General features: G+C 45.8%; 6 protein-coding genes and 1 non-coding gene across 30 annotated transcripts; 1 reads left to right on the top strand and 6 right to left on the bottom strand.

Moving 5' to 3' along the window:
* Positions 1-55,798: 55,798 nt before the first annotated feature.
* Positions 55,799-61,700, bottom strand: SNRPE (small nuclear ribonucleoprotein polypeptide E). Of its 2 annotated transcripts, XM_032319289.1 has the most exons (5): positions 61,574-61,698; positions 61,040-61,066; positions 59,687-59,749; positions 58,171-58,249; positions 55,799-56,022 (listed from the first exon to the last, which is right to left on the bottom strand). In XM_032319289.1, exons 1-5 carry the CDS (start codon positions 61,625-61,627, stop codon positions 55,967-55,969), a joined length of 279 nt encoding a protein of 92 aa, XP_032175180.1. In that variant the 5' UTR covers positions 61,628-61,698; the 3' UTR covers positions 55,799-55,966. The 2 variants fall into 2 exon arrangements, with proteins under 2 accessions (XP_032175180.1, XP_032175179.1); XM_032319288.1 differs by lacking the exon at positions 55,799-56,022 and having other exon boundaries at positions 58,094-58,249; positions 61,574-61,700.
* Positions 61,701-70,740: 9,040 nt separating this feature from the next.
* ZC3H11A (zinc finger CCCH-type containing 11A) lies at positions 70,741-113,494 on the bottom strand. 12 transcript variants are annotated; one of them, XM_032319281.1, is made up of 20 exons: positions 113,330-113,494; positions 112,534-112,841; positions 107,466-107,519; positions 106,010-106,069; positions 97,563-97,761; positions 96,115-96,234; positions 89,486-89,609; positions 88,200-88,403; positions 87,962-88,078; positions 87,419-87,499; positions 86,514-86,624; positions 85,712-85,774; positions 84,041-84,139; positions 82,279-82,347; positions 76,802-77,305; positions 76,383-76,462; positions 74,758-75,088; positions 73,583-73,749; positions 73,142-73,209; positions 70,741-72,734 (listed from the first exon to the last, which is right to left on the bottom strand). In XM_032319281.1, the coding sequence occupies exons 5-20, from the start codon at positions 97,614-97,616 to the stop codon at positions 72,476-72,478; spliced, it is 2,451 nt and encodes an 816-aa protein (XP_032175172.1). In that variant the 5' UTR covers positions 97,617-97,761; positions 106,010-106,069; positions 107,466-107,519; positions 112,534-112,841; positions 113,330-113,494; the 3' UTR covers positions 70,741-72,475. The 12 variants fall into 12 exon arrangements, with proteins under 12 accessions (XP_032175172.1, XP_032175173.1, XP_032175168.1 ...); XM_032319282.1 differs by having other exon boundaries at positions 112,639-112,841; XM_032319277.1 differs by having other exon boundaries at positions 106,010-107,519; positions 112,639-112,685; positions 112,780-112,841.
* On the bottom strand, positions 74,272-74,377 carry LOC116576872. Its single transcript, XR_004280331.1, has one exon. It is a non-coding gene; the product is annotated as a U6 spliceosomal RNA (small nuclear RNA).
* Positions 107,079-112,534, bottom strand: ZBED6 (zinc finger BED-type containing 6). The gene has a single exon (XM_032319273.1). It carries the CDS (start codon positions 111,611-111,613, stop codon positions 108,671-108,673), a length of 2,943 nt encoding a protein of 980 aa, XP_032175164.1. The 5' UTR covers positions 111,614-112,534; the 3' UTR covers positions 107,079-108,670.
* A 19,292-nt stretch (positions 113,495-132,786) lies between the features above and the next one.
* LAX1 (lymphocyte transmembrane adaptor 1) lies at positions 132,787-142,380 on the bottom strand. Of its 3 annotated transcripts, XM_032318797.1 has the most exons (6): positions 141,285-142,380; positions 140,880-141,061; positions 137,981-138,093; positions 137,458-137,568; positions 136,804-136,889; positions 132,787-135,062 (listed from the first exon to the last, which is right to left on the bottom strand). In XM_032318797.1, the coding sequence occupies exons 2-6, from the start codon at positions 140,960-140,962 to the stop codon at positions 134,262-134,264; spliced, it is 1,194 nt and encodes a 397-aa protein (XP_032174688.1). In that variant the 5' UTR covers positions 140,963-141,061; positions 141,285-142,380; the 3' UTR covers positions 132,787-134,261. The 3 variants fall into 3 exon arrangements, with proteins under 3 accessions (XP_032174688.1, XP_032174689.1, XP_032174690.1); XM_032318798.1 differs by lacking the exons at positions 140,880-141,061; positions 141,285-142,380 and adding an exon at positions 138,537-140,873 and having other exon boundaries at positions 137,686-138,093; XM_032318799.1 differs by lacking the exons at positions 137,981-138,093; positions 141,285-142,380 and having other exon boundaries at positions 140,880-140,960.
* An 8,482-nt stretch (positions 142,381-150,862) lies between these two features.
* On the bottom strand, positions 150,863-244,653 carry ATP2B4 (ATPase plasma membrane Ca2+ transporting 4). 7 transcript variants are annotated; one of them, XM_032319296.1, is made up of 22 exons: positions 244,234-244,653; positions 199,836-200,475; positions 188,845-189,042; positions 187,949-188,206; positions 187,434-187,559; positions 186,881-187,006; positions 185,774-185,809; positions 184,049-184,210; positions 180,985-181,199; positions 180,390-180,632; positions 179,590-179,831; positions 177,958-178,189; positions 176,866-177,045; positions 175,899-175,986; positions 174,208-174,314; positions 168,586-168,777; positions 167,931-168,144; positions 167,157-167,368; positions 166,048-166,155; positions 163,940-164,116; positions 160,645-160,752; positions 150,863-155,434 (listed from the first exon to the last, which is right to left on the bottom strand). In XM_032319296.1, exons 2-22 carry the CDS (start codon positions 200,026-200,028, stop codon positions 155,123-155,125), a joined length of 3,729 nt encoding a protein of 1,242 aa, XP_032175187.1. In that variant the 5' UTR covers positions 200,029-200,475; positions 244,234-244,653; the 3' UTR covers positions 150,863-155,122. The 7 variants fall into 7 exon arrangements, with proteins under 7 accessions (XP_032175187.1, XP_032175181.1, XP_032175183.1 ...); XM_032319294.1 differs by having other exon boundaries at positions 155,285-155,434; positions 160,572-160,752; XM_032319290.1 differs by lacking the exon at positions 160,645-160,752.
* On the top strand, positions 200,474-206,397 carry LOC116576768. 4 transcript variants are annotated; one of them, XM_032319297.1, is made up of 3 exons: positions 200,951-201,293; positions 202,374-202,531; positions 205,765-206,397. In XM_032319297.1, exons 1-3 carry the CDS (start codon positions 200,975-200,977, stop codon positions 205,891-205,893), a joined length of 606 nt encoding a protein of 201 aa, XP_032175188.1. In that variant the 5' UTR covers positions 200,951-200,974; the 3' UTR covers positions 205,894-206,397. The 4 variants fall into 4 exon arrangements, 3 of the variants coding, with proteins under 3 accessions (XP_032175188.1, XP_032175189.1, XP_032175190.1); XM_032319298.1 differs by lacking the exon at positions 205,765-206,397 and adding an exon at positions 205,465-205,755; XM_032319299.1 differs by lacking the exon at positions 205,765-206,397 and adding an exon at positions 204,090-204,452.
* Positions 244,654-274,680: the final 30,027 nt, after the last annotated feature.

The raw sequence follows: 274,680 nt of genomic DNA, 5'->3' as shown, positions 1-274,680 counted from the left end.
CCAGGCGTCCCCTGTTTTAACATTATTGAGGCAAGGCACAATGAACCTCTATGGGCCTCTCTATCCCAGGATGGCAAAATTTCCCAAGCAATACAGACACAGGACCTGAGCGTTCTAGATTTAATATTCTTGGCCCTATGACAAGTAAGATATTCTAACTTCATAGAGCATTTTACCAATCAGCTAGGTATTACGTACCTCTTCTACTTTAATCCTTATAATAACCCCATGAGATGGCTTTTTTATCCCCCCATTTTACAGAAGAGGAAATTGTGGCTTACAGAAAGCAAAGCTTATAGAGAAGTAATTAACCCCAGGGACACACTCTGGTCTTTATTTATTTATTTTTTTTTTAAAGATTTTATTTATTTATTTGACAGAGAGAGATCACAAGTAGGCAGAGAGGCAGGCAGAGAGAGAGGGGGAGGCAAGCTCCCTGCCGAGCAGAGAGCCCAGTGCAGGGCTCCATCCTAGGACCCTGAAATCATGACCCGAGCCGAAGGCAGAGGCTCAACCCACTGAACCACCCAGGTGCCCCACACTCAGGTCTTTAGATACCCCATCTGGTATCCTGTGTATTTGTCAGTGGTTTTCAAACTTTGTTTTTTAAGGCTCTCAACAATTCCATGGAAATGTCTATGGCCATACTGCCCTGAAGGCGCCCGGTCTCGTCTGATCTCGGAAGCTAAGCAGGGTCGGGCCTGGTTAGTACTTGGATGGGAAATGTTCATGGGATTTTGTGGACATTTGTACGGCAAGTCAAAAAACCTTTCAGACCACTGCTCAGTAATGTCTGACCTTGGTTCTGCCCTTTGATTTGAAATACATTTGGTTCCCCCAGCTCACTTTCCCCTGATGCCGCAATGATTAAGACAGTAAGTAGTTCGCAGATAGGGCCTGGGTGCCTTGCCCTGAAACCAAGCCTCACTTCCGTGAGCAGCCCGGCCTCCTAGGGCAGGGGTGGGAGAAGTGGGCAGAGCGAGAGGAAGTCTGTTACTGATGCTCCGCACCATAGACTGATAACGCAACGTTCATCTTCCTGTTGAACACTTTGAAGTGCTTTCCCAGATATGAATGAAATTTTCTCAGATTGGTTTTTTAAAATTCCCTTAAAACAGTGAGCTTTTAAATGCGTTACAGTAGCTTCTTGCATCAGTAGTCGACCACATTTCCACGGTGACTGCTCTGACAGACTGTCACGAATGCTCCTTGGTTTTGTGGCTGCCCAACCACCTGAACTCTCTCCCTGGGTTCAAGGCATCCCCTACCATGGAGCTTTAGTAAAAGGCAGGGCCAGTACCCCCACTTTAAAAGTCCAAGGAGCATACACTTGCTTTCCCTGCACCTCTTTTTTTTTTTAAATAAACATATAATATATTTTTATCCCCAGGGATACAGGTCTGTGAATCGCCAGGTTTACACACTTCACAGCACTCACCACAGCACATACCCTCCCCAATGTCCATAACTCCACCCCCCTTCTCCCAACCCCCTCCCCAGCAACCCTTAGTTTGTTTTGTGAGATTAAGAGTCACTTATGATTTGTCTCCCTCCCAATCCCATCTTGTTTCATTTATTCTTCTAACCCTTAACCTCTCATGTTGCATCTCCACTTCCTCATATCAGGGAGATCATATGATAGTTGTCTTTCTCCGATTGACTTATTTCGCTAAGCATGATGCCCTCTAGTTCCATCCATGTCCTCGCAAATGGCAAGATTTCATTTCTTTTGATGGCTGCATAGTATCCCATTTTGTATATATACCACATCTTCTTTATCTATTCATCTGTTGATGGACATCTAGGTTCTTTCCATAGTTTGGCTATTGTAGACATTGCTGCTATAAACATTCGGGTGCACGTGCCCCTTCAGATAATTACATTTGTATCTTTAGGGTAAATACCCAGTAGTGCAATTGCTGGGTCATAGGGTAGTTCTATTTTCAACATTTTGAGGAACCTCCATGCTGTTTTCCAGAGTGGTTGCACCAGCTTGCACTCCCACCAATAGTGTAGGAGGATATAAAATCAATGCACAGAAATCAGTTGCATTTCTCTACACCAACAACAAGACAGAAGAAAGAGAAATTAAGGAGTCAATCCAATTTACAATTGCACCCAAAACTATAAGATACCTAGGAATAAACCTAACCAAAGAGGCTAAGAATCTATACTCAGAAAACTATAAAGTACTCATGAAAGAAATTGAGGAAGACACAAAGAAATGGAAAAATGTTCCATGCTCCTGGATTGGAAGAATAAATATTGCGAAAATGTCTATGCTACCTAAAGCAATCTACACATTTAATGCAATTCCTATCAAAGTACCATCCATTTTCTTTAAAGAAATGGAACAAATAATTCTAAAATTTATATGGAACCAGAAAAGACCTCGAATAGCCAAAGGAATATTCAAAAAGAAAGCCAAAGTTGGTGGCATCATAATTCTGGACTTCAAGCTCTATTACAAAGCTGTCATCATCAAGACAGCATGGTACTGGCACAAAAACAGACACATAGATCAATGGAACAGAATAGAGAGCCCAGAAATAGACCCTCAACTCTATGGTCAACTAATCTTCAACAAAGCAGGAGAGAATGTCCAATGGAAAAAGGACAGCCTCTTCAATAATGGTGTTGGGAAAATTGGACAGCCACATGCAGAAAAATGAAATTGGACCATTTCCTTACAGCACACACAAAAATAGACTCAAAATGGATGAAGGACCTCAATGTGAGAAAGGAATTCCCTGTACCTCTTGCCATTACGGAGTAGTCACATAATCTGACCTTAGTCAGCGGACCATGCCGGCCCGGAATCTGGACTCAGGAGATGGTAATGCAGAGAATGAGGCCGGGAAGCAGAATTTATTCCAGCAACAGCAATTTCTGTTTTCCATGCCAGGGGCAGCATGCCGTGTCCTGTGCTGGTAGTGAGAAAGGATTCATCAGTCTGGCTTCGTGGTGGGATGATGATGGTGGTTACAGCTCCTCCCTCCCTCCTCTTTGCTCATGCCCACTTTCAGAGCTTCGGTCTCCAGGAAGTCCCGTGGATCTCCAGCTCCTTTTTCTGGTTGCTCAGGCCCAAGCCTTGGGGACTTTCTGAGTCTTTTTTGTAACCCTATATCCAATCTATGAATGGGGAAATTCTGGAAGTGTCCCATTTCGTCTGCTAGTCCCCCTGATGCAAGCCACCATGACTCCCACTGGATTGCTACAGTCGCCTTGTAACTGGTCTCCCTGCTCTCACCTTTGTCCCCATACGGTCCTTCCTGTCTCTACGGAGTAGTCAGGATCTTAAAAATCATGTCGGGGTGCCTGGGTGGATCAGTGGGTTAAATCCTCTGCCTTCAGCTCCGGTCACGATCTCAGGGTCCTGGGATCGAGCCCCGCATCAGGCTCTCTGCTCAGTGCGGAGCCTGCTTCCCCTTCACTCTCTCTGCCTGTCTCTCTGCCTACTTGTGATCTCTGTCTATCAAATAAATAAATAAAATCTAAAAAAATCATGCCAGATCCTGTCACTTCTCTGCTCAAAACCATCCCACAGATTTTCATTGTACTCAAAATCCAAAATACTCACCGAGATCTACAGGACTGGTCCCTTGCTTGCTACTTTTCTTTTTTTTCCTTTCTTTCTTTTTTTTTTTTTTAATTAAAATTAAATGTTTTAGTGCCACCCATTAGTAAATTTTTCAGATCCGTATTCTAGGTGAGTGTGGTTATTACATCTTATCAATGTTTTTTTTTTTTTGCTTGCTACTTTTCTAATCACATTTCCTATCACTTCCTCATTTGCTCTCTGCTCCGGCCACACCAGCCTTCCCGCTATTCCGAATGCTGAGCACACTCCCCACGCTGACCTGCTGTTCCACTGCCTGGTAGGCTCTTCCCCAAGGTGCCTATGCAACTCGCTTCCCCACTCCATTCAGGTCTCTGCTTAAATGTTACTTTATGAGATGGGCTATCCTGACCTCATCCTGTTTAAGCACTCCTCTCTTCTTCCTTTTTCTTTTCTAACATCTGACTCATTCCTCCTTATTTTTCTTCTTTAGCTTCCGAAACATAATGCACTTGTTTATTGTCTCTCTTCCCTACTACCCCCTAACATCCTCCCCAGGGTCTACAAGAGTGTTTAGCATACACTGAGCATTCGATAAATGTATTAAGTAGATGTGTCTACCAAACAAATTCCATGCCTGCTTAAATCAGCCAGAGTTTTCTTACAACGTAAACTCCTAAGAATCTTCTCTGATAGACACAGTGTAGGCCCCAGGACACTGGGAATCTCCTTTAGTGATCTTGAGCCAAGTTACTTAACACCTGGAGACTCAGTTTATATGTTGCCTCTCTTTGCTTTAAAATAATCTTACAATTTTTTTAAAAAGCCAAATTTCAAAGCAACAACAGAATAGCTATTTTACCAAACTGAATCATTCTTTAGCTTTTACAGTTAGTATTTATGTCTTCTTAGAAATGAGTCACCTGAGGGATGCCTGAGTGGCTCAGTCGGTTAAGCATCTGCTTTTGGTTCAGGTCATGATGCCAGGGTGCTCAGACTGAGTCCTGCATCTGACTCTCTGCTCAGTGGGGAGACTGTGTCTCCCTCTGCCTCAGCCTCTCCCTCTCTCTCTCTCTCTCTCTTTCTCAGGAATAAATAAATAAAATCTTGAAAAAAAGAAAAAGAAATGAGTCACCTGGGGCACCTGGGTGGCTCAGTCAGTTAAACATCTGCCATGCAGTCCTGGGATGGCATTCCTTCCGCATGGGACTCCCTGAACTCTCGGTCCCTCGCCCTGCTCATGCTCTCTCTCTCTCTCTCACTCTCTCAAATAAATAAAATCTTAATCAAAAAAAAAAAAAAAGAAAGAAAGAAAGAAAAGAAAAGAAAAAAGAAATGAGTCACCTCCCCTCAAAGTTTTATTATACTGAGATAATTCTTACATATCACCAATGTTATTTTCACTACTGCCATCAGTATTGATTGCCCCTATAATCATCATTAAGTAAAAGTAATGAAGTAAAAGAGAATTTCAGAGAAGGCCAAAGCTCATCACGCACCGTGTTGAGAAATGGGTGTTGGTTTTTAAAAAATGTTTGTTTAAGTGACCTCTACTACACCCAACATGGGGCTTGAACTCACAACCTGGAGACCAAGAGTCACATGCTCCACTGTTGGAGCCAGTCAGGCACCTCTGAATGAAAGACAGATTTAAGGCGAGTAAAGGGGAAAGGTGGCCTGCAGATGCTTTATACAGGTAAAAGCAGAGCACTACAGGTATATGATGGAGAGGTAGAATAGCCAAGAGAGTAAGTAAAGTCCAGTTCATTAGGGATACCCACAGGCCATGCACTGGCTTCTCTTGATTTCTAGGAAAAGATGCAGACACCACAGCCTAAAGTTTTGTCTTAGGACTTTCTCCAAATTGTCCTCATGTCTTCATCCACAGTCTAGCCTGCTTCCTCTATCTTCTTGCATCCAAAAATTATAGAAACATGTTTTTAAAGCTCCTTTGAACATTCAATGACTTGTATAAAATTACAGGGCTTTTTCTCATGAACTTCTACAAAACCAGATTTTTCCCTTCATGTACTTACTATATATTTTAATGTATATACTGGACTTCCTGATAATTCCTATAAATTTTTGTTTTTTAGCCTATTGTTTAGAATTTGGAATCCTAACTCTCTAGGTCAGTGGGGTAGGTTATAGGTACTACAGTTTATGATACCTGAAAATTTCAAAAGTATTTTTCATGGGTCTTTATCTAAGATGTTGAAGAAAATGTAGAATGAGATAAGGGCAGGGAAATTCTCTGATTTCTCTCCAAGCTGAAACTGATCTTATCGGTACTTGGGTTTAACTTTTGAATCCACAATAAATAGATCTACTCAACTATTTTGCAGGGAAGAGATTGTGGTTTAGTAAATAGAGCAATGGACTGAGATTCCTACGAATGTGATTCTGAAACAAACTTTGCCACTGATTTTGTCAAGATAACAAAATTCTCTTGAACTTATTTGGAAAATGAGAGGGTTCCATTCCAAAATTCAAAGATCTTATCATCCAGTTCATATTTCCCCACAAAAAAGAGACAATATTGTATATCTCTTTACCCATTTTGTGTCTCTGAGACAGGGCAATGACATTTCTCTTTGGCCTAATTAATAACTATTTCAGAAGAGGTGAGTCTTACAACATGCTCAAGAATAGACTAAGTCTAATTTCAATTCAGTCCACAAATATCTGTTGAGTTCATACTATGTTAAGCATTACACTAAAGAGTTTCTAAAATAAATCACCAATGATAAAAAACAAAGTTAATTAGGAATAAATCCTGCATTCCCAGACTTTGGACCGGCGCAGCACTAGCGAAGCATGTCTCAGCCTCTTTTCCATGTACACTAGCCATTACAGTTGCCACAACATCAGTGTTTATGCATTTCATTAAAGGACAATGTCCTAGGGTGCCTGGGTGGCTCAGTGGGTTAAAGTCTCTGCCTTTGGCTCTGGTCATGGTCCCAGTGTCCTGGGATCGAGCCCTGCATCGGGCTCTCTGCTCAATGGGGAGTCTGTTTCCTCCTCTCTCTCTGCCTGCCTCTCTGCCTGCTTGTGATCTCTGTCTGTCAAATAAATAAATTAAAAAAAAAAAAGGACAATGTCCTGTCCCTGAATTCTCTTAGATATTCTCTCATTCCTTCTTTTTTTTTTTTTTTAAAGATTTTATTTATTTATTTGATAGTGAGAGAGATCACAAGTAGGTAGAGAGGCAGGCAGAGAGAGAGGGAAGCAGGCTCCCCGCTGAGCAGAGAGCCCAATGTGGGGCTCGATCCCAGGACCCTGAGATCATGACCTGAGCCGAAGGCAGAGGCTTAACCCTCTGAGCCACCCAGGTGCCCCCTCTCTCATTCCTTCTGAGACCATATACAAGTAATCATTTTCTTCATTCTATTTTTCCAGTGTTTGCTGTAGAAACTTTAAGAAAGCATGTGTTATATCAATTAAGTTGATCAAGGAAGAAGACCTCTATGAGTGATAGTAGAATAAAGGATTTATTTATTTATTTATTTTTTAAAAAGATCTTATTTATTTATTTGAGAGAGAGAGAGGGGTCACAAGTAGGCAGAGAGGCAGGCAGGGGTGGGGGGAAGCAGGCTCCCCACTGAGCAGAGAGCCCGATGTGGGCCTCAATCCCAGGACCCTGAGATCATGACCTGAGCCGAAGGCAGAGGCTTAACCCACTGAGCCACTCAGGCGCCTGAATAAATGATTTATTATAGAGATTAGGTCTTTTGCAATCATTGGAGCTAGTTAGGCAGTCTATGTAAGTCTGTTGTTTCTATGTCTGGTGCTGGGCCTGAATTCAGCAAGGCCAGCAATTAGAAAGGGAAGATAGACACATTGTGGGAGATACAGAGAGGACCTAACCCTAACCCTAACCTTAACCCATGAGGACACATAGGAGCTGTGTGTGTCTCTTTCTCACTTCTTCTACTCTAAATGCTATAGGTGATCTGTAAGATAAGTTGGTATTCCTCAGCATGGAGGGCATGAACATGGTCCAGAATTTGGAGAAGATGAAGAAGTAGGTCCAGTGGGAGATACTCCTGCCTCAAACCAACAAAATATACCAACTGATACCTGATGACACATGAGCTACATGACTACACCTGCCCTACACTGACTTTCAGAGCACAAAATTAGCTACAATCTTACTTCTACCTTCAACATCTCATGCAAATCTCTCGTGTGACAATTCTAATTAAGAAGCATACAGGGAAGAGGCACCTGAATGGCTCAGTCTTTAAGCATCTGCCTTCAGCTCAGGTCATGATTCCAGGGTCCTGGGATCGAGCCCTGCATTGGGCTCCCTGCTCAGCGGGAAGCCTGCTTCTTCCCCTCCCATTCCCTTGGTTTGTGTTCCCTCTCTCATTGTGTCTCTCTCTGTCAAATAAATGAATAAAATATTTTTTAAAAAGAAGCATACAGGGAAGAATATAATGGAAAATAGAGTTCTACCTCAGCTACTGCTGACCCAGTACAAAGCCATCCTCAGAATCAATACACAACTGGATAGCCCTTATAGACATTTCCTCCCTTATTCTTTAGAGCCTTTTAAGTATTCATTCCCATGTCCCCTACTACTGTACTTGTTGCTACTATTAGCCACAGGCTAAGAGAAGATGATATAATAAATACTACCTACAAGGAGTTAATATTTAGAACATATAAAGAACATATAATATTTAGAACATATACCAAAATAAGAAAATGAAAAACAACTTAATAGAAAAATGGGCAAAAGATTGTTGAATAAAATAAGTCAAGCAGAGAGAGTCAATTATCATATGGTTTTGCTTACTTTTGGAGCATAAGGAATAATACAGAGGACATTGGGAGAAGGAGAGAAGGGAGTTGGGGAAATCAGAGAGGGAGATGAACCATGAGAGACTGTAGACTCTGAGAAACAAATTGAGGGTTTTGGAGGGGTAGGGGTGAGGGGTTGGGTGAGCCTGGTGGTAGCTATTAAGGAGGGCACCTATTGCATGGAGCACTGGGTATAGTTCATAAACAATGAATCCTGGAACACTGAAAAAATAAAAACAAATTAAAAAAAGAAAAATGGGCAAAAGATATGAACAAGCAATTTGCAGAAAACTCAAGTGGCCAATAAACACAAGAAAAAAAAAACTCACTAAAAGAAACACAAATTAAAACAGATTTCAGGGGCTTCTGGGAGGCTCAGTGGGTTAAGCATCAGCATCCAGCTCAGGTCAAGTCCCACATCAGGCTCCCCTGCCTCTCCCTCTGCTCCCCATCGCCCCCTACTCGTGCTTTCTCTCTTAAATAAATAAATAAAATTTTAAAAAACATACAGATTTCATCCATATTCATCAGACCAAAAACTATTTTGAAGTCTGCAGAAACAAGTATTGGTGAGGATGTGAAGAACTGGGAACATATACACTGCTAGTACAAGATAAATTGGTACAACCACTTTGGGGAATGATTTGTCAATAACTATTAAAATGGAAGATGCACACAACACATGACCCCAAAACTCTAGTTGAGTAGAAACACTCTAGTCTAGAGAATTCATACATGTGTGAACAATGAGAAATATACAAGAATATTCATTGCAGCATTGATATAACATTGAAAATTGGCAACCATCTAAATGTCTATCAATAAGTAGCTAAATAAATATAAATTGAGGTATATTCATTCAATGAAAAATGTTCAGTAGTTAAAATGAATGTACTCAAGGGGTGCCTGGGTGGCTCAGGTCATGATCTCAGGGTCCTAGGATGGAAGCTGTTTCTACCTCTCTCCCTCTCCTTCTGCCCCTCCCCCCCACTCATGTGCTCTCTTGCGCTCTCTCTCTCAAATAAATAAAATCTCTTTAAAAATTTTTTAAAAATGAATATACTAGAGTTACATACATCAACATGGAAAATATAAGAAATAATCTTGAAGGGAAAAAAGAATTTGCAGAATAATATTTATAGTGTCATGCCATTTAAATAAAGCTTAGAAACAGGCAAAACACTAGCAACATGTTATAGTACGTAGTAAACATATAAAGGCCTGCACAAAAATGATATACATTAACATAATGAACACCACTGTGGAGAAAGAGAAAGAGATTTTATTTTAAAGAGTACAAAGTGGGTTCAACTATATATATAAAATGTTCAATTTTTTAAGAAGATTTTATTTTTTTATTTATTTGACAGAGAGAGAGAGAGATCACAAGTAGGCAGAGAGGCAGGCAGAGAGAGAGGGGAGGAAGCAGGCTCCCTGCTGAGCAGAGAGCCGGATGCAGGGACTCGATCCCAGGACCCTGAGATCATGACCTGAGCCGAAGTCAGAGGCCTAACCCACTGAGCCACTCAGCAACCCTATAATGTTCAATTAAAAAAAAAAAATCTGAAGCAAATATGGCCGGATGTTAAAATGTGACAAGTTATGTTATGGATACATTGTTTTTAAAGTAGTCACTATACTTTTCCTATTTGCCTGACATAGTTTGTAATTTCAGTGGAAGGAAGGGAGGGAGGAGGAAGCAATTCCAATATCTGTGCCCCATTTCCTACTCAATAACATAATTTTCCTGCTGTTCCTTCTTCACAGTCAGGCAATGTGGTAGAGTGAAGAAAATGTCCTAGTTTTCAAAGATTTGAGTTCTGATCCTAACTTGGTCCCTTTGAGTTGTGTGAATTTGCTGAAGTTACACAATTCAAAAAGTACAGAGCTAGGATGTGAACTAGTACTGAGTTGATTTCTTTACTGTAAAATAAGAAAAAGTAAACCCAGCTCACAAAGTGATTATGAATATTACCAGTAACAGCTCATATAAAATAACTAAATATGCCAGTCATATAAGCACATGATAAGCAAATGCAAAACGAATAATATCCTTCACTTCTTCCTTTTGTAAGATTTCATTTTATTTTTTAAAAGACTTTATTTATTTATTTGATAGAGAGAGAGAGCACAAGCAGGAGGAGCAGCAGGCAGAGGGAGAAGCAGACTCCCTGCTGAGCAAGGAGCCTGATGTGGTACTTGATCCCAGGACCCGGGGATCGTGACCTGAGCCTACAGCAAACTCCTAACTGACTGAGCCACCAAGGCGCCCCTTTAAGATTTTAATTTTAAGGGCACATGGGTAGCAGTCGTTAAGTGTTTGTGTTTGACTCAGGTCATAATCCCAGGGTCCTGGGATTGAGCCCCACATCAAGCTCTCTGCTTGGTGGGAAGCCTGCTTCTCCCTCTCCCACTCCCCCTGCTGTGTTCCCTCTCTCACTGTCTCTCTCCCTCTGTTAAATAAATCAATAAATAAGGGCGCCTGGGTGGCTCATTGGATTAAGCCGCAGCCTTCGGTTCAGGTCATGATCCCAGTGTCCTGGGATCGAGCCCCGCATCGGGTTCTCTGCTCAGCGGGGAGCCTGCTTCCCCTTCTCTCTCTGCCTGCCTCTCTGCCTACTTGTGATCTCTGTCTGTCAAATAAATAAATAAAATCTTTAAAAAATAATAATAAATAAATAAATAAATAAATAAATAAATATTTTTTAAAGGATTTTATTTTTAAGTAACCGCTACACCCAACTTGGGACTTGAACTTAAAACCCCAAGATCAAGACAGATAAAGGATCACTGCTCTACCCATGGAGTCTGCCAGTGCCCCTGTTTCCTTCACTTATTTCTAAGTTCCTACCTTTCCATTCCTCTCTCATTGCCCAGTCCTCATACTATATTTTGCTAAAAGGCCTGAATTTTCTGGTTCTCTCATAAACTTTTACACTCTTCCTGGCATTCCTAAAAGGTAAGGACAGTTTTCTTTCCCACATTTTGTCAATGGGGAGATTAAAGCCCATAACAATGAAGCAATTAGCCAGTTACATAGGGCATTTAGGAAAATAGTTGGAACTGAAATAGAACTCTTCTGATTCTTTTTTTTCTTAAGATTTTATTTATTTATTTATTTGACAGACAGAGAGAGTGAGAGCGGAACACAAGCAGGGGGAGTGACAGAGGGAGAAGCAAGTGCCCCACTGAGCAGGGAGTCTAACATGGAGCTCGATCCCAGGACCCTGGGATCATGACCGGAGCCAAAGGTAGACACTTAACAACTGGGCTACCCAGGCACCCCAGAATTCTTCTGATTCTTGACCAGATATTCCAAACACTGTCATAATATTAACAAAAACAAACCAAAACAAACAAAAGTAAACAAACAAGGTGAATTAAAAAGTACACACCGCAGGATCTCCTGAAAGATGGCGAAGAATAACTGTGCCCCACTTGTCCCCAATGTTCATAGCTGCAGTGTTCGTAATAGCCAGACTATGGAGAAAGTCCAGATGTCCATCAACAGATGAATGGATAAAGAAGATGTGGCATATATACATATATACATACACAATGGAATATTTTGCAGCCGTCAAAAAAAAATTTTGCCATTTGCAATCACGTGGATGGAACTAGAGGGCATTATGCTAAGCAAAATAAGTTAATTAGAGAACAACAATTATCATATGATCTCACTGATATGTGGAATTTAAGAAACAAAACAGAGGATCATAGGAGAGAGAGGAAAAAAATAAAACAACACAAAACCAGAAAGGGAGATAAACTATAAGAGACTCAATCATAGGAAACAAACTGAGGGTTGCTGGAGATGGATGGAGGGACAGGGTAACTGGGTGACGGACATTAAGGAGGGCTTGTGATGTAATGAGCCCTGGGTGTTATAGAAGACGGACAAATCACAGACCTGTACCTCTGAAACCAATAGAACATTATGTTAACTAATTGAATTAAAACAAACAAACAAACAAAGAAGTACCCTCTCTTGACCCCCAAAATTTATTAATTGATCAATCAATACCCCCTCTGTCCAAGAGATGTACCCTTATTCCCCTCTCCTTTTAGGTAAGACTGGATTTAATGACTCTTCTATTGAACAGAATATGGCAGAAAGACCTAAAGGTAAAGCAGACCTTAAGAAACACTCTCTGGCAAACCAGCTCCACCCTAAACATAAGCTAATGAGATAAGAATGTGAAGCAAGGGTGCCCTAAGCATAACCATAGCAACAGTAAATCTCAAAGGTCAAGCACGCACACCCTAATAGAGATGAAGAATGCTTCCAGGTGCATCAGCCGACTCAACACATCTGAGCCAAGGATCGGTGACCTTGAAGATAGGTCAATATAAATTACCCAAAATGAAACATGAAGAGAAAAGAATATAAAAAGGACCGGGCACCTGGGTGGCTTAGTCAATTAAGCATCCAGTTCTTGATTTCGGATCAGGTCATGATCTCAGGGTCCTGGGAACCAGCACCACATCAGGCTTCACACTTGCGGAAGTCTACTTAAGGATTCTCTCCCTCTGCCCCTCTCACTCTCGGGCATGCATGTGCTTTCTCTCTCTCAAATAAATAAAGAAATCTTAGAGCCTCCCTGACCACCCCCCCCAAAAGAGGATGGATCGTCCAAAAGCTGTGGAACATTATCAAGTAGTCTCAAACATGTGGTTGGAATCTCAGTAAAAGAGAATGAAGCCAAATATTTTTTAAATTAAAAAAAAAAAAAAAAAGGTGGGGGGGTGCATCTGGGTGGCTCAGTCAGTTAAACTGCTGCCTTTGGCTCAGGTCATGGTCCCAGAGTCCTGGGATCGAGCCCCTCATTGTGCTCCCTGCTCTGCGGGGAGTCTGCTTCTCCCTCTCCCTCTGCCTGCTGCTCTGCCTACTTGTGCTATCTCTCAATCAAATAAATAAATAAGATCTTAAAGAAAAAAAAAATAATAACTGTGCCCCAGACTTCAAGCTTTCCCTGCTCTCCAAATTTCTAAAAAACAAATAATTGAAATAAAGAGAAACTTCAGTATCAACAGTAAGATTCAAGGAATCAAACTCAAGGAAGTACTACAGGGCCTATAGAAATACAGAAACTGTATTCATTCACAGTTAACCACTCAAATGGATGAACCATAAGAAACACAAAAATATATGAGAGTGGAGCTGAAAATTAATTCCTAAAGAAGAAAAATGCAAGAGAACATCTAGTGCAGAGAATGTTTGTAGGTATTTACTAAGCAACACCTGGTCAGGATTATCCCATTATCAAGTAAGATCATTGTGTAAAACACTGAAAAGCAAAATGGACCCAGCAGGATAAAGCAGAATCAGTGAAATGAAAAGTAATTTAGAGAAATATATTAGGAAATAAAAAACATATTTTTAAAATTTATTTATTTTTAAATAAACATATAATGTATTTTTATCCCCGGGGGTACAGGTCTGTGAATCGCCAGGTTCACATACTTCATAGCACTCACCATAGCACATACCCTCCCCAATGTCCATAACCCCACCCCCCTCTTCCAACCCCCCTCCCCCCAGCAACCCTCAGTTTGTTTTGTGAGATTTAGAGTCACTTATGGTTTGTCTCCCTCCCAATCCCATCTTGTTTCATTTATTCTTCTCCTTTTAAAAGAACACGAAAGAGGAAAGGCAGAACCAATCTTTAAAAAATAGAAGTCTCAGGGCACCTGGGTGGCTCAGTGGGTTAAGCCTCTGCCTTCGGCTCAGGTCATGATCTCAGGGTCCTGGAATCGAGCCCTGCATCCCCTGCTGCCCTGCCTACTTGTGATCTCTTTCGATCTGTCAAATAAATTAATAAAATCTTTAAAAAATAGAAGTCTCAAAGAACACAGAAAAACAGGCAGATATGTGGTCAATAAGGTTTAAAAGAATATTTTTCACCTGAATAAAGAACTGAGATTGGACACAAAGAGAGCTCAGAGAGGAAATCAATATTAACTGGCTGAGTCCAAGACCATTGCTTTGGGGAAAAAAAAATTAAATTACTGGTAAAAATGAAATAATTGTTTTCCAACTTCAAAAAAAGCAGGCTATATGCAAATTAAAAATTTATATATAGAGAGAGAGTGTGGTCACGTGTGCACACATACACACACAAGTGGGGTAGGAGGGGCAGAGGGCGAAGGAGAGAGAGAATCTTTTTTTTTTTTTTTGGAGAGAGAGAATCTTAAGCAGGCTCCATGCACCAGGGAGACCTATGTGGGGTTCCATCTTCCAACCCTAAGATCATGACCAGAGCTGAAACCAAGAGTCAGATGCTTAACTGACTATGCCACCCAGCTTTATATTTTCCCATTAAAACAGAACCAAAGGGGGCGCCTGGGTGGCTCAGTGGGTTAAGCCGCTGCCTTCGGCTCAGGTCATGATCTCAGGGTCCTGGGATCGAGGCCCGCATCGGGCTCTCTGCTCAGCAGGGAGCCTGCTTCCCTCTCTCTCTCTGCCTGCCTCTCTGCCTACTTGTGATCTCTCTCTGTCAAATAAATAAATAAAAATCTAAAAAAAAAAAAAAAAAACAGAACCAAAGGAAACATGAAAAAAGACTTTTAATTCAAATGTTAAGTTTCATTAGTAAACAAATGGACCAGGAAAGCAACATTAGTTTGGCAAAGTAAGAGGCATATTTTTATTTATTTGTTTATTTATTTATTTATTTTATTCAACAGACAGAGAGCACAAGCAGGGGAGTGGCAGGCAGAGGGAATAGCGCCATGTGGGGCAGAATCCCAGAATCATGACCTGAGTCACACAGGTGCCCCACTTTTTTTTTTTTTAAGATTTTTTTTTCTGCAAAAAGCTTTATTGTTTCCATTTAAAAAAAAATTTATTTATTTATTTGAGAGAGGGAGAGCAGAAGTGCAGAAGTGGGGATGCGGTGGGAAAAGGGCAGAAGGAGAGGAGAGGGAGCAGCAGACTCCCCGTTGAGTAGGGAACCTGATGCAGGGCTCAGTCTCAGGACCGGAGATGAAGGCAGATGTTTAATGGACTGAGCCACACAGGTGCCCCTTGTGACTGTAATCTTAAGCACACCCGATATCAGAACTGCCCAGCAAAACCCACTCCTGGATTTCCAACTTCTGGAAACTGAGTTAGATAATAAATGTTTGTTTAAGCTACTAAGTTTCCTTTTCAGACTGATTTGAAAGGTAAAAGGAGAGGGGTATGGGTGGCTCAGTCAGTTAAGTCTTGGAATTCTTGATTTTGGCTCAGGTCATGATCTTAGGGTGGTGGGATGGAGCCCCGCATCAGAGTCGGCCTTCAGTGGGGGGAGTCTGCTTCTTTCCTTCTCCCTCTCCCTCTGCCCCCCTCCTTTTGTGCCCCCCCCCTAAAATAAATAAGTAAATCTTAAAAAAAAAAAAAAGGTGAAAGGAAACAAAGTAAAACTCATAGAAAGGGTGGAACTGAAGAAGCAAGAATAAAAGGTAGGAACCATAAATAGAAAGTAAAGTAAAACAAGAATAACAATTAAGGGCGCCTGGGTGGCTCAGTTGGTCAAGCATCTGCCTTCTGCTCAGGTCATGATCCCAGGGTCCTGGGATCGAGTCCCACATCAGGCTCCCTGCTCAGCGGGGAGTCTGCTTCTCCCTCTCCCTCTGCTCCTCTCCCACCCCCTCTATGCTCTCTCTCTCAAATAAGTAAATAAGTCTTTAAAAAAAAGAATAATAATTAAAATCATTCTAAACAGTCAAAGTCCTGCTATCAGAAGGCAAAAAAGCATAAATTATGTTAAAATTAGATAATGTTATTAATACAAATACTTAGAAACCAGGAGGCCTAGAAAGCCAAACAACAGAGAATGGGCAAAAATAAACAACTGATAAAAAGGAAAGCAACGATATTAATATCTGATGAAACAGAATTTAGGGCAAAAAAGCACTTAAGGCAGGTGATTACTGAATATGATAAAAGGTAGTGAGCGAAAATATAATAATACAGAATTTATATGGACCAACATGGCAGCTAAATCCATCATGTAGATTAATACCCTTGTAACAAGAAAATGATAAACACAATTATAATGGAAGATTTTAATTCTTTAATATTGATGACAGATTAAGCATGTAATATATAAAGTTGTAAAGGATCTAAACATGAGAATTCATAATGAAGAACATTATTGCAGATTTTTTTATTCTACACATATTCTACATATGTAGAAATTGAACATATCAGTTTAGAGAGAAAAATCTCATTAAAAACAATAATGGAAAACATTTCATGGGCTATATTTTTTTTATCAGCAATTTAACATTAACTACATAAATGTTTTCTTATAAAGAGTCCCCAATCATCTGTAAAATAAAGTTTCCACAAATAAGAATTTGGACAAAAAGCAAGAGAAAATGTAAAGAGAGGGCTTTGCAGGAAAAATGTATATGGCAAATGTTAGCAATTATGATTAGTTACTTACTTTAAAAATAATACTGAAAATATCAACCTAGCTAAATCTTTGTGGTAAAGTCAAAGCAGGATTTGGAGGAAAATGTAAAATTTGAAATATGTCATTATTATCTGTAAAGATTTTTAAAATTTATTTGACAAAGAGAGAGATCACGAGTAGGCAGAGAAACAGGCAGAGAGAGAGAGGGGGAAGCAGGCTCCCCTCCGAGCTGAGAGCCCGATGTGGGGCTCGATCCCAAGACCCTGAGATCAGGACCTGAGCTGAAGGCAGAGGCTTAACCCACGGGGCCACCAAGGCATTCCTGAAATATATTATTTTTTAAGAGAGCAAAAATATTATATATAAAAGCAACAACAAAATCCCCAGAAGTAAATAGAAGAATGGGACCAATCAAGACCAGAACAAAATTAATTAGAAATAAAAACAATTTGATTTTATAAACATTATAAAATAGACAAGTCCCTAGCAAATCTAATCAAGAACAAAAATAGACACAAATTATTAGAAACAAAGAGGTAAATAATGTGTGGAAAAGCTAAAATTTTCTGATCCTAAAGTAAAACCTTTCTTTTAGGGCACCTGGTGGCTCAGTTGTTAAGTGTCTGCCTTTGGCTTGGGTCATGATCCCAGGGTCCTGGGATAGAGCCCCACATCTGGCTCTGTGCTCTGTAGGAGGTATGCTTCTCCCTCTCTCCCTGCTTGTGTTCACTCTCTGGCTCTGTCTCTCTCTCTCTGTCAAATAAAGAAATAAAATCTTTTAAAGAAAGAAAAAACCCTTTCTTTTACTACAGTTCTCTCTCTACATTTTTTTTTTTTAAGATTTTTATTTATTTATTTATTTGAGGGACAGAGATCACAAGTAGGCAGAGAGACAGGCAGGGAGAGAGAGAGAGAGGAGGAAGCAGGCTCCCTGCAGAGCAGAGAGTCTGATGTGGGGCTCGATCCCAGGACCCTGGGATCATGACCTGAGCCGAAGGCAGAGGCTTTAACCCACTGAGCTACCCAGGCGCCCCTCTCAAATCCAATGATATTTTGGAAATAATGTGTGGGTTTTTTTTTTTTTTTTTTTTAGGATTTTTATTTATTTATTTGACAGACAGAGATCACAAGCAGGCAGAGAGGCAGGCAGAGAGGAGGAAGCAGGCTCCCCGCCCAGCGGAGAGCTGACCCAGGGCTAATCCCAGGACCCTGGGACCATGACCTGAGCTGAAGGCAGAGGCTTTAAACCACTGAGCCACCCAGGCGCCCCTAATGTATGTTTTCTGATGGTAAAAAGTAAAACAAGACTTACATTTCTGTTACTGTAGCAGACTAGGCACAAGAGGACTGTACCACCTGCTAAAATCAACTAAAATTAGTGGACTTAAAAAAAATTGAAGTATAGTTGACACACAATGTTACATTAGTTTCTGGTATACAACATAGTGATTTAACAAGCCCATATACTATGCTATGCTAAGCACAAGTATAGCCACCATCTGTAAAATTACTGGATTTTTTAAAAAAATGTCTCAAATGTACTCAGAAGCTGTCAAGAAACTAAAGATTATTTAATGATGTTATATATATTCTAAGGCATTTTGGTTGAAAGAGATACCACTATTTTATTCACTACTAAAAAAAGGGAAAAACGTTGTCAAACTATAACATAGTGCTTGCTTATAATTTAGAACTTTTATTTTGTACTTATTAAAAGAAATATTTAGACTTAGTCATCTATTTTTTAATATCAATTCTCTTTGGCATATGTAAATAATAAAATAAAACTGAAAAAACCATTTAAGGTATGCTTAAAACTTCCTCATATTTAACCTTTGTTATTATTATTATTATTATTATTTTAAAGATTTTTATTTATTTGACACAGAAAGAGAGAGAGAGAACAGAAGCAGGGCAAGTAGGAGTAGGAGAAGCAGGCTCACCACTGAGCAGGAAGCCTGATGCAGGACTCTATCCTGGAACCCCAGGATCATGACCTGAGCCGAAGGCAGACACTTAATGACTGAGCCACCCAGGTGCCCTTTTTATTATTTTTTTAATCCTCACATTTGATCTTAGTCTTCCATATAATGTGCTGTGCCATCAAGAACATTGGTGATTTATTATTTCATAAAATAATCCTTAAATAAATGAAAAATAATTGGCACTGGCCTCTTAGGCTTGACTTTGCAATTATGTAGTACCAACCAATTTTTGACTCATATTTCAGGAATCTGCATATGTCTGATTCAGTATAAGAACAGCTCCTTTCCATAGACACTTGACTCCTAGGGGTTAAAAGAATGCTCCATTATCAGCCTGAAGATTTTCTTCAAAGCCACTGATGTTCATTCTCCGAGTTTTGATGCTTCAATTTGATACACATATGCACATAAAAAAATACATCTATGTTGTGTCTGACCTTGGTTTATAGTCAATCCAGGATGCTATCAGTTTAAGATCTTTACTGATTTCAGAGATGTTAAAATGTGTGTGTGGGGGGGATGTGAATTTTGATTAACAAAATAAGATAAATTAAAATAGGTATAGAGATATGGAAGAAATCTACAAAAACTGGAGCGCTTAAGGTTCAATTTTGACAATTACGTAGCATGTGAGTTAAAAACAAAAGCCCAGGGCCACCAAAATTGGGAATTTAAAAGGAGATTCTCCTCCCACCTTGAGTGGGAGTGAGTCCCCAAAGGGTTAAACCGTCAGTGTGAAGCGAATCAGAATTCAGCTATTTTGTCACCACAACTATCACCACCAGGGGTCTACAACAAAAACTGCTCATCTCAAAACTTGGTGCTGAGGCAGGAAGAGGAGGAGATTATCTCACCCAAGAATCTGTAACCACAAACTACTCCAATACAGGTTTACAGACGAAACACACTCAACCTAGATATTTGAAAAAGTCTTAAGGCAAGAATTAGGTTTAAAGTAGTCTTAGTACAATGATGCCCTCAGGTGCCCAAAAAAAGCAAAAGCAAATCCTTTTGAAGGAACTCATTTTCATCCCAGGCCTTAAATATTTCCCAAAGGGAAAAAAATTTTTTTTAATCAGTTCACAGTAAAACAACAACATCATGAAACAAAAACAAATCACAAAACATCAGGAAACAAAGCACCATGAGCAAGAGCCAGCAGAAATGACAGCAAAATCAGAACTGCAAAGACATCAGATGTTGGAATTACCAGGCACCAAGTAGGGGGAGAAAGTATATTTAATACATTTCTAAAAATAAGAGAGGGTTGCAAACATGATGAAAAGCCAACATATCTGAAAAGAAACCAAAAAGAACTAAAAAAAGTAATAATTAAAATTTAAAATTTTCTCAATGGGTTTAATAGCTCTTTAGACACAGCCAAAAATAGCAGACTAGAAGACAGATCTGAAAAAAACTGTACAGAACAAAGGAAAACTGATGATAAATATGAAGAAGATAATGAAGGACATAGTGCAAGGATCTAACAAATGACTATTCAAAATTCCTCAAGGAGGGGATTAATAAAATGGGGTACAGAAAACAACTGAAGAAATAGTTGCTAACAATGTTTTAGAACTAAAAAAGAATTCAATTAACAGATGCAAGAAATCCAATGAATTCCAAGTAAAATAAATAAAAAAGAAAGCTACAACCAGAACTACAACAGGGAAACTGCAGAATAAAAGTAAAAAGCAAAACCAAATATACAAAACTATGTTTGAGGCAGCCATTAAAAAAGATCAGCTTCCTGGGACGCCTGGGTGGCTCAGTTGGTTAAGTGGCTGCCTTCAGCTCAGGTCATGATCCCAGCGACCTGAGATCAAGTCCCACATCGGGCTCCTTGCTCTGTGGGGAGCCTGCTTCTCCCTCTGCCTCTGCTGCCACTCTGCCTGCCTGTGCGCTCTCACTCTCTCTCTCTCTGGCAAATAAATAAATAAAATCTTCAAAAAAACAAAACAAAAAAATCAGCTTCCTGTGTCACAATGAGAATGACAGATGACTTATCAACAGTAACAATGGAAGCTAGAAGTTAATGAAGTATTATTTCTGACATGTTTAATGCACTGAAAAAAGCAACTGTTACTGAAATTCTATGCCCTGTGGAAATATCTTTAAAAACAAAGGCTAAATAAAGACACTTTTCAGACAGAATTTGCCATCACAGGTCTTCATTAAAGGAAATTCTAGAGTGCATCCGTTAGGCAGAAAGTGATCACAGATGGTCTAAGATGAAAGAAAGAAAATAATGGAAGAACAAAATGGCAAATACATCAGTTAATCCAAACAAACACTGCCATATGAAAATATAACAATACTGTAGGAAATTAAGAAAAACAAGATAGGGCCTTTAAGGAATTAGGGTGGGATCATAAGGATGAGGCTCTAATCCAACAGAACTGAATCCTTATAAAAAAAAGGATGAGACACCAGACATTTCTCCTTCCTTGTACACAGAAAAAAGAGCAGGTGAGGCCCTAAGAAGGCAGCCTCCTACAAGCCAGGAAGAGACTAGCCCCAGAAATAGAGCCGCTAGCACCTTGATCTGGGATGTCTAGCCTCTGGAACTGCAGGTCGGACGAATACTCTTACTTTCTCAGACATCCTTGTATCTAGGGGTGAACAATAACAAGCAGTTATGGTTAACAATATACAAAGAAATCATTTGGTATGAACTCTGAAACTGCTTTTTTTAAAAGGGCAGACCCTTAGGGGCACCTGGTTGGCTCAGTCTGTTGAATATCTGACTCTTCGTTCTTGCTCAGGTCATGATCTCGGGGTTGTGGGATTGAGCCCCACATCAGGCTTTGCACTCAGCATGGAATCTGCCTGAGATTCTCTCCCTCTGCCCCTACCTATTCCCACTTGTGCTCACTCGTGCTCTCTCTCAAATAAATATTGAAATCTTTAAAAAAAAAAAAAGTAGAATGTGCAGACCCAGAAAGCATGCTCCTATAGGCTCCCTCCATTTTCCTAGCGAGGCAGCATTTCTTTTCTTTTGATCACAGTCATAAGTATAACGCCCTATGCGACAAAGAAAGCAGCAGGGAAAGATGAAAGTAGCCTGGGTATCTGGTGGCATCATCGGATTACCATACAATACTGGTTAAGTGCTCATACAATGTCTAACAAATAGATTGCTTATTTTAGATTCCTTTTTCTTTTTTAAAAAAATATTTTATTTATTTATTCGAAAGAGAGAGAGACACACACAGTGAGAGAGGGAACACAAGCAGAGGGAGAAGCAGGCCTCCTGCCAAGCATGGAGCCTGATGCAGGGCTCGATCCCAGGATCCCGGGATCATGCATGCCCTGAGCTGAAAGCAGACGCTTAACGGCTGAGCTACCCAGGTGCCCCCTAATTCCAGATTTCTTATTGTGAGCTAAATAAATTTATATTTAAGCTACTGCTACTTGGCTTTTGTGTTATTTGCAAGTTTCCAGATAATACAATTCTCAAATGATAAACCCAAGGAGAAGAGATGGAATAAGTTATGAAGCATGTGACGTCACAGCACAACTGAAGCATTGACTTTACTCTGTTTCCTTCTCCTTCAAACAAAGGGCATGGAAGGAAAGTTAAGGTTTCTTTTTTCTTTCTTTTTTTTTTTTAAGATTTTATTTATTTATTTGACAGACAGAGATCACAAGTAGGCAGAGAGAGAGGAGGAAGCGGGCTCCCCGCCGAGCAGAGAGCCCAATGTGGGGCTCGATCCCAGGACCCTGAGATCATGACCTAAGCTAAAGGCATAGGCTTTAACCCACTGAGCCACCCAGGCGCCCTGGTAAGTTAAGTTTTTAAAAACATTGTTTATATGTTAAATATTGATGAAAATAAAAGGAATATAATATAAGCAAAATTCACATGAATTCTTAAAATATTTAAAGGGGTGTCCAGCTGGCTCAGTTGATCTAGCATATGACTCTTGATCTTGGGATTGTGCCCCATATTGGGCATGGAGACTACTTAAAAAAAAAAAAAATTAACACTTAAAAAACCATGAAGATAAAGCTTAAGTTTCATGCCTTCTCACTCATATAGACTTTTTATTTTTTTTTAAGATTTTTTTAAAATTTATTTATTTGACAGACAGAGATCACAAGTAGGCAGAGAAGCAGACAGAGAGAAAGGGAGGAAGCAGGCTCCCCACTGAGCAGAGAGCCAGATGTGGGGCTCGATCCCAGGACCCTGGGATCATGACCTGAGCTGAAGGCAGAGGCTTTAACCCACTGAGCCACCCAGGCACCCCTTTCATATAGACTTTTGCAAGGCCCTAGGAGGGACCTTAGCAATCTTTACATGATCAAATATATTTTTAATTTGCAAAATCAAGGCATTTTAACCGTAATAGATGAAGACAATTGTCTCTTTCCACTTAGATTTCTCCTTTACCACATTTCCTCTTGAATTAGGGAATGTGACAGTGGCCACAGGTATTTTTGAATTCTGGCTAAGAAACTGAGCTGGAGATATATTTAATTCTAGTTAGGTGGAATATTTTATGCAGTTCAGTTACTCTATGCACAAATTATGGCCCTAAACCCCCAACCCCCCAACAGTGAGGGACCGGCATCCAGGAACACTTTTTTTTTTTTTAAGTAGGCTCCAAACCCAGCATGGACCCCAACACCAGTCTTCAACTATGATCTGATCAGGACCAGAGCCGAGATCAAGAGTTGGACACTTAATCAACCAAACCACCGAGGCACCCCAATCCAGAAACACTTCAAAAACCTATTAAGCCAATGTACCTGGCATAGGCACAGGAAGGTACAAGTTAAAGGTCATGTAAAATTGTAAATAGAGAATTCCAGTTTCATAAAGATCTAATTAAAACCAAAGATATTCCTGTCAGAAACATATTGGTAATGTAACATATCCATTTCAAATGTATCATGCATTTTCCCCCCTCTTTTCTGATGGGAATGGCTTGTGGTATAAAGTTGAATACACCATTTCCACTGCAATTTGAGGATATATATATGTTTTTAAAGATTTTGTTTATTTGAGAGTGAGAGAATGAGAGAGAGAGAGCATGAGATGGGGGAGAGTCAGAGGGAGAAGCAGATTCTCCGCTGAGCTGGGAGCCCGACATGGGACTCCAGGACCATGACCTGAGCCAAAGGTAGTCACTCAAACAACTGAGCCAGCCAGGAAGCCCCTGAGAAGATATTTTTGAATGTTTTAATAAAGTGAGAAATGTTAGCCTCCTAATTTGGAATTGTATGAAAATGAATTTTGTCATATTTATATTTATTAAAGAACCAAAGGAAAATTCAGATTAGGAAACCAAAGCAATAGAGAAGAGCTATGAAATCAGCAAAATTATATTTTTTTAATTAAAAAGTGAATTATAGGGGCACCTGAATGGCTCAGCCGGTTAAGCATCTGCCTTTGGCTCAGGTCATGATCCCAGGGTTCTGGGATGGAGCCCCATGTCAGGCTCCCCACTGAGCAGGGAACCTGATTTTCCTTCTCTCTCTGTCCCTCCCCCCCCAAACAGCTTGTGCTCTCCCTGTCTCCCTCTCAAATAAATAAATTCTTTTAAAAAAGATTTTATTTATTTATTTGTCAGAGAGAGAGAGAGTGTACACAAGCAGGGGCAGTGGCAGGCAGAGGGTGAAGCAGGTTCCCAGATGAGCAAGGAGCCTGATGCACTGCTCTATCCCAGGAACCTAACCTGAGCTGAAGGCAGATGCTTAATGACTGAGCCACCCAGGCGCCCCAAAACTTTTCTAAACAATCAAAATTAAGTTGTAAACAACCATGAAAGAGGTTTATGATTTATCTCTCTCTTTATTTAATAGAAAATATTACAGGGGTGACTGGGTGGCTAAATCAGTTAAGCATCTGTCTTTGGCTCAGGTTATAATCTCAGGGTCCTGGGACTGAATCCTACATCAGGCTCCCTGCTAAGGGAGTCTGCTTCTCCCTCTTCCTCCTCCACTTCTCACCCTCTCTCTAATTAATAAATAACATCTTTAAAAAAAAAGAGAAACTATTACAAACTCTTGTTATATTAAGAAGCAATCAAAAAGTTATAGGAAGGGGTGCCTGGGTGGCTCAGTGGGGGTAAAGCCTCTGCCTTCAGCTCAGGTCATGATCCCAGGGTCCTGGGATCGAGCCCCGCATCGGGCTCTCTGCTCCAAGAGGAGCCTGCTTCCTCCTCTCTCTCTGCCTGCCTCTCTGCCTACTTGTGATCTCTGTCTGTCAAATAAATAAATAAAATATTTTTAAAAAAAGTTACAGGATAAAAAGCATTACAGAAGCGATTTAGGTCTTTTATAAATAAAAATACTATGTTGTTTTAGGGATTTTATAATTTTCTGTCATCAAGTGCAACAATTTGTAATTTATTAGGATTTCTTTTCTTGGGACACCTTAGTATCTCAGTCAGTTAGGTGTCTCCCTTCAGCTCAAGGCATGATCCCAAGGTCCTAGGAGTGAGTCCCGCACTGGGCTCCTTGCTCAGAAGGGAGCCTCTTTCTCCCTCTGCCTGCTGCTCTCCCTGCTTGTGCTCTCTCTCTGACAAATAAATAAAATCTTTAAGAGAAAAAAAGGATTTCTTTTCTCAGACTAAATGCTCATTTCTGTCTCTATAATTCTGTACTTAAAAAGAAGTTTGGGGGTGTCTGGGTGACTCAGTTGGTTAAGGGTCTGCCTTCAGCTTAGGTCACTATCCCTGAGTCCTGAGATGTGTCCCATGGCCAGCTCCCTGCTCAGCGGGGAGTCTGCTTCTCCCTCTGTCTCTACTCCTCCCCAGATTGTGCTCACTCTCTCTCTTTCACTCTCTCTCTCAGATAAATGAAATCTTTACAAAATAAATAAATAAATAAAAATTTAAAAAATTTTTAAAAGTTGGGGCACCTGGAGGCTCAATCAGTTAAGCACCTGACTCTTAGTTTTGGTTCAGCTCATGATCTCATGGGGAGTCTGCTTGAAGATTCTCTCCCCCTGCCCTTGCTTCAACTTGCACTCTCTCTCTATCAAATAAATAAATAAATCTTTAAAAAACAAACAAACCAAAAAAAAAAACCAAAAAACACCCAAAACAAAGGAAAACAAAAAACTCTGAAACTCTAGGCGTACTGGACTGGCTCAGTTGATTCTTGATCTCAGCTCATGAGTTTGAGCCCCACATTGAGCATAGAGTTTAATTAAAAAACAAAACAAAACAAAACCACTCCAAATAATGTAAACTTAGTAATCTTTTCAATAAAGGTTTGAAAAGGCAGCATAATAAAATTCAACAATATTCTCATTAACAGTATAGCTATATCCTACCCAGTGTAATCAAACTGTAGTTTGAGGGAACACTGCCCACAAGACTAACGTCACTAATCACACTAACTGCAAATTTGGGGGGTTCTGAAAACCATCTTCTGGCTTGGTAATTTCTCAAAAGAACTCACAGAAGTCCCTGAAAGCTTTCATACTCACAGTTACAGTTTGTAACTATACAGAGTAAAGATTCAAATCAAAATCAGCCAAGAGAAGAAATGCACAGGGCAGGCTTAGTGGGTTAAAGCCTCTGCCTTCAGCTCAGGTCATGGTCTCAGGGTCCTGCAATCAAGCTCCATATTGGGCTCTGCTCAGCTGGGAGCCTGCTTCCCCCTCTCTCTCTGCCTGCCTCTCTGCCTACTTGTGATCTGTCTGTAAAATAATAAATAATAACTAAAATCTTTTTAAAAAGTAATTATTTAAATGTCTTTGAAATTTCTAGCCAAAGATTGAGAATTTGAAAAAAAGAAATCATGTTTGTTTCTAGTATTGGTAGTCTAGATTATTTGGATTGACCCCCCACCCCCACACTCCCCCAGGGTTGCCAGATTCAGCAAACAGAGAAACAAGATGCTCGGTTAAATTTAAATTTCAGATATATTTATACTGAAAAAAAAAATTGTTTATCTGAAATCAAAATTAATGTGCTGCCCTTTATTTGGCAACCCCAATCTCTTCCACTAAAAACGACCCCAAGTGTTGTACACACGCAAATATATTCATATACAGACATACACCCATCTACACACATAACCTTTTTAACAACAACAAAGAGATGACAGGATAAAAAGGAATTAGGTGTGGTGGCTTTGTATTGTATCAATGAAGAGTATAATTTATTAAAGTAGTCAGAGACAAGATAATGTTACATATTTATATAATGAGAGGCAATGAATTTTCAGACACACAGGAAGCTTCAGTTCTACAACTGTAGCTATGGGTCATAGTAAACACACAACACAAAATATCAGCAATCCTGTTCTCAAAGAGATCTCTTCCAATGTACACTAAACATCTTCTTCATTGATTTGAACTCATTAATAGGAACACATTCAAAAAGACAAAAAGTAACAAATCATATTTTGTCATCTATTGGCTAACAAGAGTATAAACCGTCATCAAGCTGATATTGATAACCAAAAGTTCAGGCCAAAAAGTCAGATCCCCATTGGTTGCTATCACCAACTGAGAATAATTTATCAACTATGTGCAAATCAGAACTAGAACCAACTTTGGCCAAGAACCAGAAACAAAAGTAAAAATACAGGGCCAGGAATAAAAACAGAGATAAAAAAATACAGTTTTATTTCCTCTTGGGATTCACTCCAAGGGCATCTGTGGGCACACACATAGACACACACACACATATACACATGAAAAAGGAAAAAGGGAAAGAAAGGGGGGAAAAAAGGTATGTATGGGCTTAAATATTCCATAAGGTACGCTTCTAGCCGTCTTTAGTTGGCTCTGGTAGAAGTGTTCACTTGGACATCTCAGTGGAATCATACCATAGTAAAATATTCAAAAAGTTGAAAATACGGCTTTCGTACAAATGTTAGAATAAAGCCATGCCGGGACACCTGGGTGGCTCTGTCCATTAAGCTTCTGACTCTTGATTTCGGCTCAGGGGGTGATCTCAGGGTTGTAAGACTAAGTCTCGTGTTTGGCTCTATCCTCAGCAAGGAGTCTGCTTGTCCCTCTGCCTATGTTTCTCTCCTGCTCCCTCTCTCTCTAACAAATAAAATCTTTGGGCGAAAGAAAGAATAAAGCCATGTCAGAAACATATTAACTCATTAATGACAGAACCAAAGATACAAAGGTAACAAAGCTGGTTCCAAAAGTATTGGAGGAACTCTGCATTTATAGGTATATTATTTTTTTTTTAAAAAAGAATGCTAGATTAGATACAAAACTAGTAAATGAGTTTCAGGACAATAAAACTATAACCTTTTTCTACTGAACAGAAATCTACAAGTTAATGTGTAACTTCACAGAGTTTGGACTCTACAGATGGTAAATTAGACACAGGAACAGTAATTCTAAAGAAGTTCTAAACCTTGGATGGGCCTGTTAAAACTCTGCTCCAGTAAGACGCTAAAAAGACAAGCTGTACTTTCTTTTGCTTATTTCCAACTCTTAGAAATTTTTTCTTTTCTTTTCTTTAGATGCATGTGCTTGGCTGAGGAAAACTGCCAACTTGAGGACTCTCTATGCATCTTTCTCCTATAGGATACTTTACCCTGAGAAGACCAGTTGCCTTGGCCTGCCAATAACCCAATTTCCCCTTTTTCTATTTTTTTAAAAAAAACTTTAATTTATTTTCCAGAGAGAGAGAGAGAGAGAGAGAGAGAGATCAAGTGCCCAAGCAGGGGGAGCAGTAGGCAGAAGGAGAAGCAGGCTCCCTGCTGAGCAGAGAGCCTGATGTGGGCCTCAATCCCACACCCTGGGATCATGACCTGAATCGAAGGCAGTTGCTTAACTGACTGAGTCACCCAGGTGTTCCCAACTTCCTCTCTTTAATACAGGGAGATGTCTAGATCACACCTGGGTTCCACCTTCCTACACCCTGGCAACCAAATTCAGGCAGTAAGCAAGGCCAACTGTAGGGCTGTATTTGTTTCCTGTTAACCAAGCATTGCTATACTTAGTTGTCTGATGTCTTATGTCTTGAAAACCATTGTTTTATATATTTAGTCTTGTTTTTCAGTTACAGGTAGGAGGGAAAATCCATTTCCTATTACTCTATCTTGGCTGGTTATTTCTTTTTCTTGCCTCACTGTACTGGAAGAACATTCAGTATAATGTTGAACTTAGGTGAGAACAGAGTTGAGAGTACGGCCTTCTTCCTGACGGTACAGGGCAAGTGCGGTCTTTCAACATTAAACATGTTTGGTGTAGGCTTTTCATAAGCGACGTTTGCTAATTCATTGAGAGTTATTCAGGAATGGACGTTACAATTTTGTCATTTGTGTGTGTGTGTGTGTGTGCAAATACTGAAAAGATAATGCTTTTTCTTTTATAGTCTGTTAATGTGGAGAATTATACTAATTGGCTTCCTAGAGTAAGGGAGTGTTTCAATCTCTGGTTTTCTGGAGGACTTTGTAAGGAATTGGAATTTTTTCCTTTCTTAAATATATGGTAGAAAGCACTAGAAATGCCTGGTATTTTCTTTGTGGGTTGTCTAATTACAACTCCAAACTCTTTAATTTATAGAGATAATGAAGTTACCTAGTCTTTCCTCTTTTAATCGATAAAACAAATTGAAATATAATTGATATAGGAGTACAACATGATTTGATATTTGTATATACTGGGAAATAATTACTATAACAAGTAACCCATCCTATTTCTTCTTGAGTGAGTTTGGCAGGTTTCTCTATAATGGTATTTGTCCATTTCATCTAAATTATTAAATTTATTTGTAATAGTATCTCTTTAATATATATATCTGTAATTGTATCACCTGTCATTTCTGGTATTAATTTTGCCAACTCTCTTTTTTTTCTATCAGTCCAGTTACAGGTTTGCCAATTTCATTCATGTCCGTGTGTCTCTGTATTTCCTTTTTTCTGTTTGAGTTTCATTTATTTTCTATTTTCTAGTTAAAGGTAGACGTTCAGGTCATTGGCCTGAGAACTTTCTTTTTTTCAAATACAGGCATTTACACTACAAATTTTTTCTTTTAGCTGTATCCTTCAAATTCAGATATACTGTTTTCACTTTTCATTTTAAAAATAAGTCCTAATTTCCCTTTTGGTTTCTTTGTTGATGAGCTATGTTGAAATGTGTTATTTAGTTCCCATTATTTGGAGATTTCCCAGAAACTGTTCTGTTAACAATTCTTTTTTTTTTTTTTTTTTAAAGATTTTATTTATTTGACAGAGATCACAAGTAGGCAGAGAGGCAGGCAGCGAGAGAGAGGGGGAAGTAGACTTCCTGGTGAGCAGAGAGCCTGATGTGGGGCTCCCAGGACCCTGAGATCATGACCTGAGCTGAAGGCAGAGGCTTAACCCACTGAGCCACCTAGGCACCCCTGCTAACAATTCCTAATTTAATTTGTTGTCAAAGAACATACTTTGTATGATTTTGAATCCTTTTAAATGTATTGATACTTGCCTTGTTGACCAAAATATAAAAAGGTCCCTTGTGCACTTGAAAAAACATTTTCTGCTGCTGTCAAGTACTATATAAATATCAATTGCATTAAATTGGTTGATAGTGTAGCTCAAAATTTTTATTGCCTTTTTAAATAAGCTAAGATGTAATTGAAATATAACATATTAGTTTCAGGTATATTAGTTTTCTACATTTTATCAATTATTTAGAAGTACTGATATTTCAACTACAATTGTGAAAATTATCCATTTCTCCTTAGTTTTGTCAGTTTTTGCTTTATGTATTTTGAACCTCTGTTAAACATATAAGAGTGTTATGACCTCTTTCTTTATTAAGACATTTACTTACTTGAGAGAGAATGAGAGAGAGAGCAAGCATGAGAAGGGGGATGGTCAGAGGGTGTAGCAGACTCCCTACTAAGCAGGAAGCCCAATGCAGGACTTGATCCCAGGACTCCAGGATCATGACCTGAGCCAAAGGCAGTCGCTTAACCAACTGAGCTCCCAGGTGCCCTGTTATGACCTCTTATAGAATTTACCTTCTGGGGGTGCCTGGGTGGCTCAGTTGGTTAAACATCTGACTCTAGATTTTAGGTCATGGCTTCAGGGTTGTGAGAGAAAGTCCCATGTTTTAAATATTAAAATTTTTAAAAAATTGACCTTGTGATCTTCATGAAATGATCATCTTTTCCCTGGTAATGGCTTTGTTCTAAAATCAACCTTGTTATTTATACAGCCTCTCCAGCCTTCTTTATAATAGAGGCAACAGGGCTTCTTTTTTCTTCTACACTTAACCCACGTGGCTTTTATTAAAGTCATTTTCTTGTAAGCAGCATGTAGCTGGATCTTGCTTTTTTATCCACTCTGACATTAATTGGTCTGTTTGTACAATTTTCATGAAGTGTTAATTATTGATATGATTGGCTTTGAATGTACCATCTTGCTATGTCTTCAGTTCATCTCAGCTCCTCTGTTACCTTCTTCCTCTTCTTTTAGACTGAGAATGTTTCATGATTCCATTATACCTTCTCTGTTGTCTTAGCAGTTTTGAAATTTTTGTAACTGCTTTAGGCCTTTCATATACACCAATCTTTAAATTACTACATTCTAGGGCGCCTGGGTGGCTCAGTGGGTTAAGCCGCTGCCTTCGGCTCAGGTCATGATCTCAGGGTCCTGGGATCGAGTCCCGCATCGGGCTCTCTGCTCAACAGGGAGCCTGCTTCCTCCTCTCTCTCTCTCTGCCTGCCTCTCTGCCTACTTGGGATCTCTCTCTGTCAAATAAATAAATAAAATCTTTAAAAAAAATAAAATAAATTACTACATTCTATATTCAACTAATATATAGAGAGTGAGAATCTTACAATAGTAAGACTCCCTTTACCTCCCTTCCTGGCCTTTGTCCTATTGTTTTTAATTCTACATATATTAAAAACCTCATGCTTAATTTTATTAGTTTTTCCTTTAAGCAGTAACTATCTTGTAAAGAAACTTCTACTGTTCATTCCTTTGTATAGCTCCAGAATAATTCCATTTGCTGTCTTTCCCTTTATCCCTGAAGGACCTTCTTTAACACTTCTTATAGCATGAGTCTATTGGTGAGGAATACTTTGAACTTTTCTATGTCTGAAATAGTCTTTGTTTCACCATTGTTTTTGAATGATATTTTTGCTGCATACAGAATTCGAGATTTTTTTTTTTCCTTTTGGCACTTTATTTATTTTTAAAAGACTATTTACATGAGAGACAGAGAATGAGTGAACACAAGTGTGGTGAGAAGCAGAGGGATAGGGAGAAGCCGAATCACCACTGAGTGTGCAGCTGGATGTGCGGCTCAATCCCAGGACCTGAGCTCAAGTCAGATGCTTTTTATAATATTTTTTTTAAAGATTTTATTTATTTATTTGACAGACAGAGATCACAAGTAGGCAGAGAGGCAGGCACAGAGAGAGAGGAGGAAGCAGGCTCCCTGCTGAGCAAAGAGCACCATGTGGGGCTCGATCCCAGGACTCTGGGATCACAACCCGAGCTGAAGGCAGAGGCTTTAACCCACTGAGCCACCCAGGCGCCCCTCAAGTCAGATGCTTAAAAGAACAAGTCACCCAGGTGCCTCTATTTCACCCTTTTAAAGATGTTATTCCACAGTCCTCATACTTCCATTGTATCTGATGAGAAATATGCTGTCATCCTTATAGTTGTTTCTCTATATGTAATATATCTTTCTTTTCTTTCTTTCTTTTTTTTTTTTAAATAATACATCTTTTCATTGACTACTTTTAGTATTTTCTCTTAATCTCTGGCTTGAGGAAATTGAATAAATGTGCTTTGGTTTAGTACCCTTCATGTTTTTTGTATTTGGCACACACTGAGATTCTTGGATCTGTGGGCTTATAGTTGTTATCAAATTTGGGAAATTTTCAGTCATTTTTTCTTGACTTGAGTAGACTTCAAGTTTATACCTCAGGCTGATCCTTGACACAGAGACAGCCCATAAGAATGAAAACCAAACCAACCAAAAAACTCCCAAACCACTCAAATAATTTCTAAAGACAGCAAACCCTGGGGAAGGAGAGAACTTGATTTCTCAAGATAACATTATTAGATTTAAATGTCATTTTCAAAAACAACAAAAAATCATGAGGCACACAAAGAAACAAGAAAGTGTCACCCATTCAAAGGAAAAAACTACGTCAATAGAAACAGTCCTAGAAAAAGACCTAACAACAGATCTACTAGCCAGATGTTAGAACACTGTTCTTTTTTTTTTTTTTTAAGATTTTTATTTATTTTTATCTGACAGACAGATCACAAGTAGGCAGAGAGGCAGGCAGAGAGAGAAAGAGAGAGAGGAGGAGGCAGGCTCCCCACTGAGCAGAGAGCCCGATGCGGGGCTCGATCCCAGGACTCTGGGATCATGACCTGAGCTGAAGGCAGAGGCTTTAACCACTGAGCCACCCAGGTGCCCCTAGAACACTGTTCTTAATGTTCAAAAAACCAAAGGGAGATTTAACAAAGTCAAGAAAATGATGAAGTTATGAACAAAGCAACAGGAAACCTAAAAAGAAATTAAAAAAAAAAGAACTTATGGAGCTAAAAGGTATACTTGAAAGGAAAAATTTGCCAGAGGGATTCAAAGGCAGATTTGAGTCAGCAGAAAACAAAAACAAACAAACAAACAAAAAACTAGCTAATTTGAGGACAGGACAATGGAAATTACTGAGGAACAGCAAGAAAAAAGAATAAAAGCAGAGCCTGACGGACCTGTGGGACATACCAAGGGGACCAACATATAAACTGTGGGAGACGAGAGAAAGGGGCAGAGATAATATCTGAAGAAATGATGGTTAGGACACCTGGGTGTGTCTCAGTCAGTTAAGTATCTGCCTTCAGCTCAGGTCATGATCCTGGGGTTCTAAGGATCAAGCACCGAGTTGGCCTCCCTGCTCAGGGACCCTGCTTCTCCGTCTCTCTGACTTGTCCTCACTTGTCCCCTTGCTTGTGCTCACTCTGTCTCACTGGCAAATAAATATATACATTCTTTAAGAAAAAAAAAATCTTTAAGAAAAAAAAATAATGGCTGAAAGCTCACCGAATTTGATGAAAGAAATGAAAATAAACATCTAAGAAACTCAGTGATCTCCAATAAAGTTGAACTTACAGAGATCAACCCTGAGATGCATTATAATCAAATGTTTGAAAGCCAAAGATAAAAAGAGAATCTTGAAAGGAACAAGAGGAAATTGACTTGTCATATAGAAATAAGAAAGGAGCAGATTTCTAAGGAACTTTGGAAATTAGAAGGTAGTGGGCTGATATATTCAGTGTTCAAAGAATAAAAAACTATCAATGAACATTCCTGTGTCTAACAAAACTATCCTTCAAAAGTGTGGGAGAAATTCAGACACTCCTATATAAAGAAAAGCTGAAAAAAAAAAAAAAAGAAGAAAAGAAGCTGAGAGAGTTCTTATCACTAGGTTTGCTCTGAAAGATGATCAAGATTCCTATGAAAGAATACTAGGCAGTAACTGAAATCCATATGAAGAAATAAAGATCTCGACAAAAATTAATGCATGGAAAACTATGAAAGCTAGGATTGGGGTGCCTCAGTGGCTCAGTTGGTTAAATGTCAGACACTTTTTTTTTTTTAAGATTTTATTTATTTATTTGACAGAGACACAGCGAGAGAGGGAACACGAGCAGGGGGAGTGGGAGAAGGAGAAGCGGGCTTCCCACTGCGCAGGGAGCTCAATATGGGGCTCAATCCCAGGACTCTGGGACCAGGACCTGAGCAGAAGGCAGATGCTTAATGACTGAGCCACCTAGGTGCCCCCTTATTTTTATTTAAAGATTTTACTTATTTGTTTGAGAGAGAGAGAGCACATGAATGTGGGGAATAGGGGTATTGGGAGATGGGGAAGCAGACTCCCCACTGAGCAGGGAGCTCCACATAGGGCTTGATCCCAGGACCCTAAGATCATGATTTGAGTCAAAGGCAGATGCTTGAAAGACAGAGTCACCCAGGTACCCCTAAATGTTTGACTCTTGGTTTTGGCTCAGGTCATGATCTCAGGGTAGTGAGATTAAACCCCACTTTGGTCTCTGTGATCAGCAGGGAGTCTTCCCCCTACTCCTCCCCACCATGCACACTCTCTCTCGGGTAAATAAATCTTTTTAAAATTTTTATTTTTCTGACAGAGAGAGAGAGAGACAGTGAGAGAGGGAACACAAGTAAGGGAAGTAGGAGAGGGAGAAGCAGGTGCCCCACTGAGCAGGGAGTCTGACATGGGACTTGATCTGAGGACCCCTGGGATCATGACGGGAGCCAAAGGCAGAAGCTTACTGCCTGAGCCACCCAAGATGCCCCATAAATAAAGAAATCTTAAAAAACAAAAACAAAACCAAAAAACTAGTATTATCCTGACAAGTATGTAACTCCACTTTTTGTTTTCTACATGATCTGAGACTAATATATTTTAAAAATTATTAGTCTAAACACTACGATTATTGTAACTTTGGCTTATAAATTCTACATTAAAGAGACTAATACATTTAAAATAATTATTAGGGGGCACCTGGGTGGCTCAGTGGGTTAAGCCTCTGCTTTTGGCTCAGGTCATGATCTCAGGGTCCTGGGATCAAGCCCCACATTGGGCTCTCTGCTCAGTGGGGAGCCTGCTTCTCCTCCCCCCTCTTTCTCTCTGCCTGCCTCTCTGCCTACTGGTGATCTCTCTCTCTCTGTGAAATAAATAACATCTTTAAAATAAATAAATAAATAAATAAAATAATTATTAGTTTACATTTGGGTGCACACAATGTATAAAGATTCAATTTTGTGATATTAACAATTGAAATGGGTGGGGACAAAGTTGTAAAGGAGCAGAGTTTTTGTAGGCTACGGAAATTAAGCTAGTATAAATTCAAATTAGAATGTTGCAACAACAGGATGTTCAATTTAATCACCAAGTAACCACACACACACAGAAAACCCAACACAAAACATACAAAAGAAAATGAGAAACGAGTTTAAACATTTCACTACCAAAGAAAATCAACAAAATATAAATGGCAGTAATGAGGGCAACACAGGACAAAAAAGCTATAATGCCTACAGAAAACTAACAGCAAAATGACAGAAGTCCCTTCTTATCAGTAATTAAATGTAAACAGATTAAAATCTCCAATTTAAAAAACAAAGATTGGCAGAACAGATAAAAACACATGACCCAAAATATGTGTCTACCAGAGACTCACTTTAGATCCCAAAACACAAACAGACTAAATGTAAAAGGATTTAAGATATTCTTATGCAAGTAATAACAAAAAAAGAGAAGGGGTAGATATACTACTATCAGACAAATAAACATTAAGTCAAAAACGTTACAAGAGACAATAAAGGATATTATACATATTAATAAAAAGTACTACATAGCAAGATATAACAATTAGAAATATATAGGCACCTAATAACATACTAGCAAAACATATGAAGCAAAACCAGACTGAAGTGAAGGGAAAAGCAGAGAGCTCTACAATATTAGTTGGAGACTTTAATACTCTCAATAGTGGACAGAACCACCAGATGTCAGATAACTAAGAAAACACAGGACTTAACACAATAAACCAAGTAAATCTAACAGACATACAGAACATGCTACCCAACAAGAGCAGAGCATACATATTCTACTTAGGTACACAACATATCTTCTCCCACCACAAGATAAAGTCAGAAATAACACAGAAGTTAAACTGGAAAATCCACAAACCTGTAGAAATTAAACAACTAAATCTTAAACAACAATGGATAAAAGACAAAAGGACAAAGGAAACAGATAATACTTAGAGATGAATGAAAAAAAAAAACCCAATAGCATGCTAAAACCTATGGGATGAAGTGAAAGCAGTACTAAAGGGAAATTTATAGGGGCACCTGGGTGCCTCAGTTGGTTAAGCATCTGCCTTCGGCTTGGGTCATGATCTCTAGGTCCTGGGATTGAGCCCTGTATCAGGCTCCCTGCTCTGCGAGGAATCTATATCTCCCTCTTCCTCTCCCTCTGGCTCATGCTCTCCCCACCCCGCCTCAAATAAAGAAATAAAGTATCTTATAAAAAAAAAGAGGGAAATTTACAGGTATAAAGGCTTACAATAAAAAAAAATCTCCAATCAGCAACTTAACTGTATAATTAAGGAACAAGAAAAGAAGAAACTAAACCCAGAGTTAGCAGAAGGAAGAAAATAATAAAGATTAGAGAAGAGATGAATGAAAAGAGAACAGAAAAAAACAGAGAAAAAAAATCAATAAAAACTGATCTGAGATATTTTTTCTTTGAAAAAATATCAACAAAATTGATAAACTTTTAGTTAGATGGACTAAGAAAAAAAGAAAAGACTCAAATTACTAAAAAGAGAAATGGAGACATTACTACTGATTTAACAGAAATGCAAATAATTATAATAGAGTACTATGAATCACTATAGGACAACAAATTAGATAACCCAGATGAAATGGACACACTCTTAGAAACACAAAACCTACCAAGACTAAATCATAAAGAAATAGAAAATCTGAACAAAACTATAACTGGTAAAGAGATTGAATCAGTAATCAAAACTCCCCCAACAAAGAAAACTCCTGGAACTGATGGTTTCATTGGTAAATTCTATAAGATATTTAGAAAACTAATACCAATCCTTCTCAAACACTTCCCCTCCAGCAAAAAATAAAATATTATATATATTATAAAATATATATAAATAATATCTCATATCATTCTATGAGACCAGCATTATCCTGATACCAAAGCCTGACAAAGACACTAGAAAAAGACTATAAACCAATATCCCATATGAACACTAGAAAAAGACTATAAACCAATATCCCATACGAACACCAAAAAATCCTAAACAAATACCAGAAAATCAAATTCAGCAGCATATTAAAAGTATTACTCACTAACACCAAGTGGGATTTATTCCTGGAAAGCAAGGATGGTTCAATATACAAATGTAATCAATGTAATACATCACATTAACAAAATGAAGTGAAACACCCCATCCACATGATCATTTCAATTCATACAGAATAAGCATTTGACAAAATACAACACCCTCCTTATAACCCTCAATCAGGAATAGAAGAAAATGACCTCAATGCAATAAGAGCCATATTTTTAAAAAACCCCACAACGAACCATATTCAACAGCGAAAGACTGAAAATTTTTTGTCTAATGTCAGGCACAAGGCAATGACATCCACCTTCTTCCCTTTTATTCTACATAGTATTAGGCTGTTCTTTTTGGGGGGTGACGAAGGCTAGAGAGAGAAAGAATCTTAAGAAGACTCTACACCCAGCATGGAGCTGATGGGGGGCTTGATGTAATAACTTTGAAATCCTACCTATGCCAAAATTAAGAGTCAGACACTTAAAGATTTTTTTTAAAGATTATTTATTTATTTATTTGACAGAGAGAGAGATCACAAGTAGGCAGAGAGGCAGATAGAAAGGGGGGGGCGCCAGACTCCCTACTGAGCAGAGAGCCCAATGTGGGGTTTGATCCCAGGACCCTGAGATCATGGCCTAGCTGAAGGCAGAGGCTTAACCCCCTAAGCCACACATGTGCCCCAAGAGTCAGACACTTAACTGAGCCACTCAGACTCCCAGTGGGCAGTTCTAATTACAGAAATTAGGCAAGAAAGGTATAAAAGGTATCCAAATTGGAAAGAAGAAAAATTATCTCACTTTACAGATGTATCTTTACAGATATATCATGTAGGAAACCCTAAAGAATCTACAAAAATTTTTTTACAAATACTTTAATTCCGCAAAGTAGCAGGATACACAGTAAACACACAAAAATCAGTTGTATTTCCATATACTAATAATAATGTGGGGAAGAAAATCATAAGAACAATTGCATTTACAACAGAATCAAAAAGTATAAAATACTAAAAAAAAAAAGTATAAAATACTTAGAAATCAATCTAGCCAAGGAGGTGAAACACTTATGTACAATGAAAGCTACAGGGGTGCCTGGGTGGTTCACTGGGTTAAGCCTCTGCCTTCAGCTCAGGTCATGATCTCAGGGTCCTAGGATCGAGCCCTGCTTCGGGCTCTCTGCTGGGCAGGGAGCCTGCTTCTCCCCCTTTCTCTGCCTGCCTCTCTGCCTACTTGTGATCTCTGTCTGTCAAATAAATAAATAAAATCTCTAAAAAAAAAAAAAAAGAAAAGAAAACTACAAATCATTGATTAAAAAAATTAAAGAAGACATTAAATGAATGGAAACATATCCTATGTTCATTGATTGGAAGACAATATTGTTATGGTGTCAATACTATGCAAAGTGATCAGGGTACCTGGGTGGCTCAGTTGGTTAAGCGTCTGCCTCTGGCTCAGGTCATGATTCCAGGGTCCTGGGATGGAGCCCCACATCAGGTTCCTTGCTCAGCAGGGAGCCTGTTTCTCCCTCTCCCTCTGCCACTCCCCCTGCTTGTGCTCTCTCTCTCTCTCATTGTCAAATAAATAAATAACATATTTAAAAAAAAAAAAAACTATGCAAAGTGATCTACAGATTCAATGTAATTCCTGCAATAACCTGATTTTTTTTACAGAAATAGAAAAAAACCTATCCTAAAGTTCGTATGGAATCTTAAAGGACTCTGAAAGGCCAAAGAGTACTGAAAAGAAAAACAAAACTTGGGGCGCCTGGGTGGCTCAGTGGGTCGGGTCATGGTCTCAGGGTCCTGGGATTGAGCCCCATGTCAGGCTCTGCTCAGTGGAGAGCCTGCTTCCTCCCTCTCTCTCTGCCTGCCTCTCTGCCTATTTGTGAGCTCTCTGTGTCAAATAGGTGGAATCTTTAAAAAAACAAAAAAAAAAAACAAAAAAAACCTTGAAGACTCAATTTAATTCCTGAGCCAAAGGCAGACACTTAACCTGTGAGTCACCCAGGTGACCCTAAAACTATAAGATTCTTATTTATTTATAGATTTTATTTATTTGTCAGAGAGAGAGAGAGAGAGAGGATGCACAAGCAGGGGGAGCAGCAAGCAGAGCAGAGGGAGGAGCAGGCTCCCCGCTGAGGAAGGAGCCCAATGCAGGACTCGATCCTAGGACCCTGGGATCATGACCTGAGCTAAAGGCAGCTGCTTAACTGACTGAGCCACCCAGGTGTCCCTCTTTTATTTATTTTTAAAGATTTTGTTTCTTTATTTGACACACAGAGAGAGCACAAGTAGGGGGAACAGCAGGCAGAGGGAGAGGGAGAAGCAGGCTGTCCACTGAGTAGGGAGGCTGATGCTAGGGTCAATCTCAGGACCCTGGGACAATGCCTGAGCTGAAGGCAGATGCTTAACCCACTGAGCCACCCAGGTGCCCCAAACTATAAAACTCTTAAAAGAAAACATGGGACAAAAGCTGCGTACCATTGCATTTGGCAAAATTATCTTGGGTATGACACCAAAGGCATAGGCAAGAAAAGAAAATAATAGATAAACCTGACTTGATGAAAATTTGAAAATTTTAGGCATTTAAAGACACTATCCAGAGTGAAAAGAGTTCACAGAATGGGAGAAAATATTTGCAAATTATGTATGTGGTAAGGGAATAATATCCAGAATATACATAGAACTCCTAGAAGTCAACAATAAAAACCAAACAACTTGATTAAAAAATGGGCAAAGGACCTGAACAGACATTTCTCTGAAGATACACAAATGACCAACAAGCACATGAAAAGATGCTGGGAAATGCAAATCAAAACTACAAGGAGATACTACCTCATACCATTAGGATGGCTACTACAAAAAACCAAAATAATAGATATTGGTGAGGACATGGAAAAAGTGAAACCTTTGTACACTGTTTATAATAATGTAAAATGGTACAGCTGCTGTGGAAAACAGTATGGTGGTTCCTCAAAAAATTAAAAATAGAGGGGCACTTGGCTGGCTCAATTGGAAGAACATGTGACTCTTGATCTACACTTATCTTAGCCAAAGGCCAAGAAGCGATGTGTGACTCTTGATCGTAGCGTCAGGAGTTGGAGCACTGCATTGGGTATGGAGAGTACAAAAAAACCAACCGACCGAACAAACAAACAAAAAAACCCACTTAAAAAATCAAAAATAGAATTACATATGACCAAGCAATTCCACCTCTGGGTATACACTCAAAAGAACTGAATCTAGGGTCTTGAAGACATATTTGTACAACCATGTTCAGAATATTATTCAAAATAAGCTAGAACACCCAAGTGTCTCTTATGAATAAGCAAAACGTGGTATATACATACAATAATATATTCAGCCACAAAAAGGAATTAAATTTTAACACAGGAGAACATGAACCAACCTTGAAGATGTTCCACTAAGTGAAATAAGCCAGTCAGAAGACAACTATTGTAGGATACCACTTATCTGAGGTACTTAAACTAGTCAAAATCATACAGACAAGAAGCAGAACTGCCAGAGGTGGGGGTGGGGGGTGGGAAGAGGATTGTGGGTGTTATTGCTTAATGGATATAGTTTTACTTTAATATGATGAAGAGTTATATGTGATTAGGATGATTGTACATTGTGAATGCATTTAACATCATCAAACCGTTCACTTAGAAATGGTTAATATGGGGGCACCTGGGTGGCTCAGTTGGTTGGGTGTGCGACTCTTGATTTTGGCTCAGGTCTTGATCTCGGGGTCGTTAAATGCAGTTCCATGTAGGGCTCCATGCTGGGCACAGAGCCTGCTTAATATTCTCTCTCTGGGGCACCAGGGTGGCTCAGCTAGTTAAGTGTTTGCCTTCGGTTCAGTTCATGATACCAGGGTTCTGGGATTGAGCCCTGCATAGGGCTCCCAGCTTAGCGGGAGCCTGCTTCCTCTCTTGCCACACCCCTGCTTGTGCTCTCACGCACTCTCTCTCAAATACATAAAAATCATAAAAAGAAAAAAAATCCCTCCCTCTTCCTCTGACCCTCTCTCCCCACCCTTGAGCTTGCGCATGCGCTTTTACTCTCTCTCAATTAGCTGGTCTCTCAACAAGTCTATAATCAATTTGACTCAACTTTTCCTTACGTGAAGTTGTAAGTTCTTCCCCTAAGAATATATGTTCTAAATATATTCCTCTCTTACTTACTTTACTCTATTACAAATATATTCCTACTCTTTCTTTTACAATATACAATGAGAACTAGAATTAGAAAAATGCTAATAGTTTTAATATATAGAAGCCCACCCAGAAATATATCTTTATGAGAGACAGAAGAGATAAAGAAAGGTGTTCACTGTGGCATAACTTATAACAGTAAAAAAGTTGAAACTATATAAGGAAATATTTCATAAATTATATTTATTAAATCAATGGAATATTATGTACAAAGCCTAAAGGACAGCAGGAAATGGCTACTATAGGAAGCAAGATTGTGGGTGATATTTTAAAACCTCCAAATGTCATAATAAATGGTTTTTAAAATAGAATCTGGAAAAAAGGAACACCCTAGAATTGAATCAAGGTATAAAGACCACAGCAGAAAAGTATTTTTTCTTCTTTAGCTGTCTGAAGGAAATTAACAATAAGAGGAGAAAAGGAAATGCCCTTATTGACCTTCCCTCCAGCCTTTCCTGCTAATTCCCTGACATTGAACCCTAGCCAACAATTTAAAAGGCAGTCTATTACAGAAATGGAATCAGCACTTGGGTTTCCTCTAAGAGGACGTAGGAAGGTTATGTATGGAATGATATTAAGTAAAAGTCAAGAAAGGCTCTATTCAGTAAAAAACTCACACCTCTTTCAAAAAGAATAACCTGAAAAATTATTTCTAACCCAATAGTTTACATTAAATTTTTTAAAATTCCTGAGAGAGATAAGATGGAACTTCCTAACAGTCATACAACGTGAGCTCTGGTGAGTGACATTGACAATGTACTCCAGGGACGCCTGGGTGGCTCAGTTGGTTAAGCATCTGCCTTGGGCTCAGGTCCTGATTCCAGGTTCCTGAGACAGAGTCCCTCATTGGGCTCCCTGCTCAGTGGAGAATCAGCTTCTTCCTCTACCTCTTCCCTCCCTCTGCTCCTGCTTTCTCTCACAAAAATAAATAAAATCTTTAAAAACAAAAACAACAATGTGCTAAATGTTTGTAACACATCTACAAGTATGAACAAAGTGCACAGAAGAGGGAAGAATTGGAAGTATAAGGTTCTTACATCATACGTGCAACAATAAAAGACTATTGATGATAAACTATAGTAAGTTAAAGATGTATATTGCAATCCCTAGGAAATAATGTAAAAAAATGTTTTAAGATTTATTTTATAGAGGGGGCTCCTGGGTAGCTCAAGTCATTAAGCATCTGCCTTTGGCTCAGGTCATGATCTCAGGGTCCTGGGATGGAGCCCCATTAGGCTCCCTGCTCAGTGGGAAGCCTGCTTCTCCCTCTCCCACTTCTTCTGCTTCTGTTCCTGCTCTTCCTGTCTCTGTCAAATAAATAAATAAAATTTTTTAAAAAAAGGGGATTTATTTTATAGCGAGAGAGAAAAAGAGAGTGCCCGCACATGCGTGCTCGAGTGGGAGGGGCAGAGGAAAAGGGTGAGAGAATCCCAAGCAGACTCTGCACCGAGTGTGAAGCCAGATGGGGGGTTCAATCTCACAACCCTGAGATCACAATCTGAGCTGAAAAGAGGAGATGGACACTTACACTGCACCACCCACGTACCCCTATGTAAAATTTTTTAACAGGGTATGGCCAATATGCCAATAGTAGAAATAAAATAGATCATAAAAGTAATCCAAAAGATAGAAACATAGACAAAAAGAAAAGAGATAGGACAAACAGAAAACAAATAAGATAAATTTAAGAATTGTGAAGTATCTGAAATTTCACCCTACTTGCAAGCTAACAAGTTAGACTGACACAACTTCATGGATTTTGGTAGGACACAAGAGACATTTGAATCACAGAGGGCAGGGGATCACTCACAGCAACAGCAGTATCCAGAATACCAGCATTTTGCACTAATTCCCCAAACTGCAATTCCCAAAGAGCAATGCAGCTAGGGCCATATGATACTGACACATGTAATGCGCTGTGTTACTGCAGAAAAACCTGGTATCTGGGGAAATAAATTTTTTTTTTATGTGGGCAATAAGCACGCCTGTTCCTTACTCTAGAGGGAGATATGATCTATCTTCCAAGGCAGTTTGCTAAATAAACATCCGTGTCAAGATAGAAACAAAGGATAGTCGGTACCCTGCTTGCATCACATATAGAAATGCAAGAGACTTATGAAGAAAAGAACAGTCACTCATCCGATGGCAGATTTCAACCAACCATATGAATAATTATTATAAAGGTAAATGATTTAAACACCCAAATTAAAAAACAGAGACTGTCAGATTGGACTTCAACTGTATATCTATAATAAACCTGCTTTGCTCAGTAATGGAGGGAATGACTAGGCAGATAATTAATAATGACAGCGAGGACATGAACAATACTATTAACCAATATGACCTAATATTTATAGAACATTTTCATTTTCCCCAACAGCAGTACACATACTTTTTTTTTTTTTTTTTTTTTTTTTTGTGAGCTCTATGCCTAATATGGGGCTTGAACTCACAACCCTGAGATCGAGAGTGGCACACCCTACTGACTGAGCCAGCCAAGCACCCCAGCAATACACATTCTTTTTAAGTGTATGTGGAATAGTCACCAAGATAGATCATGTTGTGGGTTACCAAAGAAACCTAACAACTTTAGGGTAACTGAAATAAGATACAGTAAATTATCTAAACACAACAGAATTATACTAGAAAACAGTAACAGGAGGACAGGTGAACAATCCTTAAATATTTGGAAATGAATACACTTCTAAATAATTCATATATGAAAGAGAAATTAAAAAGAAACTGAAAATATTTTGAGCTAAATGAAAATACATTACTGAAATTTGTGAGACATGGTAAGATGCTTACATTAACAAATAAATGTTTTGTACCAATAATCTAAGATTCTACCCTAAAAAACTATGAAGAGATCAAAGTAAACTCGAAGCAAGCAGACAGAAGAAAGTAATAAAGCAGAAATTGATGAAATTGAAAATAGTAAAATGAGAGATTAATGAAATAAAAGGCTGGTTCTTTGAGAAGTTCAATAAATATATTTCTAATCAGACTGATCAAGGAAAAAATAGAGAAGATGCGAATTACTAATATTAAGAATGAGGGAGACGGCATCTCTATGGATCCTATAGGTATTAGAAGAAAAAGGAAATACGTACAACTTTATGTCAAGAAATTTGGTAGCTTAGATGAAATTAAAAAATTCCTTAAAAAAAAAAACCCAGAACTCCCAAAGGTCAGTAAGTGTAGTTAACCTGAATAGTCTTTGATCGGTTTCAGTAATTGAATTAGGAGTTAGGAGTAAAAACATTCTGCCATACAAACAAGCTCTAGAGAGGTAGCTGGACATAAGGAATGGAGAGCTAACTGTTTTGAATACAGAGAAGTATTCTTAGGAGGGAATCCTGGGAGGTTAAGTCTGGTCTAAAAGAAACAAACACTGAAATGCTGAAGTCATCAACTTCTATCATACAATGTCTTTTTCACATTGTGCTCCAGTCACCCCTCTGCATTTTTTTTTAAAGGTAGACTCCATGCCCAGCATGGTGCCCAATGTGGGGTCCAAATTCATGACTCTGAGACTAAGATCTGGGCTGACATCAAGAGTCAGATGCTCAACTGAGACACCCCGGCACTGCTGCATTTTTTAAGTAAACTACTCCCAACATGGGGCTCAAACTCATGACCTGAGATAAAGAGTTGCTTGTTCTACTGACTGAGGCAGCCAAGTGCCCCACACCCTCTGCATTTTTTTATAAGACTTATTCATTAGTATTTATATATGCCTATACTATTTTCTCTTGTTGTATTTATTTGTAACACAGTGCCCTAAGCAAGTCTGTAGATTCCTTAAGGTGGGTTATATGAAAAAGATTTCCAAACTGTGGGGGAAATGTATAGGAACCTTCCAGATCAGATGGCTTCACAGGTGAAACATACTAAACATTTAAGGAGGGAACTACATCAATCCTATAAAACTCTTCTAAAAAATAAAAGATGTGGGAAGACTTCTCAACTCTTAGGAAACTACTACATTGATATTAAAACCAGACAAAAACACTGCAAGAAAACTACAGAACAACATCCTAATGAACACATTAAACAAGTGATTTAACAATATAAAAAACAGATAATAAACTATGACCAAAGTATTTATTTCAGAAATGCAATGTCAGTTTATTGGAAGCAGTTGATGCAATTTATCTTATCAGACTTGAACAGAAAAATTGTATGATCTCAATAGAGAAATGGGGTAACAAAATTCAACATCCACTCAAGATAAAAACTCAAAGCAAATTAGACTTGAAGGGAACTTAATCCAGTAAAGATATATGTACAAAACGTTATATCTATATCATACTGAATAGTATCCTTTCTCCCTAAGATCCCCCAATATCAGGAACAACAGACTGTCTCCCACCACTCATACTAGAGCATTCCTAGCCACTAAAGTAAGGTAAGAAAAAGAAATAAATGGCTTCGTCTGGAAAGGAAGAAATAAAACTATTTTCATTTGCATTTTAAAAATTTCTTGCTTCCTCATTTTTTTTCAGACAAAATGATCAGCTATATAAAAGATGCCGTGCAATCCACAAAACACACTACAAGAATAATTGAGTTTAGCAAGGTCACATGATAGAGGGTCAATTTATAAAACTCTGCTTTATTTCTATATACTAAATATAAACAGCTGGAAATCAAATAGAAAAAAAAACAGTACCATTTACAATAGCATCATAAAACACGACATACTCAGAAAGGGATAAATCTAACAAAATGTGTTAGAAATTATATTCTAAGAAAAACTGAAAACACTGATGAGAAGTAAAAGGAAACTAGTCTGATGAACAGATATCCCATGTTCATCAATTGAAGATAGAGATGTCAGTTCTTCATACAATAAACAAGAGTCAAGCAAGCTCAACCAAAACCCCAGCGTCTTTTTGGTAGAAGTTGACAAGCTGGTTCTAAAATCTGTATGAAAATAAATAAATACAGGGCACCTGGCTGGCTCAGTGGGTTGGGCCTCTGCCTTCAGCTCAGGTCAAGATCTCAGGGTCCTGGGATCGAGCCCCAAATCGGGCTCTCTGCTCAGCGGAAAGCCTGCTTCCCCCCTCTCTCTCTGCCTGCTGCTCTGCCTACTTGTGATCTCTGTCAAATAGATAAATAAAAATCTTTGGGAAAAAAATACAATCTATATGAAAAAACAAAGGCCGTAAAATATATAAACTAGTTTGAAAAGGAAGAATACAGCTTATTTCAAAGCTTACTATAAAGCTACAGTAACGGAGACAACGTGGTACTAGTGAAATGATAGACCTAATGAACAATGGGATAAAGTAGGATCCCAGAAAAAGCAACCCACACAGTTGGTTAAGTGCTCAAACTATATGGGAATACTGGTCATCCCTCAGCAAAAACAAAACCCCCCCTCAAAATCTGTATCTTACATCATACATAAAATTAACTCTGGATGTAATTATCTATGAATTCTAGAGGCATCAGAAAAAAAGCTTTGTGGGCGCCTGGGTGGCTCAGTGGGTTAAAGTCTCTGCCCTCGGCTCAGGTCATGGGATCGAGCCCCGCACAGGGCTCCCTGCTCAGCAGGGAGCCTGCTTCCCTTCTTCCCTCTCTGCCTGCCTCTCTGCCTACTTGTGATCTCCGTCTGTCAAATAAATAAATAAAAATCTAAAAAAAAAAAAAAAGAAAAAGAAAAAAAGCTTTGCGATCTTTGGTTTGACAAAGAATTCTTAAGACACAAAAAGCATGAGTCATCAAACAACAATGGGATAGGGGTGCCTGGGTGGCTCAGTGGGTTAAAGCCTCTGCCTTCGGCTCGGGTCATGGTCTCAGGGTCCTGCGATCAAGCCCCACGTCAGGCTCCCTGCTCCTCAGGGAACCTGCTTCCTCCTCTCTCTGTGCCTGCCTCTCTGTCTACTTGTGATCTCTGTGTGTCAAATAAATAAATAAAATCTTAAAAAAAAGAAAGAAAGAAAGAAAGAAAAATGTGATAAATGAGAACTTTGAGGGGCGTCTGGGTGGTGCAGTCGGTTGGGCATCCAACTCTCGATTTTGGTTCAGGTCATGTTCTCAGGGTTATGAGAGCTAGCCTCCAGGGCTTGGGGCTCAGTACAGAGTCAGTTTATCCCTCTCCCTTCCCTTCTGCACCTCTGCCACTCAAGTGTGCTCACTCTCTCTCTCCCTAATTTAAATAAATAAAATCTTTTTGAAAAATTTTAAAAAAAATGAAAAAAAAGATTTTTTTTTTTTTTAAAAAACACTGTAGAGATTACATCCCCGTGACTTACTTATTTTTAACTGGAAGTTTGTACCACTTAATCCCCTTCTCCTACTTCAGCATCTTTTGGACTGGAAAATTTAAGCTCTTTACTGGCAGGAACTTAAATTTTTGCTCAACATCTGGCCCCACATAGCATGTCACAAGAATACAAGATTGGGGCACCTGGGTGGCTCAGTGGGTTAAAGCCTCTGCCTTCAGGTCAGGTCATGGTCCCAGAGTCCTGGGATCAAGCCCCGAGTTGGGCTCTCTGCTCAGCAGGGAGCCTGCTTCCCTTCCTCTCTCTGCCCCTCTCTCTGCCTGCTTGTGATCTGTCAAATAAATAAATAAAATCTTTAAAAAACAAAAAAACAATATAAGATTTTTGCAAAGAAAAAAACCCCAAAACCAAAAAACAAAACAAAAAACCACTGTACAGAAGTGAAAAGACAAGGCACAGAGTGGTAGAAAATATTCACAAAACCCCTAATAAGGATTTTTTTAAAATGCAGAATACAAGCTCTCCCAAAAAAAGAAAAAATAAGACAACTCAATTTTTAAAAATAGATTTTATTTATTGGAGAGGAAGAGGGAGAGCACCGAGAGGGCAAGGCAAACTCTTTGCTGAGCAGACAGCCTGATGTAAGGCTCGATCCTAGGACCCTGAGATCATGACCTGAGCCAAAGGCAGATGCTCAATCAACTGAGCCACCCAGGTGCCCTGGTAATCCAAATTTTTAAAATGGGCCTGCACATGAGCTTTACATTAGTGCATAAGTGACAAAAACTGGAAATAACCCAAAAGTCCATTAACTAGTTCACAGATAAACTGTGGTATATCCATACAATAGAATACTACTCAGTAATAAAAAAGAACAAAATACTGATACATGGAACGTGAATCTCACTTTTTTTTTTTAAAGATTTTATTTATTTATTTGACAGAGAGAGATCACAAGTAGGCAGACAGGCAGGCAGAGAGAGAGGAAGGGAAGCAGGCCCCCTGCTGAGCAGAGAGCCCGATGTGGGACTCGATCCCAGGACCCCAAGATCATGACCTGAGCCGAAGGCAGTGGCCTAACCCACTGAGCCACCCAGGCGCCCTCACTTTTTTTTTTCTTTAAGAGAGAGCAAGACAGACAGCAGGAGGAATGGAAAAAGAGAATCTTAAGTAGACTCAATGTCCAACACAGGGCTCCATCTCATCACCATCTATTACCTTAGCCAAAATCGAAAGCTAGATGCTTAGCCAACTGAGCCACCCAGGTGCCTCCAAAGCATCATAGTACATGAAAAAAGTCAGGCACAAGTAAGTACATATTGTAAGATTCCATTTACAGGACATTCTGAAAAAGGCTTAACTATAAGGTCAGAAATCAGATCTGCACTTGCCAGGAGCTAGGGTTAGTGAAGTGGATTGACTATGAAAGAACCTGTGATGGAAATGTGGATTGAGTTTATGTTAGTGGCTATATGACTGAATATATTTGTCAGATGTCATCTAAGTATACAGGTGTAAAGTGTGAATTTTAGTACCTGTAAATTATACCTCAATAAGCTTGACTAGAAAAGCGCATAAGAGATTCCCCAAATTTGTAATGTTTTGCTTAATGTCAAACGAGTTTACCTCTTCTCCACATATTCCTTTTATTAATAAAAAGATTTTATTTATTTGAGAGAGAATACGAGTGAGACAGCATGAGAGAGACCGCATAAGCAACAGGGAGCCTGATGCCAGACTCAATTCCAGGACTCCAGGATCATCATGTGAGCCGAATGCAGATTAACCAACTGGGCCACCCAGGCACCCCTCCACACATACTCCTAAACAGAGCTTTTAAACTATAAATTATCCTAATTTGGAACTTCTTGTGCATGAGTAATAATTCTTGTGCATTCCTGAGGCCTGAAACAGCACTTTTTATGTATTATCTCATTAAATCATTCCAACAACACTATGAAACTGAGGTTGAGAGGTTTGGTTAATTCTAAAGTTGGGATTTAAACCCAGCTATGTGAACTCCCAAGACCATCTTTCCTTCTATACTTTACTGCCTCCCCAAATCTCCAAAGACAAGGACTAAAATTTACATTCTTCACTGTTTAGCATATATATTCAATAAATGCAGACACTGTTGGAAGGTAAGAAACACAGAGTATCTTATCAGGCAGGATCTAAAGGCTGCTTTTTTGGGCAAAATACTCCCTCCCCCACTCTATTCACACCATCTACCTTCTCTCTGGTTAAGCAACATAGTCCACCAGGAAGAGGCACTCATTTGTTTATTTTCCCCAAGTCTCCTCTGCAATTTCCTAGCCCAGCAAAACATCTCTAACTCAGGGTGGCCCTGGGGATGTGGCTAATCTGTTAATACTCAAGGGACAGCAGTTTCTATGGACATGGAATGATGATCCAAGATCATCTTTCTCAGGAATTATTTTCATAACCAGGGAGGTAAAGATTACTGATTTATAGAATAAAACCAGTCACATCACTTCATTTGTATTCCCCTATGTGGTCCAAGAACATCACTTCAGTTGCCAATTTCCTCAACCATGGCATTTAATAATTCTGGAACAACTGATCCCCTTCCAAAAACAGGTGGCCCTGTTCTGACATTCTTCTCATTTATAATGTTTTTTTGTTTGTTTGTTTTTATGAACAGAAAACCAACCAGGATTTAGTCTCTCACTTAACAAGTTTGGTACTAGGCAAGTTCCAGGTGATTAATTCGGTGGCTCAAAAATCATCAAAGACCAATTTTTTTCCATTTTCCTACTCTGACATCCTTAGGATGCTGGCAGTTATGACTTCATAGTAGTCTCATAGTAAGCTGGTGAGTTTCATTCAGACTGCTGCTTGATGGTTGGCTGGCATGAGGAAAACAATTTTCTCATGTTACTATGGAGGGCTCTTTAGAAGTACGTACAGAATTACTTTTTTCCTATAGAATTATTTTTAATGTGCGTATCTTTTGATCCTGCACTTACACTTCTAAGAATTCAACTCATAGAAATATATGAGTGGACAAAAACAGGTAGGAAGATGTTCTTAGAAAATTCTTATTAACAGCAAAAATCTGGAACAGCCTAAAATATCCACTAACATGGGCGCCTGGGTGGCTCAGTGGGTTAAGCCGCTGCCTTCGGCTCAGGTCATGATCTCTGGGTCCTGGGATCGAGTCCCGTATCGGGCTCTCTGCTCGGCAGGGAGCCTGCTTCCTCCTCTCTCTCTCTCTGCCTGCCTCTCTGCCTACTTGTGGTCTCTCTCTGTCAAATAAATAAATAAAAAATCTTTAAAAAAAAAAAAAATCCACTAACACAGGTGATTACTTAAATTGAGAGGCCCATCAATGGAATACATCACAGCTGTTTAACACAGAAATATGTCCAAGTTTTGTTGGTAAGAGTCAAGCTTCAGGGAGTATACATACAAAAATAAATAAAACTTACCTATGACACCAAAAGCACAGGCAACAAAAGTAAAAACAGATAAGCTAGGTTACATCAAAATTAAAAATGGATGTCCATCAAAACAATCAACAGAGCAAATAAAACAACCTACAGAATGGGAGAAGATATTTATGAATTGTTTATCTGATAAGGGGTTAATATCCAGACTATGTAAAGAACTCCTTCAACTCAACAACCAAAAAGTAACCTGTTTAAAAATGCGCAAAGGACTTACAAAAGACATTTCTTCAAAGAAGACAAATGACCAATAAACATCAAGAGGCTAGCACCACCAATCATTATGGAAATGCAAATTAAAACCACAATGAGGGATCACCTCACAACTACTGAGATAGTGGCTATCAAAAGTAGAAACTAAGTTTTTCCAAGGACAGAGAGAAACTGGAAGCCTTGCGCACTACTGATGAGAACGTAAAATGGTGTAGCTGCTGTGCAAACTCTATGACGGTTCTTCAAAAAGACTTCAGGTATATGCTCTCAAAAAAAAAAATTACAAAGTCGCGTTAATAGTAACGCTAAGACCGTTCCTCAAGAAAAACCGTTTTGGGTCAGGTGCCTGGTGGCTCCAGTTAAGTGTCCGAGTTATTTCTGCTCAGGTCGTGGTCTCAGGGGTGAGACTGAGCGCCATGTCTGGCTCCGCACTGGGCCTAGAACCTGCTTCAGATTCTCTATCTTCCCCTCTCTACCTGTCCCCGACCTCTTAAAAACAAAACAAAACGAAAACCATTTGGGGATATATCCAAAAGAACTGCCAACAGGCTCTTCAAGTGTAGTATTACTCATGACAGCCAAAAGGTGAAAGTAACCCAAATATTTACTGACAGTTCAATGCTAAAACAAAATGTGGTGTATAAACATATAATATTATTTGGCCTTAAAAAGAGAGGAAGGAAATTATAACACAGTGTACTACATGGATGGACCACGAGAACATTATGCGAAGTGAAAAAAGCCCATCACAAAGACAAATACTACCCGGCTCCATTTCTATGAGGTATCTGGATCAGTCAAATTCACAGGAACAGAAAACAGAATGTTTGCAAAGGGTTGGGGAGGAAGAGGGATGGAAGTTGTTGAATGGGCAATTTCAATTTTGCAAGATAAAAAAGTGCAAGAGACACTAGCACAACAACGCGAATGTTTACACAACAATGTGAATGTACTTAACATTACTGAGCTGTACGATTTTACCAAAAACTGAAATTTTAAATAAAAATATCAAATTGATAAACCAAACTACATGTACCTGTAAAGAGCTTAGAAATAACCACCTAACTCCTAATAGTAGTTTTGTACGGAGAATACTAATGGGAAAGGGAAGGACTTTTACTTCGTATCTTTCTGTACTACTAGCATTTAATTATAAATATGCTCTAAGTGGGGCGCCTGGGTGGCTCAGACAGTTAAAGCGTGTGACTCAAGATTTTGGCTCAGGTCAGGATCTCATGGGTTGGCTCCACACTCAGCGGGGATTCTGTTTGAGATTCTCTCTCCCTCCCCTCTCTTCCCATTTTTATTCTCTCTCTCTTTAAATAAATCTTAAAAAAGAAAAGAAAAGAAAAGGGAACTAAAGCATACACCAAGCTAGGATTTTTAAAGTCAATTTTTAAAAACTTTAGTGGATAAAATTTAAATTAAACTCTAGGTACAATAGACAAGTTCTAATGCCACTTTAAAAAAAGTTACCACCCATATCTCCTCACGAAAGCACACCAGGAGTAGGTTATGATTCGTTCTAAAGAGTGATTAATTAAGGAGAAACTCCTGGTGTCACGCAGTTAACAGGAGATGCTGCCATCAGGCTTACCCCAGGAACTGCCCATGATACTTACTAACCAATAATGCCTAAATCCAAATTAGACAAAGATCCACTCTCTAATCCTGGAACTGACAAACCTGATACAATGACAATAGCTAGCGCCTGCAAATACAAAAATCCCAGGGTTTTCAAACTATTTTTACCCTTCTTCTCCCCTACCCACTACTACTAACACACAAGGCCTGCAACAGTACTTAACTTTTCCAGAGCCTCATTCTCCTTCCACCCCCACTTCAAGAATGTTACAAGAGTTAGTGGGTGGTTAGCAAGACCCCCTCAGAAACCAACAGCCATTCCAGAAAAATAATTGCTCACATACCAAGGGCTGCCAACAAGAGCAGCTTCCCAGCAGCATGTTTTAATAACCTTAATGAAGCAGAGAGCAACGCCTCCTATAATACAAATTCTGGTTGGAAAAAAGATCTACAGATTGTGGAAAAGTACAACTTAAAAAGCAAACACCACAGGCTCCAGTAAGGCAGGAAAGCAAGCAGAGATTTCTAAATACAGAGCTCAATTGTAAGAGTTCAGTGGTACCTCATTTCTCTCATCGTTTGCTCTGTCAAAAATAGAACCTTCCATGTCTTGATCCATTCAGAATAAGCCACAGCAGGCACAGCTTTGCTTACACAGGGCAGCCAGGTCAGAAAGGCCACACAGGGAAATGGAAAAGCAGCCAGCAGGTTTTCTTAGGGATTATACTGCTCCGGCTTTTATCCTTCTTCCCAGCTATTTTGGTGCCAAGAAAACTGCAGGGAGGTCTTTGCTCTGAAAAATCTTTTACTAGAAAGACTAAAGCAGTCCCAGGGCTGCAACTCCCTCTGCTGCCCAAGGTTTTCTTTGCATGCTGTCGCAGGTTCAATGCATTTCAAACTCAACTATGTTAAAAGAGCTAAAGTAGCCCTTTATTTCAAAATGTGCCCAAAAAGGCACAGGTTCAAATAGTAGAGGAACCGCTAGAATGCCAACTTCTGAGCTGCATTAATTTCTACACTTACCTACAAACCTGCTCTATCTCTGGAAGGGTTTCTTTTACCTAGTTTAAATTTAAATTTTTTTTTTAAGATTTTATTTATTTGACAGAGATCACAAGTAGGCAGAGAGGCAGGCAGAGAGAGAGGGGGAAGCACGGTCCCTGCTCAGCAGGGAGCGGGGCTCGATCCCAGGACCCTGGGCTCATGACCTGAGCTGAAGGCAGAGGCTTTAACTCACTGAGCTACCCAGGTGCCCCTTTTACTTAGTTTAAATGAAAGTTCTCCATCTCCTTCACAGGCCCTTGGAAAAGCAGGAACTAGAACAGACTTCTTGTTCCCTCTTCACCCACCCTTAAGAATGCCCATCACTGGGACGCCTGGGTGGCTCAGTTGGTTAAGTGGCTGCCTTCAGCTCAGGTCATGATCCCAGCGTCCTGGGATTGAGTCCCACATCAGGCTCCTTGCTCAGCAGGGAGCCTGCTTCTGCCTCTGCTGCCACTCTGCCTGCCTGGGCTCTTTCTCTCTCTTACAAATAAATAAATAAAATCTTAAAACAAAACAAAACAACGTTCATCACCAAAATCTAAGACAGGCCTTATTCGCCTTCCAAGTTCCAATTTAAATAGCACTTAGCCCACGGGAACTGAAGCTATTTGTTTGGCAGTCTGTTTCACTGCATTAGATTTGGTACCTGTGTAACAGCAGAAGCTCCATAATCACTTATCAGCATTCAAACTAGAAATCCCCTGAGATCTTTAAGTTTATTTAAGTAATCCTTACACCCAACATGGGGCTCAAACTTACGACCTCACGATCAAGAGTCACACATTCTACTGACTGAGCCAGCCAGGCGCCCCAAACTAGAACCATCCTAAGGTACTGGGGGAGTAAAAGATTTGTCCACATAATTTGGACTTAAGCAATTACCAGGGGGAGGCACCAACATCTTTAGAGAGAAGAGTAAGAGGCAGGTGTTGCTCCAACTAACACACCATCATTCTGCCCAACAACTCAGCAGCACTGCTTGTGGTCTTTTTCAGGTTACTGATCTCGCCAAGTCTCTGTCCTGGTAACTGTTAACAGACTCATTGTACATGTACTTTTAGGGCACTTTATTCTTTTCTTATACCCAAACACTTCTCACATTGTGATCTTAGTGGTACAAGAAGACACAGAGACCTCACAGTGACCATGAGAGTGCTACGCAGATATGGAAGCTGTTCCAGCATGCCCAGCCTACTGTGGTCAGGAGCTCTTGTGTCCCAGCAGCCGGAAGGAGGCCTGCTGCTGAAGACACACATTAGCGCAGTAACCTCCTCTTCCCTACCACGCAGGGTCAGGGGCTTACCTGTCAGGTAGAACTCCCACTCTCTGCCTTAAGAATCTATACATCCAAGCTCTGGAAAAAAAACAAATGCCCAGAGCAAAAGCCACCCTCCAGAAAACTTAGCTCCCACTGAGTGAAAAGTCTCTATCACTGGACAGAAGAAAACAATGTAAATTTTTAAATAAAAACAATACCACAGCATTTATTGTCCTCTGGTAGTAACATGAAGATAATCAAAACAATACAAACAAAATGTTTTAGAAATACACCCCAACAAAGAACATCTCTAAAAACCCAAAACTACATGGCCTTCTCAAGCATTTCTCACTTCATTGATCATTTCTAGTTGGAGACACTTTGGAGCAGGGTAATATTATCTCCTTTTAGCATGATCCGACCTGCAACACAAAATTTTAAAAAAAAGAAAGAAAGAAAAAGCTATTAATAGTGACTCAGCAAGCATGTAACCACCATTTAGCCTCAGAATTCTGGATCATATTTAAACAATTTTGAAAATGCTTTCTCTCTTGAGCAGGTATGTGAAAAATTTCAAATATCCATATATTGAAAGGCTATTCATATTAGAGCCTATGAACTTCTCTAGTAATAACCTAATGAAGGTAGAGAAATGTTATTTTATGAAAAGTAGCACCATTTTTAGAGTTCTTAGTATATTCCTGCAATTAATAAACCTGTTTGAACTTTATCCACCATTTCTTAATCTTACTTGACCAAAGAATAGTTTTTTCCTGAGAATGTCTATAAAAATTTTTAGGGAACATTGGTGTTGAGTAAAATCAGTCTGAAAAATGCTCAATCAATCCCAAAGATTAAATGGTTTCACTTTTTAAAACCTCTGTAACAGGTAATACTAATATATTCTGCAGGATAAATACTTCCATAGGAATTCAACTCCCTAATTAATTTATAAAGAATAGGATGTCAATAAGGCTAGTTTGCCTTTCATGGCAAGACAAGTTTAATTGTGAAAATCCAGGCTTTCACAAAAATAGCCCAAGGATAAAGAAGCATAGCAAAACACCATACCACTTCTCAGATTCTACTTTCCACATATCTACTTTAGGATCAAGATGATCCTCGGGGTTTGGAAAAAAGAGGCACCTGAAACCTACCACAGATGAAAGTACTAGTGAGCTGTGAACTGGGGCTTTAAACAATTAAAAACAAAGTATCCAAATAAACTCCAAATGAATAGGGTTTTTAAAAGAAAGGACTCAGTTTGTCTTAAAGTCATGAATACTAAAGATCCTTTGTTAACCGGGTTAAGAAATTGCATTCATTATTTAAATATTTCTGAGTTTCTATTACATGGCAGGCACTGAATCAGGCAGCAGTCTTATTAGAGATCAAAAAAGACAGGACTTATAGAACATCTGGTCCAGTGACAGAGACATTAATAAAATAACCCGACTAATGAGTGTTCTACTACAAATTCAGAGAGCACAACACATCTTGACTCCCCCATCCCTACTCCAGTTAAACAAAACCAAACTCTTGATATTTGACATTTGACATCTAAAGACACAGGCAACAGCACAGACAAAGATTTACAGTGGGGCAAATGTGCACATTCAGAGAACTGAAAGAACACAAGCTGGATGAAACTTGGAAAAATGAAGCGGAGTGATACAAAATGAGCAGGGGGCAAAAAGCCAGATCATGAAGAACCTTGCAGAACACATTAAAAGATTTTCTTATCCTCCTAGCAACAGGAAGTCACTGAAGGATTTCAAGTAAAGGACGACCAGGTCAGACTGGTGCTTTTAAAAGATAACTGCGGCTTGAAGAGCGAACTGGAGGGGGATGAAGTAGTTATAAAAAAATCAATCAGTGAAGTGAATGGTGGCTGGTGCCATTCAGAAAGACAGGGAACACTAAAATAGCTCCAAGAGTGTGTTAAGGGGAGGGAAGTGAGTTTGAAATCTCACACGCTAACTTTGAGGAGTCTTTGAAACATTCAGGTAGAAATGTTGAATAGGCTCAGAGAGGTCTAGGGCTACAGAGGTAAATCTGAGGTCAATATATAGATGGTAATTGAAAATAAAGTCTTGGGTAAGTAGCACGGAATGACAAGAAGACCTACGACTAAGTCTTGAGCAGCTCAAAACATTTAATGGCGGGGTCCCAGAGAACAAATATACGGAAGTCTGAAAAGGAATAAACAGAAATGAAAAGTGAAAATTTTGAGTACAGTACCACAGAACCAAAGGAACAAAGTGTTTTAAGGTAGGAGTGGCCAACAGTGCCAAATGCTGTTCAGAGTTTGAGGAAGACTAATATTGACCATTAGTAAATTTAACATCATTTGTCTTCGGTGACCTTGGTGAGAGTTCAGTGGAAAAACAAAAGCAGAAATGGGAGTGGGGTTAGCAGTAAGTGGCAGAGAATTTTAAGAGTGAACTACTCTCCCACACAGTAAATTTTCAAATGCAAACTAAATTTAAACATGGACTGAGTTGCAACTCATTCAATTCTGCAACTGAATAAAACTTGCCACAGTTCCCAAAGGCCATCTGTATTCTTACCCAGTTGTTTTCTTAACTTTGTTTTAGAATGAATCTCTTCGGCATCATCTAATACGAGGTTCATGTACTCATCGAAACCCTAGAAAAATAAGCCAACTGAATGTCATTTTTCAAGTAAAATCCTACCCAAACCACTGCAGATGAATACACCAACCTAGATACAGAAATGCCAACTAACTTCAGAAACTCCTCTTCCACCGATCTTTTAGCTAAAATACCATCTCCCTCCTAAAGCCTTTTTAAATAACAAGAAAGCCAAATGTACTCCAAATTACCTCTGGAACCTTGTGGATTTAAGATTTGATTAGCTATGCTAAGACCCACTGTCCCTATCTTTTATAACTTACCTAATACAGAGTATGTGTGTATACATGCAGATTAACTTCCACTGTCACCAGTCTTCCCATGCTCCTTACAAAACAACTCTTGCTATTACCCATAACATGTTTTTTTCCCCCGTAAACAGGGGAGATTACTAATAGAACCAACAGTATCTAAAGGTATCAAAGTATCCTAAAACTTTTCAGACATATTTTATTTTTCTTTAAAACCTTATTTAGGGGCGCCTGGGTGGCTCAGTGGGTTAAGCCGCTGCCTTCGGCTCAGGTCATGATCTCAGGGTCCTGGGATCGAGGCCCGCATCGGGCTCTCTGCTCAGCAGGGAGCCTGCTTCCTCCTCTCTCTCTCTGCCTGCCTCTCTGCCTGCTTGTGATCTCTCTCTCTGTCAAATAAATAAATAAATAAATCTTCGAAAAATAAATAAATAAATAAATAAAACCTTATTTAGGGGCACCCAGGTGGCTCAGTCAGTTAAGTGTCTGCCTTTGGCTCAGGTCATGATCTCGATGTCCTGGGATCAAGTCCTATATCAGGCTCCCTGCTCAGAGGAGAGTCTACCTCTTCCTCTCTCTCTGCACCTCCTCCCACTTGCACACTCATGTTCTGTGGCTCTCTCAAAGTAGTAAACAAAATCTTAAAACAACAACAACAACAACACATTATTTAGGGATGGGATGTGTGGGAGGTGCAGTTGGTTGGCATCTGATTCTTTCCTGGGATCAGGCCCGGAGTCAGGCCCGGAGTCCGCACTCAACAGGAAGTCTGTTTGAGATTCTCTGTACCTCTCCCTTTGCCCCTCCCCACCTCTCTCTCTAAAATAAATCACCCCCCCACATTATTTAGGATATTCTGTTATCCTGAAAATCTTATTTAACTAACCCCACCCAGCTATATTCAGGTATCACCTAATATAGAACTAATATACCATTAGTTTTCTCCTGACTCTAATTTTATTTCTTTTGTTCCCTCCTTCAAATACTAACATTGTTATTTAATTATCAAAAATTAATTTTCCCTCTTTCCCATCAAATAGAACAATGAGACAAGAATAGTGGCCCTGAAGAACTCTGCTTGGGTTGCGTCTTTGACGTTTTGTACCCTGCTCTGGCTGGGCATTTTTTGTGAAATCATTTTCTGTGAACACACTGCTCCGAGAGAAAACATCCTGGGTACTCACAATGATACAGCCCTCTATCCGCATGTTCACTTGCTCATAAAGCCACACCTGAATTCGAGATCTCTGAAAAAAATGAAAATAGCTATGTTTAAAAAACAAGTACATAAAACCCAATCACTCCAGTCAAACAACAGAGAAATACGACTCCCAAAGAAAACCTTAAAAAGTAAAAGTCAAGAATTTTAACTACTTGATTCATATCCAAGAACTGATAACCAAGACTAGTTACTTGCCAAGAAACATTCTCAATAAATGCTATACTAGGACTAAGTTAATAATTTTCCTGTCATCTTGGGACTCAGTCATATTTCTTACTGCTTCCCATCTCAATGCATTTAGAGTGCAAACTGACAGTGTAGCACAATGTGGTAATTTCCAATGATCAAGGGCTTTCTTACCTGCGTTAGCAAAATCCAGAAGCTAGGTTCCTAGCTTCCCTCACATTTAACCATCTGGGGAAAGACCCTCAGATCTGGTGTGATTAAACATAATGGCCTGGGGCAACTGGCTGGCTTGGTTGGTGAAGCCTGTGACTCTTGATCTTGGGGTTGTGGGCTGGAGCCCCATGTTGGGTGTAGAGATTACTTAAAAAATACAATAGCTTGAAATTAATCTGCTTCCAACTATGTTATCACATACTAAAATTTATCAAGAGTAACAGAAATTACATCTTATTTCCAAAATAATTTCAATACTTTGCCCTACCACCTCGCAGTTTGGGATGCTAGAAATTCCCCCAAAGGAAAGGAAGCTGTCACAATATCCTCCAAGCCTATCCCTCCTCTCTTCCTTTTTGGGCATCTTTTCTATATTTAAGTATACTACCAGCCCCACCCCCCCCACACCTTACTATGTGGTTTAAAGTCCACAGGAGTCTTCTTCCAATGTTTCATCCCAGGGGGAAGAAAGGGGAGAGGTTCCAATATTCTAGCCATAATGACTACCAACAAAAGTACCCAAACACCAGTCGTTTGCCAGTAACTACTTTTTGGAATTAGTGATTTTGGTCTTGCAAAGTAAGGATGACACAATTCTTTCAACGCTTGGGCTGGCATTTCATCACATTAGAGCTTTGCCTGAGCCCCTTCCCCTCAAGCACCCCTCCAATCTCAAGTTTCACTTAATATTGATTTTTTAAAGTAATCTCCACACTCAACGTGGGTCTTGAACTCAAGGCTCCAAGATCAGGAGTCGTGCGCGTGCTCCACCGACTGAGCCAGCCAAGCTCCCCAGTTTCACCGATTAATTTTAACTCGAGAACACACCGAGCAGACAGGATGACACACACAGGCAAATAAATTCACCTTTTAAAGAGGTAATTACAAAACAACAAAGAACATAGAACTTACGTACATTCTGCAAGTATCTGAAGATGAGGTTCTGCACCAGTGGTTAAGGAAAAAACACACGCATAGAGCAGACGGTGCTCCCCAATACCGGTCGATCTTACCTACCCTCACCTCGCCTTTGTTTTCGGAACATGAGATCTGGTGTGCATGACACGAACAGCGTCCAGCCGGGCACTGGTTTCGGGTTCCCGAAAGGTTCTGACGGAATTCCCGCCCACTCTCTTACTCCCCAGCCATTTCTTGGCGCCCGCATCTTCCTCGTCTCCGAGACCGCTAACTCCCACTTCACTCAGTTCCTAATTAAGGCCGCCTTCCTTTCGCTCGTCCGCGCCACTCCTGCACTTCCCACCACAGGGCTCTGCCCAAGCCCACCTCCCACCCGGTCTCAACTACCCGCGCTTTCTCCCGGCCACGGTCGCCCCGGGGGCTCATGGGATGTGGGCCGCACTCCGTTCCCCCAGGCCCGCTCTCGGTCTGCTCCTTCGCCCCCCCGCTTTCTGGCCCGAACCTGCTAGTCCTGACATGCTGCGTAGGATACGATGGGCTGAACCATCACCTTCTGCACTTTTTGGCCCTGGCCACGGTACGCCATGGTGGAAGCCGACAAAGACCGCACGCTATTTCAGAAAGCAACTTCCGGAATAAAGAACCGGAAGCGGAAGTGCATGGCGCCCGCGAGGCGACCTGGGCGGTTCCTGGGAAATGCCGCTCTAGGCTTGAGTGTTGCTTTTCTCTGTGCTCTATATCCCCTGGGGCAAGCCAGAAGACGGCTGTGCATTTTGGAACGTGAGTCAGTCCTACAGCGCCACCTGGAGGGAGCCTGAGGAGGCTCCCGCGGCTCGGTTTCCCGTGTGGGCCTTAAGAGTTGTACCTCCGTTGTGTGAGATGGGTTGGTTTAGAGCTTTTCCCAAGGCCTGTTTCCCTGGAATTTAGGCAGAACGGGCCGCATCGCCGTCTAGAGGGTATGGCGGCGAGAAGCCCCAGCTCCGGGGGCCTCCACACCTGGTCCTCGAAGCCACAAACAATCCGAATTCAAAAGCCAGGCGCTGTTCGCCATGTAATCAATTCCCCTCTCGTCTCCTTTGTGGGGCTTTACTGTAAGGTGGCGACAGGGCAAGGCTAGCGGGCAAGCCCTGATGTCTGATGGCTGGGCCCGATCAAGATCAAGATCAAGGTCGCTGACGCTGTGTGACCAAAGGGTAAGTTCCTCATCCTTGCTGTGTATCGGCTTCGTTGTCACCAAGATGGAGATGACCCTGTCTTTCGTCGCGGAGCTGGAGAGTCGGTGAAGGAGTAGCGTGTGTGTGGACTCAGCCGGGCCTCCGTGTGGGAGCACATCGTTTCCAGGGTAACACAGCTGGAAGGGGAGGAGCTGAAATCTGTTAGGTTTTATCAGTGACTTGTGGCCTGGCAGAAATGGTATTTGACCGGAAAACCCATTTTACAGATGGAGAAACTGACAGAGTTGAAGGGATTTCTCCAAGGGGACCCCGCGTAGGCAAGTGGCAGAATCCTAAGTTGCTTAACTGAGGTCTTCTGTTGAGGATGAGATTAAGGCTGAGCTAGAAAACGCATGGAATAATTATTGGTTTAAAAAAAAAAAAGCCCTCCCCCCTCCCCCAATCCCAATAAAGGTTTATGTTGTCCAGAGAGTAAACAGGGCATTGGTTGAATTCAAAGGTGGTATGGCTGGAAGGAACTCTCAGACTTGTTTCATCTCAGATGCAGAGATGCTAAGCTACTCTTGCACTTTCCTGTCTCTGAAGTCACCATTCCTAAACTTTTGGGGATTGATCCCTATAACCAGTCATCTGATTATACAACTCATGAGATTTGTTTTAGCCTTTATTTTTAAAAGATTTATTTATTTTAGAAAGAGAGAGAGGAGGAGGGAGGGAGAGAATCTCAAGCAGACTCCTGACTGAGCGCAGAGCCTGATGCAGGGGTCTGTCTCATGACCCTGAGATCATGACCTGAGCCAAGAACATGACCTGAGCGGAAATCAAGAGTGGGATGCTTAACTGGCTGAGCCACAGAGGCGCCCCTATTTTTTCTAAGTGATTTTGCTTTCTTATATTTAAATCTTTGATCCATCTAAAATGTTATCCCAATATATCCAAGAACTGATAACAACTTTATAATATCTAGATGGCTACCCAGTTTTTCTTTTACCATTACAAAAAAATCTCTTGTTTCCCCATTTAATTTAAAATGCCACATTTATAATATACCAAGTGTATGTAAATATGTATAGTTTCTATTTTGCTCAATTGATCTTTGTGTGTATGGATCAGTGTCACTGTTACAAGTACTGTATAATATTTCCTTATTTGGCAGGACTAGAAGTCGATAGAACTTTCTTAGCTGTTCTTATTTATTTTTCTTACAAACTTTAAAATTATCCTATCTAATTAAAAGACCCCTTTTGGTATTTTTACTGTGATTACATTAAACTTGAGAACGACTTAGAATCAGTTTTTTTAAACTAACTACCTGATGTCTATTTGTTCAAATTTTCCTTTGAGTCTTTGGGAATTTTTCAGTTTTCTTTAGTTTTCAGCTTCCTCTTGCAAGCTTATCTAGTTTAATCATAGATATTGCCTCTTTCTTCTTCTTAGTTATCTTTTCCTCAATTGCATGCTCTCGCTGGTTTTTAGAAGACAAAGTGACAAATTCAATTACGTAAAAATCACATATAGTTTTGGGTGACTAAAATACCACCACAGTAAGCAAAGTCAAAAGATCAGGGAGGGGACGCCTGGGTGGCTCAGTTGGTTGGACGACTGCCTTCGGCTCAGGTCATGATCCCGGAGTCCCGGGATCAAGTCCCTCATCAGACTCCCAGCTCTATGGGGAGTCTGCTTCTCTCTCTGACCTTCTCCTCGTTCATGCTCTCTCTCACTGTCTCTCTCTCAAGTAAATAAATAAAATCTTTAAAAAAAAAAAAAAAAAGATCAGGGAGAAGTATGTTTGTACCACATCAAAGACAAATGGGTAATTTTACTAGTATATAAAGAGCTTTTTAAAAAACGCTTTTCTGGTTCTCTATTGCTGTGAAAGAAATAATTCAAAACTTGGTAGCTTAAAACAGTAACTTTTGTTATAATTTATGATTTTGTGAGTCAAGAATTTGGCCAGCACTTGGATGGACTTTTTTTTTTTTTTTTTTTTTTTCTCCAGAAGGCCTATTTAAGGGCTTGGGGCGTGTGTATGGAAAGCTGGCCTCACTGGGGCCAGCTCCAGACTCCATGTCTGTGCAGCCCTAGGGCCTCACACTTCATCTCTCTTGCAGAGTAGGATGGTTTCTTTTTTTGTTTTTGTTTTTAAAGATTTTATTTATTTATTTGACAGACATCACAAGCAGGCAGAGAGGCAGGCAGAGAGAGAGGAGGAAGCAGGCTCCCCACTGAGCAGAGAGCCCGATGTAGGGCTCGATCCCAGGACCCCAGGATCATGACCTGAGCTGAAGGCAGAGGCTTCAACCCACTGAGCCACCCAGGCGCCCTGGTTTCTTTTTTCGTTTTAAGAGAGAGCACGAGCACATGCCTGTTGCCTCAGGACCAGAGGGAAAGGGAGAGAGAACCTTAAGCAGGCTTCACACCCAGTATGGAGCCTCAACCTCATGACCTTGAGATCATGACCTGAGTAGAAATCAAGAGTTGAATGATTAACCAACTGAGACACCCAGGTGCCCCTAGAATACTTTTTTTTTTCTTTTTTAAAAAGATTTTATTTATTTGTTTCACAGAGATAGGCAGAGAGGCAGGCAGAGAGAGAGGGAAGCAGGCTCCCTGCTGAGCAGAGACCCCCCCCCCCCCAATGCGGGGCTCCATCCCAGGACCTGGGATCATGACCTGAGCTGAAGGCAGAGGCTTTAACCCACTGAGCCACCCAGGTGCCCCCCCGCCCCGAATACTTTCTTAAATGGTGACCCAGGCCTCCAAAACCCAAGGCTGAAGCCAACAGTACCTTTTAAAGGCCAGGCTTGGTACTAGTATACATACAGTTCACACCTCAAGCCAGATTCAAGGGCTGGAAAAATAGAGCCCATCCCTGTTAAATATTAAAGCATTTGCAGCAACAAAATGACACATAGATCCAAAACAAAAATTGGCAATAGAGGTGAACATTCTGTTTATAGAAAAGGAAATACAAGGGCACCTGGGTGGCTCAGTCGTTAAGCCTCTGCCTTTGGCTCAGGTCATGATCCCAAGATCCTGTGATCCCTGCTCAGCGGGGAGTCTGCTTCTCCCTCTGTCCCTCCCCCCTGCTCATGTTCTCTCTCACTCTCAAACAAATAAAATCTTAGTAAATCATAAGAGAAAATAAAATTTACAGTGTATTGTACATATATTCATTGAAAAAAACTTGAGTATAGGCTGGCCAGGCCAGGAGTGGACAGAGTTGTGGCAGGCCTGGCCCGGGTATGATGGTGGAGGCCTTGGTTTAGCAGGGCAGCCTCCAGGTGGGCCTGTGGGTTGTGACAAGGGCCAGGAAGTCCAGTACATCTGCCCCAGTGACCTGGAGGAGTACCACAGGCCCATGGCTATCGACAGCTTCAGCCACATGTGAGTTCACTGGCCTCTGGGAACTTTGGGGAGAAAAGGCACGGAGGACTCAGGGATCAAGGCTCCCTAGGCAGTACCATCTCTGCCCTTTGCGCTTTTGCCTCAGCCCACCCTCTTGCCTGCCAGCCCTCTGCACTCAACTTGAGCACCCCATAGGCACACAGGGCAGCCTACTGCTCTGCCCTGTCCTGGGGCTTCCAGGGGCTGCTGATGGCCTCAGAGGCCTCCCGAGGGAACTCAAGGCTGCAGCCTTGACGCCTCCATCAGTTGCCTTCTGTTGGGTCCCATGAAGACTGGGGGGGCAGATTGGTAAATAAATGCCTTGTGGATCTTGCTGTCAATTCTTAAAAGAAACAAACAAACAAACAAAACACAGTCCATCTATGAGTGGATCTGTGTAGTTCAAACCAGTGTTATTCAAGGTTCAAATGTACCATCATTTCCATAAATTCATTAGGTAGTGGAAGGTACTACGAAACCAGTTTCCCTTTTAAATTACAACTAATCAGGGGCGCCTGGGTGGCTCAGTGGGTTAAAGCCTCTGCTTTCTGCTCAGGTCGTGGTCTCAGTGTCCTGGAATTGACCCCCGCATCAGGCTCTCTGCTCAGCAGGGAGCTGCTTCCTCCTCTCTCCCTGCTTGCCTGACTACTTGTAATCTCTATCAAATAAATTAAATCTTTAAAAAAAATTACAACTGATCATAAAGTTCTTGCAAAATTTGAGATTTTCATGATACTCCCAAAGTGTCTGCAAAATAGGCTAAGAATCACTGGTCCATCTCACAGCTTGCTGAATGGCTGTGATGGACACAACCCCAAAGAATGGGGTTGCAAAGACAGGGGCAGTCGAGCAAAGATCAGCAGCCCCTGACATGGATACTTGGGTCAAGAGCTTTTTTATTCATTCAGCACAAGTTTATTGAATGCCTTTTGTTATGGGCTGAAGCTTGCTCCCTGAAATGTGTATGTTGAAGCTCTAACCCCCTAGGACGTCAGAATGTGACTGTATTTGGAGACTGGCCCTTAAAGAGGTAATTAAGGTTAAATGAAGTCATATGCGTGGGCCCTAATCCAAGATGACTGGTGTCCTTATAGACACATTAAAACACAGACACGTGCGTGGAGAGGAAAGACTGCTTGGAGACATAGTGAGAAGGTGGCACCTGCAAACCAGAGAGAAGCCTCAGAAAAAAAATTTTTTTTCAAACACCTTGATCTTGGACTTCTAGTCTCTAGAACTGTGAGGAAATAAATTTCTGTTGTTGAAACCATCCAGTCTGTGGTATTTTGTTATGATACTAGGTACTGAGAATATAAAGGTTAGTAAGAATCTCTGTCCCAAGTTTATAGTCTGCTGAGGAGGATGGACAGGTCAACAATTTTAAAACGGTGGAGGTAAACAGTGTGTGCCTGGTGGATGGCACCAAACCCCGGTTTGGGGCGAGGGGGAACAAGGTGTTGGCACAGAAGCCTAGAGGCTGTAGGATGTGTCGAGTTAGCCAAAAGAAGAGACTTTTAGGGAAAAAGACAGCACTAACAAAGGCAAAAGGCTGGAGAAAGATCAGGGTTCCAGGGAGGTGGACAGCTTGTAGTTTTGCTGGAGTGGAGAGCATCACGGGTGATACGGGAGGTACCAGCCATGCTGAGGGACTGTAATTGTTGAGGGAGAGGGAAGGATTGGAAGACTTTCCAAAGCAGTGACTCAGATTTTCAGTTAAAGTAATCTTTGTTCAGTTTACACTAAAGCCAGGAATGGTTGACAGCAAACAGCCAGAATAAGACAGAGCAGAGTCTGAGAAAGTACCAATGGGATAGTCAGAGGTCAGTGAAAACAAACCTTGCCTGCTGTGTTGGCCTTCTTAGCAGCTCACACCATCTCCTTTGCTGAGCAAGCCATGCAGAACTCCGGCTCTCACACCTCAAGGAAGCCTTCCCTTACCAGTTTCAGACTGACGTGTCATTCCCTCTGTAGCATCGTCTACTTACACTTGCACCTACTTCATTCCTGAGCAGAGAGCCTGACGCGGGGCTCGATCCCAAGACCCTGGGATCATGACCCCCGAGCCGAAGGCAGAGGCTTAACCCACTGAGCCACCCAGGCGCCCCTCCTGATGCCTTTTGACATACTTTTGCACTTCCTCGGCCAGTATTTCTTGGGCAGGGGTTCGCATTCTCCTGCTCTCCCTGGCGGCAGTAGTGCTAAGTGATGGTTAGAAGTTAGCTTCTATTTTGAGCCTCTTCAAGGGATGGGAGTCCAAAATACTCTACGGGAGTTCTGCTGACGTATTAATTTCAAATTTCCTCAGTTTTTCTAAGCTAGGCCACCCTCCTTGAGTTCCCATCCCAAAGAAGGGACCTCCTTTACCAGATGCACCTGTCAGGTAGAGGGATTCCTTCCATTCTGCTTCACCCTTCCCTTGAAATTTCTCCTTTGTTTCGAGTCTTCCTGATCCAGCCAATTGCCTATTTCACTTATTTATTCATCATTATTATTAATTATTATTAAACAGACAAGAGGCTGTTTGAATATCTTTTCTCTTTTTACAGAGTCTGACTGGCTCTGCTTACCCTCTTAACTCTACAGACTGTTGTCTTACTCCTGAGGACAAACCAGTCACAGAGTCAAAGACCGGAAAACCCAGGAACAGACAATGCCAAGTTTGACTCCATGACTTCTTGCTCATCACCATAGATTCAGCCTCTGTAACACCTAAATACAACCTAAGTACTTTCTCCTTAGGCTCCCAGGAAATCTTGTGACTCCTTAATTAACTTTTGCTGATTCTTTGCTCATTTTATTGTACAATGTTAAGAAAATGGTCAGGATCAAGTGTTTTCTTTATGCTCACGCCCTTAACGTCATTTTGCAAATTCAAGTAAGTTGATGCACAGTTTGGAGAATAAGATATTAATGGGTTGTGGGAACTTGCAAAGATTTATCAAGCAACTTCCTAAAATCAGATTTAAGAAATAAAGAGCTCTTGAAAGTCAGTGAATCAAACCCAATTGCACATAGGAATATACCTTCCTATTGTGAAACCTGACCACACTGACACTACAGTGGGGATACAAGCAGTGGTCTTCCAGGGCCACAGAGCATGTTGTATCACAATGAATATGTGAATTAAGAGGTGCGTAATAAACACTCAGTAAATTTTAAGTATTAGCAACTGGAGACCTCCCATTTCCTACTGCTAAACTAACAAATCAAAAGCAATCCGTTTTAAAGAATTGCAGAAATATTCCGGCAAAATGAGGCCACAGTTCTAAAAAAGTAACACTGTACTTTGATAAACATAGATCAAAGTGTTTTTGTTTGTTTTTATAGATTTCATTTGACAGAGAGAGTGAGCACAAGCAAGGGCAGCAGCTGAGGGAGAGGGAGAAGTAGACTCCCCATTGAGTGGGGAGCCCAATGTGGGGCTCCATCCCAGGACCTGGGGATCATGACATGAGCCAAAGGCAGATGCTTAATGACTGAGCCACCCACATGCCCCTCAAACTTGATTTCTGAAATTGTATTATCAATCTTAGCTCTGTGGTGGTTTCAAAGATAGGAAAGGTGAAAATAAACTGTTCTGAGAGGACCTGTCAGAATTTGAAGTTAAGGTCAGAACTTCAGGGATCATTTATCTTAAGACAAATACATGCGTCACAAACTATCTTGAGGCTTCTGGCTGGGGCCGGACTGCAACATTTGGCCTTTTCTCTTTTCTTTCTTTCTTTTTTTTTTTTTTAAAGATTACTTATTTTTCAGAGAGCAAGAGAGAAACCCGAGAGGGAGAAGCGGGCTCCCTGTTGAAGAAGGAGCCGGATGTGGGACTTGATCCCAGCAATCTGGGATCATGACCTGAGCTGAAGGCAGATGCTTAACTGACTGAGCCACCCAGCATCCCCATTTGGGCCCTCTTCTGTTAAAATTGAAAATCATTTAAAACCCAATATACTAGGGCGCCTGGGTGGCTCAGTTGGTTAAACATCTGCCTTCGGCTCAGCTCATGATCCCAGGGTTCTGGGATCGAGCCCCGCATCAGTCTCCCTGCTCAGCGGTGAGCCTGCTTCTCCCTCTTCCTCTGCCTGCTGCTCTGCCTACTTGTTCTCTCTCTGTGTCAAATAAATTTTTAAAAAACCCAAAAAACAAAAAACCTTAAAAAAATACATTTTTTAAAAAAAGATTATTTTAGAGAGGCTGTGCATGAAGGGGCTTAGGGTCAGAGGCAAAGGATCTCAAAAGACTCCCTGCTAATGGGGGAGCCAGTCACTTAAGAGCCTCAGTCTGTTTGCTTTTTGTTAAAAGTTGTACTTGTTCAGACTATTAGAAAAAATCTGTGTTCTTTGGTAGCTAAAATATTTGTATTTCCTTAAAAAATTGGCACACTAACACTTGGGACTTTTCTGAAAATTTTTAAATATAACTTCATGCTTCAAAGCTCTTAATTGAATCCATCTAAGATCACTTCTAAATCCTCTCTCCTTTATTAAAAAAAAAATCATTGGGGTCCTTGGGTGGCTCAATCAGTAAATGTCCAACTCTTGATTTTGGTACAGGTCTTGATCTCAGGGTCATGAGATGAAACCCTGCATCAGGGTCTGCTTGGGATTCTCTCTCTCCCTCTGCCCAACTCCCTGCTTGCATGCACACGCCCTTTTTCTAAAATCTTTTTTTTTTTAAAGATTTTATTTATTTGACACAGAGAGACAAAACAAGAGAGGGAACACAAGCAGGGGCATGGGAGAGGGAGAACAGGCTCCCCGGGGAGCAGCCCAACGCAGGGCTCTATCCCAGGACTCTGGAATCATGACCTGACCCGAAGGCAGACACTTAACGACTGAGCCACCCAGGTGTCCCATAAATCTTTAAGAAAAATTAATGGCATTACCTGAGCTACAAGGATACTGATTCTATATTAGTGCTGGGTAAGAAAATCCTCCCATTTAATAATATTCTTGCCCGAAGTATATGCGGTTAAAACAGCACACTTGTAAGTTTGGCAATACATCCTTGTGAGAAATTTCTAAAGCCACACAGTTATCTGTGAAATTCGAGCATTTACGCAAGAGACCAACAACATTGTGACTGGACCCCCATCGAGGCAGATCCTAGGCTGAAGGGATGTATGACCATTTAACTCACGACGTCCAGACTTTCCTACACCAGTTTTATTTAAAACACAAATAAGTATTTCTCTTTCTTGTAATGGCAAATGGTTCAAATAATGCTGAACATGAATCATTGACTAATACAAGGACTTTAAATATGAAACAAAATTATTTTTAAAAAAGCAAAAGGATAAAGGTTATATACAAAAGGGACCTGGAATCTTTAAGTGGATTCCAAAAATGAAATGAATAGAAAATCTGTGGTGAAACCAGAACATTCCACCCCTGCTTTGGAGAAGGGCTATTATACAACATTCAGTCAGCTGAAGATGGATTGGTGGAGAGGTGTCTATACATAAATTTCAAGTCATTTTTGCTTGTGCAGAATCATCCAGTTCTTCCCAAGACTGAACGGGCAGTCCTGTGGCTTTCTTCCGTTTCCATGTTCCCAACAAGGCTATGTGAGGTGCAACTCTTGATGAGCCGCTTACAACAGCAGTTCCTTAGGAGCCAACGCGACAGGTGGACCAGATTTCCCTATGAGAAACAGAACTGGCCACCTACAGCAAAATTGCAAGTCAGACAAGTCCTTATTTCCTCTTCCTTCTGATTATGTACAATATGTCTCCTTTCAAGACTCTTATCCCCATCATACTTGTTCCTTCACAAGTCTAAACCTTGAGGTGGTATGAAGGAGACTGACATCAAGAAAAGAAAATTCAATTCAGAAATGAAGAAAACTGGAAGGTATACAATACACCCCCAGAGCATCTCAATCACCCCCGCTACAGTACAGTTCAGTGTACTGCTACAGTCCAGAGACAAATACTGGCAGCTTGGAGGAGTTCATTTTTTTTTTTTCCCCTCTGGTGGTTAACGGGCACCAAATAAATACTGGGCAAGAGGAGTTTGCTGGGAGAGTTAGAATAAAAAATTAAACTGATTTTAATCCCTGTGATAATTCAATGCCAGTTGGAGGCAAGTACTGAAGAAGAGAAGGGACAACTTTCATGCTAAAAAAAGAATTCCTCTAATCATTATGTCACCATCTCTTATTAAGAATCCAGGGAATCCCAGAAATAGAAAATTAGTTTCAGAGGACCCCTGAGGCACTTTAAAGCCTTAAAAAAATTACAGTAATAATAAAATTAGCTATTGCTCTTCAGAGGCTTACAGAGCAGCAGAAGCATGGAAATCAGGTCGAAAAAGTTATGTCCAGATTATGAGCTTCCAGAGTTGCTCAGCCTTCTCTAAAGCTTAGTTGAATCTCCAAATACTTTTAAAAAGACATACAATTTAACGCAGACGGAGTGGATCTTTTGTTTAGTGATAGAGTGAAATTTGGTCCTTACTGGCAGCAGCTGGTCTTCATCCTTTTCAAACTCAGGTTACATTAATAAGTACATTAAGACAATACATAAAAGAAATACTACAGCAAAGGGGGGGGGAGCCCAAACTGACAAACACCTCAAGGAGTCACTAAGTTCTCTTGCACCCTTCGACTTGGATCTCCCTCTCAGTTTTTTTGTGGAGAGGTGTAAGACAGAACATTTTTCTCACAGATGCTAAACCATGGCATCGAATGGACAAAATGGGTTATCGAGGGGACTTTAAAAATCTGACCCCAAGGAATTCAGGACACATACAGGTAATTCAGAGGTATACTTCTGATTTGGGGTAAATGCTAGACTAAAGAAACGATCATCTTGGGTAAATGTTATAATAGATGAAACTAAGTCCAGTTTTGTTTTTTTTTTAAATGTTCTACCGCCTTCAGCTATCAATCATCTCTGACAGCTCAAGCAGAAGGTCGTCTTCATCTTTCCCAGGATCCAAGTCGATCTCAGCTTCTAATTTGCCTCCTGAAATCTCCCATATTAGTTTCTCAAAATCATCCTCCACAGAAAGCGGGGGCTTTCCTGTTGAGGTGGAACTGAGTCGGCGAGTTTTCGTGGCCATCTGAGAAGAAGAAGGGCCAGATACTTCTGGTGGGGAGGAATCTGAAGAGGACTGGGTTGGAGGCAACACAAGACTGCAAGGGAAAAACCCAAAAGATTATTAGAAACCTGCCCTTTGTTGATGATTGACTGAATGGTCCTGCGTGGTCTCAGGAACAGTTAGCAAAGAGTCATCTCTGATAATAAAATACAGATACTGATTTGAGATAAGGCACTTTCAACTTTTTAAAGAACCATTCAAACAGATATTTAAAACACTGTAAAAATAATAGTCAATATATAAACAGCAGCACCTAAGAACGGCAACCCTGCGTGCATGTTTTCTTGTAATTAATTGGAAGTTTAGCAGATTTATTTAAGTTGGCTATTAAGCTGGTGTGAGTGGCTAAGCTGGACATGTTTGAAGATTTATTTAAGCACTGTCATTCTCTAGTGCATACAGTAACCTAAAGTTTGGTTAAGAAGAACTGCAAGGTATTACCTGTCTCTAGGTCTTTCCATCTCAGGCACAGTGACTGATTTGTCCTCAGAAAGGAGTGGGACAACTGCCTAAAAAGTAAAAGGAAGGTAACTCAGTGGGAGTCAGGCTTTTCTTCTTTGAGCGTATTCATTTACTTTGGCACTTTCTTAGAATCATGGTTATCATTCCGTAAGCTCGGAAATCCAAGAATAAGTCATCTAAAGGTTGAGTATAGAAATAAGCCAAGTATCTTGCCCCCCTTAAGAATTAGTTAAAAAAAAAAATTCCATTCTGCCACTCCACAAATGTCTGTGAATATAAAATACAGTAGCAACCTAAATAACTAAGATGCTTTGGAAATGGCAGAAGTAGCACACGGACAGAGAGAGCTAGCACAGTGACTGCTCCCTGCTTTCCTACCACACTGTGCAAAAATACCACCCAGCCAGATCTACTACTTACCACAGCTGCTTTTTTGGTGGGGCTTTCCTGCAGGACGCTGCTGGAGCTGAGCGGCTTCACAGCTGCAATGACAGCAGGGTGCGCCTCCACTGCCTTGCGTTTGGGGGCCAATTTGGGGGATGAGACAACTTTAACCACAGATGGCTTCACATTGACTTTGGGTTTAGCTGCAAGGGAGAAAAAAATATCTGATTAATAGCTAAGATAATTTCTCTTTCACACGGAGAATAACTTAAGAATATCTAAATTCCTTCGCAATACTAGAAATACCACACACACCCATAAACTGAAAATAATCCATAAACAACGTGCACTACAATGTGGCCATAAAGTGTATACTCAAATAATTCTTTTCACTGGCTCTTGACTTCGCTACTGTTCTTCTGTTCCCTGGTGTTTTTCTTCTTTAAAACCAGAGGAAAGATGCACCACAGAGTTTTTATCCCCCCACTGAGGTATAGTTGACATATAACATGGTATTAGTTTTGGGAATACAACATAATGATTTAGTATTTGTATATATCATGAATACATGATCGTCACAGTAAGTCTAGCTAATCCATAACCATACAGTTATAATTTTTTTGTGTGAGCACTTTTAAGATCTACTCTCCTAGCAACTTTTGAATATGCAATACAGTATTCTTAACTATAGTCACCATGCTATGTTACGTCCCCATGACTTACTTAAAAATATGGAATGCTTCATGAATTTGTGTATCATTCTTGCAAAGGGGGCCATCCTAATCTTCTCTGGGGCATTCCAATTTTAGTATATGTGCTGCCAAAGTGAGCTTTAAACAAAGCTTTTATTTATTTTTTTAAAAAATATTTTAATTTTAGAGAGTGGGCAGCAGGGGAAGGGGGGGGAGGCATAGACTCCCCACTAAACACGGAGCCCGATGCGGGACTCAATCCCTGGACCTTGGGATCATGACATGAGCCAAGGCTTAATAGACCAAGCCACCAGGTGCCCTTAGACAAAGCTTTTTAAACAGCAATTTTAAATTCTGAGAAAGAAGATTTGTCCTTTTAAGTACAATTATCAGAAATACTACTTTTCACCTATGTGACAAGTATACAACACAAATGGAATTTAACTTGCTGCTAGGGAGTTATTAGAAACTTGGTAATTTTCAAATCCTAAAGCAAGACACACTAGAAAAACGACTTACCTTTACTCCGTTTTTCCAAGCTCTGTGCTGCACACTTCACATTCAATATCGAGTCCCCACTCCCTGAGGTTTCCACCTCTGCTTTTGGGGATGACTTTGTGGAAGGCCGTTTTGCCAGGTGCCGTGTGAGGCCCGGCACAGGAGTGAGCACCGGCTTCTCTCCTATCTGAGTATTGCAAGAGTCTACGTCTCCCCGGAGAGGTGTCAGAACTGATTTCTCCTTCTGTGAGGTTCCCCTCTCCAGCTGTTTCTGCATGTGCTTCTCTCTCATGGTCTCACATCTCTTGACTTGAATTTTAGTAATGCCAACTCCTGTGGCCTCTTCTGAAACCTGAGCGTAAATTTATATGAAAGATTTAAAATTCGATACCTCTAACAATCTGTATGATAATTATTTGTAAGTTACCAGGCTTTATAGCTCAATTAAAACAACAACCGAAAAAAAACTTGGGGTCCCTGGCTGACTCGGCAGAGCAAGTGACTCTTGATCTCGAGGTTGTGAGTTCGAGCGCCACGCTGGGTGTACAGGTTACTTAAAAAATAAAATCTTAAAAACAAAACAAAACAAAACAAAAATTTGTTTAAAAGAAAAAATATGTCAATTTTATCTCAATTAAGAAAATCTTGTTTATAATTTACTGGGCTGACATCCATGTCAAGCAAAGTTTAACATGATCTAAAACACAAGAGCTTTTGCTCTTTGATATTAAATAGAAAATACCTAGCTGAAGATGAAAGTTAAAGATGTATGAAACAATGAAAACCCCGATTTTGTAGGCACAGACAATCATGACCCTAATTCAGATACAAATGCCTCCCAAATAATCAGACACTTGCACCAAGATTTATATACAATGATGTTCATTACTTTAATTGTGTAAAGCAAAATCTTAATGTCCAGAAGCAGACTACACTGACATAATATGTGGTCAGTAAAAATGGACATCCCAAAGAACTATGAATACAGCAAAAACAAAGCAGGCTGCTAAGTGTTACACTATGGAGGTATCAATTACTTTCTAAACATGAGTTAGACAATGAACAAGTTCACATACATATGTACATAAATAAAAGACTTGAGAAAAATACCTGAAAAAAAAAAAAAAGCTATAGGGTGTTGTATCTGGGTTGCGGAATTACGGGGTTTTAATTCTTTTAAAAGATAAAAGTTCCCAATTTTTGTACAGTGAGTGCCATTATGCTTAGTTAAAAAACAACAACAACAATTTTAAGGGGCAGACAACAAATAAAAACACAAGTACACAAAATTCTCATAGAAAAGTGTAAGCATAGGGGTGCCTGGGTGGCTCAATCGTTGGGCATCTGCTTTTGGCCCAGGTCATGATCCTACAGTCCTGGGATCGAGCCCACACTGCAGGGAGCCTGTTTCTCCCTCTCCCTCTGCCTGCTGTTCCCCCTACTTGTGTGTGCTCTCTGTCAAATAAATAAAATCTTAAAAAAAAAAAAGATGAAATTTTTATTAAAAAAAGTGTAACTGTTTACCTAATTTATTATTAAAGCATTAAAAAGAAATCTATTAGCTAAAACTAAAAGGCACATTTTATCATCCACCTGGCCTTTGCCCGCCATGAACAAAACCATGAAATGATCTTAAATAAACTCACCTCTTTAGCTTCTGTTCTATTAACCCCGCTCTGGGAAGCAACTTCACTCCCTTCTTGTAGTTTCTTCTCTTCTTTTATACCTATATTCACATTAAAACCACCATTAATTATTTCATTTAGGCTGCAACTTCAGAACAGATGAAAGCATAACTTTTCTTAATGAAAATAAAGGTAAGATAGAACAAATAAAATTGTAGATGAAGCCCATTCGTCCTCATAAAGTTTCAAAAAACACCTTAAAATATCAAAGGTGTATATAATAGCGCTCCTGCAAAGAAAGAGCTTAACTGCATTTGACCCAGTGGTCTTCAAAGTTATCTCAGTAAAGTTCTCACAGAACTCCTAGGAAAATCCTGAGCAATACTGCACTTTGAAATATGATCTGGGGAAATGGTACTACAGACCAACTGTGGTGTTACCTGTTTTTTTTGTGATTCGGAGAAGCCGCCTTGCCCCTGGGGTGGCCTCAGGCTGAGGCTGGGAGCTGGTGCTGCCCTCAGAGCTCTGCTGTACCCGCAGTGCCTTCTCCTGTTTAATTTCCTCCAGCGTCTTGATGTGCACCTCCTGCATGGACTTCGCTCTACCTGCGGGCTCCTCTGATTGTCCTTTGCTGGTAACTACAGGTGGCAAAACCACTGTTTTTTTAATTTCACTATCTGTCTTTAGCTTGATGCAAGTTACATCCTTTTTGCTTTTTTGTCTCTCTGCTTCCTGCTGCCGATGTTTCTTTTCAGCCAGGACCTCAGAGAAGGTTTTGATTCTGATGGTGGAGGGGCTTCTTGTTCCTAAAGTAGTATCATCAACTTTTGAAGGTCCTTCGGTCTTCAGTTTAGGTTGCAATTCTCCACGTTTCTGACTAGCTTTTTCAAGAAGAATTTCTTCTAATGTCTTCACATGGATTTCACCAACTTTAGTGCCTCGCTCTGTTTTTACGGGGCGGGAGAAACAAGTCACTGTATTTAGAGCTCACCGCTTAACAACTTATGCTGTCTATTCTTAGAACAGGGCAGAGTCCTAATAGAGCGCTATCTTGTAGACAGGTAATTAAAATGATCAAAGCATATTAGTTTCAATTTCAGTTTTAAAATACTGCACATTTCAGGTAGTGGACCTCAAAGAAAACTCTTAGGTGGCAAAAATTTGTTGGGGTTCTAGTCAAAAGCTTATCCCTGAAGAATCTCAAAGCCATGTATTAGTTGGAGATGGTTGTCATTGTAAATCTTTTTTTTTTTTTTTAAAGATTTTATTTATTTATTTGACAGACAGAAATCACAAGTAGGCAAAGAGGCAGGCAGAGAGAAGGAAGCAGACTTCCTGCAGAGCAGAGAGCCTGATGGATGCGGGGCTCAATCCCAGGACCCTGGGATCATGACCTAAGCTGAAGGCAGAGGCCCCAAACCCACTGAGCCACCCAGGCACCCCGTCATTGTAAATCTTAACAAAATGGCAATAAATTAATTCTTCCATTCATTATAAACATGTGCGGGACACTGTGCTAGAAATACAACGATAAGACACCGTCTCTGACCACATGTAGTTTACAATATGATAATACTAAATTTGTGGGTTTTTTTTTTTTTTAAAGTAAGCTCTAAGCCCAATGGGGCTTGAACTCATGATCCTGCCATCAAGAGCTGCACTGCATGCACTACGGCCTGAGCCAGCCAGGAACCCCAATAATGAATGACAACTTTCATACAGGAAGTAGAATACTATAAAAGAGCAAGAACCCCAGCCTTTGTCTAAGAATTAGTCGAGGCAATCTTTTCAGAGGAAGTAATGTTTAAGTGACATCTGAAGGATGAATAGAAGTAAAACAGGTAACAAGACAGAAGAAAAATGGGGAAGGCCCAGACACAGGCATGCTACTGAAGAGCTATTTTTAATGATATGTTAGTCATGCTACATCTGTTTAAAGAGCAACTTTCATACTTGACAGATATGCTCATCTTTACTGAGGGCTCAAAGAAATAATGAAGTGATGTGGGAAAAACCAGAAAAATAATGGAGATCGTACACACGCATTTGTTAACTAAAGGACAGCTTTTTTTTTTTTTTTTTTTAAGATTTTATTTTTTTATTTTTTGAGAGGGAGAGAGCACGAGGAGGGGAAAGGGGCAGAGGGAGAAGGAGAAGCAAACTCCCTACTGAGCAGGGAGCCTGCCCAAGGGCTTGATCCCAGGACCATGAGATCGAGACCTGAGCTGAAAGGCAGACTTAACCGACTGAGCCACCCAGGTGCTCCTGATTAACAGCTTTTAGTGAAAGATCCAAAACAAAAAATATCCTTTAACAACCTTAAACATATCATGTTTGGTTTCACCTTCTGATCTTTTGAACATGCTGTGCCTTCTACAGAGAATGTGCCCTATTGGTCTCATTCTCTTGCTGCCTAGTTTTAACTAAGTTCGATTTAGAACCACCCACCAATCTCTGTTTATTTCTATGTAGTTTATTTCAATCTAGTTTATTTCTGTGATCACAGCACTGCTCCCACAGTACTGCAATGTCCTGCATTTCCAGCCATACTAGATACTTCATGAAAACTGACTAAATGTAATTACTGGAAATATTTTAGTATAACGGTACATAGGAAGCACTCAAACAGATACTGAATTACTTCGTTAGGCTTTAAAAAAATTTTTTTTCCCACTTAAAGATGGTGGATTGATCTCAAAATTACCACTCCAAGGAATTGTGTGAATGGTTGAAGATTTTATTTCCCCACTCTACCAAAATTTTATCAAAACAACAGAGAAGACATTAAAAATAGAATAAATCCACAATAGCAGTGGAGAATAAGCTGCCATTGAGAGAGCATAAATCTTGAGGGATTTCTGAGAGAAGACAGCAGCTATATGAATTTATAGAAAAAGAGAAAAAGAACAAATGAAACTGTAGGATTGAGATCTGTTCTTCCCAGTAGTCAAAGAAAACCGCCTAACTAGTAAGAAAAGCGACCGTGGGTAGAAATATAAGGATGCCGTACAGCACACATGGACCAGTCATGACCACCTTCTGGGAACTGCTCCTGGAAAAGAGGAGAATCTGCTGGGAAGGGGAGCGAGTTAGGAGGTGGGGCTGGAGGAGAAGATGAACAAATGCCAAGCAGAAAAACAACAGGGGAGAAGAGGCAAAAGGAAAGCCAGGGAAGCAAAGAATCTTTCTTACTGTGGCAATGGTATGGGCCCCCAAACTTCTAGCCTGCAACCCACACAAGCTGCCTTTTATTTATTTTTAGTTTTTTTAAGATTTTATTTATTTGACAGACATAGCACAAGTAGGCAGAGAGGCAGGCAGAGGGAGAGGTAGAAGCAGACTCCCCACTGAGCAGAGAGCCTGATGCGGGCCTCGATCCCAGAGCTCTGGGATCATGACCTGAGCAGAAGGCAGACACTTAACCGAATAAGCCACCCAGGTGCCCCCACAAGCTGCCTTTTAGCATGTCCTCCCCAATGCAGGCAGCCCTCACTTGTGCCTCCCACTTAGGAGAGAGGACCACTTGGGAGTAAGACCTTTAGAACCGCCACAGGAAACCCAAGTGCTATGAAACAACAACATTAAAAGTGGATCAAAACAAAGAAGTGATGAAGATGACAAAATAATACACACTTTTTTTTCCTCTTTTTAAATGATTCCAAGTAGAAACTCTAGGGGAGCCCGAAATCAGGCTATAAAACCAGGAGAAAAACAGAGACAAGGGAAAAAAAAAGGTCTTTGGAAGATAAATGCACAGGAGCACTTGGGGTACCTGGGTGGCTCGGTTGTTAAGTGTCTGCCTTTGGCTCAGGTCATGATCCCAGGGTCCTGGGATCAATACCAGCATTGGGCTCCCTGCTCAGTAGGGAGCCTGCTTCTCCCTCTCTCACTCCCCCTGCTTGTGTTTCTTCTTGCTATCTCTCTGTCAAACCAGTAAGTCTTCAAAAACAAACAAACAAGACACAGATGCACAAATAAACCCTACCAAAGGAACTGAAAAGCATCAAAGAGACAAGGCTGGTCAAAAATCAGCCATCTAGAAGAGGCCTGGCAGACTACAGCAGATGGGCCTCTGCCTCCATTGTGTAAACACAGCTTGATTAGGACGCAGCCGCGCGGACAAACGGATGGACAGACATACTGCACAGGACTGCTTTTGCATGACGATGGCATGGTGCAGTAGCTGTGAGGCGATTGCAGCACCAAAACCGAAAACATTTGCTATCTGACCTTCCATAGAAAAAGTCTGTCAATTCCTGACCTAGATAATAAAGCCAAGCAAAGACCAGAGAAGGTGAGGCAAAAATCAAAACCAAACAAAGAGACAAACAAAAAGCCAAGGAGTGGAGAGCATGACGGCAAAGTTAAAAGAGACGTGAAGCCTATGTCCTGCCATTTCAGCTTCTGTCTGGTAAGAATGCACAGAGAAACCAAAGGAAGTGTGGGAAGACATACTCAGAAATGAGAGCAATGTTTTCTAGAACGAAGTCCTCAGATCTGGAAGGCCTACTGAACACTGGGCTGAATAAACCAAAGGTGCCATGTTTAGACCTACTGTACTAAAATTCCAACACAGTAGGGAAGAATACAGAGAAAATTCTAAAAGTTTCTGAAGAATAAACCCAGGTTCTTTACAAAAAGGTAGGAATGTCTGGGCGCCTGGGTGGTTCAGTGGGTTGGGCCTCTGCCTTCAGCTCAGGTCATGATCTCAGGGTCCTGGGATCGAGCCCCACATCGGGCTCTCTGCTCAGCGAGGAGCCTGCTTCTCCCTCTCTGCTTGCTTGTGATCTCTGTCAAATGAATAAATAAAAATCTTAAAAAAAAAAAAAAAGGGGTAGGAATGTCTGACATCAGACTCTCCTTTTATGATGCTGGTAAAAATCTTAATATATAAACCAGATAAGGATAGGATGAAAAAACAAAAACACAGGCTAACACCATTCATAAACATAGACATAAAAATGAAAAAGCAGCAAAGTGAGGGGCGCCAGCCTGGCTCAATCAGAAGAGTGAGGTACAAAAGAACAGGATGGCTGGGGTACAGGTTCATTTTACTGTTCTGTAAACTATATACATATAAACACTAAGTGGTTACATCTTATGATTTAAAAGCGTTAAAAATCAGAGTACAGGAAGAGTATAGAATATAGAGAAGAAAATTATTTTGGTGTATTTTTGCAGTGTTTTCCCCAGGCATGTATTTTTATCTTTACAAAACTGGAATCATCTCATACATAAGGATGCTATTTCTGAGAATAAGTTTTTACAATGAGAAAATAAGCTTCATTACCCCCACAAAATAAGATTCTTACCCTAAATCCAAAGGTCAAAAGCAGTATGTGTTCTTTTGTAATCTTTCTTCATTCAATACGAGGTGAGAAGTTTTTCAAATCATTATTGTTCAAAATATGACTTGTGACAATAATTATTTTTGTACATAAGCACCTTAGTTGAATTTTTGTTGGGTGTTTAGGTGGTTTCTAGTTTCTAGCTACTAATGCTGTGGTGAAGTCATCATTTCACCATCTTTTAAGAAGAGGATTCATGGGGCACCTCGGTGGCTCAGTCAAACATCTACCTTTGGTGCACGTCATGATTTCCAGATCCTAGGATCGAGTCCCTGGGCAGACTTCCTGCTCAGCAGGGAGTCTGCTTCTCTCTCTCTCTCCCTCCCCACCCCCCACCCCTCACCACTACTCATTCTCTCTCTCTCTCGCCAATAAATAAGATCTTAAAAAAAGAATTAATACTAGTGAGTTGTCAATTACTTAAAAAAAACGTATATATAAAACCACAAAAATCACAAGCCTTAACCTAACCACAAGTCCTAACCTAACAAGAAAATAAATCGGAGAAAAAGTAAATATTGTTACAGGAAGGAAAAAAATATCAGAAGCTGGTCTTAGGGTTTACTTACCTGCTGCCTCCTCACTGTTGGGACCAGCTGACATGCCTAATCGCTCCTTCAGAGACTTGGAAACGTGAACTGTAAAAAAACACATTTAAAAAAACCAAAAGTTGAACAGAGACCTTTTTTTCAAAGTTCACAAATTAGGCTTATGTTTGTTTTCTAATGCAAATACTTTAAAAAAAAAAATCTCTTAAGGTCTTAAAATTTTTCTTTTCCACAGAACAAGACCTCTGTGAATCATGGATTCCCTAGAGCACTTGGGAAGGCTTAAAAAAATATAATCTTTTTTTAGATTTGAAAAGCAAAAACTATTGAATTCAGGGAAATTTTTTTTTTTTTTAAAGATTTTACTTATTTATTTGAGACAGACAGACAGACAGACACAGCGAGAGAGGGAACACAAGCAGGGGAAGTGGGAGGGGGAGAAGTAGGCTCCCCGCTGAGCAGGGAGCCGAATGCGGGGCTCAATCCCAGGACGCTGGGATCATGACCTGAGCAGAAGGCAGATGCTTAACGACTGAGCCACCCAGGCACCCCTCAGGGAAATAATTTTTTTATTACTATACAAACTTTTATACTCTTAATGGCATCAAAAGGCTCCCCCAATCTATTTAAAATGTAATTTTTAGTTATGAAAATTTTTAGTATAATCAATAGGCAAGGAGAAAAAGGTTATGACTACAAAGAAAAAGTAAGCTGTTTGCTCTGAGAATCCAAAGAAAGACCCTAGATGAAAACATCTACTCATCAAAGCCTCTTGGGCTACAGGAACAGTGGAAAAAAGTTTCTCATCTTCAAGACAAGTTAAAACTAAACACAATAAAAGGGGAAAAACACCACCTATTCTTTTAGTAATTAACACCATGTTTCACTGCCAAGTCATAAAAGGAAAACAAATTCCAACCTTGACTTCTTTCTATAAATAGAACTTCAACCACGTAATCATTCTAACTCCCAAATATCTCTCAATTTAGTCCACATCTCTCCATACCAACTTTTAAGAACACTAAATTCTATGCCACTAACTCCTCTTGTCTACATTATTTTATAACAGGCTGCTAACTCATATCCTAGATAGGACTTTTGTCCTTCTAACCTTTCTCCATATTTTAGGCAGGCCAGTGGTTCTAAAAGGCAAATCTGAGCTTCTGATTTTGTTCATAACCTTCCCATCCATGGTTTGCTACTAAGCCCAAACTCTCTACCCTGGTTTAAAAGGCTCCAAATGATCTATGTCCTTCTCCTCTCCAGTCAACATGCTCTTTACCCCAGTTCTATGTTTCAACCACACTCAGTCCCTTGAGTACAACCTGCTTTCTTAGCTCTGTGCCTTTGCATATATTTTTCTCTCTGCCTCAGCATAGGCTCTGGTCCTTCAACATTACCTGCCTATTCCTAACTCATGTTTCTGGTCTAGGCTTCAATATAATTTGTCCTGGGGACCCTTTCCTGACAGATGGTAAGAGATGCCCTTCCTGTGTGCTCCCATAACACTGTGTACTTTTTCCATCATGAAATTTATCACAATATATATAAATATTCCTATCTGCCATTATACTGTAAGTTCCTGAAGACTGTGATGGTATTTATTCTATCCAGTGGCATCTCCCTAGAATCCAGCGAGTAAATACTCAAATGTTTGCAGAATAATGCAGACACAAGATAATCTAATTTACCTGAGCAAAAAAGAATGATGAACAATGTCTGTTAACATTACAAGGGACAAGCATCATGAACACACACACACAGTGTATTAGAACAAAGGTACCTTTCTTTGGTGCTTTGTCAGTGTTCGTTTCTGTAGCTTCCACTTTCTTCCCTAACCTCTGTGCAAGGCTACGCTTTAACGGAGGATCGCTGTCACCCCCTACAAACGGAGAGAACTTAGTTCAAATCAATCTTCAACAAGGTCAAGAAATACAAGCAAAAGAGACAATGCAGAATAAGTCTGTCAGTTTTCTGCATTGATATGGTGTGTTCATTCACTAGTGTGCTCAGAAAACTCAATGTTAGAGAATAAAAATGTACCAGAAGGAAGAAATGAGTAAAGGGACAAAGAGTAGAAGCACATATCAACATCTATCAAATAATGGACTAAAACTACAAATGGAGAATGATTAAGCCCTGATTAAGGCAAAAATTCAGCATTAGTAATATGTGAGAAAAACTTCACATACAAAAACCATCTTAAATGGCCACTTGGCTCAATTCCAGACATATCTGTGCTTAAATGCACCTCGGATGTTCCTGGAAGACAGCAAAGGAATCTTTGTATTTTTCCATGACATGATAAATGGGAAGACCAAACAGCCCCCATTCTTCACTTATAGATAAGACATCTAAGGTTATAAAAAACTCGTCACCAGTTAGTGACAGAGCCAAGACCTTACCAAGTTTCCTGACTCATGGTTTATTATATTATACTGTTCAATATGAGTTGATTAAATGTCACAAGTTAAAAATTGTTTTTCACATTGCTCAACTAAAGATAATCTTTGCGGCATCCCATTAAAAATTCGAAAGACCCTACACAGGGTATGATTTTCTCTCTATTCTATTTATAATTTAAATGTGAGACCAAAAAATAACAAAGTTTATATGTATGTGGAATTTATTTTTTTTTATTTTTTTATTTTATTTTTTTTTTTTTAAAGATTTTTTTATTTATTTGACAGAGAGAGATCACAAGTAGATGGAGAGGCAGGCAGAGAGAGAGAGAGAGGGAAGCAGGCTCCCTGCTGAGCAGAGAGCCCGATGCGGGACTCGATCCCAGGACCCTGAGATCATGACCTGAGCCGAAGGCAGCGGCTTAACCCACTGAGCCACCCAGGCGCCCCTGTATGTGGAATTTAAAAAGCTGTTATTTTTTACCTAAAACTTCTTAGGCAGTGAAAATGGTATCAAAGATAACACAAAATAGGTAATATTTCATATTTGTAACCATACTTTAAGGAAAATATGAAGAAATAGCTGAAATCAGACAAAATTTTCAAAATTCTTTTGAGACAGATACATTAGAGTATATACATAACAATTCAATAATATGATAAAACACTTCCCTAAACATAAAATAGCATCAGTAAACTCAGGGACCAAATTATATTAACCGGACACTTTTTTCCCCTCTAAAAAACTCAAATTTCATTTGTCCAAAGAAACAAAGAAGTATCTTCTTTACTGTTTTTTCAACAGAGTACCTTCTATAAAGCTGGTTATAATCTACTTAAATTCTAACACTTTAAATTTCTGTAAATCAGTAACAGGTATAATGCACATGTGAAAAACAAAGAATTTTCTAAGTTCTTTCAGCCAAGCATTCAGAGGGACCAGCAAATAAATTAATATCGACAGGACATTGTATAAAGGCAGTTTGGGGGAACATTATCATGTTAATGCATGAACAGAAGAAAACAAAGGATCTGCACAAAATTCATCTCACCTACTGAAAATTTTCGTTTTCCCAGTCTTTCAGTGAGACTCAATCTTACCAAGGGTTCTTCTCCTGAAATGGCAAAAAACAGAATTTCTCTAAATTAGCTAATTTTTCTGTATTCAGTAATAATAATGGGTACAAAATATGTTCTGATGTCTTAAGCCCACCCAGAAAGTCTCTTGAAAGTCAGATCTCAGTATTAAGATTGTCATATGGTGTAAAAAAAGATTTAATCTATTAAATAGTAATTTAAATAGCCAAATGCACAGCCCAAAGGGAATCGGTAATACAGTCCTAATTATTAACAGCAGCCAAGTACATGAAAACAGGTGTGTTATAATCAATTGCTTACCAAACCTAAGCTATACTTTTGCAAGTGAGCTCTCTTTCCTCTAGTTCTTTGTTGTTTGAACAGCACATTTAAATATATCTGTATACTACAATTACTTGTGTCATATTTCTTACCAGGTTTAAAACTCTTAAGGGAAAAGTCCTACATTTTTCTAGAATTTATAAAGTTTACTATAGTTCTTTACCCATAATGGGCAGTCAATAAATTTGCTGAACGGATACAGATAAAGAATAAATTTAAAATTAAATATACCTAAATATGAGAGCTGCTTGAGCAAGAATTTCAACCTTTAAAGAGTCAAATGCACTGATTTTTCTTTTTCATCCTTCTATCTGACCAACATAACTAAGGTCTTCCTGCAAACCCATCAAAGGCACACTACACTCAAGGACTTGGCTCGCTCAATTAAAAAGTGGCAGCCTGACAACTCTCAACCTAGACCTACCTATACCTCACCTTGTTTGCTGGAAAGAGTTACTGTCCTCACTACAGTCCGGACATTCTCTTTTTCAGGACCTGGAATGGGCTGAGGTTGGAGTAAAAGACTGGGAACTCCGGAAGAACCTTCTGAATAAAGCAAGTCAAAGAACAGCAAATAATTTATGGAAAATAAAGCTATTATAAGCCAAGAAATTTTGTTTCTGTGATCAGTTAAGTTCAATACCGACCACTGGATGACTATAAGCCAGTTTTTCTGTTCCTATTTGCCTACAGTGAATTGGGGTAGGGTGGGGGAAAGGAGATCATCCCTATCTCTTATCTACTTTGGGCACAAGGTAAAAATAAAATACAAAATTTTCAGTGACTTAGGCCCTCAATCTACTTTTATTTACCGAAAAGGCTAACGTTGTAAGGTTAACCAGAAGCACACCGCCACCAAGCCAATTTGACCTTTAAAAATCTATATTCAATCACTTGCAAAACACAACTCCAAGGTTCCTACAGAACAAGCTTTGGCAAGCCAATACTTAAAACCAACCATGTGATCCTTTTTAACTCTACATTTCACACTCTATCTGTAATTTTTAGGGTTGGAAATATAGACTGACCAGGCTAAGTCAACCTTAGTAAATTCCAGCAGCCCCTAAGAAGAATTCATCTACTACAAAATAAAGGTCTTCCTCTCAATATGATTTTTATATGTAGTTCTTTGGAGTTGTATTTCTGAAGATAGAGCAGTTCTTTCAAGTACTAAAAAAGCAGCCCTGATTTAAATAAGTCTGTGTTTTACTTCAAACAAGCCACAGAAGTCAAAATCTATGTGATCATTTTGGCTGTTGCCAGTGTCCTTGTTATCAGAAGTCTCCTTGTTACTCTTCTCCAGCAAAATTCAACTGTCTGTGTCATAACTGATGACTTACCACCTTGCTTCTTGGATTTTTCCTTCATTTTCTTTGACTTAATCTCCTCAAGAGTTTTGATTCCAAAATTCAAACATTCACCTGAGAAACCCAAACAGAAATCACATGAGGAACTAACATCTCATGCCCTTTGCATTTTATTTGTGCACAAGCAAATGTTTTCTGAATGAGTAAGAGAAACCAAGTGTCAGTATGGGTGTGTGTACTGTGGAGTCAGGAACAGAGAGGTGGTAGTGATCATGATCTAAATTTTTTTTTTTTTAAGATTTTATTTATTTATTTGACAGAGAGAAAAAGCACACAAGCAGGAGAACAGCAGAGGGAGGAGGAGAAGCAGGCCCTCCATCGAGCAGTGAGCCCCATGCAGGGCTCGATCGCAGAACGCTGGGATCATGACCTGAGCTGAAGGCAGCAGCTTAACCGACTAAGCCAGCTAGGTGCCCCCGTGATCTAAATTTCAAATGTATTTAAAGTAGTTTGGGCACATTCAACAGTGCTTTTAGATTTATGAGCAGGAAGCAGATCAAAGCAGCCTCTTCTTACCTTGCTTCAAATTGACTCCAGGTTTCCGGGCAGAGGCTGTCCGTAATCCATTATGAGCTTCAGGAGGCGGTTGCAGGATGGGTGTTTTGGTTTCATCACCTTCCTCGGAAAACTGATCTATATATCGACATATGAGGCAAACTTACAATTAACAGAGGGCCTCAAGTTTTAATCTTGATTCCAATTCACTGAGTGACCCTGATCAGTTATTTGCCTTAAAGAAAGAGCTAAAACTTACCATCATCATCTTCGTCATCATCAGCAGCATTGATTACAACTGGTGGATGGGTGGGGCTAGGAACATTTTCTGAACTTTCTACTTTCATAACACTTCGCAGCTGAGGGGAGGGATTAGACTGGACAGACAATTTGTTCTGCTGAACTGTGAGCTGGTTAGCCTTCACTTCCTCTTCGGGTGACTCAGGCACAGTAGGCAACACAGCTGAACATACAAAATCAGTCATAAATTAAAAATAGAAGATAAAGTCCCAATTCATCAAAAATCTCCAACCACATATGCTAAGTTTGGTGCTTTTCCCTCAACCACTTAAGTCTTTTTACCTGATTTCTCCATTCTCACAATTAGGTTCTCAACTCCCAGGGAGGGAAAAAATGGCTTTTAGCTAGTAACTCTTCACTGTACACAATGTTCAAAGTATGTGTTCAAAAGACAGAATAATCTGGACACCAGGTGCATAAAACTTTACAAATTCTAGACATTTAATTTTAATATTGAAATTCGAAGCTTTCTGCTCAGCAAAAAAGGAGCTGAGCAGAAGATAATACTTCTGAACTAAACCAAAGAGGAGCAAGCCCACTTTTTTCTCTTAAACAGAAGGGACAACATGTAGCCATCAAATTTTAATCGCGTAAGATGTGGCTTTTAAATGGCTGATCATTCCAGTAGGAAATGTTAAAGGAGATACGGCAAGTAAAAACTAGTTTTGGGGGGAATATAAGTTTTATTTTAGATTATAGCCTAGAGTTGGGCTGGCAAACCTTTCCTGTGAAGAGCTAGATATTAAGTATTTTAGGCTTTGTAGACCTCTGTGTCTCAACTCTGTGGAGAAGGAGCACAAAATCTGGCCATAGAAAATATGTGAATGAACAGGCATGGCTTCCTTCCAATAAACCTTTATTTTATAAAATGGGTGAAGAACCAGATTTGCCAAACCCTGGCCTGGAGAATCCGGTTTCTTTTGGAAAACACACTGGGTCTTATAAGAAAATGGGAAATGAAGGTATAGTAACCTAAACTGTCATGCCAAGAAACATTTGGGAGGCAGCATGACTTTTGGTAATGAAGTTTTAATCCTAACTGTGATACTTAATTTGTTTATGACTATGACTATATACAAGTCATTTAACCTCGATTAAAAGTTCAGTTCCTTCATCTGTAAAGTGGAAATAAAACTGTTCTCTCCCAAGACTAAAAGGCAATGTTGTAAAATACTCTGTCCAATGTACATAGCAGGTGTTCATTAAATAGTAATTATTCTTTTAAAAATTAAAAACACATCTTACTTTTGCTTGGAGGTAGGAAAAGGCCATCAACATAACGTCCTCTGTTGTGATGGAAAGCGCAGTTTAGTTTTTGACATCCCATTGGCTGATTTTCCCAGTAACAAGGAATCTCACTACGTTTTTTCTATAGGAAGAAATATACATTGTTTTCAAATAAAAAATGAGGTGTGTGGTCATTTGTTTTCTGAATAAAGTTCATTCAGGCTTCAAAACTCTGAGGCATGTGAACAGATGGTGAGCAGAAGAAGAGGGGTTGCTGCCCTCCATGCTCGAGGGAGAGATGGAGGGAGTAGGAAAGTAGCTCATCTCCTGCTGGTGGAACCCCTAAGGTGCCTACGTTTAATTGAGAGAACAGGGACAATATATTACTTAAGATTATGGAACCAAAGGTAACATTATGCTACATACTGGCCATGTGATGTTGGACAAATAATTTAATGCCTCTCAGCCTTAGTTTCCTCAGTCATAAAAATGGCAGTAAACAAGAGCTATCTACTTGGCTTCTTAGGAGGATAAAATGAAATAATGTATATGAAACACTTAGCACATAGAAAGGACCCAATACACTGGAGTTTATTTAAAACTGAGAGGTCACAGCTTTGAGAAAAATTTTCACTTTCGTGACTTCTCAAAGTAAAGTACAAATAACACACTAAGGATGGTACTTTTCCTTCCTAAGTTACCTCACTCTTATGAAGGGGAATGAGGAAAAAGACACCTTCATACCTGGAATAAACTGTTGGATCATAGGGCATATGTCCAGCCAAAATAGATACATTAATTCTCAGATATACATTAGATGTGTACAAAGAGGGGCGCCTGGGTGGCTCAGTGGGTTAAGCCTCTGCCTTCTGCTCAGGTCATGATCCCAGGATCCTGGGATCAAGCCCCACATCAGGCTCTCTGCTCAGTGGGGAGTCTGCTTCCCCCCTCTCTGCCTGCCTCTCTGCGTACTTGTGATCGATCTATCCCTCTCTCAAATAAATAAATAAATAAATAAACTAAAAAAAAAAAAAAAAAAAGACATGTACAAAGAATGGTTCAGAATAATACTATTTATAATAGCTCCAAAATGGAAACTCAAATGTACACTATTACCAGCACAGATAAATAAACTGTAGTTTATTCGCACAATAGCATGCTACCCAGTACTGAGAAGGAATAAACCGTCCCTACATTGAACACAGGACAGTGCAGAAGGAAGAAGCCAGGCACAACAGTGCACACTCTGTGATTCCACTGATGGGGATATCAAAGCAGGCAAAATTTCTCTATGGTAGAGTATTCAAGATAGTGATAAGCTTAGAGGAAGTGGTTAGTGACAACCAAGGGACAAAGGACGAAGACAGATTTGAATCTGTTGAATTATGATGGAGCTCTCATCATAAGCAAGCTAAGGTTTAAAATTCTAGGAAAGCACAGCAGCATTACTTCAGAAGCTGAAAATATAACAAGAGAAACAGAAATAATGACCATCACAAAAAGATCATCAAATGTACCAGGAAAGAGCAAAGATGAAAATCTATTATAGGGAGAGACTGAAAATTTGACAGTACACCGTGTCAGCGGGGATGCAGAACCACACAGTCCAACGGTACTGCTAATACAAACATAAATTAGCTCAACATCTCTGAAATGCAGTTTGCTAAAAAAAACTATTCACAAGATTTATGTCCTAAATTAATGCCACATGTGGACTGCCCATTTTTAAAAAGTACAGCAAATTCCTTTACCTTTCAAAAATTTGGACAGGATTTATCATTCTCCTGGCACACCCAAAAAGTTAAATACAACAGCTACCACTGTTTTTTAAATAGAAACTACAATTACTCAATTACTCCCTCCTCAAGGCAGAACCTAATGCCAATCTTTCTTGCTCCTGGGTCTGTCTTTGCTTAAGTTTTTCTTTCCTGGAAGCAGTTTTCAAATTACTGAAGGACTTCTGTAATGTACCCTCTGTATACAGGAGTCACCTGACATTTATTGTCAGTGTCGTATTTCAACTGACAAAATCTCCTAATCCTTCCGTATCAATAAAGTTTCCCTTTTAAAAATGTACTTACTGGATTTTGTTTCTAAATGAAAAGTAACATACAAATAATGAAAACCACTTGGAAAATGATTAGTAAATGCCTGCCATGCTATTACCCAAAGAGAACCACTTGAGTATAGAATTCTCAGACATAAAAAAGAAATTATAGGTGCGCCTGGCTGGCTCGACTGGCAGAGCATGTGACTCTTGATCTCGGGGTCATGAGTTCAAGCTTCACATTGGGCACAGAGCTTACTACTGAAAGAAAGAGAGAGAGAGAGAGAGAGAGAGAAAGGAAGGAAGGAAGGAAGGAAGGAAAGAAAGAAGACTGATTTAAATGTTTACATGTACACTTAAAAGAATATTTATCTATCTATCTCAGCCGGCAGTGTGTAAGTCAGGTGACTCCAATTTCTCAGTGCTCTGTACATGTTTGCAGATGGCCCATGAAAGCACAGCAAGTACTGATTTGGGGGGTTACAAGTAAATTTTAGCAAGTAGGCAAATTTGCAAACATGGAACTCATGAATAATGAAAATCAACTGCATAGGGATGGGTTACAGTAAAAAAGCTCTTTCCCATTCCTGTCCCCACTCCCTGACAGCTACTGTTGTCAAATTTCTCCTTTATGCTCACAGAGATTTAAAAATACACATGTGAATCAAAAACACTTTCTTCTCCCTTATTTACACAAATGACAGCATATTATGCACCTTATTCTGCCCCCACTTTTTCACTGACAATATATCCTTATCTTTCCATACCAATTAAGTTTCCCTTTAAAAAATGTTTAATAGCTGCCCAGCACTTCCCTTATGAATGTAGCAAATTTGTTTTAAATGAACGTATTTTGCATATTTTATTATTACAAATTATGCTCTAATGAGTAATTCTGTATATATCTCCTTCTGCACACAGGAACAGAGATGAGACAAAGGTAGGGAAAGCATACAGTATTTTGAAAAATGTAGCCAAGTAAGTCTGTGCAAAAAAGAGTGAACCCAGCAGCCCTAAGACTGCTCCCTTAGATACCTTGCTTGCAAAGTCGACCCTTAAGATGTTCCTAGTCAGTCAGCTGATTACAGTGCCTAGACTGCGCAAAGAAGATGTCTTATGCTGAACACGTGCCATCCTTCTGCGAGTCTAGTTTCACTATGTGATAGGTAGAGGGTGCTTACGTGACAAGCCCCATTAAAAACCTTGGATGTCTGAGTCTCTACTGGGCTTCCTTAGGCAGAAACATCCCACACATAGTGCTGCATTTTTATCCCTGGGGGAAGTGTGTGTGCTCTGTTCGTGGGAAGGAGATCACAAAAGCAATGCACACATGGATTCCTTCAGACTCTACGTCTTTTTCTCTCTTATGATCAGTGTTATCTCCCCATCACTGTAATAAAATTTTTGAAGATTTATTTTAGAGAGAGGGAGAGAGAGAGTACAAGTGGGAGAGGGAAAGAGAATTTCAAGCAGACTCCCTGCTGAGCTTGGAGCCAGACTGACCCTGAGATCACGACATGACCCAAAATCAAGAGTCAGATGCTCAACCAACTGTGCCACCCGGGAGCCCCTCACTGAAATAAAGCTTAGCCATGAACGTAACTATATGCTGAGTCCCAGGAGATTCCAAGGAATCTCTCAATGTGGATGTTCTCAAAGACTCTGACATACCCTTTAGGGAGCTGTTAATTTAGATTCTGCTGGCAGTATAATAGTGTGCATTTTCAAAAGCTGCACAGTAGGGTGCCTGGGTGGCTCAGTGGGTTAAGCTGCTGCCTTCGGCTCGGGTCATGACCTAGGGGTCCTGGGATCGAGTCCCGCATCAGGCTCTCTGCTCAGCAGGGAGCCTGCTTCCCTCTCTCTCACTCTGCCTGCCTCTCCATCTACTTGTGATTTCTATCTGTCAAATAAATAAATAAAATCTTTAAAAAAAAAAAAAGCTGCTAAAACATCTAAGATAATTTCTTAAAAAAAAAAAAAAAAAAAGCTGCACAGTATTTCTCTGAATTTATTCAGTGAATTCCCTGCTCTTTGGAAGACAGGCAGCACAGAATGCAGCTAAAAGGCCATAAATCTGGAGCCCACATGGAGTAGCTCTACGAGCCCAAGCCTAAAACTGCAGAGTGAGTCTCTTCCTTCCTTCCCCGCCTCCCTCAATTCAGTCCGAGGGCATTAGGTGAGGCTGAGAATGAGAGGTAGGCTCTTGCTGGGAGAGGGAAGGGCACATGGCCCAGACCAGAGTGTTAGAGCCTGACTGAATGAGGAAGGCACCATGTGACAAGGCTGAGGTGGCCTAGAGCATCAGAATTAAGGAGGGCTTGGGAAGGCACCTGCGTAGGAGCGTGCTGGAGCCTGAGCAGGGCGAGGAAGGCTTCTGTGCAGAAGAAATCCCCATTTAGGATGAGGAGTGTGTATTTATGGAGGGTGAGCCTAGAATGGACAACAATGACTAAGCGGTGTTAAGGCAGGCAGGGTCTTCCCAAGTGGGGACCTGGCACAGAGCTGGAACATAAAGCAGGGTGAGGAAAGTAAGCATCTCATGTGGGAGGGCTGCCATGCACACAGTAACGGCATCCAAAGGTGTGAAAAGGGCATTCATGTGGAGAGGAGTCAAGAAGTAGGATGTTTGTGCTCACATGGTGAGGACGAGGTGCTTATGGTGGAGCAAGGACAGAGGCCTAATACAGGGTCACTGGAACCAAAACAAGGTGCGAAAGATGTCCCTGTAGGACAGCAGCCTCGTGTGTGATGTCAAGCCTGAGGGGAAGGAAGAGGCTGGGAACGGTACTGGCTTACCCAACAAGGGGACCAATAAAACCAGTGTTCTTAAGGACAAGTTTCTCACTTTTGGAGAAGAAAGGTACAAGCATAGAAAAAAGAGAAGCCTAAACTAAAACCTGCAGTGCCATCTATGTGAACTCATGACTTTCAACACACAGACATAAAGAATAAATGCTGATGGAAATATGTGTATGTAAATCCATTTATACATTCTTGTTCTGTCCACCGCAGGCCTGGAAGCAATGAGACTCCAGGAGCTGCCCAAATCTTATTTCTATATGTACCATTCTTTACTAAAAGGATCCAGGGCTCCTTAAAGAAATGACTAATCCCAGGACAGGAGGAGGAAAAATATAGGATGAGCCTGAAAAATCTTGTCAGGCCAGAATGCACTAAGGTGTTCAAGAAATGAAGAAAACATCAGAAGGACACAAAATCAGCTTGAACAGCTGTTACTGGGCAAATGTGGGTCAAATGTGGGCAAATATGGATTAAAAGTGATAGTAACGGAGTACAACACACTGAATAAAAGAGGAAACCATGAGTTCACAAACACAAATAAGTGGGCAAAAAACTGAAAATCTGGTGAGAAATGAGAGAGTAAGGTCTCAAAGTACCTCTCCACAAAATGCGTATTAGTTACAAAGAAAAAAACCTTTACAGACAACTAATTTGGTACAAACCACCTTAAAAAAGTGATCCAAGTTACCACCACCAGTAATGGGATAATGAAATTGTATGTCTGTGCAACCTAATAGTGTGCACTGAGAGGAATTATGCTATTCCTTCCAGTGGTACATAACTTGAGCTGAGTAATGAGGAAATACCAGAGAAACCCAAATTGAAGGACAGCCTACAAAATAACTGGCCTAGAACTACCAGAAGTGTCAAGGCGAATGAAAAGCAACTGTTTAAGAATGAAGGAGAAGGAGAGAGCAATGCCAACTGTATTTGACACTCCATTCCGGACCTGCTCCATCTGCAGTAAAGGACGTAACTGGCACAGTGGCAAAACTTGAACGGGTTCTGAGGTTTACATGAAGGGAAACTATCCGTGTTAACTTCCTTATTTTGATGGCTATGTTACAGTTATCCAGGAGAATGTCCTTGCTTGTAGGAAATACTCATGAACATATTTGGGAGTGACAGGGAATGTCAGTTTACTCCCAAGTGGCTTAGAAAAATGTTTTATAATGTACTTGTGGGTTTTCTCTGAGAATGTTTAAAATAAATGGAGAGGGGCGCGTGGGTGGCTCAGTGGGTTAAAGCCTCTGCCTTCGGCTCAGGTCATGATCCCACGGTCCTGGGATTGAGCCGTGCATCCAGCTCTCTGCTCAGCAGGGAGCCTGCTTCCCACCCCCCTGTCTCTCTGCCTGCCTCTCTGCCTACTTGTGATCTCTATCATATAAATAAGTAAAATCTTAAAAAAAAAAAAAAAATGGAGAAACAGAAATATTCCCCAAAGACACACATATCATTTTTACACTTCAGATATATTACCGAAATGGCTCCCAGAATGATACCAACTCATACTCCAAAATATCAAGATATTAAGTGAGCATAACAAAAATTTCATTACATCATTAAAAAAATTTTAATCTGTACATCATATATGAGGTGTCATTTCTTAAGCAGGCTCCATGCCCAGTGCAGAGCACGACATGGGGACTGATCTCACAACCCTGAGATCATGACCTAAGCCAAAATCAAGAGCCAGATCTTAACCGACTGAGCCACCCAGGTGCCCCTTTCTCCCTATATTTTTTATTGGCCCATCACAATACCAGGCTGCTTATTATAAAACAAACTGAAAACTTACGTCAATCTCCATGTGCCGGAACCTGCACACCTGTCGAAAACAGCGCCCCTCTTGCCATAATGTGCAAACAGTTTCATTTCCTAGCGCAGCTTCACAGTGACGGAAGGGACAGCTGTCACCCTGTAAATGGAAAGAATACAGAAAAGAAATGTGGTACCAAAACAGATCCTAGGTAAAGTGTGCACCCTAACAGTGTCCTGGAATCCAGACAAACAAAAAGGAGTAAGGAAAGACAGGCAAGGTAGAAAACAGAGATGGAAGACCAGAACAATCTGAGGTCAACAAATTTATAATTTCCTATGACCTATTCCTTGACAGTTTCTTTATTTGATTTCACAACATAAAGTGACATGAGCAGAAATGGGGCTGAAAAAGATAAGTGGGAGTATTTTAAGTGGTACTCTTTAAAAATGTATTTATAGTTCAAAACCATTTCATACATCTTGACTTGTGTAACTAGCTTTTGATGGAAAATCACAAAGAGATGAGGCTTTAAGAATAATTCCATGCCTCATTATGTACTTCTACAACAGCAGTATCTGAAACACAATGCTATATATGCTCAAAGCTTTGCTCAAAACTGATCATTTTAAACACAGCCCTGAGTTATTTCTGAAGTTTTTCTAACAATATATACACGTGTAGAATTAGTCACAAAGGAACAGAAGAGTGGATAGATCTGAATGGAGCTGCAAAAGAATCAAGCAGAAAAACAGGAAGTTTTGACAGAAAAAGCAAAAATGCTACAAAAGCATATTTAGAAGAATGGCTTTATCATTCAGCAGGAAATCTGAAGAAAAAAGTCAAATTCAACCCACGACAGTTTCTAGAAGTACAATACAACCCACCCATTCATTTAATACAAGTAAATAAAACTCAAGTTTACAAGCCAGGCCAAAGTACTCCTAATTCAAATCAAATACACCCTGAACAGGGGCAATTATTAATAGGTAATTATTAATTATGAATAGATGATTATTACCAGTAAGAGAACAGTGAATGATGACTATATGCTGTGGACTTTCTCACTTTTATAGAACATGAAGAACATAAATAAAGAGGAAAAAAAGATGAATAATGAATTCTCCTAGGAGTACTATTCTCTACTAAGAAAACTGCAGCAGATAATAAATGGCTGAACAAAACAAAACATGAACACTTAGTATACTGGGAAAATATTATCAGATCTTATTAGAGAAATTACAGAAAGAACTGATTTTTTTTTTTTTTAAAGATTTTATTTATTTATTTGACAGACAGAGATCACAGGTAGACAGAGAGGCAGGCAGAGAGAGGAGGAAGCAGGCTCCCCACCGAGCAGAGAGCCCGATGCGGGGCTTGATCCCAGGGCCCTGGGATCATGACCTGAGCCAAAGGCAGAGGCTTTAACCCACTGAGCCACCCAGGCGCCCCTGGAAAGAACTGATTTTAAAGGTGCCAATTCTTACTTTGGTACATGTAGAATAGAAAAAAAAATAGCAGTCTTCTCCTTGATTAGGCATGCTGAGTAGATCCTTATATCAGAAATGGCTTCTTGAAAACAAGCCACTGCTTCCTCAAGGCGAGGACCAGCTCCAAGTCCTCTTGAAATGGGTTTAGTCTTCCAAAAGACAACTCAATCAGAGAAATCGTCTTTAAAATGCAATCCTAAAATAAGGAGACACGAATTAAAGTATTTCAGATAAATTCTTTCAACTTCTTCCTCTAAATCATCAACTTAGAGCACACTGTTAAAACCAAATTTTAATTGTATTATGCTTGCCTACTTAGAGCTTTTATGAACCCTGATTAACATTTTATTCTTATGTGAACATTATACATTCTCATTTATAATGTAAAACTTTTGTTAAGGACACCTATGCCCTTCTTTTGTATTCTCTATGGAGCTTGTTACATGGCTTCAGCATAAGATTAAATAAGCCCTAACTCCATAAACGATCTACATTTTAGATCACAAATGGGACTTAAGCATTGTTTTACAAAGGGTATTTGCTAAATCTACAATCCACACAAACTTAGATATTTTTCATGACAGAAGTCCCAATATTTTCACAAGCATTTTTATTCCGAAAGTATGTAATTGTAAGTAGGTGGGAAAAATGGCCTCACTAGAGTAACTGAAACAATTACCCTAGAATTAGCCTATGTAATGAAGATGGCCAAGGTATGTAATTGCACACCAATCACAACAAGGAGAAGTGGTCACTGGATTCTTCCAGTAAGGCAGGGCTTACAAAAAACCAACTGACCCCACCCTCAGCCCTTGCCACACCCAGGCCCCACACTGAGGCATTCCAGAAAGCTTCTAGGAAAGTAAAAACACAAGATAAGAGCACATATCAGAATGTGGAAAGGGTTTCTGCAGACTCATACATCAGAAGACCAGGTTTCAGAAACACTGATCTACAACTTGAAATCAATTAAATCAAAGTCAAACATATCTCCCACGAATTAATAATCTGAATCCAAGAAAAGGCGGCCACAATAAAAACCAGCCTTGAAGTCAGCAACCTAGGTTAGGAATTAACAGTCTGCCATTAAACACATACTACAACCTTTAAAATCTGCAATACCCTCTGACATACAATTTTATTTCTAGAACTTATTTTGAGGTAAATACTCAACCAATATGCAAGGTAGTAATACACATAAAGTTCACTACCACTTCGCTTCTAATAATGAAAGCACATCTAGACATCTAAACGTTCAGAAACTGGGCTCTGTTTTAAAAAATTATAGTACACCCAAGCGATGTGATAATATGCAGCGTATTACAAATTTTAGTACCAGGAAATGAGGTGTGGCTGAAAAAAGTATCTAAAAATGTGGAAGCAGCTTTGAAATCAAGTCACCAGTAGAGGCTAGAAGACTTCTGAGGCACTCAACAGAAAAAGCCTAGAAAAAACTACTACCAGAAAATCTGACACTAAAGGAGCTTCTGGTAAGGTTTCTGTGGAAGCATTATTAAGAGAATTAAAAGACAAGTCAAAGACTGGGGGAAAATCTTTGCAAAATACATAATTCATAAAGGACTGGTATCCAAAATATACAAAGAACACTTAAAACTCAACAAGAAAACAACTCAAAGAATAGGCAGAAGATAGACAAAGACACCTCATCTAAGATGACACACAGATGGTAAATGAACGTATTAAAAGATACTCAACATCCTATGTCATTAGGGAATTGCAAATTCCTTTTAGAATAGCCAAAATCCTGACCACTGGCACCACTAAATGCTGGTAAAAATGAAGCAAGAGGGTGTGGAAGAATAAGACCAAAATGTTAGCAACAGTTACTACTTGAGTGGTTGGTAGGATTGTAGGTGGCTATTTATTATTTTGTTTTATGCTTGGCTAAGCATTTGATTTTCTAATACAAGGCAACATATATATAATAAAGAATTTAAGTCTGCCTTAACTGGCTTGCCAATCACTGATCCACTACAGAATGGGACAATGACTGGACCTTTAATAGCACGCCACTGATCCACAAATAGGATTTCTCTGACCCCAAACACAAGGAATGTGTTCTGTAATGGTGGGTACACCAAAAGGTAATTAAATAAACTGCCTCAAAAAACCCCAAAAAACAAAAAACAAAAAAAGACCCAAAATGCCCCCCCAAATGTAAAAATTGCCTCAAGTCTCTAAGGGATATTCAAATAATTACAATGACACATACGCAAAAAAGTAAAAGTATTATTGAGAGGAGAATGAAAAAGTTTTAAAATAGAAAAATATTTTAGAAAAGACATACAAAAAAAAGGTTAGGGATCAGTTTCTTTTATTTATTTATTTGACAGAGAGCAAGCAGAAGCAGCAGAGGGAGAGGGAGAAGCAGGCCCCCTGCTAGCAGGGAGCCCCATGTAGGGATTGATCCCAGGACCCCGGGATCAAGACTGGGCCAAAGGCAGTTGTATAACCAACTGAGCCACTCAGGTGGCTTGATCAATTTCAATCTTGAAAACAATATCCCAAAGACTATCAAACCGTCGCGTTTCAGGAACCCCCAACCTACTAATCAAAATGTTACTTATGAAACAGCAATAAAACAGTATGAATTGCGTATCAGGGTTTGTTGTTGTTTTGCCTTAAAAAAAAATTAGGCTCTGAAAAAATCCCTCAGAAGTAGAGCATGAAGACTGAATGCTGAGCAGATGGACACTGCCTTACTAATGTTTCAACAGAAGTTACTTCATGTATCTGTTTTAAACACTGAACTTCTGTTATCTTTCTTTTGGGGTGGGGGAGAGAATGTAACTGCTATTCAAGAAAATGGCCAAAATACCTTTCCTGAGATTTTTAAAAAAAGGAAAAAAGTTGACAGTAATCACTACTACCTTAAGTTTGCAACTCAAAACTAGATGCATACTGATAGATTTTTTTTAAAGATTTTATTTATTTATTTGACAGACAGAGATCACAAGTAGGCAGAGAGGCAAGCAGAGAGAGGAGGAAGCCGACTCCCTGCTGAGCAGAGAGCCCACTCCCTGCTGAGCAGAGAGCCCGATGCGGGGCTCGATCCCAGGACCCTGGGATCAAGACCTGAGCTGAAGGCAGAGGCTTTAACCCACTGAGCCACCCAGGTGACCCCTGATAGATGTTTTTTAAAGGACTTTGAGACAGAGAGAGGAGGAGGAGAAGAGGGAGAAGCGGGCTCACAGCTGAGCAGGGAGCCCAATGCAGAGCTTGATCCCAGGACGCCGAGATCAGTCTTAGCCAATGGCAGCTAGCTGCTTAACTGACTGAGCCACCCAGGTGCACCCCATACTGATAAATTTCTTAAGCTTTAAAAGTTAAAACAAAAGTATTCATGATGCCAAGAAAATATGAATACTTTTCAATAGCAAAAGTAGTGAAGCCAAGATGAGCAACTGGCCCTCTCCAATCTCACCCCTAAATTAATGTAGGAAAAAGGAGAAATTCCTTTAAACTGTCATGTTCTCAGTAAGCTTTAAAGGATACAGCTTGAGGGGTCCTGAGTGGTTCAGCTGGTTAAGCCTATGACTCAATTTCAGTTCAGGTCAGGATCTCAGGGTTGTGAGATCAAGCTCGATATTGGGTACCACACCGGGTGTGGAGCCTGCTTAAGATTTTCTCTCCCTTTCCTCTGCCCTTCCCCACCCCAAAAGAATACAGCTTGATACAAATGAATATATCATTACGAAAAAGACTGGAAACAAAAGAAAGTTCAAAAAATAAGAAAACTCAAATTTCTTGCTTCCCCCAAGAGATTTTTTTTTTTTTAATTACTTGAGAGATAGAGCATGTGTGTGTGTGCAGTGGGAGGGGCAGAGGAAGATGGGGAGAGAAGAAAAGCAGATGCCCTGCTGGGCGGTAAGCCCAACGCAGGGCTGGATCCCAGGATTCTGAGATCATGACCTGAGCTGAAATCAAGAGTCAGTTGCTTAACTGACTAAGCCACCCAAGAGAGATTTCAATACAAGTAAAAGCACAATAAACTGATGGAAAACACTAAAACTGAATTTTAAGATACTGTCAGGATATCTCTCAGAATGCTGAAAGATACCAACACAAAGAAAAGGTATAGAAGATGGAAATGATTCCAGGAGACTTAATTTCTATACAATGGAAATTCTAAAAGGAATGAAATTGATAGAGATAATAATAAAATAACAGAATTTCCCTAAACTGAATAAACTTTAGTCATTAAATTAAAAGGGGGTTCATCAGGGACGCTTGGGTGGCTCAGTGGGTTAAGCACCTGCCTTCATTTGGGTCATGATCCCAGAGTCCTGGGACGGAGTCCTGCATCCGGCTCCTTGCTCAGCAGGGAGACTCTTTCTCCCTCTGCCTGTTGTCTCAGACAAATAAATAAATAAAATCTTAAAAAACAAAAACAAAAGGAGTTCATTAAATGCCAGGCAGGAAATCTCTTGTAAGACATCTCTGCTGGGGTGCCTGGCTGGCTTAGTCAGTCGAGCATGCAACTCCTGATTTCAGGGTTGTCAGTTCAAGTCCCATGTTGGGTGTACAGATTGCTTTAAAAAATAAAATAAAATAAAATAAAGACATCTTTACTATACCAGAGATATGCTGAGAATTTGGAATTCCAATGCATAAAGAGAGAATCATACAGATTTCTAGGAAAAAGTAGACTAACAGAAAATCGGACTTGACATCTAACATCACCTGACTCTCTACATGCCAAAAGACAAAATGCTACATACCAGAATTTAAAGGGAAGATTATGCCCTTAGATTTGGCCTTTCAAATTACATTTCAGTATCTCAGGATGTGCAAGAAGTTTTAGACATAAAGTCTCAAAAAGTCTATCATCTATACTCCATATATACTTCACGTAAAAACTACTTAAGGGAGTATACTAGGTTGAGAAAAAGAACTTCACTTCCACTATTTCACTGCTTTTTAAAAAGTTTTAAAACAACTGCTTTGGATATCTTATTTGGGACACAGCTGATAAATCCAAAATAAAGCAAATCAAACCACACTATATTTAAAAAAAAATCAGATCACATAATCAAAAAACATTTATTCCAGGACTAAGAGTGATTTAACATTAAAAAAAATTCATTATTCATAAATGTAATGAGTAAAGGGGGATAAAAAGAAAAACTCTGGTATCTTAAAATTTCTTTTTTTTTTTTTTTAAGGATTTTATTTATGTGATAGAGACAGAGACGGCAAGCATGAGCAGGGGGAGGGGTATAGGGAGAGGGAGAAACAGACTCCACATTGAACGTGACATGGGGCTCCATCCCAGGACCTCAAGATCATGACCTAAATCGAAGGCAGATGTTAACCAACTGAGCAACCCAGATTCCCCAGGTATCTTAAAGTTCCAAAAAAGAAAACATGGTTTTACAAAACCAGTGCTCTCGCCCCTGAGCTATGGAGCCAAGAAGACATGATTTTAAAAAAGGATTTAAAAATAGCATTTAAAAAAGGTAAAAATGCAGCATACAGTTCTGATAAAAACTCAGTAAATTACAAGTGACCTCCCTGGCATACATGCACTCAATCATCAGAAAACATGAGCACACACACACACAGGAAAAAAAAAAAAAAGAAAGAAAGAAAACATGAGCACAAGCAATATGGTAAACAATGGAAGTGACCTCATTCTGGACAAAAAAGGAGCCCTTGTTGTCTCCATTATCCAACATTCAGAGTCTAGTACATGAGTTAAGGAAATGTATAAAGACTAGAAAGAAGGCGGCAAAAAAAATTTAGTATCTGCAGATTAGCAAACTAGCAAATTTGCTAGATTAGCAGATTTGCAAACTAGCAAATCCAGCAATCAACAAAACATAATTAAAATAAGGCATTTTGGGGGCGCCTGGGTGGCTCAGTGGGTTAAAACCTCTGCCTTCAGCTCAGGTCATGTTCCCGGGGTCCTGGGATTGAGCTCTGCATCGGGCTCTTTGCTCTGTGGGGAGCCTGCTCCTTCTCTCTCTCTCTGCCTACTTGTGATCTCTGTCTATCAAGTAAATAAAATCTAAAAAATAAAATAAAATAAGATATTTTTAAAAATTGGTAAATTTCCTGTGTGCTAGCTTGGTAACAAAGTCCCATTCACAATAAAGCTATAAAATATATAGGAAGAAAACGAAGTATACAAACCTACACTAAAAAAAACTGAACAACTATGACACTACTAAGGCACTGAAAATCTGGATAATGAAGAAAGAATGGAGCAGAGGCTTAAAGCAGTTTACTTCTCCAAATAATCACATCAAGTGATAATAGGTTATTATTGGAACCTGATAAACTGTAAAATCATCTTGAATAACCAAGAAAGATAAGGAAAAATTTTATAAGTGAGGCACCTGGATGGCTCAATGTGTTAAGCCTCTGCCTTCAGCTCAGGTCATAGTCTCAGGGCCCTGGGATCAAGCCCCACGCGGGCTCCCTGCTGAGCAGGGAGCCCGCTCCCCCCACCCAAGCCCTCTACCTGCCTTTCTGCCTATTAGTGATCTATCAAATAAATAAACAAAATCTGAAAAAAAAAAAAAAAAATTTAGAAGGACCTCACTCTCCTTGATATTATAAGGGATGTGAAATATATCATTTAAGTGTAGTATTTTCAAATGAGTGTAAGAGCCACAGAATTTAAGCAAGCCCACAAATGTGATTTGTGAAAAAAGTAGCATCTGAAATTAACACCAAAAAACTGGCCTCCCATTTGAAAAAAAAAAAATTTCTACTTCATACAAAGAGGTTCCAAGGGAATAAAAGCAAAGATGGCAAAGAGGCTTTTTAGCTCACTAACCAAAGCACTATACTAAGATTCTGGGAGTGCATAAGGTGGCTCAGTTGGTTAAGCACCTGCCTTCGTCTCAGGTCATGATCCCAGGGTTTTGGAATCAAGTCCTGCACTGGGCTTCCTGCTCAGCGGGGAGTCTGCTTCTCCCTCCCCTCCACCCCACTCATGTTCTCTCTCTTTCTTAAAAAAAAAAAAAAAAAAAGATTCTGAATAACTGTGCTCAGCAAAAAGGAAAGCAGTATCTGACACCTTTATTACCATACATACTCATGGGAAGGAGAGGCAACAGGCAATGCCATATAACAATACCTAGATTACCTTTTAAAGTTTTTATTTAAATTCCAGTTAGTTAACAAACAGTTTAGTATTAAGTTTCAGGTGTACAAGAGTGATTCCACATTTCCATACCACACCAAGTGCTCAACACAAGTGCACTCCCCCACTCCTTAATCCCCATCACCCCACCCACCTCCCCTCTGGTAACCATCAGCTTGTTCTCTAGAGTTGAGTCTGTTTCTTGGTTTGCTTCTCTCTCTCTCTCTCTCGTTTTCCCCTTTGCTTGTTCTGCTTCTTAAATTCCATGTTATGAGTGAAATCATATGGTATCTTTCTCTGACTCTTTGCTTAATTAGCTCCATCCATGTCATTGCAAATGGCAAGATTTAATTCTTTCTTACAGCTAATTGTATACTGTTTGTGTGTGTGTGTATATACATACACACATACACATATATATATATAAAACACTTGGGCTGTTTCCATAATTTGGCGATTATAGATAATACTGCAATGAACATCGGGTGCCCGTAACCCTTTGAATTAATGTATGTGTGTTCTTTTGATAGTAGCATGAATGATGGGTCATAGGGTAGTCCTAGCCTGCATTTTTAATATAAAAAATATAACCATCCAAGTACTGCAAAAAACATTATATAGGTTTTTTTTTTAATAAGCTCAGATTGAAAAAAAACTTTTCCTATCATGAAACCATAGTTAAGAATCGTAATAATAGATTTTGACGTAAAATGAAAAAGTTATATAGCAAAGGATAAGCAACATGACCAAATATTAGTATTTTTACTAAAAAGGATATATCGAGGACTTTTACAAATCAAAAAAGACATCATCAATTAGTAAACTGGTACACCTCTTTACAGAATTGTAATTCTACAAATTTACATCTGAGAACTGGTTCTAGGGAAACCGCTCACAAAGGGCTGTTACTGAATATGTGCTATTTTTATTTTTAATGGCAAAACCCCAAATGTCTATCAATGAGAGATATATTAAACTATAGCACTTCCATACAAAGCAGTAACATCTTGTCATTAAACAAAACAAATGAGGCACAACTCTGTGCACGGATATGGAACTATGCCATGACACAGACACTGCTCTCCTAGGAAGAAATGCAATCACAGGGAGATTCCACCTTGGTATACTGCTTTTCCCTTTTTTGTGCATGTACTATCAAAAAAAGGGGGAGGGGAAGGAAATGCTTCCATCCCTAAACCAAAAGCTTGTAAGTAATTACAAGAAAAAAAGAGCTTGACAATGATTCCTTTCCTTGATTCAGGAAAATTATACCTTAAAATTACAAAAATATTCACTCCTTTAATGAGAAAAAACCCATTCCCGCACTTACATTAGCTGGTTGCTCTCAACAGGAACCTCTGTGTCTTCACTGAGTTCCAATCTATTACGCCTGTAGGTCGAACCAACACTCAATCCATGAATTAATAATAATGGGGCAGAAAGAATTTTCCTCCTCACATTGCCAAGGAAACCTCTCAGCCACAATTCAAACACAGGGCGTGTTTTTAAAACATCTCCCAACTACTGGGAGATTAAGTCCATTCGAATAACCTTTGTCAGACTGGAGACAGCTAGGCTTAGTTATCTCCTCAAAAACAAAAACAAAAATAAAAACCAACAAAAACAGAGTTCATTTAAAGATGAACTTCAGAGTCAAAGGATTATTGGGAAAAAAAAAAAAAAAATCCATCTTCCATAGCCGAACAATAGAATTTAAAAAGAAAGAAGAAAAAGAAAAAAGAAAAAGAACACCAAAATTCAATAAGATCCAATTTCTGGTCTTCAAGATTTCTTCACCTATTAAGAAAAAAACAGAAACCTTCCCCCATCTTTATTATCTGTATAATAAAAGCATACATACTTGTATGAAAAAATATAAAGTGTTTTATGTATATAATATACATATACATATATACTAACTGGCTTATACACACACACACACATATACACAAATGTGTAGAAATAAAACATCTGGGTAAGTTTTCCCTTTTAAAACACACTACAAAAGCCTTCAGATTTGGGTTCATTATAAAAATAGTGAACTTACTCTTATACCAAAGTATCATGACGTGTATCGGTAGGTTACACTAAATTTTGCCCAGCCCATAGAAGAAACATGAAGGGAAAGCCTTACACATGAATCAATGTGTATAATACGGATGTATGTACATCATTATCATATTTATCATCTCAGGGAGTGTTTAACCAAAAAAGATAGAAACGTATAGTTATCGAGTAACTACAGAGTGGTGCAGCAAGCTGTAGAAGGCAGAGCAGCATTATAGCCATCCTGAACTGGCGCTGTCAAAATACAGAAAGCTTCTATCTAAGGGAAGACTTTTTCTTCCAGTGTCACTGGCATGACATTCAATATTGGCCCTGCAAAAGGCTTGCTTATGCAGCCTGGTTTCTTTTTCTTTTTTTCTTTTTTTTTTTTCCCCACAAGTGATGGCTCAACTAAAGACTTTGTAATTATTCATTTACTCCAGTTAGTAAAAGGGTAAACTTTTGGAGTTGAAATTTCATTTCACAATGGTACATTTACCATTTAAGAATTAAAAAAAAAAAAACAAAAAACCAAAAAACAAAAAACCCAAAAAACAAAAACAAAAAAACGATTTTGATACATAGAAATGAGTTCTAAATTTTGAAACCAGCCCCGTAACAAAGCAATTTTGATTCTCATGTAATAAATACTACATAATTTCTAGGCTAAATCTTGCCAAATACTATCCAAGACAAAACTAAAATCGAAACTTAAAAAAAAGTGGACACCTTTTACTCACACTTAATACTAGTCAATTTTCCAGGAAATTTTTGGGCAGGGAATATCCCCAAATCTAAAATGAAAAAAAGGAAAAATTGGGATCTCACATTAGTTATTCAGTCTGAAACTTGTAATAGACTTTTACTAAAAGTCATCATTTTCTGGCCTCCCACTCAACCACAGAAACATACTTTAAGAGTGGAAAGGGACTTTAAAGATCACTGAGATCAATTCTCTCATTTTACCAGTGAGGTAATGAATCCTAAAATCTGAAAATATTGAGTGCTTATGTTTAGCTAAGATTAAAAGCCAAAAAACAATCTCACAGTTAAGAATACAGCATTATGGATTATTCAGCATATATATTTAAAGACATTTAAGATCACTTAAAATTAGAGAAACATTCTTTGGGAAATGGACACGGTATTTGTCAAAAGTATGCTCCTGGGGCTTTTACTCCAATTTCAATTTTTGTAAACTTTTTTAATGTCATTTGCCCATACATTTGTAAAAAGTTCCCATACAATCTTTTGTTGTTTTTATACTATTTTCTAAAGGTTAAAAAAGGCAATTCAAAAACTAAAAGTAATTTTTTTTTACTGTTTTCTAATGTTTTCCTTTTGCACAGATCCAATCCTAAATATAAAGGGTAACTCTATCACACTCAGTAAGTTGAAATGATAAAGCTGACCAGTATGAGGAGGCAATCAGAAATTTCCAAATTTCACTTTGTTTTTGCCAAGCTGTAAGTATGGATCAGGGATTTTAAAGAAACAGAAAAATGGGAGCAAGGGGGAGGAATAAACAGCTTAGGATACTTTTTTCCCTCAATTTCATTGGTTTCAGAGCAATCAAACTTCTCATGATGGGAGAAATTTTTACTTAAAACCAATTACAAGTTTAATCTACCAGCCAGAAATAGCCTAAAGCCTTTCAATGCTGCACTATATTTTTTTAGGTCAAAAAATATCTTTTCTCTCTTAATTGGTATAAACAAAATTTCAAGAGACAGCTACACTGAGTTACTACTGTGGAATTTTTAATCTTCACTTTGCCAGCATTACTATTACCACTGAGGAATTTTCAGCACGTTTTGTGTTTTCAGGTTTCCCCAGATTTGTGTATGAAGAATAATTAGTATAACTATATATAACAACTATAGCAATTCAGATACAGTAACATAGGAACAAGTTGCCCATTTCAAATGGAAAACGGAAAAAGAAATTAAGGTAATATTTCTTTTTCATTGCTTTGAATAACTTCATTCCCAGGATCCCAGCTCAGAACCAATGTAGAATAATCATAGTTAACATTTTTCAAGTTCATTTTCAAAAACATCAGCTGTTCTATATTGTCAAAGTCCAGGCTCACGATCTGTTTTGGATGAAACTGGCTATTTGCAGTAAAGATACATTCGGACTGCCAACTACACATGGGGCAGCTTAGATATTGAATGGCAACTTGGGTCAAAGCTGGCCATATGCTCACCTTCCTCTGCCAGTAAATCAATGGGTCACCACCTCCTGAGATATCTGAATACTTCTCTTTGAAGTATTCATCCACTACTGCTATGGCGGAAGGAAACATGAAGCTTTTGCTTCCAATGGCAACATTATCTACAGCTGAGCTATCAAAAGACCCTGAACTGGAGGTGCCTTCTCTTATAGATGAGGTAAACGAATCAGCTCCTACAATGGCTGGGGGACCAGAAGCATCTGACGTTGCAATATGGCACACCTCTGAAGATTCCATGTAATTGCAAACTTCTTCTGCAAGGATCTGCTTATAAGTTTCTAAATCAGCACCTTGAGGGAAAAAGTCTTCCAAACTGTTTTTAAAGCAAGGATCTAACAAAGCAGCCAAGATACAGGGCTTGGATTTAAGCATGGCACTCAGTAGGGTATCAGTTTCAAGTTTCAGAGATAAACTGTCCACCAGATTGAGTGCCTGGGTAATACCTCTTATTTGAAAATCTTCTCTGAGTTTCTGCAGAGAAAGGAGCAGATGATGGATTAGGGGGAGCACCTGGTTCAATCCTGTGGTCTTGACACTGACTTTCTGGGTGGCTTCCTCAAATGGTTTAAGAATATCACAAACATAAGTCATTAAAGTCCACTGAAGTGAGGTGAGCACAACCCCACTAGCTCTACCCAGACTATGGTGAACTGAGTAGCAATGCTCCAAGAGCCATTTTAACATATAAAAGGTAGAAATCCAATGGCCAGTTTCATCCTGCTTCAAATTCTTCCACGGAAGCTGATGATCATTTTGAAACTCCTGCAGAATCTGACGGGCCTTGACTGAATGACTAAAATGATGACAGGTTTTCCTAGCAGCTACTAACATATTCTCAATGCTTTTGTGCTCACAAAAAAAGTCCTGAATGACTATATTTAAACAATGCAGGAAGCACGGCACATGGGTAAAACCTCCATCTTTGATTGCATGTACCACGTTAGAGGAATTATCGGAAACAATAAAGCTAGGAATGAGGAAATTAGGAGAAAGCCACAAACCAATCTGGTCATTTAGTTCTTGTAAAATGTTGGTTATCAAGCAGTCTTTGGCCAACCCTGTTACACAAAGTACTGCCCACTTTCTGAAATTAGGGATCCTGCCATTACTGGAAGGTGCAGTTTCCAAAGAGACCCAGTGCACAGTCACGATGAAATAGTCAGTGGATGGGTCATGGGTCCATATGTCCACAGTCAGGTGGATCTTTTGGCTTTGAACATTCTCCAAAGTTAAGAAAATTTTTTCTCTGACCCAATCGTATAATTGAGGTACAGCCTTTGTGAAAAAGTAAGTCTCAGATGGTAACCTATAGTCTGGGGCCACAATCTGCATGAACCTCTGAAAGGCTGGGGTTGAGAAGTAGTTGTAAGGATGCATATCCTCCACGATCATCTGAATAATTGCCTGACTTATTTGACTTGAGACTGAATTTTCAGAATATGTCGTTTCTCTCTCCTGTGCATGTGTCAGAGTATCTTGCTCTGCAACAGGAATAGGACTCTCAGATCTTCTACTATTTTCAACCTCTAACACAGGAGGTTCATCTGAATCTGAGTCACTAAGGTCCTCAGCTGTTAAATCGTGGCTGCCTGTAGACTTCTCTCCATGCAGGGGATCTCTTAGGAGATCATTTCTCTCAGTCTCTCCCTCATCTAATCCATTTCCAACTGCACCACTGTCTTTGTTGGCAACAGCCCAGTGGATGGGATGTGTGGCCTGCAGGTGACGTTGAAGTGTTGACGTTCCTAAGTGAGAACCTGGCCTACCCCGGCTCACACTTCTTTTACATATATTACACACAGCTCTTGAGATGTGCTGAGGATCAGTATAAAAAAAATTCCAAACTGCAGATGTCTTGGCTCTTGTTCCAGGAATTAAGGCATGCTTGACAATATTACTTTTGATGAGAAATCTCCCTCTTTCTGCCCTCAGGGCATCAGACACTGATTTATCACGTTTCTTACCCATTCTGTTTTCATCTAATGGATCAGTAGACATATATTCAAAGCTTCCATTGCTTCCAGCAGAAGAGGGAGATAAAGGCACATCCAAAGTAAAATCCTCTTCCCCACTAGTGACTCCATATTTGTTGGCCCTGGTCCAGTGAGGTGAATGCCTTGCCTGCAGATGTCGTTGTAGCGTAGATGTCCCCAGATGGCTGCCTGGTTTACCCCTGCTAACACTTTTTTCACAGAGGTTACAAATAGCCCTCCAGGTATACTGGGGGTCGACATGAAAGAAGTGCCATACAATGGAGGTCTTGGCTCTGGTACTAGGTAGATAGATCTGTTTTTCTATATTGTTCTCAAAAAGACTTTCTTCATCCTGCTCATGGGCACTGGAAGTTAATAAAGCAGGGGCATCTGCAACAGGCCTCCCAGATCCCAAATCTTTACTGAACTTTTTCGCGAGAAGCAGTTTTTTTCTTCGCCTTTTCCCCTTAATCCGTAAGCCCTTCTTTCTTTTCTTTTTAGCAGGCAATTTTGCCTCTTTATCCATTCCTTCTGCCACCATCTTTCCCTCTAACACATCTTCTTCATCTGTATTAGAATTAATAGGAACACATCCCAGAATCCCAGCACCACTAAAAGTGCTGCATCGTCTTCCAGAAGAGAGTGAGGAAACTGGTACACTTAAGGTACATACACTCATTCTCTTTGTGTCTCCAAAATTCGTACCAGAATCTGTTAGTGGGTTTATTACTCAAGTAGAAATACAGCTGTTCCTCTCTAATTGCATTACCTCGTCTCCAATTTCTATGGGGAATCAAATTCCCTTTGAAACAATGACTTCCAAGCCAGGTTATTTTTGGAGGAAAAGTGACAGCAATGGAGAACATTCCCAAACTCTTTTCTTAGAGGGCTTTATGATCCCTTCCAAATTCTGAGTTCTGAATCTGATTTCAAATAGTCCAATCTCTTCATGTTATAGAAAACAACTTGAGGTGCACTTTCCCAGAGTCAGAGTTAGTAGCAGCTAGAAGCCAGGTCTTCCAAATCCCAGGCCCACGTTCTTTCTGCTTCATCAAGAACTACATCTCCTTGAAATGCCTTCAGCTTTAAAAATATGTATTTTAATGATGCGTCATGGTAGCGACATCAATTTCCCTTAATTCTGAAATTATTTTCAGGAAATTTCACTTAAACAAAAACATAGTGCATCATTCAACATTCATCATTTAGGACTGTGATTTGACAATACAACCCAAAAAGTCAATTCTGGGACTATAAAGCAGACTCCACATACTGGTCATTAACAGCAAATGCTAGTTGAGCCCTTTCAGCTCTAAATAAAAATAACACAATTCTTAAAAATGTGGATGGCTAAAAAAAAAGTGTTTTGAGAATAAAAATTTGGGTCACAAGCTGCATTTTCAATTTACTGTTTGTATCAAGAGTTAATCCAAATTTAGTTTTCAGACATTTTTAGACTGGAGAACCTTTACTGCCTGTAAATGAGTAACTCATGAGTTGAACTCTATATAAACAGCAAAAACTGAAATTTGAGCTTTAAACCACTTTCATTCCTTTTCGGTTATCCCTCCCCTTCCCCCAATACCTACATACATTTACCCTAAAAAGCATCGCTATCACTAGTTCCACAGCCTCCTTCTCAAGGTCCAGAACCAAGGCCTGCAAGATGTCAACAACATGGGCCTTCCCCATAGGAATCCGCACCGATTATGGGACTTTAGGGGGTGTTCTTCATTACGATTTCATCAATCCTACAAGGAGAACGGAAGTGTCCCTGTTGTTCTTGACTCCGATGCGGAGGGCTGGGGTGGGAGTTAATTAAGGTAGGGAAGGGGTGTAGGATACCGGATTTAGGTCGGTGGCTTTCAGTATGTGGAGTTTGAGAGTATCTCCCAAGTAGTGGGACCCTGGAGAGGAATGAGAGTAGGTAAATTCAGCTCCTGGCACTCAGTTTGATTTAGGCAGTGGGGGTCCGCTAAACTAGGGAAAGTGTCGCGAAGAAAGCAATCTAGTGTCAGTTCTCTCTCCGGGAGACGGGGAACAAGTCGGCTTTCCGGGGCTGCTCCCGGCTCCTACGGTTTCGCCAACACCGGATGTGGGGGAGGGGAAGAAGGTTGTTGGGAAAGGAGCAGGCGCCGTGGGGGTGGGGTGCAGGGGGTGGGGGTGGGGTGGATGGAAGTGGGAGCGGGAGCCCCGGGCTCCCAGCTCGCCCCGGCGAGGGCTGCGGGCGGGAGGTGGGGGAGGAGGGTCGTTACCGCTGGGCCTAAGGACCCGCTCAGACTTCCCGGGCTAGGCCGCAACCCAGGGGCGAGGGGAGGCCGCGGCCACTCCCCTCGCCCTCTCCCCCACCTCCCTTGCCCCGAGCCACCGGGAATCAAAAAACGGGTCTAGTTACCAGAGAACAGAAACTTTACCGAACCGCCGACACTATCCCCGACTCCTGCTTGCTGCCACGTCTTTCTTCTTTCTTAGCCGCTGCCGCCCGCCGTCCTCACAGCAGCAACACCAGCAGAAATCCAAGACTGCCAGCGTCAAAGATGGCGCCTGGCTACGGGCTCAGCTCTAAGACCCGGCCAGTAAAAGTGCCAGCACGACGCAATGCGAGAGGATTCTGGGAATTGTAGTTTCCTCTATGAGGCGATGCTTAAGATGGCTTCCCTGGGTCATAGGGTCACGTGAGAGGGGAGGCGTTACGACGTGGGGTGTCTTCGTTTTGGGGAGAACGCGTTTTTAGAAATTTACGGGTTTCTTGTAACTGTCTTTGATTTTAAAAAGTTTTTTAATCAAATGAGGCGATAAGCAAGAAAGCCGCGGGAACAGTGTCTACCAGACAGTAAGCTCCTGTAGAATTTGGTTCATGAATAAATCACCTGAACCATATATAATTTTCATTTAGATATAAACTACTTTTCCCATGCAATGTTGAAGGATTTGTGCCTTTATTTTTATTTGAAGAGGCAAAATTGGGCTTGGGGGAATATCTTTTATTTATTAAAACAAATTTTTGTATTGAAAAAATAATTCATGCTCATTACAAGGTTCGTGGGTGTTGGAGTAGGAAGAGGGAAAAAAAACAGTCGTCGCCTGCCTCCTTCATTATTAACATTGTTCTGTACTTTACAATTTGAATGTGTTTACCTTTTTTTCCTCTGCTTATAAAAGTAATACATGTAAGTGTTTTTTAAATTTTTTAATACGCAACCATAGAACATTTAACTCTCCATTGATTTCATTCCTGCAAAATGATCTCTCACTAATTTAGCATATATTCTTTCTAACGTTTTTGTATGCAAATATGCCTAAATCTACTACTCTGATCCAGTAGGAGCCTAAGATCCCTGCTGGGTTAGTGGCTCAAAAAAACTTGCTTGTGTGACAACATGGTACCGAACATGGATAAAGGATACAGTTCTGTCACTAAGAAAGCTTATGGTTGACGGTAAAGCAGGTGGGACTCCAGGCACCTTTTATTTCCTCCCAAGGCTTGTTCTGCCAGATACCAGCTCGGTGTGGGAGCCTCAGCCAGTACCACTCAGAGCAGTCTGGGGTCTCCTCACACGTGGGCTTTTACCTCCTTTCAAAGTGAGAGGACACATTAGAATCCTAGCCCCAGTCTCTGACTTATAGGACAATACTCTGTGATTGCCATGTCAACCAGGCCTAACAAACAGGTTCCTGATAACCAGTTTCTGTCTGTGCCACAACACCTACGGTTTTTCAGTTTAGCAGAAGGCTAGCCAAACAGCTGAAGGGTTTTTCAGCCCAGGGCTTTGGGAGCTGCAGTTCTGTTCTGATTGACATACTATAGTTCATCATATTTCATCAAATCTAAAGCAGTAAGACACATCTTATTTTATAGAACTCTAAGACAAAACAAAAACAAAAACAAAAAACACTCCCAGCCAATTAAACTCTGATGGGACATTCATTAATCAGAGGTATTAAAAGTTGAAAGGTTACATGCTTTAGAATGAAAGAAATACAGTATTTTTAAGATATGAACGAGTTAAACTATCCATACTATCCATATTGTTTTGCAGTTTGCTTTTTTCCCCCACTGTACAGTGTATCTTGAATATCTTTTAGTGGTCATCAGGGGTTAGAGGCCTACCTTATTCTTTTTAACAGTTCTCATTCCACTGTAAGGCTGTTTTGAGTTTGTTTCAGCAAGGTATGAATAATGTGAGGCAGTGATCACTGGGGCCTATCTTGGATGCTTGCTACCATAGCGGGTATTAGTGATAACTGAGTCTTCCACTGACAATTTTATAAGTGCGGTGATTGAAAGAATTTTCCACAGACTAGCTTCTGCCTCCATACATTTCAAACCTTGTCTCTCCTCCATAATCTATATGCCCTTACATCAAGATCTGACCTCTGGCCCTATGACTTTGGGTCATAATGCCTGATGAGTCCACACAGTGGATAACAGGAGTATTCTTGAAAGCCAGTTCTACACCTACATGTCTCCAACTCAGTGTAGATTACCAGTATCCATCATTCCTCCTCTTTTCCTTCCTGCCTTTGGGGCTCAGCTGTCTGTCATGAGGGAGAAAATAGGGACCAACAGAGCCTTGTAGCAAGAAACCTTAAACACATAAATTTCAGCATCTTGCTCTAGCTATAAGACCACAACTGGTTTCACCGAAATCAACCTTCGTAGACTGCCTTCCCCCCTTCATCCCCAGTGTGTTCTTAGGTGGTTTTATTTACTTATATGGAACTTTTTTTCCTTGGTGTTTAATTTTGGAATGGGGTAACTGGTTTTACTGGGTGATGGGTTATTTAAGAAAAGACAGACCAGTATTCATCCTCATCATCCTCAATTACCTTACACTAACTATACTCCTATGTTTAGGTTGCTGTGGTAGGCTTTGTGGGGGATCCCAAATGGGCCTAAGGTGTGGAAATGTCCATCTGGAAGTTTCTGGAAGATGTGATAAATATAAAGCTAAATAACCACCAAGTAGCACACACCAAGTGTCCAGCCATGGTTTAGACTTGGCGTTGTAAACTCAAATACTTAGACGAGCCAGGCACATGTGTATATGGGTATGGTGAGCAGCTGCAAGGAAAAACTTGGAGTCCGTGCCCTAGCCAAAGGGCCAGCTGTTACCATGAACTACAGCCCATTCTTGCCAGGGGGGATGCAGACTAACTGTCACCACATCTTCATGCTTTTAAAGAGAAACTGGAAATTCAGAGTTTTATGTGAAAATTTCTGATTCTTCAACTTGGGAGCTAATCCAAACAAAACAGCAACAACAGAAATCATTTTGTGGGCTGGTCTGAGAAAGGAGAAGGTAGCCATGGAAAAGTACAGTGTTTCAGGACATGCTTTCTGGAGGGAGTAAGACTTGAGTTGCCTGAACATAGACCAGAAGTGAGAGGTAGGTGAAGACAAGGAAAGAAGCTATGTAAGGAAACGCCTTGAAGGGGTGAGGAAAGAAATTCAACTGGAGGGGCGCCTGGGTGGCTCAGCGGGTTAAAGCCTCTGCCTTCGGCTCAGGTCATGATCCCAGAGTCCTGGGATCAAGCTCTGCATCAGGCTCTCTGCTCAGCAGGGAGCCTGCTTCCCATGCTCTCCCTCTCTGCCTGCCTTTCTGCCTACTTGTGATCTCTGTTTGTCAAATAAATAAATAAAATCTTAAAAAAAAAAAAAAAGAAATTCAACTGGAGGTGTCCCCAGGTTAGAGAAAGAGAGAACGTTGGGAGTAAGAATTTGGAAGACCTTGAATGTTGGGAAGGCATTTGAATAATATTCTTTAGACAATAGGGGTTCTTCAAAGGTTTGGAACAGGAACAAAATGGTAGAAAGTTTGTAGAAAGGTAGAAAGTGTGCAAAGTTGTGTCTCAGGAAGACTGAAATAGTGATGTTCAGTCCCTTGTATTTTAAACTTGTCTCTCTATAATTGTTCCCCAAAGCCTAGAAACATACAAGACCCCCCCTTCTATTTAAAAAGAAAAATTGGGGGCACCTGGGTGGCTCAGTGGGTTATGTCTCTGCCTTTGGTTCTGGTCATGATCTCAGGGTCCTGGGATCAAGCCCCCCATCAGGCTCTCTGCTCATCAGGGAGCCTTCTTCCCCCTCTCTCCCTGCCTGCTTGTGATCTTTCTCTCTCTCTGTTAGATGAATGAATAAACAAAATGTTTATTTTTTTTAAAGATTTTATTTATTTATTTGACAGACAGAGATCACAATCAGGCAGAGAGGCAGGCAGAGAGAGAGGGCAGGGAAGCAGGCTCCCTGCTGAGCAGAGAGCCGGATGAGGGGCTCGATCCCAGGACCCTGAGATCATGACCTGAGCCGAAGGCAGAGGCTTAACCCACTGAGCCACCCAGGTGCCCCAATAAACAAAATGTTTAAAAAATAAGTAAATAAAAAGAGAAATTGGATGGTGAGGAAGTCTCATGCTCAATTCCTTATATTTCACTGGCACACCTAATTTCTCATCATATCTTTTTTTTTTTAAAGATTTTATTTATTTATTTGACAGAGAGAGAGATCACAAGTAGGCAAAGAGGTAGGCAGGGAGGGGGTAGGGGGAAGCAGGCTCCCTGCCAAGCAGAGAGCCTGATGCAGGGCTCGATCCCAGGACCCCGAGATCATGACCTGAGCCGAAGGAAGAGGCCCAACCCACTGAGTCACCCAGGCACCCCTCTCATCTTATTTTATTTTATTTTTTATTTTTTTTAAAGATTTTATTTATTTGTTTGACAGAGAGAGAGATCACAAGTAGGCAGTAGGCAGAGAGGCAGGCAGAGAGAGAGAGGAGGAAGCAGGCTTCCCGCTGAGCTGAGAGCCCGATGTGGGGCTCGATCTCAGGACCCTGGGATCATGACCTGAGCCGAAGGCAGAGGCTTAACCCACTGAGCCACCCAGGCGCCCCCTCTCATCTTATTTTAATTGCCAACGTTCTTGGCTACTTTTTCACCTCCACATACACTATTCAGTGTATTTCATTCAGATTTACAGTCTCATGGCTTCTCTGAAATTACTACAGTGGGGTCAAGTTTTATATTGAATGGCTCCTTCTCAGGGCCTGTTTTTCTTCTTCTTAGTAACCAGCTTATACTGACAGTTTATCATGTGTCACAGTTTCTTTATATACATCATTCAATTGAATCCTCAAAATTACTGTTAGATGACTACTATTATCTATTACTATTGGATAAGTAATTACCATTAACCTTCTTTTACAAACACAAAGTTCTAGCGATGACTCCAAGGGTCATTGCTAGTGAATAGCAAAGTCAGGCTTCACACCCACGTCTGTCCAACTCCAAATCATTATACAATCATTTGACACTCATTCACCATTTTTCTTTTCTTTTTAGACAGAGAGTGTACGCATGCGCATGCCAGGAGGTCAGGGGAGGGGAAGAGGGAGAGAGGGAGAGAATCCCAAGCACACTGATAGTAGAACTAATCTCAAGACCCTGAGATCATGACCAGAGCCAAAATCAGGAGTCGGATGCTTAATGGACTGTGCCACCCAGGCACCGCTCTTTTTTCTTTCTTTAAACTCCCCCTCCCATAGTTTAAAGAACAGAATTGGACCTTGGTTTCCTTCCAGATTCTCTGGCTGCCTGTTCTCTAGTCTTTTTGCATGTTCCTCTTTCTCTGTCTCTCACTTAATCGTTGGTGTTTTCCAGGATTCAGCCCTCATCTTTTCTCACACTGCATTCTGTCTCTGGGTTATCCATCCCTTTCTTTGGTTTCAACTATGAATTAATTTTATGTGGTGACTCAGACCTGTATCTCTGACCCAGATCGCCGTCCAGCTGCCTACAGGAATCTTCATTTGCATGTTTCAGAGTCATTTTAAATTCAGCTTACCAAAACGAAATCATCACCTCATGTCTCCTACATCTCCTCCTCTTCTTGACATCTTTGTCTTAGTGGAGGGCGCCACCCACCATCCACCCAGTTACTGAGGTTAGAAATCTGGGAGTGAACCAGAACGCCTCCCTTTTCCTCACCTCCCCTGTCCAAATACTTAAGAACCTTATGGACTTGGCCTCCTAAATATCTCTTGAATCTGCATTTTCCTTTTCCATCCCCATTACTTCTGCTTGTAGAATGATAACATTCTTTGCTCATTTTTCGGGATTGCTGCCATACCTTTTCATTGGTTTTACTGCCTCTCCACCTTGCCCTGTCTCATCTTGCAAAGAACCACAGAATTTCTCTTCCAAAATGCAAGTACAAGGGCGCCTGGCGGGCTCGGTTGGAAGAGCGCGCAACTCTTGATCTCGGGCTTGAGTTCAAGGCCCACACTGGGTGTAGCGCTATCTTCAAATAAATAAAATTCAAAAAGTAAAAAATAAAATGCAAGTCTAATCTAAACATCACACACTCACACTCACTCACACACCCACACACGCTTGTGCAAGGAATACTTTCTGGAGAATCTATTAAAAGTGATGAACGGAGGAAAGTGGAGCTGCATATGGGAGGTAGAAAGGAAACTTCTCACTGTACTTTTTGGTACTGGTTTGAATCTTGTTTTACTATATATGTGTTACTTTTGTTATTAAAACTAGTTAAAAAATGGATATCTCTATACTTTGACCCAGCAATTCTACATCTAGAAGTTTGTCCTGTACTTGAACTCACACACAAGCAGAAATGACATACGTACATGGCTGTGATTTAACCTATAAATATGATAATGACTAGATTCAAAGTAGTGCAGCTGTACAATGAAGCTCTATGCTGTCATGAAGAGCAAGGATGTGCTTTGAGCTGTGCACCTGTATTAATGTGTATAAATACGCAAAGGACCATTATAAAGTTTTACCATTTGCGTGTTATAGAATGATCTCCAGAAGAATTTACAAGAGTAGTTGCCTCTGGGGAAGATCAAGGGGGCGAGGAACTTACTAGGTGGCATGGGGTGAAGCTTACTTTTCACTGGCTTTTGGTGTTTGAGTTTTACACTGTGTTTATGTATTAATCTACTCACATTTTTTCAATGCATATAATTTGAATAGGTAATCTAATCCATCCATCTACTCACATTTTTTCAATGCATATAATTTGAATAGGTAATCTAATCCATCCCATGAGAGGAGGCAGAGATCTCTTGTATTGTCCTACACTAATTGGAAGCTGCTTCTTCAAACTTGCCTATCACTGTGATGAATGAATTAATACTGATTCTTGGCAGATACACAGTATTATGCAAAATGAAGGGCGATTATGCCAGTAATGACTAATTTTGCATTCCCTGATGGACTGCCTAATTACTGTTTTTATAGGACAGACTCTGATTCATGCGGTATAATCAAAACTATACTGGTCACTCCTCTTAACGTTCCTTCCATGTTCACAAATACCAATCTCTCTGTATTGTAAGATCCTTAAAACAATTTTATTTTAGTTTTTTAAAAGATTTATTTACTTATTTGAAAGAGAGAGCAAGCAAGAGAAAGGACAAGCAGGGGGAGCATCAGAGGGGAAGGGAGAAGTAGACTCCCCTCTGGACAGGAAGCCCCACCTGGGACTCAATCCCAGGACCTGGGTATCATGACCTGAGATGAAGGGAGACACTTAATTGATGACGGAGCCACCCAGGCCCCCACCAAACACATTTTAAACATGTCCCTTAATTTGGACGTGTCCATGAATCAGAGCAATTTCAAACCTGTATAGTAAGATTAAAATTTACTTCCCTACTGAAAATCCTTCAGCTATGACCCATTAACCTTAAGGTCAATCCTAAGCTTCTGTGGATATCTACTAATATGCAAAATCTTACTCCTGCCTACTTCTTCATCCCCTCAAATTGTCAGACCATTCTCCTCTAGCTCTTTTCTCCCTCATGTTGAATGACCTGGAATGACCTCAGTGTTTTCTTCTCCTCAGGCCACCATGCTTTTGCACATCTGCTTTCTTCTGTCTCAAATGCCTCTTCTTCCCCCTCAATCAACCTAATGACTGGGATCCAGCAGCTTAGGCTTTCTTACTTCTTAGGAGTTGGCTTATTCCTCATTTGCTTCTTTCTGTACACAATGAGCTCACTGAGAGCAGCAACATCTTGTTCATCTTTATAGTCCCAGTGCCTGAAGGCATTTGATGTGTGTTTGGATGGATTTGGGGGAAGACATGCTAAGATTAGAGAGATTAGGGAGCAGGGTTAGAAGGCCAGGGAGAGGAGTTTGGATGATTACAAATAGGGACCTGTTGTTTCTTGTTTAAGGGAAGGGTAGGACAAAATGGACTTGGGGAGAGAGAAGCTGGAGGGACAGAGATCAGGTAGTCAAGCGCTAGGCACAAGTTGGGTGGGAAGAAAAGAGAGTGGAGATTAGGGTTGTGGCCCTGGGATGGGCAGGAAAACCCCAAGGAGAAACTGGGTTGGGGAGAAGAATGGATTTTAGGGCAGAAACAGGCAATAATAGTAATGGCTATCACTTCTTGAACATCTGTACCATGTATATGTTAATGCTTTACTGGCCCGGGCGGACCTTGTGTTCTTGCGGAGAGGAGTTTGACAATGACTTTCCTCCGGTATATCTGCTTGCTTTGGGGATTTGTTTGCCTTCATCAGTGAATCGTGGTGAAATCCCTTGTATCTTTCTGCAGTCACAAATTTATTCAGAAACGAACCCATCCCACAAAACAGAGGGACCAGGAACTCTGACCGCCCCCCCACCCAATCCCACCACTGAGATTTGAGGCTGCAAAGACATGACTGATAGGTGGGGAAGGTCTCGCTGAAGTTGAACTTCAGGAAAGGAGGGGCAGTTTCTCAAGAGAAAAATCCCGGTGAGGGAAAATGGATATGGGACCAGTGACCCAGACTCAACTTAATGTACTATAGGGCTGCCCCTTTAATGGTGTGTCGTGTGTGCACCAAAGGTGAGTTCTGGTGGTGGTGGCAGGAGGCAACGCTAGAGTAGTGTATGTGTGTGAACTGAGTGAGCTCACCCCTCGGAAAGCAGGGCGGCCTTTGCTGTGGTGTGGCTCTGACTGGGTTTTGTAGGGTTGGAACATGTTCCTTCCCACCGCACTGAAGTTTTACTGTCTGGGGAACTGTAGGGATGCTGACATTAAGGTCTATAGAAGTCAGGAAACTAGAGTTCGATTCCTTCAGGACTTCTGGGATTTAAGTCAAGAAACTGACACCAGTGACATTAACAGGTTTCTAGTTCTACTGAGTGGTGGATCTGTGGTTCCATTATTAGCAGCCGCAGCAGGTGCTTGGCTGCCCCGAGCTGGGCAGAGGCCAGCAGGCATGGGTGACTTGGTCAGAGTGGCATCTGTTAGGGGTTGTTAGGGACCAGGAATTGCAGAGCCTAGCTCCCAGGGTATTCTGGTCTCCTTCTCACCAGGGCGCTGAAATAGCAAACAGTAACCCAGACTATTCACAGACACAGAAACACCATGGGGATTCTCAAAAAAGAGCAGAAGGTAACCCTTGGAATAGACTGTAACTTCCTATTTGTCAAACAGGATGAGGTTCAGCAACATCTGGAATGTTGTTAGGAATGCAGTGTCTGGGAACGCCTGGGTGGCTCTGTCATTAAGCCTCTGCCTTCAGCTCAGGTCATGATCCCAGGGTCCTGGGATCGAGCCCCACATTCCGCTCCCTGCTCCGCTGGAAGCATGCTTCTCCCTTTCCCATTCCCCCTGCTTGTGTTCCCTCTCTCACTGTCTTCTTTCTCTCTCCCCATCTCTGTCAAATAAATAAATAAATAAAATCTTAAAAAAAAAAAAAGGATTGCAAAGTGTCATCCTAATGAATCAGAGAAGCTGTAGTTTAATAAGCTTTCTGGGTGATTCTAATAAACACTGAGGTTTGAGAATGACTGATAGACTATTGCTGCAGAAGTAAAGTCATTTGAACTCAGACTGATGATGTCTTGGATACAGACTCTCCATAAGCCATACTCCTCAGAACAACACACTTTAGTAATGGAGGAAGTGAAGTCACCAACTCCTCCAAATGGGCTAATCCAGATTCCTTGTCTTTGCCCCTTCTCACTCAGCTCCTCAGCCTCAATGGCCACAGGGACCAATCGTCCTTGGAAACACTCTCTCCGCATGGCTTCTGTGACCAGAGACTCTCCCGGTCTTCCTCCTGGGGCGTATGGGAGAACGGTGAGAAAGGAGGATGGAGACAGGGCCAGGTCACGCGGCACCTCTGAGACCACAAAAGGACATCTGGGTTTATTCTAGTTGCCAAAGGAAGCCATGTAAGGGCTTTATGCAAAGTAATGTGATTTCTATTGTAGAATGTGCTACAGAGAGAGAAAGACTCTCTCTACAAAGGCTGGAGGAATTGGGGAAAGCAATCAGGGCGCTTTTGCTGCCATCTAGGAGAGACATGACAGAGGAGGTAATGGCTGTGGGCAGAAGCAGAGAGCAGGCAGCTTGGAGACAGAAAGTCTTACACAATGTCAGGGATGACTCCTGGGTTTGGGGCCCAAGCAAGTAGATGCTGAGGAAATGGTAGGCCATTTATTGGGATGTGGAAGACTGAGGAGAACCAGATCTAGACATGGGGAATTAAGATCTTTGCTTTATTTAATTATTTTTAAAGATTTTATTCATTCACCTGTCAGAGAGAACGAGAACACGAGCAGGCAGAGTGTCAGGCAGAGGCAGAAGGAGAAGCAGACTCCCCACTGAGCAAGAAGCACGATGTGGGACTCGATCCCAAGACCCCAGGATCACGACCTGAGCCAAAGGCAGTGGCTTAACCAACTGAGCCACCCAGGCATCCCAAGATCTTTGCTTTAGATGTATGACTCTTGAGACACTATCCAAGGGCTGGGTAGAGATGTCCAGTAGGTAATTAGATGGGATATGTGGAATTCCGGGAAGTCATAAACCCACACACAGACCATTCCTGCCATGGAAGAAGTGGTCACCTAGGCATAGAATCAGGCCAGAAAGAGATGCAGGTCCCAGCCATGGAGTCCCAACATGTGAAAGCTGGAGAGACAAAGAATCAGGAAAAGGAACCGAGTGGTTGATAAATTGCTTGGTGGCCCTAGGCACATAGACAATGCAACCTAATAGGTTTTAACACATAGAAAACAGGGTATAACAAAATTTTATGATTTTCTAGTTAACTAAGAGGCTAAGCCTGTTGAGAATAGCATTAAAAAGAAATCTACCCTGGTCCAATGAGATAGCGAGCTGAATGTGTTTCTGCGGACTCCTGGTTACAGAGTGGCCAGAACTTAAACTATAACTTGTCAGATCGGTGGTTCCTGACCTTTCTATGGAACATCCCAACTATCAGCTTTCCAAGAATATTATCCAAACTGCTTTCATTCTGGGAGAAATTATGTCTGATGGAAGATACAAGAGTTTCCAAAATGGACTGTATGGGGCAGAATGAGCCAACCATTTTCATTTTCATCAAATAATTTCACATAAAAGTAATAGAAGTAAGGCTTTTTGTTCTATCCAAGATGGAATAAGCCCACTACAGCCACTGTGTTGTACGGATTACAACTAAAAACTCGGGACACAACATAAAAAGCAAGTATGAGAGGGCACCCGGGTAGCTCAGTCGGTTAAGCTCCTGACTCTCGATTTTGGCTCAAGTCATGATCTCTGGATGGTAGGACTGAGCCCTGTGTTGGGCTCCGTGTTCTGTGGGGAGCCTGCTTGAGATGCTTTCCGTCTTTGTCTGACCCTCCTCCTGTTCTCTCTCAAATAAATAAATAAATCTTAAAAAAAAAGTAAGCATATAAGGATCTTGAAAATCAACAAAAGGAGATGAATTGTGGAGAGAAGTGAGCTACAGAAAAGAATTTTGTGTTTTTAAATTTTTCCTTTTTTCTCATAGTTTTGGCCTGAGGGCAGGTACTAGTTGCAAAAATGAACACGTGTTGAGGGAAGGGGAGAGAAGAGTCGAAGCCTATGGTGGAAACTATTATCTTTCTGGAAAGAAGAACCAGGAAGAGGATACTGAAGAGAATGTATGTATATAATTCTTATTTTTTTTCCCCCTCTCTCAGCTTTTCCCTGAAGATGGGCCCTTCCTGTGGAGCTGTGCTTTGGTGGCAGGTCAGGCCATTAAAATTAAAGTTGATATCCTATGTGACCAGAAGCACCAGAAAGGTGGCTCTGAGGGCCTGGGAGCCAGGAGAACTCATGAGGAGAAGAAAAGGAGCCTGAGGGCAGGTACTAGTTGCAAAAGAGGCCACCTAATTTTGTATAGGAAAACATCCACACCATGGGATCACACTCGACCTGTGCTTGAATGGATCAGACCCAAATCAGCATAGAAAAGTCTTTGAGGGACACCTGGGTGGCTCAGTTGGTTAAGCGGCTGCCTTAGGCTTGGGTCATGATCCCAGCGTCCTGGGATCAAGTCCCACATCGGGATCCTTGCTTGGCAGGGAGCCTGCTTCTCCCTCTGCCTCTGTCTGCCACTCTGTCTGCGTGTGCTTGCTCTTGCTTCTCTCTCTATGACAAATAAATAAATAAAATCTTAAAAAAAAAAAAAAAGAAAAGTCTTTGGGAACTGAGCTAATAGTGACACCACTGCCCATAGAACATGAAGCATCACTAGCACTGTGAACTTAACTGGGTTGCTTATCTGCTGTAACGGAACAAATAATTCTTCAGAGGACTTTAATTGTACCCAGAGTTTATACAACAATATTAAAAATATCTAGGATTGGGGCACCTGGCTGGCTCAGTCCCTGGAGCATGGAACGCTTGATCTCAGGGTCGTGAGTTCAAGCCCCATATTGGGTATAGAGTTTAGTTAAAAATGAATAAACAAAATCTTTAAAAAAAATGTCTAGGATACAATATAAAATTACTTAACATAAAAAGAATAAGAAAGTGTGACTAGTTCTCCAGAAATAACTAACAAATGCCAACCCGAGATGACCTTAAACTTGGAATTGCCATAGACTTTAAAGTAGGGAAGCAACTGTGCTTCATGAACTAAGGGTAAACATGCCTGAAATGAATGGAAAGATAGACATTCTTGGTAGAGAAATAGAAACTATAAATAACCAAACAGAACAATTTTATATCTGAAAAAATGCAATATGTGAAATTAAAACATTCTTTTGATGAGCTAACAGCAGAATAGAGATGATAAAAGAGAGAGTCAATGAACACAAAAATAGATCAATAGAACATACTCAATCTAAAGAACAAAGAGAAAAACAATCGGGAAGAAAAAAGAATAGAATCCCAGGGATCTGTGGAATAATACCAAAAGTTCTAAATATTGAGGTGCCTGACAGGCCTGGTCTGTAGAGCATGCAACTCTTGATCTCAGGGTTGTAAGTTCGAGTCCCACATTAGGTGTGGAGATTACATAAAAAAGAAAATCTTTAAAAACACAAAAGTTCTAATATTTATGCCATTGAATTTCCAAAGAAGAGAAGAGAGACTGATGCAGAAAAACATTAGAAGAAATAATAGGACACAAAAGACAAGGCAATAGGGAGGAATTCCCATGGATTGGAGGAGATGAAGTTGTGTAAGTACATGTTCTGTGGGATCCTAGAATGGATCCTGAAACAGAGAAAGGACATTGGTGAAAAGGTGGTAAAATCCTGGGAAAGTGTGTAAGTTGGTTAATAATACTGTACCAATGTTAATCACTCTGTTTTCATCATCATATCAAAGTTATGCAAGGTGTTAACATTTGAGAATGTTTGCTGAAATGTATGTGGGAAATCTCTGCATTGTTTTTGGAACTTTTCTGTAAGTCTAAAATTATTACAAAATAAAAAGGTTTTAAAATTTTTGTGAAAGGAAGGAAGGGAGGAAGGGTCGTGGTTACATTAATGTCAGATGAGGTACACTCCAAAACAAAGAAGATGGCCAGCGATAAAGAGGGCCATCATCTGATGATGGAAGTCAATTCACCAAGAAGACCTAACCACCCTAACCGTGCATGCAACTAACAACAGAATGTCAAAATACGTGCAGACAAAAGGAGTAAAGCTGAATGGATAAACAGAAAAATCAACAATTACATTTGAAGACTTCAACACTTCTCTGAGTAATTGCTAGAACCCATGGAAGGAAAATCAGTAAGGGTGTCGATGACCTGAAAAGCACTACCGATCAGCTTGACCTAACTGGCATTTTCAGAGTACTCTACTCAACAGCATCCGAGCACATATTCTTTTCATGTGAGATTCTGCAAAATTAGAATACCCCGGAAGAATTATGTCTTGACTTGGGATCACCAAGAATGGATTTCCCGGGGCACCTGGGTGGCTCAGTGGGTTAAAGCCTCTGCCTTCAGCTCAGGTCATGATCCCAGGGTCCTGAGATCAAGCCCCGCATTGGGCTCTCTGCTAGGCAGGGAGCCTGCTTCCTCCTCTCTCTCTGCCTGCTTCTCCGCTTACTTGTGATCTATGTCTGTCAAATAAATAAATAAAATCTTAAAAAAAAAAAAAAGAAGAATGGGTTTCTCCTCTTAGAGATCTCCAGGACACCTGGCACAAACCCAAGTTTCCGTCCGAGATTCTGAGTGCCAGTGGAGACCTTCTCTGAGGTGTCTGCCTGCTATCTCTCGGAGCATTGGTGGTTTTCTGTGGCTGCCTTCTGCTTTGATGTTTGCTGTGACTTCCAGGAAAGGAAGTACTTCCTCTAAATTAATGTTGTATCTGGTACCTAATCTATATCAGTTCATCAGGAGATCAGCAAGTGCACCAGCCTAACAGCGTTCTTCTTACTTTCTCATTTTTTAAAACCCAGGGTGTGAGAATATGTGTGGGGTGTGTGTGTGTGTGTGTGTGTGTGTGTGTGTGTGTGTGCACGCACATCTTTGAGTCTTATAACTCGTTTCAGATATTATCAGGTTCATGTGTCATCAGATACTGATTTGCTGTGCAGTCGTGGGGGACAAAATGTGTTCACGTCTTAATCCCTGGAACCTGTGAATATGTGACCTTACATGGTAAGAAGGACTTTACAGTGTGATTAAGTTAAGAACTTTGAGATGAGATTATCCTGGGTTATCTGAGTGGGCCCCACGTAAGGACAAGGATCCTTGTAAGAGGGAGACAGGAGATGATGAGTCAGAATCGTTAATTCCACTTCTTGATACGCCCACATTCTACCCACAGTCTCCACCGTTAACTTAACTGATGAGAAAGGGAAGACTGAAAGGAAAAACAAAACAAAACAAACTGTGGGTTGCCTTATTTTTCCCTCTCTTGCCATGCCATTTTTTACATAAGTGGTTAAAACTAACATAAAGAAGGAAGGGGAGTGAGGAAGGCTATGGTAGGTCATCTGTGCTAGAACACTATTGCCTTCTTTCTGTAATCCCTGCTTATCTATTGCTTTAAGAGTCAGAGTTTCTGGAAGTATTCGCACATCACTACAGGCCCTCAGCCCACAGGGAAACCGGAAGTGATAACAAAGCACCATGACGTTCAGGGAGTGCCCAGGGAGGAGGCATGGCAGAGGGACAGCAAGACCTTGTCTTCTGCTCACCATTAAAGCATGAATTCTAAAGAGGAAGGAGACTTAGCAAACTGTATTTCATACTAAACAGTGTTCTGAATGAGGCCCAATCAAAACAATACAAACTCGAATAATTGATTTATTATATTTAAATAATTTATTATATTTAAATAATTAAGGAATCATAACTGATTTGTTATGTTCCTACTTCCTCATCCTTATCTTGAAAAAATTACCTCCTCCTCCACCTTGTCCGGCTCAGGAGAGGAGCCAGTTACCGCACTCAGGCATTCAGTTTAACTCAAAATTTCCTGGCAACTAATGTGAGAAGAATGGAACTGTAAAGGGAAAGCACGAATTATAATGTCCTACACAGCTTTTCATTCACTTGTTTGTAAAAAAACCTCAGAACAAAAAATAAACAGGAAGGGTACTATTTCATACAGTTTAGAATTCATTCTTAATTTGGGAGAACGTACATTAAGTACAACTGGCTTATTGGGGTATAGACATAAGCTGGCTTTATTTGTTCCAAGGCCTGCCTCCTGAAGGTGCTTGGTTGAACTTCCCTTTCTTACTGGGCAGTAGCCCTCTTTGAAAAGTTTCATTTTGATCGCTTCATTTTTCCTTCTCCTCCTGGCTGTGAGAATTCTGTCAAGCCATTATGTAAGATTCAGTTCTGCTCAAGTCTTCATTCTCCCCTCTGACTCTCCCGTCTCCTTACTTGACCAGGTTGGGTTTCGCCCCTCTCTGGGCTTGTCCTTGCTTGCCTGCAGTGCCCCGACTGGCCAGTAGCCCAGACATGGTGCGTCCTGTGAGGCAGGAATGTCAACGCTGGTTACTTGTAAGGTGAACCCGACAGCCCTGAAGGAATCTGCCCACGATACTGTCACCAGGTGTGGGAGAGTTAGATCCTGGAACCATCTGCCTTTATCCCACTGTTTGAGTCTGTTCAAGCTGCTCTAACAAAAACCATAAACTGCATGGCGTAAACAACATTTATTTCTCACCGTTCTGGAGGCTGGGAAGTCCGAGATCAAGATGCCGACAGATGTGGTGTCTGGTAAGGCCTGCTTCCCAGTTCACAGATGGCTGTCTTCTCCACATGTCCTCACGTGGCAGAAGGGACAGACAGCATATCTTTCTGGGGTCTTATAAAAGCACTAATTCCTTGGGGTGCCTGGGTGGCTCAGTGGTTTAAAGCCTCTGCCTTTGTCTCAGGTCATGATCCCAGAGTCCTGGGATGGAGCCCCGCATCAGACTCTCTGCTCGGCAGGGAGCCTGCTTCCCCCTCTCTCTCTGCCTGCCTCTGCCTACTTGTGATCTCTCTTTCTCTGTCAAAGAAATAAATATTTTTTTTAAAAAGTACTAATCCCATTCCTGAGAGCTCCACCCTTGTATCTAATCACCTCCCAAAGGCCCCCACTTCCTACTACCATCACATGGGGGTTTCAACATATGAATTTTGGGGGGCACACATATGTTCAGTCTACAGTACCCACCCAAGTGCTTGTAAGGCCACCTCAGACGGTTTACACCTAACAGAGGCATCCTAGAGGCCCCTTACCTGGCACCCTGTTGAGTGGCCCAGGCCCAGTCACCTTCCCCTGGTGATACTTTCACTGCAGTTCTGCCCAACGGTGGGTGACTGGCTGCTTCACAGAACCCACCCCCCCGACCCGTTCTGACAACACCATCTTCTTCCTTTCCCAAGGGTGCAAGGCGCTCTGCAGAAGAAGGTGGTTACTGGCCCAGAGATGGGGACAGGGAAGGAGGAAAGAACCTCTCTTCCTGACCAGCAAACTGTTCAAAGCCTGGCCTCTAACCCCTTGGCCATGGAGCAGGGACATGGGGTGGTGGAGGCGGTGTTTGGTAGGATTTATTTTCCTGTTCTCAGTAAACCCTAGGCTGATGCCTAAAGCTCATGGCATGCTAAATTCAGAATGTGGGGTGTTTTATACCCAGCTTTAGGCCTTAGCCTGGATTCCTGAATGACAGGGGAAAAACTTCCCTCAACATTTTATGGCCTAAGTACATGTGCTGAAACCGTATCATCAATCATCAATTATCAATAACCGGCCTCTACCTTGGGCCTTGGGCTAAGATACAAAGGACTTAAATATATTTTCCTGCAGGCAAAGTGATACAGATTAATAGGGAGACTGATCAAATATGTTAACAAAACAATGCAGAAAATCAAAATACCCAGAACAATTATACTAGCATATGCTTTAACGTTATACCCGTTTTGTAGAAGAAGGGACAAGGCATATTTCTTTAAGTGGGTTGTAACTAGATGTCTTCACTTTATCCATGCTTTAAAATTATTTTTTTAAATTTGGGAATAATTTACAGAAGAGTCACAAAACTAGGAGAGAATTTCTATATATCACTCATCGAGCTTCCCCCGCTGGTAACATCTTCCATAACCATGATACAATGATCAAAACTAAGAAACTGGGTGCCTGGGTGGCTCAGTGGGTTAAGCCGCTGCCTTCGGCTCAGGTCATGATCTCAGGGTCCTGGGATCGAGTCCCGCATCGGGCTCTCTGCTCAGCAGGGAGCCTGCTTCCTCCTCTCTCTCTCTGCCTGCCTCTCTGCCTACTTGTGATCTCTGTCTGTCAAATAAATAAATAAAATCTTTAAAAAAAAAAAAAGAAAAAAGAAAAAAAAAACTAAGAAACTAACATAAGTGTAATACTATTTACTAAAATGTGGACTTTTTGAGTGCTATCATTTTTTTCCCCACTAATGTCCTTTTTCTGTACCAGGATCTAATCCAAGGTACCATTATTCTATATTTAGTCATCAGGCCTCTTTGGTGTCCTCTATTCTGTGACAGTTTCTTAGTGTTTCCTTGTCTTTCGTGACTTTTACCATGGTTAAGAGTTCAGGTCAGGTATTTGTAGAATGTTAGGCAATCTAGATTTTCTGACTTTTTTCTCATGATAAGAATGGGGTGTTGGGGGCGCCTGGGTGGCTCAGTGGGTTAAAGCCTCTGTCTTCGGTTCAGGTCATGATCCCAGGGTTCTGGGATCAAGCCCTGCATCGGGCTCTCTGCTCAGCAGGGAGCCTGCTTCCTCCTCTCTCTGTGCCTGCCTCTCTGTCTACTTGTGATCTCTGTCTGTCAAACAAATAAATAAGATCTTCAAAAAAAAAAAAAAAGAATGAGGTTTTGTGGATTTGGGGGAAGAATGCTACAGAAGTGAAGTAAATGATTATGATCTTATGATCTTATGATCAACGATTATGATTTTATGATCTCCTTGATCATAAAACAACCTGACTTATTACCAGAGAGTTAACCTTGATCACATGGTTAATGTGGTGTCTGCCAAGTTTTTCTGGTCTAAATTTGCCCCCCCCTCCACCCCCACCAGCCATTCCATAGTCTATTTGTTAGAAAAGAGTCACTAAATCCAGCCCACACTCCACACCAAAGGGAAGGGGAATTAACTTCCGGGGGAAGTATTGACTAATTTGTGGACAGACGTGTTAGAGTCATCATAGTAATGTATAAATATTTGGGGGAGATCTTTGAAGCTATACAACTATCTTATTTCTCTTTAAAGTGTCATCCACTAATTTTAGCATTCATGAGCATTCAGCAATTATTCTGTGGGGTCTTCTTTTTATTATTAAGTTTTTATTTTAATTTCAGTATAGTTAACATACAGTTCTATGGTGTCTTAGTAGTGATTTTCTTCTTTCTTCTATATTTATTATTCAGAATTCATCAGGAAGGAAGAGTTCTCCCTTTCCTCCATTTTATTCACTTACTGGTATGGCCTCAAGAATATTTACTTTGTTCTTTGACATACAAATTTATATCATAATTATTTATTTTTATGCTGAAATTGTTCTAGCTTTGTCCCCGGGAACTTTTTTAGATGGCTCCTTTTGACGTACCTTCATATTATCTTGTGTTTTTTTTCCCTGACACCCTCCTCTCTTTTTCTTTCTTTCTTTCTTTCTTTTTTTTTTTAAAAGACCATCTACAAGATGGTCAAGCTCCCTGTCCCTGTGTTTTCCCTACACCATCCCTAGAACTGGCCATTTCTCCAAGGAGCTCTGGTTCCTTCTACTGACAATGAGATTTAGAAACCAAGACCTGGGTGCTGAGTGTGTTCATTGCTTCTAGGGTGTCAATTCTTCTAGACCCTCCAGTGGACAGAGCTAAGAAATATATGTCTGCTAGCCTACGTATACACATATCTATATTTCTGTATCTATTCGTATATATATTAAAATAAACAAGAGTTCAAACTATAATTCCAACTCTAATTCAGTACCACAGAATTCACTGTAGCCTTTTTTTAAAAAAATGTTTTATTTATTTATCTATTTGACAGACAGAGATCACAAGTAGGTGGAGAGGCAGGCAGAGAGAGAGGCGGAAACAGGCTCCCTGCTGAGCAAAGAGCCCAATGCAGAGCTCGATCCCAGGATCCCGGGATTATGACCTGAGCCAAAGGCAGAGGCTTAGCCCACTGAGCCACCCAGGCGCCCCCATTGTAGCCTTTCAAATAGTGAGAAGCCTACCCCTCCTTATCTATACTTACTTATTTGTTGAATCTTAGTATACATTTAAAGTAGTTTCAAGATTTCTAACCTATATACCTCTGAGATATGAATTTACCAACTAGAGTACAGTGTTTGTGTAGTTTTCTGTGTGTCTCTATCTTACAGTTTCAAGTGAAAACATGATTTCCCAAAGTTAATTAGACCAGCTCCTTTTCCCTCCCACCCCCTTCATCTGTAATATAGTTAGCTTTATTTGTCTTAATCTGCATTCCATCATGGCTTCCCCTGACAGCGTGGTTAATTAAAAAAATTTACATACAGTAAAAGCCACTCGTGGTGCTATATAGTTTGTGTTTTGACAAATGCACCGAGTCCTGTATCCATCACCACAATATGATACGGAAGAACCCCAGCAACCTAAAAATTCCTCTGGAGTGAACTTCCCTTTCCCTAAACCTGGCAACCACTGATCTGTTTTCCATCCCTATAGTTTTGTCTTTTCCGGAATGTCATACGAGTGGAATCATACAATGTGTAGATTTTTAGGTCTAGCTTCTTTCACAGCAAAATGTATTTAAGATTTGTCCATGTTGTTGCACAAACCAATAGTTCATTCCTTTTTCCTGCTGAGTATAGATAACTTTATTACATGGATTACATGGATCTACCACAGTTCATTTTTCCATTTACCTGTTGAAGGACATCTGGCTTATTTCTAGTTTTGGCAATTGTGAATAAAGCTGCTATAAATAGTCATATATGGGCTTCTGTATGAACACAAGTTTTCAGTTCGCTTGGGTAAACACTCAGGAGTGGAATGGGTTGGCTGTATAGTAATTGCAGGTTTAAAAGAAACTGTCAAACAGTTGCAATGAATGACCCTCTGGTGTCCACATGTTCTCTAGCATTTTGTTGTCCACACTCTTTTTCAACGGGAAACTGCCACCCCACCCCAACTCCGACTTCTTCCTTCTTTTTGGCCTTTGCCAGGATTACAAACTAATCCGTATTCTTGTTTTGTGTCCTGCTGGTATTTGCCAAGGTAACAATTTTGGACACCTCATGTTTCTACTGTGCATGAAAGTACTCTCATTTTTAATCTAGTAACCATCCTATAAGGCAGTTTCAGCAAACATTCTTAGGTTGGTATGAGAGTTACCAGCACCCTGCTTGGGAAGAATTCTTTTCTGGCTTTCCCAGATGCTGGCTTTTGTGAGTCCCTTAGCTTCTGTGTATCTCAGCCTCTTTGTAGTCTACCTGAAAGAACTCTGAAATACAAGGATGGTCAGTGGTCTACACCAGCCCCTTTAGAGGCTATGGATCCAGCAGGATAGACTACTCCACGGAACTCTTCAGCTGGGTGCCTGGGTCCTAATTTGTCAGGAAGAAGCTATGTGTGTGGCCTGTGCTTGGAGTCCCTGTCTCCGGACTTGGCAGGTAGCACATTCTCATAGTCATTAGAAGTGTCATTTGACATTTCTTCTCCATGTTCTATCTGACTAATCTCACTCTGTGCAGATGGCTGACGGGTCACAGGTTCCCCTAGAGCCAGAACCCTCCCTGATTGCATGACAAATTGGATGTGGGTATCTGGACTCTCCGTCCTTCCTTCTACGTGGTCTGGGTTTGAGGGGATCACTTCTTCTTCCACCTGCTGCTGGTTTCTATTGATAAGTGCTGATGGGACATTTTCATAATCCCGATAGCACTGGAAAGCCATCCGTGGCTGCTTCCCCTGGAGGGTCTCAAGATTCAACCCTGCCATGTTGACATAGTCATTCGAGGTCTCAGATGAGCCTTCTTCATCACTGAGTGGATCATCACTCTTGGATCTTGGAGACCGAAAACTGGCATGGTCACTGCCATTCCCATAGCCCTTGTCTTTTTCCTCAATAAGCTCTAGCTCCTGCTCCTGGGCACTTGGGAGGGCAAAGAGGTTCTCAGGGGTGCTGTTGGTAGAAGCTAGAGCCTTAGCAATCTCCTCTGCTGTGGGGACATTGATGTAATCTCTTGAATCCTCTGAAGAAATGCTCCGGCAGTCTCTGGTTGTTCTGATATTGACATAGTTTGCTGAGGGAGTGAGGTCCCCACACATCTGGAGCCATGTGGCATTGTCATAGATGCCTACTGCATAGCCGTTGGCAGGAACATGGTCTCCGTGCAGCCAGAGGCCACTGCCTGCTTGGGAGGGCTATAAGCACGAAGAGAAAGCCAGTGACAGGATGGAAGCAGAAATACCGACGAAGCCTTTCTTCTTCCCCATCCAGTACCGCTATCTGATAACTCCTTCACTTGGTTATCCCCTTGGAGAAAATGTCTAAGTTGGGGGTCTGCAAATGCAAAGCCTTAGATCCTAGGCAGGTATGAACAAAGTGGGTGAAGCTTAAGGAAAGCAACAGTGTAAATGTGATCATAAATTCCTACTGGATTTTGGCCACAGTGTGGGTGTTCAATGGAGAGTCTCTAGGCGGGAGTATTAGAAACTGGAGAGAGCGGGCTGCCTCAGAGCTCATCATGAGGCAGTACAGCCTAGTGTGCAAAGGTAGCGACTCAGCCTTAGACTCAGGGTGTGAATCCCACCTTACTACTCTGTGTGGGCAAGTTACCTAATCCCTTCGTGCCTTTCTTCCCTAGCATATAAAATGAGACAATCACAATACCGCCATAATATGGGTTCTGTGAGGTATTAGTGTATGACTATGTGTGAAGTGTATGGAAGGTTCCCCGGCCATGGAAAGCATTAACACTGTTGGTATTATTAGTAAAGGGGCAGCTGACATAGAGTCTCAGCCCCTCACGGCCATTTAAGGACGCCGGTTTGCTGTTTCCAGAACTTCTGACTTTTCAAGAAAAGCTAGACATTCAGACTTTAATGTGAAATCTTTTCAATTTTTAGATGCTGGCAACTGGCTCAACGTATCGTTCACATGCTACAGAGTCCAAATCAGATGTGTTGTGGCCTTAAACGGGGTTGGGACTGAGCGCCGGAACTCACTTTGGCAGCGGAATTTCCTCTTCCCTGCGTGTTTTCAGCCAGGAGGACCTGCAACCCCAGGAAGTCTTGGAGATGGGAACAGAGCCCAAGCGTGGGACACATGGGGGCGGGACCGGGAGGTGACCACATGGTAATGAACCCAGAGCTCTGGCTAATGAGAGGCTGGGGAGCATCAGGAGCAGCAGCCGTGGTAAGACTGTGTTTCCTTGAAAGGACCACAAATTGAAGGGACCGATTCTTCGAGGAGCAAGAGAGAACTTATCTATGGGACGAGCCCCCAAGCTTCAAAGGCTTCCTTTTACTCTCTGGGGTCTCTGCTCCACAGTATTACAGGACTCCTGCCTGGCGCCTGCCTCCACATCATATGACACATACGGTCACAGTCATTCACCATAGCACTCCCCTGGTAACCTCGGAAATCCCCCGTTTGATCACTTTCTACACCAGCTACAGTCCTCAACGACTTACAAAGATACCTGCCCTTGAGGAGAACTGAAACAATTTGCCCCAGACCCCAGGAGGAATTCCCCAAGGAGGGCTTTAAAGATGTTTTGAGCACAAGCTGCATTGTTGGAATATTTGTGTACCCTCTTGAGGTGATTTACTTGGAAAGGGACAATACTCTATTGGGATAAGCCATTACCTGTCTTTCTTAGAACAATCCACTTCTGTTCTGACATCACGTCCTTGAATACCTGGGCTCTGATGCCCTCCCCCAAATCCCAAATAATTGTTTCTACCTTTCTTAATTTTTCTCCCTGGGCTGCAGGGAGGTCCTGAGCTCATCTTCCTAATATATTAATAGGGTCACAGAGCACCTGCCAGGGGACATGCTGTTTGTCGGGAAAGGAGATCTGTGACCTGAACTCGTTTACCTCAGTTCTGTCAGAAATATGCCATTTCTCCCAAGGGGCTCATCCCTTCACTTGACTCTTACCACAGGCTCAGAAGGAGGGCTATCGGAATTTCTGGACAGGAGGCTCTCAGTACTAAAAATACGGTTACTTCTTGACTGACGTCTCCCTGAAAGAACAGAGAATGAGTCCTGAAGCTAGCAGGCCAGTCCCCGAACGCTTCAGCCTAAAAAGTCCCCGCAGAGAGGGGGAAGTGGGTTCTTGTGGTGTCTGGTATTTAGGGTTTGGTGTTCTGTGGCAAGAGGGTCAGAGCTGGGGGAATGATGTGCTCTGAGGTCTGGAACTGTCCTCGGTTTCTAGCAAGGACCAGAGGGCACAAACTAGCACAGTGGTTCGTGGCTCCTGAGGCAAAACTTATCCACCTGTAATCCTGGAGGCCATGTTCTCCTTCTGTATGTCTCCCCATCCCTAGACATACCCATCTGTCTTTGGCCAACTTCATACCAAGATAAAACAACCCCTCCCCTGACCCAGAAGACCCCCAGCTCCCTTTTCAGAGCTCTCTAGGCCCCCAGTGGAGTTACTTCCTGTTTCTGTCTAGCTCATCCTCCTCCATGCTCCTTGAAGGGCAGAAGGGTTGAGTGTTTAAAGAAAGCTGCCTCTGGGTGGTGAGAGGACATTCTGGGGGCAGATGGTCGGTGACATGCGTGCTCCATAGATTAGAAAGAAAAACCTACCCAGCTCTTCTCGCCTCTGGGGTAAGGAGTCATAAATATTTTTAGCTCCTTGTCTGGGTCGAGACAGAGACAGTAAGGGCATGACGGTAACTCGAAAGTAAGGAGCTTGTCCTGCAAGACAATGAGAGACCAGTGTTACAAAATATGGGGGCCCCTGGGGATGAGATGGTCCCTGAAAATGTTCCCCACTCTCACTATGTATCATCAAAAGTACATTTTCACACTTGCCCAAGTCGCTTTGAGCTAGAAGACTTGGTACACAGAAGCAGGAGGAAGAAACGGGGGCATGTGGGGCGTTGGGCATGAGCGTCCCAGGGCAACAACTTTCAAAAATGGAACTCCAGTCAGCATGGAGCCTTTTGGAGCCACAGCTTAGATGAGTAAGACAGTGACCAGTGTGTCAGAGAAGAACGGAGTATTTCCCAGTGTAAGAGCTTATCCTGGAAGAATAAACGGGGCTTTGAATGCCAGGCTGTGTGATTGATGCCTGTGCATCTCAACTTGGGACAATCAAGGGACTCACGGTACTTCTTCCATTTACTCCAGTTCCACAGGCTGTAGAAAATCACAGTAGTCAGGAGGATGGCAAGGAATCCTGCAAACCCGGAAAAGATGGCGCTGCTCTGGTCTTTCTCTCTGTGAGGAAAAATAAGTGCCATGTCTAGCTGTAGGAGGCTGAGGAGGTCGGAGAAGAGGCTTCCTACAGGAACTGGAGCCCAAGGACTTGGAATGGGAGCCTGAGGTGGGTGGGCTGTGTGGCTGGAGAGAGGGCCTTCTATGTGGATGGAGGGAAACTGGACACAGGAGAAGGGCACTGTCCCTTTGGAATGCCTGCTGGGTGCCTTGGGTTTGTGTGTGTGAAACTCGTTTGATCTTTACAACAGTCTCATCTCTCCTTGGGGCCAGAAACCTGGGATTCAGACTCAGCGAGGCAGAGTAATATATCAAAGATCACACAGTAGGGAGGAGCCGAGATGGAAAGTGAGTCTAGGTCTGTTGGGGCCCAAAGACCATGCTCCTTCTACTGCATCCCCCTGTCCTCCAAAGTTACCAAATCAGGTTCATCTGCCCTTACTCACCCTCATTCCCTCTTCCTGGGCATCCTGTCTTGTGTGGAAGAAGGGGTTACCCGCCGTGCAGGGAGGGAGCTGCTCCGTGACAGAGTCTGCCTTGTGGGCATTTTTCAACCCCCGTTTACCAACTTGTGCAGCTGGTCTCCAAGCAACACTTGCTGTTTTGTGGAATGTAACCACTGCACATGCAGGGGTGAGTTCCTGCTGCTTGTGATTCCCTGACAGGGCTGGGGTTACTGCCTTGCTTTGCCTACTGTAACGAGAAGTCACCGGGAGGTGGGGGTGGTGGTGACAGCAGAGTCTCTAGCAGACCTAAATATTAGAAACCAGATCAGCTACCAGGGAAGACTTTTGTGCTCCTGAGTCCTAGGCTTGTTTACCCAACTTATACCAGACCTTTCCTCTAGGCTGCCCAACGGATGTCTCAAACCAGATACATCTGAAACAGAATGCCTGTTCTTCTCCCAGAAGCTTGCTTCTCCTCTGGTGTTGCCCATCAGCTAGCAGGCGGGTCAGAAACCTTGGAGCCATTCTTGACTGCTCCTTTGCTTTCACACCTCACTTCCAGTCAACAAGCAGATTCCATCTGCTCAACCTTGGGCATCTTTCCCAAACCCAGTCACCTGTCGCCCCCAAAACTGACACAACCACTCCACCCCCACCCCCAACCCACTGTGTGCTCCGCATGGACCTTTACAGTAACCTCCCTAAGCGTTGTCTTGCTTTCACTCTTGACCCCAACATCCTATCTTCACACAGGAGCCAGTGTGATCTTCTTAACAGTAAGTTAGATCATGTCTCCCCTCTTCTTGTGACCCATGTGACTTTGATCACACTTGGGATAACAGCCACAGTCCCTACCCAGTGAGGACGTCATGGCACCTTATGTTCTGGCTTCTGCCTACCTTCTTATTCCTCGTTTTTTAAAAAATGATTTAAATTTATTTATTAGAGAGAGAAAAAGAGAGAGAGTGTGTGCATGTGCGCATGGGGGAGGGGCAGAGGATGAGATTATCTCCAGCAGACCCCGGGTTGAGTGTAGAACTGATGTGGGGTTCGATTCCACGACCCTGAGGTCATGACCTGAGTACAAATCAAGAGCCAGATGCTTGAATGCCTGAGCACCCAGACACCCCTATGCCTACCATCTGACCTCATCTCCTATCACTTCCCTTCTGACTGCAGCAGCCAGGACTCCTGGCCTGTCCTTGGCCACGAACGGCACATTCCTGCCTCTGACCAGCAGCTCCTTCTCCCAGGTGTCGGGGTATGTAGCTCAGTCCCTCATTTCTCTTGGCCTCTTCTGAAATGTCACCGGCTCAGACAAGCCTATTATTCTCAGGCCCCTTAAGTCTGTTCTGTGTTTTCCTCATACACTTAAGACTGATGGACATTATATTATACATCTCTTTGTTTATCTGTTTATATCTGACTTTCCCATTTGACTGTCAGCTCCAGGAAGCCATGGACTTGTCGATCCTGTTGATCTGGTGACTGGAACAGTGCCTGGCACTTAGCAAGGGCAAGATAGATATTTGTCGAATGAATGAGTGAATTAACAAACATGAATGAACACAGAAGTGAATATTTTGGGGGGTGCTTCAGGGTTCAGACAACTTTGGAATTCATTCCCCATCAGCGCTCCTGTCCACTGGTGGGGGACACATCTTTGTCATGGTAATCACATTTATTTCCCTAAACGACAGCGATTTTAAATTGCTGAGTTACCCTGTTATCACAGAGCTGAGATTTATAGCTACAGCTGTTGCCAAAGCTCCAACTGCTATTGGACTTTTAATTTTTGTTAGTATGATCCTGAACATTTGAGCAGTAAAATTTATAACCATGATTAGTTCTGTGAGATTTTATATCCTAAAGATGTATCTTGATCACATCTATGATTACATTTCCCACTCATGGAAAGTTTTTAGAACCTTGAAACACATTGTTGAAAAAAACGGGCCTTTTGTTTCCATCATGGTGGGACCTAGTTTCTTTTGGAGGTGGGGGAGAGTGGTTGTTGGGACCCGAGACAGGAAGAATTGAGGACAGCAATTGGGGCCTCTGAGAGGTAAGAAATCCAGCCAGGCCAGTCAACAAGGTCTTAGGAAATCCTGTGTTAACACTGCTTTCCCTTTCCCCCTGCGACTCCCATTTCTCTTTTAAACCTATTCCTTTCCTCCCAGCAGTCCTGAGCAAGCTTCTCTAAGCCTAGAGTTTGGTGGTCTCAGTGGACCTGAGCGTGGTTGTGAGGGCAAGGAGCACTGCTGGGGTAGGAGCCCCCAGGGTTGCCCAGGGCTGTCTGTCTAAATCAGGGGAGGGTGGAGCTCATCACCCCGAGTCACTTACCTGTCCAGGCTGCCCTCAGTCACCTGAAGAGTCCTGGCCTCCAAGGTCCTCCCTCCGATGTTGGAAAGAGTTGGGGTGATCATATCCGCTGTCACGGCAACCTCTCTGGCTTCAGCTTCTCCTCCTAAGCCTTTTCTTAATTGTCAACAGCTAACACATGTTGCCACTTCTCCTGGCTCTTCCTAAGTTGCCATCCCCCAGGAGAAAAGGCAAAATTGGTTTTACATACCATCGGAAACGCTTTTTTAAGTAGACAAGACTGATAGAAATCCCCCTCGTCTCCATGTTTTCCAATTTTTCTAGAACTTTCTTTCCCCCCCAAACTTGCATCTCCCTGGCCTCTCCCCCTGAAATGTTAGGCTGTGTGGACCCCAAACACAAAAATGACGAGAGGCTTGGTTCTACCTGGATGTGGCTACAGTGCCCACTGCGGGAGGTGAGCGCTCAGCCGAGTGCGGGGCTCCCCGAGAGAGGTGGCTCAGGGAGATGGCATGCTCTCAGCCCTCTGGTGCAAGTGTGAGGGGCGCAGAGGGGGAAACTGCCAAGAGGCTCGAGAGAGACTCCGTGAGAAACTCATCCTCCCCCAACCCCCAAAAGCAGACAGAAAAGAGCAAACATTTGCCAGAATGGAAACAGAGAGTCGTCACAGGAAACGACACCACCAACGTGCTTATGAAGCACGGGGCACAGGAAATGCTGCTCAGCTATAATAAGAGAAGAAAACATGTCTGCAGACCCTGTTCCCCAGGTTGGCCAGGAGCGCTGTGGACTTGTAGGTGTAGGGAGTGTGACTAAAGATGGGGCAAGGCGGCGGGGGATTTGTGACTATTTCTCTCGGCTTCTACAGGGGAACAGGCGGTTTTCATCGACACTTCCCCGGGTGATTTTGACAAAGCTGGTCTGTGTTTCACATTTAGAGACTCTCTGGAGATGACGCTCAGAATGGAGCCCATGCTGGGGCAGCCGGGGCCCTGAAGGCCATTCTTTCTTGAAGCCCTGCCCTCCCTGGTCCCCTGGCCGCCTCACTCTCGCAGGGCTCTTCTGGAGATCCATCCCAGTCCTGCTTGCTGTGCACCTGTCTCAGAGGCCGGACCCCCTCATTCCCCAGGCCGACCCAAAGTGTCCCAAACTTAGTTGTTCAAAATTTGTTTCTAGCTGCCTTCTCTTTCTCTTACCCATCTCCTGAAACTCTTTGCAGCTTGGGGAAGTCCACAGAGAAGGGGTCACTGAGACTTTTAGGAGGCTGTGAAAGGCCTCTGACCAGGCTTTCCACAAGGAAATGGACTCCCAGAGGGCTGGCATGGAAGACAGCCAGTGCCTCAGCACCGTGGCCCTCCCCCATCTCTTCCCAGCGGACACCAAGGCCCCAGGCTTCCCGGGGTTGTCTACCCCTGCTCTGCGCATCCAGGCTCTCACAGGCCCCCAGGGGAGAGGGGCTGAAGCTGGGAGACTGGGTCCGTCTGGCTTTCCCGGGAACGCTGCCTTCCAAGTCCTTGCTGCCTTCCTTCCACATGGCCTTACCTGGCAGGAAGCGGAGGCGATGCCAGAGGCAGCTGGTTCCGAGAGCTGGAATCTGGGTCTCTGCCCGCTTGTCCTCGGGAATGGGTCTGAGTAGAACTAGAACTCCTCAGGAGAAAAAGATCCCTTGCTCCCCGGCCCCTGTGGCTGGGACTAGTGGGCGAGATAGCGAGGCTCCCCGGACCTATCCCGAGCCACTGGTACCAGCAGAAGGCTGTGTGTGAACCGGGAGCTTGGCAGGTGGTACTACGAAGAGAAGGGCCAGCAGGACCAAGCCTCAGAACCCTGACCGCTACTTTAAAAAAAATTTTTTTTTTCTTTTTTAAAAGAAATTCTCCTGCATGATCATCTTAAGACTTCACTCTTATCTACCCAGAGCGCTTGAGTCAGACTAATCTTCCCTCCGGTCTCCTGACTCCCTCCTCCCCCCACACTTGAGGGAAGCAACCTTCCGAACGGAGGCTGTGCCGTGGTTTCCAGACCGGGTTGAGTCCTGCCTCCGTCTCTCCTTTCCCTCAGCCTTGCCACAACCAGCCAAATCAACCAACACAAACCTGTTATGTGGGGGCGCCTGGGTGGTTCAGTGGGTTAAACTGCTGCCTTCGTCTCGGGTCACGATCTCAGGGTCCTGGGATCAAGTCCCACGTCGGGCTCTCTGCTCAGTGGGGAGCCTGCTTCCCTCTCTCTCTCTCTCTCTCTCTCTCTGTCTCTCTGCCTGCCTCTCCGTCTACTTGTGATCTCTCTCTGTCAAATAAATAAATAAAATCTTTAAAAAAAAAACAAAAAAACAAACCTGCTGTGTGAAATCATTCATCATGATAATGGCAGAAAACTACTGATTCCCGGGCAACAGGGCACATTTTTTCTTTTTAAGAAGATTTTTTTTTTTAAATTTAAGATTATTTATTTATTTATTTGCCAGTGATAGAGGGAGAGAAAGCGAGCAAGCACAGGCAGACAGAGAGGCAGGCAGAGGCAAGGGAGAAGCAGGCTCCCTGCCGAGCAAGGAGCCCGATGTGGGACTCGATCCCAGGACGCTGGGATCATGACCTGAGCCGAAGGCAGCCGCTTAACCAACTGAGCCACCCAGGCGTCCCAACAGGGCACATGTTTTAAACCTGATTGCTCTGGTGCTTCGCTAAAAGTGGCTAAACACTTTTAATGATTTCAGGGTTCAACATGACGTATGATCCTAAAGTATTACAATTAGGGGCGCCTGGGTGGCTCAGTTGGTTGCACATATGACTCTGGACATCGGCTCAGATGTTGATCTCAGGGTCATGAGTTCAAGCCTGGCATGGAGCCTACTTTAAAAAAAAGTATCACGATTGGTTTTAAACGACAGAACTTGTGCCTCCAAGTCAGCAAAGGGGAGGGGTTTGCTCCAACTCAGCGATGTTACTAATATTAAAAACCTTTCAGAATCCTCTGGAAAGACAGAAGTGCTGTGTTAAGAGCATCCACACAAGTTCGGATCTACGTGACGGCTAGGGTTATCTGGGACAGGTCCTTTAATCTTTCTGGGTGTTTCCTTGGGTGTAAAATAGCAATACCACTACTTAGGCACTGCTGTTGTGAAAATTAATCGGGCTAACGATGAAAATGCTTGGCTGAGGACTTGGCGTAAGCAAGCTCGTTAGGTGGGGGCTGTTGTTAATCTGACTATCTCATTGGGCTCTGGGCTCAGATCTTTACACTTAAAGGATTGCCCCCTTTGGCCTTTCTTTCTTCCTCTCTTGATGCTCCGCCTGCCTTCCTGCCATGTATCCCTTTATACCTTCGATGCGGATTTACGGGAAGTGTCCCACCATCTGGCACTGGGCATCCCGACTTTGTCCATGCGCAGTGCGTTCAGGCCCGCAGGCCGTGCTGAGCCTGGGTGAGCACACCTGGCTTTTGTCACTTCTGTGCTCTGGGCCTTTGCACTGGTTCCTTTACTGTGACTGCAGTTCCTCTGTTTCATAAAATTCCAATAAAATCCATCTGAAGAGTTTATAACGGTTATCTCCGGGTTGTGGGGCTTAAGGTATTTTGCTACTTTCTTCTTTGGACTACTACTGCTGAATTATTATAAAGATCAGGTGTCATTTTAAAAAATTGATTAAAAAAAAATAACATCGTAAGTGTCACCACCTCTGCGCAGACTTCCCCCTCTGGAATTGGGTTTTGCCCTTCTGGGTCCCCAGGGCAACCAGGCACGATACCTCCGGATTGTTGGGATTAGTTGTTTAAATGCCTGTCTCCTCAAGTAGCCTTTGAACCCCTCTGGGGCAGGGACTTTGATTTATTGAATCTCTGTGGATGCCTGGGGGGCTCAGTCAGTTAGTCGTCTGCCTTCCGCTTGGTTCATGATCTTGGGGTCCTGGGATCAGGTCCCACATTGGGCTCTCCACTCGGTGGGGAGTCTGCGTTTCCCTCTCCCTCTCACTCTGTGTGTGTGCGCGCTCTCTCTCTCAGATAAAAATAAATAAATAAATATAATATTTATTGCATCTCTGGCATCTGGCCCAGTGCCTGATTGTCAGAACAGGGGGCCCCCTGAGGTCTCTTAGGGGCCTACAGCTGCTAGGAATTTATGACCCTGAGTGTATAGCAGGGGGAGCTACTGAGAAAGAAATGGGCATCTGGTATTTTGTTCTACTGTGTGCTCAGCTGTGAAGGAAAGAGACAAGCCTTGCATGGCCCTCGCTGCCCCTTGTAGGAAGGGCGATGTGGCTCCTGTGTTGGGTCTCCTTTGCCCCAGGAAGGGGTGAACGGTGGCTTTTGTATTTCTGGGCCCCCAAGTGCCGAAGTTGCCCTGTGTGAAAGACAGCCCCAGCCAGGCTTTGCTCTTGAAGATTTGGGGGCTGAGACAACCCTAGCCGGTGACAGCTGCAGCCTTAAGGGTGGCAGTCCTCTACCTCTTGGCTCACTTGCTTCTGGGCCGGAGGCCTGCTCCAGTCTGGGCAAGTCTGAAACTGAGAACAAAGGCAGCAAATACTTCCCTTTTAAGTTAAAGTTGAGAGAGAGCAGGGTTAGGACAAAAAGATTTGGAAAGTATGAAGGATTTCTCTGCTCCCCGCCCCCACTCTGCCCGAGGCCCTTGAGGAGCAAGGGGAGAATTTGAAAGCAAGGAGTGTGAGCCGATGAGGGGTCAGGGATCGTTTGAACTCACTTAGGCTGGGCCTTGGTGGAGGAGGTGGGCTGGCATTGCTGACAGGCAAGAGATCCCTTTCCTTAAGACTGGCGTCCTGAGAGCGGGGCAGACCTCTGCCCCTGGGTCCTTCTGGAGTCTGTGCTTGGTGCCCCGCTCCCCCCCCACAACCCTTGAGCCCTGGCCGCAGCAGAGCTGCGGAGCCAAGCGAGCTGTGAGGCGTGTTCCGATGTGCAGCTATCTTGCTAACAGCCCCAAGTCTCCCCTTAGCCCCAGGGCTGCGGGCACGCTGCTTCCCCTCAGCCAGCCCACGCACGCTGGGAGGCTCTGACCCTGGGGCTCTGAACAGGAAGGGGGCCTCTCCTCGGCAGCACAGGGGTGGGTGGGCAGTCACAGCAGAAATCAGATGAGGCCCAGCCTACCTCAGAGGAGGCCTGAGGGCAGAGGCCCCGAGCGGGGACGAGCCAACCAGTGTGGCAATAGGAGTGGGAGGCTGGAACAGGAAGGGCACAGGTGGAGAGGGTTTTCTTTGTTCCCTTCTTGCATGAGTGAGTAGAATGTCATTTCCATCACTTCATTAACCCGGGCGTTCCTGAACTCTGGGGACGAGTCATAGATGTGAATTTTCTTGGAGCAAGCATTTTCTTTTCACTCTTCTGTGTATCATAGGACACCAGTGTGACAGGGGGCTCGGATTTACCTGTGTCCTTCAGCATTAAGTTGGGCCCACACGTGTATGGTACTTGCACTTGTCAAATCTACATTGTCCTTCCATTTCCCGCAGCTGGCAGCCACACGACAGTCCCTTCAGCCAGAGGGCAGATCACTGCAGTCCGTAGGTGAACACCTTCCAGCTCTTTCCTGATTCATGAAAGGAACCCTACGATGGTTTCCAGGCTCGGCCGGGCTCCTAGCTCCCTGCCTGCCCTTCCCCGCTCAGTCACTCCATTCCGACTCCTGTCTCCCCTGTATGTCCTCAAACACATTGCGGTCTCCTGCAGCAGGACCTTTGCCCTTGCTGGGCCCTTTGGAATCTCTTTATTTATCTAGCTCACATATTTATCTAGCTCACTCTCTGGCTCCCTTCACATATCTTCATGAATATCTGTTCATCAGAGAGGTCTTCTTTACAGAAGAGCAACCCTTGGGGCGCTGGGGGTCTCAGTCAGTTGTGACTGACTCTTGGTTTTGGCTCAGGTCATGATGTCCTGGGTTGTGGGATCAAACCCCCTTTCAAGCTCAGCGCTCTGGGGCGTCTGCTTGAGATTCTCCCTCTCCCTCTGCCTCTCTCTCTTTCTCTAGAATAAATAAAATCATCAAAAGGTCCACCCTCATGCCCCATTCACCCTTTCCCCTTACACTTTCCCTTTCTCCCTGGTCCTTGTCATCATTTGACATGCTACGTGTATACTTCTTTGTCTCTCCTCCATGAGACCAAGTTCAAAGAGAGCATGGGCTTTGTTTTGTTCCCTGCTGCATCCCTGGGTCCTACAACAGCGCCTGGCACAGCACATGCTTGTTGAGTGATGAGAGGACCACTATCTAAGGGGAGGAGGTGAGACCATAAATAAACCGATAAGAGAGACCCTCCTGCAGATGGTGGTGAGTCGCTAGCTAGTTTGGTGCTAGAGTTTATTGGCTTTAGAGAAGAAACTGATTTCTTGTGCTTTAAGGACTGTGGAGCAATTTGTCCTTGTTGCAGGTGTAAGTGGCCGACCTGCCTACACATGTCCTGGCATGTGCTTGTGTCCAGGGCACACGTGGCGATGCCACATTCCAGGGGAGATAAAGCAAACGAGAGTGCAGTGTCACTCAGGAATTCTCCCGTGATTACTGACAGCAATTTGAGACACTAGACTGAGAATGGCAAGAGTGTCCGAGTTGGGGAGACCCTTGGGTCAGGGTCAGGGTTATAACCTAGGTCTTCCAATTCCCAGGCTGGTACATACCACCGTAGCTTAAGGGAGCCGGCTTGCTTCTCCTCTGTGATTCTGTGCCATTCCACTGCATGAGATTTCTGCATCTCCGGACCACTGCTCTCTTTACAACAAATTCCGAAGGTGAATCAGCTAGATGGCCATCTTAGCAGGATGGATGGATGCCAATCACTAAGTTTGACTCTATTGTGTTTATGCTTACGTGGGTGATTATAATGGGAAACCATCAAGACAGGATCCAAATAAGGATTGCTCGTGTATCTAATTCCACAAGTCTTGCTGTTATGGTGTCACCCACGTTTGGATCATTTCGGAGCCGGTAGGGACCTCAGAGAGGACCCGTTCACAGTAACTTTAAGGCATTTTTTTTTTTCAAAGCTATCGCTGACCTATAGGCTAAATATGATTTTTTTAAAGCTATTTTTGTTGAACACCTGTGGGCTCTGAATCATCTCTAAAGAATGTCTTTCGGATCTTCAAAGTGTAATCTGAAAATCACTGATGTGCTTCACCTGTCTCCTTGTCCAGATGGAAAATCAAGCCACTCAAGAGGCACAGTTGGGGATGCGGGTCTCCTGCCCCCCTGGGCATCTTACTCTACCTCCCCAACTTCTCTGTTTCAGAACCTCTGCCACGGGGTGAGCAGCAAAGATTTGAACCCCTTTTCTCTCCTACTCGATCGGCAGCAGTTTCAGTTCCTAAGTTTAGGTAGGGAAGATGCAGGGATTCTTTTTTTTTTTTTTTAAAGATTTTATTTATTTGAGAGACAGAGGCCAAAAGTAGGCAGAGAGGCAGGCAGAGAGAGAAAGGAGGAAGCAGGCCCGCTGCTGAGCAGGGAACCCAATGCAGGGCTTGATCCCAAGACCCTGGGATCATGACCTGAGCCAAAGGCAGAGGCCTTAACCCACTGAGTCACCCAGGCGCCCCAGATGCTGGGATTCCTGACTCACACGAAAGGTTCTGGATTACCACGTATTAGTTCTCCCTCTTACGGGAGCTGAAGGCCATTGCTAGTCCCTGACCCTGACATCCTCAGCTTCACTTCCTCTTTCCACTAAGCTCTCATGTGTACTTACTTTCAATAAGGCCAACCCATGGGCATCTGGAGTTCTAAAACACACCTCCCAGTCCTTCAACATGGTGTTACGGGGCCTGGTATGAGGCCAAAAACCCCTATAAGCTGACCGACAGTGCTGTGTCTGGAGGGTGCTCCCTGAGATCTCTTATTACAGGGGACACGGGAGAAACTGGGTTTGGATGATCCTGAACGCAGGGGCCAGGTCTATCCAAGGGCAGAGGTGGAGGCACCCACCTTGGAGTGTGAAGCCTCCAGCGATTCAGATGGTTCTGGTCACTCCCCTGGCTCAGATTTCATGAGCAGAAGCCAAGCTTCCAACAGTCGTTTGGCTTTTCTAGGAGGCGGGTCGCCTTGTCAGGGTGAAGCAACATTCTTATTTTGCCACTAGCCTCTGAAGGGATGCAGAGGGAGGTCATTCCAAAGGGACTGCTCCCTTCTATGTGTGTGGCTTCTGAGGACAGAAAAGTACTCTCTGACACAAGTTTGGGAGAGGTGAAGATGGAGGATTCGTTCTGCGTCAGGATATGGCCAAGCCCAGAAGGCACGCCCTCTCAAGGCTAAAGGAGGGCGGTCTAGGGATCCAGCAGCCTGTCGTCTCTCATGGCTTGGGTTCATGTTGGGGACAACTGAGCGTTCATGACACCACCAACATGGCAACATGTTTACAGGTTTTATTTATAACAGGGTTTCCCAAGTATTTGCTGGTAGAGGCTGTGCCATTTCTACCTTCCTTCCTGCTTACAGTGACATGAAGGCTATGCCCTAACAGACCCAGGTCAGGGGCTGGTCACCAGCTCGTCAGTATGCAATGACCTTTGGATGGGCCACCAAGTAAATCAGCAGGGAGTTGCCTGGTTGTGTGTGCACTTGGGAGGGGACCAGTGAGTCTCGGTGGAGAGCTTTAGACAAACCCAGTGACCGCAGGGAGAGGATATGGTGGCTCAGGAAGGCTTGCAAACCATTATTAAAGGTGGAGGGCGGGGCAATTATGCTTTTCTAGAATTGGGGGTGGGGAAAGAGACAGAAGAGCATGTGCTTTTCTGTGCCGTCGCTCAGGCCAAGGAACTGAGCTGGCTCTAGATGCCATTAACACAATACCCGACGCTCCACTGGTCTCGGCCAGGGAGCTACTCTGAAGCTTTCTCCACATCTCACCATGCACTGGGGTTAGGAGGCGTAGATGTTTAAGATTCAGTTTGGGCGCGTAGAGAGGCACAGATCCCAGGTCCAACGAAGACAGGGTGAGGACAAGGGGCAATCCAGGCCCAAGCTTTAGAAAGGACTCTAGCTGTGTGTGTGTGTGTGTGTGTGTGTGTGTGTGTGTGTGTGTCTGCCTGCCTGTGTGCTTTGCACCCCTTTCTTCTAGCAAGGGTAATTGGGAGGGAAACTATAATGGGAAAAAGAGACTAGTTCTGTTTTGTGAATGACTTCTGTTATCAAACAAGACCTATCCCCCGTTGTGTATTATTCATTTTTTCTCCCCTAGCCTGTTTTAAAGAAAGGAAGTAGGCAGTGTGCCTGTGCCTCTGGAGTGCGAGCTGGGGCAGGCAGGAGACGTGGGGATGAGAATTCATACTCCAGAAGCTTTTCCCTCCAGGGCGGGCTCTGCCTTCAGAAGCAGCCTGTTCAAACAGCCGGCAGAGCTTGGGCTGTCTTTCTCTATCATACTTTTCCTAGCAGACCATGGGGAGCCCACAAAGTCCTTTCCTCCCTTTGATGTGTTCAGAGACAGCAGGGAACTTGATGGAGCGCCGGGATGAAAGGTGCAGGGAGTTCTGAGTTCTGAGATATGAAAGTTCAGAACCCAGATGACCTGCCAGGAAGCTGTTTTGGCCCGAACTGGGGGCCTCAATGGTCGGTGAATGGAACAATTAACAGAATGGAACAGAACAAAAACTTGGGCGAAAAGAGGGACAGGAGAGCCCCAGAGGCAAGATAGGAAAAAAAGGTGCTGGTATCAGAGGAATGAATTGGTCCAGAATGTATTTCATTAACAAAAACCAAACAAACCAAAAAAAGGGCGAAGAGAATAAGAAAGGACTGTCATCCTTCTGGGTTCACCTCTGGCTTCATGTGCCCCAACTACGGACTCCGCCCAAAGCAAGCTGAGCCAAGCTTGTCCTGCTAGCGCGTAGCCCTGGCAAGCGGGACCACGAGGGGCCAGAGGGCCGTGTTGGCGGGGGAAGCGTGGAAGGGGCCAGTGACAAGCTGAGTGCCAGGCTTGCATGGTCAGGGGTCTCGATGCGGCTGTGGCGGGTCCCTTCTCAAACTCCAGAGACATCACCCACGAGTGGAGACACATTGAGGACAGCACAGGTACTGGTGGGCACGGGTTTTTATTCTCGGTGCACAGCAGTACTGGTTTCTGCTCATCCGCAACAAGCTTTATTGGTTTCCAAAAAAAAAAAAAAATAATAATAAGATTATCCCTTTTTAATCCCATCTTTCCAAACTCCTCTTCTTCCCGACTCAGTGGACAACATATTTAAATTTCAGATTTGCCAGTTTACAGCATTCCCCCCCCAAAGAACCATATAAATACATGCAAAACATTGTACAGAGAGCTTAAATAATAGCCGAATGCAAACACCGTTAAGCCAAAGGCAGATTATGGCAACACACGCTGGGGTACACATTCCTTGGGTGTCACTGTGTTTGCTTTATGTCATGCAGACCACAACCGTCAATCTTTTGTTTGTTTTCCTTTTTTGTACAAAAATACCAGTGCTTGTTATACTCGTTACTGGGGGGGAAAAAAAAGAAGAAGAAACTTGAAATTCCTATCTGTGTGCTGATTTGAAAAGCACAACGTAGATAGATCTTGTTGGCACGTACGTCCGGCATGTTCACATATGGCATATATACAGATGGGGAGCAAATGCGAACCAAAGGCCAATTCGGTCACCGGGAGCTCCCTTCTCTCCGTCTCTCCTCATCAAGAGGAAAGGAGACAGCAGGCCTCACAGCAGGGCTGGGCAGGCGAGGCACTGGCACTGAGCTACATGGAAGGGCATCTGGTCTATTCTGAGGGAAAGGCTGGAATGGCTTCAGAATAGCAGGTGTTGACCTGTGCCTCGTCCCACCGCTGCGGTGGGTGGTCCCTAGATGCGGGAAGTGAGGACGTGCACACTTTGTGATGGTATCACGGGCTGCTGAGAGCGATCACCAGGCCAAGGAAGCAGGAGAGGAAGGAGGTGAGGCATTTGGAGGCTGCATGCGGACTTGCCGCACCTTCCTGGGTTTTCGGCGGCAGTGAGGTAATCGCGCAGATACCACTGTACAGACTCTCCCCTCTGAAGCTCGAGTGGAAGAAGAATCTCAGACCCTACAGAACCCACGGGTGTCAGAAGGATCGCGAGGTGATCTCGCTGACACCTTTGGGGATGGGGAGTCATCATTTCAGAGGGCAGAGGGCACCTCTGGGAAAGACCTAGCCCCGAGATGGTCATCGCGGGTTAGAACCAGCCTTTGTGACTTCCACTTAGAACTCTCTCCCCCATCTCACAGATTGCACACGACCTTTCTAGGGGAGGGGAAGTCCCAAATCGGAGCCTTGCACAAAAACTCACTAATGGAAAACTCCCAGGGCAAAGAACCCGTAAACATGGGTGAAGGAACCCATGTTCCTGGGTGAATGCAAACCCCCAATCAGAGCATCCTTGCAGCCCGAGAGATATTCACATCTTGGGTACCACTCTGCCAGTTACTCATCAAAAGAAACACATCCAGGCAAGGCCCCTGACCCTGATTGCTGGTTACGAAAAAGCCTGGCACCCATCTTTATGGCGGTGGGGGTGGGGGGGATCATACACTCATTTCTCGCTGGCTGCTTTGCTTCCCATCCACAGCCCACTGCCCGCTTTCCTAGGTTTCTCTAGGAGAATTATCTCACCTTCTCCCCATCCGACCCTTTTCAGATCGAAAGCACCATATGGGCGGAAAGCTTTATTAACTTACGCCATATTTACTCACTGCCAGTTGGATCACTAAAACTGAATAGAAAAAAAACTTATATAAAAAACATATGCACATAAACACTTAAACTTACTCAATTCCATATCAACAAAATTTATATTAAAAAAGTCTAGAACCCAACACATTTCCCCCCCCCCTAAGTATAAAGATGGCTGTTTGGAGAAAGGAAGTATGGTGCGTTGGTTTTAAAACCAGTCGCAAATATACAAATTCGCCTGTCATGTCAAACAGCTGGTTTTGTGCTCCTTCCACAGGGTAACACGACAGCACTTTACGTCAAATCCTTTAAACAAAATACATATGGCTGACTCGAAAATATCCATTTCTGAGCTAAAGAAAACTATATATTTTTGCATAATATTCTCTATTTTCTCTCCTACCATGGAAACTAGAAGACACACAAAAGCCATTGACTTTAAACAAGTAGACACAAGCCTTCAAGAGTAACCTGTCAGGCACCATGAGAGTCTTTTGGGAGCAGGAATGGTACAATAGCCTCCGAAGTTTGTTATTGGCTTGTTTTCAAAACTGATCTGAGGTAAGAAAAGACTTGACAGAACGAAATCTCCCAAAGTACTTAATAAATATGTGTACACCTAACACCTCCGGTGAGCTGTTTTACTCCCACATGAGGATTTAAGACAGAGAAAAGATTGCTGAAGCATGTGACCTTTACAAAACCCAAATCAAATCTAGCGGGTTGCGCAGTAATGGGGTTGGGCAGGCGGTATTGGTTCTTTGCTCTTCCTGCCTCAGACAGCCCGGGTGGAAGGGGTGAGGGAGGAGGGGTCCCGAAGAGAAGGCTGGAGAGCATGGGTTCAGGCCGCCTTACTCTCACAAGTGGAAATTTGGCAGTTCACAAGAGCCTCGAGCCCCATCCCCCCACTCCCATCATTTCTTTCATGGGAATTGGTAGGCATGAGTTCACGGACCCCTGCACAGAAGAGCTGACGTCAACATCAGCAGGGATAAAAATGGAGCTCCCGCAAACGTGGTTCCACCTTGTCCCATTAAGGAATACTTAAAAAAGTCTCCTAGTGAGGTCCCCAGCTCCGCAGAGGCAGGTGGGAAGGGGATGCTTTGGGCAGTGTTCAGGGAAAGAAGGCACAGGGCTTAATCGTGCAGCAGTCAAGCACATTCTAGATGGGGCCTTGAGTGGGGCATGTGGGAAAAAGGAAGAGAGGAAGAACTTTTCAAGGCGAGTCTTTTGCTCCTTTAAGTCAGCAAAATGTCACTGGAGCCCACTTGGGATGCATATTTTCAAAAGCAGAACATATAAGAAAGGCTGGGGACTGTTGAGTGACCGGATGGGTTAGAGGTCACGACAGAGCAGAATGACAAAGCTGAGGGGTGTGTCAAAGCTGGTACTTGGGCACCGAAGCTCAAGGTGTCTGGTTTCTCAGAGGAAGGTTTCTCAGAACCTGCTAGTATGGCCCTTTGGCCTCTCCCAAGGCTTCTCAGTACTCACTCCCCCAACAAGCAGGTCCTGTCCTAGAAGAACCTTGGCAGAAGTAGTGGTCAACCCAGGGAGGATGGCAGAAGAGTTGGCTTTGATGGTCTGTCTTGTCCTGGACCTGCCTGCTGCTGGTCCTCGGGATCCCAGGCTAGTAAGGAGGCAGGGCCTTTCTCAATCCATTCTTTTGCCACCACTTTAAGAACAGAAGAAAGCTTGGGCTTACAGTCAAAACTATATAATGAGCCTATGCAAGCTTCATGGTCAAGGCTCATCTCCCTAGCACTTAGGAAGGACACACACCTGACAAGACGGCAGTTCAGAAGTGGAAGGTAACCTGGCAACCACAGAAACACATTCTTACCAGCTCTCAGTTGCTTCAAGGGGATCCCATTAGCAAAGCAACCTCCCTGCCTCTAGGACTAAGCTAAGGATTCCATTGGGGCCAGAAGGGAGAATGGCCAAAGTTGACCCAATTCAGCCATGTCCACTCCACTTTCCTAATCATCACAACTTTAAAAGAAAAAAAGTAAAAAAAGAAAAAGAAAGAGTGAAGGTAGGGCACACCGTGGTCAAAAAAGACCAAAAGAACCGTAGGCAGGTTTGACTAGAAAGGCAGAAAGAGCTAGAAAGCTTTAGGTGTAAGTTTTGAAAATGGGAAAGTCATTTTAAAAACACTTGCTCTATAGGCTGATTCTATACATTCCATTCCTGCCTCTACACATTTCATTTGGGAACGTTTGTCTCTTGGAACCCTCGACTTAGCTTATAAATGGCACAGACTCGTAGGGTAAAATCCTGAAGTCAGGAGATGGTAACATACATATGCATACTGGGGAGAGTCTGGGTTGGGGGACACGCCGAGAGAATCGTCATCATTTCTTTAAAAATGACAGCGGACACACCCAAGGAGTAGACCCTACCATTTGCTACGTGCCTGGGGTTCGACTGGGTCCTGCTACAAACCCCAACTCAAGTTGAAGTTGAAATCCTCGGAGGTCTGTGCTCCTGCCTCTTCATGGTCAGGTGGGGGTTCACACATACTTGGGAACAGCTGACACGACAGTGAAAAGTCCCATCGTCACCTTACAGATGGGACAGATGAAAAAGGACACGGGGAAAGCGGGGATGGGAGCCAGAGGACGAAGTTCAAACGGACGTCTCCAGGCTGTGCAGAGGGCTGTCTGAGTGGGAGGCGACAATTTGCACTTGGCTGCAGTCCACCGCGTTGTTGTTTTTGTTGGCGTACGGCGTGACCTCACCATCCAACAGGAGCGCCCTAGTCCCAGACGTAGGATTGTCAAGATTTTCCTCCTCGTGTTCATCCAGGAGCGGTGTTCGTGGCACTTCCTCATCTATGGCGAATTCAGGGTGGGTCATGAAGTTGTGGATGGAGTTTTGGTTCTTGGGTTTCTGAATACTTTCATGGAGGGAACTATGGAACGCTTTGACCACTTTGATCTATGGCGGGGGGGGGAAGGAAAAGGGGAATGAGAAAACACAAAGGTGAGAATTGGCTAGGACAACAAAGAACTGGTGGCTTGAGGAGAGAAACAAAACCCCAACTACAAAACACTACGGCTCAGCAACCAAAACCAAACACACGAGAAGAGATTAGGGAGCACGAGGAACGAGGAACGTCAACTTTCAAGCATGGTGTGGCGTAGGGTGAGTAATGGCAAACAGCTGAATATTTCAAAGCTGCATTGAAAAAAAAAAAATGTAGAAAACCCAAAGCAAAGTTAGCATTCCCAAACAATCCATTCTTTAAACGAAACAGAAAACAAGGATTCATTAGTTCTTCTGGATGAGGGCAAGGACATGGGAACCAGGTGCAAATGAACAGCCGAACTTAAAAGATGATTCAGACATGTGGCTTTCTGTGTCGAGGCCAGACATTTTGTGAACGTGGGGTGGAAAAACCGCACACTGGAGTTATCGGTTTAAAACCCTTAAAGGGTCGAACGCATACCAGTCCATACATAAGACGCTTCAGGCGATAAGTGGCGATGGATACCGTGCAGCAAGGCAGACCAAACACTCATCATTTGTGTCAGCAGCATGCAAGAAATTATACTCTCTGGTTTAATCATTGCTCTTTGGGTCAGGGAACATGCATCTATTTCCATCCCACAACCTCTGCCATGTCCCCTTCCCCCCAAGACAGCAGAAATCTGCCCGTCCCATCCCTCCCCTGGCAGATGGGGCTAAACCACGGGTACGAGAAGATGCCTTCCTCCTGACTACAGAGAGAAGAGCTGGCTGTCGCGGTTCAAGTGCACGTCCATGCCTCTGGGGCACTGCACGTGTGCCTGGCCTGCAGCTTTCTGCAGCTGTGGCTACATTGGGAAGGGGAGCATGACCTTACGTGAAGCAGGGAAGGGACAGCATCAGCAGAGAAACCCCCCGGGTCGGAGGCTGTGCTACAGAGAAGCGGCTTTTCTGAGGAGGTGGATGGAGAATGGAGGAATGGAGATACCACGTGGCTTTAGTGGGCAGAGGGAAACGCACGGCCCTGTACGTGTCGAAGTCTCTTTTTACCGCACAAAATAAGGGAAGGGATTCAGTCAATTGGGGGAAAAGGAAAAAAATTAAGAGCAACTGATTCCCGTGGCCAGCCTCTGCCTCATCCACGGGCATCAGCTCCTTTGGCAGCCTGCTTTTCTGAATGCTAGGCCTCTCTGAAGTCTGGTTTAGAACCTGGGTTGGCAGAATGGGTTGGGGCCGTAGGCTGGATGCCGAGAAGTTGGAGAGAGAGGCCGGGGGGAAGGAAGGTGGCTGGAGGACAGTGTTAGTCATGGGGAGGAGGCTGATCTAGTCTTGTCCAAAAATTCTTCCCTCAAGAAAGAAATGAGGCTGATGCAGGAGAGACGGCTGTGGTAGGAGGGGCAAAGGGGGGAATGCTGAATGTTGGCCTGGGGCCCCTCCTCCATGCCTCTGCTGTTTCAGCAGTGAATATGTCCCTGGAGAAGAGGCAAGAATGTGCAGACAGCAGAGACAGAGAGAGTCAGGCAATGCTTTCTATCACTGGATAGACTCTCCAAAACCAATACACAAAGAGGACTTACTGAAGTTGTGTCTTTGCTGGCTATGGCTTTCCTTATCTCGCCTCACTCCACGACAGCCTGGCAGACCCCCCCCAGGACGGAGGGTGCCCAGAGCTTAGAAGGCAAGGGATTGGGGGACCTTTGGCTCAGGTCATGATCTCAGGGTCCTGGGATCAAGCCCCGCATCGGGCTCTCTGCTCAGCAGGGAGCCTGCTTCCCTTCCTCTCTCTCTGCCTGCCTCCCTGCCTACTTGTGATCTCTGTCCGTCAAATAAATAAATAAAATCTTTAAAAAGAAGGCAGGGGACTCTCTGGCACTCAGTAGAATTGGCTCCATGCTTCAGCCAAGAGGAAGCAAGGGACCTGGGTGCACATGTGCCCTGTGGAACAGAAAGTAAGGACCTACGTTTCCATCCTTCTGTGATTGCTGTCGACCATCTGATGGGTGAGTTTTACCTGACATGTTCTCTTTGCTCCAGACCTGGGTGAGATCAGATGGAGCAGAGGCTCCATCTGGTCTTCTGGAGGCCCCAAGCTTTCACCCATCTCCGTCAAATCTGAGAGCAAGGCACCTTGGAATGAAGCCAGCCCAAACCCAGTGCTTTCTCCCTGGTTAATAGATGGGTTCAAAGTCATACCAGCCCCTGTAGGAGGGATGACAGAGCCCACACTTTGGACCTGCTCCTGCAATTTCCGAGTTTTTAACAAGTGCTGGAGAAGAAAGGTACCTTTATCCCACCAGCTGGTTATCTTCAATATCAGTAATTTTCAAACATCTTGCTTCTATTTTTTTTTTTTTTGAAGCAACTGAATACTTAATAAAAATAATTGTACGTGAAGTCCAGTAGAGAAAACAGATTCTTAAAAATGGGGGTTAGGGTCAGGGTCTGGAGCCCTGTTTTCTGGTTTTTCCTCTCACCTGTTGGGGTGATCAATAACACTGTTACAGGCAAACAATAAGGGAGATGAAAGTGAATCGGAATGGGTAGATGGAAAAAATAGGGAAAATGTCTTTGGGGGAGCAAGGAACAGTCATCCGGCTAGACTGCAGGGCTTCTAGAATCTAAGGGGAAAGCAGCATCCTGCAAGGGAAGGTCGAAGGAAGAGTAGTCAGGGAGCTGGCGGCCCATCTAGTGGCCTGGAGGCGGAGAGAAGGGTGAAGGGTGGAGAGCTCGGGGCTGTCACGATGCTGCTCACCTCCAACATGGCCTCAGAGAACACGTACCACATGCTGATGATCACAAAGGTACATGCCCATCAATCCACCCCAGGCAAAGGGGGCAACCTGCTTCCCTGAGGCCTGGTGCGTGAATGGGGTACGGGGAACAGGACGTGGCTAGCGGGTGCTGGGAAAGCTGTAGGCATTCTCCACTCAGCCAGTCAGCCTTTCCTTCCCCAGTTATTGTCCCTCCAAACCTCCGGGAAGTGGCTTTTCAGGGGTTCCTGCCTACAGGAAGAAGTGGCTGACTGAAGGGCAAGTCTTTCTCGGTTCTCAGGAGTCCCAGTGAGGTCGGACTTTCAATCAGGCATGAAGGCTAGAAGCACTCCCTGGAGCCCAGTGAGTGGGCAGATGAAGACTCCCTTTCTCCAGCTAGATTCCAGAGTCTTCTGTTCTCTTTTCGGAAACCAGGGGAAGAGAAGGGATTAGAGCTTTCCTAGAGAGGAAAATCTTCAAGATTTATTTACTGAAGGTTAGACAAATAACTAAATTCACTTGGAGATCTGGAATGTGGGCTGGGGTCCTGAAATGCGTGACTGTTTCTTCTAAGACGTCCAGGTAAGGAGGAGGAGCTGGAGAGAGAGCAGGTGTGGCTGTGTCTCCTGACCAATTTCTGCCTTTGAGGGTCAGTGGCTTACCCTCTACTGGCAATTCCATAAGAGCCCAATGGGCTCTGTCTTCTGCTTAGTGTCTTTCTACCTTCAAATTGCTGGGACGGCTGACACTAGCCCTTCCTCACAGAAAGGCATGATTAAAAAAGAACAGGCACTAGTTAGAAGGGCAGGGAAAAGCTAGAAGAAAAAGAGAAGTAAGAGAGGCATATGGAAGAACTAGAGGGAGAAGCTCTTAGATATTTGCAGGGTAAGACTTACTCAGTTCTTTGACTGCTTTTGGGCCTAAAGAAATATGTGTCTATAGAAAACCCACCCCTCATACCTCACACCAGAACACTTTTACATTTGGCCACAAAGACAACAAATAACTTAAGTCTGGTCTCTGGTCAGCCTGTTTAGCTCCCAATCACGTGAACCACGGACAATGCACCTGTTCTTTCTCTAGTGCACCCCCCTTCAGGGGTTTTGGGGGCTTGAGGGGGTAGGTTGAAAGTGGGGGTAGAAGAGATAAATAAAATAGTCAAATATCTGAAGCTCACAATAGACTTAATACACAGAGACTTCTTCCCCACCAAATACCATAATAGCACTATCAGCAAAGAGCCTTCTCTCCTCTCTGTGTCCCATTTGGGGAAGGTAAAATGACCCGGAATAGGAAGACATAAGCATTAGCAAGAATCCCACCATCTACTGACGGGAACTCCAGATCTTAGGTCAAACACTGACAGCATTCCAGCAGATAGGCTGGCTGAGAAAGGGGTTCCTGAAACTTTATGCGCAAAATAAGGTGAGAAGGGCTGGCTATGGATGAGACAATCGAACTAGAGGAAAAGGGGAGGCAAAAAAACCCAAACCAAAATAAAAGTTGCTCTTCAGAAATTCCTAAAAAGAAAAAAGCTGGAGTGAGGAAAAGTAAGTTATTTGGACCTTTGCGTATATATTTGTCCTGTGCAGATGTGAACACATTGATTCTTAAACCAGAGCTTGGTTTGACGTCCCTGAAAAGTGAAACACCCAGCCCTGTGGGTGGACACCCAGCCCTGTGCATGTGAACTGAACACCTTCTCTTCCTCACACTCAGCTATAGCTTCTACGCCAATACTGTCAGCTCACAACAGAGCGGTAGCCCAGAAGGACCGTTATTATCGGCCAAGTTCAATGCTGGCTCAGTGATGAGGGATCTCCTGGTAGAAAAACTCATGGGAAGGGTAGATCTTTTTGTACTCTCTTTCAGGAGGTCTGACACTTGCCCCCTTCCCCGCCCCATGAAGAGAGGGCAGGGTTTTTCCTGACCTAACCTCACCTCTAACCTCAGGAGATCAAGTTCAGACTCAAAGGAGCAGGAGGAGAAGGGAGGAACACCAACATATCCAAACAAAGCAAAACCAACCAACAAACCAACAACTCAAAGTAAAGCCAAACAAACAAACAAAAAAACTCAAGGAAGAAACAAGCAATGCAGAGGAACGTTCAGAAAACAGGATTACTGTCTTTAAAATGGTTACGGTTTAATAGTTTCTCAACATAATAAAATAAAATATAAGGGCACACAGCCTGGTTTGGGAGTGGGATTTCGGTCCCATCTTTTTTCCCTTAAGTCAGAGATCAAAGGCCAGAAAAACCAAAAGGAAAAGATAACCACGGTTGGTTAAAGTGGATGCCACGTGCTCTCTTGTGGTCATTTTAGCAAATCATGCATCATAATAGACTCTCACTCACTGCCCAGAGTAGGAGATGAGACAGCAGCAGGAACAGAAGTGGCGGGGGGAGATGTGACTGGCGCCACTGTTACATAGGATGAGCTAGGAACATGTCTAACGTCAAGGTGCTGCCCCATGGTCTGTCGCTTTAGGACTCCCTTAAAAGAAGCTCCCGTCTGGAATGTGTTAATTACGTCGATCTGCAAAGAATCAGAGAGTGAGACAGCTTTGCTCCACAGTCCAGAGAGAGGAAGAAAGGGGGAGGGTGGGGGGGTAGGGGGTGGTCCTGGAGGATTAGGGAAGAGGTGGGTGGAAAGTGCTGGGAGAAGGGGACAGGAGCAGGAGCAAGAGAGATGTTTCCCTCGTACACAAAGCAATGGCGAGGAGAAGGGTGGGGAGGCCGGGGAACCATTAATCGCGCCACAGACTAATTTTAAGGTACAGTTTGCCGTGGAGGCCAGATACCCAGCCAGAATCCGGTCTTCTCTTCCTTTGCAGCCTACAAGGGATGTTTTAAGTGTGCAGGGGTCCAGAAGTATCTACAGTTTAAAGGGACTTCTCACCCCGTGACTCCTAACAGAGAGTGACAGCTTATTCGTTGTGTTGACCTGTACTCTTAAAAAACAAGGCATGTCATTTAAGATAGAAGGGAAAGTATATATATCAATTGCATTTTGGGCGTCAGGAACCTCTGAACCAATTATGTTGACTACTGATTTTTGAAGATTTTGCAGGAAAGTTAACTCCTGCGTTCAAAGAAAAAAAGTGAGGCATTTTGTAGACCACATCCAGGTGGTCGGGGCAGAAAGGCACTTAGACCACGACTGCTGGGCTCACCTGCTTCTGGGTGTCTGCTCTGAGAGCCCCCTCTCCTTGGGCTGAAACAGACAAGGCCCGAGAAGGGAGCTCAGGAACCCAGCAGCCAGGCTCTTTAGCAAGAGTGCCACCAGCACCGGGGGTGCTAAAATGTCTGGCAATGTCTGACAGTAACTCAGTAGCTAGACTGAGGGCGGGGGAGCGAGACATGCTGGCTGGCGGTGATCAGTGGCAACAGTGTAGCAAGTGGTCTCTAGTTTTGTGTCCTACCTCTCGGACACAGGTGATTATATGCCATTTGATTACCGATGATGGTCTTGGTTGGGGCCTGGGACAAAACTACTGTCCTGGTCCCTGACCACTAGGTGACAAGGAACAAATCAAAAGGAATTCCTTTATCCTTTAGGATCTGGTAGAATCGTCATAAAACTGCCTGCGGGATTCAGACCAAGGGCTGATTCCATTCACCAGAATGGCTTCAGTTCCTCGGGTGAGAAGGGGACAAAGCAGGTGCCTTATGCGGCAGACAGCTGTTCTTTTTTATAAAGTTTCCTGAGAAGCCACGCAATGTTTAGGGTTGGTTTCTGGATTCAGACCAAAGGCTGAGCTAGACTACCATCCCTTCATTGCGTTACATAGTTTTTAGTTCTGGGGGACAGAGGAGCCTGATCCTGTGGGAGGGAAAGTGCTGCACATGGAGAGGGGACCGGTACAGGTCCCCCCACCTCCACAGGGGACACAGATCCCAGGGTTACCTTCCCAAAGCTTCTGCTCCCCAGTGCTTCTGGGTCTCTCTAAACTAAAGGAACCTGGAGCGGACCATTGCTGGGCCGCCCCCGCCATCGCCCAGGTGTTTCAGTTAGAGTGACAGCAAGGATCAACAACCCGGCGGCAGGGGGCTTTGTTTGAATCCTGCTGAGGCTGACAAGCTGCTGCCAGGAGAGAGCTCCAGGGGTCTGGGCTCACTGGCTTATGGGGCTAGGTGTGCGCCGCGAGGGCAGGGGCTGGGTGCCCGTGGCATCTTCGAGGGCTGCGTTCGCTGCCTAGGTGTAGGCCTGAATGCCTCTCTCGCCTAGCCACCCCAGGTCCCGCAAGGAAAGGCAGTCTGCCCAATGCCGTAAGGCCATGCATCTGAACCCAGGGTACAGAGTCAAAGGAGTGGGAACTGGGAGTGGAAGGGAAGGAAGATCCGTGAACCTCAGCCCCCCAGGACAGAAGACTGGTGAGGGGCCAAGGAGATGCTGGAACGAGGGAATCCTGGCTAGGGAAAAAAAAAAAAAAAAAATCACATAGGAGGAGAGGAGGCAGGGACCCTGAAAGGAAGAAAAGCAGACAGGTTATTATGAAAGGAGCAGACCTGAAGGAAAGCACCAGGGCTTCGGAGACAGGAGCCAGTGGCCTAGAGGGTGGGGTGGTGTCTGCAGGTCCCGGGGAGTCTCCCCCTCTGGGGGGAAGGAACCCGGGAGAGGGGAAAGGAGTCCCAGTGGTTCCCTAACTAGCCCTGCCCTCCCACCTCCATCATGGTCTTGCCTATGGGAGACAGGTTCCCAGTGGGTATGCAGTGGTGAGGTTTCATTTGATCTCTCTTCCTATGACTGAAGGAGGTGGGCTTCACTAGGGAACTTTCTACGCCATCGGCAAGGCTGATTTTAGAGACTGGAACTTGTTTCCGGGATCTCCAGCCAATCAGCAGAGAGGAACAGGCCTGCTCTCTGGAGACGGAAATCTTGACTAATACAATAGAGGCATATAGGGCAAGAACAGGGAAAGTGATAGAATGACCAGGGCCTAGACCAGCTGCCCACCTAGGAGCAGGTGATTACAGTTGCTGCATGGAAAGTGGGAAGAAAAACGTTACAGCAAGGCTCCACAGGCAAGGGGGCCTAAGGGCAGCAGCTATGCCAGTTCAGAAATTTCGAGAAGGGAAAAGGTTTGAGGAAATTATAGCTCCTTCCTTTTGGGGAAGCAAATCTGAATCCTGCAAAAGATACTCAGGCACTGAGAGACTTTGGTCATTTAGATACACCGAGCCGTCAGATTCCCCACCAAGGTCTTAAAGTATGAGTGGGGAAGATATGAGAGGGTGAGTTTCTTTGGCAAAGATCCCTCCAGATAACAGCTACGTTACCCTCGCAGCAGCTGGAGGACTTACACGAAGCATACGCAATCAATGCTGGTTTAGAGATGCTGCCTAGCTCCTTTCTCCTGAAGGGCGGGGAAGGACGCCGAGCATCTCCCACCCCAAGGTCAGAGGTCAGGTCTGGTGCTCCCAAGAGACCTTACACAGGGAGCTTGCTGGCCCCACGGAGGATGGCAAAATGGGCTTTAGAACCAAAGAGAAGCCGAAGGAAGAGGCTACCAGTTTGTGTTCAGGGCTCTGAGCCCTCTGACTACTCTCCTCTCAGAGGCGCTCAGGCAGCTGGTCCCTGGAGCTAGGGGAGCTTGGGCTGCCCACCAGCGGCGAGCCGAGGGAAGAGATGTGAGCCACCAGGAACGGCTGCCCCCCGCCCCCCATCTCCCCACACGGAGGGATGTCTTCTCCCCGGCGAGGACAGGCAACTGTCAGAGTACCTGAGTCTGGATACGGTTCAGGCCCCGGAACCAGAGGATCTGGCCTCGGCGCAGCTCCATCTCCGCGTGGTCAATCTCGTCCAGCCCCTCTGCGTCCTTGGTGATCTCCTCTTTGGTGGTGCCGTGCCCAGCCTCCTTCAGGAACTTCAAGGATTGGGTAGGTATCGTGGAGATGATCTGAGAACAGGTGCAGTGGAGGGGAGATACCAGAATCCGGGTGAGAGGGCGGTCATGCAGCTCACACGGTCAGGCCCTCACGTAGGTCACTCTTTGCCTCATCAAGCACCGGGGAGGTGGGGGGGTGGAGGGGCAGTGGGAGAGGTGCCAACCCGGCCAGGCAAGCACTCCTCAAGGCCTCCCAATGGCAGGCCCTCAGGAAGGTTTTCTGTATTTGTGGACACGTGAAGGAGAACTTACATTTGCGTGTAAGTTTGCCAGCCATCTGCCTGGTTAGTTATATACTTGGTTCTCCATCCGGCTCAGTTGTTCCTTTCCATTTTGCCAGGAAAGGGAAGGAACTATAATGCATGGCACATGGTAGGAAGAGACAGAGACCAGGGCCCGAGGGAAGACAAGGCTAGGGATAGGAGAGGGTGGTCACGTCGCTTGTGTATGGACAAGGGGAAGAGAAGTCTTGGAAGGGAAGGATCCTTTTCTAGTTAGCGCATGCAGAGTAAATCCCTGTATTGTAAAACAAGGGTGAAAAAACAAAACAAAACAAAAAAACCCACCCAAAAAAACGAAGGTGAAAAGATACTAGAGGTTTTCTTGGGCTTGGGGTGAGACAGTCCAGGGAAGAAGGGACATTCAGGTATCATCAGACATGGGGCAGTAGGCTGGGCTCAGGAAGCGTCAATCAGCTCTCCCTGACACACAGACGAGGAATAGACAGGACTGGGACGAGAGAAGGACTGTAGGAGTGGCCCAGCATGGAGTCAAGGACTCTGAAAGGGGAAGAATGTCTGCTCCTGGATGACTAGAAGGTGCTGCTGGGACACAGGAGCAGCGATGGTACCCGGCATCAAGGCCGCATGGCCATCTGTGAGACTAGACCCAGATGGGAGTTCCAGACAGTTGGTGAAACAACCAAGCTTCACTCAGGTGTAAAAGGGTCCCACTGGTAAAGTAATGCCACCGAATGGGACAGGGAGGAGGGGCTCATGGTAGGAATCAGGACAGCAATTCATCAGGGAGGCATCTGGGACACAGGAAAGAAACAACCAGCAGGTCTACGGGGGAAGTGGTCCCAGGGAAGGATCGCTGGGGCCACTTAGAACAAAGCTGTCACCCAGGTGGCTTGGAGCCTATTGGTAGAGACTGGATGTCTGCAAAGCAGAGCTTCTCCTGGCTCAGAGCTGGGGATAAGAGGGTGTGCAAAGTGGTATCTGGGAAGAAACAAAATTTGCCAGATCTGATCCTATAGCTAAACTTTACTGTGTCCTTAGATGGTACTAGAAATTGTTCTAAGTCATTTCTGTGTCATAACAGATTGGCCCATTAGCAATGAGGAACAATGATCCTGTTCTCCTAAGCTGAGGAAACTGAGGCACGAGTGGTTAAGACTCTTGGTCAAAGGTATTCAGAGCCGGGGAGCTGGTCCCAGTGTCCATGCTCTTAACTGGGTGCTATGCTGCTTCTCTAGAGACCTCGTGGGTCTGTATTTATCTCAGGTGAGAGTAAGCCATTCGACCCAGTCAACCCGTTCAGGCCGTGGTGAACACGAGAGGCAGGGGAGTCCTAAACTAGGTCAGCCCAGCAGCTCACAGCCAGACTGCGGCTTTATTAAAATAGACTTCTGCTCTGTAAACATCTACTTCTAAGACCCTTAATTTTGTTTTTCTCTTTTTAGCAAAATTCCATTGAACATTTCCACTCCCATCTCAGAGACGCTAAGGGATCTGCCTGCCACTAGGCATGCTTAGAGGAGATCCACAGCCACCGAAGTGGGAGGCACTGACAGGTCCTGCAAGATGGAAAGACCTGGAAAACTGGGGGGAAGAAGCTGATGGCGAGGAGCTGGGAGGCGCTGCCATCGCATGTCCCATCTCCTCCAGAGGAGAGAGTCTGCCGGTCGCGCACCTGCACTGGGCGAGCCGGCTGCTACTCACCTGGCCCCATAGCAGTTCTCCGATGCCAATGAACAGACACCAAAACCACTGAGACAGGGTGAGCTTCGTGCAGCTGAAGGGTTTACCCCCAAATTCCACAATGAGAATCTAGAACCGAGAAAGACAGCCCACCATCAGGGAGGCGAGTCACGGGCAGCTAGCCCTCCAGCCGAGACCACCAACACGGCGTCAGCGCCCCGGCCAGTGATCCCTGTGGGCCTAGGCCCAATCTGCTTGTTGGAGGAGGAGAAAGAGGAAATCCAGAGCAGGGAAGAGAAGACAGACACAGTCTTTCTAGAGACTCTGCTCGGGAGACAGAGCTACTTACTATGAATATTATTAAGGTAAGACCTGGCAGATCCAGGGGGCTGCAAGCTTCTGGTGACTATAGCTAGTGGGCGAGGTGCCAAGAGAAGGCACAGTGAGGGAGAGGAGGAGTTGAAGAGGCAGACCAATGAGGGGGACCCCGGCAGGGGATGGCAGGACCCCTTGGTGTGGGGCGAGCTCCTAGTCTCCTGTATCTGTAGGTGTTTAGTGTACCCGAGACTAGGGCAAGGAGGAAGACACCCGATCCTTCTATCACCGGGGCAGCCATGCCTTGACCCCAGTTCTGCGAGAAGAACCCAGGCCAGCTTTATCTGTCCACTGCTCGTGCACCCTGCCACCCCTTCTCTCTGTCTGTAGACTGCACCTTGTCTTCTGCCAAGAGCCCCCCACAAATGCAGGGGTGGGAACAAGGAGGGAGCCTGTATGGCATGTGTCTGCCTATCTCATGTACGTTGGCAGGAGGGACAGAAAGGACCTCTAGTGACTCTCTCCTTGGCCACTCTGGGAAAATTCTGTGCTTTGGAAAGACAAGGAAGGAACCCACCCATCTCGTTTTATTTGCTACCAATGTGTTGCCTTGCACCATGGCACCTGACCCAGCAGGCTCCAGTTCCAGAGCAATGTGCAGATGGAAGTCAACCGGGAATCCAAAAGCTCTTGATCTGCAGCCCGAGTCCCTATCATTCCCTCCCTCCTTCTCCCGGGTACCTAAGCAACCCCGCTCCCAGCTTCTGCCCTCTGCCATCCCAGCCCCCCTGCCCCGACTCCAGCTAGAGGCTCACCTGGCTGATGAAGGTGCCCAGGACCACGGAGCAGAAGATGAGGTTGCGGAAGATGCCCGCGAAGACGTTCCTCTCTCCGTGGATCTTGCGGGAATTGATCTCGTTGAAGAGCTGCATCAGCACGAAGGTGTTGAAAATAATGGTGTAGTGCTGGCTGGGTGGGGAGTGTAGGGGCGCCTTCCTCCCGCTGTCAATGTCGAAGAACCTCTCGCCTAGTGGGGACAAAGGAAGCATTAGCGGGTTAAGCGCAGTCTCCGTGAGGGCCCAGTTTGAGTCAGAATGACACCCAGGCATGGCCAAGCCGGGGTCCTAGGGCCGGTGTCCATTCTCTCGGGTCAGTATCTGAGCCACACTAGCTAGCAAACACTCTGAGTGTCAGCTCTGGTGTCAGCATATCTGACTCTCTCTCCACGTCCACTGCAGTGACTCTGACTGCTTATGGTGTGGCCTTAGGGATGGGGGCTGTGCAAGGGTCTGGCAGACACAGGTTTGATCTTAGTGCCGCTGTATATTCAACACGGGTCCCGCACTTCAGTTTTATAATCTTAAAAAAAAAAAGGTACAGAAAGCCACCCTGTGAAATTCTTAAAAGGAGTATACCAAATAGTGCAGGGCGGCACAGAGTGCAAGGGGACACACCCTGTGGGTGACACTGCTGTCACCCCTAGTCCTGTGGTCGGCTTGCTCCCGTGCCACCTTCTCTCCGCGGGCCGTTCTCTGCCCCCGTCCCCGCTTAGCACCCAGACCCCCGTCCCCAGCGCCCCCGCGGCTCACCAGCGAAGACGAGGAAGAAGATGACAGTGAGCTGATAGACGGCGTGGCCCAGGATGTTCTTCATCATTGTGCGCGAGATCAGAGGCTTGTTGCGGCCATAGGGGCGACGCTTCAACAGAGACTCCGTAGGAGGCTCCGTGGCCAGGGCCAACGAAGCAAAAGTGTCCATGATTAGGTTAACCCACAACATCTGCACGGCTTTCAGCGGGGAATCCTGGTGGGAGGAAGCACCCATGCTTTGAGCTTTCCCCAGAAACCAGCCCCTGGCTCACTCAGCAGCCTCAGCTTTGCCCTTGCAGTGGCCTCACTTCCACCATCCACCCAGACTTTGGATCTGGCCGTTCATTAGCTGAGTGACCTTGAGAACACTACCTGACCTCCTTGAGCCTTGGGTTCCTCCCCTGTAAAATGGGGGGGAATATCCCATTGCAAGGTTGTTTCTGAAGACCACAGAGGTACTCATCCCAGTGGCTGACATGCATGTGCTAAATTAGTGGTGCCACGTGGGCAGATGGGGACCTAGGAGAGCTAATTCCCGCCCCTACACCCCTGGCGCAACTCCTGTCCTTAATCCTCAGTGACCAGGACCCATCCCCCACGTTCCCTCGCCCCTGCCTCATCCCTCTCCTCCCGGCCCACCCCACGCTCCCTTCACCTGAGTGATACAGGCCCCGGTGAAGGCCACGATCACGGCTACCACGTTGACAGTGAGCTGGAACTGGAGAAACTTGGAGATGCTGTCATAGACGTTTCGCCCCCACATCACTGCCTTGACAATGCTGGTGAAGTTGTCATCCGTTAGGATGATGTCTGATGCCTCCTTTGCCACGTCTGTGCCTGCAATACCCTGAGTGAGAGAGGGAAGGAAAGCAGTGAGGACCTAGATACGCAGACTTGATCTATGTTCTGAACCCGGGCTGCATTTCCAGACCCCCAAGAAGCTTCCGAATCGGCCATAAACACTAGGGGGCGCATGCGCCACGCTAATGCCAGTGACCGAGCCACCACCGTATTCCGAGTTCTCTCTTCCAGAGAAAATGTGTCACCCTCAGTCCACAGCAAGCAGGGCTGGGGCCTGATGCCACCATCTTACTCCTGAACCCAAAGTGGAAATGACAGTTATCTTTGATATTCCTTTCTCCCTTCTTTGCTACTCCCCGACCTTAGAAATGAAGGAAAGGACAGGGAACCTGCGTCCTAACCTACCTCCAAATCCCTACACTCTTCCTACAGCCTTCCTTTCTTCCTCTCCTCTCCCTCCCTTCCCTTCGCTTCCTTCAAAGATTTTATTTTGAAGTAATCTTGACACCCAGCATAGGGCTCAAATTCACAACCCCAAGATCAAGAGTCACATGCTCCACCGACTGAGCCAGCCAGGTGCCCCTAAATTCTTTTCTGCCCCTAAATTCTTATATTTCTTTTGCCACTGCCAGTGTCTCACTTATGTCCTTGTCTTCTCCACACTTCAAAGTCACTTTGCACTTTTTTTCTGGGGGGAGTAGTCTGGCAGCGCAGTTCAGATGTCCTACTCTTGTTCAAATTCCTGTTCCTGAGGAACCACGAAAGGTTTCTCAATAGACAATGGGTGAAAGCTGTGCTTATGGAAACGGTAAAATTTCTAGACTTGTGGTCAGAGCCCTCAACAGGTGAACTGGGATTCATTTTCCAGTCTGCTCCTAAACAATTCCCTGATTCTCTCCTTCACTCTGGAGTCTAGACTTCTACTTACACCATTTCCCTAAACCTGGAACATCCTCCTTCCTCACCTATTTAAACCTCATCTATCTTTAATGGTCTATGAGACCAAAACCATCCCTAAGGTCCCAGCCCCTACTTCTGTACCGTGTCTTGCAAAGCCTAAAACCCACAGAGGAGCGTGTTCATCGATTTGGTTCGCAGTAGTACACCATTTGTTCTCTTTACCAGGTAGTGATATTTTCCTATCCAGATTGCAATAAACAAACATCTGATACAGATTAAAGAATTCGGTTTCCCCATCAAAAAGTCCTCTAATGCATCCCCACCATGTGTCACATGCCCTGAAAAAAGAAAGGAGGGGAAAAAAAAAAAGAAAGGAGGACTATATATACTTTCTACCAAGGAATAATCTTCAGGTTATGTTAAATGAAAAAAAGCAATGTGAAAAAAGAGAGTGTATGCTATGTGTGTAGAAAAATATACATATAATACAGGTAAGTATCATCTATCGAAAAGGATAGGATGCAAATACATTATACATTTGATTATATTTTAAAGGAGCAAACAGAAGGATACACCAAAAGAAAAGAAATGTTAGAGTTAAGTGGGGACGGAATAGGATGGAGGAGATGGGGTAGAAGCTGGATTTCTGTTTTGTATATTTGACTTGAGAACTATATAGCTACTTTATCTGAGTATAAATCAAGACTAAGATTAAAAAGCAATCTCTAGGGACACCTGGGTGGCTTAGTGGGTTAAGTGTTTGACTCTTGATCTCAGCACAGTTCTTGATGGTCATGAGTTTGAGCCCCACATTGGGGCCCAATGTGGAGCCTACTTTAAAGAAAAAAAAAAGCAATCTCTAAAATGGAAAGCAACATGGAGTGAATGAACTGGTACAACCAGTGGAAAGCACAATCACACAAAGGAAAAATATTCCAAATGACTTTTAAAAAAACACAGTACTTGATGGTAGACCCTAGCAGAGTATAACTATAGAATAAAAAGAATTACAAGAAGAATCTTGAACTGTTTTTTGTCTTATTAGATAACAATATATAATAATACATAATACTATATATAATAATAATAATAATACAAGAGCACTTGTATTATTATTGCTATTTTGAGACTGTTACCTATATTTTAGGGTAAAATAAGTAAGGATTATGTTAATGCCATTAGGAATCAAAATTTTCAGCTTAAGAGGTACAGATATAAAATTAGGGAAATTAAATAAAAGTAGCTAGAGTTCTATAATTCTAAATTTGAACTGAAAACACCAACATGGATTCATGAAGCGTTTTGTCTTTAAAACAAAAAAATGCAAAAACAAAAAAGAGACATAAGATATATTTCCTAGCTTTTCCCATTGCAAAGATCTAGAAACAATGATTTCCTTGATAGTAAGAAACTCTGACATTCAGATTGTGTTCTCTAAGCACCATTTCTTATTAAAAAGCAGGACTTTGAGAAATGGATGATTCCAGATCTAGGATGAGAAATACATATAATGATTCTGGAACATGTTATTATGACAGAAACCAAGTAAGGTATTAAGAATAACTAGGGTTGTATCTAAACGACCCAGCAGGATTCATGAGGCTAATGACGGGTCAATATGAACATCAAAATAATAACAAAGGCAATGGATTGAAACACATCAAATGTACTTTAATCTGTAGTTCATAATGATATTTTAAAAATGAGCTGTTTTTAGTAGAGTTCCTTAGTAGGGTTATTTTAAAAAATATAATTCACGGGTGCCTGGCTGGTTCACTCAGTAGAGTAGGCAACTGTTGATCTTGGGGTTTTAAGTTCAAGCCCTGCATTGGACATGGAGCCTACTTAATAAATAAATACAAGTTAGGGGCACCTGGGTGGCTCAGTCAGTTAAGTGGCTGCTTCCGTCTCAGGTCATGATCCCGGGGTCCTGGGATTGAGTCCTACATTGCGCTCCCTGCTCAGTGGGGAGCCTGCTTCTCCTTCTCCCTCTGCTCCTCCCTCCTGCTTGTGCTCTCTCTCTCTCATAAAATAAATAAAATCATTAAAAAAATTTAAAAACATATATATGTGTGTATGTATATATGTGTGTGTGTATATATACATATATATGTATACACACACACACACACACACACACACATATATAAAACTTACTGGTTATCTTTGGGAGTATCCTAAAAAGTCGACTCATTTTGAAAACTAGTAAATAAAGAAAAAGGATCAGGCATTTAGCTGCCTTTCATGTAGGAACCTGAACCTCAACCTCAGAGTTACCAAATAATCCTGGAGGGCAGGTTTCTTTCTGTAGAAGTCTTCAAGTTAATAGAGAAAATCTGGATGTAAATTTGCAGGCCCTAATGAAAGATGGGATCTAGAATCTGACTGCATATGACAAGAATACGGTCAATAAAATCCATGTTGTGCAATATTCTATGTAGACAACCAGCCTGGTTCCTTCAAAACTAAATAGCTAGGACAAAAGACGGAGGGGGTTGGGCAGGAGAGCTAACATTGCATCCTGTTATCTTTAGAAAGGGCTATTTGTGAGGCTGGCCCTCAGCTGGCATCTGGGACCTTGGCTCTCAGAACGCCACAGTCAACAATCAACTGAATATTAGTTGGTGGTTCATTGTGCCTAGACCGTGCCCAAATAGTATGTTTTCTCTTGAGCACCTCCTTTCCTTCTAGGAGTCTGGAATCTCTCTTAAAAAAACAAAAACAAAACAAAAAAAAACCTAACTAACTAAAAAACATTTATTTATTTATTTATTTGAGAGAGAGAGAGAGAGAGAGAGACGGAGTGGGAACATGTGCGAATAGGGGGAGGGGAGAGGGAGAGAGAGAACTCAAGCAGACTCCCTGCTGAGTGGCGATACCAATGCAGAAATCGATCAGGATCGATCTCACGATCCTAAGATCATGACCTGCGCCCAAACCAAGAGTTGGTTGCTCAACAGACAGAGCCCCCCCTAGGGACACTTAGGAGTCCGGATCTTAGCTCATATTAGGCAGAAAGTGACTATATGCCCAAGCCCAACAAAAACCTTGGGTGCTGCAATCTCTGATGTGCTTCTCTGGGTAGTAACATCGCACATGTGCTGTCGGAGGGGGAGAGCGAGCTCTATGTGAGCCCTCACGGCGGGAGAGAACAGAAAGCCTACATGCGGGTTCCTCCAGACTCTGCCTGCGACTTTCTGCCTTATTACACCCATGCAATAAAAAAATCTTAGCCATGAGGACAGCTCTGTGCCAAGTCTCATAAGTCCTTTCAGTGAATCCACAAATGTAAAGCTGCTCTTGGGGACCCCTGACACAAGGATCCTACAGGACCCGTGGTTCGCAACCTTTAGGGTGTGGCAGAACTGTCCGGAGCTTGTGAAAGCACAGATTGCTGGGCTCCAACTCTGAGCTGTCAGATGCAGCTGAGAATCTGCATTTCTATAGGTTTCCAGGTCCAGTTGGGAGGAGAAGCACGCTTCCAAAACGACTGCTATAGATTAAGAGCTCTAGGAGAGACAGTCCACGATTGCAGTGCATGGATCTTATTTAGATCTGATTTGGACAAAGAAAGATAAAGACAGAATTTGTGAAGCACTTGGGGCAATGGGGGAATGGACCAGATGATTAATGACAATAAGGGCTCGGATTATTGTGCGATAAGAGTGGTATGATTCTAGATGTATGCCCTCGATGTACACTTATCAGAGGCATATACTAACGTTCTTCCAAATGAAATGACAGGGCGTCCCTTACTTGCTTCAGAACAGTTCAGCTGCAGATGGGAGAAGTGGTGGGGGAAACATCCAGTGACACAAGAGGGGCCAGGTGTCGATAATTAATATTGAGTGACAGGTACACAGGGCTTCATGAAACTATTCTCTCTACTTCTTTGTCTTCTTGAAATTTCCTAGAATCAATGTTCTTGTGGGTGTTAAAGGGAACACCGTAAACACAGATTACTTCTTGAATCTCTTCCCGCTGCTTAAAAATCACCAATAGTTCAATACACACAAGAGGCTTATAATCACAAGCCACTTGAGTGGGAAGATGTTCCTGGCCACCTGGGGGCTCCCATGTTTGCTACAGCATCAGAATCAACAAGCGCGCCTGTTAGGAAACGCCAAACATCTCTGGGCCTGCCCAGATGCCAATGAATCAAGATATTCACCTGCGGAACCTTGGGATACAGGATTTTAAATGAAATTTCCAGGTGATTCTGATGCTCCTGGCCTCACAAGTGAGAAGCAGAGTGATAACTATGTTGGCCATGGAATACGAGCTTCACAGGGAACCCAAATTTTCTATGGTGCGCTGAGACAGACAACATCACCATGTTCATGGTAATGAGGCGTCAGGGTTTCCCTGTCTGGGTCATCTAGTCTTCGTACTTGACGGGTCTCCCATTACACAGACTTTTACCGGCCAGGTCAGCAGGAGAGACAGCGTCGGAGCAAAGAGGCCAAGGGCGGGGGCGGGTGAAGGTTCAGGAAGGGGCAGGCTGCCGGGAGGCCCGTCCTGTCTCCCGGGTGGAGAAGGCCGCTCGCAGGCAGAGACGGCATACCCAGCTGCTTACCATGGCAAAACCAACATCTGCTTTCTTCAGAGCCGGTCCATCGTTTGTGCCATCACCCGTGACAGCCACCACCTGTCGCTGCTCCCCAACGGTGCTGTCGATGATGCCTGGGAAAACAGACACACCCCGTGAGTCCACATGCGCTGTCGCAGGCTGTGGGGCAAATCCTCTGCTCCACCATGCAGGCCCTTTTTGGGTCTTTTTCCCTGGTCCCTGCCACCACCTCTTTTCCTTTTTTCTTTTTCTCTGTGGGTGACAAGCTCCCTTTAGAGCACATTGAACGTGTAACCCCCTTCTGAGCACCGACTGATCTGTCAGCTCCTGAGAAGCTGTTACTGGTCTGCCTTGTTCTTCTGTTCAGGCATTGGAGAGTGAGAGGGAGGGCGGGAGGAGCACCTGGCCCAGCCTTCACCCTGGCAGCAGGCAGAGAAATGCATACACAGAAGTCCAGCTACCAGCTGAAAACAACCACGGGAAGGGGTAAGACCAGGCCCCATGGGGGTGAGGTTGGCTGACCCCGCACCAGGCGGCCACGCAGGCAACTGGAGCGGATGGCATTGTCCTGCTCTTTATCCCCCCCTGGTGGTTGGGGGACAGCAGTGTCTCAGCCTCCTGCGCCAGTAAGCACAGCTCCTGGAAGAGGAGGAAGCCAAGGGTCCAGTGACAGCCAGCCCCAGGTCACAGGTATAATACAGTCAGAGGGCTGGAGGGGATCCAGAGAGATCCACAATCTAAGCAACTCCTATCACCTTACAGATGAGAAAACTGAAACCCAGAGAGGGGAAAGGCCTTGCAGGGTCCCAAAGCCAGCGGGTGAAGCCCGAACACCACTCCATCCCATCTCAGCCAAGGAGGGCCGTGTGCTCCCTGAGCAAGAGCAGGAAGCAACCCAAATGGAAGCAAGAGTCAAGCAGAAAATGACCCCTTCCAGGAGGCGGGCCTCTTCCAGCCACGGAGAGGACAGGAGAAAGCTCAGGGTGTCAGAGCTGGACACCACAGGTACACACATGCATGTGTGCACACATCTGCACACACACCTGTGAAACCTAGGTGCCCTTCTCTGGAGTCCAGGCTGGAGCCATAGGAGGGTGAGTGTGTGAGTGTGTGTGTGTGTGTGTGTGTGTGTGTTAAGCGTGTACCACCTCCCTTTCTACTCTGTTCTTTCCTCCTTTCTTCCCCAAGCTGGAGGCTCTACATTATCACCCTAAGGCTGTCAATGGTTTCTCGGTGGCGCGCTGGGCTCTGAGTCTGTCCTCGACAGGCAGCCTGGCGAGGGCCCCAAGGTGGCCAGTTTGTGCTGGAGAAAGCGCCAGGTGATTTGAAGACAGAGACCTGGGTGGGGGTCGAATCGTGCCACTTCCGCTCACCAGCGAGGCAATCTGCTTAAGTTCTTTGTCTTCTCAGCCTCAAACTTCCTCAGTGGCAAAAATGGGAGTAATTGAACCCGCTCTGACTAGTACACAGTACTATTGGCAAACAAGATATGATGTTCGAAGACACCTTCTTTACATGTGTTCTATATAGATGTTTGCTGACCTGTCTGCTCCCTGCCCCACCATGAGCTGGAGAGCTCTCCTGATGCCTTCCTATTCAAGACATGAGACTTGCTTTCACCAGTGGTTCTCGTTGTGTACCTCGTTGCCCAGCCTGCCGCCACCTGCCCCAGGCACCTAGTTAAGAGCCAAGCTCACCTTTTACTAGTGTGTGCTTATCCGTGGGGGACGATCGCGCCAGGACTCGAAGCTTCGGCCAGATCTTGTCCAGCTTCTCTTGCTCTACCTGCCAACACCAGACCACACCAGGTCAGTCAAGCTCAGAGCAGCCATTCGGGAGAAGTTCACATCTCCCCACGCTCTGAGATTCCAGGAGAGCTAGCATTCCACAGCCCATGGCAGGTGTACCATCCTGGCCTCCAGGGGAGATGAGACAGCCAGCTCAGTCTCCCGGGGCAGACTCACTGATGGTGACCATTCAGGTCCTGCATGTCTTCATTTCCCTTCCAATTCCCTACTGGGGAGCCAGTCCCCTATTTCTTGGACCCTTGCTAGGAGGTGGGCCAGAGCTGGCTGTTGGTTCAGGTAGCCAAAGTGCTTCTGAGGTCTTTGGTTTGGTTTCTAGGCAGACCAGGAAGCTCTGGTCTGCTCCACACCCAGACCACATCCTCTCGCAGACCCATGCCACCCACCGCTAGTCACAAGGCGGTGACACAGGACGGTGAGGTGGAGGGGAATCAGTACGAAAGCATCCTATGACTGAACACAATCGGGAAGAAGTGAAAAGTTAGTGACGCTGTCTCAAAAGAGAGCTTATGAAGGAAGATAATGAGAAGAAAGAAAACTCCCAGTTTTCCCACCTGAGCAGCCCTGGTAGAAGGAAAGTTCGCTCTGAATAGATTTTAGTTTAAAAACCACCCGCTGGTGGTCCAACTCCTCACAGCTCCCCCTACTAGCTACATGGGATTCTGCTCAAGTCATGAAGCCATTTAATAAAAGCAGTTAGATCTTAAACAAACAAACAAGAACGACAAAACCCAGCGGCTTTCTCCCGTGTCCCAGATGTGTGTCCCAGGAGGGTTACAACGAGAGCCCCCCCACCCCCCCACCCCGTCCCCCAACCAGGTGCCAAATGAGGCCCTGGGTTTTCCCAGCCGGGACTCACCTCTCCCTTCTCATTGCGGATGAGTCGGTTGAATTCCTTTCCTTCTAAGCACAAGAAGTCATCCCCAGGTGTCACAATGCCACATTTGGTGGCGATGGCCCGGGCTGTGTTGATGTTGTCACCTGTCACCATTCTGACAGTAATGCCAGCTCGCTTGCACTTGGCAATAGCTTCGGGTACCTGTGGAGAGTAAGGCAAGGGAGAGCAGGAGGTGGGAGCGGTGACGCCTGCCCCCGTTGGGGGTCCCTTCACTGTGGACAGGAGAGAGGGACCCCGGGAGCAGTGCCACAAGGCACAGGCCACGTCTGGTCATTGCTATATTGTTTGGTGCCACCTCACTTCCGTCCCTACCCAGGATACTACACTTGACCTTGTCTTCCTATACCAGGAACTGAAGAGAAAATCTGTTTCAGGAGACAGGCATGAAAGTGGACTCTCCCTACAATCTAGACTCCTTGGCAGGGCGTCTATCTCCTCTTTTGGGATTTGGCCATTCCCTTCCTTTCTGGCAGAAGTTTTCACCATTCTCCACCGCCCTGGTGCATACTCCAGCCCGTCCGTTCTTTGTAGTTTCCCATGCCCTTGGGCCTTGACCAACTCACAGTCCATCTGTCTGGACTTCTTATATGCAGAGACTTTTTCAATGCCTTAGTGTTTAGAGTATGGTTCAGCTATCCTAAGGGCACTCTGTAAGAACGTCCTGACTCAGAGAAGGTGGCTGGAGGCAAAGCCAGTGCTGCGGTTAACCCCGCAGCCTCCTGACTGCTCTTAGGAACTGGATCACAAGCTCGGTAAAACCCACGCCTCTCACCCCTCGGATGGCATTCACCGTGAGAATGCCAGCTTCTACCAGCTCAGCACTCTACAGTTTTGGGAAGCAGGAGGCACAGAAACATCTATCCGGGTAAGTGAGAAGTTGTTGGGTAACTTGCCTGGGGTCACAGCTAGAAATGGAACGAGTCCCCCAGTTCCCGGGACTCTGGGGTGGCTTCCTAGTATGTCATGCTCGCCTCGCCCCAGGGCCAGACGCTGGTAGAAGGCTTCCCATCATGTTTCCTTACCCTTTGGCCAAAGCCAAAGCCAAAGCCTCACCTCCGGGCGCACGGGGTCCTCAATGCCCACTACTGCGATACACGTGAGTTCAGTGAGGATTTCACTCTCGTTGTCCCACGTGGGCTCTCCGTCGTTGAAATCCCGGTAAGCTATGCAGATGGTTCGGAGGCCCTGTGATGCCATGGGCTCGATGACAGTGCGGACCATCTCGTCTCGGTCCTTATTCTTGAATGGCATTACTTCCCCTTTCTTGTCCAGGATCCGGTTACACCTAGGGAAGCATGCAGTCAGGAGGTGGCTCCCCCTTCCCACCCAGTATGTCTCTACGCTCACTTACAGACCTTCGGGTGACTCTGCTATACTCGTACAGACACTGTCCCAAGGCCAGAAATCTCTACCCATCATCCCGCCGAGTCCCTCTGTGCAAGGTGGGGTGGTCTGGAGGCGGACACGGTCTACGTAAGCAGAGGGGGTGACTCTCTCATGTCGTCTATTCCTACTTATCTATGAATGTGACACCGAGGGTCACTTGTGGATGGATCATGTGCTCTTTGAACTTCTCAAAGAGGGAGACACATTTTTAATTCCCAGTACTAGCATAGTACTAGAATGGTACTCGGTGCGGAGGGCGGGCTCCACAGGAACGGGTTGATCAAAAGAAGGTGGTGGAGCCAAAGAGAGGCACCGGTTAATCCAGCTACTGGCCCTGGGCCCACACCGGTCAGCCTTTAATGATCCGTGAACGGTCTAGCTGCTTGATCAAGTTATGCAACTTCTTGTAACGACAAGAGAGGACTTAGAATTGTGCATAAAGAAGCAGCAGGGTTTGAGGGGAAAGGACTCCAAATGGGAAAGAAGTTTCACTGTTTGATGGAAGTTTTACTATCAAATAGCATCTCATGCTACAGAGAAATCACTCACAGAAAGAGCCAATCAACGCAGCACACATCATTGTCTTATTTTAAGAAAGTGCCACAGCCTCCCAGTCCTTCAGCACCCAGTGCCCTGATCACCCAGCAACACCCTCCACCAGCCAAAAGATGATGATCGCTAATGATGGTGAGCATTTTTTAGCAATAAAGTATTTCTAAAGTAAGGTATGTACTTGTTTTTTATATAAGAGGTTATTGCACCCTTCATAGACTACAGTCTAACTATGTATGGTTATACAGTCTAGTGGAACTATGAGTTTTGTATGCTGGGAAACCGAAAAGACTCATTCACCTCGCTTCATCGCGGCAGTCTAGAACTGAACTCACGCCACATCCAAGGCGCACATCGAACCATCTAATCACAGTAACCCCATGGGTGTTCCTCGGGTTTTACATGAGCAGATCAAAGCTTGGATTATCGAGGTCTGAATCCTGGCTGCCCCTACTAGCTTTACCCCCCAAGCAAGTTACTTCGCTTCCTGTACCTCTGCTTTCTCATCTATAAAACAGGAACAATAATAGCACCTACTGCTCTGGGTTGTAAAGATTATGCAGAAGGGCCACATGAGGCACTTGGAAACAAGCCTCGGCCTGAGTAAGCGCTCAGCTATTCGTGATGGTGTCACGATGGTCCAATGGCTCATGGACCATTCAGGTGGGCTCAGCATGGCACATGTCCCCCAGACCTTCTGGCAGGGAGGATCTGGAAGGGAAGTAGAAGTGGCGGCGGGGGGCTCACTTGCGCAAGATGATCTCAGAGGCACCCTTGCTGTACATGCGGTAGCCCCCGCTCGGCTTCTCGATGACCGTGCTCATGGACTTGCGCACAGAGTTGAAGGTGTACACCTTGTAGAGCTTCTCCTCAGGCACCTCGTTGCGCACCGCGTGGTAATCCTGCTTCAGGTCGGTGACAAAGCCCAGCAGGGCACACTCGGTCTTGTTGCCCACCTGCCGCGGGAGACCTCCCTCCTTCTCTGGAGGCTGAGAGAGAAATTGGATATGCTGTTGATAACATGCCCCGACTACGGAGAGAGCTCAGGAAGGAGAGAACTCCCTGAAGAAATGTTCACGTATGTACCCAGAACCCATGCAGGGAGACAGCATCTGCCTTTTTCCCAAGGGTAGGCAGACAGTAGTCAGTGGTGACTGTGGTCGCCAAGCCATCCCAGGCTTAGTGAAGTTCTAGTCTGCCTTGGGGCTGGTGCTGGCATCTCACCCTCTCATTTGAACACCCTCTCTCAGTTTCCAGAAAGTATGTAATTTACCCCTGATACGTCCATCTCTCCTAGAAATACTGACATGATATGGTGACTGGCGGGCCTCTCAGAGACCTGGATTTCTACCTGCCTCCAGGTCCCCGACTCTTCTCCCATGGATCCATACCTGGTCACCCCAAACGTGTTCACTGAGGAGTAGGAAGTGAAAACGTGGGGGTGGCAACTCAAGCAGAACAAACAAGGGACAATTCCTCTGTCCAGAGAAAATCAACAGTTCCCTCCAATTACCCACTCTAAGTGTCCAGGCAAAGGAAGAACTTACCAGAATCTTGGAGGTATAGGCACTGTTGATAGAAATGCCATTGACAATAAGGTCCAGGACCTTGGGCACGAGGGCATCAGGGCTTGGGATCTGGTGGTAATGAGTGTCTCCAATGTAAGCCTGTACCACAGTCATGCGGTTCATGGTCAACGTGCCGGTCTTATCAGAGCAGATGGCTGTGGCATTGCCCATTGTCTCACAAGCATCCAGGTGCCGCACCAAGTTATTGTCTTTCATCATTTTCTACAAAGGAGATAAGAATAGACTTGAGGAGGGACCGATAGAGCTCTGCCATATATAGGTCAAAGGCCATTTTTTATTCAATGTGTCTCCACGTCTCATGCTCTGGTCTGTGCAAAAATGCGGGAGACAATTTTTGTGAATCTTCTTCAGATTCTACTGGGTTATCTCACCCTGGATGCCACTGATCAAGATGGTCCTTTTGTCTCTGAGCGGAGCCAGCGGCTTCTGCTCTCGTGAAGGGCCACCCGGGGGTTGTGCAGAGGGGATGGCCCACCTTTTCACCGGAGGCTACAGGGCACCCTCCCCTCCCATCTCTGTCCTACAGGAAGAGACAGCCCTGCTGCAGTCTCACCTTCACAGAATAGGCCAGTGAAATGGTGACAGCCAGGGGCAGCCCCTCCGGCACGGCCACCACGAGGACGGTGATGCCGATGATGAAGAACTTGACGAAGTACTGGATGTAGATGGGCGTGCACTCCGCCAGCCACGGTCTGCGGTGTATCACGAAGTTCTCGATCACAAAGTACAGGATCAGGATGAGAACCGTGATGGCAGACATGAGGAGACCTGTCCAGCAAACAAGCAGCCAGCATAAGGTGTAGCCTCGCTACTGAGGTTTAAATCCATTGTCTCTAAGGACACACGTCCACGTCCCTTACCCATTTTCGGTCACCTGTACGCTGTCGCGTAGGGGAAAGGATGCGGGTTTTGTCCTCCACAGACACCGGTTCTAGTCTCAGCATGACACCCACTTGACTCGTGGCTTTGGACTAGTCACAGTCTCTCTCCCGGCCCGTTTCCTCATTCGTAAATAAGGAGTAGGTCTAGTTTTCTAAAAGAGCATTTTATGATTCTATCTCAGACCTACCTTCTTTTGACAATTCATACCGTAATGACTGCATCTGCCTATTTCCTAGGAGTTTAACAATTTGGGCTTCTCCCCCAGCAGCGGGGGAACGTCGGGTAATTCACCCGACTTGTCTACAGCGAGGACCGCATGGTGTTCCACGTCACCTACGTGGCTAACCTTGAGAACGGTGCTTCCTGACTTTTCTCTTATCATGGCGTAGACAGAAGATGACAATAATGTATATGTTTACACTGAGCAAATATTTCTATAATGATTACTATACAGGCCAGCGCACTTCAAGTGTACCAACTCATTGAATCCTCACAAAACCCCTGGAAGGTTAAGTTAGTATTATCATCCCCTTTCATGAAGAAATTGAGGCACAGAGTTTTTTCTAAAGAAGATCAAAAGACAAGTATGATTTTTAAAACCAGTTCATCTTATTTATTTATTTAGATCATGGTAAGTGCCGTCTTTCATCCCCAACACCTATTTCACCCATTCCTACACCCACCTCCCCACAAAGGGTTTCTCGGCAAGGGCACCCTAGCTGGGGGACCAACTATTCTGGTTTGCCTGAGACTGAGCAGCTGGGATGTGGGACTCTCAGTGGTAAAATCAAGAGAGTCCCCAGCAAGCCAGGACAAGCCGGTCGTCCAACAGACTGATATGAATGGGAGAATTTTTTCAATGTCAGAAAGCAGCTGGCTTAGGGGCTCCAACATTGCTGGGGGCTGCCTGGACACCCCGAAGGCTGAGGGGATCAGAATCTGGGCACCCTGTGTGGATCTGTGGCTCAGTATCTGGGAAAAGCTTTGCTTCAGACCATAGTCTAGGGTGGGGCTTTGCTTTTCCTGAGAGCCTAATGATGCAAGAGCATCCGAGCAAGGTTAGAGGTGATTATTTCAATAAAAGCGTATTCTTCTGAATTTTGCTTCAGCAGAGTCAGGGCTAAGGTGAGGCAAACAAGGTGCCTAGGGTCCAAAATTCAAAGAAGCACTCCCTCCCTGGGTGGTACAAAGCACTAGACTTGCCTAGGGGCCTGGCCTAGAACATTAACTGAAACAAGAGAGGGGACCAGTGGCCGGCCATCAGGTAGCCTGCACTCCCTAAAGAGCAAGGCAGGGGTTCGTGGACCACAGGAGAGGTTAGTGGGATCTGTTTAATGTTTCATACATGTGTGCCAGGCTCCGTAACTTGATTCTACACCTGCAATTCATGTCTTCCACGTACACTTGATACACAAGAGATTTCACGTGCTCGCCATCAGCTGGGGACTGGAACTGAATGACTGACTACGTTAGACAAATGCTGTCCCAGCGAACTCTGTGATGTTTCCAGTGTCTTCCCTTTGCACTGTCCAATACGGTAGCCGCTAGCAATGTGTGATTATCAACCAACCGATACAAGGCTGATGTAATGGAGGCACTGAATGTTAACTTGGATTTAACTGTAATTCATTTAAGGGGCAACAAACAGCCACACGTGGTTAGTGGCTATGGCAGTGCCCTGCAGAGATTCTTGCCACTCAAAGTGCAGATAGCAGAGCAGTGGCATTGACATCACCTGGGGGCCTGTCAGAAATGCAGAATCCTGGCCCTGCCTGGGACCTCCTGAATCAGGATCTGTGCTTTAACAATATCCCAGGTGAGCTGTCCACGCAGATGTACAGGACTAGACTGACTGTGGTCCACAGAGGGGCGGGGTCCGGAGCACATGAAACAGAGGGGCAGGGTCAGGAGCACATGAGACAGTGGGTCGGGGTCAGGAGTACCCGAAATGGTGGGTCAGGGTCAGGAGCACATGAGACAGTGGGGCGGGGTCAGGAGCACATGAGACAGTGGTTCCGGGTCAGGAGCACATGAGACAGTGGGTTGGGGTCAGAAGCACACAAGACAGTGGTATAAGGTGGTTCCATGAGAGGTGTGTCCACAGAAGGGGCACTCTTCCTTTTGTTTCTTCCTCCAACCCCTGCCCCAGCCCCAAACAGAAGGTAGAGAGAGAATATAGAGGCAGGGGCTGGAGAAGCCACTTCCTCTCACGATAGGTCAGAGTGCCCCTAGTGATGCCCTCCTCTGCAAAAAGCCTCTGGAAATCACAGTCTTCCCGCTTCCTCTAGTCCTTGTTCTGCGTTCATCATCGCACTTTGCCAGGCCAGGCGTTAGCCCTCCACTAGGCATCGCCGCTGGCAAACAGGAGCCTTCTCTCTCCTAAAGGATTTACAAGCCAATACATGAAACAGGTGCGTGGTTGGCCAGGTCTCCTTTTTGCTAAAGTAAATGTCCCCTGTCAGACAGAAGTCCTTTATCTCCCTTCTGGTGGGAGGCAAGAGACCACGCGGGGTCTTTAACCCTCGCCCCTCACACACAGGTACACACTTCTCTCTAGAGAGGCCCAGGGACTAGCCAGACAGGGGGCAGAGAGAGGGGCGCAGCCACCCTGTGCTGCATGAGCCCCTGGGAAGGGTCAGCTTCCTTCTGCCAGCCTGGCTGGGACAGAAGGTGGACAGCCACAGTGGCGAGGATCCGCAGTGGCCCCAGTAATGAGAAAATTCTGCCTTACTCACCGGCTTTCCCGATCTGAACAGCCAAGCGCGTCAGCTTGCCCTGCAGCACCGACTTCTCCTTTTTGGGCAGCTTGGTCACCTTTTTCTCCTTTTCCTCATTGTCAATCCCCTCCTGGCTGTTTAGTGGCTGGATTTCGAGGGCCACTCCGTCCTGAGTCTTTGCTAGGGTGTGCACACAAACAGGACAGGTGAGTGCACTAGCTGGCAGGACCAAGGAGCGAGCGCATGGGAACCAAAACTCCTGTCTCCTTCCCGGAAGTCACCTGGACCCCCAGCATCAGCTCTGGCCGCTCTCACCCCATGCCAGGCAAGGGACATGACTTCCACCCTCTGTTATGGCCTTTAGAATGATATTCTGACGACGGGAAAAGAAACGGGAGTGCTTTGAGGGTATGGATTTCCTCTTCGGTGGCAGCTTCCTGGCACCACCTCAGAGCCCCAAGCCAGGTTTATTCCAGCAAGAGGATTAGTCATGCCACTAAGTGCTCTTACCAACAACCATCCTTCCTGGAATTCAGCGCTTAAAATAGTGAATCTTTAGTGCAGAAAGGGGCTGACAGGGAAGGCTGGCAGATTTTTCCAGAGCATAAGGGTCCCAGTCTGCTCTGCTAAAAGGTTCATCTCTTTCTCCTTTTAGACCATCAGGGAAGAAACACAGACCCCCCAAACAGGGTATTTTCCAGTTCCTTCTTATATCAGTTGAATTACTGGGGAAGGAAATGTCCCTTCTCCCCTGTCTGACAAAGGTGGGGATGTACAGAGCGGGGAGGGTTAAGTCTTTTGGGGGAGAGGGAAGAAGCTGGTAGGAGGGACCCTCTGGAATGAGAGGGATAAAGACAGACATATAAATCCATTTTGCTTTCCAAAGAAGAGTTAAAGAGACCTAAAATTAAAGAATTATTTCTGTGAGGCCCTGCTTCTCCAATGTGATGACTTTATTCCTAAAGACTACTATGACGTGCGTACAAAGGAAAAAAAAAACTCCAGTAGCTGTCTCAAGAGAGCTTTTCTGGCCGGTTCCCACCCTCCCCCTCCGCCTTCACCCCTGCATAGCTCGGCTCTTTTGCTTACGATGCCCTTCCTGAGATACTGTCTCTGTTGTCAGACTCCACAAACAAGACAGAGACGGGATGTAAACACAGCCACCAAAAAAGAAACACACACCAGATCGGGAGAAGAAGACAGACGGCGAGAACAAAGAAGGAGGTGGGGAGTGGTACAGAGAAGGGGCTCTGTCCAAGCACCCCAAGAAGACTAGCAGAGAAGGATCCAGGCCAGAAGAGGACACCGATGAGGAAGCTAGCAAGAGGAGGGTGCAGGGACTGCCCACCCCAACTCCCTCCACTGTCGGGACCCTGAAGTCTTCCAGCCCAGAAACGGATGACCATGACCATGACCGTGGGTGTTTAAATCCGGCCTAGGGCGGTGAAGCGGGGAGTTCAGCGGCCCGGGGAAGAGCAGATCCTTCCCACCTGCTCCTCAAGAGAAACCCTGACAGGAGGGTCCGTGAGACAACAGCAGGGGGTGCTGTCGTCACATCATAGATGGGGACCCGGACCTGGTGACCACCCCTAAAATCTCTGCACCTTCCTCAGGATGAGGCATCAGGCCCCGGCAGCAGATAACAGATTTATGGAGAGGGAAAGGGAGAAGGCAGATGGCCTGGAAAGGTCTGGTTTGAGTGTGGGCAGGTAGACATGGTAAATGAGTGGGTGGAGAGGTTACCTTTGTTGCGATTTTCAGGGACTCCTTGTTTTTTACCTGTTTGAACAAGAAAGAGAAAAGTGGGGTGGAGACCCAAGGTGACTATTAAGAGATCAGGTATACGATCTGCTGGTCCCGCTCCGAGCCCAAAAGGGCCACCGCAGAAAGGGGTGGAGTGGCGGGGCAGGGAAATGGAAAGGAAGTTCATGTCTCTGCTCACATCCATGCCTCCTCGGGGCGCGCAGGACCACCGGGATGCGGACCAGACCTCTCACACAGGTGAGCGCATACTTGCGCCGGGGCCGCTGGGAGGCTGCTCCCAGCTCGAGTCCCATCACTCACAGAAATGGGGTAGGGGTTAGAAAGTGAGAGGTTGGAACCGGTTCTGCCTGATGGCAGAGGCTCTGAAAGGTATCTCTGTGTCCGTTCACCAGCACCAGGCCGGCTTCCTCCTTACGCATCAGCAGCTGGCCTACAGTCTAGTTCCCGACGGAACGGGTTTTGCTTCCTTCTGATATACTGCCCTCCACGGAACAGCCCAGATGGTCCTCTGGCCAAGTGACAGAAATCCTTCTCTTCTCCAAGGAAAGAAGGAATGCTGAGGGAAAGGTCGATCTCTCTTTAGTATCTTTTTCTTGTTTACCTTCCTTCCTTGTTTGTCCTTCCTTTAGGAGCAAGTGAATGGCAAAGATGGGTCTAACTTTGGGGGTAGACGTTACCTCTCTCCCACTGTGAGCCCAGGCTTTCAGCAGCCTTCCTGCAGCCTGGACGGTTCGCTCACTGCCTCACATTTGAGGGAGGAAGGGGCAAGCATTGGGGGACTACGCAGAGGCCTGCTGGGGCCACGGTACCCAGCCGGCTCATTTGGGGCAAGCTTTACATCTCTCGCCTTTACAACCCACGGACAGACACACAGGAGTTGAGGTTCAAAGGCGACCTGATTTGGTTTTCATCAGAGCACCCTGGGGAGCCAGGCTCGACATCTTTATCTCCGCAAGAAGTCTGGATATCTGCATTCTTCATCCAGCAAATTCTTCCCACCAGACATCCCATGCACATCTGGTCCCTTGCTTCCTAGTCCGGCCGTGGGGACGGGAGGGTTCACAATCTCATCCCACATCACCTTACCTTTTTTCTTCTTCTCCTCCTCTTCTCCCTCACTGGCTCCCAAAAGGGTAAAGATGATTCCAGTCTGGGAGTTGATACCCACAGCAGTTACTACCATCCGGCCAGAACCTTCCATGACATGGGTTCCTATATGAGAACGGAGAAGATAGAAGGAGGGTTGTTTCTTATACCTAGCCATGCTTTGGTGTGGAATACAAACTTAGAAAAAAACAGTCCCTCTTCCTTCTTCCCCCATGGATAATGATATACTCAGCAGATAGCAGGAAAAGGTCAAGAGCTGGGCCCATTTAAAATAGACCAAACAAATTGGGAGGTAAGGAGAAAAATGTGTCTAGCTGCTTTAGAGCAAGGCTCTTTCCCTCTTTCCCCAACCACTAACCAGCAGAGCCCTATCAAGGCCCCTATAGCACTCACTTCACAGAGAACTTCTTTTCGATTGACTGATAACCTTGTATTCAACCCACTAATATGCTCCTGCCCCAAATGAACCCAGGGGAAGGAGATGGGGCAGGGCCGGAAAGAGGACAAGGCCTGGAGCAACCAGAGGCCATACCTGACAGCAGCATTGGGTCTCTTTCCAGGGACTTCTTGACATGGTCTGATTCCCCAGTCAGAGAGCTCTCGTCAATCTTGAGATCATTCCCCTGGATCAGGATCCCGTCTGCAGGCAGCAGGTCGCCTAGTGTGCAGAGGGGAAGGGGCGACAGGGAAAGGGGACGGAAGAGCTTGTCAGAGGGTGGGAACCATCCAACCCTGTCTTAGGGCTGCTCCCACAGGCCCTACCTATAGGACAATGGCCCCGACGGCACTGGGAAAGCCTCTGAAAGACAGCTTCATCTCTCACCACCTGAGATAGGACTCCTTAGAAATTCAAAGAGTTGACATTCTTTGGGGAGACTTTTTTCTTTCTTTGAGTCCTTCTCAACAACCTCCTTCGACTAACCCAGAAGGTAATGCCGTTTGGGGTTTTCTCTTTCTGGGTCCTCAGTGATTCCCAGCCCCCTGTGCCAAAGGACCCAGCGCTCAGGTGGGGAGGACGACATAGGTTCGAGAAGCACGAGCTCTCACCGTATTTGATTTGGGCGATGTCACCCACCACGATCTCGGCCACAGGCAGCTGGATGATGTGGCCATTTCGGATCACAGAGAACTTCTGCTCCTTTTCGATGCGGCTCTGCAGCCCCCGGAATTGCTTCTCCTTGCTCCAATCATTGAAGGCCGTCACCAGCACCACGATGATCACGGAGAACAGGATGGCTGCGCCCTCAATCCAGCCAGCTTCCGCCTCTCCTTCATCTTCTGGGCTACTGACAGGCAGACCACACTCTGGCCCAGGGAAAGGACAGAACATTAGGGTCATCGGGGGGCACTGGTGAACACTAAAAATGGGAGGAGTGCTTCCACAACCCTCCAGAATGGAAAGTCAGGGAAAGAGAATAATTAGAAAACACAACCCTTGGGCAGGTGATCTATCCTCCGAGGACACTGAAGGACAGCAGGGCGGGGCGTCATGTATGTCAACACCAATATAAGCATTTATGTTAACCCAAAAGAAGTTAACGAGTAAGTAGCACAAAGCACATCAGTACAAATTACTGGCCAGCATATGCATAGAACTCACGATTCCCAACAAGGCCAGGCCCCTGCTCCAGGCTCTAGGTCACTGCTATTTCCCATAATGCCAGATAATTGGTGGGGAGCACTTTGAGAAGCAGGTTTTGGTGGTTGGGTGAGGGTAGAAGTATTCTGCATAAGGATTTGGTAGGAGAAGGGGAAGAAGACTCTGGAATCAGGATGGGTTGAGGAATGGCTGACCAGCTACTCGTTGGTTTTCTTTGGAGGACCCACTCTGGAAAGAAGGGTCAACTTTTAAGCTACACCTGTCAATCATGAATACTAGTGCTTTTTTGGTGGGGTGGAAAGAACACGGATCAGAGTCACGCCAGGTTGTTCTAGACACTCACGTTCATTTTCTTCCCCAGGGGGGCGATAGAAGGACAGGACGAGGGAGATGATGGCTGCGATCTCCAGGATGATGAGTGTGACATCTTGAAGGGCTTCCCACACCAGTTCTAAGAAGGTCTTGGCCTTTTTGGGGGGGATGAAATTCTGTCCAAACACTTGCTTACGTTTTTCCAGGTCCGTAGGGTTCCCAGATAGACCTGAAATGGAGATATGAGTGGGAGGAACAGGTAAGAAAAACAAGGGGGAAGAAATGAATGATGGGAGAAGGAGGTCCAAAGCTTCTTGAAATAAAGACCTCCCTGCTTCCTGTTCCGCCCAGGTAGGAGATCCAGTTAAGGTGACCAGTCCCCCCCCCACCGGTTTGCCCAGGACACAGAGGGCTGTGAAACCTTCAGTCTCAAAATGGGCAAACTGGGACAAGATGGTCACAGGGGGTCCTTCACTGCTCTTAGTGTCCAGGGTGAGCTCCCCGGGATCTGGAACCTCAACTCCTCTCACCAGTAGGTTGCAAGTCCCAGCTCTAAGAACACAAACATTCAAATGGTTCCTGGCGCTGACAGAACTTTTCTCTCACATTAAACATGTATCTGCTGTTGCTGATTTCAAAACTGAGTTAGCTTCCATCCACTGGCGCACACACAAAGGCCCGAAAGAAGCAGCTCTCTGCTCAAGGTCACGCTTGGAGGCTGGCAGACAGGGCCCAACCAGCTGTCCTGATTCCAAGTTCCAGGGGCTTCCAGAGATCAACAGGAGGGGCTTTTAGCCTCCTACTCTGGGTGCCCAGGTGCAGTGCCCATTCCCTCCTTGTCAGTCCCCCACCCACACACAGACACAGACACCTAGCACTAAGAGGTACTATCACTCTGTTAAGTACTGTGTACTTAGTACTACTGAGACTAAGTTAGGCATTAACAGGACCACTGTTACTCATGTTGAATAAAAAAAGAACAAAAAGGTGAAACCATGAAGTCAGACAGTACACAGTGCTCAGTTACCCGCGTCTCCCCATGACCACACACGTCCTATGTGAGCACACTTGCTGGGTCCAGGCACATGCCCAGAGAGGGGAAGAACAGGCAGACTTGTTTCCTGGGCCTTCTTTATCTCAGGCCTTATATTTGGGCCCCTCTGCTGGGCTGTCAGGGAAGGAGGGAAATCCTAAGACTTCAATTAAAGTTGTTTACACACAGCAGCAAGTAAGGCAGGGTTTTCACCCGTGAAGTTGTTGGCGGCCCTGTTCATGGGTTCCCATGCATAGGCGGGGGGAGGGGAGGGTGAGCTTTGTCTTGGAAAAAAGTCATTGCAGAGGAGAGTTAGAATCAGAGGACAGGGGCACTCCAGCAAGCATCACAGCACACGAGGGAAAGCAAGGAGAACGGGGAGCTACTGAGGCCGAGGACGTCCTCACACTGGGGTCCGTGCGAGGCGCTATTACCCTGGCACGGACTGGGGCATGGCGTGTGGGCAAACCTCTACTCCCCCTCTCCACTCCATAGGAACCAAGAGTGGTACCTTACATGGTGAGAGGAGAGATCTGGGCCAGACCTAAGGAAGACATGTGGACAGAAAAAGACTTTGAAAAATGGGAAAATAGGTCCCTAAGGGGGTATTGCTTGCAGCGCCTGAGATGGCTTCCCTTTCTCTACCCAAAAACCAAAACCAACAGGGGAGGTCCTCAAGACCCTCAGCTGTCCGGGAGGATGGACGTAGGACCCTCTGTGGAGGGGAAGTGTCAGGGGATGGACGGGCATCTGCACTTGTGCAGTCGGGGAAGGGAGGTCCCTCTGGGCGGCCACTGCTTCAGAGAGGGAAAACAGGGAGCAGGGCAGATGTTCTCATCTGGGCCCTCCTGCCTTCTGGTACCCAGATGCACACACTAGCCTCCAGCTGAACAGGGCTGAGCGGCACAGCCAAGCTCCACAGGGGAGGGAGTTTGGCCAAAGCACTGGAAGCAAGCTGGGCTGCTTCCCAGAGACTCCGTGTCCACTGTTCTGGGAAGTCAGGTTCCCAGTGGGAAGGGAAAGCAAGGGCCTGGGAAAGGAGTGTTTCTGGGCAGGGCCTCTTGATCCCCAGGCAGGCAGAGGCTGAGCAGCCAGGGGGTCCTGGCTGGCTCCTTCTCCCCAAGGACCTGAGAGCCCAGGGCTTTGCCAGTTTGGGGCTGCTGTACTGGAGGCCAGGTTGGCCTGAGGGAAAGGAATTCTGATCCTTTGTTCATCTCCCTGGGAAGCAGCGAGGAGATGCCATCCCTCCCCTAACGAGGTGAGAGCAAAGCACACAGCAGGTATTAGAGATCATCTCAAGGGACATCCGAAGGGCCCAGCAGAGGCCAAAACAAGAGCAGTGACCACAAAGATCGGACTGAAAGCCCCCATCTGAGGTCATCCCGCCCTCTCTGGTCTCAGATTAATACCCATGGCCACCCTTGCCTCCTCACTCTCTCTCTCCTCACTCTATCCATGAAGCCAGCACGTCCTGGCAGTAATACCAAAGGTCCTCTCACGTCTCACATTCCACTGACCATCCTGGTCTGAGCTGTCACTGCCTCTCGCCTGGGTGATGACAGCCGTCCTCTAAACAGTAACCTTGCTCCCACCCTAGCTGTCCTGTGCCCAGTCCTCCCAACAGAGCGGCCAGAATGATCTTCAAACCCACCCCTGCCACTCGCCGACCCAGAATCCTCTGCTGGCTTTTACTGGGACTGAAACTGGGCTCCGAAGCCGTTATGATGCTCTGTAAGGCCCCTAAAGAACCCCTGGCTTCCCACCCTTTAACTCCTACTGTCTGCTCCTGGTTTGCTGAGCTCCAGCCTGGCGAGCCTTCCTGCCATTCCCTGAGTGCGTTAGACAAGCTTCTATTTCGGGGCCCAGCACGAGCTCTCTCCTTGGCTCAGTGGGCTCCTCACGGGCTAGGTAGGGCTCATTCTCTTATATCTTTGGGGTCTCTGAGCACATGTCCCCTTCTCAGTGAGGCCGACCCTGACCGTCCTATTTAATATTGTGGCTTCTCTGCTCCAGGACTCCATGCCCCTGTCCTATGTCAGTGTTCCCCTCCACAGGTCTTCTCCCTGAGACAGCCTATGACGCATTCCCTTAGGAGGTCTGTCTGTCGCCCTCCACAAGGGCAGGACTTTCGTCTTTGTCCCTTAGGTCTATAGCAGTGCCTGGCACATGGCACGCATACCAATGTGCTGAATGAACTGAACGGATGAGTAATAAATCAGGCTGCTAACATCTAAGTGATTACTATGTGCCAGATGCTTCAGCGGGCACGCTCGTATCTTCTCATCCAGGCACCGCAAACCCCTAGGTGGCAGTTACTGTGAACCCCATTTTACGCTGGAGTGGACTAAGGCCTGGGAGATTATGTAAGCCGTCGGCAGAGGTGATACCACACCCCGGGCCGCAGCTGGATGCCAGGCCCAACACCGAAGGGGCCCGGGGGTGGGGAGCAGCTACACTGAGGCTGCACTGCGGGTGACTGACTGGTCCCTGGTGTGCCTGGGACCTCCCGGGCGGTGTCACTCAGGCTCCTTCCCCGCTCCCCCCCTAATGGAAACTGTAGCCCCCCTCAGTCCCAGGACGACAGGATGGCCGGTCACCCCGCTTCCTTCGGGGCAGAGCAGCCCACGTGCTGCTCTCATCTGTGCCTCGAAGCCAGTCAGCCCTGTTCCCACTGTTCGCGCCTGCGCTGAATTAGTCCTGCCTTCTTCCTGTCCTCAGAGCTGGTGATGCCAGGCCCGTTTGAGGCCAGCCTGTGGATCTGGTACTCGATCAAAGGTCCATGATGGCCCTTTTGGACCCAAGCAAACCAAACGAGCCTCATTAAGGAGAGCAACAAAAGGCCAGGACTGGCTCCTGCCTAGATGCTCTGAGTCACACGCTTACTGCCTTTTTGCCCTTTTCTCTCCTCTGTCTGCTCCACCTTAAGCGACCCTCAGCTGTTGTGGTGGCTGTCCCAGTTCCCAGCGTGCCCTGGGCAGGGAGGGGTGGGTAGGGGCTGGAGCCTCACAGCCTTGGGAATCCTCTCTCTGGACCTGTGGCAGGGCACGGGAAAGCCATGCGGGACTGGGAGCTCAGCCAATCCCCAATTTTGGGCTTTCCATTCCATTCTTCCTGCCCCCAGAGGCTCTCAGGCCCTGCTCTCAGCAGCTGTAATTTCACAGAAATACTCGGCCAACCAAGGAGAGGGTATGAGTCCCCTATCTTTGCAGTTGCTTCTAAAATACTCGCACAGCTTCCTGGAGAGGGGAAGGAACACTTGGCAGGGAGAGAATGCTGGAAACGCAGGAAAAGGATTTCCCTTAGAAATACATTAAAAAAATAAAAATGAGAGGAATCTTTGTCCCCAAGAACATGAGCGAGAAAGCCCCACCCAAATCAGGAGTACTTTTGGCCGTAAGAACCAGACTGAACACATGAGCCCGGAGAGGCGACAAGAATGTCAGGCTGTGAGGTCATCACCCCACCCCATGCTGGGGAGTTACTCGGCCTCTGCCAGCAGGCAGCGGTGGAAAATCTGCGTCTGCTGTGAGCCTGTGCAGGGAATCAGCACTTGGGAGGAGAGGCTGCAAGCCCAGCCCTCAGTGGCCTGAGTCCAGCAGGGAAGGGCCATGGCCATCCTCCCTAGGACACCACGGACTGCGGCAGAGGCACCCCTTATGAGAACCAGCCTAGCCCCAGAAAGGGTGGGGTGAGGTTAGACATCAGGAGGGACTTCCCAGCTGTCTGAGTTATGCTGCCTTGCCAAAGAGACAGCAGAACCTTCTCCCACACAGCTAGTACAAGGGAGAGGTTTCTCGCGTTGATTCGAAGGCAGTCAGCTTTGGTGCATGAGAACAGACATTGGAGTACCTCTCAAGTCCAACGAAAGAAAGACACCTTTCAAGTCCTACCTGAAACACTTCGGACTGGGGGCTCAGGGGAGGAGTTCAAAATCAGTACAGGGACCACAGGTTATAACCAACCGAACATCTCCCCACATCAGCATCTGCGGCTCACCACACCCAGAGCTGGGAGATGTGCTCAGTCTGCGGGAATTCCAGCCCCTAGAGATAAAGCCCTCTGTCCTGGGTGGCAGACTTCAGACTACGGGAAGAATGGCTTCTACCTCATTCTCAGTTCAGAAAGGCAGCACGTCTCCTGCTGTCTGGCCCTCCACTCTATGCCTTTTCTGCACACTCCAAAGGGGGCGCAGAGAAAGAAAGCCCCCTCGTCTGCCCCCTGCAGCCCTCTGCTCGGCCGCCTGCTCCCACACAGAATGCGTGCGCGCGCGTGTCCCTCCAGTGTCACGCTCCCTGGTGCTCACACCTAGGAGCTAAATAAAAAGAGCGAAAGCCCTACTTCTGAGGGGAGACGCGACATCTGCCTCAGCCAAGGAGGGAGTGCGATCTTTCTTCCCAGCCCCAGCCGATGTTCAATGCAAGGCAAGAAGAAAGTTCAGAACAACACTGAACTTGCAGGAGTTTCTGCAGAGCTCCCAAAGGAATGCAGCACAAAGGGCTCCTGGCAAGGTGGCAGGGGAGTGAGGAGGGAGGGTTCTCGGGGCCAGGAAGCCTTCGCTCTTCTCCTCCTCAAGACTTCTCTGGCCCCTGCCTGGCAGCATTATGCCAGCTAGCCCAGAAGCCCCGCTCTGGGTAAGGAGGGGCAGAACAGATTTCACTGAGCCTGGGGAGCTGGGCTGGGAAGAGAAGGCCCAGAGCGGTCACACATTGTTCGCTCAGCCGCTCAGCCCTGGGCGTGTAAGTCAAATCCGACAGGGAACTCCCAGGATGCAACTCTGCAACTCCCTGCAGGGGAAGGAGGGACAGAGGTAGGGCACTTTCACTCTGCTCTTTCTCCAGCACCCGCCCTCCTTCCAGCCGTGGATGCTGCTTCCCCGGCTTCCGTACGAAGCCTTTCCCACTCCTCTATAAAGTACTAAGTATTTTTTTTATGAAGCTACTGGACTTGCCTCAACTACTTCCATCACGGCGTAGCTGCTTTCTGGCTGTTTGAGCTGGTCTGCCCACCTCCACCCTCGCTCCCTTTCCGCCAAGATACTCTTCTGGCTTGAGTCCTTCCCACATCTCGAAGTAGAGCTAATAGATCTGCCCAAAGCACGATGGGCAGAGCGGGCCAGACTCTTGGCCTCTGCAGCCGGGCCCGCACACACGACTTTTGGGATCACTTATTTGGCATCTTTAGTCAAGCTGGGGCAAGAGTTCAAGGTGATGGCCACAGGGCAGCGGGCTGGAGGAAAGAGACGGAGCTTGGCTATCCTTCTATTCTGAAATTGATGCACTCCTAAATACAGATATTCTAAAACACACCATACGCTCTAAAGATAGGGAGGGAAATGCCAAAGAAACCAGTTGCCGTCTTCCTCTCACATCCCTCCCCAATCCCATATTCGCTCGCCTGGTTTTTTCCTCCCCCCCAACACTAGCATTTTCTACAGCAGTGGTCTCTAAGTAGGGCGCATACATCTGTCTGCCGGAGCGTGGGAGAAATACCAGAACTTTTTATATTACTTCATCCACTTCCATTTCTTGCCTACCTTACTATATAAATAATACTAGCATTGGAGGTACTAATAGTAATGCAGTAGTACTGTATTAATAGTATATTAATAGTATAATGCAGTAGTACTGCATTATTCAATTTTTCTCCAGACTGAAGATGTTACTGGAAATTTCAATCTGCCCCATGGAGGAAGAGCCCATCTCTGCACATCCCAGCTTGTGGAAAAAATGGATAATACTTGGTAAAACAAGCCACTGACCCAAGGCTTGGGAACAGGAATGTAAGAGATCTTAGGGTGGCAGGAAGTGTTACCTCAAATCTTGCAGTTCATGAACCAGAATCATAATTTGGGCTGGATTGTCTTAAAACAGATTCTTTCCCTTCCTGCTTTTTATTCCCCAGACAATCTCAGCTCCCCCAACCTAGCGGCTGCTCAGTGATTCTGTGAGGCAAAGATGCTTGCATCTTTTATCAGGAGCATTTGGTGAGCGGTAGCAATTACCACAGAACGAGGCCAGGCCAGAGCCTCCCCAGACAATCAGATGTACAGGCGTCACCTTCACCTTCCAAGTCCCTTCCCCTTGCTTGCAGTCCCTTTAGCTTAGGTCCCTGTCCTGGCTGCTTCCATCACACCCAGCTCTTCCCCTTCATAGCACCGTGATGGTATTTCTGAAATTGCCTTAGTTTCTGTGTATCCTCTTATCAACTCGAGGGAAGGAGGGACCGTGTCTGTCGTATCCGCCATGGGGTCCCCAGCTCCTGAATATGGCTGAAAGGGAACAGGAAGCCCTCTGGATCCCTGCCACGGCCTCCGCTCTGCAGAGAAGTCGAGGGGTACAGAGGGAAGGTGAAACGGAAGTTCCCACCAACATTCTGCTCCACTAGATCCAAATCCACAGCAACTGTCTTTAGCTTTCTGAAAGAAGCCCACAGGCAATGCTTTATTATTCAGTCAGGGCTTCCCTTGTCTGCCGTTTCCGGTCTGGGCCCAGACCTTCCTCCTGATTGTTGGCCTCGCTCCCCCTCAGGAGACATCACTCTTCCTCCGAAGAGGGCAAGAAGAGCTGAGGACCAATGTGGAGAAGTTCTATGGAGGAAGAAGGATTCATGCAACTCTTCTGTCTAGACCCAAAGAATCTCAAGAGGATTGTCTCTTCTTCCTACACACAAAGAGAGACTGAGTCTCGGGAAAATGTCGTTTTCCTTCTCCCTATGCCCCAGAGATTCCCTTTCCAGAGTCACAAAGCTTTCTCCTGCTCATGGAACCATGGAAAGCCAGTTGGGAGGCCAAAGCCTATCCCCCAGGGGGTGCAATCCAGACACTCTGCTCTTTGGGGGATGGAGAGACTGGTTGGGAGTGGGGCGAGAGAAGATAATAGAAGGAGGGGGATGAAAACATTGGAATGAAGAAAGAAACAGGCCAACTAACCACTGATGCGAAATGCTCAGATTTTCCCTACACGAAGCCCAGGCCACGCAGCTCACTCACTCAGGCCTGCCTCTGCTTTTGTCTGACAGAGCCGTGAAGGCGGAGGCCTTTAGTCACTGAGACACAAGCTCGTATCCTCTTTCATGTCTCTCCCACCCCTTCTGGTTTCCCTAACTTTCCTTCCCTTTTTTGCACACACTCTCAGCCTGGCGTCTTGTTGTTACCGGACGCTGTGGAAGCCGAGCGCCTCCCAGCATCCTCCGTCTAACCAGCCCTCGGCCCCTGAGGCAATGGCTCTTGCTCCAACTAGCCCCGCATGCTCAAGGCACATAAGCTACTATTACATTAATATTAGCACTGCGTCACAATTAGACATTTTATCAGGCCATGAAAGATAAAACAAACTTTTAAATTATCTCTGCTTCATCACAGTCTACCCAGTCATAAGAACTTAGGCAGGTCATTTAAGCCTTTGGGCCTGGGAGGGGGCATGGGGGATGCGTAGCACTAAATCCCCCTTCCCTGCCTCCACAGTTGTGTAAATCTCCAATAATAAAACCACGTCAGTGTCATAAATATTATAAACCCCAAGTTCCATTAGGCCCCTTACTAGCTATGGTGTAAAACAATCTGTCAAACCTACACAAAACCCAGTAGAAAATAAAAGGGAAGGGTCATCCTCTAGGAACCTGTCTCCCCAGATGTCACCAGGTTTCCAACTGGCAGAATTCAAGCACCAGGTGAATTTCTTTATTCTTATTCTTAGTCCGCAGGGGCCTCCCACGGGTGACAGAACTATGCAAGGCTGTCAGGCACCTCAGTGTGGTCTTCTGTGAACCGGCTGGCTTTTTATAGCATCAGCTCACTGAAGCACCCGGAAAGTGATGCTCTTTTCTCGGCCTGCCCCACTAAATAGCTCAGCATCATCTTTGTCTGGGGACTTCTGTGTCATAGCTCTTCTGTGTCTACTTTTCGATGCCTTTATTCCTCTCACACACGAGGAGGTCACTGTCGGCACTGGGGAGTAAATATTACTCAGGGAAACATTTTTTTCGGACACCCCGCATCCCTAGCTCCGGCAGCAGCCCTCTGACGAGTCTTACACTGCAACAGATCAGGATACAGATTTATGATCTAAGGAAGCAGGGGGATGGCAACAGACAACGGCACCCATGGTAGGGGTCCCGGGGTTCAGACACGGCCAGGGTCCAAAGCAGCAGAGGCGCCTGCCATCAGAAGGCATGGCTTTCAACTATAGGTCTGAAACTAGCGCTGGGAAAGAATCAAAGGGCATTAACTACATCAATGCATCCCAGGTTCCAGCTGATTTGGACACCTGAGTTTTACTTTGTGAAACAGACAGCTCAACACAAGAATCACGAATGGTGCAGGAAGGGAACAAAGGTCTCGCCTAAATTCTGACGGGTGTCCCCAAGCTCCTCCGTCTCTCAGCCAACATATCATATGAATAGCCTTTATTTAAGGCCAAAACTACTAGAGAAGTGGCAGAATAAAGAAATCTTGCTGACAAGAAGTAAGCAGTGCCCAAAGGGTAGTCATTAGAGTCTAGCCAGAAGGCAAAGAGTGAGCCTCACCAAAGCAGCTAAGCATCCGAACCACATCTCTCCGACATCAAGAGGTGAAGGGAGGAAATGGCCGCCGGCTAAGGGAGCCTTTCCAGAGAAGGTAATACATTGCGCTCCATGGGCACTCACGTTCCGGCAAATGGCTATCAGACCCATGGGCTCTGTTTTAATCTGAGACAGCCCATCTATCAAATACCCATTATAAGCTTGAACACTGCACACACATCATATGTATATGTAATCCCAATGATTAATTCCCATAACCGTACGGGCTAAGTGCTAACATCAGTTTCAAAGAAGAAAGAGACTCAGAGAGGCTAAGAAAACTGTTCAGTGATACGAACACTAGTAACTATAAGCTAAAAAATGATGGAGCTAGAGTTTGAACTCATGAGAGATAGGAAACTGAATTCTAGAAGGAAAGAGAACACGGAGGGCAGCTCTCTCTGATTGCAAAGAAAGCAAGACACGGGCAATGTACAGAAATAGACAGAAACCTCTCTCTCTCTCTAATTCTGAAGAGTCTGAATTCTAAGTCACAAAATTACAGCACTGGCCAGGGGTCAAAACTTCTTAGACTTGGCAAGAAAAATGATGTAGCCTCCAAGAAAGGCTCAGAAATAGCACACGTCAAGAGGTTAAAGGCATCTAAAGGGCAAGATCTTTGCTCTGTCTCGTGCTGCTCAGCTGTGCCCCGCCTCACTGACAGGACCAAGTAAGAACCTATAAGAGGGCGGCTATAACCATGTGTATGTAAGAAAAGAAGGTTCCTTTGGTTCTGTCTGCATTTTGAGGAGGCAAAATTTTGTGTTACCGTGGCTTATCAGGCAACTGAACTGAGGCAGAAAGCATGAAGCCAGGTTTCCCCTTCTCCTTTAAGAAGAGATTAAGAAGAATGATTGGTAAAGCACACCAGGCGGGGTTGAAAAAGTCATCAATAATTCCCCGACGTGACACAAAGTGAATAATCCAAAGATATGGTAGGTGTACCCATATACCCTATGACTTTCCACCCTATTCCTAACTGTCCACGATGGAGGGGAGTCACACTAGGTAGATGGACTCATCCATTGTTCCGGTGCCCCTTGTCCCCAGTCACACTGTACGATCAGTGTGGAGCAGAACCGTATCTTAAATTCTTTTGTAATCAGAGACCGATCCTGAATCAGAGACTTGATTGTTTGCTGATAAAAGCATCTAACACAAGCATCTCTAAAATAGAGACGAACCGTCTCCTTTCTGTACGTTGATACAGAAAAAGGAAGAAAAGCTTGATCTTCAGAGAACACCATCTCTAGGAAAGAAATGGCTCTCCACGGCCTCACCCCCCGTCGGTGCTTCAGAGACCACTTTTTTCGCAAAAGACACAGGTACACCAGGCAGGTCTCTCCCTGCCTCCTCCAGGAGCTAAGGAAGCAACGGTTTGGAACACCGGCCACCTTGCTCCGGGTCCCCGCCCCTGGTCTGGCCTTTACCTTCCACGGGGTTGGTTTTCAGTCTACTGCACAGATTCATCACCCCCCCGTAGTGGACATTGATCTGGTCAATTCCATCAGAGGAACGCAGCTCCATGAGCTTCCTCAGTTCCATTACTGTGCAGCCAAAGTCCCCTTCGTGGCTCTCAACCATTGAGTTGGCCGGCAAGGCATGTTCTGTTGGGTTCGTCATTTTGCCTGCTGTTACCAAGCCCCTCGACCAGAGAAAACGAGGAGTTTCCCTTCAACTGCTCGGGAACTTCCGCCTTTCTGCCTCACTTCTTCTTACTTCTTGCTTCTCGGGGAGCCCAGTGAGGAAATAGATGGGACTAGAGCAGCCTCTAGCCCAGATCCTTTTTTGTGTGTGAAGCTTGGCAGCGAGAGGAGGAAGAGGATGGGGGAACCGAGTGGAAGCCGGACCACGTGTCACGATGATTGGTGTCCCCAGGGAGTGACGGAAGCGCTTGTCCAGGGTAGGTAGGTTCCTAGCTTAGACCAACTTGCCCAGATGGAGGTATAAACAGGATGTGCATGTTACCATGGAGGCCACCTTAGCAACAACCAGCAACGGCAGTGGTAGAGAGGCGGCAGGAGGAGGAGGAAGAGGAGGGCTCCCTGGATACTGCTGACAACTGGATCTCTGGAATAAAGATTCAAAGACAGACAAAAACAATTAGAACGGCCACGAGGATCGGCATCTGTGACGGCAAGAGGGACTCATTCTAGCACAAGGGTTTAGGTGACAGTTGATGCTTGAGCCCAACCGGTGGCCAAGGCCCGGGCTGAGCAGACGGACTCAGGAGGGGCCCGTTCCTCCCTGGGAGGCCCCCACAGCTTGTGAACCCCCTTGTAGAGAAGTAATTTTAGATACACCCCCGTCCTGCCATCACAGTGCTCTCAAGCCAAGGGACACACATCCGGCCGTTCCAGAAACGAACAGCTCTCATGCTCTCCCTTGTCTGTCAGTTTGAGGGCCCCGCCATGAAATCCTTTGGTCTGACCTTGCCTCGAACAGGGGAGAAGAGGTCAGAAGAGGAGTCCAGACCAGAGTGACCTGGAGGGTGGCCGGCCAGTCTGCCGCCCGCACACCCTGTACCCAGCATACACAGGTACAAACCAGGAGGGTAACCTCATAGACAATGCCTGTGTCCTCTGGGGCCCCTCAGAATACCAAGCCTCTGGCCAGCCGGAAATACCACAGCCCGCCGCCGCTGCCCTCAATGGGTCAGGAACTGGGTTCGAGTCTTGGGAGTGAAGCCCCACCCCTCCAAAAAGCTTCCCCTCAGAGTAAAATGAACCGGCAGTCGGCCATATGGGGTGGAGCCTTTTTACATAAAGGGGACAGAAGGACCTCCGAGGAGCAGGAAGAGAGTTTAAGGGTACATCTGAGAGTTAAAGTTACTGCGCTGGCAGGGATAAGACAGCAACAGTTCGGCTGGAGCCCAAGGCCACAGCAAGGTCAGCACGAGAGCAGTGTGAGCCTGCAAGTGGGCGAGCACTAGATTATCTCAGACCAGCATTTCTCTCCTCAGAGAGCCAGGGGCTCCCCCTCTGACTCCGGGGAGGGGCCGAGCTACAAGCAAGTGAGGCTATAAAGGGCTGACGGTGGCAAGGCTCATCCCCGCATTGTTCTTACTTCAGAGAGTAGCTCCTGCCAGCTCTCAGGGACCCACTGTCACACATCAGCCACTTATTTGAGAGAGAGAGAGCAGAGGAGGGGCAGAGGGAGAGAGAATCTTTAGCAGACCCTGTACTCAGCGCGGAGCCCGATGTGGGGCTTGATCCCACGACCCTGAGACCATGACCCAAGCCGCAACCCGAGTCAGACGTCTAACTGATTGAGCCACCCAGGCGCCGCCACATCATTTAAATGTGAAGAGTCTCAAAAAACATGAAGGGGTATTTTTTTCCCCTTTTTAAAAAAAGATTTTATCCATTTATTTGTCAGAGAGAGAGCGAGGGTGCAAGCAGGGGGAGCGGCAGGCAGAGGGAGAGACAGATTCCTCGCCGAACAGGGAGCCTGATGTGGGACTCGATCCCAGGACCCTGGGATTATGACCTGAGCTGAAGGCAGATGCATACCCGACAGGGCCACCCAGGCGTCCCAAAGGGGCTCTTTCTAAATGTAGCACCAGAACCCGCTGACTTGAGTTCAGTTACCAGGGGGTGCCAAGGAGCTCTGCACAGCCCCTCTCTAACACACAGATGACATCCTCCCTGCCAGAAGGTGAATGGAGAAGCACAAGAACCATGAGATAAAGGCTTGCCCCTTTTACCAGTTACTTTTCCAAAAATCACATGTGGCCAAAGCTGCAGCTGATTTCCATGAATCCTGTTCCCGGCAGGTCCCAGGGGATGGAGTTGGCTACACTCCTGCTTCCCCCCTTAGTGTACCCTTTGCTGCTTCCTCTTCCCAGAGATTTTTAGAGCGACTCTGGCCGACAGAGGGCTAAGCAGGCAGGGTTTTGTTTCGTTGTTGCTATTGTTTTCCAAATATCATACTGCCTTTCTTTTTCTTCTTTCTGCCTTTCTTTTTAGATGTCCAGCAGCCTGGGGAGCAGAGGTCCAGGAGGAACGTGAGGCAGTGCGTCAGATTCCCATCATCCCGCTGGCCCAAGGATTCCAGGGGTACCACAGAATGTCCCTCCAGTTCAGCCTCCCGCCTAAGCCTGGAAGCAGTGGGAAGGGTTCTAGCCGTAAGAAACCCATCTTGACCCTTAAGTAGATCTCCTTAACCTTTCAAGAGGATGTTGAGAACCACACTGATGGAGTGCTAAACCGGAAATCAGATTTTACTTTTTTTCTATTTATTTGTTTTCTATGTTCCTTGAGAGCAAAGATTGCACTGGTCTCATCCAGGGCTTCATCCCCAGTGCATGAAGACAGCCCGCACACAGTAGGCATCCAGTTAATCTGACCTTGTTAAATAATTGGGAGCAGATTCTAAACCAGATTTACCATCTTCCCAGGCATCCTCTGGGCAAGTCTCTTGTCCTTCTTAAGGCTCCTCCTGCCTTTGCCTGGGGGTTTGGGGGGGGAATGAGCCCTACCTCTTCATGCCATCCTCAGAAAGTGATCAAGGACAGCAAATGAGAGCTAGAACTAGTGCTGGAAGGCTTAGATGAAAGATGCCCAGCGTCCGGCATGTCTGCTCTCAAGTGCTGGGAGAAGGCTTACTTTGATCCTAATGAACTTCTGGAATCTAGCCCTTTAAGCAGAAGGCCAATAAGCTCCTTGCGCCCCTCCATCTTTCCTTGCCGGAGGGAACTCCCAACCCTCAAAAAGAATGGAAAATTCCAAGCAGCTTCATCAGCAATAACCATTAGCTAGGGTATAACCACTGGCAATACCACTAGGCCAGGCAGCCTAGATTTCTAGAAAGGGCCAAGTCTGAGTCAGAATTCCTTACTTTGACCCTCTCAAAGAGGGTCAAAGAGGAGACATTTTTCACTCACTTGGGCAACCAGTGAGAAGAGGACACTTCAGACACGAACATATGGGGCGTGTGGTTTGTGGGAACAAGGTTTGTTGCTTCAGGTTAGCTCTAGAAACACTCACAGAGGAAGGGCAAGCACTAGAGTCAAGGCAGGCGGTGTCAGCTGGGGCCCTGGTTTAAGGTGGGATCTCTAGGAAAGTTCTTCTGGAATTTGGAGGCGTTGCGGGGACCCATGCTTCTCTCTGAGCTCTTAGAATGTGAGCTCTCTGCAACTGCCGAGCCTGCCTGGCCCCTGTCCTTATTAGGCAACTGGCAAAGAATCATATGTAAGCGCTCACACCGCCTCAGCCTTGGCCTCAGCCTCAGACTCAACGCTCAGACGCCTGGGAGGTACCACCTCTCATCAGGTCAGGATTAGTCATTTAGCTTGGGGCATTCTGGGTAAGGTATGTTCTCACTCCCGGTTTCTAACATTGTGCCTGCTTAAAGGTTGATAGCATGGGAGAGCAAACCCTCTCCCATTGCCTCCTTCAGGGGCAAGTGATCATATTCCTTTACATGATCACTGAATCATCTCAATGTCTGTCTTCCTAAAGTCCTATAACATCTGCTCTACAATTGGGATGACCTGTGAAAGTGCGGTCATGTATCAGTTCTAGGGAGGACAGCTAGGAGCTCCCCCCTCCCGCCACTCCCTTACAGATGAGGACACTGAAGTCCAAAAAAATAAATAAGTGATTTAGTCTTTGGCAAGTCAGCATCCTTGGCTGCCTGGCGCTCTTTTTGTGACACCTTACTCCTTCCCTCCTCACTTTCAGACAAACATCTAAGAGGTCCTTTAAAATGCAGCATCTCTGGAGTACAGAAAAGATCCATTTCCACTTAGAGGAAATGCGGCCTCTTCCTTCCAGTTCTGGTTGGGAATCAACTACATTTCCATTACAGGGGCCAAAAGAGACCCTCTCCCTCTCCCATAGGCACCTGAGAATTAAACTGCCCCCCACTTCCCGGAAAGTGATAAGCCTCAGGCCTCCTGGGCTTGCTCCAGAGCTCCAAAACGGAGCTGCCAGAGGCAAGAACCGCATGCCCTGAGCCACCAAACCATAAACAATAGTCAGACACTCTGTTTCCTCCAATTTTGTCCAAGGAATCCCTTATTCTTGGAAGCTTTCCCAGCGCTAAGGAAGAGGTACAGCCCCAGACTACGAGGAGAAAGGGTAGCTCCGTGTAGGGGATAGAGTGGGGTCTTTTGAGGATCCAAAAAAAAGCCACCGCCACCCCCCCCCAATCTCCTCTGCCAAAGGCTCCTATTGAATCTGGCCCGATGCATGGGAAATGAAGTATGAATGGAAACGGGAGAAAGGAAACAGGAGGGGCCAGGAGCTGGAGAATCAGGCTGGCTCCGCTCTGCAGCTGGACCTGCCTGGAATAGTTAAAGGCGGCCCTCAACACTGGCCTCCAGGCTGCAAGGAGGGAAGACTTGTTGTGGGCTGGGGCAGGGAGGGGAGGGGAGGCCAGCAGTCCCACCTTAGATAGCACCAAACTGAAACATGAAACCTGTGCCAGCACCCCCCTCCCATACCCTGTTCCCTTCTCTCTGGTCCGGAGGCTCCCTTTCCCAAGTGAGGCTCTGTTTTCCTCCCTATTTGCAGGAACAGGGAGGCAATGGGGTCAGGGGTTGGACAGGAGGGAAATAACAGTACTGGAGAACCTACAACGAGCCGGGCACCACAGCAGGCACCTTGTGTGGGAACGAGAGAGGTCAGAGGCGTGGGCGTGTGCGTGTGTGTTATATGGGGCCTGGCAGAGCGGCCGACGCGGAGTGGTTGGTCTGTGCACAGCAGCTCTTACCATCACTACGCATACTGTTTCTTGAACCCTCACCCGCAGCCCCGCAGGGAGGGCGCTGCCGTTTTGTGGCAGGGAAACAGAGCTTCAGAAAGCCAGGGTTAGTGCCCCAGGCTGAATCCAAGCCACCTTGCCCCAAGGACAAGGACCATCCTGTGACACAAAAGAAAAAAAAAGCAATGGCTTTACCTCGGAAAGCCTGCTGAGAAGGTCCACATAAAGCTTTCCATGCCTTGCCCAAGAGCCAGCCCTAAAGGCTCTCAAACAGGGCAGGGGACCACCTCCTCTGTGGTGATTGGAGACACGGAGACCCTGGTCTAGCCTCTCTCTCTCCCCTGTCTCCAGCAGGGGCATTGCCTGGGCCACCGCCTCCCGTTTCCGAAGCTTTACTTTGCCCTTCGGGCCCTCCCAGGCTTCTGAGAGGGCCATGCCCTGTCAAGAAATCCGGCAAGTGCTTGACCACAGCGGGCTGCCTGGCGTGAAGCTTTCCTGGCCGGCCCTTCTCTCTGAAGGTCTAAACCCCCCACACAGGCTTCTCTGCTCCCTCCTCTTTACAGGCCCCTCATTTCCATGACTCTAGTTCTTGCCATTCAGGTCTGGCAGCCCATCCCCAGCACGGTCCCAGGCTCTTCCTTCCCTCCCCAGGCCTGCCCTGCCCTGTGGCTCCTCCAATGCCTGCTGCCCTGCAGAAGCATATCTGAGCACACGCCCTCCTTCAGTCTTCGGAGAACCTTTGGAGGCATGGGGGAAGAAGGTCAGAGGCAGAGAACATAGGCTAAAGTCTGGGTGGTGGGCATCACCCCCATCAGAATGCCCAAGAACCATGTCCATGCCAAGAAGCCAAGTGAGGGCCAGGGCATCAAAACCAGGCTTCCGTACTGACCACAGGATGGCACGATGTGGCCTGTGGTCTAGGCCCTACAACCCCATGCTAGTTCTCAGCCAGTTCCTAGGACCTGGGTTCTAGAGGATTCTCCCTTCCTGAAGAGAGAACCTCACCTCCTGGTTAGAAGGCAGCACCCACGAGGCTGGCTCACTGACCCCTCTCCTCCCCGTCTGCCACGCTGAGCAAGCCTTCAGTCCCACGGCAGAAATGGAGTGCGAGAATCAAAGCCATCTTTCTGGAGAAAAAGGGTCACCGTCCACCCCTGAGCCTTAGGGATCCAGAATTCTTCCTTCTTCTCCAGAGTCAGCTGGTACTTCTAAGTCAAAACTATGTCCATGCACACTCTGGCCCCATCCTGTACTCCAGGGCGTGTCTTCCAAAAAAAAAAACGATCATGCAAGTTCAGCCGGGGGTGTGTTTGTGTGTGTGTGTGTGTGTAAGGGTGTTCACTGGAACATTACTGCTGGTCAAGGCAACCTGAGATTGCCCGTCCAGGCATGGGCGGGCAGAATCTGTGCTCTAGATAACAGGGGCTATTAGGCAAGAGTTAGAAACACAGATCAGATGTACACACAGTAATGCGGGTGATCTCAGAAACAGCGCTGGGGTGGGGCAGGGCACTTTGATGGCGTCTATGCAAATTAAAAACACACACTCTAAAGGGATGCTATCCATTTTAAGGGATGTATTTAAACAAAAAGATACATATGAGGCCATGAGAATGCTGCTCATGGGCGGAGAAGGGGACAGATGTGGGATGTGGGGTACCAGTGAGCGTGCAGAGGGCCTCGCGTGGCCCAGTGATAAGAGGGGCCATGAACCAATGGTATGGTCATCCTCCTACTCTGCACTTGAGATCTGAACAAATAAAAACAAAACCTACCATGATCCTGAAAACTTGCAATCCTAGAAGGGCTGTACTGTAAAAAATATGCCATGGCGAAGAGGACCGAACTTAACGGCTTCAAGGGGCAGGGAGAGGGAGGGCCCATCGAAAGCTCAAACTCTCTCTACACAGTGATACCAAGAATTGACCCGAGGTTGGTAGCCTGTCCCTAATCATTTGGCTTGCTGAGATTCAGCTCCCGTCAGAGACCCAGAAACCATCGAGATGAAGACAGGAAGCTTCGAGGCATGGGTCGGGACGCTAGAGCAGAGTGTGCCTGAGAGGGCAGTGTCCCCCTCTAGCTTTATCCTAAAATAGCATCAATCCATCAAGATGAAAAAGGGCAGCCCTTCAGGCCCAGAGCCACGGGGAATGTGCCCTCTTCCACAGAATCTGAGTCAATTTGGCTTGGGTCACTCCTGTGACCCCAGGGGTGCAGGGAAATGTTCACAGCAAGCTAGAGCTTAAGGTGCAGGATGGAACCGTAACAATGACCATTTCCTTCAGCTGCTTAAGGAGGACAAGAGCCCATTTCAGGAGGGAGGGACAGGGCCTCGCGGAAGGTCTGCTGTTTAACGAAAAGGGCGCCGACAGCCTCTCCCAGTCCCTCCCACCTGTTCACGGAGATGCTCAGGATACAGGTTTGCAAGGCTGTCTGCTTCTCACACCCAGGTGGGGAGCAGCTCCTCAGAACTGGGGCGGGACATAGACCTTGGGCAGTGACATGCAAATGTCCATTATGTATGTTCTCTTGGACAACATACGTGGCCTTTCTTGGGGCTGCTTTCTGTGGTTTTTCCACATTTTGGTTCCAAGGGAACAAAGGGGCTTTTTAGCAGCGGGATTGGATCTTGGGTTATTTTTAGAAACCAATTTCAGCAGAGTCATGCCAGGCTGGTGGAAAGGAAGAGGAGGGTCGATCTCCCTTGGCTCTTGGAGCAGGATCTTGTAGCTCCTAGGCTCAGGTGCTGGTGGAGTCCTCGGGGCAGTGGGGGAGAGGTGGGAGCCCCTGGCCTGGGACTGAGAAGGCACAGCTCATCCCGCAGGAGGGGGTGCTGCCGGCCGCGGCTCTGTCCCCAGAGCTCAGCAGCCGAGGAAGCCAAGGACTATTTCTGAGTGACCCAGACGGCCGTCAGGGTACCGCACACTGGACTTTATGCCTGGGGGACAGGCCCATCACACCCCTCCCTTCCATGACAGTCTCCCCTGAACAGAGCACAGAGAACCTCCCCCCTGCCCCCAGGCCTCCTCTCAGCCCACCCATTTCCTGCAAGTCCCAGGCAGAAGAGCAAGGACTCCACTTGGAGACGATGGTGGGCATCAGGAAAGGGGGCTGCCCTGGCAGCCGGCCTCAGAGTCATGGTTGTGGAGCTCAGGTGAGCATCAGAACCTCTGGGAGGGCTGAGTACAACCTATGCGTGGTGTGGGCCCTGCTGCTGCCACCAGACTTTCTGATTTGGTGGTGTGAGGGCAGGCCTGGGAATACGCATTTCTAACACGCTCCCTAACAAGGGTGCTGCTGCTGCCCGTCTGGGGCCCACAGCAGAGGACACGGCAGAGGAGACAGAGCATCTCTGCAAACAACACCTCCCATAACACCAGGGAGTGCCCTTCGCAGGTGTCCAAGTGGGGGCCTGGTTCGGACGGGGTTCTCGGACCTAGGCTGATGGCAGAGGCCCGGGAGGAGATCTTGTCACAAACCCCCTCCTGCTCCTCCTTCTCCCAGAGCACCAGTCTCTCCTTCCAGTCATCTCAGGGCTCCCCCTTTCCCAGACAGACCACGATCCTCCCTTGGAAAGCCCCTCTCCTGTGAGTCCTTGAGAAAATGGGACTCCAGAGGACCTCCAGGGACTTGGAACAGGAGATAAGGCTTATCGGGAAAGTCAAAACAAGCTACCCCGTGAGCTTCAGAGAACACCCAGGCCTCTCCTAGGTTCAGGTGGAGCTAAGCCCCCCTGCACCCCTGTTTCCTACAGCCCACAGCAGGAGATGGGAGACAGAGTGGGCCGCATGCAGGTGATGGGAAATGTGGAAACCCAAGATGACCAACACTCGTCTTTGGGAGCTTTGGGCTCCCCCAGTGTTCCTGCCACTGGCCCATCTGGACCCCAGGCTGCCCTCCCCGCCACCCCCCACCCCCGTATCCCCTGGGTGGGGCGGGTGCGGGCGGCTGCCCACAGCTCTGAGGCCCAGGCTGGGGGTGCGGCTGGGGGAGAAGCAGCTGTTTCCCTGTCGGGGTGACAGGCTGCTATAAACACGCGCTCCAGGTTGCTATGGCAAAGCGAGTGTGCAGCCTGGCTACGGTGAAGCTATTTATGTGCCTGTAATGGCAGAGTGGTCTGTTTTTTATTATTTTACTTTTAAAGCTTTCCTTTCCCAACCCCCCCTAATACAGCTTAAAAAAAAAAAAAGAAAAAAGAAAAAAAAAAAGAACCACCGAAACTTTCTCAGGAACCAAAAGAGGGTAGCTGGGGAACAGAGTTTAGGACTTGGTCCTGGAAAGGGAAGCTGATGTAAAGAATATGGTCCATTCCTTTCAGGCAGGGAATGTGCGTCTTCTTGCTCCTACCAGCCTATGCCTCACCTCCTCAAGGAGGAAGGCCAAACTCCGTGCCCCTTCTCCTCTGCGCCACTTACGATATGAAAAGGAGACACAGCCCCTCTGTCTTCTATCTTCCTGTCAAAGGCAAGCTCCAGCCAGCAGCTTTCCTCACACCCACCTCTTGCCGCCCCCCAACCCCCACCGTCAGCACCCATTGGCTACCAATGTCATCAGGGTGCTTTCCACCAAGAGTCAGGGGGAGAGAGCCCCAGAGCACCCCTGTGGCTGGAGGTCTGCCAGGACTGACCTCTAGAGGTGCCTCGGCAAGGACATGTGTTTCTCCACTTACACAGAGAACTTCCATCCAATGCTCACCCTTCAGGGAGCTCTGGGGTGAAGGGGTGTCCTGCACAAGACGGGAGGTTTGAGTCAGGGTGGCGAGGACTCCTAGCTGGTGCCACAGAGTTGGCACTCAAGGTTCAGAGCTGAAGGAGGACCACAAGTGAGACTGATTCCTCCTCAGACACACACACACGAAGGACCAGGCACATGGGAAAGGTTTTGGGCAGAGAAGGAAGGGAGTGATCAGAGAGTAGCCATGGGCGGGAGGCACTGTGGCCTTCTGCCCTCTCCACTTGTCCGACCCAAAAGAAAGTAACAAATAAAAAAGAAATGGGCTGTGGGTCATAGGCAGCTCAAGAAGGGCAAGAGAGTGGAGGGAACTAATCCATGTGGTAATCACACGCACACACATGCACACACATACCCCTAAGCCAAGAGTGTGTACCCACTTGGTCAAACATGCTGTAGGCTGACCATCACTAAATGACATCTAAATAAGAGAGAATCGCCTTCCAGAAACAGCGGGGGGGAATACAAAAGATGCCACAGATTTTATCATCCCTCTTTCTCCCCCTTATTCCAGCTCCTTTTGGATTTGGCATATCCTTCAGAGGAGAAAAAAAACACAAACCACCCCACTGCTGATGGGCATGTTAATCAGATAAAGTTAGGGCGGTATTAAGAAGAGAAAATCCCATAAACTGTTCCAATTCCTTCCATCTCAGATTATAACTGAGTGTTTCCAGATGCCACTGTAACTCTGAAAGGATATTGAGGAAAACAACTCCATGAGGAGGAGGAGAGAGGGGAGAGGGCAGGAGAAGGGAGAAGCATGCTCGGCTGCCCCAGGAGAGCTCAAAGTCCTGACAGCCCTGGTTCGCTGACCAAGTCTTGCTGGGAAAATCAGAACTTGGAACAGAATCAGTCATGGCAGCACCTTGGGGTCAAAAGAGCAGAGCAGTCACGGTTTTTAAGCCTGTCAAACCGACTGTCATCAACGTCCCATTGTTCCTGTAGGGTAAGAAGGGAGGAGGGAGGAAGGGAGGAAAGGGTCCAGTATGGGGCACTGTCCCCGAGAGTTGAGAGGAGTCTAATGGTGTCCCAGATCCCAGTGGTTCTATTCCTAAATCTCAGCGTATGGATTCAAGCTGAGTGGCCACTACTTAGGGATACATAAGAAGACAAAGAGAAGCAGACACGTCTCAGAACCCCCAAGGTAGAGGAAGCTTCCAAATACCACGGGGCTAGAAAGAACATCTATTCCAAAAAGCCCAGATCCGCGGTGACAGACACAGAGCCCATTGTTGAGAGACAGAGAGGGCCAGCGAAGCGGTGGCTCAGCTCCAGCCGGTCATTGCTGATGGAAGAGGCAAGAAAGTGGAAAGTTCTGTGTCTTACTCTTCCAAATAAGCAGAAAGGTGGTCTCACCTCTCCATCCCAGCCCCCGTGCCAGGGCCTGACCTCACGCGGACTTAATGAGCGAACCAAGCTTCTCTGCTCCAGTTCGCTTCCATTTCCCAGCGAACGAGAAGTGTGGAAGTCCCAGAAGGGGACCCAAACTCCAGGGAGAATCGGTTACCTGTGAGAGTTCCAAGAACTACTCCTTCCCCACTCGCCCCACTCTCCCTCCTCCCTCTCGGGATCCCGAGAGACTGGCTGGACTGGCGCCTCGCTCGTTCTCCAGGACACAGTCCCAGGGATCTCTGGGTGCAGGCAGAGGCAGACCACCCGTCGCTGCAGAAATCACCCCCTCTCAGGGGAGAGGCAGAGGTAAACATCAAGAATTGAAGTTCTCCCAACACGCCTTCGATTCTCGACTCCCACACACAGCATTTTAAACACCACTGCAGAACCTCCAAGGAAAAGCCCAGGAGAACGATGGGCATGGTGGCAGCGGAGACGCCTGTAGGAAGTGGCAAAATAGGATTCTTTCTGGATTATTTCTGAAGCACTGTGCTGCCAGAAATCATTGGAAAAATACCTAGCACCAGACTCTTTCGATCTCATTTTTCTCCCTATACCTCAGTCCCAAGCTTCTCACTTTATTTTTTTCTATGTACATAGATCACTTTCCTCCTCTCTCGCCCTCTCCCAGTCTACCAGTCAGTCTCTCCCTCCTTCCCTCTCTCTCTCCCTCTCTATCTCTCCCACCCAGCTCCCCCCACCCTGTCTATCTCAATCTCAAAATCTCTCATTCTCCTCCCGACATCTTCAGCAGCAGCCCAGTTGGATGGAATTCCATTCTCCTTATGTAGTAGTTTCTGGAACCGATCAACCCTGCCCGGCGCACATTGGCACGAGGAGCGGAAGGGGCATGGGCACGCTGAGAAGCAGGTGGGCTATCACCGTGAGCATTAACATAGCACGAATCCATGCCCCTGGGGTCATGGATAATGGACCAAGGGCACACAGCGTGAAGTCTGTGAGGCTACCTACATCCCACCCCCCCCCACCCACACACAGGCTTCTGGAGCTTGCCTGGCTAAGCCAAAGGCATGCATCTAACTGTGCTTGAAGTACAGGCAAGTAAGTGGCTACCACCAAGGTCCCAGAAGTGGGGAGCCCTAAAGAGATGGGGACGAGGAAGGATACGGGACCACTGCATGGATTATAAACTAAAATCGGGATTGAGTATGCTCGGCCAGGTTCTCAACCTGGCATAAAGAAGGGGCCTGATGGAGGAAGGGGCTGGGAGCCTCGACAGACTGAAAGGCACCAGGGGGCACATTCTGACTCTGGCTCCTCTCAACGTGTCCACAGAGGTGGAAAAGTCAAGAACTGCACGGAATAAGCTGGTCCTGTCCCACCACAAGCTGCAGGATAATTCCAGTCTCCCACTTAATTTTCACTCGAGCCTGTAACACATGCGTGGGGAACAGACAGATGGCGGCTGGATCCAGCTCCCAGGAAAGACAGGGCCGCCTTCTGTCCCAGCACTGTGTGAGGATTCACGGACCGTGACCCAGCCGAGCCAGACCTCTGCAGGGGTCTTTTGGTATCAGCCTAATGCTGGCTTCTGCGAAAGTCTGTGGGGGCACTCTTTCCCCATGTCCCCGGGCTCACATGCTCTGGCCAGCTGTTCCAAATCAGTAAGCTCTCCATCACCGGAGAACAACCCCCTTCAGTTGAGGGGAGGGGTCAGTGCTCTCCCTTCAGGGTCTCAGCCGCTGAACCCTCCCTCTGCCAGCAGCCAAGTCCAAGGAGAAGCTGAGGACACGCAGCCCCACTCCCTGCCCCACCCCCCTCCTCCAGGCAGCGCAAGAAAGAGGACTCCTCCACGAGGGAAGTCCCAGAGCAGCGAGGCCTGGAAACTTTGCCGTCTAAGGCTGTGGAATTCTCCTACTGGGCTCCTGCAGTTAATCACTGTGGCTCCCTGGATGCCCGATTTGGGCTTTAAAAGGTAGCACCAGAGCAAGAAGGACAAACATGCTGAGGAGAAGAAAAAGAAAAAAAAAACAACAGTTGGTGGAAGCGAACAGATAGCTGCCCCCACCGCCAGTCTTCTAATGGAATACATGTGAGGAGGGCAGGAGAAGAAAAGAGCAGAAGAAAAAGCAGCACAGACCACACTCCAGAATGTTCTTCAGGGCTCCCAGCTAACGTCGCCAGACCCTACAGAAGACGTCACTGCCACTGCTGACCTGCCTGTGAAAAGACCGTCTAGGGGCTGGTTTGTTGGAAACTTTCTCCCCTTAGCAGGTCTGAAAGATCAGAGGCTCTTGTCCCCCTTTGGAAAAAGGAGCCAGAGAGCTCACAGCTGCGAGTGCGAGGCTTTGGGACATTAACTTCCAAGATGGTGGAAATGGTCTCTGAGGCCAGGTTGCCATGGTTTCCAAGAGAACAAACAGAGGTTTGGATCTAAAGAGGGCTACAAGGGTGAACTGCCTTTTCTTCCTGTGGGAATAGTTTCAAGAGCCAAGACAAGAGGGGGATATGGTAAAATGCTGAGGTTACAGAAGGTTCTAGGGGAAAGAAAACGGACAGCCTTGACAGCTCCCATTCTTTCCCGGGAAGGCTAGGGTGGAAGGCCCCATTAATAGAACAACAAGGTACTTACTTCTCAGGGGCTGAGAAAAAACCTAGGAAATAAATAGGAAGACAAGCAACCACACTCTCAAAAAAGGCCCAGCCAACCAAACCTAGGAGGCAAGGCTGAGCTGCTTTGGGAAAGGCAAGGACCTCCAAAGACTGAGTTTTTCTTGCAAGCAGGGCAGGGAGATGACCATCCCCAGAAGTGATGTGGAGAGATGCTGATCCCCAGAATTGAAGCCCATCCCACTACCCACCCTTAATGCCCCACCTTCCCAGGCCCCCCGTCAGGACTCTTTCACTCTCTTTCCAAAGGAGCCAGATGCGGCAGAGCCCTGGCCGGTGCCAAAAATGCTACTATGTCCTCCTAGCAGAAGCAGTCTGGGCAACAGGGCCACCTGACCCAGGACTGCCCTTTCAGACTCACGGGCAGCGATCTGCATCATAGAAGAACCCCTTGGCAGTCTCCTCCAGAGCTGGTGCCAGCTCAGCTCACACTGGGGAGACGGGAAGGAGTTAGAGCTGCTCTGGCCTCTGCCACACCCGGATGCAGCGACTACGGCAGCTCCGCAGGTGAGGGACCACGCATGCTCTGCTGCCCTCTCCAAGCCGAGCAGGGCCCGGCGTCGACTGACCACATGCTAGGAGGCGGGCCAGACCTAGTCCCAATTTCATCCCTGGCAACTGCACTAGCCAGAAAGTTCCTGGTCTTTTCGGGGATCAGACCCTCTGCTTTTCCTACCCACTATATCAGACATCTCACGGAATTCCAGAATCACAGTCATGAAGGGAACTTCAAAGAAAATATAATACAATTCCCCTTGTTTTATAGCAAAGCACTGACAAGTCCAACACAGTGCTGGGCATTGGGACAAAAAGGCTACGTAATCTACCGGAAAAGCAGAATATAGGCAGAGGCTGAGGAGGCAAAGAAATCCGTGATCGGGTGTCAAATGAAGGGTGCAGATCTCTCCTCTACCTGCTCCCCCGTGTGTGTCCAACATCCCCAGACTCTGCCCCACAGGATGGCTTGCAGCCATCCAGCTGCTGCTGGGGAGATTTCTTAGGGCTTTCCAGCCATGCAGAGTGTGCCCTGAACATGGGTACCGGGGAAGGAGGTGGTTGGGAGTGAAGGACAGGTCACCGGACAGGTCATGTGCCCATGGGCTGTAGTCATCTGAAGGGGCATCTTTTGAACATCTCTACAGAGTTGCCTTAGGCTCGTAGCTGCTCTTAGCTGTCAACCTGGTGTGTGGCCTTGGGTCCCTAGCCCTAAGAAATATCTAAGGAAGAAAACCGGAAGTGCATCCAGTTTGACCAGGGGACGCACCGGAAGGGATGATGTGCCAAGGCAACCAGCGCCATGGCCCCGGTCCCTCCGGAAGCTCTACCTGCAGGCCTCAGTGGCCCATCGTTGGCCAGACTTCTGCCCCTCTCAGCTCACGGGCTTCCCCATACCAGCTCTTCCCAAGCCATTGGGCTTGCCTTTCCCACCCCCCGCTCACCTTCCTCCAAATCCATTCTTCCCAGCCCTTAGAATCCTCAGCTGAAAACCGAGAATAATGAGAATAACCTACCTTAGATGAAAGCTGAGAGGACTGTCACTTCCTTCGTGTACAAAGGCCCAAGGCCCTTGCACTGAAAGGCTATTGAGCCACGAAAGCCAAGCCAGGAGGCTGTGTCTCGGTCAGAGGCTCCCAGCGCCTCTGGCCACCTTGCTCCTATGCTTCCCAGTCCTGGATCTGGGTCACGGACTCTAGGTACCAGGAAGTCATTGGTACTCCCCATTCACGGACTTCTCCAGAATTTCCAACTTTCACAGCTCCGTCTGGGGAACAGTCTGCCTGAGGTTCCTTGTGAAGTGGTGTCAGCAAGACTAAGCAGAAAGGCAGAAAAGCTCATGACAGTCAAAGACGCTTGTGGTAAGAACTCACATCCGGGTGATGCCTCGCCATTTCAAAGCACTGACGTGTGCTCGTGGGGGAAGGCTTTTTAAGGTAGACAGCAAGGATGATAGTACTCTTTCTACCGATTTTATAACACGTGGTCTTAAAGGTGATGTGCCTCCGTGAAGGCCACGCAACCACAGGAAGAGCCAGGAAGACACTGAAACGCACCACATGCCACAGAGTCCTTTGTGACAAGGGGAGAAACAGGAGAAAGAGAACAAGAGAGCAGCCTGTGTTCCCCCGTCAGGTAATGTGAGGCCGCACCTAGGACCCTGGAGCTGGGGGATTCCCGTCCTGACGAGCTCACAGGATTAATATAGATTCTTCCACTTCCTCCCAGAGGTATCTGTGAGACACGCTGCTGGTATGTGTGACGTCAGTGTGTGTCATCCTCGTAGCCTCCGGACACCTTGAGGATACAGACTGTGGTTCAGACAGAGACGCCATGGCCGCTGGTGTACCAAGGGGTAGAAAAGGGGGACAAAGAGAAAGGAGAACAGAAAAGGGCGGGGAAGAGTCAGGGAAAGGTAGGAAGGGGCCCCTCCCTGAAGGGAACTCCCAGACCCAGAAGTCTTCATAAAGAAGGCCCGGAGTCCTAGCACAGCACACACAGAAATCCTGAAGGGCATCCAGCCGAGCAGGACGCCAGAGATGACACCTTGACGGGAGAAGAAACACACAAGAAGAAACCCTCCACAACAAGCACAGAAAACAAAAGCTGCTCTGGAGACTTCAGCCCCTTTGCTTGCTGTACTGAGAACAAAGCCCCCCTGGGGCCAACAACAGTCTCTGTCCCCTGGAAGGCAGGTTAAGGCGAGGTCATGGCTCCAGACAGACCCTCCTCTCCTTTCCAGCAAGCCATCCAGGTCCACATGGAGTCACTCCCATTATCTGTTGAGAAGAGAGACCTCTGGAAGGGCAAAACCCCAGAAGAGGTCCCAGAGCAGAGTTTACAAACTGTGCCCGGGGCTGCACCCCTGCCCCGGCCACTGCCTCAGTTTCCTGCTTGTAGGAAAGAGACGGTTCTCTCCATATTACTGCAAGCTACGAGCTACTGGAGGAGGTTTGATTCAAAACAGATGTGGTGTATCCAGACAACGAAGTATGATTCAGCCTTAAAAAGAAAGGACTGTCTGACACCTGCTACAACATGCATGAACCTTGAGGACGTTAGGTTCGGTGAAAGAAGCCAGGGCACTTGGGCGCCTCAGGTCATGATCGAGGCCCACATCAGGCTCCCTGCTCAATGGGGAGTCTGCTACTCCCTCTCCCTCTGCCCCTCCCACCTGCTTATGCTCTTTTTCTCTCTCATATTCTCTCTCTCAAATAAATAAAATAAAATCTTAAAAAAAAAAAAAAGAGCCTAGACTTAGAAGAATAGGATTCCACTTAGATGAAGCACCTACTCTAAGCCCAAATTCAGAGGCAGGAAGTAGAGCAGAGGTCGCCAGGGGCTGGAGAGAGAAGGTGGGGTACTATGTTTTTTTTTTTTTTTAAGAGAAAGAGTGGGAGGAGGGGGAGAGGGAGAGAATTTTTTTTTTTTTTTTAAGATTTTATTTATTTATCTGACAGAGAGAGATCACAAGCAGGCAGAGAGGCAGACAGAGAGAAGGGGAAGCAGCTCCCTGCTGAACAGAGAGCCCAATGTGGGGCTCGATCCCAGGACCCTGGGACCATGACCCAGGCTGAAGGCAGAGGCTTTAACCCACTGAGCCACCCAGGTGCCCCAGAGGGATAGAATCTTAAGCAGGCGCCACACCCAGCACACAGCCTGATCTCACAACCCTGAGATCATGACCTGAGCCTAATCAAGTCGGACACTTCACCAACTGAGCCCCCCAGGAGCCCTGGGGTGCTACTGATTAGCGGGTACAGTTTCTACTTGGGATGATGCCAAAGCTCTAGGAATGGATGGTGGTGATGATTGGACAACAATGTGAATGTAATTAATGCCACTGAATTGTTCAACTAGAAATAGTTAAAAGTTAAATTTTACATTCTCTTATTTTGCTGTAATAAAATTTTTTAAAAAGATAGGAAAGCAGGGACGCCTGGGTGGTTCAGTGGGTTAAAGCCTCTGCCTTCAGCTCAGGTCATGATCCCAGGGTCCTGGGATCGAGCCCCTCATTGGGCTCTCTGCTCAGCGGGGAGCCTGCTTCCTCCTCTCTCTCTCTGCCTGCTTCTCTGCCTACTTGTGATCTCTGTCTGTCAAATTAATAAATAAAATCTTAAAAAAAAAAAAAAGAGAAAAAGAGAAACAAAGATAGGAAAGCAAATGGAAGTGCTGGTGCAGACAGGTAAGAAGCAGCAAAAGGAAAGAGCAGAACAAAGTTCAAGACCGAGGAGCCCAGATACAGCTGCCACCAGGAGCTCAGCTGCATTGTGAATGGAGGCCCAGTGGCCCGGAGGTCAGTTATCCCAGACCGTGGCCTCTGACACGTCCAGGGCCAGGAGCCCAGGGAGGGCCTGGCGCAACATCAGACAACACAACAGGTGACCTAGCAAGGCTGAGTGGCAAGGCCAAGGGGAGGGGAAACAGACTGGGCTCTCTGAACACCAAGCTCCGTGTGTATGTGTGTGTGCAGACAGCAGAGGTGGTGGTGGAAGGGCATTGAAGGGGATGGACCAGTTCTCTTTTCAAGCAGGACGAAACAAGTTGGCTTTCACCTACTCACTCTCCCAAAGTTACCCCATCACTGGCTCAGAGCAGACAGGCACCCGACTCACGGTGGAAATAACAGGGTCTCCAGCCTTTCCGAGGACCTTATATATTATCTCATTTGATCCATCCTGCAAACTTGGGAAGTGGATTACACGGCCCCATTTATTTTTTACAGAGAAGAAAACTGGCTAAATACTTTGTCCCAGCAGAGCTAGAATCCAAACCAGAATTTGGCAAAGGCTACACTTCTTCCACAATAGTGCCTTGAAGGTGCTTTCCAGAAACGAGGGCTAGTATTCTTTTTTTCTCTTAGGGTATAAGGCAGTGATCGAGAGCACGGGCTCTGTGAGCAGACAGACCCAAACCCAACTTTCACTGTCATTACCTGTCTGACCTTAAGGAAGTCAGTTAATATCTCTGTTCATCAGTTTGGCAGTGATAAACGGGAGAAAATAATAGTAATAAAGACTGAGAAGACTGGGTAGCTCATTTAAAATGTTTTGCAAGATTTTGAGATAATTAAATAATCCACATAAAGGCACACTTTTGAGTAAGCACTCAAATAATTATGGTGGTTATTATGGAATGTTATCCATCAGCCCATTTCACCTGTTAGGTATGAAGCCACGAGGGGCCTGCTCACCAGTCCGAAGGCAAGTGTGGAAGTAGCACAGTATCTCCTTGGCTTCTACGTAAAGGAATCTTACGGTTGGAAGGGACTTAAAGTCATTTAGACTAATCTCTTGTCCAGTGTTAGGAACCATTCTCATCTTGCTGTTCCCTATGAGCCTACTCATAGCTCCTACTCTCCCTTATATTAAAAATTGGGGGGCGCCTGGTTGGCTCAATGGGTTAAAGCCTCTGCTTTCAGCTCAGATCATGATCCCAGAGTCCTGGGATGGAGCCCCACATCGGGCTCTCTGCTCAGCAGGGAACCTGCTTCCCTTCCTCTCTCTCTGCCTGCCTTTCTGCCGACTTGTGATCTCTGTCTTTAAGGGAAAAAAAAAATTGGGACCTAACTTGTGATCCCCCAGTAATTGGTCCACGTTCTCTGAGTCTTACGACCTGTTCGTGATAGCTTCTCTTATCTTCTCTCAACAGTTGAAGAAATTGAGGCCCAGAGTCATACAGTTAAGTAGCGGTCATGCTGTGCCATGAACCTGGGTCTGCCTGATTCCAAAGCTCATAGTCTCAAGCTGTTACAGGATGCTTCTGTATTGGAGAAGAGAGGAAAAACCGACGACATGGTAGAGGGGGGAGCAGCTATGGTCAAATTCCAAATCTACCATTTAGAGAGCATCTAGCATTTAATCAGCATTCGTTGGCATCAAGGACTCTATGACTCATTTTTACAGGTAAGAAGACCAAGAAGACTGGGTGGCTCAGTCGGTTAAGCGACCCACTCTTGATTTGGGCTCAGGATACAACCTGAGTCCCGACATCGAGCCTTGCATGAAGCCCCACGTCAGGCTCCATACTCAGCAAGGACTCTGCTTGTAATCCTCTCCCTCTGCCCCTCCTCACTATGTACAAGCACATGCATGTGCTCACTCTTTCTCTCAAAATAAATAAATAAAATTTCTCAAAATAAATAAATAAATAAATAAATAAATAAATAAATAAATAAGACTGAGGGGCATGTCTATGTTCAATACCACAAAGTTCTTAAATAGGGAAGGCGAGTTTCATACCCATGGTGACACCTTCCCTTTTACCATGCTATTTCTCAGGACCTCAGTTTGCTCATCTTTAGATGGAATCAATACTCACTTCCATTTCATTCATTCTTTAATGAGTATCTACTGGGTTCCAGACCCTGTTTTGAATACAAAAGATGCAAGGAGGGACGCCTGGGTGGCTCCTGTGGGTTAACCCTCTGCCTTTGGCTCAGGTCATGATCTCAGGGTCCCGGGATTGAGCTTCGCATCGGGCTCTCTGCTCAGCTCCCTCTCTCTCTGCCTGTCTTTCTGCCAACTTGTGATCTCTCCCTCTGTGTCAAATAAATAAATCTTAAAAAAAAAAAAAAGATGAAGGGGTGCCTGGGTGGCTCAGTGAGCTAAAGCCTCTGCCTTCAGCTCAGGTCATGATCTCAGGGTACTGGGATTAACCCCCATCCTGAGATCAAGCCCCCCATCAGGCTCTCTGCTCAGCAGGGAGCCTGCTTCCCTCTCACTCTCTGCCTGCTTATGATCTCTGTCAAATAAGTAAATAAACTCTTTAAAAAAAAAGATGCAATGACAATAGAAACTATGATTTTCATGTTTTCTTTTTGCCTGGTCCTCTTACACATATCACATGAAATTATGAAAGTTAATGAATCAAAAGGACTCCATGGTAGCTGTTCAGTAAATGATAATAGTTACTATTTTTTCTAGATCACACCTTAAACCTTTTTCTATTGTCTTCATTCATGTTTCCTTTTCTTTCTTCCCTAGTTTGACATTACGTTAGTCCTAGTTTTTAGTGTTAGCCTAGAAATCTTAATATGTGTATTTAACTTAAAAACTCCTGATAATCAATATCTGAAACCTCTTCCCAAACACTAAAAGGACCTCAGAACATTTGAACTTCAATTACTCACCTTCCAATTTATATGCTATTGTTACTGGGGATTTTAACTGTACTTTCATTTTATCCCTGTAAAGTAAACATTGTTGTTTTTATTTTCCTGGACATCAGTATTCAGATTGAGCACCATGTTTAAAATTTCTTTCCCTCATCATTCTTTCTTGAATTTTAGACTTCTTTTAGGGTGATTTTTCTTCTTCTTGAACTATTTCCTTCAGAAGTCCCTATTGGTAGAAACTTGTTTTTGTCTGTCTGCAAAAGCCTTTATTTGCCCTCATTCTTGGAAGATTGTCACTGATGCCACAATTCTGCATTAGCAGTTATCTTCTCAGTGCTTTGAAGATATCCCACTGTCTTGTGGCTTTTCTCGTTGAGGTTGAGAAATCGGTTGTCAGTTTAAATGTCATTCCCTGGAGAGCAATTTACCTTCTGGGTTTATTCTAAAATAATTTCTCCTTGGTGTTCTATAGCTTTATTTTGATGCGTGTAGGGGTGAATTTTATTTATCCCTCTTGGGATTCATTAGGTATCATAAATATGGTTGCATTTCATCAATTCTTGACCACTGCTTCTTCAAATATTGTCATATTCCTGTTTTCTCTATTATCTCCTCCAGGAACATTAACTAAAGGCACACTGGGGTCTTTTTCCTCTATTCTAGGGATGGGCAGATTATAACACAGGGTCCAAACCTGGCCTGTTGCCTGTTTTTGTAAAGGAAGTTTGGTCAGCAAGAGGCCATAGCCCTTCATTTACAGATCAACTACCGGCTGCTTCCACACTCCATACAGCAGAGCTGAGTAGTTACGACAGAGACAAGCAGGCCACAAAGCCTATACTATTTACTCTGGCTCCTTAAAGAAAATGTTTGTCACCCCCTGCTCTATTTTCCTGCCTGCACACCTCTTCCACATTTTCCATCTTCTCCTCCATCGTCCATATAATTTCTTCAGAAATACCTTCCAATTCACTACTTTTATCTTTAGCTGTAATATGTTATTTTTTAAACTATTTACTGAAATTTAAATTTCCTTTATGGTGATTATAGAAAATCTTTTCATTTCTAGAGGTTCCCGTTGGGCATCTGCCTGGTCAGTGGAGTTCCTGTCCATCATTCTTTCAGTACCCTCTTATTTCTTATAACATTTCTTTTAAATAAAGATTTTTATTTATTTATTTGACAGACAGAGATCACAAGTGGGCCAAGAGGCAGGCAGACAGAGAGGAGGAAGCAGGCTCCCCACTGAGCAGAGACCCTGACATGGGGCTCCATCCCAGAACCCTGGGATCATGACCTGAGCTGAAGGCTGAGGCTTTAACCCACTGAGCCACCCAGGCGCCCCTTCTTATAACATTTAAAAAAATATTTATTTATTCATTTGAGAGAAGAGAGAGTCGGGGGAGGGGCAGAGAGAGAGAGAGTGTCAAGAAGAGATCCGCACAGAACCTGACATGGGGCTCGATCTCAGGACCTGAGATCATGGCCTGAGCTGAAATCAAGAGTCACGTGCTCAAACAACTGAGCCATCCAGGCACCCCTCTTAGGACATATTAAAATATATATTTTATATTATTTTATTTATTTTAATTTTTAAAAAGATTTTAAGTAATCTCTATACCCAACGTGGGGCTCAAACTCACAGCCCTGAGATGAAGAGTCTCATGTTTCACTAACTGAGCCAGGCAGGCGTCCCTATGTTTTATATCTAATAACCCCAATATCTGCAATTTCTGTGGGTCTGATCTATTTGTGTTATTTCTTTTGCTCAACTCCATTGGTAATCAGGGAACTGCAAATCAAGACCACTAAGAGATGCTATTTATACCACTCAGTTGGCCAAAATTAAAGTCTGACGATCTCAAGTCCTCGAGAGGACATGGAAAAACAGCATTTCTCATACTTCACTGGTAGGGACAAAACCACCACCAGTGTATTGGGAAACAACCTGTTATTATCTTGTAAGGTTGAATATTCATATACCAAGACCTAGCAATTCCCTTCTGAGAGCTATACTCAGGAGGGACTTGCACACATGCACCAGGAGACATGAATAAGAATGCCTGTGGCAGTTCTGTCCATAAATGTGAAAAAGGATGATACCTTCACTGACAGAATATTATATAACAGTGAAAATGAATTAACTACAGCCACATTCAACAGGGATAAGTCTTAGTATCATAATAGTGAATGAAAATTAAAAAGCCCCAGAAGACTCCACATAGTATATACTTTTAATAAAGAATATAAAGCAAAACTAAGTAATATATTTGCTTAGGCATACATATATTTATCAAGAGAATGATAAACACAAAATTTAGGATAGTGCATGGAATGGGTGATGAGGGGGGACATGGGCTAGAAAGGGCACATAGGTGGATGCAAGTTATGGTAGTGGTCTTATTTTTGGCTTGGGTTGTGGGTACAGGTGTCTTCATTAGGTTATTAAAATACTAAATGACTACATAAATAATTAGTGAAGAGAGACATGCATAACCAGTGAAGAAAATGTATCCTGAATATTCAATTTTGTGCACCAGAGAAATAAAGAAAGCTAGAGATGAGAGAAAAAGAAAAATAGGTTTCCACTATTTCTGCCTGTGACATTTTTTAATCTGCACGATCAAAGATAGCCATGGATCTACCAAAACTTAGCAAGACTGTTTTAGATGAGAACTTCCATCGTCAATTTCATGGTCTAAAATTGTCCTTGAACAACACAGTATACTGCATTGGACCCTATGAGATTAAAAAGGAAGTTATCAATCAACTTAAAAATTCTGATTCTGGGGGTGAGGGTGCAGGTGGGGGTGGGGGTTGCAGAGATGGGAGTAAAGGGAAACCAGGCCCAGGGGCCCATATTCCTCTAGGGGCTGAGAGCCAGAAGTGGGGAGCGCACAGAAGGAAGGTGGGAGGCAGAGGCAGCAGCGACCTGGTCTCCTCTTGGGGTGGGGAGAGGCCGAAGAGCAGCATCATTTCATGAGGGGGGGAGACTCGGGGAATTAGCAACTGGGGGTCCAGGCCCAAGAGCCCGTGTCCTCTTGGATCCAAAGTGAAACACTTTGGGGAGAAAGCAAACCCCTTCCCTCTGAGACTTCTGGGATCCTACAGCCAGTGCCAACCCCACCCAGCCAGGGAGCCCTGGGCCCAGGGCTCGAGGAGGGGGTTGAGCCACGGAACTTCCTCCCACACCCCGGCACCCAGTCCCCAGTCCCGTCGCGGTGGCTCGGCCGGTGGGCGGGCAGGCGGAGAGCCCCACACCCGTGAGTCCCGGGGCGCGGCTCTGCGGCCGGTGCGCCCCGCGCCTCCCCTTGGGCTAACCCGGCCTAGCGGCCGGGCACCCACCCTCGCCCTCCCCCCGGGGGTAAGGGGCTGGCTGGTTCGGACCAGTCGATGAGTCTGCCAGCCCTGCTCCAGCGCGGCTCGCAGCGCCCTCTCGCCCCGGGGAGCAGCTGGGGTCACCAACGCTATAGCCCTTTCCGAGTCTCGCTCCGCGCCCAAGCCCCCCAGGAAGGCGGGCGGCTCCACCCAGGCTAGCTAGCGATGGCTCACCAAGGGAGCCGTGACTCACTGCGGACCGGCTCCCTCCCCCAGGACCCTCGTCCTCCCCGCGCCCCGCCCCAGGGAGGAATCTCCACCCTTCAGCCGCCGGAGGCCTCGGGGAAGCTGGCCAGTTCTCACCCGACCTCATCCTTCCCTTCACCTGGCCTCCCTAACACCCCAAGAGCAACGCCCTGTGGTTTCAGCGGCTCAGCCCACTGCTCAGCAGGGTTTCTTCCTTTCTTCCGGACAGTCCTGACCCTGCGCTGCCCTCTGCCCTGGTCGCTGGCAACAGGGAGAACCCCAACCCTGAGAGGCCCTGGCCGCTGGCAGCAGGGACTAGCCCCACACTTAGCCGGGCTGAGCAGAGGCTCCCTAAATGCCGATGATCAGTGCTTGCATGATGTCAGAAGGCTAGGAGGAAACTGGGGTGATTCTGGGATGTCAGCAGGAAAGACCCGGTCTACAACCCCCTAGAAGGGAAGGCCCAGGTAAATTGCAGATGTTCTAACACAGGCTACTACAGTATATACAGAGAGAACGTCTCAGTCTCAGTTCTCACTCAACGGTGCTGGGATGAGGGGGAGGTAAACTGGAGGGCATCCCCCTGCGCCTGAGGGGGACCTGAGCCCTAGGGTAGAGCCTGGCCTGGTCAGGGGACAAGTGGGAACCAGGTGCTTTCCGTGGCTGCAGTTCCGCTGTAAGATTGAAGGGCTGGAGGTGTGGCTCCATCCAGCACTGATGGGTAATAGGATTCTAGGACTTCGGGTCTTAATGGATCCCTGGTTGGGCTAAGCTCAGTATCCTCAGGAACATCTCTGAGCTCTAACGATGTACTTTCACACAAAGAGAGTGCTTTTAACTTCTCCAACAATTATGTGTGAATTCTATACTCTCCCCCAGGTTATCAAAACAATCCTTTGTGATTAGGAACAAATAACCAATGAGAAAACTGACCTCAGAGGTTAAGGGCTTGCTCAAGGTCACGCTGTGAGCTAGGGGCATGGTCAAGAGTGGAATTCAATTAAGGTCCCAGATTCTTCACCCTCTTTGAGTGACTCAGTCATGCTAGGATGTGCCTTCCCATCTACAGCCATAGACAGAATCCACCGCACCCAAGGAAGAGGGGTCAAATTTTATATAAACTGGAGAAGTGGCCTTCCAAACCTCAGAGGAGTCAGGTCCCCATCCGAGACTCTTCATACATCATAACCCACATATTGTAGGCACTCTACAGTGTTCAAAGCACTTCCATATCCATCACCTCATGCGATTCTTGTAGTAACCCTGTAAGTTATTCAGGACTCTATTATCTGGTAGCTTAAGTAGAATGAAAAGGCTACCGTTTAGCAGTTAAGTGACATGTGCAATGACAGCACCCTGTCTTCTTCCTGTGTGGCTGTAGAAGGTTCTGGAAGAACCAATGTGATCATAAGATTCCTCTACATTCATAATGGAAACCCAAAGCATCTCTCTCCATTTTTCCCATCTCTCTCCCTAAGATGGCCTAGGAAGGAGGGCAACTCCCCTGGTACACCAGAGGACAGATCACGGGCACTGAGAGGTGGCCTGTCTTCCCCAGAGTCACACAGTGAGGTGACACCAGCTCGTGGATAAACCCGAGACCTCCTATCTCAGCTCTGGAGCCTGTACTGAACACGCGCCAACATTCCTCCGATAAGACTGTGTCTGTCATGGAGGCCACCAGGACTCTGTCACTCTTGAATTTATAACAGGCGGATGGTGCAACCTTCAAGAGGCTGGCGACTCAGCTGTCATTCCCAAGAGGTGTTGTCGAGTCACGTACCACAAGCATCAGTCTGGCTTGTCCTATAGGCTAGATGCTGTCTTTGCTGCTGGCCCTGCATTTGCTCATTCTCTTACGGCTAGTGACAGCCCCATGTTCTTCCTCTGCCCCTCCTTGCTCTATTCTTGGATGAATTTAAAAAAAAAAAAAAAGTGTCTTTTCTTTCAAAATAGAGCCACAGATAAAATCTACCCGCCTCTTTCACACATACACATTTCAGAGAAGGCAGGCAGGAAGGCCTCATGGTTCTGTCCTACCAGAGGCCAGTGTGTGAGCACACACGCACCAGGCAGGGCAGCCTTTCTGCCATTCGTGAGTAATTCCACTCCCAGGGTTATAGGGGGCTCGATGTAGGGTGTTCCATATCTTCTTCCAGAACTCCCAGCCCTTACCTGAGCCCGTGTAAAAGCCACTTCCCATGTGTGACTCTCACTTCAAACACAAGTGGGCCTGCATATCCATGTGGGATCCAGACAGAGAGGGAGGGACGGAGCATCTCAAAGGCAGTTCAGGAGTTGCAAGCTTTCTCTCCTCTCTGATCTCTTCATCCCAGGTTCAGGTTCAGACCTCTGCGCCCCCCCCCGGCTGGCTCCAGACTGTCCACTTTGAAGGAAGAGGCTGCGGGCATCTGTATCTTTAATTCTCTTCTAAAATCACACCAACCTTTTGCTTCTGATTGCCTGCTATTATTAGATTCCCTGGGCCCTATCTGAGACCGAGTTGTGACCCATTCCTCATAACGCAGGAGAATGCTCACGATACAGATAGGATCGGGGAGGAAAAAAATTAGAACCCAAACCACAATATTTAGGGGCGGCTGGCTGGCTCAGTTGGTGGAGCTATGTGACTCTGGATCTTCGGGTTGGGGGTTCAAGCCCCCATGTTGGGTGTAGAGATTACTTAAAAATAGAATCTTAAGGATAAATAAAATCTTAAAAACATCAATATTTAATGTGTTTCCAATGTAAAGATATGGATATGCTCACCTAAGATTTACAAGAATACTAGAGAATACACCAAAATGTTAACAGTTATCTCTAGACTTACAGACATCTTATTTTTTCTTTTATGCTTTTCTGAATTTTCCAAACTTTCCAGAACGATCTTGTACAGAAGCAGTAGAGCTCAAACTCTGAACTTGAGAGGCATGGTTTGAATTCTATATCCTCCACTTAGTAGCTATGGCATCTTGGATAAAATATTTTATCTCTCTGAGCCTGTTTCTTCTCTCAAAAAGGGAGAATAGGAATGACCCCTTCCTCACAGAATTGCCCTGAGGAGGAAAAGGAGGTCATGCAATTTCAACATTTGGTATGGGTGCCTAATATAAAGTTAGTGCTCAGTAAATGTCCGAGAGTTTTACGCATTCCTGTTATTCGGGGGTGGGGAGGGTAGAATCTGTAAAAACACAACGAACTACTTCGCTCAATAGCCACCACTTGGATGAAGAGACACTAGGAAAACAACAAAAGCCCGCCTGAGGGCGCCTGGGTGGCTCAGTGGGTTAAGCCGCTGCCTTCGGCTCAGGTCATGATCTCAGGGTCCTGGGATCGAGTCCCGCATCGGGCTCTCTGCTCGGCAGGGAGCCTGCTTCCTCCTCTCTCTCTGCCTGCCTCTCTGACTACTTGTGATCTCTCTCTGTCAGATAAATAAATAAAATCTTTAAAAAAAAAAAAAAAAAAAAAAAAAAAAGCCCGCCTGAACCTGCCGTGTCTCTGAAAGTGACTAGGACAAGCATAATTGTCGTGCGCACTGGAGTTTAGATATGTCCTGTCCGTATAGAAGGTGTCCAATGAGGCATGATGACCAAGAGTATGGTCATGATGGCTGGGGAAAGGAAATATAGACTTTTTTTTTTCTAAGAACAAAATACACGTGCACACAAGACTAGGCCAGACCATGGAGTAATTGATCAAACTAAAAGTCACACGCTAAAGAAAAGTATACAAAGCGGAAAGTACAAAGAAAAGATTCGGTGGGTGTGTAAGCCCGGGATGTGCTCCCTGGTTAAGGTCACAGAGGCAGAGCTGCCTGGGGCTCAGGCAGGGTGACTAAGGAGCAGACTGGGAAACAGCCCTGACTTCAACAGGGGCACAAGTTAGCTGCCAGTAGATAAGGGACTTTGGGATCGGGACACGGACTGGGCCCGCCCTGGGGAGCTCTGGCAGGCAGCTGTTCACTGCAGTGGCACAGGAGAGAGCCTAGCTACTGGGAGAATGTGCACCCCACTTGTCCCGGTACAGCTGCGATCCTGGAATGCCTCATGTGACACTGGAACCGTTGGTCTTCCGATGCCCTGCCCCACTTCGTGCCAAAGATACCAGGGGGCGTTGGACAGCAGAGAGGAGCAAAAAGGGAATTACAGCCATGGCCAAAATTCTAAAATGGAGCCCCAGCCTTCTTCCCGCTTTGAAATAGTGGCCACAGAAGTATATTTACACAGTTACAGAGAATTACACTCCCGGCACTGGTCCGGGACGGGGAGAGAGGTCAAGGATGAGGAGACACAGCTTGGCTCAACAATTCCGGGGCACCAAGTCCCTAAGCAAAGTGTCCCCAGACACTGGCTCCTGTTTCTGTTCACACACCCATCACCCCACTCCCCAGGAAGTGACCTCCGGTCTCTGCCACCTAAGCCCAGCCGAGCACGAGACGCTCCCCCCACCCAGGGCCTGTCACCCCATCCTAGGTATCCTTGCCTCCACACTTAGAAGTTTCATTTTTCTCATTCTAGGTTTGCAAATTCAAATGCCTAAGGGACCAGGCAGGCACAAAAATAAGTGAAGCAGGCTGAGCAGTAGGTGACAGGGGGAGAAAGAACCCAGCAGACGCTTGTTTGAGTGGGACAGCGGCTTGTCGGCTCCTGCTAACTGTTGCCCTGAGAGAGAGGGGGCCCATGGCGTCAGCACTGGTCACTTCTGAGACAAAGCAAGAAACCTGGATTTCTATGTGAAATCTTCAGATTTTCAAATGTTGGTAACCAATTCTCATTAATCCACAGGCTTGTTTGGTAGGAGGAGGCAGATATTTGCGAGTCAAAATGTCCTTGAAGAACATCAAGGTCAAACTGCTCAGAATGGCTCCGATCCCAGGTCTCCCCACTTCTAATCTAGAACTCGTGCCTCTAGATGGCCCTCCTGGCAGTAGGAGGCCTTGGCCTCGGGAAGTGCGGAACAGGGACAGTGACCCTGGAAGGAAGAAGGTAAACTTGGCCACAATCTTGACTCTAGTTTAATGAAAAATTTTTATTTGTTTATCTAGTTATTCATCCATCCACCCAACATTTAGTGCTGATCGTCCTATGAACCCAGCGCTGTGCTAAACACTGGGTGTTCAGGGATGACTAAGGAACCGTCCCTCCTCCCAAGCGGCTCGCAGGCTGTGAGTGCGCTCGGCTGACGCTGTTGCCAGCACCAGCCAGTAGCCCGCCAACCACGCCGCCATGGGCCTGCTCACATGAACTCCTGGCTCAAATTTAAATCCTTGTTCCCTCTGAAAGCATCTTCCATTACTAGATGCCATCCTTGAGAAACGGGGAGGGGACTGGAGCATGGCCCCCACTCCCAGAGGGCCGGGAACACTTAAGCGATCCATAGGAAGCAGGAGAGAGAACTGGGACCCAACCCAGCTGCTCAGTGCCAAGCCCCTCCTGGCTCAGGGAAGACAAGTTCTGCCTTATGTACTACCTTGGCCAAGCTGCCACCTTATCCCTCCCTGCTAGAGTTTTCTGTGTGCGTATGTGTTTGGAAGAGGGGAGGGGAGGCTCCCTGACTGGGACTCTCTTGCCTGTTTATCAAGGTGTGCTGCTCAATTCCAATGGCAGCGGGAAGTTGACCTGGGAGAGCGAAGAGTAATGACATCCCTGGGTCATGGTGTGACCCAGCCTGGCTTCCTCCATCGGCAAGGGATTTCCCAGCACTGGCTCTTAACGGCGTCTATTTCCAAGGGAGTAATGCAGGGTAGGAGCGCACAAGGGAAGACTGGTTGCTGCCATTCTGTCTTCTTTACCAGGACTGTGGTTGCACAAATTTCCAGCACATCCCAGGAGGGTAAGCTGTCACAGGCAATGATGGAACCCATGCTTGGCCCCCGTGGGGCCCTTGTGGACAGTTGCAGGAGGCTGGGATGTCTGGGCTTTTTGGTTACTGGGGGATAATGGGCTATTATCCTTCTGTCAATGTACTGAGCCCAAAGGTTAGTGGGGAGCAGGTAGGCAGGCTCATGGCAGGATCCATGGAGAAGAGAGAGAAATGAAGGTTTGGAAGAGGAAAACAGAAAATTTGGTGAACACTTAAGCTGTGCCAGTAGTTTGGAACATGAGAGGATTGAGTCCAGAAGGTTAAGTGATGTGTCCAGGGGCACACAGGTGCCTAGGCAGACTTGAACCCAGTTCCATTGGTTGCTGCCAAATCCTTATACGGTACCATGCTGCTGGGACTGGGAATGCTGACGGGGATGACGGAGAACACAGAGCATTCATTGCATTGCTATGGAGAGGGGTGTGGGTAGAGATCCAGGATTTGGTAAACTCTGACCCCTGGGGCTGAAAACCTAATGGAAATTAGCATTCTTTTCTGTAGCCTCGAGGAACTTGGCATTCATTTCCTAGTTCCAGGAAACAGATTTTCCAGTGTCAGGGAAACCTCCTTCCCCTCCTCCCCTCACAAGACGAAGTTTCTTAGGTCAGATATGTTTGCCAGGAAACAGAGAAGGTTCCGGAACCATAGATTTCTTTGGTCTCCTCCACACTGAGGGACGGCTCCTAATGTCCCCTATCAACACGGACTGTGGGAGCGGAGTGGGGATCAGGTCACTCCCGGTGGGTCACTCTCCAGGGGTTAGAATATTATTACCCTTTTGTCTTCTGTCCATGGGAAGCCCAGGAGTGCCAAAGCAAAATCCACTCAAATTTTTCCCTAGGTCCTTCCTACGTGCCAGGTGCTATTCCGGCTGCCTGGGAAACATCAGGGAACAAAGAGAAGACCCTTGCCCTCATGGAGTGTATATTCCAGCAGAATCAAAGTAAAACAGTACTTTTGGGGGGGAGGCCATGGTGCAGGAGAGAAAAGATAGGAGTCTCAGTGTCAGACAGGCCTGGGTCAAAGATCAGTCCAGAAGATCTCTGGGCGAGCTACTTAACTCCCTGGGTGTCAGCTTTCTTACCTCCAAGATTGGGACATGATGGGGCACCTGGGTGGCTCAGTGGGTTAAGCCTCTGCCCTCGGCTCAGGTCATGATCTCAGGGTCCTGGGATGGAGCCCCGCATTGGGCGTCTGCTCAGTGGGGAGCCTGCTTCCCCAGTCCCCCGCCCCGCCTGCTTCTGCCTGCTTGTGATCTCTCTCTGTCAAATAAATAAATAAATAAAATCTTAAAAAAAAAAAAAAAAAGAAAAGAAAAAAGTTGGGACAATAGCATGTCCTAATAGTGCTGTAAGGATTAAAAATAATATACATGCAAAAAAGGGGGGGTGGTGCCTGCCTGGTTCATTCAGTAGAACATTCGGCTCTCCATCTAGGGGTCATGAGCTTGAACCCCATGTTAGGTGTAAAGATTACTTAAAAATAAAATCTTATTTTTTTTAAAACTGGGGTCCATGCCCATGGAGACCAACACTTGACCCTGAGATCAAGACCTGAGCTGAAACCAAGAGTCGGATGCTTAACCAACTGAGCCACCCAGGCGCCCCCAAAATAAAAGCTTAAAAAATAAATCATGTATACACAATGCCTGGCATATAGCAGGGTTCACAAATGCTGATCTTATTTTTCTAGGCCTTCTAGCTAGACACCCAGATTCTGGGACAACAGAATCACATGTCCTCTGGTTAGAGGCTGAGACCAGGGCATCATGTCTACAATGTCCTGGACACACCGTTTGGTGTGGTGGAGAGAGTATTTGGTTTGGTGTGGTGGAGAGAGTATTTGGTTTTGAATCCACTACGTGAGGTCAAAGAATATCCCCTCTAGAAATACCTGCTCCTTCCTAGAGCCACTGTTGAAGGGAGAGGCCTGGTGGCCACATCTCATTCCTCCCCACTTCCCTCCAGCAGGCCACAGATCATTGGTGCCTGTGGACACAGGACCTAAGCCACAGATCATTGGGGCAAGGGGGGACACATTGGGGCAAGGGGGGACACGGGACCTATGCTGGAATCAGTATCTTTCGGCATCCCTTCGGACTGAGCGACTCTGTTCATCTACTTGGAGAGCTAAGCAGGAAGGTAATATGGATTCAGAGGCTGACCCCACTGCCTGGGTTGACCACAGTGGGTGCCATGCCTGCAGACAAAGGAGCAGAGGAGAAGGGAGGGCACACAGCCCCAGAGAGAAGCGCCCACCCAGGGGGGCTACACTTTCCCCTACTAAGGTCTGTGATATTTTTCTATAAACTTCTAATAAAGCCCCCCCCACACTTTTTCCTGCTTTGTAACAGATGAACTAGAAGACGAATCCTGTACCTGCTTCAGAAGGTGGTTGTTGTGACATAATGTGAAAGCAGCTGGCATTTAGCTGACATTCGATAAACGTTGTCGAATCTCCCCATGTTCCTGTCAACCAGTCAGTCACTCGCTTGGCAATGGAGAGAGGAAATCTATGTATGTTTTAGGCTAGGGTTGGACCTCAGCCTTCATTAATCTGTAAAACGAAGACCTGACAGCCTGTTGCAAATATTACCTGCGCGAACCCTAGGATCTAGCTCATAATGAATGAATGGTGTGTCAGACTATCACTTCTGCTGCTGTCGCTGTTGTTGAAGACACAACTCGTGTTGTGTTGGGGCTTGATCTAGGCAAGCAAGGAGGACTCAGGGAGAGCAGCATCCCGAGCGGGCAGTGAGAGAACAGAGAAGGATATGCTCCGTAGTGGCATCAAGGGGCCGGGCAGCAGAGAGAAGGAATGGAAATGAGCCGTGGCAACACTCAGGGGGGCTCAGGCAGTTAAGCACCGACTCTTGATTTGGGCTCAGGTCATGATCTCGAGCCCTGCGTCAGGTTCGGTGCTCAGTGCGGGGTCCGCTTGAAGTGCTCTCTCTCTGTCTCCCTCTGTCCCTGCCCCTGCGCTCTCTCTGTAAATGAATAATAAAATCTTAAAAAAGAAAGAACGAAAGGAAGAAAGGAAGGAGCAGTGGGGAATGGGGGGAGGCCCTGGAATACGAATCCTTATGCCTACCTAGCACTCGCACGTCCGCAGCCATTCAGCGTGTACGCCAGGCTTTCCCCCACTGCGTTTCATTTGTCCATCACAATACCCTATAGGGCAGATCAGGAAGGGTAATAATATATACACGTTATAGAGGGGAACATTGAAGTTCAAAAAAGATCTGTGTCATAGGTACCAACCAAATCTACATCCACTCTTTTATCCGGTGATACCACAGTGCCTCTTAAAAGAAGGAGAGAGGGGCTGAAATGGGAAGTCAGGATTGGAAGAGAAACTGGAGGGTTTCTCTGGGAAGTTTGTTTTCATTCCAAGGTCTCATTTAGATCCTTTCTGGGCATCCCAGCAATGGAACGGCTCTGCCCAGTCCAGCTCAGGGGCTCCTGGATGTAGTAAGCAAGGGATTGCAAACTCAGACAACACGGTGTGGGTGTGCGGGGTAGGCTAAGGATTGATACAGCAGGTAGATGGATGCCCAGCTTCTGCACTGCGCCCTGGCCCGGTAGATGACTTCCTCTGGTAAAGGACAAGGGCACAGCCTTCATCTGGCCAGAAGTCCATAGGTAACATGGGGCTGCCCGGCAGTGGTGTCCAAAGCCCTCTCTCAGCTCAATGATGTATGGAATCTAGGCCTTATGTTTCTGAAGTCAGAGGTTTTCCTATCCCACTCTCCAGGGACACAAATTCAAGTTCTCACCATCTGGCCAGAAGTCTATAGGTAACATGGGGCTGCCCGGCAGTGGTGTCCAAAGCCCCCTCTCAGCTCAATGATGTATGGAATCTAGGCCTTATGTTTCTGAGGTCAGAGGTTTTCCTATCCCACTCTCCAGGGACACAAATTCAAGTTCTCTGGAACACTGTGCCATTTAGGGCTTGCTATGGGCCCCAGGGCTCATGACACTTGCCCTTGAGCGGAAAGGAGGTGATTCTTAGCCACTCTGCGTCCTGGACATGACCTCTCCCTAAATCCTAACATAGTGCCTGGCATACAGTTTATGCTCACGTCATGTTTGTTGAAAGAACAAATGAATAAACGAACAAGCAAATGAATGACAGATTGGCCTGACAATCACATCAGCCTGTGCTGTCTGTCACACGACAGCAGCCCCAATCTGCTGACTCTTAGCCCCCAAATCAAAGCTCTGCAGCCAACCCAGCAGAGGGGGAGAACAGAGAGCTTCCCCTGCACACTTCCTCTGACCTTTCAGAGATGCTATGCCCTGTGGAAAGGAAAGGGACAGGGTTATCCAGACAGGGGGAAGTTCTGCCCACCCCTCCCCAGGCCTTAGGCTTCCCCTCTCAATCACCTTGCTTCTAGCTCCAGGCCCACTCACTGGGAGGAGCCGCAGAAAGTTCCAGGAGAGGAAACCCAGCTCCATTAGGAGCGCCACAGTGATGAGGGTAGGGCCAGCAAGTGCTTCTCCTTTGCATTTTCCTCAGTGCTAATGACCTTGATTGTTAAGAAAAGCAGAAACAATAACAACCATGGCACAGCACTTTTATGGTTTCTGACATTTTCCAAAGTGCTTCTAACACATGACCTCACCATGCCACTACACGCCATCCTTGGAAGGGCCGGGCTGGTTCTCTCTGTGACTTGGGTAGAAAGACTGGGTAGTGAGGAGGTTGGGCATTGATCTGGGTCAAATGTATGGCACTGATGGGATCAGGGGCCCAGCCACAGACATGGAGTGGGGAGAAGTGGGGTCTAGTTCCGGCTTGGCCTCAAACTATCAAACTCACTAGGTGTCCTTGGGTGAGTAAGTCTCCGGGTTTCAGTTTTCTCCCTTGCGAAAGAGAGCAATGGCCCCATTCCCCAACTCTGTCCATCTCGAATGCCCTGGCTCAGTAACATGAACAATCCACTCCGCCCTCCAGGCCAAGCCTGGTAACTTGCACCAAGGTCAAGGGAGCCCCTGGAAACGTGGATGCCAGATGTGTCCATCCTAGCATGCTAACAGATGTCATCTGAGTGTGTCCCACAAAGAAGGCTGTGGTACAGACGGCAGGGAGGAAACATCAAAAAAATCATCCTAATGGTCCACAAGCACGAGGAGACCATACACACAGAGGGCTGCTACTGAGGCCAGATGCCATCTTGACTGCAACCCGGGTGCTGGCTCAGACAAAGGCTGGAGTCATTCCAGCGGCGGGGGTGGGGGGGGACTGGGGTGGGTGGGCAACAGACAGCATTGGACGTTCCATGATGCTCAGTGTCCTCTGCCCTTGGCCGCATGCAGCAGCCCAGCTCTACTTCCCAACCCACCTCCCCTCCCCCAACCTCAACTCCATCAAATCTATCCTCTCTCCCCATTCAGATCCCGTCTGGCAATCACCTCCTCCAAGAATAATTCCAGGTGAGCCCCGCGAAATTCCCACTAGTACCCTGTAGACCGAGCATCACTGGGTCATGTGTCCTGGGCCAGATGAGGCTTCAAGTGTGCGATCCTGCTCTTGTCGGCCACCAGACTTGGGGGGGGGGGGTGCAGGGAGACGAAGAACAGAGTGGGTACTTCTGATTTGCTCCTTTCTGACTTTTGTCCAGCCTCAGCTCCCAAAACATGAGGCAGGGCATTCGGGGCAGAGGAATAGTAGACTGTGGATGGACAGCACTCCCCTCTCTCCCCTGTGGGCAGCTGACCTGGTCAGTTATGAAGAAAGGCTAATGTTGGAATCTCGGCCAGAGTCTGGACAAGGGTTTGGCCGATGTATCTACCTCCAAGCCCAAAAGTCTGGATTGAGAGGGAGGGCAGGCTGGCCCAGCAGATGGCCAAATTTCTCCAAACCCGACACACAGTTCGGATGAAAACATCTATCTCACAGCACAGAGTGCAGTCACTGATTTCCAATAACTGCTAACGTTCCTGTGAGGCTGCACCATATGAGATTGCCTTTTATAGGTCCAAAGTGGTTGCATCTCAGCAATTTCATATGGTCCGTGGTTCAGTCTCATACCTTTGTCACGTTCCCTAGGAGAGAGCAAACCCCCGAAGGCTTGAACCTTCTGTATCTCTAGCTAATTTTCCTTCATTTCTGGCTTAGGACAGAGCAGAATTGTGGCTTTGAAAGGTACTGCATAGATACATCTTAATCCACCATCCAGGCAGGTGAGGTGGGGAGTCTTAGGGCCTGTCCTACTCCCGAACTTCAAGAATGGCTGTCCCCAGGACAGATTCTTTTACAACTCCTTACCTCTGGTCATCCTGATAGAAGGACTAAACTTGGCGACAGGCTTCTGTGCTACATTGTGCTAGGCCCTAAGATAAAAAGAGTTCAGTTTGGGCACTGAGAATTTTACCCCTTTGTAGAAAAGGAGCCTTGAATCAGAAATGCCCTTGTCCAACCAAGCCCGGTTTCATTTTACAGCGGGGGAGACAAAGGCCCAGAGACATCACCGCCTTAGTCAAGGTCACACAGGAAAGCCAGATCACCAGTTTTCTGACTCCCGGTCTCATGCTCTTCTGGCAGGCGTGGCAGCACCCGAGGACAAACTCTGCCCTGTCTGCCCCCTTTCAACTTCCTGGCTCGCGCTCTTACAGGCTCCCTAGCAAGACAGAAGGGGAATTGACTAAGGGATCGATAGCCCTCCCCTGCATGAAAAGAGCCCTGAGTCATGCCAGGGTTTCCAGGGAGGGGACAGAGAGACACAGAGAGAGAGAATGGCAGTCCTGGAAACCTGATCTCTCTCCAGAGCTGGGACCAGGCTGGAAAGGCGGGGGTGGACAGCACGGTGATGATCTGGGTCACTGACAGTGCAGCGGGTACAGGTCCCTGCCAAGGAGGGCGGGGGGCGGGCGTGGGCCCGGAAGGCCTTGCTTAGCCCAAGCATGAAGGCTTAGGGCAGGCACTGCCAGCTTCTTTGAGAATCACCGAATTACAGAATTCAGAAGGGATACAAAAGGCTGGTTAGAAACAGCCTTGGGGCCATCAGTGGGCTCCTCCTCTCCTAGCCTGGGACCCCTCCCCAAAAAGGAGGTGGATGATTCTGAAAGCCTGCAGCTCCTACGCTTTCTCAGCTGGCCCGCAGCATGGTGGGGAAATGCCTGCTCCCACCTGTTGCCCCTGGCCCAGCTGGCCCACCCAACTGTGCCCAGCTGCTCCCACCCGGAAGTTTGGAAAGCGTGGTGCTGACAGCAGTGAGGGAGAGAAGGAGGAAACCCAGGGGAAACCACGCTGTCCAGATGCCCCCTCCCTGTGTTGTATGGGGCTGGGGGAACTGAGAAAGGGTGGTCCTGTGGGTCAGGAGTCTGGGAGAGGAGAGAGAGGAGTCCGGGAACCTAAGGGTCCTTCCTGGGTATTGATGTCTCTCCCCTGCTTAGTGTCAGAAAAACTCCAAAACTGAGAAAAAAAACGGTACCATAAACAACTCCAGACCCTTCACTGAGAATCACTGATTGCTACTATTTTGTACGCACATACATACCACACACCGTACTATTTTTGCTGAACCACTGGACAATCACCTGCAAACCCTTGGCCCCTAAATACTTTTGCATACTCTCTAAGACCATTCTCATTACCACTGTGACATCCTCAACAATTAATAATGACATATCATCTCATACCTGTCCCAGAATGTCTCTTATGGTCTTTTCTTTTTTTTTGACCCAAGATCCATTTAAGGTTTATTCATGGCCTTTGGCTATAATGTTTCTTTAGCTTCTTTACATCTGGCCTGGCTTCTGCCTTCCTGCCCTTCTGCCTTGGCACACAATTTCAACGTTTCTACTAATGACATCCACTTTTTTGAAGCCTCAGTCCGCGGTCACGTGGAGTGGCTCACATTTTAGATTTGCCTCTGGTCTCCTCACGATTAGATTCCAGATTAGCATTTTTGACAAGACTACAGGTGACGTCTCACTCATCAGGAGGAATTCGGGCTGGGTGGGCCCGCTAGGGCCGATGTTTGGTTATTGGGTTATGGGGATCAGTGCTGAATGTCCCCGTCGCAAAGGCAGGTGTTTCATTTTGCAGGGAGTAAGTAATTCATGAGGTGACAGGCACTGAGATCAACCTTTCACCCAACGGGTTTAGCATTCATTAGTAAAGCCTGGCGCGTACCAGCTACTACATGAGGGGTCGCAAACTGGGCAATGTCAAGGTCTGTCAGTGCCGCCATCTTTCATTAGTTGGCATCTTTGTGCTAAGCGGTTTCCCTCCCTGTCCCACTTTAACCATCAGAATGGACTCGCGGCATCTTTTATTCGGTGTCTCACAATCTACTACTCTTATTCTCTTCAAGGCTCAATGTGTCCCAAAACTGCACTCGGGGGGAGCCTTCTGAAGCCAACTCTGGTGTCCTTTGGCCACGAGCATGTTCTAGCTTTCTGGCATCACATGATTCATGTGTATGTCCCCAGTCCCACACTTAGAACCTGCCATTTCTCCAGGGAGCACTGCTTTCTGGTTGGGGGGGGCAGTAGTCCTTAGAAAGAAACATCTGGGCACCAGATGTGCTCACCGTTACCGGGTAGCACTGCTTCTAGACCCTTCCAGGGAATAGGCCTAGGAGTTAAAGGATCATGGGGTTCTGCCTCACCTTCCCCAGTTCTGTATTTCTGTCTCTCTTCTTCCATAGTGAAACCCTCATTTCCAAAGCTATCAATATGGTTACTCATTAGATCTATCCTATAATAAACAAAAAACTGTTTCCAATTTCTGACACCAACCATGACTAATAACACAATGATAAAGTTCAAGATTTTTTTTTGTAGTTCTTTTTATACCAAGAATATACATTCCACTAAGCACTGAGGCATTACACCAAAAAAATTACTTGAATTAATTATTTTCTTTGACGAGTAATCAAATGGACATTCAGTTAGGTTCATTACTTCTGTTGCGGTCGGTTTTGGGGTTTACTGTTTTCTTTCTCTGCGATCTAATTTAACTGGTAATTATGTAAAATATTTATACCGGTACAAAACCCAAAACTGTCTAAAAAAGTGTCATAGTAAAGTTTCATTCCCATCTCTATCTCCTCTACCTTGTTCCCACCCACCCTACAGGTAACCATTTAAATTAAGTTCGGATTTAACCTTTGTATGTGTCTGTGTGTGTGTGTGTGTGTGTGTGTGTCAGTGTGTGTGTTTGCAAAAAACTATTCTTACTTCTCTTGCTTTCTCGATGCAAAGGTGGCATACTACACAGACTCTTTACCATCTCGTATCTTCCATTTAACATATGCTAGAAATCATGTCATATCAGTTCACGGAGCTCCTACTTTTTTTGGCTGCATAGTACTCCAGTGAGTAGATGTGCTGTTGTTCATTCAGCCAGTCTGTTAAAGATGGCCATTGGGTAGCTTCCAGTGATTTCCTTTCCTGTTACAAATATGCCTTAAAGAATCACCTTGTGCATATGTCTTCTTCTATCTGTGAATGTGCATTTTCTGGATAAGTTCCTAGAAGTAGGACTGCTGGGTAAATGCGTATGCTATTTGGTTAGATACTGCTGGCTTGCCCTCTCTAGGAGTTGTACTGGATTGCACTTTTAGCACTGACTTTGCAACCTAGGTGGATCCTGGGAGAGGTGTTCTGAGCTGAGAGTTTCCCTGAGCCTCTATCTGAGAGTCCTTGACCTCCCCACCAGTAAAGACAGCCTCACACTGCCCCTGCCCTAGTTATCTGGCAAAGGGGTCTCACTGATGCCATCCCAGTTCATCATCCTGAATTATCCTAGAGCTTTCTGTACTTCACTTAGGAAATCAGAGCAAGGAGAAGGGATGAGGCTGAAGACATCAGCCAGAGAGGAATTAGAGTGGGGAAGGCAGTAGAGAGAAGGGATCCTTGCCCCTTGCTGCCTAATTCTCACCTCCCTTTTCTCTCCTTTGGTCTCTCCACATCCCACCCCCACCCACTCCCCAACACAACTTGGCTCCAAGAGCTCCTGTGCTGACCAGGAGCCCTTGGCTCTGGTCCTAACTGGATCCTGCCTGGTTTCCCTCCCACAGGACTGTGGGCTGACCGCAGTGGGCTGGCTTAAGGTGGAGGCAGAATCTAGAAGTCCCTGTCATTTCTCTTTTAACACGTGCAGGGGAAATAAGTCAGTGGAGCAAGCCTGGCTCATACCAGGGAAAGAGGAAAAAGGCGACAAAGAGAGATGTTGGGAGAGGAAGCACAAAACATTCCACACAAACCTTGGAGACTCCAGCCCCAGGGGCTGCTCTCTTTCTATGACCCACTCTACAGAAAGGGGAAAAGGGAAATGAGCAGGGGAAAGGAAGTCCTCCGAGTCTGACCAATGATGGGAATCAAGTCGGAGGAGCAGGGACCTAGGGTTGGAAGGGAGTGCTATCTGAGGGGTAGGCTGGGGGAAGACATCAAAGCGCTAGAAGAATTCCTCCAGGGAAAGCAGTGAGGGCTCAGGGTCCAGGTCTTCAAGGTCAAATCAAACACCTGGGCAGAACACCTGGGTCAAACACCTAAGCCAAACATGCTCCTTAAGGTCCTGGAGAGCCAGAACAACCGCCCTTCTTTCCTCCTTACAAAGCTTCATGGATCTGGAAGGCCCCAAACAGGCAGAGTTTATCCATGTCTTAGGGCACTGGGTCCCAGACCAAGAACATAAACCAAAAGAGAAAAGGGCCCATGAGGATTACTGGGAGCAGCTAAATTCTTGAAATAGAGGCAGTTTCCCGTGGAATGTTGAGTAGCTGACAGGTGGCAGCTGAGTCCGGCCTGGGCCAGTAGCCCCAGGGGCTCTCTTCCCTCTGAAGACCCTCCAGCCCAGGCTGGGGAAGATTGAGGCTCCCAGCATCATTGCTCAGGGACCGCCACCCCCTTCTCCACACCACGTGACTTCTCCCGGCACTCAGACCCCGGGCAAACTAACTGCTCTCCTTCTGCCCTTGACTGGGCGTTCCCATTTTGACTTTGTTCTGACACCAAAGACCACAGAGATCGGACAAATCTGACTCAGCCACTCCCTCCCACCATTACAGCGGGCGCAGTCTTTCCATTGTGCGGAGGGGAACTGAAGCCCACAGGGCTAGCTAGGCATCAGCCCGGAGGAGGGGCGATTCTCCCGCTCTCCCGAAATGTCACTCCTTCTTTCAACAAACGTTGACCAAGCACCTTATAACATGTCAGGTACTGTGCTGAGAGTCCCGGGGCTAAGACTGTGCCTCCTTCGATCCAGCCTCGAATCCAGACTTGCCCTTGAATCCAGCCGGGGACACGGAGGTGGCAGCGGGCCGGGGAGGGGCTGGAGGCTCAGCGCAGGCCGGGAGGCAGCAAACCTGGGCTCGGCGGCTCCGGCGCCTCCCGCGCGGAGTACTCGCGGGAAGGCAGCGCCGGGGGGCGGAGCCGAGCTGCGGGAGAGGCCGCGACGGGGCGGGGCGCCGGCCGCAAGGAGCCCGGGGGCCGCGGGTTTGCTGCAGCCCAGGCGGGAACAGAGGAAAGGTGCCCCCATCGCCCAAGCCCCGCGACTCCAAGCCTTAGCGGGGTCGGGGGATGGGAGAGCCGGCGCCTCGGCTAGATAGGGACCTGCTCCCCGGGTACAAGCCCTCCCCGAACCCACCAGAACCTACCCCTAGTCAGAGCACTGAAAGTAGGAAGGCCAGCCGCAGGGATGGTGGGATTATGGGCCCCCGCGGTGGCAGGGCGCGCGGGGGGGGAGGGGTGATTTCGGGTTGAACCTCAGCAAGATGGTGGCAGGGGGATGGGGCTCCCCAGCAGGAGGGGAGAAATGGATCCCCCTCCCCTTTTCCTACAGAACAAGAGCACGGATCCTGTCTTGGGTCACCTGCCCGTTGGGGAAGGCCTCACTTCATTCTCCATTAGGAGACAAGGAGGGAGAAGCTGCCTGGCCTTGGAGTGTACTCAGATCAGTCATCCAACGCCTCAAAATAAAAACTGGTTCCTGTTGCTCCCTGGGCCCCCATTTAATCTCTCCTCCAACAATCCTTCGCTTCCTTCTTCCCAGCTGCTAAGCTCCCACCTTTAGTACCCGTCCAACCAAACCAGCTGGGGCAGAAGGCAGGTGCTTCCTCCCCCCCACCTCCCCCAGACCGACCCCGCTGATCCCTCAGCTTCAGGTCCAGGACCCACCTCCCAGTTCCCGCTCCCCACGCCACCACCCCTAGCCAAGCCGGACCCCCTCACTAAGCCACTGGAGCCACCACCTCCTCCTGCCCTCCTCCTCCTTCACCTTTCCCCAGCCAGCCCGTCCTGACCGCCTAGGCGCCCCCTCCACGGTTTGTCCCAGCCTAGGATGACCCTGGTCTCTTCCCTTTCTTCCACGGAAAGAGAGCCGGCGCTGAGGGGGCTGCAAGGGGGCTTCGGAATAGGAAGGGCAAGAAGGGGCAGCTCTGGGGAGGAGCTCTAGAAGGGAGGGGAGGATCTGCAGCCTCCCAGCCAGACACCCCACCCAGAGGAGATGGCGCTGTAGCCCGGGATTCACTTCCCCTCCCCCGCCGCGTCAGTTGCGTGCCCGCGATTTCTCCATCCGACATCCCCCCTACCAGGCCAGCCGGCGCCGACACCGCGTCTGCAAGTTGTTGTAAGTCCGGCAGGAATGCCCGGGGGAGGTGCCTCTGGCCAGCAGAGTGCCCACTCGCTCCCAGGATGCGCAGGCCACTCCCGCGTCCCCCCCCACCCCGCCCCACGCAGCTGGAGAAGAGCGGTGGGTCCTTCCGAGACGCGGGAGTGCGGGAGGCGGGCCTCGCCTTGGGGAGGGTGCCAGCCGGCCTCCTCCACCCCAAGAGCCAGCCAAGTATGTGAGGGAGCGAGCGTGTGCAGGAGAGCGGGAGGGACCATCCCAGCCCCATTTCCAGCTCTTCTGCAAGACGGAGCCGTGGCTCAGGACGCTTGGGGACCCTCCCCAGGATGCCTGTGACCAACCCCCAGCCGCCCAACGCTCACCAGCTCCACAGGCACCAGCCCTGGAACTGCAAACTTTCCAACTTCACCCCCTGCTCTTTCCTCCCCCGTGGGACCAGAGATGTGTGGGGCGGTGCCCTCAGAGACACTCAAACAGTTGGTTCTTGACGCTCGGCACACACTCAACAACAGCGGGGCGAGGGAACTCCCAGCTTTTTCCACAGCTAATTATAGACGTGAAAGTCTGAGGATGTTTTGCAAGCGGCAGAGAAACTGCTGAGGTTTCTCCACGAAGCTAAAGAAATTTAATTTGTGAATTTGTGCACTACCCTCCCTACCCCCCAACTTCTCCAACCTCCACCCCCCCCCCCCCCAGTGAGCCCCTCTCCCAGTCCCTCATCGCAGGCCCTCCTTCCTGTTGAAAATTTCTTACTCAGTTCTTTTTCTTTTTTTTTTTTTTTCCATCTCTCTTTGGGGCTTTGGAGAAAGGGAACAGACGCGGAAAATATTTTTGCAACAGTTTTCCATTCTGCGTCTCATTCCCAAGCCAAGGGGGAGGGGGAGGGCAGGAACGGATGGAGGGAAATAAATGCTTTTTCCAAAAGCGCAGTTTGGGTGTGAGAAAGACAATCTCTCCATCGCCCTACCCCCCACGGCCCAGGAATGACAAAAACTAGGAAAAGAGAAAGAAATCACTTGTTTGATTACGCGGTCTCTCAGAACGGAATCTAGGAAATACAGTGTTTGACAAATCTGTGCGTGCACACACACAGACACACATGCACACACACAAACACACACACTCCAAACCCAGTGGCAAGAAACGCGATAGGCAAGAAACATGCTAGGGAGTTTTAGAAGCCATTGAGAGCAAAGAAAGAAACAAAGTTTGCAAATCTCCAGTCAATTCATTCTCTGCAAGCCTACCTCTCTTTCTAGCAAAGATCCAGGCTTCTTCAAGCGGGACTCTCCCTCCGGGTTTCCATGGACGGGGTAGGATGGGGGTGACCACCCACTGGTCTCCCCAGTGTGGCAACCACGTTATTGATGCTGGCTTTGCTCTCTCGCCTTTCCAGCTACCGCCGGGGAGTGGGTTGGGTCTCCTCCCCCGGCCAAGGGAAGGACCGCTCAGGTTCCGGGAAGAAAATGGGTGCTGGACCGGTGTCTCTGGCCTTGCTCTCCTCAGAGGGATGGTTCCCCAGGAAGTTCGTGCTTTCCCCCTCAACCCCCAGCTTTGGACGGTCTCAACAGCAGAGCTCTCCTAAGAAAATGCTTGTCATGGCAACAGCTCCAGCCAACTCCGGCCAGACTCTTGCTCACCAGCTCTGGAGCATTGAGGGAGGAGAAGGGGGAGGAGCGAGAGCTGGGACGGAGGTGGGGCTTGGCTGGAGGCCAAACCATTACTCTACTGTTAAGGTGGCACGATTTCGAGCTGCAGCTGCTTCCTGGTTTGTCTTAAGGGGGAATGGAGAAATGGAGGGGAGGAATCCTCCCTTCTCTCGGGTTTCCTCCCCGCCCTTGCTGTCGCTTGTGGGAAGGAAAGTAGGGTGGGGGGTGGAGGTGGGGAGTGGAGGTGGGGAGTGGATGTGGGTGGTGGTGTTCTACCGTTGCTGGGTGGAGGGAAAAAAAGGAAGCTTCTGCCGGAGGTTGGTTTCCTGCAGCTCCTAAGGGCCTCTCATCCTCTTACTCACTTGGACCCAGGACCCCAAAACCCAAGGTGTCTGCTGCACCTTGGTCACTGGCCCTCCACCCTCCTTCCCCCGTCTCAATAGGGGGCTCCCTGGAGGAGAAGGAATTGCTTTGGATGCACACTCTTTGCTTTCACACAAATCGTAGCACACACCTCCTCACCCAGACTTCACACACACAGGATCCTGGGTCATATTTTGCTCCCTCTTGCCTCCCTACCTACCGGGGGCCCATCCACAGTGCATGATAATAGCTGCTTTCTTATGAGCCCTACTATGTGTGGGCTAAAGCAGAAAAGCTTTGCATGCATGGTATTATTTCCGATGCTCCCGGCAATCTTGGCAGGCACTTATTATCATCCTCATTTCAGAGTTGGGGAAATTGAGGACCAGTGTCTGGCCCAAGGTTATACACCTGGTTAAGGACAGAGCCAGGATGCAAAGCTAAGTCAGACCAACTCCAAAGTCCATGAATTTTCCTGTGCTTGTGTCCTGCTCCAACACACATTCCCATATTCATTTGCCCTCACTCCGGCATCCATGCACACTTATACATAGCCTATAAATTGTTAATCACGCCTCCACAGCCACACCCCCACCAGCACTGTGCAAGAGTGCCACCCATAGCTTTTGCCTGGATTTTGATTGTAGCTTTCAAGTACAAACATGTACCATCCACTGATTCACACAACACATCTACATTGACTGATCTATTCCCACACCTACCTCGGCACACCACTCATTCATGTTCATGTGCTTCTGGAAGGCACGTTGATCTATACTTCACAGGTTAGGGTTGTCAACTGTGCAGTGGAAAAGGTGACCCAGCAGAACTTCAGGGCTTCGGGAAAAGGCCTCTTAGATCCATTCAGCCTAATCCAGCCCTTCACACCATCCCTGCCCTGCTTTGCATCCTGTCCTCCCCGCCCTGGGACAGAGAACCATAGGCACAAGGAGAAACAGACTTGTGAATTAGACTCCTAGGGTCTACTTTCCTTCTGTCCTTTAGCATCGTCTCTGATTTCCTAACATTTGGGTCCTTTTCTCCTCTCTTTACTTTCCTATCCCGCTGCTTCTCAGTAACTCATACTCATCCTATTTCTGACCCCGGGGAAAGTTAAACAGATAAAAAGAAAGAAACTGTTTTAGATTTGTTACGCTGGGCACAGAACTTAGAGCTCCCCAAGATGGAGACTGTCTGGTGTCATCCATCTGGGGAACCAGGTCCAAAATAAGCCTCTGCCCGTCCTGTGCTGCTTCTCTCCTGCCCAGCTGGTAGAAGATTGCAGGGATAAGGGGGAGCACATAGCACCTTCTATGGAAACCATCCATGGAATTCTTTTTTTTTTTTTTTTTTTTTAAGATTTTATTTATTTATTTGACAGAGAGAGAGATCACAAGTAGGGAGAAGGGCAGGCAGAGAGAAAGGGGGAAGCAGGCTCCCCGTTGAGCAGAGAGGCAGATGCAGGCTCAATCCCAGGACCCTGAGATCATGACCTGAGCTGAAGGCAGAGGCTTAACCCACTGAGCCACCCAGGCGCCCCCATCCATGGATTTCTTTCCAAGCTTCACCCAAGGGTGAGTTTGGTTTTCATTCACTCCCCACCCTCTCCCAACTTCTTGGGTCCCTCCCAACCCACCCCCCAGGGCATTCGGAGGACCTGCTGGCAGGGATAGGGACGTACCTTGTTAGAGTTTGGGAAGTCCTACCCAAATGTCAGCTTCAGGAGCCCAGATGGGTTGTTGGGGAAGACATGGGAATGGAAGGAAAGGATTCCACGAGCAGGCTTCAGATTTAACAGCTTGTCGGGCTTCCTGCTGGATTGCCATAACCTGACATTTCAGAGCCCAATGAGTGTCAGTTGCATCTTTATCCTGAGAAAGCCAGTCTCCAGAATGGTGCTTTAAATGTATTAAAGTATATTTTAAGCTTGTCTGCAGTGACTGTGCGTGGAAGCATTGCCTAACTGTTCAGTAAACTTGTCTTGGGGGAGTAACAAGTTAGGCCAGATGTGTGGTCCCATTAAAGGAGAAGTCGACTTCGGCTGCCTGGTATGTGGGGGCTGAGACATGATGTCAGTTGCTAGCTGGTTAGTATGTGAAAGGCAAGATCCTCTCTTCAAACTCCCTGGGGAGTTTTGGGGAGACAAGCTTTGGGGGGGAGGTGCTGCCAGAGAGGCTCCCTTGTGTGTCCCACCTCTGGCTGGCTGGTCCTCCCTTCTCTCAGAGCCCAGGGCTGCCCCCTGCCCAGGTGGGGGTGGTGGGATGAGAGAAGAGGAACCCTCCACCCCATTCCAGCCCCCAGCCCTTGTAAGAGGGGAGGATGTGAGAGGTGGGTCAAGGTGACTTTAGGGGTCTTTAGTCTGATCTCTGCAGCTAAGCCAGCCACAAAAACCTGTGCTTTCTGGAAACCCAGAAGCCTCCGTGGCTTATTTCTTCCAGCAGCAGGCTTGAGGTCTAGAACAGATAAAAATCAATCGACCCATAGAAATAACCACTAAATGTAAGACAGTGGATTTGTGCCCCTCCCCCCACCTTGGCAAGATGGAGGGGGCTACGTCTACCCACAAAGGTTCCTGCCTGGGCTGTTGTGTATAGCTGATACTGCCCCAGCCTCCAAGGAGGCCCCTTTTCTTCTTATCCCCACCGCTGGGCCATGGCCTCCCTGGAGCAGGCCAGTCTCGGCAGGGCGGCCTTCACAGAGGACCCTGTCCCCACCCCTCCTCTCATTTGAAGAAAGTGCATTCAGCCTTGTCTCTCCCTTAGGTGTTTAACAGAATATGTTCGTCTGGCCCCTTGAGAGCTCCCTCAGGAGTTCCCCAGATCACACTGGCAGATTCTCCTCACCTCGTTTGAATGCGAGCTGCTGCGTCTCTCCCTCCTGGGGGATCAGCTGTTTGCCTGCCTAGAGCAACAACCATCCTCTCCACACCTACACGGCTTCTTTAAGACTATCTTTCTTCTCACTGTTAACAAGGGAATTGTCATTTTACTAGTGGTCCCACCCCTAATTGGCCCAAACTGAGCCAATTAGATCCTTTCCTGGGATTTTTGAACTTAGGACCTCCGAGAGAACAAGGTTTGCTTCCCTCCAGCAGAGGACACTGTGAGGTGCGAGCTTCCTGAATTTTCAGCGACCATGTTTCCTGCACCCGGAAGAAGGCAGCCTGTGGGAAAGAGTAAAGCTTACATGGGGAAAAAAGCTAAAAGGAGAGGGGAAGAGTGAGTCCTGGCAACATTTGAGTCAACTGTACCTCATATCCCACTGTGCTCTTCCTGTTCCTACGAATGAGCTGGTTATGTGACTCATTATGCATGCATAAGCTACACTAATTTGGGTTTTTTGGTCCCTGGTACGAGGTGATATAGAAAGTCATATAGAAACCCTTTGAGCTGGTATCTACCATTTAGGCATACTCATTTCAGTGAATTTTATTCATTCATTGTATTCATTACTGGATTCCTACTATTCAAATCAGGATGCATTTCTTGAATGTTGAACGGCTTCAACATCCACTGGGCCCAGACAAGATGCACAGAGATAATAAAGCTTATAGTTTAGGAGAGGAAAAAATATATATTAGTAGCGTAAGTAACCACAATAGAAGGTGTCATAGTTGTTCTTTGAAATATATTTATTGAGTGCTAGATAATACGTGTTAAAAAGTGAAGTATGAAAATATAGTAGTCCCCCACTTCTTTTTTTAAAGATTTTATTTATTTGACAGAGAGAGAGCATAAGCAGAGGGAGTGGCAGGGAGACGGAGAAGGAGAAACAGACTCCCCATTAAGCAATTAGCCTGAGCTGGGGCTCATTCCCAGGACCCTGGGAACATGACCTGAGCTGAAGACAGCTGCTTAACCAATAAACCACCCAGACGACCCACAGTAGTACCCCCCACCCCGCCCCACTTATGTTCCAAGACCCCCAGGGGACACCTAAAGCTTTGGATAGTACTGAATCCTAGCTATGTCATGTTTTTCCCTATATGCACCTACCTACATACCTATGATCAAGTTTAATCTGTAAATTAGGCAAGGTAAGAGATTAACAGCAATGACTACCATACTTCAATGGACACAGGGACTGACTTCTTCCGACAAGAATGTTAGAAGACTCTAGGGACGCCTGGGTGGCTCAGTGGATTAAAGCTTCTGCCTTCAGCTCAGGTCATGATCCCAGGGTCCTGGGATGGAGTCCTGCATTGGGCTCTCTGCTCCGTGGTGAGCCTGCTTCCTCCTCTCTCTCTCTCTCTCTCTCTCTGCCTGCTTCTCTGCCCACTTGTGATCTTTGTCAAATAAATAAATAAAATCTTAAAAAAAAAAAGAATGTTAGAAGATTCTAGAAAAGAGATGGTATTTGGAGATACCTGAAAAACCTTGAGGAGTAAGCTTTAGTATGTTTTGGAGGAGTGGGTGGGGTAGACCCCTGAGGATAATGGCATGAGCAAAGGTACAGAGGTAAGAAGGATGGAGCGCAGGCTGGGGGACTGGACTACTAAGGGTGCTGAGCAGCCCCTTTGGGTCTGTGTTGAGCAAGCTTGCTGTAGCAACAGTGTGGAAGGTAGATTGGAAACCTAGGGGGCAAGCAGGGGTGACCCATGCCCGGTGCCGTGCTGGGCAGTTTCATATAACATAGTTATATATAACACAGTCCTTGTCCTCTAGAAGTTTCCCATCTAGCTGTGGAGACACATAAAATAGATAACAACAGTGTTACCTGGGTGATGCAGTGGGTGGTGTCTGACTCTTGGTTTTGGCTTGTGTCATGATCTTGGGTTTTGGGGATAGAGCCCTGGGAGGGGCTTAAGCGTGCTTAAGTTTCTTGCTCCCTCTCCTGCTGCCCCTCCCCATAGCACAGGCAAGTGTGTAAGTGCCCTTTCTCTCTCAAATAAAAAATAAAAGTAATCTGGAAAAAAAGAGAGAGAGAGAGAGATAACACCAAAAAAGTGTGTGATCATGTCTAAAACTTGGATCTATGTGAAAAAGCCAAAGACAGTCTAGTGAAGGGGAAGTTAGAGGTGGGCTGGAGCCTTGGGGGATGGCTTCTTCTAGCTGGTGGGGAGCCAGCTGGACTTTGAAATTCTTCCCAGTGTCTCTCTTCCCACTCCCCTGCAGAGGAGTCTGGTGATGGCTCAAGGCAAGCTCTTTATCCAAACAACATCTGTCCCCATGCCTCCGGTCCTTGTCATACATAACCCCGGGCAAGAGGAGGAAACTGGATCCAGGAAGTCAGAGCTGGGGAAACTGATGCAGCCACAGGTTGGCCCCAAGGGCTCGGGGACAAACGTGCCCCCATAGGGACAGGGGGTTAAGAGGGACAGGCAGAGTCATCGAGACAGAAAGTCCTTAAAATTGGCCTGAGCCTAGATGACAAAAGATAAAAGGAGGCTGCAACTAGATAACACAGCCAAGGTTCAGCCCCCAAGATGATAGATAATATAGTCAAACAGCTTGCGCCTGAGTCTGTGGGGAGGGCTGCGCCAGCAATCAGATAGGGAGCTCTCTGCCCCTGGGAAGACAATAGTGGCTTCAGCGGGGAGGGTCCAAGGGCGACGCGGTTGGACAGTTCTGGCTGTATTTGTGTGACCAAGGAGCAAATCTCAGCAGCTGTCTCAGGGCCATTTTCCCCCTGCAGGAACCTTGCTGGGTCCTCCACAGGAGGCCCGGCTTCCAGCTCTCCCCCTTGCTGAGTGTGGGTGGTCATCTACTCCCGACAGGCAGCAATTTCATTTTTCCCACTTCCTGCCATTGCTGCGGAGAGGACTGGATGGGACAGCCCTTACTGCAGTCGTTAGAAGGCATGGTGTCGGAAGGGCAGGGGTGCGATGCTGAATTAAATCAGAGCACGCTTCCTCTGCTGGCTTGGACGAGCTGGTCTCAGAGGATCGCCAATCTTTGTCACCGCAGAGGTCTTTGTGGCTCAACTTTTGTTTGTTGGGGTTTTGGGTTTTTGGTGTACTGACGGTTTCAGGCTCTGATGCTGGCAATCACAAGGTTCAGTGGGGGTGCCGAGAACTCTGTTGTACTGGGCCATGTTGGGCAGAGCAGTACTGGGGGAAGGCACTGACGCTGGGCAGTACCAGTATGCGTGCAGAGGGCACGCCTGTCAGACCACGTGGTCCTGGGTGGAGGGGACTGTCTCCCTCATTTCCACATCCCCAGGGATTCAGCGCCTCTGGGGCATCAGTAGGCATCCGGGGAAAGGAAGGCGTACAGAATCTGATGCGGGAAAGCCAGAGCCCATGGAGGTGAGGCTCGAGAGCGGTTTCTTTTGGATCCAGGGCCTTCGGTGATCTGAAGAATCAGTTCGATTTACTTGGAGGCCTGTTTTGCTATTCCGATTGTATTCTGGTTCCGCTGTTTTTTTGATGCTGTAGTGGTTTGGTGTTAATTTTACTTTGAACTCATTAAGTAGGTTTTCGATTTGTTTTTTTGTTTTTTGTTTTTTTAAACTCTAGTTTGGTTCGTGATTTGTTTTCCTAACAAAATATTTGTCTTTCATTTGTTTCAGTGCAGAGCAAATGAGTGTACAGCAACTTTAAAAATAGTTTTTGGTTAATGGCTGTGCTCAGCAGAGCCGAGGGAGTGAGTGTGGAAGGAAGGGAACGAGTGATGGCTTTTGAATTTAATTTTTAATCCTAATTAGAGTGTCAGCAATGCCTTAAGTGCTCATTAAATTTCAAATGCAGATCAAAGAAAACCCAACTGCAAGGATCCTTCCTGGCCCCCATGCCAGACAAGAATTTACGGTCTGCCCCGTCTCCTGGGTCCTCTACTCCAGAGCGTCCACGGACTCGTCTGTGTTTGCAGAGAACTTGACAATTTACAAAGTGCTTTTTCTGCACGGGATGTTTAATTTGACCCTTGCAATAGTCCTATGTGATAGGGAGAAGGGGGTGTGAGGTATTATTCCCATGCTGCAGATGGGGAAACTGAGGCTTGGACAGACAGATTGACTGAACTGCTTGAGATCACCACATTTGGCAGGCAGGAATAGAACAAAGGTCTCCTTCTCCTCCTCCTCCTCCTCCTCCTTCCTCTTCTTCTTCTTCTTCAGATTTTATTTATTTATTTGACAGAGAGAGAGATCACCAAGTAGGCAGGCAGAGAGGTGGGAAGGAAGCAGGTCCCCACTGAGCAGGGAGCCTGATGTGGGGTTCAATCCCAGGACCCTGAGATCATGACCTAAGCTGAAGGCAGATGCTTAACCCACTGAGCCACCCAGATGCCCCTAGAACAGAGGTCTTCTGACGGCTAGCCCAGTACTCTTCTCCCCGCCGCTTGGAGCTGACAGGCCCTCTCACCCTGCTCAGCTCAAGCGGGTTCTGCAGGCTTCAGGATCCATAGACTCGGGGAGGGTTGGGGAGACCTGGGGAGATCAGCCTTGCTGGGAGGGGATGCAGGGAAGGGGAGCCAGCAGTGGAATCTGCCTCATCCCAAGAATTGGATTCTAGCCCTTCTGGTTCGTTCTCAAGCCGATACTGAATTGCAGATTCCAGAAATTCCCCTTCCCTCACCTTCTCACCTGGGAAGGACCACAGGAGGTGGGCTCTTACAGGAATCTAGAGTGGGATTGGCTTTGCAGCAGAGGCTCGGGCATCTGGCACCGTCAGTCTTTCCCATTATTTAAATAGCCCTTGAGCCCCCCCATCCCCATGACTCCTTGGACTAAGGCTTTCCCCTGGGACCTGGGCAAATGCTTGGGTTGGGCACCTAGCTTTCAGTCACTCATTAAACTATTTGTCTGCTCCTACTATAGCCACTTTTCTCGCATCATCTCCTTTCACTCTGGCAGTCTTAAGAAACAGGTGTCTTTACACTGGTTTCCCAGGGAAATGACGGTCGGAGAGGACCGATGACCAGTAAGTCACAAAGCTGGGGCCAGCTGTCGTCATTCCGACTCTGCCCCACCCCTCCATGCTACTTGAAAAGAAAGAAAAGAAAGAACAGACGTAGAGAGGGGGCGGTATCCAGGCCCAACCCAAAGGCAGGGAGGAGATGATTTTAAATGTCTGCCTAGCCTGTGTGTCCATCTCAATTTAAGAGCTCCCGGAAGGCAAGATCTGAAGATGGCAGAAACGCCTGTGCCCCCTTGCAAAGGCTTTCACAGAGGAAGATTAAGGGGGGAAGGGATAACTAATTTCCATATTTAACCTGGGAAGTAGGGAGGGTGGGGAGAGGGGAGCAGGCAAATAGAGGGGCAGACCCAAGTGTGAAGGGAGGCGTCCGGGGAGCCACTGCTGGCGTCTTTAACAAAAACCTCTTGCTACCCAACAAGAGCTGTCTGTCTGGTTCCCTCCCTACCTCCGGAGAAGTTGGCACCCGCTGCTCTGGGGAAGTCACTCCGTCTGTCTGACTGTCTGTCCATAGCCCTCCCCTGAAACAGAACTGCATCTGACTCAACAGGTAGAAATACTCTTCTTTAAAATTGCCCTGAGGAGACTACTGCCTTCTTGGGTTACACATTTCTGCTTTTATCTTTAAGAAGTGAGCAAATTCTTGAGGAGGTCTAACCTGAGCACTTCTTCTCGAAAATCTGACAGGCACCCACCAGAAACAGAAGGAGGACAATAATGGAGATGTGGGACGCTTGAAGACTGGTATAGGGCCATCCCTAGCAGCCGGCTCCACACTGACCGTTGTGACGGAGTGGCGGCGTGGGGAAGCGGGGGGGGGGGGGCGGTTGGGGGAGGTTCTACCCCAGAGGGACCTTCCTCTACGGGTAGTGTAGGCAAGGATGACGGAGGGTGGAAGCCAGAGCCAAGTGGAGGTGAAGAGGGATCACTTCTATTCGTTGCTGCAGTCTGACTTCATTTATCTTCTGTTTTTTTTCTGGGGTTTGGTGTTTGGGGTGACGAGACAGTGGGTAGGCAGGAAAAGCAACTCCTCTTTGTGTCGCTTGGAGGAGTGTAGCTTACCTGACCAATGTTAGTAGCCAGCATTCTATTTAGTGTTTGCTGAGTGGCCTTTTGCAAAGTTCTGAACACCTCTTATGGGCTCCCCACACCTGCGACGCAGGAGTCCAGGACACCTTTCCTTTTTTTTTTTTTTTTTTAAAGATATTATTTATTTATTTGACAGAGAAACAGCAAGAGAGGGAACCAAGCAGGGGGAGTGGGAGAGGGAGAAGCAGGCTTCCTGCCAAGCAGGGAGCCTAATGCAGGGCTCCATCCCAGGACCCTGGGACCGGGATCCGAGCCAAAGGCAGATGCCCAACCACTGAGCCACCCAGGCACCCCAGTGGGACACTTTTCCTATCGTGGTATGAGGTCTGGCTAATTAGTTCGAGGGGAAGACCAACAGCAGTACCTTGAGTCAAGATCCTTGGAATAAGTTAGAAAGAGCCAGATTCTTAAACTGTCCACTCCCCTAAAACGTGGGGACATCTAAAGGTCATCTGGTTCTTTCCTTCCGCATTTTAGGCAGCATGGTCCTCGTCACCACCCACACAGTCGCTGATGCTGGATCAAGGGGAGAAGACGATTCTGAGCTCTGCCCCAGCGGGCCACCACTCCCAGTCTCTGTGAGAACCAGGACCTTCCAGGAAGCTTCCTACACTTTCCATCGAAGGGGGAGCCTGCAGCCAGCCCTCTGGTGCATCCCGTTCAGGGCTGTAGGGCATCATTCACCACAAGAGGTCTAGTGCCCAAGCTGTTATCACCCTGGAATCACAGGCATTGGGCTACAATTTCTGCTTGGTAATTGCCCGGCGCAGTCAATGTGATGTCATCTCCATGTGATAAGCTGCTCGACAATGACCAGTGTTCGGCTTCTTGTGTGATAAAGGCTGAGAAACAGTAGTCCCAAGATAACTGTTGCTCGGACCTGCTCGCTCAGCCATCCCTTAAGACTCAGCTCAGGTGTCACCTCCTCCTAGAAGCCTTCCCTGAGTTCCCTCTCCCAAAGCCAAGTTAGGGGCCCCTGGGATCTCCAAACTGTTCAGAGCCGGCCTCTGTTAATGTGCCTGCCATGTACTACAAGGACTGTTGAGGTTTTCCTTTTTCTAGACTCCAGGCCCCTTGAAGTCAAGGACATCTTACTCATTTCTGTATCTCCAGCAGCTGGCATGCTACCTGGCATAACAGGGGTGCAATAATTATTATACCGAGAATGAACCCACAGTTGAGTAACTGCCTGCACGGATATAAAGTGTGGAAGTATGGTCGATGCTGGAGGTTTCGGAGTTGGTCACAAGGAAGAGCATCCTACCTAATGGAATCCCAGAGGCAAGGAGACCAAGAAATCTGTTACCTGGAGGTCTTTAAGAAGGAGGGTCTGGGCTGATCCTGGGTTTTGCCGGGACTGGGAATGGGGCCGTGGGTCTCTGACTCCACTGGGAACCACAGATACTAAAAAGGAAGTGAAGAGTAGGGTCAGTGTCTCTCCCTCTAGGAACACACCCTCTTTCCCCCTCCTCTGTTTCTGCCTGTAGTGTAGCAAATGTTGAAATCTTTTTTTTTTTAAGATTTTATGTATTTATTTGATAGAGAGATTGAGATCACAAGTAGGCAGAGAGGCAGACAGAGGGGGAGGGGGGAAGCAGGCTCCCCGATGAGCAGACAGCCTGATGCAGGGCTCGATCCCAGGACCCTGAGATCATGACCCGAGCTGAAGGCAGATACTTAACCAACTGAGCTACCCAGGCGCCCCGCAAATGTTGAAATCTTAAAAAAGCCTTTGAAATAGGAAGTCTTGGGTGGAGTCTATACTCACCATAGATCATACACTTTCTGAAGTTCCAGATACTGTGATAAAGGCTTATGTTACGCTCTTGTATTTGAGCCTATGATAATTTGAGGGGTTAGTATCGTTATCCTCATTTTATAGAAGAGGAAACTGAAGGTCAGAGAGGTTCAGTAACTTACCCAAGGTCACAGCTGGTGTACAGCACTACTAGGTTTCTTTTTTTTCTTTTCTTGATTATTATTTTTTTTTTAGAGAGGGAGAGAGAGAGTGGATGGGAGGGGCAGAGGGAAAGAGAGACTCTTTTTTTTTTTCCCTAAAGATTTTATTTATTTATTTGACAGAGATCACAAGTAGGCAGAGAGGCAGGCCGGGGGGCGAGGGGAAGCAGGCTCCCTGCTGAGCAGAGAGCCTGATGCAGGGCTTGATCCCATGACCCTGAGATCATGAGCTGAGCCCAAGGCAGAGGCTTTAACCCACTGAGCCACCCAGGTGCCCCAAGAAAGAGACTCTTAAACAGGCTCTGCGCCCAGCGTGGAGCCTGATACAGGGCTCAACCTCACAACCCTGAGATCATGACCAGTGCTGAAATCAGGAGTCAATGCTTAACAAACTAAGGCACATAGGCGCCCTGGCACCAGGTTTCAAACCCAGTTTCCTCACTCCAGAGCTTGTATTTTCTCTTCTAAAGCCTAGAGTCCATGGCTCCTGGATCTCTGGCTTTTGTCCACCCCTATTCCCTACCTCTACTTGCCCTCTCTTAGCATTTAGTCAGAAGTTTAGAGTTCAGGACGCCTGGGTGGCTCAGTGGGTTAAGCGTCTGCCTTCAGCTCAGGTCATGATCTCAGGGTCCTGGGATCGAGCCCCGCATCAGGCTCTCTGCGCGGCAGGGAGCCTGCTTCCCCCTCCCTCTCTGCCTGCCTCTCTGCCTACTTGTGCTGTCTGTCAAATAAATAAATAAAATCTTTTAAAAAAAGCTTAGAGTTCACAAAATAGTTTATTACTGGGTCTGGCATCTTGGTGGATAGACTCAACCCCCGGGAGCTAACTCAATTAAACAGATTCCTGAACTGGGAAAACTAGACTTCTCCAAGTAGCTTCTGCCTGGGAGGCAGTTCAAGTCAAAAGCCCTGGCCTTGTGCTTTAAGACTGAAGACAAAGGTGGATAAGACTGAAGACAAAGGCGGATAAGACTGACTGGAGCCCTTGGGGGACCAGGAGTAGGTCAGAAGTTCCTCACGTCATCCCTCATGCTTCAGTGCTTCTCCTAACCCTGACACATACGTCCATGGTCAGCCAGACATCCTCATGTTAGGAAGCTTGATTCGCTGATTCCAGGTAGGATCTGCAGTGGACATTTGTTGCTTTTTCTGCTTCCGGTAACAGCAGTTTAACTTTTGTTGGAAAAATCACTGCTCCCCTGTGCTCAGATCTTGTATTCTGGGAGCAGAGGACTCCAGGAGTGAGAGTAGAACCCAAACCGGGCAATAAGACTCAATTCTGAGACTTTGGTCGAAACTCCTTCCGGTAGAGTGGAAGCAAGTAGTGTTAACACCTGCCATCCCTAGGGCCATCTTGCCAATGTCTGCTAGAGAATGGGGCCAATGTAGTTGACGGTCTAGCTCTAAGTTGGAAGGAAATCAGTTTTGATAACATGGTGAGAGCTCTGTATGCAGACAGGCCTGATGTCCTTACAGATTTAGCTCAAGCCAGGGATACGTGGGTTTCTTTTCATTGCAATGAGAAAAGAAGTCCTAATTTCGGACTTCAGCCCCATACTCATTAATATCTATCTACCTACCTACCTATCTATCTATCATCTCTTCCCTCCAGTCCCAGAGAACAGGGGTGAGTTTCTCTTCCTCCTCACCTCTCCTTTTCTACATTGGCCATTTCTCACTTCCCTTCCCTTCCAAGTTGTCCCTGGAGTTTGGTCCCACCTGATTTCATCAGAATAAGCATGTTAGCGTATGTAGAGAAGGAAGAAGAGCAAGCCTCCAGAAAGTATGGTCCAGACAGGAGAGGTGAGGCCATGGGAAGATCCAGAAGCAAAGCAGTGTTCCTTAGGAGCCCTCCTTTTGGGGTGACCCTAGCCTGCACAGAATCCCAGGAACAGCCTTAAGGCTGTTAGTAACCACTAAGTTTGGGAGAAGCAGTAGCTTTGGTCAGTAGACAGTAATATATCCTCCTGGGAAGCTGTCCACGCCATGCCTTCTCATTCCTGAGACTGAGGTAACTACCCTCTTTGCCTCAAAGCCCCGGGATTCCTGAAGGCCTTGCTCAATCCAAGGTCCCTGCCATTCGGAGAATCAGCTGGGAGGCGGATTTTAGTAGGAATCGGGATCCCATCTCAAGGCCACATCTTAGAGGGGCCGCACCATGAGGGCATTTCTCTCCCTAGACAGTAAGCTATCACGAGAATGCAGTAGACTAAAAGGCCCGGCTCTTCAGTGTATCTCAGCTAGATGTGTCCGTCTCTCCTCTTTGCTCTCTGTCTCTGCCTTCCCCGCCACCGGCACACATCTCGGTTTCTGGCCAGCCCCATTCTTTGAATTACCATTGGGAGAAGCAGGACTGGTATCAATTACCTCCACAGTATTCCTCCCCTCTGGCCTCCTCTTCTTCATCTGGAGATTCTGTGCTTAGATGAGAGGAAGAACTCCCTACCTAGCAAATGCTGGAGGGAGGGAAGCTGAAGAATGTTCCAGTCCAGGACGGATGAGGCAGCCACACCTGCCGGGCTCCTGTGTCCCCTCTGAGAGCCCTCTCCAGTCAGATAGGGAGCCAGTGCTTGGTGATGGCCCAGTCCAGAGTGCCTCCCTGAGACTGGATGCTACTTTGGCTGGGGTCCTTCTGCATCTGAACTCTTCTCCCCTCTCGTGAGCTCCAGACGGCTGGCTGGCTGCTATGCCCTATTAAACTGATTAGATCCTCAGCACCAACTCCTTTCATGTTAGCTCGGGGACACTTGTTCCCTTGGACTGTGTTCCCAGCCTGCCTAAAGCTGCCCCCAGCCGAGATGGAACCGCAGTGCCTGTGTTGCCGTCTCTGTCTGGTTCTCTCTGGTTATTTCTTGTCCTATGAGGCCCCAGTCACTTTGAACGAGATCAGCAACACAGAAAGCAGTTAAGGTGAAGGAGGGAAAGGCTCTGGACCCTTAGCACTGGCTGAGTGGCGAGAGGCTCATTCACACTCACTCATTCATCTCTTAGTAACCAGCAACACCCAGTGGCAAGGGTGGCCTGCACTCTGAGAGCCGTCGACCGCTGGGACCCCAAACCCCCGTCTCAGCAACCTAATAATGACCTAACTAAGCTCAGCTCATTCACTAATGCAAACAGCTTCGGTATCATGTATGTGTCTAGCTTTGTCAGAGCCGCAGGAAGAGTTATGAAAGGCTACGGTGTCAGGGGCTTAATGAAGGTCTTAAGTTTTCCAAGGGTCCGGACCAGGTCATCTGGCCTGGAATGCCCAGAACCAAGGCAGGAAGCCCAGAGCCATGGGGGATCTTTCCTCCGAAGAGCATCAGATGTGAGGCCAGTCTAGCTGAAGCCACGGGCTCTTGCCACGGGCAGCGGAAGATGAGAAGAGAACACGCCCCTTCTTTCCCCAACTTGGGATAAATCAAGAACTTGGTTATCAAGAGAAGTCATATTTATGGCTAAAGCCTTTTACACAGATGAACTCATTTAATCCCCCAAACAAGCCTGTGCGTTTGGCATTTGGGTTATTCCTGGTTTTGAAGATGAAGAAGCCGAGGCCCGGCGAGTTTAAGGTTTCAGAGCTACATAAGGGCTTGAACCCGGGTGTCCTCAAAATACTTCTTTCCTCACCATGTCATGCTGCCTGCTCTCCCCACCCCACCCCACCCCACACTGTCCCTGGGCCCTCTTTCCTGTGGGTCCTGATGACTCACCCTCTTGCTTGGCAGACATTGTGGTTTTTGATAACTCCGTAAATGAATGACATTTTGGCTGCCGCTTGCACCGCACCCACTGGTCCCTTGTCCCTGGGCTCCTGGGGCTCTGCAGCAAACGGTGCCCGAGTCTCTTTGGTTGGACAGTCCCCATCTTTGACCCAGCGTCCTCTTTGAAAGAATTTAGACCAGCTTCCCCAGGAGTGTGTCAAGGCCATTTGAATGATGTGCTCAGTTATCTGAAGTGTCTTTCTTATATGTCAAGAACCATTCTTATCTCGAGGTGCGCTTCCTGCCCTCCCAGAGCCTCTGACGCTCGAGGTGCTTGGGGTACATTTCATCCTTCCTTTCTGTTTGAAGCCTGAAGCCTGATGTGTCAGCAGCCTGATTATCATCCTGAAGCCCTTTACCTCCTGCTCCCCGCTCTCCTGGCCCCCGATCAAGATGATGTCCTGGTTGTCAGTGTCAAGCTCCCAGAATCCCCCGGGCGGGTGTGCAATTGGGTGCACACTGTGTCTGTTGCCAAGGAAGATGGCAGACAGGTCACAGCGAGGGAAGTGTAAGGAAGGAATGTATCCTTGATAACTTCTGTGAGCTAGGCACAGCGCCGTCCACACGTCCTAAGACTTTATCACAGTAGGGTATCTGTCCTATTGGCTTCATTCTGCATTTGAGGAAACGGACACTCAGAGAGGTGGGAGCAATCTGCCCATTGAGGGCGGAGCCAGGCTTCCCTTGCTGAAGGTGTTTTAACCCTTGTGGCATACTGCGTCCAGCTTGAACTTCATCCCCTGGGTACTGGGGAAGGACTGGAGAGGCCAGGCAGGGAACTGAGACACTAAAGGAGTAATATAGGGAGGCGCCTGGGTGGCTCAGTTGGTTAAGCGACTGCCTTCGGCTCAGGTCATAATCCTGGAGTCCCGGGATCGAGTCCCTGCTTGCGGGGAGTCTGCTTCTCCCTCTGACCTCTTCCCTCCCATGCTCTCTTTCTCTCTCAGTCTCTCTTTCTCTCAATAATAAATAAAATCTTTAAGAAAAAAAAAAAAAAGGAATAATTTAGGAAGACTCACCGGACAGCAGTGGCTAGAATGGATGGGAGAGAGACAAGCCACAGCTGTGGGGACGGGGCAGGGGCGAGTGCCACGAAATCACCTTGCAACAGCTCCAGGAGGGTGGCAGGAGCAGAGATGAGGGACAGTTGCAAGGGACATTGAGCTCTCGGTAGCCGGGGAGTCCCAGGACACCATGAGGAGACCCTTCCTTCTTTCTGATCTCTTGGGGGCCCCCGGAGTGTTGGTGGCCTGTGCCAGGGGTGAGACCCAGCTGCCGCTTCCCAGGTGAGGCCAATCAGGAGCAGAGGGACTCGTGTGCCTAGAAGAGACTTTGTTCTGCTCCTTGGAGAGGCTGGGCTTGGTCAGCTGCTCTTCCTGGGCAAGGCGTGCACCTTTGAAAGGTCTGTTTATCCAGCGCAGGAGACTGTGTCATGTGTGCTCAGTACACTGTAATTGGCAGTGGTGAGCTCAGAGCGTCTCTAAAAGAGAGAGTGAGCAATCATAGTTTATGAGCAAGCTTGGCCTGCAGCTAGAGCAGGCAAATGCACGTAAAGGACTTCCTCTCTCACTGATGGGGAAACAGAAGCTCAGAGGTCACCCAGCTTTCCCACGGTCACCTGGAGAGCCAGAGGGCAGAGCTAGCAACCAGGTGCACAGTCCCCATCTTTGACCCGGAGCCCTCTTGCTTTCCCCAGCTCTTCTCTCTTTGGTGTCCGAGAAACAAGGGGAATGAATGATAAGCCATCCCTTCAGTCTGGTGTTTTACAACTCACAAAACTGCTTTCCACCCATTAGCTCATTGGATCCTACGGCAACCGGATATTATAGTCCTGGTGCAGAGAGATGAAGAAACTAGGGTTCAAAGAATTTGAGGCTGTGCCCATTCAGCTGTGAGTGATTGAGCTGGATTCAAAATGAGGTTGTCTGACTCCCAGGCCTCAGGTCTTCCCAGGAGCCGGGAGAATAAAGCAGCAAATGAGAAACAGAACAGGGAAGCGGCCAAGCAGAGGTTTCTGGGGAGGGTGGTGGATGCTGCTTCGCTGGTGCTGCCTGACCTTCGGGTTAAACATCATAAAAGCTTCTGGGCAGCAGAGACTGTTGGCTACAGGCGTGGGCTCCCTGGGGACATCCGTCTATCTGTCTATCTGCCTGGGGGGTGTGCAGTGTTCTTCCTGGAGGTGGCGGGATGCAAGGGGTGACTTCTGGAAAGTCTCCTGGCTTCCCAGGGGCAGATCTTGTGCAGGAAAGAAGCAAGAGAAAGAGGAACAGGTGAGGTGTTAACTGTTGTCTTTTAGGTGCCTGAAGTGAGAATGTTGGGGCGGATGTGTGGAGGGGTCTCTGGGGAATGGCAAATCAACTCAGGAAACACCCTCCCGATCCTGTGGCCCTATTGCTAACTCCCTCCCTTTACCCTTTAGCCCACCATTCTCTCAGGTTATACATGATATTCCCAGCCCCAGAGAAAGCTACCGGAGGAGTAGCTTAAGAAATTGGGTACCTTCCTTTATCCCAGGAGGGTGAGGAACGAGAGAATGAAATACCTCTTCCCACCTTCCTCTGGTTGGGTTGAGATCTCTCAAGCCTTGCGCCAGCTGAAGAGTCAGGACTCCTGGGTCCTAAGTCCAGGGGAACAGCCATCCTTCCACAGGGCAGTAAATATGGCTTTCGTGGTTGGGCGTAGAAAGGTAAAGAACCTAAAAGGACCCAAGAGACCAAGAAGTCTACCGACCCAAGTTCCCTTCACTCTGCTTCTTCTTTGCCCATCTTTCAGCAGAAGCCGGGGAAGGGGAAGGCCAAAGCGTTGGAGATGGTCCACACAGGGTTGTGTCTTTGCTCCCTGCTGAAGCTCAATGACCACTCACCGCCAGCTGAGCCGGTAACTCTGGCCCAAAGCCTGCATGGTGGTTTAGCATAGATGCCTCATAGGACTGCGTATACCCACTCTGGTTTCTGGGTCTGCCTAAGGTTTGATATAGGATTTGTATAAAGTAGGAGCTCACTAGACATCTGATGGAGTGGATGAATGAATGAAATAATTAGCGGTGACCTTGAGCAGATTATTTTCCCTTTCTAGGCCTTAGTTTCCACATCTGTAAAATGGGGATCATAATTCTGACCCTGTCCCTCCTTCCAAGTCACCCTCCAGCCTTAGGAGGGAATGAACAGATGGACATGAATGTTGTTTATACACCATAAGGTTCTGGGCTGTACCAGGGATGACGCACTAGGTGACATCTGGGCCACTCCGCCTCTACTGCCCCCGTGCACCTGCTGTCTGCTAACCAGGCTGCTGCTCACCCACTCGGCCATACTCTGCACCTGGGCGCACTTTTGTTATCTTTCCCCGTTGAAGTGCGACTGTCGAGAGTAACCTGCTTTCAGGATCTGTGCCCTACGTTAACCTACCAGTGGTACCATGTTCCCTTTGGGAAAGCCTAGTATATGACAAGCATTTAGAACATTGTCTCCTCTGATTCTCACCTGAGTCCTCTGTGGGACTCACACAATGAAGGGACCCATATAAGGGGGCATAGTGAATGCTGAGCCAGGATTGTACCCAGGTGTCTGATCCCACAGCGGGGGCTTCTGACCTTCCAGCTGTGGGTCCTGGTGGCTGATGGCATATGGCTGATGGCCTGGTGGGGAGTGTACTCACTGCAGTGAAGAGAACAGAACACTTAGGGATGAAAGACCTGCGTTCATGGGGCACCTGGGTGGCACGGTCTGTTAAGCATCTGACTCCAGGTTTCGGCTCAGGTCATTATTTTGCGGTCATGAGATCAAGCCTCGTGTTGGGCTCCGTGCTAAGCATGGAGTCTGCTTAAGATTCTCTCTCCCCCGCACCTCCCACTCATACATTCTCTCTCTTTCAGATAAATAAATAAATCTTAAAAGCAAAACAAAACAAAAAAAACTGTGTTCAAGTTCAAGTGTTAGTACGTACTGAACTGGGTATCCTTAAGCCAGCTATGCGAACATACTGGGCTCTCTCTCCTAATCTTGTAATTGTGAGGATCAAAAGCAATGGTGTGTTCAAACCACATAGTTAGTGGGAAAGTGTCCCTCTGATATTGGGGATGATTTTTACAGGTCTTCTGGAGGTGTTGGTTTAATAGAAAGAAATGGCTACCGTGGTGGGGATTACAGAGTCCCTAGCAGGCTGAGGGCATACTCTGGGGAAAGGTGTATTTCAAAGTTCCTCGGGTCACATTAGGAGAAGGACTGCTCACCGCACCTGTGGTTAGGAAGAGTTCTGTGCTCTGTCTCCCGATGGTCCTGATTAAGGACAGAGTCCTCACTTGTGTGGTAGTGTGAACCTGGATCCACTCTCTGAATTAATCTGTACCTCCTTTCTCTGTCAAAGAGCTGGCTTACCTTTGGGGAGATGACCCCAGAACTTGGAGGTCCCTTCTCTGCCTCCACTCTGCCCCGGGGCCTTGTGTCAGGAAAAGAAACGGCTCAGTTATAAACTTATCCCAGCTGAGCCTCTTATGGGAACACTGACAGACCCTTCTAGACTAGCCCCCAGGCAAGTGTGCCTTTCCAGAGCTCCCCCCCCCTCCGGCTGAGCTAAATATAGTTGCAGGAGGGAAGGTAGTTTGGATTTGGGGGGTGGGGAGGGACTCGGGAGAGGGAGGGAGTTTGGAGGAGGATGGGCAGGGCAGAGGGAGACACAGGAGGCAGTGATCACTGATGGAGAAACCAAGGAAGAGGGGGACACAGAAAAGAAGTTGAAGGTTGGGGGGGAAGAGGAAGAGGGGCAGGTGGGTGTTGCAGGGGAGGGGATGGACAGCGAGCTGGTGAGCAGGCAGAACAAGCAGGTGCACCTGCGAAGGCAGGAAATCTCCACCGTCCTGTTTGGGTGAAGGGTGCTAGCTTGGTGGGGGATGGGGGCACATAGGGTGACACACAGGTAGCCCCAGGCTAGGCCCCTGTTCTGGCCACTGGCCCAAAGCCCTTGGCAGTTGTTTATATGCTGCAGTGATTAGAACAGAGGCAGCTGCTTCGCTAGACCCCTGCCGGCCTCCTCCCCACAGCCTCATCGGGAGCCAGGCCTGCCATCGGCTTACCCCAAGGCCGACTTCAGGCAGCTGAAGGTCCCTGCCTGCAGCCCTGGGTGGGGGTGGAGTGGTGGCAGGGTGCCTTCTGCCTGGGTAGCCTGACTGGAGTGAGAACGGGGTTATGGCATGGTAGGGTGCCTTCTCAGGGACTCTTGGGAGAAATCTGCTTCTGCAGCTCCAGACACCTGCCTCGCCAAGGCCAAGGCTATGGAGGGAACAGGCAGGTGGAGGCCCTGACTTGGAACCCAGCCAGGAGGGTCAGACTCAGCTGAGTTGAACCAGCCCAGGCTGGCAGTGTCAGCTGGCTGGACCGCTGGGACGAGGTGGGGGGTCTGGGAGGAGTGAAGCCGGTGCTGAAGCCCCAGCAGAGGGGGAGGGAAGCAGGAACGTGGGGACCTTTGAAGAGGTTTGGCAAACCCGCTGCATTTTGGTCTAAAATCCAAAACCATGCAAACATCAGATGCAACTGGAATTACTTTCACCACTTCTGAGTCTATGGCTCTGGTCCTTGGGCTGTGGGGGAGGCTCTGATCCAGGCCCCTGGCTCCTCGGGCAGGGTGGGGGCAAGTGGGTTGGGGGGATGTGGGGGAACGGTAATAGGATTTGCCACTCTGAATCAGCAGCACTTAGTAGATGCTCAGGAAACACTGGTGGGTGGTGGTGTAAGGTCAGCATATTGAAAGCCTCAGGGAAAGCAGGAGACCGAAACTCTCCCCTCTTGCTTAGCCCATTCCCTGCTCAAAGAGTCTGAGAGGGAGAGATGGGCAAAGCAAGAGGGGGAAAGAGGCGTGTTCTCTCACTAGATAAACGAGGCTTGTCACCCTTCTCTCAGGCTCCACGGGAGCAAAACAGTTCCTGTCCCCCGCAGGAAGATCAGCTATTATTTATGAGTGTACGGAGGGGGTACTGCCGGTTTATCCATCGTGGCTCACCTCCCCCACCAGCTGGGGAAGGGGTGGGAAGTGTGTGCCTGGAGGCTCGTGTTTTCTTAAAGGCACAGAAGGCCCTTGCATTGAGGACCCAGGTCCATCCAGCCCACACCTGAGCCCTTGGCAGCTTCCACTTGCAGGAGAGAGGTGAGACTTGGTCCTGCCGCAGGGAAGACCTCGCTGAAGGCAAAGGACACAAGCTGCCTGCTTGAGTGAGGGAAAGAGCGTGGGGCTTTTCTACACCCTGAGTCCTCAGGCACAGCTTATCTGGGCTCTGCTAGGGCTGGCGTCAAAGAGGGCTGGTGGGCCAGATGGGAGCTCACCTGACCAGTTGGCACGAAGCAGGAATTACAGGCTGGGAATTCCTGGGATGGGCAGAAGTCCAGGTGCGAGAGGCTGGAAGGAAGGATCTCCCTATCCCAGGTTTGGGGGTCAGGAAATGCCACCCGAGTAGGTTGGAGAGAGAATGACTGAGGGTCCAGGACCCTGAGAAAAGGAGCACAAGCAGAAAAGGGAGCGGAGGAGAGGGAGTTGGGAGGCGGTGGCTGGAGGGGTGGGGATGGAGAAGGGAGGGAGAGGGAACACAGGGTGGACATTTAGGGGAGGGTGGTGGGGGAGGGAGGGGGATGGTCAGCCAGAGAGACAGGCAAATGCAAGGGGCAGGGAGCGAGGGGGACAGAGTGACCTCAAGGCCAGAAAGGCTGGGGAGCAAGAGCCAGCAGGGGCTCAGAAGGAGAACAATAGGGAAATAAAAAGAAATAAAAAGCAAGGGAGGCGAGAAGAGAGATGTGGGGGATGGGAGGTGGAGTGGTGGGGGGGGCTCAGGCCCGAGTCTAGCACGGGAGGGAGGAGTAGGGCAGGAGGGCTGGGAGGGAGAGCCACCTAGCTAGCAAAGGAGAGATGGCTGCTTTCCCCCTCTTTCATTTCAATTGCTATCAATAATACATTCCCAAGGAGCTGCCTTTGACAGCAATTAAAAAAGCATTTATGCTCCCAGAGAGAAATCGAAATGATTTCCTCCCACTTCCCTACGCTCTCTGGGCAACGGTCCCTAGTGATGATCTCCCTGGTGGAGCGCCGTCCAAACCGGGGACACGCGCGGGAGGGGATGGACAGAGGCCAGGGCGTCTTCTCCACCCCCCTCTCCAGAGGTAGACTATCTGAATGCTTTCCACCAGGCTCTGGGTGTGTGGGTGGCTGTGGGAGATGGGGGGGGGGTGCCGGAGCTGGGAATTTTAAATATGGTACAAAAACCTTTCCTGATTACCAAGCCTCTGTGAGCTTGAGAGGGAGGCTGGCCGCCTCTTCAGCCTCCTGGCTGGAGGTGATCCTTGTCTCTTTGCTGAAGTACCAAGAATCTGGGAGGTGGGGCTCTGAGGGGTGCTTGGCACAGCTGATTTCAACGCAGCAGACCTTTCCGCAGCATCTGCTATGTGCTGGGACCTCTGGTAGGCTGAGGGTGTTTCAGAAATGACTAAGAGGGTCTCTGTTTTCTGGAAATGTTGTTACTTGGTGAGCAAGAGACACACTGAGCTCCACAGAGAGCCGGGATGTCAGGCAGATGGTGTCACTGGGCGCACAGCACACGGAAGAGGAGAGGAACCAAGAGGGCGAGAGGAACCGTCAATGGGAGAAGATCCTTCCTGGGACTGGGGGATGGGAAATGATCTCTGGGTCCCTCCGTGAACCAGGCTTCATGCTGGCCATTTTACTTATATTGTTTCTTTTACCCGAACCCTCACGGCGACCCTGCAGGGAAGCCGACACTTTAACGGACTGGGAAATCAAGGGCTAGTGACATTCCATAACTCGCTGGAGGTCACACAGCCCGTAAGTGACAGAGCCAGGGTGAAAGATATCCGTATACACTCTGCCAATCTATTCTGCTTCCCACTGGGAATGTTCAATTCCGCAGCCCACTTACTCAGCAGCTTCACTGAGTCTTGGAATTGAGCCTATAGATAGATGTCCGTGCGCACGGCACAATGACGTTACACGCACAGTTTCTCACTGAAACACTCTTTTTCACAGCAGAAGATCAGAAACAACCCAAATGCCCAACACAGGGGACTGACTGAGTGGGTTGGTAGACAATAGAATACTTTGCAGTCGTCAAGAGAAACGAAGAACACTTTATGCATGGGTATGGAATAATGCCCGGAACAATTCCCAGAACACATTGTTTAGTGGGAAACGCAAGCATGGGGCATCGTGTATGATATCCTGTTCATTTGTTTAAAAAGGATAGGGGAGGGATGCCTGGGGGTGCTCAGTCGGTTAAGCATCCCACTATCGACTTTGGCTTGGCTCACCATCTCAGGGTTGTGAGATGGAGCCCAGTGTTGGGCTCTGTGCTGGGCGTGGAGCCTGCTTAAGATCCTCTCTCCCTCCCCCTCTATCCTCGGCCCTCCCCCCTCCATCTCTTAAAAAAAAAAAAGGATAAGGGAAAGAATACTTCTACATAATTACTTCGTTTGCATAATGTATGTATGGAATCAGACAACAGTGGTTATTTCTGGGAAGAATAACTACATGTTTGGGGATCAAAAGTGGGAGAAAGACTTCACAGAATACTCTTGTCATGTATGAGTTTGGGACTTTTTGAATATAGGACCTATTAGAAAGAAAGAAAAGAAACCATCAACGTTCTGATATAAACTTGTTACATCACGATGTTGTTACACTTGAAACTAATGTAACATTGTGTGCCAACGATACTAAAAAAAAAATTGTCATAACCTAGGTGGGTGCAGTCTTACTGAGCAGAAAAGGTGGAGGTGGCTGTTTCCGGGGGGCAGAATGGGGAGGTTGTGGGTATCGGCTTTGGAAGGACCTACATTAGGATTGGCATGGTGACATTTATTAGCTACAAGTCTTCCCACGAGTTACTTAGTCATCGAGTCCCAGCTGGCTAAATGAAGGATTCCCCTTCCTCACAGGTTCTTCTAACTGGGAAGACACAGGGTGATGCAGACATGTGGTCAGAGCGGTCCCCTGTGCTAAGTGCTCTGATAGGGGCAGCTGTGACCGCTGTGGGTCCTGGAGGAAACCAAGAGAAGGATGCTGGGTGCTGTTTGCATCTGGTCAAGAGTAAGGATGCCTCATAAATCAGAGAAAGGCAATTATCATATGATCTCCTAATATGAGGAATTTGAGAGGCAACATGGGAGGCTTGGGGGAAAGGGAAGGAAAAAATGAAACAAGTTGGAATCAGGAGGGAGACAAACCATAAATCACTCTTAATCTCATAAAACAAACTGAGGGTTGCCAGGGGGGAGGAGGGTAGGGAGAGGGTGGTTGGGTTATGGATACTGGGGAGGGTATGTGCTATGGTGAGTGCTGTGAAGTGTGTAAACCTGGCAATTCACAGACCTGTACCCCTGGGGCTAATAATACATTATATATTAATAAACAATAAAAAAAAGAGTAAGGATGACTCGCTGATTTTTTTAAACTAACATATAATGTATTATTTGTTTCAGGGGTCCCGGTCTGTGTTTCACCAGTCTTACACAATTCACAGTGCTCACCATAGCACACACCCTCCCCAGTGTCCATCACCCATCATCCCATTCCTCCCATCCCCCCTCCCCTCCAGCACCCCTCGGTTTGTTTCCCGAGATTAAGGGTCTCTTATGGTTTGTCTCCCTCTCTGGTTTCATCTTGTTTCATTTTTCCCTCCCTTCCCCTATGATCCTCTGTCTTATTTCTCAAATTCTCATATCAGTGAGATCAGATGGTAAGTCTTTCTCTGACTGACTTATTTCACTTATCATAATACCAACTAGTTCAACTACGTTGATACTACGTTGATGCAAATGGCAAGATTTTGTTTTTTTGAAGGCTGCATAGTATTCCACTGTAGATAGATATATATATATACACACACACACCACATCTTTATCCATTCATCTGTTGATGGACATTTAGGATCTTTCCATAATTTGGCTATTGTGGACATGGCTGCTATAAACATTCGGGTGCACATGCCCCATCGGATCCCTATATTTGTATTTTTGGGGTTAATACCCAGTAGTGTTATTGCTGGGTCATAGGGCAGCTCTATTTTTAACTTTTTTTTCCAGAGTGTCTGCACCAGCTACATTCCCACCAACAGTGTAGGAGGGTTCCCCTTTCTCCGGCCTTGCTGATTCTTGAAGGCCTCAGGTCATTCCTGAGTCTGTCTGTGCTGCTTCAGAATCTGCTGCTGTCCCCATTGCTCGTGGCCAGGAGGAAGCATTGTGCTCCTCGGGCTGGGAGCACTGGCTCCCCAGCAGCGATCTGTGCCCGGGCACGATTGGCCTCCATCAGCAACTGGGCTGATCAGTATCTGGGTACCCCCCTCCCCACCCTCAAGTCTCTGGCAGGCCAGGAACCTGGAAAGCAACCACAGCTGTGCACACACTTGAAGGCTGTCTCTGTTTTCTTTCTTGCAAAAAGTTTGGTTATCCTCAAAGATATTTCTATCCAGCCTAAATGTGTTGATGTCTTTCCTAGAGGTGGTGCTCTGTGGAAGGCTGCCAGGGCTGGAGAGAGCCAGAGGGTGTCAAGGCAACCTGGTGGACCGGAGTCAGAGGGCCTGTGTCCCAAACCTCAGTTTCCCCATGTGTAGACAGAGTCACGGCTGTGAAGATATTCTGTGCGGTATAAGCGCTGCGTTCATGGGGAAGCAGGAAAGCCCCAGGAAGCATGCTTTTGTTGTCTTAGGGTTGGTTTGGCTGCAAACACTTGTGGAGGCTGGTCCATGGTCAGACAAAGCCTCAGATCAGGTCCATCAGACCACAACAGATCAGCCAGGGCTTTCAAAGGAGCTCGTTGAGACTGATGGGAGATACTTCCGCCTGGGAGGGACCTGTGGGTGGGTGGGTGGGGGTGTGGGGGGTGAGGTGGAAGTGGTGGGGTGGGAAGAGAGGCTGAATGGGCTGGCCGCAAGGACTTTCCTAGGGCTTTTCTCCACTCTCTCCACAATCACGAATGGGTGTCCCCTTGACTGTTTCTACTGGGAGATTCTGAGAAAAGGTAAGATGTGGTCAGTCCCATCCCCGGGAAACTCTTCAGGCAAGTGTGAGGGTTAGAGAACATCTAGTCATTCAACAAACACTTATGGAGCCTCTTGTAAAAATGGTGCAAAACATGCCCAGATGGATCAGCCTGGTCCCCTGCTCTCTAGAAGCTCACAGTGGGGCAGGGAAGACCGTTGCAGCACACAAGGCTGTCTTTCACAAGAGGAAATTGTGCCAGTTGATTGTGTGAGAACTAAGGAGTGTGGGGCAGGGCAGGGGGGTTGGCGCATGCTCAGGGCCGGGGAGGTTTCACTGAGGACAGAGCCCAGCCAGTAGGATAAGAGCCAGGAGGCACGCAGAGAGGAGGTGGGCTGACCCATGCAGAATGCCGGGGAGCAGGTGTCCTGTCAGGAGACTGATGTGTAGGTAATGAGCTGGAGAAAAGCCTGCTGTGGGCGAGTGGACTGGGGCCTTGGGGGTGCTGTGGTTCTCTCCCCAAAACTTCCCCCAGCCAGGCAGCTGTGTTGCCGCCTGCACGGTCGGGGGGATAAACTGCTCATTATTCTCTTGGCGGCCTCCCCCAGGGGTTGTGTCCTGCCTACCGCCAGAGGAAACACTCTATGAACCTCTGGCAGGGGCGGGAGGTGACACCTGCAGGAGACCAGTCACGCACACCAGACCCGGCCCTGGAGTCGCGGGGACTGGCTGGCTGGCTGAGTTCTGTGTCTGAGTTACAGCCTGCCCGAGCTGGGGACGGCGGGGGGACTCTGCCTCTGTCTGCTGGGTCTCCCTGTCCAGCAGGCCTGGAGGATTCACAGAAATATTGACTGTCTGCTTGGCCATCTGGAAAGAAAGAGAAGCAAGGTGGGAGGGGGAGCCCTATCAGGCAGCCCAGGGGGAGTGGAGTCCTGATGCCAAAGACAGACCCAAGGACCTCTTGGGCCCGCTCCCCATAAAAGAGGCAGGGATCCTAGGATGCTGAACGTCTGGAAGGTGGTAATGACCAAATCCCAGAGAAGGGTCTTCTGGGCAAAGAAGAGCTTGTCATCAGGGAGGCGAGCAGGGTTTCAGTGGGACTCACAGTGGTTTGTTTCTGGGAGCCAAGAACAGCTACAGTGCGCGGTTGTGACCTTGCCCTTTATGTTTTCTGTATGTCTGAAGGTTCATAATGTGGTCTGTTCAGTGACCTTGAGAGCTCACGGCATCCTTCCCCCAACCTCTATGCAAGACCTTCCAATAACCTACTGGAAACTGTCGATGTTGGAAGTTTAAAGCTCTAAAGGAATTCCCGAGACCCCAACACAGCCCAGGCGCTGTCTTGCTGTGTGCCCTTCCTCCAGCTTCCCCCCAAATCCTGGCTCTGTGTAAGGAGGGAGAACCACGGCTCTAGGCTCTAGGCAGCGGCCCTTGTGGTGTTCCTTAGTGCCCCTCAGCTGCCTCTGCTCTGCTTCCATCATTCTTACTCCCCCACCGCACCGCCCCCAGTGTCTGAGCAGCTGGCAAGGGAAGGGAGGTCTGTGGCCTCTCAGGCAAAGTGGGCCTTAGGGAAAGAAGCACAGACTCCAGACAACCTTCTGACTTCCCTCTTTTCCTTGTTTATTCCCATTGTCCTAAGACAAATGGCCTCAAGAAGGGCCGGGGACAGGGTGGACTAAGAATTTCCATGAGACGATGTCCCTATCGGATGGGCCCAGATTAGGTGACCAAGAAAGACATTGGAATCCGCTCTGTCCCTGTCAGTGACTTGGACATGCCTCTGCAGAAAGGGTGAGCTATTTCCTTGTTAGAGGGAATCCTGGCAGCCTGCAGATTCAAGATCGAGCCATCAAACATGGGAGGAATTTTGGTAACCCCAGTAAATTTGGGGGGGCAGAGACCTCTTCTGTGATACTGCTGGGCACCCAGCAGGTGCTTAATTAATGCTTATTGACATGGTGGGAGAAAATTCAGCCTAGGTGAGAATGTTTTCCTAGCTGGAGAACGGTGGGAAAGCCTGATGCATGAACTTCCGAGTCAGACATGGACTTGAATCAGAGCCCTGACCCTTCTCAGCTGTTTGACTGGGGAATGTCGCTTCGCCTCTCTCATCTGGGGTTCCCTGATCTGTAAAGAGTCATTAATGATAGTGCCTGCCTCGTAGGGGTATTACAGGGTATCTAACAGAATGCCACTGACCCGTGGCAGGGGCTGAGGTTCCCCCCACCCCCCAGGTTGCACACCTCCCTTCCTGAGAACACTTCCGGAAGCTCCAGATGGAGATATTTTTAGAGTTTGGCCCTGGTCTTGGTATGTGTTTCTGGGTCATTCAGTTTCTCATTCTGTCATAGCTCGCTTGCTCTCTCTCTCTCTCTCTGTCTCTCTCTTTTTTTGGTCATTCTTTATCTTTTCCTTTTTCTGTTTCTCTTCTCCTCATACCTCCCCCCACCTCGTCGCCATGCTGTCTTCCACTCCACGCTTTCCCGCCCTCCCCTCTTTTCCTCTTCTTTTCTCCTTTCTGACTCCTAGCCTCACAGGCCTCTGTGTGACTGCCCTGCTCACCTGGCTGGCTCTGTTCCATGTTCCTCTGTTCCATGGCACAGGATGACTTTCCTCAGGGAATTCAAAGAAATGAGGCAGAAGCATTTCCCACCTCAGCAACCAGGTGGGGAGCTGCTCTCCACAGAGAACTACATCATCATTTCTGGGAAAAACTTTTAACTCTTGGAACCCAAATGGCTCTAGCCTCCTGACATTGCTTCTGTTTCTCAAGGGCCCTGGACTCCATCAGGGTCCTCGGCAAACCAGCAGCAGGGGTCTTGAAAACTGTGCTAGATGAGCAGAGGATTGCCTCTCCTGGGCCCACTCCCAGGACAAGATTCTGCAGGACCCGGGGTGAGGGGGCTGGGGGACATGCTGTTCAGCAACCAGGTAGCCCCCATCTGATGAGGAGACTGCATTCCCATGAGTCAGATATGACACAAGCACAGACAACAAGCAATAGAGAGAAAACCATTTTCTTTGAGAGTGCTTAGGAGCCCTGACCTTGAGAACACAACAGATGGAATCAGAGAAGACTTCTTGGAGGAGGCAAGGATGGAGCAGAATGGGGCAGGAACAGTGGCCTGGATTCTCTCAGAGGGTGGCTCAGCATCCCAAGGTTGTGTTGTGTTCAGGGACAGAGGATGTAATTTGATGGGCTGGAGCCAAGAGCCATCTCAGGGAAAGTAGAGGGGTTGGGAAGGGAACCAGGGAAAGACGCGTCTCCCCAGTGCAGCGGGACGAAATGCAGGGATGTCAGCCTGTCCGTCTGAGGCAGGTGCGGGGTTGTGGGCAGCAGGTGCCGCTCCCTTCCTGCGAAAAATGTGAATGATGCCAGTTATTCCCTCCACTCTGGGCCCTGGACTTTCTGGAAGAAGCCCACCTCATGCAGGAGGCCAGGGCAACTGGAGTGGGGTAGACGGAGTGTGATTTCCTGTGACTGTCTAATATGTCTCGGGGCAGAGGGAGGGTACAACAGGACCTGGAAGTGCACATCTCAGCTTTGGCGAGTGGAGAGGTGTATAGCTTTGTACATAAAAAAGATGTGTTTTGGCCAATCTGTGAAAGTGGGAGGTCATGTGTGCGTGTGTACACATGTGTGTGTGAAGTCCCAGGGCCACACTCCTGCTGTTACTATTAACAGCCCCTTTGGGTTATTCTCAGGTTTTCTTTTTCAAGGCCTGAGGCTGCCAAGCACGGGAAGGGACCTGGGACCTTGGAGTTGGCTGAATCCAATTGCCCTGTTCTGCTCTGTGATGCCTCAGATTGGCCACGCTGGCTGCAGAGAGCACTGGGCCCTGAGCAAATGGAGTGGGGGAGAAGGTCTGCTGTCCTCTCTGACTAGGCTGGTGACAGACAGCCCTGTCTGCAGGAAAGAAGGGACAGAAGGATGTGTGGTTGTTTAGGATTGATTCAGCAAAGCTCATCCAACAGGCATTTTTTTTTCTTTTTTCTTTTTTATAAACATGTATTTTTATCCCCAGGGGTACAGGTCTGTGAATCACCAGGTTTACACACTTCA

The sequence above is a fragment of the Mustela erminea genome, chromosome 17, assembly GCF_009829155.1.
Source record: "Mustela erminea isolate mMusErm1 chromosome 17, mMusErm1.Pri, whole genome shotgun sequence".
Taxonomy (NCBI): Eukaryota; Metazoa; Chordata; class Mammalia; order Carnivora; family Mustelidae; genus Mustela; species Mustela erminea.
Note: the sequence above shows the minus strand (reverse complement) of the source record. Positions and strands in the feature narration are given on the sequence as shown.

What these genes read in the sequence shown, in the direction of transcription:
- LAX1 (XM_032318797.1), bottom strand. Translation starts at nt 140,962, where the DNA reads ATGATCACCCCAACTCTTTCCAACATCGGAGGGAGGACCTTGGAGGCC. An exon ending in ACTGAGGGCAGCCTGGACAG is followed by an intron (nt 138,094 to 140,879) that starts GTAAGTGACTCG and finishes TTTTCCTCACAG; the next exon opens with AGAGAAAGACCAGAGCAGCG. An exon ending in GAGTAAATGGAAGAAGTACC is followed by an intron (nt 137,569 to 137,980) that starts GTGAGTCCCTTG and finishes ATTGTCTTGCAG; the next exon opens with GACAAGCTCCTTACTTTCGA.
- ZC3H11A (XM_032319274.1), bottom strand. Translation starts at nt 97,616, where the DNA reads ATGCCTAATCAAGGAGAAGACTGCTATTTTTTTTTCTATTCTACATGT. An exon ending in TTTCCTACCTCCAAGCAAAA is followed by an intron (nt 88,404 to 89,485) that starts GTAAGATGTGTT and finishes TTGTATGTTCAG; the next exon opens with CTGTGTTGCCTACTGTGCCT. An exon ending in CCGAATCACAAAAAAAACAG is followed by an intron (nt 76,463 to 76,801) that starts GTAACACCACAG and finishes ATGTGAATATAG; the next exon opens with GTATAAAAGAAGAGAAGAAA.
- SNRPE (XM_032319288.1), bottom strand. Translation starts at nt 61,627, where the DNA reads ATGGCGTACCGTGGCCAGGGCCAAAAAGTGCAGAAGGTGATGGTTCAG. An exon ending in TCTTCAGATACTTGCAGAAT is followed by an intron (nt 59,750 to 61,039) that starts GTACGTAAGTTC and finishes CATTTTTTTCAG; the next exon opens with AGATCTCGAATTCAGGTGTG. An exon ending in GGATAGAGGGCTGTATCATT is followed by an intron (nt 58,250 to 59,686) that starts GTGAGTACCCAG and finishes TTATTTTTCTAG; the next exon opens with GGTTTCGATGAGTACATGAA.
- LOC116576768 (XM_032319297.1), top strand. Translation starts at nt 200,975, where the DNA reads ATGCCTGTGTCCTCTGGGGCCCCTCAGAATACCAAGCCTCTGGCCAGC. An exon ending in GAGCCCAAGGCCACAGCAAG is followed by an intron (nt 201,294 to 202,373) that starts GTCAGCACGAGA and finishes CTTTCTTTTTAG; the next exon opens with ATGTCCAGCAGCCTGGGGAG. An exon ending in CAGTGGGAAGGGTTCTAGCC is followed by an intron (nt 202,532 to 205,764) that starts GTAAGAAACCCA and finishes TTCCCTCCCCAG; the next exon opens with GCCTGCCCTGCCCTGTGGCT.
- ATP2B4 (XM_032319296.1), bottom strand. Translation starts at nt 200,028, where the DNA reads ATGACGAACCCAACAGAACATGCCTTGCCGGCCAACTCAATGGTTGAG. An exon ending in CCCTGGGGAAGAAAATGAAC is followed by an intron (nt 188,207 to 188,844) that starts GTGAGTGTCTAG and finishes TCCCTGGGCCAG; the next exon opens with AGTGTGGTCTGCCTGTCAGT. An exon ending in CCGGGGCCTGTATCACTCAG is followed by an intron (nt 168,145 to 168,585) that starts GTGAAGGGAGCG and finishes TCCTCCCACCAG; the next exon opens with GATTCCCCGCTGAAAGCCGT.
- ZBED6 (XM_032319273.1), bottom strand. Translation starts at nt 111,613, where the DNA reads ATGAGTGTATGTACCTTAAGTGTACCAGTTTCCTCACTCTCTTCTGGA.